General features: G+C 41.0%; 3 protein-coding genes, 1 long non-coding RNA gene and 1 other non-coding gene across 9 annotated transcripts; 4 read left to right on the top strand and 1 right to left on the bottom strand.

Moving 5' to 3' along the window:
* Positions 1 to 8,330: 8,330 nt before the first annotated feature.
* RP2 (RP2 activator of ARL3 GTPase) lies at positions 8,331 to 43,765 on the top strand. Its single transcript, XM_007991498.3, has 5 exons — positions 8,331 to 8,616; positions 23,947 to 24,612; positions 30,522 to 30,636; positions 41,720 to 41,805; positions 43,532 to 43,765. Exons 1-5 carry the CDS (start codon positions 8,515 to 8,517, stop codon positions 43,613 to 43,615), a joined length of 1,053 nt encoding a protein of 350 aa, XP_007989689.1. The 5' UTR covers positions 8,331 to 8,514; the 3' UTR covers positions 43,616 to 43,765.
* A 33,401-nt stretch (positions 43,766 to 77,166) lies between these two features.
* Positions 77,167 to 226,514, top strand: JADE3 (jade family PHD finger 3). 4 transcript variants are annotated; one of them, XM_037992904.2, is made up of 12 exons: positions 77,167 to 77,228; positions 89,814 to 89,901; positions 150,265 to 150,321; positions 151,098 to 151,177; positions 163,428 to 163,585; positions 191,685 to 191,875; positions 194,782 to 194,993; positions 200,505 to 200,672; positions 204,840 to 204,956; positions 219,439 to 219,909; positions 221,361 to 221,478; positions 223,442 to 226,514. In XM_037992904.2, the coding sequence occupies exons 3-12, from the start codon at positions 150,276 to 150,278 to the stop codon at positions 224,350 to 224,352; spliced, it is 2,472 nt and encodes an 823-aa protein (XP_037848832.1). In that variant the 5' UTR covers positions 77,167 to 77,228; positions 89,814 to 89,901; positions 150,265 to 150,275; the 3' UTR covers positions 224,353 to 226,514. The 4 variants fall into 4 exon arrangements, with proteins under 4 accessions (XP_037848832.1, XP_007989688.1, XP_007989687.1 ...); XM_037992903.2 differs by lacking the exon at positions 77,167 to 77,228 and adding an exon at positions 77,484 to 77,607; XM_007991497.3 differs by lacking the exon at positions 89,814 to 89,901 and having other exon boundaries at positions 77,192 to 77,228.
* Positions 226,515 to 243,111: 16,597 nt separating this feature from the next.
* On the top strand, positions 243,112 to 259,383 carry RGN (regucalcin). 2 transcript variants are annotated; one of them, XM_007991499.3, is made up of 7 exons: positions 243,112 to 243,456; positions 245,879 to 246,056; positions 249,432 to 249,614; positions 255,835 to 256,050; positions 257,760 to 257,891; positions 258,141 to 258,295; positions 258,969 to 259,383. In XM_007991499.3, the coding sequence occupies exons 2-7, from the start codon at positions 245,894 to 245,896 to the stop codon at positions 259,017 to 259,019; spliced, it is 900 nt and encodes a 299-aa protein (XP_007989690.2). In that variant the 5' UTR covers positions 243,112 to 243,456; positions 245,879 to 245,893; the 3' UTR covers positions 259,020 to 259,383. The 2 variants fall into 2 exon arrangements, with proteins under 2 accessions (XP_007989690.2, XP_007989691.2); XM_007991500.3 differs by lacking the exon at positions 243,112 to 243,456 and adding an exon at positions 245,029 to 245,683.
* On the top strand, positions 252,610 to 252,716 carry LOC119622041 (U6 spliceosomal RNA). Its single transcript, XR_005238637.1, has one exon. It is a non-coding gene; the product is annotated as a U6 spliceosomal RNA (small nuclear RNA).
* Positions 259,384 to 281,609: 22,226 nt separating the features above from the next.
* Positions 281,610 to 284,974, bottom strand: LOC140710787 (uncharacterized). The gene is made up of 2 exons (XR_012091853.1): positions 284,403 to 284,974; positions 281,610 to 282,269 (listed from the first exon to the last, which is right to left on the bottom strand). It is a non-coding gene; the product is annotated as an uncharacterized lncRNA (long non-coding RNA).
* Between the last annotated feature and the right edge of the window lie 3,384 nt (positions 284,975 to 288,358).

The raw sequence follows: 288,358 nt of genomic DNA, 5'->3' as shown, positions 1-288,358 counted from the left end.
CAATTCCAGCTTCTCAGGAGGCTGAGGCAGGAGAATGGCTTGAACTCGGGAAGCGGAGGTTGCAGTGAGCTGAGATCGCACCACTGCACTCCAGTATGGGTGACAGAGCCAGATTCCGTTAAAAAAGAAGGAGGAGGAGGAAGAAGAAGAAGAAGAGGAGGAGGAGAAGGAGGACGAGGACGAGGAGGAGGAGGAGGAGGAAACTAGCGCTAGCGCTATATCTCTTATTTAGCTTGGATGAAATGGGAAGTAGTTCTAATAAAATCCCAAGGATGAAAACGGATTTTCTAACATACTCTAATTAACTCTGTAAATCTGCTCAGAGTTTGTCCCTTTCCTGAAAAGCATTAAAAGGAATGCTTAGAACATGGGAAAACTGGGCTGGGCACAGTGGCTCACACCTGTAATCCCAGCACTTTGGAAGGCCAAGGCAGGCGGATCACTTGAGATCAGGAGTTCGAGACCAGCCTGGCCAACGTAGTGAAACTCTGTCTCTACTAAAAATACAAAAGAAAATTAGCCAGGCGTCGTGGTGGGCGCTTGTAATCCCAGATATTCAGGAGGCTGAGGAGGAAGAATCGCTTGAACCCAGGAGGTGGAGGTTGCAGTGAGCTGAGATTGCACCACTGTACTCCAGCCTGGGCAAAAGAGTGAGACCCTATCTCAGAAAAAAAAAAAGAAAGAAAGAGAGAGGGAGGGAGGGAGGAAGGAAGGAAGAGAGAGAGAGAGAGAAGGAGGAAAGAAAGGAAGGAGAGAAAGAAAGAAAGAAGGAAAGAAAGAAAGAGAGAAAGAAAGGAAGAAAAGAAAATGGGAATTCTGCTAGGACAAGAAAAAAAAAGATATTTGTAAGTCCAGAAACTATCTTTTTTTTTTTTTTTTCTGAGATGGAGCCTCGTTCTGTCATCCGGTCTGGAGTGCTGTGATGCGATCTCAGCCCACTGTAACCTCCGCCTCCTGGGTTCAAGTGATTCTCCTGCCTCAGCCTCCCAAGTAGCTGGAACTACAGGCACGTGCCACCATGCCCAGCTAATTTTTGTATTTTTAGTAGAGAAGAGGTTTCACCATGTTGGCCAAGATGGTGTCGATCTCCTGACCTCGTGAACCGCCTGCCTCGGCCTCCCAAAGTGCTGGGATTGCAGGCGTGAGCCACCGCATTCGGCTGAAACTATCTTTTAAAAATAGTCTCCATTGGGTAGGCCAGATGCGGTGGCTCATGCCTGCTTTCCCAGCACTTTGGGAGGCTAAGGCAGGTGGATCTTGCTTGAGCTCAGGAGTTCGAGACCAACCTGGGCAACACGGTGAAAAACTGTCTCCACTAAAAATAAAAAATTAGCCGGGCGTGGTGACGCACGCCTGTAATACCACCTACTTGGGAGACTGAGGCACAAGAATTGCTTGAACCCAGGAATCAGATGCTGCAGTGAACTGAGATGATTCCACTGCACTCCAGCCTGGGTGGGACTCTGTCTTACAAAAAAAAAAAAAAATCCACGTGCGGTGGGTCACGTCTGTAATTCCAGCATTTTGGAACGCCAAAGCGGGCGGATCACAAGGTCAGGAGATCGAGACCATCCTGGCCAACATGGTGAAACCCCGTCTCTACTGAAAATACAGAAATTAGCTGGGCGTGATGGCGGGTGCCTGTAGTCTCAGCTACCAGGGAGGCTGAGACAGGAGAATCGCTTGAACCCGGGAGACAGAGATTGCAGTGAGGCGAGATCGTGCCACTGCACTCCAGCCTGGTGACAGAGCGAGGCTCTGTCTCAAAAAAAAAAAAAAAAAAGTCTCTATTGGAACTGCTTTGATGTAAAAAGTTACTAGAATTTATAATTTTCTGCTGCTAAGACCATTTACTTCTGAGAATCCTTTCTTGACTCTTCTATCCTCCCCACCCCTGTTTGAGTTAGAAGTCTGTTTCCCCTGTTTTTCCTCTTTTGTACTAACTTCCAACTCTCTGTTATATCTTTACTATAAAATTGTACTGTGATCATTTACTTTCTGGACTATATTTTCCACTAAACTGACAGTTTGATGCTTTTTCATTTCATTACCTAGCACAGTGCCTAGCACACTGGGATATTCATGAACTTTTTAAATAAGAATGAATGATAGTGTTGTCAGACAGCCCAGTATGATATCACAGTTTATGAGTTGACATGTACACGGAAGGGTAGAGTCACCGATTAGTCATAGAAAGAAGAAGGAAAAAACACACAGAATTCAATAAATGTTACAGTCATGTACTCAGAAAGCTGACTAGGAAGTCAGATCATGGACGGACAAATATTTTTTACTTTGCCTAAATTAAGACTTTTACCAACAACAGTGAATAAGATACCTCATGGTAAGAAAAAAATATATAGTCTTTATAAATGGATTATACACAATTTTCAATGCTTTTAAAAATAATTGGAACTGGTCAATAAGATAGTGAAAGAAAATTGATAAGAATTATTTAAAAGTTAAGTGTGAGAAGATCACTTGAGACCAGGAGTTTGAGACCAACCTGGGCAACATAGCAAGACCCTGTCTCTAGAAAAATAAAATAAAAATAATTAGCCTCTGTTTCTAAAAAATTTAATGAATAATTAGCTGGGCATAGTGTTGCACACATGTAGTTTCAGTTACTTGGGAGGTTGAGTTGGGAAGATCGCTTGAGTCCAGGAGTTAAGAAAGTGCAGTGATCTCAAGACCCCATCTCCAAAAAAACACAAACAAACAAACAAAAAGTAAAGAAAAAAAATAAAGAGGGAGAAGAAATGTTGACTCAAAAACTTAAGAAAAGGGGCCCAAGCGTGGTGGGTCACACCTGTAATCCCAGCACTTTGGGAGGCTGAGACAGGATTGCTGAGCCCAGGAGTTTGAGACCACCCTGGGCAACATAGTGTGCCCCCTGTCTCCACGAAAAATTTGAAAAATTAGCCAGGTGTGGCCAGGCACTGTGGCTCATGCTGTAATCCCAGCACTTTGGGAGGCCAAGGTGGGTGGATTGCTTGAGTCCAGGAGTTCGAGACCAGCCTGGGCAATATGGCGAAACCCCATCTCTACAAAAAGTACAAAAATTAGTCTGGCGTGGTGGCACATGCCTGTAGTCCCAGCTACTTGGGAGGCTGAGGTTGGAGGATCATTTGAGTCTAGGAGACAGAGTTTGTAGCGAGCCAAGATTGTGCCACTGCCTGGGCGACAAAGTGAGACCCTGTCTCAAAAAAGAAAAAAAAAAATTAGCCAGGTGGGGTGGCAGGCACTTATGGTTTTAGCTACTCAGGAGGCTGAGATGGGAGGATCGCTTAAGCCCAGGAGGTCGAGGCTGCAGTAAGCCATGATTGCACCACTGCACTTTAGCCTGGGTGACAGAGTGAGACACTGTTTAAAAAAAATAAAAATAAAAAATAAAAAACTTATGAAAAGGGGGAAAAAGTGATCTGCCTATATAGATTTTTAAACCTTCCAATCCTCTTCATCAGTATATGAATTGAACAGATTTGACTCTTGCCATGGAGACTAGCCACAGAGATGACACCTCAAAGATCTGCACCTTCCAATATCCATGTCCCTTGTTTTGTCTCCTCCGTTAGTGAGTCAGGGTCAGCCCTGTGTGACCAATGGAATCCAGCGAAGTGATGTTGTATGGCTTCTGAGGCTACACCATAAGAAGCCTTACAGCTTCCGCGTTGGTCTCATGGAACACTCACTCTTGGAGCCCTGAGCACAATATATGGAGTTCAACTACCCTAAAGCCACCTTGCAGGAGTGACTGGGTGGAGAGCCTCTGAGATTTCGTGTAGAATGATTCTTGGCCAGCACCCCAGCCATTTGAGTCATCCCAGCTGAGGCTCCAGATGTACTATGGAACAGAACTGAGTTGTCCCCACCAAGCCCTGCCTAAAATGCAGGTTCATGAGTAAAAGAAACATGAAGTAACTGGGGCTTTAAGCGTTCACGTTTCAGGTGGTTTGTTATGCAGCAATAGACGACTGAAACAGTCCTCCTTCATTTGATGTGAAGTATTTCCTTAGGTGAGTGCAGAGTGAGCAATGGTATGTCAGGTCAACTCAAACATAGTGAATTTTCCAGCCATCATTGCTGGGGTAATTGACTTTATTCATGCTGTAGAGAGACACTGCTTCAGGACTGTCTTTTTGTTGTTGTTGTCGTTTTTGAGATGGGGTCTCACTCTGTCACCCAGGCTGGAGTGCAGTGGCGCGATCTTGGCTCATTACATCCTCTGCCTCCCGGGTTCAAGCAATTCTCCCACCTCAGCCTCCCGAGTAGCTGGGATCACAGGGGTGTGCCACCACGCCTGGCTAATTTTTGTAGTTTTAGTAGAGATGAGGTTTCACCATGTTGGCCAGGCTGGTCTCGAACTCCTGACCTCAGGTGATTCACCTGCCTTGGCCTCCCAAGGTGCTGGGATTACAGGCGTGAGCCACCGCACCCGGCTGGGACTGTCTTCTGAGAAGTAACTGTATCACTTCTGTGGTCAAGACTCAGGGGACCCAGAGCCATCTCTGGAGCTTGTGGCCAGGTGTATACCCACAACTCAACATTTTAATATAGATGAATATATACATTAAGCTGAACATGAAGGGCAGCCTTCTATAGAAAAGAAATCACAAGAATATAGATAGCAGGAGGAGTACCGGCAGAAGAAGCAACCAACTTCTGCCTGAACTCTGCAGAGTTGGTGTTCCCTTTTCAGGACCTGCTTCCCACCCATATTTGTAACACCCGTGTTTGGAATTCATCCCTGCAGCTGCAGCAATGGGACCAGGGGTGCACACCAACCTAGAGTCAATCTGTTATTGACTGGCCAGCAATGTATATGATTATCTCCCTTGAGAGTCTGAGACTGTAGAATGCCCTTATACAGAAAGGCCATGAGGAATCAGGGTGGGATAGCTGTCGTCAGCCATGTAAATGCTGATGAGTAAGTAGAGAGCTGGTTTGCAAAAATAAAGTAGTGATGAGAATTCATGGGGGCAGGTGAAAAAGAGAGGGGACAGAAAAGAAAGAAAGAATAAGAGAGAGAGAAAAAAAGGATGAGATAGCACTAGTACTAGCTCTGTTCATCAGCTTTCTAGTCCCCAGTTCTTAATATTTAATTTAATTTTCTTTTTGTAATTTTGTTTTTGGTCAAGAGTGATGGTAGGATGGGAATGAACAAAAAAGGGACTTAATCTTCACTTTTAAGGGTCCCTGAAAAGATCACTGTTGGATACAGGTTTTAGTGTAGGTTTGAGTTTTTCTCATTAATGAATACTTCAAAACAGTGAGAGTTTCAGAGGTTGTTTCTTTAAACTTAGTTTTGTTATATTGTTTGTTCATTAAGAGGAATAGTATCACTGTGGGACAGAGCTCCCATAGCCCTCAGAAAGCCAAGGCAGATACTTCTTTATTTCAGATGAATTAGAGAGGAACAAACTTAAGGCAGGAGGAGGCACTGGGAAACACAGGCTCTGGGTTTTTCCAATCCCTGCTCAGCCACTCTCATCGTGACCACAGATTCATCCCTTCACCTCTCTGGATCTCTGCTTCCTCTGCTACGCTACGTGGTGGTCATAGTCATATATTTATATCTGGTCACAGATATTTTATAATCATAGACCTTAGATTATAAATATAATCATAGATTATAAAATATCAAATGAGGGTCTTATCCAAAAACATCTTCACATAAAACTTTCATCTCACTCTGAAGGAGAAAAAGTGTGCACTGGGTAAAGACTCTATTGCCTAAGATCTGAAACTTAAATTTGCAGTAATTTCTAATACTTAATCACATGTACTTTTCTTCCCGATTGTGCAATAAAGGACGGGAAGTAAAAAGGGGAACATTCTTTATGTTTAAATTAAGTCGGACGGGCACAGTGGCTCGAGCCTGTAATCCCAACACTTTGGGAGGCTGAGGTGGGTGGATCACCTGAGGTCAGGAGATTGAGACCAGCCTGACCAACAGGGTGAAACCCCATCTCTACTAAAAATACAAAAATTAGCCGGGTGTGGTTGCATGTGCCTGTAGCCCCAGCTACTCGGGAGCCTGAGGCAGGAGACTTGCTTGCACCTGGGAGGTGGAGGTTGCAGTGAGCAGAGATCACGCCATTGCACTCCAACCTGGGTGACAGAGCCAGACTCCATCTCAAAAAAAAAAAAAAAAAAAAAAAAAAAAGTCAAAGGCTCATTTAGGATATGAACTAGATGTGAATAATTATGGGAAATTTAAATGATAACCAAATTTGAACCTGAAGTGATAAGCATTTGATGTCCTACTGAGATGTCAAAATACTGTTTCTCAGAGAAACTGACTTACCTTTCTTTTCTATTACATAGGCAATGCATGTGTATTGCAGTAAAATTCAATCCAAGTATAGCAAATGTTAATATTTAGTGTATATATTTTTAAATATATTCTGACAAACTCTATGCTATTTGCTTAGAACAGATCTGATTGTTCATATGCAATGCTTATGTCCTCAATGAGGCTATAAACTCCATGAGGAGAACCCCTTTACCATAAATCCACATGCCTCCCACCCCCACAGTTCGGTCACTTTCTTTGGGAAGGGATGGGGGAAAGTTTATAAATGCTTCCTTCAGTAACACCCATGCATGTATTCATTCATTCATTTGACAAACGTTGTATTGAGCACCTAGTATGGACTTGGGCCAGGTGCAGGGGATTCAAAGGTACATCCCTCCCCCCAGTTTTCCTCACCCCTGTTTTTTTTTATTTGTTTGTTTTGTTTTGTTTTGTTTGAGACAGAGTCTCGCTCTGTAGCCCAGGCTGGAGTGCAGTAGCACGATCTCGGCTCCCTGCAACCTCCACCTCCTGGGTTCAAGCTATTCTCCTGCCTCAGCCTTCCGAGTAGATGGGACTACAGGCGCCCGCCACCACGCCTGGCTAATTTTTGTATTTTTAGTAGAGACGGCGTTTCACCATGTTGTCCAGGCTGGTCTTGAACAGGCTGGTCTTGAACTTCTGATCTCAGGTGATCCGCCCGCCTCGGCCTCCCAAAGTGCTGGGATTACAGGCATGAGCCACTGCACCTGGCCTAAAAGGTATGTCATAAAGGGGATGTAGGGCTGGGCGCAGTGGCTCACGGCTGTAATCCCAGCACTTTGGGAGGCCAAGGCGGTAGGATCACAAGGTCAGGAGACCGAGACCATCCTGCCCAACATGGTGAAACCCCATCTACTCGGAAGGCTGAGGCAGGAGAATCACTTGAACCAGGGAGGCGGAGGCTGCAGTGAGCCGAGATGGCGCCACTACACTCCAGCCTAGGCGACAAGAGCAAAACCTCCGTTAAAAAAAAAAAAACAAAGACATACCTTTTTGATCTCAGGAAAGTCACAGTTCAAATAGGGAAACAATACACAATTAACTATTTTACTATGTACTTGTGCAATTTTAGAGTCATATGTGAAAGCCTTAAGAAAACACAGAAGCCTGGGTGTGGTGGCTCCTGCCTGTAATCCCAGCACCTTGAGAGGCTGAGGCAGGATGATCGCTTGGGCCCAGGAGTTCAAGACCAGCCTGGGCGACATAGCAAGACCCCATTTCTACAAAAGTAAAAAAAAAAAAAAAAAAAAAAATGGTGGGCATGGTGGTGCTTACTTACAGTTCCAGCTACTCAAGAGGGAGGCTGAGGCAGGAGGATCGCTTGAGCCCAGGAAGACAAGGTTGCAAGGTTGCAGTGAGTTATGATTGTGCCACTGCAGCCTGAGTGACATAATGAGACCCTGTGAAAGAAAGAAAGAAAGAAAGAAAGAAAGAAAGAAAGAAAGAAAGAAAGAAAGAAAGAAAGAAAGAGAGAGAGAGCACAGAAGAGGATTGGGAGGTTATGGGGTACAATTCTTGAGGGGGTGACCCTGGCCAGGCGATGAGAGAGCGGTAGGAAGGGTGATGAGGGGAGAAGAGGATTTAGTAATTCAAATTTCAGGGTCTTCTTGTGTCAGCGGGAATTTCTGTTCCCTCACAACTTTCCTCATACGATAAATCTAATGTTCAACTGGAGACCTCTCCCGCGCCTTGAATTTGCAAATTTATGAATCAGAGGCAAAAAAAACCCGAACGCCGAGCCTGGCCTCCCACCAGCTAGAGAGCCCACCAAGTCCCAGGAGGGGCGGGGCCGAGGGCGGGCCGGGTCAGGCTGTGGGCGGGGTTGCCCGTGCTTGCGCCAGAGCCGGCCCGCCCCGCCGCTAGGGGCTGTCGCAGGAGCCAGGCGTGGATTGGTGTGTGAGTACGTAGGCCTCTCTTCATAGGCCGCGCAGGATTGCTCGAGAGGCTTTGATTGGCTCAACAGGCGTTGAGCGTTCATTGGTTGCGCTGGGTCGTCAGGGCGACGAAAAAGGGGAAGGGGTGCTGGGCCTGGCGGGCAAACTAAGGCTGCGGATTCTTGGGCGGTTCCGCGGGGCGTAGTCCGGAGAGCTGCGGGGCCGGGGTGCCCAGGGTTCACGCCACACTCTAGGAGGTGCCTGAGCGAGTGTACTGGCCAGCGAACTCCGCGGGCTGGGACCATGGGCTGCTTCTTCTCCAAGAGACGGAAGGCTGACAAGGAGTCGCGGCCCGAGAACGAGGAGGAGCTGCCAAAGCAGTACAGCTGGGATCAGCGTGAGAAGGTAATGAAAGTCGTGTAGCCGCTGTCTCAGCCTCCCTAAGCCGCTCCGCCGGGGTCTCTTACGACCCGGGACCGCTGAGTGGGCCGACCCAACAGCTGCCGCACTCTCTTGAACGCGAATAGCTGAAGTCGGGGTGCACGACTTTTTTGGGGAGCGGGGGCGTGAAGTACAGCGCTAGAGAGGGCGCCCAGAGGGCTGTAGAGCTCCGGAAGGAGCCTTAGGAGTTTGTTGTCCTGGTAGACAGACTCCCCCGGGAGCTTTCTCTGACTCCGAACCCTGCCTTGCTCTGACTTCCTGTCGGAGATGATCGATTCGAGAGAGGGAAAGAACCGAGAACGCCCTGAATCTCAGATCACCTCGTTTCACCCACCGGCAGCGTCAAGCGGGGTTTTGTCCAGTCATCGAGTTACGTTTATGGGACTGATTCTCATCTCTTCCGGGGCTTAATGTTCTGTGTCTGTTTTCTCTTTTGTCTGCCCTCCCCGGCAAATCTCTTTGGTGCCTCATGATATATTTCACTGCTGAATTTTCTCAATTACCAAGTGGACTGTTTAATGTACAGCTTTACTGTCCCTCCTCTTCCAGTTATCCGAAAGAAATAATGAATATCGCATCAGTCTTGGAATGTGTATTAAGACTGTAAGGTGAAAATAAGCGGCATAAACCGGGCAGTATTTTACTGCTGGTTTAAATGAATGAAAACTCCCTTATTTTTATTTTTGTATATAGCCAGAAACCAAAAAACTTTGAAAACCTCCATTAGTCTTACACAAAACACACTCGGTCATACATTTCATAATAGTTCCTCTTTCTACATAGTTCTCTATTTGTGCTTACTGAACTACTTTGATGGACTTATCAATTATTTCTCCCAAACAAAATGAGAGATTTTTCAAATGAGTATTATAAACAGTTAACTCCTTGCTTAAGGCAACATGTCTTTACCCAAGAATACTTTATAATAAGTGTATTAACGTTTTGGAATCACAGACCTTTCTGCGTGATTTCCAAACCCCAGCAGAACGTATTCAGGTAAGCGCTGGTCTCTAAGAGTCAGAGTTAAGAAATTGAAAGCTTTTTGCAGCTTTTCTCAGCCCCGTCTTTCTGCCCCTACTTCTCATACACACCCTTCTTGGGTCACATGGTACATTTATTCTCTCTTAGTCATACTCGATAGTAGCATTTTATAATGTAGGGGAAGAATGTACTATGCTTTCTATTTCACAAGAAGATTGCACCTGCCATTTAAAGTTATTTGATGGGCGATTTTTAAAAGATAACATTTTCCTCAGCCTTTGGATTTCTAACAATGTTCTCTTAGCTTGAACTGTCTGCCATAGAGAAAGTTGTGTATTTCATTTTTATTTTAGTTTTTTCTTTTGAACTCAGGCTAAATCTAAACTAAATAAAATGCCTTTATGTTTTATTTATAGTAGTCTTGGCTGCCTGTGACTCATTGTTTCACAATAAATTGTTTTACAGTTAGCGTTTATTAACATAATATTCAGGTTAGTTGGGATTTCTCATGTTAATCCTTCTTTTAAATAAGTGTGTGTGTCTTGTGGTTTTTTTTCTTCTTTTGCCCATTGGCTAAGTAAATGCATTGAGAAATACAATATTGGACACCAGCGTCTAAGCTTTTTCCCCACAAATGAGTGTGTAGTAAACTTTCAATTATAGAAACTGTTTTGAGCTTACAGAGAACATTTTTTTTTTTGAGAACACTACTAAGTTCTGTAGTTGCAGAGATGTAAGAGATGTTATTGGATATATAAAATAAGCTCATGCTTCCGAGTGTATAATAAAAGTTAAAATCTTGATCAGCTCAGCCAATCAAAATGAGAATTTCTAACCAAATGAGCATTATATTCTGAAAAAAAAAGCAAACCCGGTTTTAAAATCTTCTGGACTGTTAAAGAGAATTACCAGCTTATATTTTGAGAGAATGCAGATACCACATTTCCCAACATAGCTTTATCTTTTTGGATTTTTTTTTTCTTTTGAAATTACTAGGAATTCTTTCTAAGGTGCCTCATTTATGATAGCTTGTTAAATTTTATACAATTTAAAATATTTTTTTCTAGGGCCAGGCATGGTGACTCATGCCTGTAATCCCAGGACTTTGGGAGCCCGAGGCTGGTGGCTCTCTTGAGCCCAGGAGTTCCAGACCAGCCTGGGCAATATGGCGAAACCCCATTCCTACTAAAAGTACAAAAATTAGTAGGGCATAGTGGCACACACCTGTAGTCCCAGCTACTCAGGAGGCTGAGGTGGGAGGATCACCTGAGCCCGAGACTTAGGGGCTGCAGTGAGCCATGATCAGGCCACTGCCCTCCAGCCTGGGCAACAGAGTGAGACCCTGTTTCCAAAAATAAATAAATAAATAAAATATTTTTTCCTAGTTCCTTGCCTCCCATGAGGTTAATTTGGGCTAGTGTGCAAATGTTCTGTATTAGTCCAATGATACATTTACTGAGCATGGCCTTGCTTGCTCCTAGAAGATTTCAGTTGTACCTTAAAAGGAACAGAATGCAAATACAGCCCAGAGAACATAAATGAGATATGATGCATGCATATTAATAGAAATGGTTTATATTAAAAGTTAAGGCTTCTGGAATGTGCTTATGGATTATAGCATATACAGTTTTAAAGTTATATCAGACAATTACCATTCAACTTGTAAGACTTTTACATGTAAAAAAAAAATGGGTTACCTGAAAATTTTCCTTGCAACTTGGAAAAGGGTGTTTACATTTTTCCTTAGGTTGTGTAATCATAGTATCTTTTTTTAATTTTTTCTTTTTGAGACAGAGTCTGGCTCTGTCATCGCCCGGGCTGGAATGCAGTGGCACGATCTCAGCTCACTGCAACCTCCGCCTCCTGGATTCAAGCGATTCTCCAGCCTCAGCCTCCCGAGTAGCTGGAATTATGGGTGCGCACCACCACACCTGGCTAATTTTTGTATATTTTTAGTAGAGACAGGGTTTCACCACGTTGGCCAGGCTAGTCTTCAACTCCTGATCTCAGGTGATCCACCTGCCTCAGCCTCCCAAAGTACTGGGATTATAGGCATAAGCCACCGCTCCCAGCCCAGAGTATCTTTATTGAAGGGCACCCCTTGGGTTTTGGGGTCTGAGTTGTGTAATTGGGTCAGTCTTAGGGGACTGAAGCTGGGAGAAATTGTCTCAATTAGAAGGAATGTCTGGGGACGAAGCATTGTCATAGCAACTGACATACTGTAGTCAACAGTGTAAGAAGCTCATTTTCTATTGCTGCTGACTTTGAAAAAGAAAAAAAGTTTACAATTCTTACACTGATGTGATGAGAAATATTTTTGGGTTGTAAGACTTGTGTTGAAATTATTTCAGAAGAAATGTTTTTATCCTTATCTGTATGCTGCCAGCCATAGGTAGGCAGATTATTTAGTATATATGTACTCAAACACCAAGTAAGACTCACAATTATAAGATTTATCCCTGCCCTGCAAGAGTTTACTGACTTTCTGGAGTTAAAACAGGAAACATTTAAGTACACATGAGGTGAGGAAGAGTGATATGGAAAAGTAGTTTTCATCTTCCAGTTATTCATGCCCACACTCTTCCTCCTAGATAACAGAAATGAGGATTCACTCTAAACAATTATGGCTTAAGTATGAAAATTGCAATTTGAGTAAGGACAACACATGTTGTGTCTGTTATATTTGTCTCATATTCAATAGAAATAATACTAAACAAAAATCTTATATCAGAAATTCAAATATCTATTGTGTGACTTTGGGTAAAGCAGCCAACTTGTGCACTTCAGGTTCCTCAGCTGTATAGTAGGACAATGCTAAAGATTTCTCTGCTGTTTAGTAAGGTAAAGGCCTGTCCTGAAGAAGAGGTTTAGAGAGTAATGGTCACCTCTGAGGAAAGAACTTAAATCAGAGGTTGGGCATGACAGAACTGGTTTTAACATAAGGCAGATCATAATTCCCAGAGTTGGTCATCAGTGGAAGGGGTGGCTTTGTTGAGGACCTGATCTCCATGTTAGTCAAAACTGTCGGACAGTTAGGGTGGTAATCTGCTAGAAAGAAGTGTCTGCACTAAGTAGGAGGAGGCTAGATACTGTTTTTAGCCTTCTTTTAAGTATGAAAAGTATTCTAGTTACCCATTGCTGTGTACCAAACCACCCTAAAACTTAATGGTTTAAAATAATGGCAGATATTTTGTTCATAACTCTTTAATTTGCGTAAGGTTAAGCAGGGTTGACTCTGCTCAATGTGGCATCAACCGTGACAACTTTCAAGATGGCTTGACCACATAGCTGGCTGGCAAGTTGATGCTGGCTTTGGGCTGGGAGCTCAGCTGGGGGCTCTCCATGCATCCCTGGCTTCCTCGCAGCGTGATGGCAGGGTTCCAAGGGCAAGCATCCTAAGAGAGACTGGCAGAAGCTGCATGGTTTTTTCTAACTAGCTTCTTAAGTGAATTCTTAAGTCACTTAATTTGACTTAATTTGGATGTGGCAGAAGTAATGCTGAGGCAGTCACAAATGCCCACCTAGTTCCAACAGGAGGTGACCTCTTAATGGGAGGAGTGTCAAAGAATTTGCCAGTAGGTTTTAAATCCTCTACATAAAGTTGTTTAAAGGATATAACTAGTTCTTTATTAATTTTAAAAATAGCTTTTTAGAGATATAATTCATATGCTATACAATTCACCCATTTAAAGTATATAATTCATTCTGTCTAACTGTATATATATTGAGATGAAGTCTCGCTCTGTTGCCCAGGCTGGAATGCAGTAGTATGATCTCTGCTCACTGCAACCTCCCCCTCCTGGGTTCAAGAGGCTCCTGCCTCAGCCTCCTAAGTAGCTGGGATTACAGGCGCCCACCACCACACGCAGCTAGTTTTTGTATTTTTTAGTAGAGATGGGCTTTCACCATGTTGGCCAGGCTGGTCTCGAACTCCTGGCTGCAGGCAATCTGCCCGCCTCGACCTCCCAAAGTGCTGGGATTACAGGCATGAGCCACCGTGCCTGACTGTCTATGTTTTTGTACTCATTAACCCACCACTCTTCATCCTCTCCTCCCCACTACCCACCACAGCCAACTATTGTTGATAATAATTTATTGTATATTTCAAAATAGCTAGAAGAGAAAATGTGGAATGTTCCCAACACAAAGACATGATAACTGTTTGAGGTAATGGATATCTTAGTTACCCATATTTGATCATTACATTGTTGTATGCTTGTATGAAAATATCACATGTACCCCATAAATGCATACTACTATTATTATATATCCATAAAAATTTAAAATAAATTTAGTTTAAAAATAAAGTATATAATTCAGTATTTTTTAGTAAGTTCACAGGCTTATCACCATGGTCTAATTTTAGAACATTTTCATCCCTGGAAAAGGAAACCCTGTACCCATTAGTAGTCATTGCCCATTCTCGTCTCCCCCAGCCCCTGGAAACCACAAACTTATTTTCTGTCTCTATAGGTGTTCCTATTTTGGACATTTCACTTCAGTGGAGCCATAATATTTAGCCTTTTGTGACTGGCATCTTTCACTTAGCATGTTTTTGAAGTTTGTCCATATTGTAACATGTATCAAGACTTTATTCTATTGTATGGATATACCACATTTTATTTATCTATTCATCAGCTGATGGACATTTGGGTTGTTTGTACTTTTTGTCTATTATGGATAATGGTGTTATGAACATTTGTATACAAGTTTTTGTCTGGACATGTTTTCATTTCTCTTGTGTACACATCTAGGTTTGGAATTGCTGGGTCATATGGTGACTCTATGTTTAACTTTTTTTTTTTTTTTTTTTTTTTTTTTTGAGGTGGAGTCTCTCTCTGTTGCCCAGGCTGGAGTGCAGTGGCATGATCTCGGCGCACTGCAAGCTCCGCCTTCCCGGTTCACACCATTCTCCTGCCTCAGCCTCCCCAGCACCTGGGACTACAGGCACACGCCGCCACGCCCGGCTAATTTTTTGTATTTTTAGTAGAGATGGGGTTTCACCATGTTAGCCAGGATGGTCTCGATCTCCTGACCTCGTGATCTGCCCCTCTCGGCCTCCCAAAGTGCTGGGATTACAGGTGTGAGCCACTGTGCCCGGCCTATGTTTAACTTTTTGAGGAACTGCTAAACTGTTTTTTAGAGTGCCTGCACCATTTATATTTCCAACAGCAATGTGTGAGTGTTCAGTTTCTTCACCCATATAAAATTTTGATAAAGGTAAAAAGCATAGAGAGTGAAAAGTATATGAGGCTGGAATTTTAATTTGTATTCTGAACCTAACTACACCTCACTGGTAAAGTAATTTAGCTTTTAGCCCTCAGTTTCCTAAGATCCCTTCCAGTTCTCGAATTCTTTGAGCAGGTCATGAGGGGAGGTAAGCATTGCTAGAAACATCCAGGCAAATCTGGATGAACAAAGGGAATGTGATAGGATGTAAAAATAGATTCAGATTAGATTAGATGATATGGGGAATCTTTTCAATCCTAAAATTTCATAATTCTATTTTGTTGTTATATATTTCACAACATGGTAAGCTAATATAAATGTAGTACTTCAGTTTCTCGAATCATCAGTAGTATATAAGCTCAAGATACTGGGTAGTTTTTGTATTTTTAATAGAGACGGGGTTTCGCCATGTTGGCCAGGCTGGTCTCGAACTCCTGGTCTCATCTGATCCTCCCACCTCGGCCTCCCAAAGTGCTGGGATTAAAAGCAAGAGCCACTGCACCCAGCCTCAGAATTTTTTAGAGAAGTAGAAGTTTTAAAAATGAAGCATCAAAAAAGAAAAGGTATCAGAAAGCTGAAATAGCAAGGTTGTGGTTAAGATCATTAGATACATAGGATGTGAGTTGAATTTTTCATAGCCCCTTTTATTAAAACAATCATTTAAAAATATATTTTTGACCCTGGTACTCTACAAAGCTTAGTACATTTTTCACTTATATAAATTCCAAATAGGCTAAAAGCCTACTGACAATATTGACAGTAGCAATGATGATGTAGGTGTCACTTGGGTTAAGTCACGGGAAAACTCAAACCATAGTGTCACAGAGGCTACCCTTTAGCTTTCATGCCCAGAACACAATTTAATAGCAAAGAGAATTGGATCTGTCTTCTGGGAGGTGTGTATATTGACTAAGATCATAAGTTTTATTATTGAGAGAAACAATGTGTTCTGTTCATTTTCTTATTGTGTTTCAAAGTCATTGAGATTAAGAATTCATATTTCAGCACTATTAGTTCTATAATTATGTGGCACTAATGTTTTCATTTGTGAAATAACCTCTCAGCTACATAGCTATCTAGCCCTGGAGCTGACTTAACAATGTTTAAATTTTAAGTATTTGTTTTAATTGAAGTGTAACTTACATACAGTGAAATTTACCCTTGTTAAGTGTACAGTTCTATGAGTTTTGACAATACAGTTGTGGAGCTATCGCCAATCAAGATATAAAATAGTTCCATTGCCCCCAAAAGTTCTTCCTTTGTATAGTCAGTTTGCTCCTTTGTAGTCAGCCCCACTCCCAGCTCCTGATAAGTTTTCTATCCCTGTAGTTGTGTCTTTTTGAGAATGTCATATACATGGAATCATATAATACATAATCTTTTGAGTTGGGCTTGTTTCACTTAGCAGAATGCATTTGAGATTTATCCATGTTGTTGCATGTATCAGGAGTTCCTTTTTTTTTTTTTTTTTTTTTTTGAGATGGGGTCTCACTGTGTCACCCAGAATGGAATGCAGTGGCACAATCTTGGCTCACTGCAACCTCAGCCTCTGGGGCTCAAGGGATCCCCCATCTCAGCCTCCCAAGTAGTGGAGACAACAGGCAAGTGCCACCGTACTCAGCTAATTTTTTGTATCTTTTTGGTAGAGATGGGGTTTCAGCATGTTGCCCAGGCTGGTCTTGAACTCCTGAGCTCAGGTGATCCACCTGCCTTGGCCTCCCAATGTGCTGGAATTACAGGCATGAGCCATCATGCCCAGCCAGGGGTTCCTTTTTAATTGCTGAGTAGTATTCCATTGTATGGATATATCACAGTTTGTTTATACATTCATCAGTTAAAGGACATTTGGGTTGTTTCCAATTTTGGTAATTATGAATAAAGCTATCATAAATATTTGTGTACTGGTTTTTGAGTGAACATAAGTTTTCATTTCACTTGGGTAAATACCCATAAGTAGGATTTCACTTGGGTAAATACCCATGATCATATGGAAATTGTTTATTAAACTTTACAAAAAACTGCCAGGTCAGTGGCTCACACCTCTAATCACAGCACTTTGGGAGGTAAAGGCAGGAGGATTGATTGAGGCCAGGAGTTCAAGACCAGCCTGGGCAACATGGTGAGACCCCCATCTCTGCAAAATGGATAAACATAGCCAGGCATAGTGGCATATGCCCGTAGTCCCAGCTACTTGGGAGGCTGAGACAGGAGGATTGCTTGAGCCCAGGAGTTTGAAGCTGCAGTGAGCTCAGATTGCACCACTGCACTCCAGTGTGGGCGACAGAGCAAGATCCTCTCTCTATTAAAAAAAATTAATTAAAAATTTAAAAAATAAACTGTCAAACTATTTTTCAAAGTGGCTATGCCATTTTGCCTACCAGCAGTATATGAGAGATACAGTTGCTCCACATCCTCACATCACTTGCTTGATATTGTCAGGTTAATTTGTTTTTAAGAGACAGAGTCTGCTCAGTCTCCCAGGTTGGAGTACAGTGGCATGATCATGGCTCATTGCAGCCTGGACCTCTTGGGCTCTACCAATCTTCCCACTTCAGCCTCCTAAGTAGCTCGGACTACACTACATATGTCTGCTACCACACTCAGCTAATATTTTTATTTTTTGTAGAGACGAGGTCTTGCTATGTTGCTCAAGGTGGTCTGAAACTCCTGGCTTCAAGCGATCTTCCCACCTTGGCCTCCCAAAGTGCTAGCATTATAGCTGTGAGCTACTGCACCTTTCCTAGCTTTTAAAAAAAAAGTTTAGCCATTCTAATATGTGTGTAGTGATGTTTCATTGTAGTTTAACTTGCATTTCCCTAATGACTTGTATTTCCCTAAATGTTGAGCATTTTTCATGTACTTATTTGCCATCCATATATCTCTGGTAAAGTGTTTATTCAAATCATTTGCCCATTTTTTTTATTGGGTTATTTGTTTTCTTATTATTGAGTTTTTCAGAGCTCTTTATATATCCTGGATACAAGTCCCATGTTATATGTATGTTTTGCAAATACTTTTTTCCCAGTTAATAACTTGTCTTCTCTTAAGAGTGTCTTTTGAAGAGCAAACATTTTCAATTTGGGTAAAAGTTCAATTTCCACTCACTTTTTCTTTTGTGGATTGTGTTTTTGTTTTCACATCTAGGAATTTTTTTTCTTTTTCTGAGACAGTCTTGCTTTGTCGCCAGGCTGGAGTACAGTGGTGTGATCTTGGCTCAGTGCACTATCTATATATACACATATGTATGTATATATACACACACAATACATATATGTATATACATACATATATGTGTATATATACACACACGTACATATATGTATATACATGTATGTATGTATGTGTATATATACACATGTATATACACATATATACATATGTACACACATGTATATACACATATATACATATATATATACACATAGTGTGATCTATATAGAGATATATATGTAAAGAGAGATATGCCTGTTTATGAACTCTCTATTCCATTGATTTGTGCATCTAGTAAGCAATTGTTTTTGTCTGAATATGGTTGAATATGAAGAAGCCGCCAAGAGAATGTATTTAGGAGCCAGAACGTCTATGCCTGAGACTGAGATCAAGCACTGACTCACAGTGTGTCCTTGGACAAATTATGTAGTCTCCGTGTGCCTCAGTTTTCTCAAGTATAAAACAGGGATAATTATAATACACAGCCCTTATAGGGGTTTTTATGGATTGAGTGAATGATTATAGAGCACTTAGTATGGTGCCTGGTACATTATAGTGCTTCTTATACTCCTGAATCTTTTTACTTCTATTGGGACTGGATTTTCATTGGAATTAACAAATCCCATTATTTTATCTCACATTATCATTATGGGAATTTAACTGTGGAGATGAATTTTAATGAAAAATTTGTATTGCTTCTTAGATAATAAGATGTTCATTTTTGTTTTCTGGGAAAATAATGCTTAACTTGGTTTAATAGATGTAGGACATTAAATTGATATCAGATGAATTACAACTCTTGAAATTTTTCTTTGATTTTTTTTTTTTTTTCTTTTTTGAGACAGAATTTGGCTCTTGTCTTCCAGGCTGGAGTGCAGTGGTGCGATCTCAGCTCACTGCAACTTCCGCCTCCTGGGTTCACGTGATTCTCCTGCCTCAGCCTCCCAAGTAGCTGGGATTACAGGCGCCCACCACCACGCCCAGCTAATTTTTATATTTTTAATAGAGACGGGGTTTCACCATGTTGGCCAGGCTGGTCTCAAACTCCTGATCTCAGGCAATCCACCCACCTCAGCCTCTCAAAGTGCTGGGATTACAGGCATGAGCCACCATGCCTGACCACTTTCCTTGATTTTTTAAAGCATATTCGTAACCTTTTAAGGATTGTAGTAAGAAATACGGTCTAGGCCACGCATGGTGGCGCACGCCTGTAATTCCAGCACTTTGGGAGGCTGAGGTAGGCAGATCGCTTGAGTCCAGGAGTTCGAGACCAGCCTGGACAACATGGCGAAACCCCATCTCTACAGAAAATACAAAAATAAGTTATGCGTGGTGGTGTGCGCTTGTAGTCCCCACTACTCAGGAGACTGAGGCAGGGAGAATTGCTTGAACGGTGGAGGTCGAGGCTGCAGTGAGCTGTGAGTGGGCCACTGTACTCCAACCTGAGCGATAGAGTGAGACCCTATGTCAGAAAAAAAAATACAGTCTAAACTCACTTCATAAATGGCTCTTAGGAAAAAATAATTTAAAACATGACCTTTCCGTGTTTGTGATTGTAGACACTTTATTTCAGAACTAGTAACCTGCAAAATTACGATGGATTTCAGTTTCAGTTGTTTATTATTACTTTTTTTTTTTAAGTGTCAGGGTCTTGCTTTGTCACCCAGGCTGGAGTGCAGTGGCACAATCATGGCTCACTGCAGCTTTGAACTCCTGGGCACAAGCAGTCCTCCTGCCTCAGCCTTCTGAGTAGCTAGGACTACAGGTGCACACCACCATGCCCAGCTAAGGGTTTTTTTTTTCCTCTTCCACCAACTCACTTCAAATAATCTGCTAAGTTTTAAAAAACTTTTTTAGAGCTGGGGGTTGTCACTGTGTTGCCCAGGCCAGTCTCAAACTCGAAAAAACTTTCAGGAATTGTTGAGAAAGTACAGCAACATAAATCTTAAATTTCTCCTTGGAAGGCTGTGCTGACAATCCAAATAATTTTATACTGCAGAACTATAAATTTTAGCTATAAATTTTAGCTATAAAATCTTTAGCTATCAGATTAATTTCTCCCTATGAGCTAAGAAAACTGGAGTGTCCAGAGAAAATACTTAGGATAGTAAATTACATTTAACTCCTCAGCATTGGCAGCTGTTATGGACTGAATGTTTGTCAAATTCATATCTTGAAGCCCTGCCCCCCTACACATGGCTGTATTTGGAGATGGGACCTCTAAGGAAGTAATTAAGGTTAAGTGAGGTCATAAAGGTAGAGTGCTGATCTGATAGGATTAGTGTCCTTATAAGAAGATTCAGTTAGCTTGCACTTGCTCCCTCCCTCTCCTTCACACAGAGGACAGGTCTGGTGATGACATAGCAAGAGGATGGCTTTTGCAGTCTGAGCAGACTAAAACAGGATGCCATAACAAAATACCACAGAGTGGTGGCTTAAATAACAGAAGTTTATTTCTCACAGCTCTGGAGCCTGGAAAGTCCAAGATCAAGGTGCCAGCAGATTCAGTGTCTGGTGAGGGCTCTCTTCCTGGCTTACAGACAGCTGCCTTCCTGCTGTGTCCTCACATGGCCTTTCCTCTGTGATTCATCCTTCTGCCTTACCTCCTACAGCCATTGAATTATCAGTCTGCTGATTCTCTTTCCTCAGTATTTCTCAAATTCATCCCATCATCTTCTTCCCTACTAACTACAGCTCTGGTTCCAGCCCTTTCTGTATGACTACAATAGTCTCTCAGATCAATCCATGTTCCACATGTCCTTATCTCATCAGAGTAATTATCCTGACATGTAAATTTTGCTTATTTAAATCTTTCTCTGGTTCCCTCTTGTCTGTGGATAACTTCTAAGCTTTATAATCCGGTTTCTGCCTACCTCTGTAGCTTCATCTACTAGCATTCTGATAGCATGTGTAACACCAAACTACTTTCAGTTTTCCTCCCACTCCCTGAAGAATTTTACTTTGTTCCTTCTGTTACTTTTACCTGGCATGGGAAGGGAGGGTCCTTTATTCCTACCCCTTTTACCTAATGAGCTCTAGCTTATCCATTCTCACGTTTTGCAGAACTTCTACCCCACTTCTCTTCCCCACCCCAGAGGTCCCTTCTCTGTCCCCTCCAGAATATTCTCAGCATCTCTCATTACATGGTCAAGTTGTTTTTAGTTTAGTTTAGGTGAATGTTTACTTCTTTTATGGAAAGAGCTGGTCATATTCATTTTAGTGCCTAAAACAATGTCTGGCTCATACTGGGTATTCAAATATTTGTAGAGTGACTGAACATCCAGAAAGTTAAGGTAACATTTTCAAGATCAGGTTGATTATAGGTGACAAAATTGGGACTGGAAAACGAGTACCTCTTTTATTGCCTCATACTGCAGACCAGTACTCCTCCTAGTAAAGCATGTAAAACTGGCTAAGTACAATACCTATTGTGCAATTACTAAGTCAATTTAAGCTCATTTGCTAATGATTAAGATGATTAAATTTTGCTTTGTAAATCAAATTTTTACATATTGTATATATGGGAGCCTATGGGGTGCATGAATAGTTTTGCATGAAATTTATATAGTCACAAACAGTTATAACAGTTGAAGTAGATAAGAAAGTCACATGGAATAAACAAAAACAGGCTTTTAGTGACCATATTTTGATAGGTCAGTTAAAATAAAAAAATTAATGTGACATTTTCCAGGCATACTGTTTAAAAGATTATATGGGCTGGGCTCAGTGGCTCACGCCTGTAATCCCAGCACTTTGGGAGGCTGAGGCGGGCAGATCACCTAAGGTCAGGAATTTAAGACCAGACCAGCTAACATGGTGAAACCCCATCTCTACTAAAAATAGAAAATTAGCTGGTCATGGTTGCGCACGCCTGTAATCCCAGCTACTTGGGAGGCTGAGGCAGGAGAATTGCTTGAATCGCTTGAATTCAGTTAGCTTGCACTTGCTAACTGAATTAAGGAGGTGGAGGTTGCAGTGAGCCAAGATCGCGCCATTGTACTCCAGCCTGGGTGACAAGAGTGAAACTCCATCTCAAAAAAAAAAAAGAAAGAAAGAAAAAGGCCAGGCACGGTGGGTCACGCCTGTAATCCCAGCACTTTGGGAGGCCGAAGCAGGTGGATCACGAGGTCAGGAGATCGAGACCATCCTGGCTAACATGGTGAAACCCCATCTCTACTAAAAATACAAAAACAGGGGCCAGGCGCAGTGGCTCATGCCTGTAATCCTAGCATTTTGGGAGGCTGAGGCGGGCGGATCTCGAGGTCAGGAGATTGAGACCATCCTGGCTAACATGGTGAAACCCGGTCTCTACTAAAAAATACAAAAAATGAGCCGGGCGTGGTGGCGGGTGCCTGTAGTCCCAGCTACTCGGGAGACTGAGACAGGAGAGAGCCGAGTTTGCGCCACTGTACTCCAGCCTGGGCAACAGGGTGAGACTCCATCTCAGACAGAAAAAAATATATATAAAAACAAAATTAGCCGGGCATGGTGGCAGGTGCCTGTGGTCCCAGCTACTCAGGAGGCTGAGGCTGGAGAATGGCCTGAACCCAGGAGGTGGAGCTTGCGGCGAGCCAAGATTGTGCCATTGCATTCCAGTCTGGGCGACAGAGCGAGACTCTGTCTCAAAAAAATAAAATAAATAAATAAAAATAAAAATGAAGGAAGGAAGGAAAGAAAGAAAGAAAGAAAAGATTGAGCTATAGTTTGGAAGATCTAAGGATAGAAATGGCCAAATTTGAAAAATTGCATTGTAGCTTAATAAATGCTTGAATCAAATTTGCTTGCATTTACATATTGTGATTCTTGTGCCTTCAGGTTCTTCTGTTTTCTATAGCATATTGCAGAAATCAGTTGGGGTTTAGAAACTGAGACCCATACATTGATTTGAAAAAGGATAGAGAAATATATTTCAGTCTGGGTACATTCCCATTTTCAGAATTTTATTTTATTATTATTATTATTATTATTATTATTATTTTTTTTTTTTTTTTTTGAGAGAGAGAAAGTATCACTCTGTCCCCCAGGCTGGAGTGCAGTGGTGCGATCTCGGCTCACTGCAGCCTCCACCTCCAAGGCTCAAGCTATTCTTGTGCCTCAGCCTCCCGAGTAGCTGGGATTACAGACGTGTGCCACCACGCCTGGGTAATTTTTTTATTTTTAATAGAGACGGGGTTTCGCCATGTTGGCCAGGCTGGTCTCGAACTCCTGGTCTCATCTGATCCTCCCACCTCGGCCTCCCAAAGTGCTGGGATTAAAAGCAAGAGCCACTGCACCCAGCCTCAGAATTTTTTAGAGAAGTAGAAGTTTTAAAAATGAAGCATCAAAAAAGAAAAGGTATCAGAAAGCTGAAATAGCAAGGTTGTGGTTAAGATCATTAGATACATAGGATATGAGTCGAATTTTTCATAGCCCCTTTTATTAAAACAATCATTTAAAAATATATTTTTGACCCTGGTACTCTACAAAGCTTAGTACATTTTTCACTTATATAAATTCCAAATAGGCTAAAAGCCTACTGACAATATTGACAGTAGCAATGATGATGTAGGTGTCACTTGGGTTAAGTCACGGGAAAACTCAAACCATAGTGTCACAGAGGCTACCCTTTAGCTTTCATGCCCAGAACACAATTTAATAGCAAAGAGAATTGGATCTGTCTTCTGGGAGGTGTGTATATTGACTAAGATCATAAGTTTTATATTATTATTGAGAGAAACAATTTGTCCTGTTCATTTCCTTATTGTGTTTCAAAGTCATTGAGATTAAGAATTTCTATTTCAGCACTAAGAACTGTGCCTGGCAGCCAATAGGCATTTAGTTGATATTTGTTGAATAATGTTAATAATACTCAAGGTCTGTGTTTTGTTCCTGCAGGTTGATCCAAAAGACTACATGTTCAGTGGACTGAAGGATGAAACAGTAGGTCGCTTACCTGGGACAGTAGCAGGACAACAGTTTCTCATTCAAGACTGTGAGAACTGTAACATCTATATTTTTGATCACTCTGCTACAATTACCATTGATGACTGTACTAACTGCATAATTTTTCTGGGACCCGTGAAAGGCAGCGTGTTTTTCCGGAATTGCAGAGATTGCAAGTGCACATTAGCCTGCCAACAATTTCGTGTGCGAGATTGTAGAAAGCTGGAAGTCTTTTTGTGTTGTGCCACTCAACCCATCATTGAGTCTTCCTCAAATATCAAATTTGGCTGTTTTCAATGGTACTATCCTGAATTAGCTTTCCAGTTCAAAGATGCAGGGCTAAGTATCTTCAACAATACATGGAGTAACATTCATGACTTTACACCTGTGTCAGGAGAACTCAACTGGAGCCTTCTTCCAGAAGATGCTGTGGTTCAGGACTATGTTCCTATACCTACTACTGAAGAGCTCAAAGCTGTTCGTGTTTCCACAGAAGCCAATAGAAGCATTGTTCCAATATCCCGGGGTCAGAGACAGAAGAGCAGCGATGAATCATGCTTAGTGGTTTTATTTGCTGGTGATTATACTATTGCAAATGCCAGGAAGCTAATTGATGAGGTAAGGACAAAGAGAAGAGAAATAGTCATACACCTAGATTTAAAAATGGACCACTATGGAGTACTTCCATTCTTTTCAAATTGGCTATTGGAAATACAGGCAACCCTCAAGTTATAATCCTTTGCCACCACCCCCTCCCCCAATAGATTCGTCTGTAAGTAGATTGCTGGGGCCTCAAAATACTTTCTCAAAGAAACTTTAAAAATATATATATAATTCAATTCAGTAAGCATTAAGCATTTGTTTGTAAGTAGACTGCTTGGGCCTCAAAATACTTTCCCAAAGAAACTTTAAAAAAAAAATTCAATTCAGTAAGCATTAAGCACCTATTATGTGCTAGTTACTGTTATATTTCACTGATGATAGGATGTCTATTTGTTTTCCATGGTTTTGCTTATCTGGAATGCATCTTATAATTGATAGCAACTCAGAAATGATGAACTACAGTATATGCTGGAGATGAAGATACATAGACAAAATTCTCTGCCCTTAAAGAGTTTTCATTATACTAGATGATTTCCAGAGAAGATCACAAAAGTAGTACTGCTTAGTAAACCATGACATTTTATAATTATTTAGTGGGGAAATTTCTTTGGAGTTCTAATTGGTTAGGGGGTAAGAAAATGCAATTTGTGTGTGTGTGTGTGTGTGTGTGTGTGTGAGAGAGAGAGAGAGAGAGAGAGAGAGAGACGGGGTCTCGCTCTGTCACCAGGCTGGAGTGCAGTGGTGCGATCTCGGCTCACTGCAACCTCTGCCTCCCGAGTTCAAGCAGTTCTCCTGCCTCAGCCTTCCAAGTAGCTGGGACTACAGGTGTGTGCCACCACGCCCAGCTAATTTTTTTTGTATTGTTAGTAGAGACAGGGTTTTACCATGTTGGCCAGGATGATCTCGATTTCTTGACCTCGTGATCTGCCTGCCTCAGCCTCCCAAAGTGCTGGGATTACAGGCATGAGCCACCACGCCCAGCCAAAAATACATTTAGGAATACAACTTTTGGACCCTGTTGTGACTGTGACAGCAACCTCCACATTATGTTCCTTATTTTCCTTTATTGCCGTAGAAGGGAGCTTGATGCAGAAGAGTGAGATGGAAGCTAGGTTGGCAAAACTCATAGGCTTATGAACAGTGGGTCTTGGTGAGCTCATGAGTAGAGGAGGGTTTTTGGGATTGCAGCTTCTGCTTGAAAAATAGTTGGAGATACAGAGGTTAGGGGCTCCAGAAGCAGCAGTTCCTTAGTTGGTGGGTGCTCCAGTGGGAAGACAGCAGTAGGATGTATTGATTATGCATTAATCAGGTACCTTCAGGAGGAATCTGTTTGAATTTAAAAACCAAACTTACAGAAATGGAGAAGTGAATGGAAAACTCATCAAGTCTCTTTTTTTTTTTAAGACAGAGTCTCACTTTGTCTCCCAGACTGGAGTATAGTGGCGCCATATCAGCTCACTGCAACCTCTGCCTCCCAGGTTTAAGCGATTCTCCTTCCTCAGCCTCCCGAGTAGCTGGGATTACAGATGCCCGCCACCATGCCTGCTAATTTTTGTATTTTTAGTAGAGACAGGGTTTTGCCATGTTGGTTAGGCTGGTCTCTATTTCCTGACCTCAAGCAATCTACTCACCTCGGCCTCCCAGAGTGCTGGGATTATAGGTGAGAGTCACCATGCTTGGCTGGAAAACTCATCAAGTCTCTTTTTGAATGGATTTTTTTTTAAAGTTGGAACATATCAAAAGGAATGATTTTAGGAAAATATTAAAAATGAATACCTCTCAATAGCTATACATTCCACAATGTAGAAAACCCATGTAGAAATGTCTGAAATCTACAAAGTATATCTGAGGTAGTTTTTAAACCAACAGAAGTCAAAGTATAATTTTAAAACTTCTAGATTTTCTTTTTTGCTTATGCCTATGTGATAAAAACATTCTGTGAATCTGGTAAGATATAGAAAAATGTGCTTCTGGCTTTTGAGCTATCTGATCACATGTTAATCCAACATCTGAGAGGTAAATGCTTTCATTGTGCTGTATGGTGATTTTTTTAAAAAAAACTACATACAATTTTCAAACTATGTAATTATTTAGGTTAAACTCCTTTTTCGTAGGTAATGAGGAGTGGACATAAAGAATATTTAGCATGCTTAAAGAGAAAAGCCATCAAAACAGTGTTTCTTCATGAGTCATCAAATGTTCTTAACCTTTTAACCTTTGGTATCTGGTATGTGAAATGGGAGTGTTGTGTGCCCTTGAAAAGAATATGACCAGGAAGAATGATGTTCTTTAGATATCCCCTGGAATACAATATAAACAATAATCCCACAGCGATAATAATAACTAACACTTACATAGTGTTTACTATATGCCAGGCACTATGGAAAGGAATTTAAATGAATTAATACTTAAAACAACTCTATGAAATAAGTGCTATTATTCCCCATTTTACAGATATGAAAAATAGACTAAAAGAGGGTAAGTACCTTGCAAAAGGTCATTCAGCTGGTAAACAGCAGAGCCATGATTCCAGTCCAGGCAGTCTAGCTGTGTAGGCCACACCTTAACCCTTAAACATGATGCTGTTATGCTGCCTCAGTGGTAAAGGCAAGTTGCTGAATGCCTGGTGGAGCAGGAATGTGACTGAAAGCATGTGGACTCTAGGGCCTTCCAGTCTAGGGACTATTTGGCTGTAGTTATCCTATCTTATTCTGAAAGTACAGAATTAAGGAATGAAGAGAACAAACAAAAAATAAAATACCAAGTACATGTGAAGAGGGTATCAAAACATGCTGAAAGACAAAAGACTTACATATTATATTGAGAGATTACATTTTTAAAAAATGAAATGAGTTCACAGGGAAATATGTATAGAAGCTAGTGAATCTTGAGATGAAAAAAATAAAACTTGAGTCTTTCTCATGTCATAACACAAGTGTCTTAGGACAGCTTAGACTGAAACTATGATTGCTAACTCTATATTTGTTAAACCCCAGGAGGATCACAGAATTTTGTTTCACATTGTTTTAATGCATTAAATACTTTTTTTTTTTTTTTTTTTTTTTTTTTGCAATAGGAAGTATACAATTTGAGAGAGGGTAGGAAGTCTAAAAAGGCGGGGTAAAGCAGAAAGTACACTCCATAGGAAGCCAAGAGAAGTTACTAGACTTTGGTTTTCTCACGTAAAAATCAGATTCCAGCCAGGCGTGGTGGCTCACGCCTGTAATCCCAGCACTTTGGGAGGCCGAGGCGGGTGGATCATGAGATCAGGAGTTCAAGACCAGCCTGGCCAAGATGGCAAAACCCCATCTCTACTAAAAATACAAAAATTATCCAGGCGTGGTGGTGGACACTTGTAATCCCAGCTACTCGGGAGGCTGTGGCAGGGAATTGCTTGAACCCACGAGGCAGAGGTTGCAGTGAGCCAAGATCACACCACTGCACTCCAGCCTGGGCGAGAGAGCAAGACTCTGTCTCAAAAACAAACAAACAATAAAACTCACATTCCTCGACTTTTCTTACCTACATCACAGATATGTACAGGATAAAGTAGAATAAAATAGTTTGAATTGTTTGGGAGTATTTCATCATCTGAAATTGAAGTTGGGTAGTTACCACTATTTTTAAGTCTTTAAAAGTAGAAGAATTTTCATGAAAAGGAGTCTCTCCAAATATCTGTGGGGAAATATTAAAGTACAGTTTATTATTTAGGTAACATTATTTTGAAGTAATCATCATAATCATATCAGTTTGTGTTTATAAAATGAGATATGATAAGCACTCTAGAAAATAAGAGAGGTAGAATTGTTTCTGATATTTTTATTTTACAGTCATCTGGCAGTGATGTCCATGTAATTCTCTACAATTTTTAAATGTATGTTTCTTTTTTTCGAGGCAGCATTGAATGAGGGTATTTCAAGATTCTGAAATAGGATTTGAGTTTGATAAAATTTGATGGAATGGTATGGAATAATGTAGCCATAGGATGAAATACTATCAGCCATTAAAACTGATTTTATGTAGAAAATGTCACAATCAAGTAAGTGAAAATCTGTAGAATATTATGTAAGTAACTGATTTTTTTAAGTAGGTAAGTCTGGAAAGTTATAGATACTTAAATGTTAACAGTCGTTTTATTAAGAGTTTTTTTTTTTTTTTTTTTTTTTTTTTTTTTGTAGTTCTGTGGATTTAACAATGAGCATATATTATTTCTGTAATGGGAGAAAAAGAAAACTGGGAGGGTATGCCGGTATGACAGTAGGATCTTTTAGTTGTAGCACCCTGGTTGATATTTCTTCATTTCTATTTTTTATTTTTCAAATGTTCTGTGTTGAGAATATATGTTACTTTTAATTATTAAAAACCTAACAAGCTTTGCTAAAAATTAAGTGGTTGGAATAACTACTTTTTTTTTTTTTTAGAGACAAGGTTTTGCTCTGTTGTCCAGGCTAGAGTGCAGTGGTGAGATCATAGCTCAGTGTAGCCTCTAACTCCTGGGCTTAAGGGATCCTCCCACCTCAGCCTCCTGAGTAGCTAGGACTACTGGCACACACCACCACACCTGGCTAATTTAAAAAAATTTTTTATAAAGATGGGGTCTTGCTGTGTTGCCCAGGCTGGTCACAAACTCCTAGTCTCAAGCAATCCTCCCAACTTGGCCTCTCAGAGTGCTCGGAATGCAGGTGTGAGCCATGATGCTGGGCTGACTTTGTATTTTTAAAAACTACTTTCATAATTACTTTAAAAATTAATATGTCCTCATTGTGAAGAATTATAGAAATAAGAAAGAGTAAAATAAGTTTAAAATCAATACATAATTGTGCCATACCTTGAATAATCTTTTTAGGAATAATTTTTAAATTTATTTAGTCTGTAATCGGATTAACTAGGTTTGAATCACAGCTCTGTCACTTAATTGTTAAATGTCCTTGGGCAAGTTCCTTAATCACTGTGCGCCTTAGTTTTCACATCTGTACAATGAGGGTAATGAAACCTACTTCATGAGAGGGTTAAATATATATATGTAAAGTACATAAAACTGCCTGCCACATAGTAAGTGCTCCATAAGTGTGATCTACCATTATTGTGCTATACTATATAAATTTGTATCATGCCTTTTAAAATTAACATTATTGGCCAGGTACAGTGGCTCATGCTTATAATTCCAGCATCTTGGGTGGCTGAGGCAGGAGGATGGCTTGAGCCCGGGAGTTCAGGATCAGCCTGGCAACATGGCGAGAACCTGTCTCTACAAAAAAATTTTAAAAATTAGCCGGGCATGGTGGCATAGGCCTGTAGTCCTAGCTGCTTGGGAGGCCGAGGTGGGAGAATCGTTTGAGCCCAGGAGTTTGAGGCTGCAGTGAGCTATATGATTGCACCACTACATTCCAGCCTGGGCAACAGAGTGACACCCTGTCTCAAAAAAAAAAAGAAAAGAAAAGAAAAATAAATAAATAAAAGTAAAATTAACATTATTACATAAGCTTTTCCTCATTTTATTATAACATCTTTGTTGTATTTAATGAACTATGATAAATGTAATGAACTATGGCATTTCATCATGTGACTGTACCATAGTTTACTTAACCATTCTCTTCTTATTGGACATTCGCAGTATCACCAAACTAAAACTTCCATCTGGTCGTAGAAAAATTTTAATCATGTTTTAAACTTGAGAGATAATACACATTTATTTGACCCTTACTCTTAACTGCAGTACTAAACCAGAACCACCCATCTGTAAGAAAGAATCTCATATATATAGTGAGAACTTATTATAGCAAACACCCTGAATTAGACTTATAATTAAAACAAAAATCAGTGTGCTGTTGTTGCATTTTATACAGAGAAATACTAGAATAGGAAATCATTGTTTTAGTCTCAGAAGTTCATTTTAAAATCTCAATGAAATTTTATTTTCACAGATGGTTGGTAAAGGCTTTTTCCTAGTTCAGACAAAGGAAGTGTCCATGAAAGCTGAGGATGCTCAAAGGGTTTTTCGGGAAAAAGCACCTGACTTCCTTCCTCTTCTGAACAAAGGTACCTTCTGGATGATTGGTATACTTTTGTGGATATTTTCTTTACATACCAATTTGATTTACTTTTGCCTTTAACATTTCTTTTACATTGCCTTCTCTTTCTCATTTGTTCTTTTTTTCTGTTATTGTTCAGAAATGTCAAAATTTCACATCACTCAAGGAGCCCTAGATAACTAACTAGAAATTAGTTAACTAATTTTTCCCCCTTTTTTTTCCTATCCTTTTTTTTCCCCTATCCTCTGTTCTTAGTACTGAAAGTCACATTTTATTATGTATCTTATTATTTTAATTATTGTATTATCGTTGTACCTTTATAGTGTGAGTAAATATTTCATACTCCCTGCTCAGAGTTGCAAAGCACTTGATAAAGATTCTTTCTATCTTCAGTGTGCTTTAATCATACCAGAAAAGAAATAAGAAATATAAAGTGGTATACTATTTTATGTATTTAATATGATTGATTAACTTCCCGTGTATAATTAGAATTGTTTTCCCTAATGGGTAAATGCCACCAATAAATTTCAGATACTGGATATAGGTCTTCAAAGAGAGGAACTTGAGTATGTGTGCCCACCTGAAGGGTTACTGTCTGCCTACTTGTATTTGAAGGTGTATTGATTCTAGAGGACAGAGTACTCTTTACCTGTTCAGAGTGGTTACATTGTTTGCTCAAGGCTCATCAGGCTTTTCTTGACTGGCCTGAGCAAATATGTATAGTAATATGCAGTGTTGATTGGGTATACCCTAGAGAGAGGGCCCATCTGCATTTTATGTGCTCTTTATGTATAAAAACATTATAATAAACTGCAAAAATCTGTATGCAAATGTTAGAGGATTGTTAGGATAATAAGTAATGCTGGGTGTAACTCAGCTGGTAAGTATTAATGCAGTATTTGATAATACTTTTGTGGTTACTGTAGTGGTAGCAAGGACTTGCTGTGACCCCTGCATGACTCTACCCCAGAATATATGTAGGAAATTCTGACCTGGCCCCTTTAATGCAACCATTTTGATGTGGGAACATTTGGAAGCTTGAAAGTGAACCTTTAACCTCTTAGCAGCTTTTGGAAATTGAATCAGGTAATAAGTGTATTGGACATACTAAAGTGTGAGAGTTAGGAATAAAGTGAGCCTATCGGTAGGGCTAAATTAATGATTTATGTACTTGTGTGATGTTAGTGAAGTAGTATTACAGAATTGTTCCAACCCAAATATAGTATCTGCATTCAAGTAACAGAAAATTCCACATGGAAGAAGTAAAATGTTCTATTGCTGCAAAAAGTAGAACTAAAAGCAGTAAGCAGATGTTGCAGGAATTTCAGCAAATAAATATCATACAAACAAGTCTTAAAAACCAGAGATGCCTATAGGAGGTATTCAAAGACTGATGAGTTCATATCAAAAGATCTTAGGAGCCAGCTTGAAGGAGTTTCCATGGGCCAAATTCGGGACAATTTAACAATTAAAAAGAATACTGGGACTGGATGTAGTGCTTAACCCCTGTAATCCCAGCATTTTGGGAGGGTGAGGTGGAAGGATTGCTTAAGGCCAGGAGTTTGAAACCCACCTGGGCAACGTAGCAAGACCCTGTCTCTACAAAAAATACAAAAATTAGCTAGGGATGATGCACACCTGTAGTCCCAGCTACTCAGGAGCTGAGGTGGGAGGTCGCTGGAGCCCAGGAGCTTGAGGCTGCAGTGAGTTATGCTCACGCCACTGCACTGCAGCCTGGGCAACAGAGCAAGACCTTGTCCCCAAAAAAGAGAAGAAGAATGAAGGTAATGATTTAGCAACAGAAATCTATGCATCCATATTGTTAAACAAAAAGGGGAGGGAAGAAAAGAATGTTCATCTGCTGTTTACAGAATATTGTGAGCTAAAAGATGCAAAAGGAATGATGGACTTTGGAAATCACCATTTCCAACCCCAATGTAATAATTATTTCAGACAAAGATTATCAGTGGGTGCTAAAACTATTGGGGTAAAAGTTGCTAAGAAGTAGGATATTTGGCTGGGTGTGGTGGCTTATGCCTGTAATCCCAACACTTTGGGAGGCCGAGGCGGGTGGATCACGAGGTCAGGAGTTTGAGACCAGCCTGGCCAACATGGTGAAACCCCATCTCTACTAAAAATACAAAAAAATAGCTGGGCGTGGTGGCACTTGCCTGTAATCCCAGCTACTCGGGAGGCTGAGGCAGGAGAATCACTTGAGCCCAGGAGGTGGAGGTTGCAGTGAGCCAAGATCGCACCACTGCACTCCAGCCTAGGAGACAGGGCAATACTCCATCTCAAAAAAAAAAAAAAAAAAAAAAGAATGATGTCAGTGGCTGGGTGCAGTGGCTCATGCCTGTAGTCCCAGCACTTTGGGAGGCCGAGGCAGGTGGATCACTTGAGCCCAGGAATTCGAGACCAGCGTGGGCAACAAGGCAAAGCCTCATCTCTACAAAAAAATACAAAAATTAGTTGGGTGTATGATGGTGTGTGCCTGTAGTCCCAGCTACTTGGGAGACTGAGGTGGGAGGATCACTTGAGCCTGGGAGGCAGAGGTTGCAGTTAGCTGAGATCACACCACTGCACTCCAGCCTGGTGGGGAGTGACCTAAGGAGATCCTGTCTCAAAACAACAACAACAACAACAACAACAAAAAATGATTGCAGGTCTAGGCACAGTTGCTCATGCCTGTTATCCCAGCAATTTGGGAGGCCAAGGCAGGAAGATTGCTTGAAGCCAAGAGTTCAAGACCAGCCTGAACAAAGTAAGACCCCCATCTCTTAAAAAAAATTAAATTAAATTAAAATTTTAAAAGGATTTATGTCAGTTGTAAGTTCTCTCTCTCGCTCGCTCTCTCTCTCTCTCTCTCTCTCTCTCTCTGTCTCTCTCTCTCTCCCTCCCTCCCTCCCTCCTCTAGTCCCAGCACTTTGGGAGGCTGAGACAGTGATTCTCCTGCCTCAGCCTCCCGAGTAACTGGGATTACAGGCATGCACCACCATGCCCAGCTAATTTTGTATTTTTAGTGGAGACAGGGTTTCCTGATGTTGGTCAGGCTGTTCTCAAACTCCTGACCTCAGGTGATCCGCCCGCCTCAGCCCCCCAAAGTGCTAGAATTACAGGCGTGAGCCACCACGCCCAGCCGTCAGTTGTAGGTTTTCATACATACTTTTTTTTTTTTTTTTTTTTTTTTTTTTTAAGGCGGAGTTTTGCTCTTATTGCCCAGGCTGGAGTGCAATGGCATGATCTCGGCTCACCACAACCCTGGCCTCCTGGGTTCAGGTGATTCTCCTGCCTCAGCCTCCCGAGTAGCTGAGATTACAGGCATGCACCACCTTGCCCGGCTAATTTTGTATTTTTAGTAGAGACGGGGTTTCTCCATGTTGGTCAGGCTGGTCTCGAACTCCTGACCTCAGGTGATCTGCCCGCCTCGACCTCCCAAAGTGCTGGGATTATAGGTGTGAGCCACCGTGCCTGGCCCAGGACATAACTTTGTTTAATGTGTGTTTCTGTTTAAAGATACATTATTTAGTATATACTGTTGATTCATTAACATTGAACTCACAGCCAACAGCACTAGAACTCATGCTGGAGAAAAGCTTATCTAACACATTGTCTCCCGAGGCACAGCACAGCCTTCCTCAGTTTAGGAGCCATTAGATAGCACTTGAGCACTGCGTTTGGGGGCTATTTTATTTTATTGGAGGCAGGGTCTTGCTCTGTCACCCAGGCTAGAGTGCAGTGGTGTGACCATAGCTCGCTGTAACCTCAAACTCATGGGCTCAGGTGATCCTCCCACCTCAGACTCCCAAGGAGCTAGGACTACAGGTGCACTCTACCATGCCCAGCTATTTTTTTTTTTTTTTAACATAAAGGAGACAGGGTCTTGCTTTGTTGCCCAGGCTGGTCTTGAACTCCTGGGCTCTGGTGATCCACCCAACTCAGACTCCCAAAGTGCTAGGATTACAGGCATGTGTCACCACACCCAGCCCCCAGCTATTTTTCTTTAAACAATATTGTAGAGTTGGGGTCTTGCCATGTTACCCAGGCTGATCTCGAACTCCTGGCCTCAAGCAATCCTCCCTCCTCAACCTCCCAAAGTGCTGGGATTACAGGCATGAGCCACTGTGCCTGACCTAGGGGATATTTTAAACAGGCAAAATCACCAACAAAAAGCACAAAAATGTGAAAAATATGGCACTACCTAGACTTCACAAAGGACACTTTCTTATAGTACAATAGCTGAAACAAAAAGGCGGAGTGTCACCTTGTTCAACCTTAGCTGGGAGCACGCACGTCAGGCAATGCAAATTTTTTGCCACTGTGCATGTCCACAAATAACCATGAAAGCACTGCAAGCATTGATTTGGGGAGTTACAAATGAATTTTAGCAAGTAGGTAAATTTGAAATGAAGGGAATGAAGGGATCTGCATATAATGAGGATTGACTATATTTGTTATTCAATGTTACAATTTTTCCTTTAAGCACTGCTTTAGCTGCATCTCACAAATTTTGATATGTTGTATTTTCGTTTTTATTTAATTCAGAGTTTGGCAAAATATGGCCCACTGCGCGCTTTAATAAATGAAGTCTTATTGGAGCACAGTCACGCTCATTCTTTTTTTTTTTCTTTTTTTTCTTTTTTTTGAGATGGAGTTTTGCTCTTGTCACCCAGGCTGGAGTGCAGCGGCATACTGCAACCTCCGCCTCCCGGGTTCAAGCGATTCTCCTGCCTCAGTCTCCCGAGTAGCCGGGATTACAGGTGCCTGCCACAACGCCCGGCTAATTTTTGTATTTTCAGTAGAGATGGGGTTTCACCACGTTGGCCAGGCTAGTCTCAAACTCGTGACATCAGGTGATCTGCCCGCTCAGCCTCCCGAAGTGCTGGGATTACAGGCATAAGCCACTGCACCTGGCCACTCATCCTTGTATCTACTATGTTATGATACACAAAGCCTGAAATATTTCCTGTCTGGCCCTTTACAGAAAAAGTATGTTGACCCCGATTTAGTTAAAAATATTTTTTAGTGATCCACAGATTATTTAGAAGTATAATTGTTTATATTTCCAAAGATTTGGGGACTGTCCAGGTATATTTCTATTATTGATTTCTAAATCCTGTTATGGTCCAAGAATGCGCATTTGTATGATTTCTGTTTTCTTTATTAAAATGTGTTTTATGGCACAATGTGGCTTATCTTGGTGAATAGTCTATGTGCATCTGAGAAGAATGTGTAATCTGCTGTTGCTTGGTTGAATTTTCTATAAATGTCCACTAGGTCAAGTTGGTTGATAGTGCTATTCAGGTTATTTGTATCCTTGCTGATTTTCTGCCTACTTGTTCCATAAATCAATGAGAGAGGAGTGTTGAAGTCTCCAACTGTAATTGTGGATTTGTCTGTTCTCTTTTCAGATCCTGTCAGGTTTTGTCTCATGTATTTTGAAGCTCTGTTATTATGTGCATACACATTTAGGATTGTTATATCTTCTTGGAGAATCTTTCATTATTATGTGATGTCCCTCATTTTTTTTTTAAGAGAGGGGTTCTTGCTCTGTCACCCAGTCTGGGGTACAGTGGTGCAGTCATAGCTCACTGCAGCCTCAAACTCCTAGGGCCCAAGTAATCCTCCCACCTAGGTCTCCTGAGTAGCTGGGATTACAGACACAAGTCACCATGTCCGACTCTGATGTCTTCCTTTATCTCTAATAGTTTTCCTTGTTCTGAAATCTACTTCATCTCAAATTAATATAGCTACTCTAGCTTTCATTTGGTTAGTGTTTCATTGTAAAGATTTATCTCTTTTCTTTCAGCTTATCAAGGCTGTATATTTAAAATGAGTGTTTGTAGACAGCATGTAGTTGGTTTTTGCTTTTTAATCCAGTCTGTCAGTCTCTTTTAACTGCCATATTTAGACCATTCACATTGAAAGGGATTATTGATACAGTTGGATCAAAATCTCTCATCTTGCTAGCTGATTTCTACTCCATTTGTTCTTTTTTTCTTATTACCTTTTTTTCTTTTTAGCAATTTTATAATTCCACTTAATTTCCTTTATTGACTTATATTTATACCTCTTCTTCAAAAACTTACTTAATGGTTATGTTGGGTTTTACAGCAAATATTTTTAAATAATTTGAGTCTACCTTCTAATATTACACAACTTCACCTGTCATCTAAGGACCTGATAACATTATATTCTTAATTCTTCTTTCTCATCCCTGTGTCATTATTGTAATATATTACTGTTGTATATGCTATAAACACCTAATACATTGTTAATGTTATTGCTTTGAACTGTTTTTTTGTTTGTGTGTTTGTTTGTTTGTTTTTGAGACAGGATCTCACTTTGATGCCCAGGCTGGAGTGCAGTGGCTTGATCTCGGCTCACTGCAGCCTCAACCTCCAGAGCTAACATGATTCTCCTACCTCAGTCTCCCGAGTAGCTGGGACTACAGACATGCGCTACTACGCCTGGCTAATTTTTGTATTTTTTTTGTAGAGATGGCGCTTTGCCATGTTGCCTAGGCTGGTCTTGAACTCCTGGGCTAAAGCGATCTGCCTGCCTCAGCCTCTCAAAGTGCTAGGAATACAGGGGTGAGCCACTGTGCCTGGCCTGAACTGTCACTTATTTTTAGAGCAATTAAAAATAAAAATATAGATCATACTTTATAGGCAGTTTTAGAGCAGAGGAATGTCATGGTCCTTTTAAAATGTAAATCCTGTCACTGGTTGCTTTAATGGGGAAGCAAAGAGACCAGCTAGGAGGCTGTTGCAGTAATCTAATTGAGACATAGTGGCTTGTTCCAAGGTCATGTTAGATAACTCAGAAGGGTTCACTAGAAAAGACATCCAGAAATCCTTTTTGTCTGCTTCAGAGTCTCACAATTTTTCATGACAGCTGAAATATTTAGATCTAAAGCTACCACGAACTATCTGAATAAGATGTTCATATTAAAACACTAAAAACATGACCAGTAATCCCTGTTGACCTCATAGTTCAGTTAGAAATAATCACAGTAATTGGCATCATCATTAGATAGAGGGACAAATAGTAGTGTTTAACAAGTGCATTGTCAACATTGTAATTTTTAAAAAATTTATTAGTGCTTAGTAAGTGCATTGTCAACATTGTAGTTTTTTAAGGGTTTTTGTTCGTTTAATACATATGAAAAGAATGCATAAACAAAGAATTGAGACATGAGAAAGCATTGGTTCAACACTAATGAAGCTACAATAATTAGGATTTGGAAAGGTGGAAAAGATTGCCTAAACATTTTTAAAAATTGGAAACTGCAACCAAAATAAGCTGATAAAAATCCCTATTAACACTTATGAATAGTCTTCAGACTCTTCCCATGATTTTTATTAAACTAGAGAGCCTCACCTGGCTGCTCTAGGATTCTTCATATGCAAAACAGAAATAAGGGGATTCCCCTGACAGTTCCCCATGTTGTTCTTTTCCCCACCCCCACCCGACCCTGAGCTTCTTAATGAAGCAGGCCTCCATCCTCCTAACTTGAGAGGATGTGAATCATTCCACAGATGTCTGTCTTCTAGCACCACCCCTCATATTTCCTCTACATACCAGGTCTTCAGTTGTGTTCCAGGAACACCATATACTACTGAGTTGCAAATCTATGTCAAGCATATAAGACAAACATTTAGTCTTTTTAAATTTAAGATTATCCACACGTTAATCAAAACGAATGCATTTGTCCATTTTTTTGTTGGAAAATTATTAGGTCATTTATTGGAATTTATCATATTCTAGTCAAAGAATATCAATCAAGTTATATACCTGAGTAATTCTACCAAGATTTTATTTCTAAATTCTAGATTACATGTTCTTTATAGAAAGACTGTAACTTTTAATAATAAATGTCTAACTGAAATACACACACACACAGTATTTCCTTATAGTGATGAAACCATATTCTACCTTAACTCAACTTTCTACCTTGCAAAACTGGAAACCCTACATTTATTATCAACTTTTTCTTTTTAGTTCAATTATTTATTAGGTTTAAAGTACTTTTTAAACTCTTTTTGCAAATTTCCGAATGTACTAAAAGTAGAGAGTACAGTGACCCCCATGTGTACCCATCACCCAGTTTCATCAACTTCTTGCCATACTTAAAAAAAAACTCATTGTTTGCTAAAACATTTTAATCAAATTGATTCATCCTGTCATTTCATCCCTAAATATTTCATTATCTTAAAAATGTTTTCTTAACTACAGTGCATTATCACATCTAACAGAATTAACAGTAATTCCTTAATATCCTCTAATACTCAGTCCATATGCAAATTTACCTACTTACTAAAATAATTCTTCGTGTTTTTACAGTTGTGATCCAGATCTAAAATAGACCCACTTACTGTATTTGGTGTTTTTTTTTTTATCGTTTATCACTCTTAATCAAAAACAGGTGTTCCCCCTCTACTTATTTCTTGCCTTTGTCTTGGGAAAGAAGCTTAGTCCATTATCTTATAGCATTCATGAGGTTGTTTAATTCGTTCCTCCATATTTCTTGTAGACTAGAGGTTAGATCAAAGCCTTGTTTACATTCAGGTTTAGCTATTTTTTAATTTTAATTTTTTTTTTTTTTTTTTTTTTTTTTTGGCCAGGAACACATAGATGGTACCGTTTCCTATTGCATTAATTGAGAAGGCACATAATGTTTGATTGTTGTACTTTTAGGGATACTAAGATTTAATGGTTGGGTTTACACGGTGACGACGTTATCTTTTTATTGTAGAGTTTCCTGCAGTCTTCTCTGTGGGATGCTAAAACCATTGATGATTGTTGCCTGAACCAATTATTTTAATAGGCGTTGCAAAATGACTGTTTTCTGTATTTTCTTTTCTTTTCTTTTCTTTTTTTTTTTTGGCAAACTTACTTTCTAATCTTGTCACTACCTCTGCATTTATTAACAGATGTTAACAACTCCTTGTATATCAGAGCTGTTTGGTTAACTTGAAATATGCTTTATGTCAGAAAAGCAGAATAAATAAAGAGAAAAATAAGCATCAATTTTCAGAGTAGTGAATTGGTGCCCTAGCAACCTCCATTGGTATACAGTGAATTTTGTTTCTCTCTTCTTTTTTTATTTTCCTTAAAAACATCTGGTAGTAAGGAGGATCTCTCTAAGTATCATTATGAACTCATGACTTTTTATATATTAATACATTTTAATAAATTAGAGTCATTATTCCTTCTGTCTCACTATGTCTCATCTTTGGCCATTGGGAGCTCCTTCAGGCTGGCTTCTGTCTCCTTTTGATATAACCCCACTGGCCTTTGATAGCTTCATTACTTTTTGGCTGAAGAAAATATTCCACATTGATCTTAATCCATTTCTTGCCCCAGACATGGAATCATCTATTTTTCTAAGATTAGTTATTTTTAGTGGGGAATGATATTTAGAAATACATGTTAGGTGCTGTGTGTTACTGGGTTGTCATTTCTTTTAAGCTTTTTCAGTGGACATAGCTAGAAACTATGTATTTTTAAAAAGGAAAAGATCATGAGTTTACATTGATATTTCTAAATTAAAAATTAAGATTTTAAGCTTTTCTTTTGCAAGGTTAGATGTTTTATTACAGTATGTTCTTGAACTCCTGGCCAGGGGTGAAGGCAAGAGGATTGCTTGAGGCCAGGAGTTTGAGACCAGACTGAGCAACATAGTGAGACCCCATATCTTTTTTTTTTTTTTTTTTTTTGGAGACATGGTCTCACTCTGTTGTCCAGGCTAGAGTGCAGTGGCGTGATCATGGCTTGCTGTAACCTCAAACTCCTGGGCTCAAGTGATCTTTCCATCTCAGTCTCTCGAGTAGCTGGGACTACAGGCCTGCAACCCTGCACCCAGCTAATTTTTTAATTTTTTGTAGAGATGGGGTCTTGCTTTGTTGCCTAGGCTGGTCTTGAACTCCAGGGCTTGTGATCCTCCTGCCTTGGCTTCCCAAAATGCTAGGATTACAGGCATGAACCACCGTGCCCAGCCGTGAGACTATCTCTCTAAAAAAATTTTTAATAAATTTGTAATGAAGTATACAGGAGGATGTGCATAAATTATATGCAAATACTATACCATTTTATTAATATATAAGGGATTTGAGCAACCAATGGAACCAATCCTATGCAGATGCCTAGGGACCACTATATCCTACCTTATGTGTATTTGTTGCCTGTATTATATCACAAGCCTTCAAGGAAAAAAAAAATTACAAGCCTTCAGTTATCTTGATGCCCAATGTAGTGTAATCTTTTCTTTCTCATTCTTGTACCTTGTACTGCAGCACACAGTTACATTCAATTTAATGTTTCATATTCATTCACTCTAGTATTTCATTACTTAGTACTTTGTTCTATGTTGGTTTGTATTTGCTTAATGGGTTTATGTCTTCTTTCAATACATTTGTAATTTCCTGGAGATCAAGACTTTTCCATCACTGTAGGAGGTTTTTAATGTTTTCAAATTAATGTATGAGAAAGGAGGCACAAATATTATATTAAAAGGATTAAAAAATAAAAACTTTGTCTATGTTTCTAGAATGTAGCTTTGAAGACACACACTCAAGGAAAATACTTTCAGATAGTCATTACTTTTTGGTGCCTGACCTCAATTCTTATTTGGTTTAGCTTCATTATTGGTGGCCTAGAACTTGGCTGGTAAGTAGGAGAGTTGGAAGCAAGGCTGGCTGCCTGGCAAAACCTACTTATGTTGACTTGGATTGCTTTTGATCTTATTTGCTATTTTATCAACTATTTTTATACTCCTAAATGAGTAGAATTTCTGTGGTTTTTATAGAAGAATGAGAACCAGAAAAGCCAGACTATTTACAACACTTTAAAAATGTGACACTAGTCCTATAATAGTACTGAAGCTACTTGTTATGAGACTGTGTTAATTTGTTTTATGATTAGCGTAGGAAGAAGCAGCTGAGGTGATATGTCCCATCTGTCTGCTTTCATCTTCCTTCTCTTTCACCCTCAAAGAAGATGCTGGAGATTCTTCAGGGAAGGATAAAAAGATTAAATTTAGAATATATTTGTATTTGTGTTAAGAAAATGTTTCTTGGGTTTGCTTATAGGTCCTGTTATTGCCTTGGAGTTTAATGGAGATGGTGCTGTAGAAGGATGTCAACTTATTGTAAACGAGATATTCAATGGGACCAAGGTACAAGATTTTATTGACTGTATTTCAGTCTAACCTTTCATTTCATCTCCTGTTCCTTACAGTCAAATAATACTTTAATACTTTTGTCCCTAATGTTGCTTGGAATTTTTGTTTTGTGTGTGTTTTTTAAAAACAGATCATGATTTTTAGAACCTTTCATAAATAATTGGGAACTAAGCTGTGATTTTTTTTCTTGCCAAACTAAAACTTTAATTGTTTAAAATAATTTAAAAATAAGAATCTATTTATTAAAAACCTTCTATAGTATGTAAGTTTCTAAAGTAAAAAGTCTCATCAAATGTCTTTTCAAGTCTTTGCATTTTTAAAAATACTGATTCGTTGAAAATATTTTATTTCTAAGATTATAGTCTTTAGAAGGATGATCCTGTTGCCCAGGGTTCATTTTTACTTGATTCAGTAATGCTTCACCAAAAATTGAACTTCAGGTATAAATAGAAATCATCACATGTAGGCATTTTCTAAATATATTGATGAAGTTGCTGTATCTAAGAATTTCAGACATAAATAAACTTAAAACCAAACATAGATTACATTAGCAAATCCATAATTGACTACTTTTTGATAAATACCTTGGAGGACATTTTGGTTTTGTCATCTGATTTGGCTTATGATTCCTTGCATTTACAAAAATTAAAGTACTTTGTCTTTGATCTCATTTTATCATCACAGTAGTACTAAGGGAGAGGGAAAATACCAGATTGAATAGAAAAGGAAACTGAGAGATAAAATGGTTATAATTTGGACTTTTAGAGCCGAATGATTTAGAGATTATCTAATCCAGTTTTCTCATTTTACAGGTGTAGTTACTGAGCCCACAGAGGTTTATTAAATTGTCAGCATCATACGCTAGTTTATGATAAAGCTACTGCTCTAATTCCTTGCTGACATTTGTAAAAGCTACTTTAGAAGGGTTTTATTGAGTATTGCTTCATTGATGTTTAGCAAATAGCTTATTTCAAAATAGTAGGCTGGGTGTGGTGGCTCACACCTGTAATCCCAGCACTTTGGGAGGCTAAAGCAGGAAGACTGCTTGAGCCCAGGAGTTCAAGACCAGTCTAGGCAACATAGTGAGACTCTACAAAAAGTAAAACAAACAAACAAACAAAAAAAAACAACTAACTAGGTGTGGTGGTGCACACCTGTAGTCCCAGTTACTTGGGAGGCTGAGGCAGGAGAATCACTTGAGTCCGGAAGTCTAGCTGCAGTGAGCCACTGCACTCCAGCCTGGGCAACAGAGCAAAACTCTGTCTCAAAAATAAAATTAAATTAAAATAAAATAAAAAATAGTAATATATCTTTAGCAGCTTTGAAAGGGATAATCTCAAGTTTTGCTGCTCAGACTACTGAGATTATTATTAGAAAACAGAAGAAACAAGGATTTTTTAAGTGACTCTTATTCAGTAGCTTTCATAATATTGAGTGTTGTAAAAGTCCAGATGTAATAAAATACAACTCAAGTATTATGAAACCAGAGACCTTAATTATATAAGTGCTTCCAAAAGAGCTTAATTTACATTATAGCTATTCAAACCGTATTACATGAATTCTAAAGAAAATCTACAGATTAAATATTGTCATTATAAATGATGTACTTGAACTTCTTTTGAATAATTAGCTTGGGACTTTGTTCTGTGGAGAACATGGGCTTTGGCATTCTGAAGTACTTGGTACTTATTTTTTTTTTTTAATTTTCTATTTAAAATAGATGTTTGTATCAGAAAGCAAGGAGACGGCATCTGGAGATGTAGACAGCTTCTACAACTTTGCTGATATACAGATGGGAATATGAAGTGCAATGTGGAACCAGGACTTGGTATTAAGCCTTTCCCAACTCGTGAATATAGAATTTGATAATATACTTTTGTGTATTAGCAATGGTTTTTACTAATGCTAAAACTGTTAAAGTTTATTTTTTAATAAATTGTTGACTATTACATCATTTACTTGAGGTTCAAAAATAATTCATTTTAAATTAAGTAGTTTTAATCAGCTTAAAAGCTATTTAACCCACTTTAATAAGCTTGCAGTTTTGCTTCTCCACATATGATATTCTTATTAGAAAATAGAAGTAGCTAACAGTTTATTATTTTAATCCTATTTAAATGTTCTTTCAAATCTCTAATAATGTAAACTTTCCTCAGTGCTCCATGATACTTTTTTTTTAAGACTACATTTCATTGCTTATTTTACCTTTTTCAATTTAGAGGGATTTGTTACTAGTTGATGAATTAGAATGAACCTATGCACATTTTTATGTACACATATCCAGTTATATAATTGCTTCCTAGTTGCATTATATGGCAAATGAGATTTTGTACATAGAGTTGACATGAGACTTTGTAAATTGAATTTTTTAAAGAAATAGGCATTTGATAACCAGCTTGGCAAGTAACTCTACTAACAGATGTTGGTATAGCTATTTAAAGACTACTTCGTAAGTAGTATGATTATTTGAATAAATTCCACATTGTTTAGTTTTTTAACGCAACTGCTATATGACTCTTCTGCTTCCTGGTAAGAAAAGGTATATGCAATACTAAAACTATAGAAGCCCAATCACCAGCAGTTTTTTAAAAGGTGATAACTTGTATTAGCTTTTGCGGGCTATCAAGAGAATTAGAACAAAACCTTGTGACTTTTAGGTAAGAAATAGGCATGATGATAAGCTATGCAGATTATTAAAAAGCTTGATACATTTAGTTTTTCATTAGATATGTCATTCATATCAAGTAATGTTCAAGTATGATAAAATTATTTTGGTTGCTTTAAAGCACTGTTTCCCAAATCTACCTGATCATAATAATTTACTAGGAAGCAGAGGAGAGCTACTTGTTTAAAAATCCACATTCTTGGACCCAGTCCTCAGATGCATGGATTCAGTCTTCAGGGGAAACTCTGTTTTAAGCGGTATGTTGTAATCTAAAGTAATTGGTTCAGGAGGTGTCAATAGGTTGAACTTGTGAGAAGGCACTGAATCTGCCATCTGCATCACATATAGCAGCTATTATGAAATCAGCTTTCATAGGCCTATTTTTAAAAGGAATCTGAAATTTAATTCTATTTTGATAAAACTAAGACTGAAAATAACCACTTATAAACATTCCTATGATTGTTACTAAAATGTATTTTCATGTTTAAAATGCTTTTGGATATTTTTGGGTTAATAACTACTACATTGAATTGCATGTTAAGGTGCAAAAATAATACATTAAAAGATTTTCACTTTAAATTAATTAGTAATATTGAGCGCTCACCCTGTGCGTGGCCTTGTGCTAACCATTAGCACTGCATCATTTCAATTCTTTTATAAGGGCATTCAATACTACAAAATCAATATGATTTCATAAGGTGCAAATAAAAGTTGGTGACAGATTTAATATAATTTTGATCACAATTTACAAATGATCTTTGCAAATAGTGGTCAGAGGGCATTAGTTTTTCCCTTAGTTAAGCTAAATTAAAGGGACTCCATCCTGTTATGATTATATCATTATTATTATTATTATTATTTTGAGATGGAGTTTCACTCTTGTTGCCCAGGCTGGAGTGCAATGGCATGATCTCGGTTCACCACAACATCTGCCTCCTGGGTTCAAGCTATTCTCCTGCCTCAGCCTCCTGAGTAGCTGGGAATACAGGCATGTGCCACTATGCCTGGCTAATTTTTGTATTTTTAGTTGAGATGGGGTTTCTCCATGTTGGTCAGGCTGGTCTCGAACTCCTGACCTCAGGTGATCCGCCCACCTCAGCCTCACAAAGTGCTGGGATTACAGGTGTGAGCTGCTGCGCCTGGCCATGATGATATTATTAAACACCATTATTCACATTTAAAATAATAATACTTTTTGTTTTTCAAAAATAAAATGCAATGTTATATAAAGCTATAAACTGAGTTCTTTATGATATTTGAGCAACAACAACTCAGGAATATAACATATAAGGGAGATGTTAATTTAAAATTTTCCACTAAACTTACTATCTATTAACCAAAGCTTAAAATTTTGTATTCTTCAGTTAGATAAGACCTTTTACCCATTTAATTTGTCTTTAAGGACAGTCATTTGGCTTCTGAATGTTTGAAACGATTTTAAAAAATAAGTAGTGCTATGGTGGTTATTTCTATAATTCTAACCTTCAATAGTAATCAGAATGTATTACATTTCATTTCTGAATAGCTTTTGAATTTATGAAAAATTATTAACAATGAAAAATTGGTAATTTTATTAAGTTATATGTGTTTAAATATTATATTAGCTTATTTCTCTTGCATTAATAGTACTGCTGTTTTTGTTTTGCTTCTTTATATTTATGTCTAGCTTTTATATGTAATTTATCTAGTTTATAAAATGTGATTTGTAATAAATGTTAAAATGAAAATGACTGCAATGGTTTGGATATGGTCTGTTTGTCCCCACCAAAGCTCATGTTGAAATTTGATCCCCAGTGTGGCAGTGTTGGGAGATGGGGCCTAGTGAGAGGTGTTTGAATTATGCAGCCCAATCCCTCCTGAATGGCTTGGTCCTGTCTCTAGAGAGACTGGATTAGCTCCCATGAGAGTGAGTTGTTATCAAGCAGGGTTATAAAGCCCTCAGGGTTTCCTTCTGTTTGCTAATGTCCACTTCCCCATTAACCTTCTCCACAATGTTGTGATGTAGCACAAAAGCCTTCACCAGAAGCCAGAGCCATGCCCTTGAACCTCTCAGCCTACAGAACCCCTTTTCTTTATAAAGAACCTATTTTCTTTAAGAGAGCCTACAGAACCTCTTTTTTTCTTTTATTTATTTTTTTGAGACCGAGTCTCCCTCTGTCACCCAGGCTGGAGTGCAGTGGCGTGATCTTGCCTCACTGCAACCTCCACCTCCCAGGTTCAAACGATTCTTCTTCCTCAGCCTCCACAGGCACATGCCACCACGCCCGACTAATTTTTGAATTTTTAGTAGAGACGGGGTTTTGCCATGTTGGCCAGGCTGGTCTCAAACTCCTGACCTCCAGTGATCCACCCGCCTTGGCCTCCCAAAGTGCTGGGATTACAGGCATGAGCCACCTTGCCCGGCCCAGAACCTCTTTTCTTTATAAATTACCCAGTCTCAGACATTCTTTTATAGCAACCTGAAATGGACTGATAAAATGACTTAACCACTAAGAGCACTCTATAACATGCATTTACTCATACATGTGCCAAAACTTGACGTAATTTTTTAAATATTAAATGTAAAATGCTCTAATCTACATTTTATGTTAATGAGATATGAGCTGTGAGCTGTGTGTGTGTGTAAGACGCTGGAGCAATGTGAAGGAAGTAGAAAACCTATTTTAATCTGAGGAATTTCCAATATAATGCTTCCTTTGTTTAAAGGAATTTTACTTTGAATTTTATTATGAATGGATAGTAAGATTAGGTATCTTTCTCTTCCATATTTAACAAAAATAGGGATACACTTTCAGGTTTATACAAATGGACCTTATTTTAAAATTACAAATTTTCCAGTCTTTTATACCCAACTTCTCCCTCTCCTAGCCCATAAATCAGAAGGACTGAAACAACTGCAGATTGATTAGTTTTTAAAATAACATTTATCATTTTTATAAAGGTTCTGCATGTACACTTGCAGCATTTGGAGCACTAAGAAAAAACATGCATAAAACAATAACAAAAAAATTTTTTTTATGGGATAACTCTTTAAGTAGTGACAGCCTGGGTTATTGGATAATTTTTTTTTTTTTTTCTGAGATGGAGTTTCACTCTTGTTGCCCACGCTGGAGTGCAATGGCATGATCTTGGCTCACTGCAACCTCCGCCTCTTGGGTTCAAGTGATTCTCCTGCCTCAGCCTCCTGAGTAGCTGGGATTATAGGCGTGTGCCACCATGCCCAGCTAATTTTTGTGTTTTTAGTAGAGACAGGGTTTCACCATGTTGGCCAGGCTGGTCTCAAACTCCTGACCTGAGGTGATCTGCCCAACTCGACCTCCCAAAGTGCTGGGATTACAGGCATAAGCCACTGCCCCCAGCCAGATTATTGGATAATTCTTGATGTTTAAAATTTGTTTTTCTCATTTAAAAGGGACATACTTAGCTGTTTGTTGTTGTTGTTGCTGTTGTTTTGGAGATGGAGTTTCACTATGGAGTGCAATGATGCAGTCTCAGCTCACTGCAACCTCTGCCTCCTCAGTTCAAGCAACTGTCCTGGCTCAGCCTCCCGAGTAGCCGGGATTACAGGTGCCCACCACCATGCCCGGCTAATCCAGCTATTTTTTGTATTTTTAGTAGAGATAGGGTTTTACCATATTGGCCAGGCTGGTCTCAAACTCCTCACCTCAACTAATCTGCCTGCCTTGGCCTCCCGAAGTGCTGGGACTACAGGAGTGAGCCACCACACCTAGCCATACTTAACCATTCTCTATAGGAAGAGAAAGTATTATAATTAGGGTATGATCACTCCTTCAAAACTCATTCTAGAAAATATTTTATCCTTTAAAACTACAACATGAAGAAAGCTAAACTTCATTTGAATTTTCATAATAGAAATCTTTTTTGTGAAAATGGAGTCATTCACTGTTGACTTCTTTTTTGGTAGATGGGGTAGGGTAATAAGCCTTTAAAATAATTCACTACTTTCCTTATATATTTTGGTTCTTAGTGGCAAGCTCCAGCAAGATGTTCAGAAATGGCAGTTTCTTCCTTTTCTAGTGTTTTAGTGCTTTCCTGGTGAGGGCTGTTTCTCACCTATAAAAACTGTGAGCATAAGTCATACACAGCCCCACCATTCTCACCTTGGCTTGAATCCTCCCTCTGGGGCCTGCCTTTACTCTTTCAGTTTTATCTGGTCCACTCCTAATTGGACTAATGAAAATTAAATTGCAAATTGTGTGACAAGTAATTAACTGATGTTTGTAAAGTGCCTTGAAAATGAAAGGCACTTTATAAATATTAAGCATTATTGTGCTGAGCAAAATGAGTAGAGTAGGACTCCCCGCTTATCTGCAGTTTCACTTTCTGTGGTTTCAGTTACCTGTGGTCAACCAACAGTCTCAAAATACTGTGAGTACAGTATAATAAGATATTTTAAAAGATACCACCTTCACATAACTTTTATTACAGTATATTGTTATAATTGTTCTGTTTTATTAATCTCTTACTGTGCTTAATTTATAAATGTTATATGTATTTATGTATGTATATAAGGAAAAATCATAGTTTATATATAGGGTCTGGTACTATATCCATGGTTTCCGGCATCCACTAGGGGTCTTGGAATGTATCGCTGCCAATAAAGAGAGACTTCTATATGGTATTCTTTTAAAGTAGTTCAGCTGTGAAGCCATACACCCAGCCACAAATAGGCAACTGAATAGGAAAAAAGAAGTGCAAGATGCTGCTAAGACTTCCTGCGGTTTGGGCCAGGCACAGAGGCTCACGCCTGTAATCCCAGCACTTTCGGAGGCCGAGGTTGGAGGATCACTTGAGGTCAGGAGTTCAAGTCCGGCCTGGACAACAAGGTGAAACCTCGTCTCTACTAAAAATACAGGACTTACTGTGGTTTTCCTATTGATTGATGTACTTTCATTTGTCAGATGTATGTTGATTTGTTAGGTGAACTGATAGGACCTTTTATACTTATTTATTTATTTATTTATTTTTTGAGATGGAGTTTTTGCTCGTTGCCCAGGCTGGAGTACAATGGTGCGATCTTGGCTCACTGCAACCTCCGCCTCAGTTCAAGCAATTCTCCTGCTTCAGCCTCCCAAGTAGCTGGGATTACAGGCACTCAACACCAAACCCAGCTAATTTTTGTGCTTTTAGTAGAGATGAGGTTTCACCATGTTGGCCAGCCTGGCCTCGAATTCTTGACCTCAGGTGATCCACCCGCCTTGGCCTCCCAAAGTGCTAGGATTACAGGCATGAGCCACCGCACCCAGCTTAGAACCTTTTATACTATTTCACCCTAACTTCTAAACAGATCTTATATTAAATATTTTAAAATTTGTCTCACAGTAATCTGGTTTTAGGATCATGTAGGGTTTGGACATTTTTAATCCCTCATTTTACTGATGAGGAAGAAAATTGAGGCTGGGCACAGTGACTCACGCCTGTAATCCCAGCACTTTGGGAGGCCAACGCAGGTAGATCACCTGAGGTGAGGAGTTCAAGACCAGCCTGGCCAACGTGGTAAAACCCCGTTTCTACTAAAAATACAAAAATTAGCTGGGTGTGGTCACACGCCCCTCTAATCCCAGCTACTTGGGAGGCTGAGCTAGGAGAATGGCTTGACGGGAGCTGGAGGTTGCACTGAGCTGAGATTGCGCCACTGCACTCCAGCCTGGGTGATAGAGTGAGACTCCATTTCAAAAAAAAAAAAAGAAAATTGAGGGCCAGAAAGTTTAGACGGCCTGTCCAACTCACACCATAGTCACTGAACTTTAATGTTGACCTCTTGACTTTCTCCTTGTGATTACCAGGAGAAGACTCAGCCCATGCATCCCCTTCTGTATGAAGCCTTTTCTAATACTCTGCGGTAGAAAGGCCCTCCATGGTGCTCACATAGTACTCTGTATAGATTTCCAAGTACCTGCAACATTTCACTCTATTTCTTTATCCATGCGTTTCTTGCTACTCAAAGAGTAGTTCGTGGGCCAGCGGCATCAGTATCACCTAGGAATTTGTTAGAATTTAAGACAGATCTCTTGAATAAGCCAGAGATCTAATCCAGATCTCTTGAATAAGCCTCGAGTGTTTTTTTGTTTGTTTTTTGTTTTTTGTTTTTTGAGATGCTCTGTTACCCAGGCTGGAGTGCAGTGGTACAATCTCAGCTCACTGCAACCTCCACCTCCTGGGTTCAAGCAATTCTTGTGCCTCGGCCTCCAGAGTAGCTGGAATTACAGGTGTGTGCCACCACACCCAGCTAATTTTTTTTTTTTTATTTTCAGTAGAGAATTGTTTCGCTATGTTGGCCAGGCTGGTCTCGAACTCTTGCCCTGCAATGATCTGCCCACCTCAGCCTCCCAAAGTTCTGGGATTACAGGCGTGAGCTACCACGACCAGCCAAGCCTCTACTTTTTAACAAGATTTTCAGGGAATTCATATGCACATTAAAGTTTAAGAAGCCTTGGCCTAGACTACTGGCTCTAGAATCAAGGCTTAGAAATCGTTCTATTCCTAGAGAGTAGCTTAGAGTCCAGTAATGTGATCTATGTTTAATATTTTTAAATTAAATATTCACAATCCAGTATTTCATTCTACTTTATCAGACTTTAGTCTCTTCTGTAATTCCTCCTTCCAGGTACTCTCCTTGATTGACTTTGGAGTAACAATCCTTCTACAATATCTATTTTTTCTGTTTTGTACTGATATAGTAACTATGGTTTCTGCCCATTGAGGCTCCTAGGAAGCTTTAAGAACATCAGTGGTATTCATTGGAAACAGGTAAGAGCACAGCAGTTTCTGACTTACATTTTCTTCTGATATGTTTTCATATTCAGGCTTATTTTATTCAGTTAGGAAACAAGTTGCATAAACCCAGAGTGGTGATTTGTTGATGCTGGGGCAGAGTTAAAATGAAAAAGCAGTCAACTTCTTGCTTTGAGCTTGCGGAAGAAAGTTAGTCACTCAGTCCCTCTCAGATCTGTCATCCTCTGTCTATCTCTTGACGTCTTCCCACTTTTTCTAGTGTTCAGGGATAAGCCTGGGCATCATCAATAAAACATATACAGGACTGTCCAGGAAAGTGTTCAGTGTTGCTGTAACTTTTGGGGGAGAATATGGTAGTTAACAGTGGCTCTTCTTTCTTTCCTGGAATTAAAGGCTTAGTTGTAAATCTAAAATTTGGAAGAAAAGTAAAATTCTAAATGCACACTCTACCTTTATTTACTTTGATTTTTTTTTCTGTTTCTTTAGCATAAATACATTGATGCCTTCATATGAGTCTTAATTGTAATTTCTTATTTAGAAAGTTTTTTATTTTATTTTATTTTATTTTTTTTTTTGTGGCCAGGCACAGGGCTCATGCCTATAATCCCAGCACTTTGGGAGGCCAAGGCGGCAAGATAGCTTGAAGCCAGGAATTTGAGACCAGCCTGGGCGACATAGTGAGATACCATCTCTAGTGAATGTTTTCGAAAAGAAAGGTTTTGGGTTGTTTTTGCATTTATTCAATGGTAGCAGTAGACCAGGATTCAGGTGGCAGATGATTATCCCCTTCTAATTACTGTTTTAAAGGTCGCATAACACACAAAAAAAGGAAAACAAGTGCATAAATGTGGTGCTTAGATTTGAAGAGTCAGACGTTTCTGACGAGCCAGGGCTCAGCGGCTTGAAATAAAAACAAATGCAGACGTTCTTTACACAACTTTGATCAGGTGTATAATATTACAAATCCTTTTGTGTTAGTATTTGTCAAGGAAATAATCAAAGGTTAGAGCAATAGATAGGGCAGCATTTGAGACCTTTATGGTGCTGTTCATACTGAATCTAACAGCACTACAAAATAACACTCCAAAAATCATGTTCCAATTATTTTTATATTATTTTATGCTATATATATAATCTATATTTTATATTTTTTATATTAGCACAAGTATAAGGAAAGATGTAAACCATAGGACACACAGTAAATGTTCAGAATCTCACAGTGTCCTCCCTTCACCCTTATAAAACTTGCTTAATTTTTTTTCTTTGTTTTTTAGAAACAGGGTCTTGCTCTGTCACCCAGGCTGGAGTGCAATGACGTGATCACAGCTCACTGCAACCTCGAACTCCTGGGCTCAAGTGAGCTTCCTACCTGAGTCCCCCAAGTAGCTGGGACTACAGGCACATGTCACAATGCCCAACTAATTTTTAAATTGTTCATAGAGATGGGGTCTTGCTATGTTGCCCAGGCTGTTCTTGAACTCCTAGGCTCAAGTAATCCTCCTGCCTCAGCCTCCCAAAGTGCTGGGATTATAGATATGAGCCACTATGCCTGGTCTTAAAACTTGTTTGTATGAGTGCTTTTTTTAAAAAAAAAAAAAAAAAACTTGAATAAAAGGTAACACAAGATCTACTCCCTTAACAAACAAAAAAAAATTTTGAGACAGGGTCTTGCTCTGTCACCCAGTCTGGAGTGCAGTGGCGCAATCATGGCTCACTGCAGCTGTGACCTCCCGGGCTCAAGGGATCCTCCCACCTCAGCCTGTTAAGTAGCTGGGACTATAGGTGCATGCCACCATGCCTTGCTAATTTATTAAATTTTTTTGTAGAGATGAAGTCTATGTCATAATAAAATTTTAAGTATACAAATATAGACTATGAGTGCATTTATATGGATAAATGATACTTTCTTCCCCAGCTCAAGTATATGTAAAGAGGTTCCTCTCACTGTATCTAAAGGGACATAAATCATTTAAGTATAGTTGGGTGTGAGTTTTTAAATGCTATTAAGATATAGCAGCTACTTATATATCAGGCTCTGTGTTTCTGTGTTAAGTACTTTACATATAGAATCTCATTTAATCTTCTCAGCAACCCTAAGAGAGGTACTATTACTATTCCTTTATTATTATTATTGAGGAAATTGAAGCTTAGAGAGCTAATTTCCCTTGGTCAAACAGGTGCTAACCTCAGAGTCTGGATCCAAGGCCAGAGAGAGCAGTTTAACTCCGAAAGCCATGCTCTTAACCACTACACTATACTGCTTAGCAATAAAAATAATAGCAAACATTTACTGAGCACCTGCTTTAATAGCCAGGCACTGTGCTCACTATTTTGCATATATTAAGTCATTTAACCTTCATATCAAGTGTATGAAGACTGCATTACTGGTCCCATTTTGCCAGATGAAGAAATTGACACTTACGTCAAGTACCTCATTTGTTCAGGGTCACATGTTTGAAAATTGGGAAGAGAGGGGACCTATTAAAGGATGAGATCAATATGGTTAAGGATGTATTTGGCCAAAATAGAGTAGAACCCGAATAGAACCTGAATCTTGCCCCACCTACCTGTTTCCAGGCGATCTCAGGGAAATCTATGTCCAGAGTAGAAAACAAAGCAAAGATTATTTATTATTAGTTGGGGCTTTGGCCCTAACCGCCAGTGTAGAACAGAAAGGACTCGCGCTGGCCCATAATAGTTTTCCTGTGCTAGATTGGCCTGCAGCCTGCAAAGCACACATTCTAGGCTCTGCTCTTCCTCCACTGATGGGACAAGGCCCTGCCTATGAGTGCTAGAGGAGGAGAAAATTGAAAGAAAGATGGTTGTATTGATGCTTGGGAGCCTCTACCTCTAGGCCTGGCTGCTGCAAAGGGAGAGAAAGGGAAAATGAGCAACAAGGCACTTCCAGGCAGAAGATGGAGACAACCACTTACCTCTTTAGTCTTCTGAAAGTTCCTCTTTCTGTGACTGTGGTACAGCCTAGTGCCATGGAATCCAATCCAGACTAACATTCCTTCTGGGTTGGGGGGGTTGGGGGAGAAAAAGAGAAGAGAAAATCTGAGCCTCCTTTACCCTAAAGACCAGCATTACCACAGCAAGTAAGTGTCTGAACTGGGATCTAAACCAGTATCTGTGCTCTTAACCACTATACCAGAGGGAGGGGCGTATCAAAATTACATATAACCCTCCAGGCAGTTATAAAGCCTAAACATGGTATTGTGCAAAGCATTAAAGGTGGGAGAAAAGACTGAAGATGGGCATAGAAACAACATTCAAATAAACATGAAGTCAAAAACAAAAACAGGCCGGGCGCCATGGCTCATGCCTGTAATCCCAGCACTTTGGGAGGCTGAGGCAGGCGGATCACTTGATGCCAGGAGTTCGAGACCTGGCCAACACGGTGAAACCCCATCTCTACTAAAAATAGAAAAATTAGCCAAGCATGGTGGCACACACCTGTAATCCCAGCTACTCGGGAGGCTAAGGCAGGAGAATCGCTTGAACCTGGGAGGTGGAGGTTGCAGTGAACTGAGATTGTGCCACTGCCCTCCAGCCTGGGTGGCAGAGCAAGACTCTGTCTCAAAAACAAAAACAAAACAAAAACCCAAAGATCTATCTCTCTAAGTACTGATAAGGAGAAATCTTACTGTTAGATGACAAAACCAAGATCTGGAAGAGTGTACTTACTATGCTACCTTTTGTGTAAGAAAGGGGAGATAATAAGTGTGTGTGTGTGTGTGTGTGTGTGTGTGTGTGTGTGTATGCTTAATTTTACATCAAGAACCACTGAAAGGCTGGGATTCATGCCTGTAATCCCAGCACTTTCGGAGGCCGAGGCCAACTCCTGAGGTGAGGAGTTCGAGACCAGGCTAGGCAACATGGTGAAACCCCGTCTCTACTAAAAACACAAAAATTAGCCAGGTGTGGTGGCAGGTACCTGTAATCCCAGCTACTCAAGAAGCTGAGGCAGGACAATCGCTTGAACCCAGGAGGTGGAGGTTGCAGTGAGCTGAGATCATGCCACTGCACTCCAGCCTGGGTGACAGAGTGAGACTGTCTCAAAAAAAAAAAAAAAAAAAAACCCAAACAAACCCAAAAAAGAACCACTGAAAGGACAAATAAGAAACTAATACAAGTTACCTATAGAAGACAAGGGGGAACAAGAGGAGTGGGGTCAAAAGTAAGAATTAAGACTCTTTTTGTTGTACAGACAGGGTCTCACTATGTTGCCCATGGGCTCAAGCAATCCTCCTGCCTCGGCCTCCCAAAGTGCTGAGATTACAGGTGTGAGCCAATGTGCGCAGCCAAGGAAATAAGACTTTTACAATGTATATCTTTTACAGTTTTGATTTTTGAACTTCATAAATATACTATCTGTTTTAAAATAAAAGTTGGGGGTAAAAAACATAAAGAATGTGGTAGAAAGTGAAGGAGAAAAGAATAAGTAGAAAAAATCACGGGAATACTTTTCCAAAGATTAGTTGGGTGGTCTTTTTTTACTTCCGGTGAAATGCAGGGAAAGTAAAAAAATTAGTGCTCAGAGATGGCTGGAAAGAGATGGCTTTTGGCTGGATATCATAGACTGGACCTGGAGCCCAGAATAAAATGTTTCCTCAGCGACTAAAGTAGCTGATGAAGAACTCCAACTCAATTAAGAAATAGGAGCCAGGCAGCCACCAAGTCAGTTGGCACAACTTTTATTGTTGTTCATGTACATTATTCCTTTTTACCTCCTAAGAATGCTATCAGGCCAGATGTGGTGGCTCACACCTGTAAACCCAGCACTTTGGGAGGCTGAGGCAGGAAGATCGCTTGAGCCCAGAAGTTCTAGATCAGCCTATGCAACATAGTAGGGCCTTGTCTCTACAAAAAACTACGAAAAAATTAGTCAGGTATAGTGGCATGTGCCTATAATCCCAGCTACTTGGAAGGCCGACGCAAGAAGATTGCTTGAGCCCAGGAGTTCAAGACCAGCCTGGGCAACATGGCAAGAGCCTATCTCTACAAAAAATTTAAAAATTAAGCTGGGCGTGATGGTGTGTATCTGTAGTCCCAGTTACTTGGGATGCTGAAGTGGGAGGATTGCTTAAGCCCAGGAGGTAGAGACTGTAGTAAGCCATGATCATGCCACTGCACTCCAGTCTGGGTGATAGAACAAGACTTTGTCTCAAAAAAAAAAAAAAAAAAAAAAAAAAAGCTACCATGTTAATACCACCTATACTCCAGAATGATGCTTCTAAATCTTGTCAGGATCTATAGGTGTGTTTTAAAAAATCACACTTTGTTCCCTATAGCTTTTTTTTTTTTCCTTTGAGATGGAGTCTCGCTCTGTCGCCCAGGCTGGAGTGCAGTAGCGAGATCTCGGCTCACTGCAACCTCCGCCTCCTGGGTTCAAGCAATTCTCCTGCCTCAGCCTCCTAAGTAGCTGGGACTACAGGCGCCCGCCACTACACCCAGCTAATTTTTGTATTTTTAGTAGAGATGGGATTTCACCATGTTGGCCAGGCTGGTCTCGAACTCCTGACCTCAGGTGATCCACCCGCCTCAGCCTCCCAAAGTGCTGGGATTACAGGTGTGAGCTACTGCTCCTGGCCCCTGTAGCATTTTTTATATCAGTGAAAATCACTCCATTTTTCTTCAAAATTTCTTCCCATTTTGGTTCCTGGGATACTTAATGCAGTTGTCCCCCATCTATGAATTCACTGAGCACTGCTTCTTGGGCCAGGAACTGTGCCAGACTCAGTGTTTTCTACTTCTCTCAGACTTAGTCTTTTTGGCTAGCTCCTCATTTCTTTTTTCCTCTACCCTCCTCCACCTCAGCTGTCATCACAGTACAAGACTCAGTCTTGAGTCCTCTGCTTTTATCCTTATGTTCTTTTTTTTTTTTTTTTTTTGCTTCTAAATATTAATTACTTTGAAGCAACCTAACTTAGTATGAAATGTTTAACCATTTTAATTGCTAAACTGGAAAATCAGCATTATTTGTATCTGACCAATTATATAATACTCATCAATTTTTCTTTTGACAAAAATACAGGTTGAGTATCCTTTACCTGAAATGCTTGGGACCAGAAGTGTTTTGGATTTTTTTTATTTTTTCAGACTGGAATATTTGTATTATACTTCCCAGTTGGGCATTCCTAATCCAAAAATCTGAAATCCAAAATGCTCCAATGAGCATTTCCTTTGAGCATGACCACTCAAGTTTCAGATCTTGGAACATTTTAGATTTCAGATTTTTGGACCAGGGATGTTCAACCTACAGTAGAAATCCTGAAGAGTATGGAAGAGTCTACTAATCAAAGGTCATGTTTACTAATTTAGCACCATAATTCCAGTCTTAGAACCTCCCAAGCAGCTGAAAGGAGGATGGGAAGACGCAAAGATGTTGGAAAGTAAGGATAGTTCTTAGCTCCATTTTTGTTCTAAGGCAATGCAGGGTCTAGCAAAGAAGAAAAATCATTGAAGCTGAAGACAAAGCAAAAGTTTTTGGTTCAGATGGTAAAGAAGGGCCTGAAGAGCAGTGGAATCAGTGTATCCAGAAGGCAGTGCTGGCATTGACCTCATGAACTAGGGGGTGTCTTCTTGGCATCCGATTCCTTTTTAATTTCTTCAAATGTTTTAGCTAGATTTGGTATATCATAGTTCTGAGCCACACACATTCCAACCATATTGCCAAAAGTAAGTGCAAGCGGGAACTGGAACGAGATGTCAACAACGAGGGCAAGGAGGACAAAGAGGTTTCAATGGGTGGCTGCAGCCCTATATATTCTTTCCTTCAAGTACATGAACCCTTCTCACCACGGCTTCAACTGTCACTACTGAGCACAGCCATTCATCCTACTGCCATTCCTCAATCTGCCAACTCTCTACCAAATATGCTCACTTGAATAGTTAAATAATCGTTCTCCTCGTCTCACCATGTACTAAACTCAACTCATCACATTTCTCTTTCCCAGATGGTCTCCCTGTCCTGGCATCTCCATTTCCATCGATGACATGTAGTTATCTTAGTTATACCACTGACATTTTGGGGTCATTTTAGCTTGTTCTTTTTTCCACTCTGCTAAGCAGCTGTTAACTAGCCCTGTTGTTGAAATGTTTTTCTTCTCCATCCTCTCCTTTTCACGCCCATCATCATCAACCTAATGACCCCATGGTTACTTACATCAGCCTCCTGATTGGGGTCCTCACTTGGGATCTTTTCATCCTGTACATCCTATACACTGCAGGGTAAAAGAGCACAGTAGTTAAGAGCATAGCCCCTGGGGCTGTTATCACCAGTCTTATATCATCTTGTGACACTTTCTATTTTGGAACTCTTAAATAATTTAAAAATCTCCCTAGCTAGATTGTCAGCTTTCTGAGTAATCCAAATGATGAGTACCTTCACTTTGAGAAAGGAGAGCACTTTCTTTCTTTCTTTCTTTTTCCTTTTTTTTTTTTTTTTTTTTTTTTTTTTGAGACAGAGTTTCACTCTTGTTGCCCAGCCTGGAGTTCAATGGTGTGATCTCGACTCACCGCAACCTCTGCCCCCTGGGTTCAAGCGATTCTCTTGCCTCAGCCTCCCGAGTAGCTGGGATTACAGGTGTCTGCCACCACACCTGGCTATTTTTTTTGTATTTTTAGTAGAGTTGGGGTTTCACCACGTTGGCCAGGCTGGTCTTGAGCTCCAGACCTCAGGTAATCCACCCACCTCGGCCTCCCAAAGTGCTGGGATTATAGGCATGAGCCACTGTGCCCAGCCAGCACTTTCTTAAAGGACAAAAAAATGGCCAGGTACAGTGGCTCACACAAGTACTTATAATCCCAGCACTTTGGGAGGCCAAGGTGGGAGGATCGCTTGAGCCCAGGAGTTTGAGACCAGCCTGAGCAGCATGGCAAGACCCTGTCTCTACATCATGCTACTGCACTCCAGCCTGGGTGACAGAGTGAGGCTCTGTCTCAAAAACAAAACAAAAACAAACAAAAAAAGCCAGCAGCAACTACATGCCAGGTACTTTCACAAAATTAACCTTGGCATATCTCACAGTGACTATCACAGGATATCACAGGAGATAAGTCAACAGGTATTATGTGTTTAAAGAACTGAGTCCTCTGCTTTAGCCATTTCATCTCCTGACTATTGAATGGGGCATGATCAATGAAAGCTGGTCTTTGCTTATGTTCCTTTCCATACCTGCAATCCCTTTTTCTACTCCCCACCTCGAAGCTTCAAATTTTGCCCGTGCTTCAGTACTGGTCCAAGTTCTGTCTCCTCCAGGAAGCCACTGACCCATGATCATTCGGGCTAGTTGTGTCAGAGTTGCAAACAACAAGTGTGGATTTGAGAACCATCAGACCTGAGTTTGACTTATATTCTACTACATACTACCTGTCTAGATCTTCATCAGCTATGTAATGTCTTTAGTTTCCTCCTCTGCAAAAAGAGAGTGATGCATGCTTTGCAGTTATTTTGGGCATTCTATAAGTAAAAGTACCAGCCCTAGTGTTAGTTCTCCTTCCCCTTAATCATATAAAACATTGAAGTATTACTTCTTATTTTTTCCAAAATGACACAAAACCCTCTGTGGACAACATCAAGACTTCTATATCTGCCCCATCTTGGCCTTAGGCAGTCAAATACCGCCTGAGGCAGAAGCTGGTTGGATGAATGCAAATACGAACATGCTCGAGGATGTTCTAGTACATTAATGCCACTAAATCAGTAACTTACTGAAATGAACTAAACACTGTAGGATGGGGGTAGGAGGGTGAAGAGAACTGTTAACAGGTTACCAAAAAAGGAATAACATGCTGGTTCTCATGAAACACCAAGGCTTGAGGGAGGCAACCCACAGTGGGTTAGAAAGTGGGTTAGTGGAATAGAAAGGTCCTGGGCTCTTTCTATCTTCCTTCTTGGCCATCCTAATCATGCAGTTTTTTCTATTTGCTGGTAAGATAGCTCTCATACCTCTTAAGTATTGTGACTGCATTCTAGGCAGAAAGAATAAAGAGAGTGGCAAAAGGCCAGCTAAGTCTGTCCCCTTTCATCAGAAAAACAGTAACTTTCCCAGAAGCCTCATGCAGTAGACTTCTGCTTAGATCTCATTTGCCAGAGCTGGATCACATGTCCATTCTGGCTTCAAGGTAGTCTGAGGAAGTATTTTTACTAGGCATACTGTTTTGCTGAAAAATTGAGGTTCTGACAGTAAAGGTGAAAAGGTGGCTACTGGGTAGGCAACTATCAGTATTTGCTACACAAAGTTTGCAATCTGTTTAGTTTAAAATACACCATAGGGTCCTTTCCGCTTGGAGACCTCCCTTTCTACAGAGAGAGAGAGCTGTTTCTCCTTCTCCTGTCTTCTGCCTATTAACCCTCAACTCCTAAACTCCTTGTATGTGTCCGTGTCCTAAATTTTCCTGTCGTGTGACAATGAACCCCAGGGTATATACCCCAGACAATGTAGTCACTTCATAATGGGGACCTCATCCTAGATACCAAGGTGCAACATTCATCGAAACAATGAATACAGGAGTGGACTCCAACTCTGTCCTTTCATTTCAAGGCTCTTGGCCTCCATTTTAGAACAAAACCAAACCAAATACTGGGCCCCCTTCAGCCATTTAAAAACGATTAGTGTGGCTGCCAGCCTTACAAGACTTGGGGGACAGGCTTACCAGGGAGAACATGGAGAATCTCCCAGCACCCACAGGTTGCTGGGCATATTGGCCATATTTGAACCAGCTTCCTTTCACTGAGGACTTAGCCGTCAGGTAGGGCTGGAAGAAGTCCTGAGTCAACTGAGGATTTCTGACCAGGGCTAGCTCCTAGTGTTATCCAAAGGGTTCTGGACTGACCCCAGCCTCCGACTGCCTCGATGGGGTGTCTGCCTCGATGGGGTGTCGGCAACAGGATCTCCAACTTTCCTATTGTAATTTCCTCCTTTCCTGTCTGTGACCACCATATCTCTTATCCTCTCTGTATGCAATGTGTGGGAAGCTTTACAATTCAGGGAAGTAATCTTGTTTGGCAAGACCAGGGAATGTCATAGTCCATGTAAACGTCATACCTGATCAAACCAATCTGTGAGCCCTATGTAAATCAGACACCCCTCCTCAAACCTGACTATAAAATCCGGCGCATTGGCTGCTGGCTGGTCCTTTCTGTTCGGAGACCCCTCCCTCTATAGAGAGAGAGCTGTTTCTCTTTCTCTTCTCTTCTGCCTATTAAGCCTCTGCTCCTAAACTAAAAACAAACAAACAAACAAACAAATACCATAGATAGGTGGGAGGAACTCTTCACCTGGCTCAAACTCCAATGCCCCAGGCTAGGGAGCATCCCCCTCCACCACCACGTGTGGATACCCCCTTATCCTGTTTGAGCTTTGATGCCCACACAAGGTCACTTTAGGAAGATTCTCTCTAAATACTCCTTGGTCTCTGATACCCCATACCTGGCTATCGCCACTGGACAAAATAGGTTCTTGAGTCAAGCACTAAGTAAGGAATATGAAGATTTCATAATTTGTGTGCAGTTTCAGATAACTTCTTTCCAAAGTTAGGAGAGGAAAGAATGAAATATGTAATTGGAATCAGTTGCTACCTAAAAATGTCTTTTTTAAAAACCTCATCATGTTACCTGGGGCTAGAAGCATTGCTTTGTTTACTGTTTTTAAAAAGCAACAGAATGGGAATATTGTAGTAAATCTCTGGGGGAATTCCTGTCTTCACACCAAAAATAGTTATTATTCTCTTAGTTGGTTTGGTTTTATCTCATGGACATTTTGAAGTATATATTTTTTCTTATTTTTTTCCAACTTTTGAGCCATATCAATTTTATAGACAACTATACATTCATTTTTCATCTCGCTTTCCTTTTTTCTTTTTCACTTTCTCCTTTTCTCTCCTACTCTTTTTTCTTTCCCTTCTTTACTTTCTCTTCTTTCCTACCAATTTTTTTTTTTTTTTTTGAGACGGAGTCTCGCTCTGCCGCCCAGGCTGGAGTGCAGTGGCCGGATCTCAGCTCACTGCAAGCTCCGCCTCCCAGGTTTACGCCATTGTCCTGCCTCAGCCTCCCGAGTAGCTGGGACTACAGGCGCCCGCCACCTCGCCCGGCTAGTTTTTTTTGTATTTTTTAGTAGAGACGGGGTTTCACGGTGTCAGCCAGGATGGTCTCGATCTCCTGACCTCGTGATCCGCCCGTCTCGGCCTCCCAAAGTGCTGGGATTACAGGCTTGAGCCACCGCGCCCGGCCCCAATTTTAATTTTTATCTTTGTGCTGTATTTAATTGCACCATAGTAGGCCACATTAAATCATTTCTGAAAGATCAGTTTTAAATAAAAAGATCAGTTTTTTAAAAATAGTAGTTAAAAAAAGGGAGGGAAAAGATTTAAGAACATTTCCAAAAGTAACCCCAAAATTTCTTCAGGGGGATAAAGAGTGGGATGATTTGGGAGGTCGAGGTGAGAAGACTAGCTGAGACCAGGAGTTTGAGACCAGCTTGGACAAGACGGCAAGATCCTGTCTCTAAAAAAAAAAAAAAAGGCCGGGCGCGGTGGCTCAAGCCTATATAATCCCAGCACTCTGGGAGGCCGAGACGGGCGTATCACGAGGTCAGGAGATCAAGACCATCCTGGCTAACCCGGTGAAACCCCGTCTCTACTAAAAAATACAAAAAATTAACCGGGCGAGGTGGCGGGCGCCTGTAGTCCCAGCTACTCGGGAGGCTGAGGCAGGACAATGGTGTAAACCCGGGAGGCGGAGCTTGCAGTGAGCCGAGATCCGGCCACTGCACTCCAGCCTGGGCGACAGAGCGAGACTCCGTCTGGAAAAAAAAAAAAAAAAAATTAATTAGCTGGTGTAATGGCATGTACCTATAGCCCTAGCTACTTGGGAGGCTGAGGCAGGAGGATCACTTGAGCCCAGGAGTTCAAGGTTACAGTAAGCTATGATCACACCCCTGCACTCCAGCCTGGGTGACCCTGTCTCAAAAGCAAAAACAAAACAAAACAGTGGAATGAAATCATTTGGGTAATGTCTCCCAGAGAAGTAAAATATTCCCAAGAAATTTCTGAAGGATTTAAGGAAAAAAAATATTGATGTTATGATTAAAAAAAAAAAAAACTGGTTCTAGTATAGAAATAATAGACATTGGCAACTCAGAAGGGTGGGTGGGTGGTGAGGGATAAGAAATTACTTAATGGGTAGAATGTATATTATTCAGGTGATGGTTACGCTAAAAGCCTGGACGTTACAACTATGCAATATATCCATGTAACAAAACTGCACTTTTACTCCTTAAATGTACACAAATTTTTTGAAAACTGGTTCTTGCACCTCAACAGACATATAGGATTTTGAATGAACTTGGATACAGCATAGAAGAAGGCCTGAAGCCATTTTCATGGGCTTTTGTCTCGTATGGCCCTGGCGCTTCTATCTTCAGGAAGCTAAATACAGAGGCTTCTGAGAACTCACTTAGATGATGGTTCCCAAGAGGAACAACTCTCTCCTAAGCCACACGTGGGGCAGTTTACTTCTAATATGGAAAATTATAGGCCGCACATGGTGGCTCATGCTTGTAATCCCAGTACTTTGGGAGGCCAAGGCGGGTGGATCACTTGAGGTCAGGAGTTCGAGACCAGCCTGGCCAACATGGCAAAACCCTGTCTCTACAAAAATTACAAAAATTAGCCAGGCGTGGTGGCGTGCACCTGTAGTCCCAGCTACCTGGGAGGCTGAGGCAGGAGAATTGCTTGAACCCAGGAGGCAGAGGTTGCAGTGAACCGAGATCACACCACTGCACTCTAGTCTAGGCAACAGAAAGACTCTACCTAAAAAAAAAAGAAAAGAAAGAAAATTATGGATAGTCTCTGAAGCTGAGCATTCTCTGGAGTCAGACACTTTCTTAATTCCTTTTGAAATTTCTGATGGAGAAAAATCCAATCCAAAGAAAGAGTATGAAATCTAGGAAAAATTAGTCTTTTTTTCTTAAGTGCATATAAGTTATGGATTTATATATAAAAGTAAAGATAGTGATTGTATCAGTCAGGATTCCAACAGAGAAACAGAACCATTAGGAGACACACATAGGTATAGATACAGATACAGATATAGATATAGATATAGATACAGATACAGATATAGATACAGATATAGATGAACTGGCTTATGCGATTGTGGTGGCTAGCTAGGCAAGCCTGAAATCTGAAATCCTTAGAGCAGGCCATCACAAAGGACAGGCAGGAGTTCTCGAGCACAAGCCAATGCTGCTGTCTATGCACAGAATTTCTTCTTCAGGAAAGCCTCCATTCTGCTATTAAGACCTTCAACTGATTGAATCAGGTCCACCAGATTATCTAGGATAATCTTGTTTACATAAAGTCAACTGATTACAGACTTGATTCACATCTACAAAATACCTCTCAGCACCACCTAGATTAGATTTTAATGAAATAACTGGCTTATGTTAGCCAGTTATAAACTAGGGACTATAGCCTAGCTATGTTAACACGTAAAACTGACCATTACGGGCCAGGTGCACAGTGGCTCACGCCTGTAACCCCAGCACTTTGGGAGGCTAAGGCGGGCAGATCACTTGAGGCCAGGAGTCCGAGACCAGCCTGGCCTCAAGGCTGGTGAAACCTCGTCTCTACTAATAATACAAAAATTAGCCAGACATGGTGGTGAGCGCCTGTAATCCCAGCTACTTGAGAGGCTGAGGCGGAGAATTGCTTGAATACAGCAAGTGGAGGTTGCAGTGAGCGGAGATCACACCACCATACTCCAGCCTAGGCGACAGAGTAAGACTCCATCTCAAAACAAAATAAAACAAAACAAAAAACAAAACTGACCACTACAGTGATGTTTGGTATTTCATTTTGTTTTTAACTTCCATCAGTGAACATTTTGTTCTTTATGAAAATAAATCACAAGCTAAGACAGGCTTCTATGGAGACAGTGTCAATATTACTGAACCATAGCATCAGTTGTAACACATATTTGGTCTATGAAGGTCATCAGCCGTCTGGTAAAAAGGAAGCTATACTGATTATAACTCACCCATTGGGTGTATGCTGTTACCTAATTCCACTAAACTGTTTTCAGTTCATTGATTTAAAAAATTAGTTATTTAATCCAATTGAAGTTAACACTTGAGAAGGATTTCAAAGAACAGATGTGTATTTCATTTGTAGAAATCATTTTCTCATGCCACAGATGTTTAATGGATCCACTCTCCCTTGAGTTAGAAATGGTAGGTGCTTTGAAATACTTGAACCTACACAAGAGCAGAAAGCATTTTATTTTGAAGTGTACCTACTGTCCACTAATAATGTTGGACAAGTTATTTTCTCTCTGGACAAATTATTTTCTCTCTGAGCCTTAGTTTGCTTACCTGTAAAATGGGAATAATGATTATTGTCTTGAGGGCTTGGGAAGGATTAGAAAATATAAGTTAGACACTTGAAACACAGATGTTCCACAAATATTGATTTTTTTTTGCCCCCTTCTATGAATACAGCCTTCATAAGTGAAGTCCTATGAGTTAAAAGTCCTCTCCAATTTTTTTGCAGATTCTCTCTAGCAGCACTATTTTGGATATCACTGTGTAGCAAAGAATCAAGTGAGGTTTCCAGTGCTCACTAATTTATCAAATTGACTATAAAGACACACTGTAGGTGGCTTTGTATTTACTTATGTGCATAGGAAGACCATTTTTTACATGTTATCACTTCAACAATGAGTACAGATAAAGTTGCTGGAGTTTACAATTGCTTTTTATTTGAAAAATCAGCAATTTTCCTAATTTCATCTGAAAGTGTTTTTGGAAGTCATGGTGGTAAAATTCTGAGCAAATATTAAGTGTCACCAGGTTTCAAGAGTGTGAAATAATTTTTGATTGAGAAAAAAGATAGCATATCTTAAATTCCGTTCAATATCAGACTCACGTGTCTGGGCAAATGCACACGTTTTTGTTTTTGTTTCATTATTATTATTATTATTATTATTATTATTATTATTTGAGATGGAGTCTTGCTCTGTCGCCAGGCTGGAGTGCAGTGACATGATCTCGGCTCACTGCAACCTCCGCCTCCCTGGTTCAAGCGATTCTCCTGCCTCAGCCTCCCAAGTAGCTGGGACTATAGGCACACGCCACCACGCCCAGCTAATTTTCATATTTTTACTAGAGACGGGGTTTCACCATGTTGGCCAGGATTGTCTCAATCTCCTGACCTCATAAGCCACCCACCTCGGCCTCCTAAAGTGCTGGGATTACAGGCATGAGCCACTGTGCCCAGCTATTAATTGTTAATTACACAAATAATACAAGGTGTTTCTCACATAAAAAAATTGGAGATAAATCTAAAATCTTCTTCAAACACCACTCCCATTGGGAACTACAATTATCAGTTTGGTATCCTTCCAGAGCATCTGTGTATGGATTTACATAGGTATTACTGTGGACAGACAAAGTAACTCATGGAAAGTAGGTATTTTACTTGTCTAAGGAAAATTGCGCCAGTTATTGATTTTTATCATATGAAATTTGGCATGATGGGCAAGAAAGAGATTGGAGAGAAAGGAGAAAAAGGAAGGGAGGTCGTGCCAAGATTTATCTTTTACTTCTTTATATTTCTTTGGCCTTTTCTTTTTTGGTTCCTTGAGCCCATTTTAGGCGAGTTAACACTACCAGAGTGTTTGCACAATAGCACAGCAGTTTAAAGCTCTTGTATCCAGTTTCATCAACCAGTGGCTCAACAAAGACAGATAAATAATCCCCTATACTTTCTGAAAGTATCTTTCCACCAAAGTCCAAGCATTATCAGTTTCATTTTATGAATGAAACAAAAAATTTTTTAAAAAAGGAAAAAAAGAGGCCGGGTGTGGTGGCTCATGCCCATAATCTCAGCAATTTGGGAGGCTGAGGCAGGTGGATCACTTCAGCTCAGAAGTTTGCGAGCAGCCTTGCCAACATGGTGAAACTCCATCTCTATTAAAAATACAAAAATTAGCTGGGCGTGATGACGCACACCTGTAATCCCTCCTCGGGAGGCTAAGGCACGAGAATCGCTTGAGCCTGGGAGGTGTAGGTTTCAGTGAGCCAAGATCACACCACTGCACTCCAGCCTGGGGGACAGAGCAAAACCCTGTCTCAAAAAAAAAAAAAAAAAAAAAAAAAAGGGCAACAAATAGTTTTGGCTTTAAGGTGAAAACTGAAGTCATGACCCTTGATAAAATTCTTTGTGTTTTCCAACTGAAACTGAAAACTTTATCTGTTAATCATTTAATTAATTTTTCTCTCTTTTTTTTGAGACAGAGTTTTACTCTGTCACCCAGGCTGGAGTGCAGTGGCAGGCACAATCTCGGCTCACTGCAACCTCCACCTCCCAGGTTCAAGAGATTCTCCGCCTCAGCCTTCCGAGTAGCTGGGATTACAGGCGCTTGCCACCATGCCTGGCTAATTTTTGTATTTTTAGTAGAGACGAGGTTTTGCCATGTTGGCTAAGGTGGTCTCAAACTCCTGACCTCAAGTGATCCGCCTGCCTTGGTATCCCAAATTGCTGGAGCCACTGTGCCCGGCCTCATTCATTTATTTTAAAATGTAAGGTAACCAAGTTTCAAACAAGATGACATAGACCCATTTCTCTTTGCTTTTCCATGCTAAGTACAATTAAAATTCTTAAAAGTAATACAAAAGTCCATCAAAAGGGGACTGGTAGGTGGAAAGAGGAAAGTGGACTGGCTAGAGACTTCAGGACTTGAGGAATGACACTGTGATGGGCTCCCTGGCTTTTCTTTTTATCTTCTGTATGTTCCAGTCTGGGTGCTGGAGAAGCCTGCAACCTAGAATCTCTAATCAGAGCAGACAAACAAAACAAAGCAAATACCTGTTCTTTGTGGCCAAAGGACTGGGAAAGGAGAAAAACCCAGCTCAGCATAAGTAAAACCTTTTGGACAGCACCAGCCCTACCCAAGCTGAACCCTGTGGTGTCAGCAGAGTGAGACTGAGTAGGGACTGGAAGAGCTCCGTTCCCCATTCAGTAGCCTCAGGTGGCTGGGGGAAAAGCCGCCTTCTTCCCCCACGGGAACACCAGACAGGATTGAGTGGGAGTCCCAGCGGTACCAGGGAAGCACTTTCCTCCCACGCTGGGCAACAGCCAAGAGCTAGGGGGAGCCCCAGTCACACCAGGCAGCCGGAGGAGGCATGCTCAGCCCCACTGGCAGCATCAGCGTATACCCAGCACGGAGTCCAGATGCTTGTCCCCCACCCAGCAGCAGCAGCAGAGAGGCAAGATGAGTACTTTCAACCCCCGTAGGCCTAGCATCTCCCAGCCCCTCACCAATCCCTGGGCACCAGACGGCCAAGGGAGGCACTTTCCATCACAGGCACCATGATGGGGACCAAGTGGGGAGTCTCCTGAGCCCCATCAAGTGGCAGGCAGTTGGGAAGGCACTTTCCTTTCCCGCCAGTGGTGTCAGTAGAGAACTAGTGGGGAATCTGGACATCTGCTGCCCGGCTCCCAGCAGGTATCAGCAGAGGATGCAGACAGGTGCTCCCCTCCCTGCCGTTGCCATGCCAGTGGAGACTGAGTGAGGAGTCTGGACTTTCACCCTTATCTGCCAGTGGCAGCTGGTGCCCCTCACCCTTCCAATTAGAGTGAGGAAGGGCTCTCAGAGAGGAAGTAGCTGCGGAAAGGCATTCTTTACATCTGCATAGGAAGTCCTGGAAAGACACCTGTCTGAGCCAAGCGTGAAACTAACTAAATCACCAGGCCTGCAGGTCTGACAACTGAACTACTGTGTGGCATACCACTCAGGTTTTCAAGGTGGCTTGGGAGTAGCATACAAAGCAGACCAGAATAGTGCTGCAAGGGTTCTAAAAACTAAACTGTCATTGGAACTACACAGTCCACAAAAGTAGGCCAGGAAAACCCAAAAATATCCACACCAAGACACATCATAACTAACTTTTGAAAACTAAAGATAGGGGAAAAAAAATCTTGAAAGCAGCTAGAGAGAAAAACACACATTACCTATAGAGGAACACTGATTTAAATGATAGTGGATTTCTCATCTGAAGTCATAAAGGCCGGAAGGAAGTGGTACATTTTTCAAGTGATGAAAGAAAAGAACTGTCAACTTGGAATTCCATGTTCAGTGAAAATATCCTTCAGGAATAAAGGGGAAATAAAGACATTCTCAGATGACAGAAAATTTATAAAATTTTCAGTAGCAGACTTACTATTAATGAATAGCTAAAGGAAGTTCTCCAAAAAAAAAAAAAAAAAAAGGAAATGATGGCAGGAGGAGGCCTGAAACTTCAGAAAGGAAGGAAAACAATGAAATGTGTAAAAAATAGGGATAAATATAAATAGACTATCCTTTTCCTAATGAATTTCTTTCAATTATGTCGAATTGTTGAAGCAAAAATTGTAACATCATCTGATGTTGGGTTCAATGTACATACAAGAAATATAAATTTTATATATATATATATATATATTTTTTTTTTTTTTTGAGACGGAGTCTTGCTCTGTCACCCAGGCTGGAGTGCAGTGGCCGGATCTCAGCTCACTGCAAGCTCCACCTCCCAGGTTTACGCCATTCTCCTGCCTCAGCCTCCCGAGTAGCTGGGACTACAGGCGCCCACCATGTCGCCCGGCTAGTTTTTTGTATTTTTTAGTAGAGACGAGGTTTCACCGTGTTAGCCAGGATGGTCTCGATCTCCTGACCTCGTGATCCACCCGTCTCGGCCTCCCAAAGTGCTGGGATTACAGGCTTGAGCCACCGCGCCCGGCCATAAATTATATTTTTAAAGTGGGAGGGTAGGCGGGGTGCAGTGGCTCACACCTGTAATCCCAGTCCTTTGGGAGGCTGAGGCAGGCAGATAACTTGGGGCCAGGAGTTCGAGAGCAGCCTGACCAACATGGAGAAACCTCAGCTCTATTAAAAATACAAAAATTAGCCAGGTGTGGTGGTACATGTCTGTAATCCCAGCTACTTGGGAGGCTGAGGTACGAGAATCATTTGAATCCAGGAGGCAGAGGTTGCAGTGAGCTGAGGTTGTGCCATGTACTCCAGTCTGGGCAACAGAGCAAGACTACGTCCAAAAAAAAAAAAAAAAAAAGTGGGAAGGTAAAAGATAAAGGAACCTAAATGAAAGTAAAGTTTCTACCCCTTACTAAAAGTAGTAAAATGTTGATAACGATACACTATAAGTTATATGTGTATATTTTAACACTTATAAAACAATAAGAAAACTATACACACTGATATCCTCAAAAACATTAAAATTAAGTCAAATGCAGTTCTAAAACATATTCAAGTAACCCACAGTAAGGCCAAAAACGACAAACAGAGAAATGAGAAATAGAGGGAACAGAGGAAAAGCAAATAATAAAACATTACACTTAAGCCCTAAGATACCAATAATTATCTTCTAATTAAATGGTCTAAATACATGAATTAAAAGGCAGAGAATCACAAAATGGATTTTTAAAAAATAACCCTCTATATGCTGTCTATATGAAACTACTTCAAATATAACATAGGTAGAAAGTAAAAAGAAAAAGATACACTACACAGACATTAATTTATTAAAACAGATGTGGCTATATGTTAATACCAGAAAAGTAGACTTTGGAGCAAATAAAATTACCAAGGACAAAGAGAGATATTACACAATGATAAATGAGTCAATCCACCAAAAAGGCAAAGAAATTCTAAACATGTATGCACCAATAAATAGGGCTTCAAAATACATGAAGTAAAATCTGATAGAACTGAAAGAGAAACAGGTAAATCCATGATTATAGTTGGAGACTTCGATACCCTCCTCTCAGCAATAGAAATACTAGACAGAAAATCAGCAGGATTATAGAACTCAACAATACCATAAAGCAACAGGACCTAATTTATAGGACATTCTACCCAATAGCATAACTCACATTCTTTTCAAATACTCACAAAACATTCACCAAGATAACCCGTATTCTGCGTCATACAAATTTTCAACAAATGTAAAAGAATTGAAACCATGCAGAGTATGTTCTCTTGAACTCCTGGCTTCAAGCAATCCTCCCGCCTCAGCCTCCCAAAGTGCTGGGATTACTGGCATGAACCACTTCATGTTCTCTGACCATAATGGAGTCAAACCACAAATCAATAACAAAGTCAGCAGGAAAATCTCCAAATATTTGAAAACTAGAAAACACACTTCTCACTAACACATAGGTCAAAAATGGAGTCTCAAGGGAAATCTTTAAAAAATACAATGAACTGAATGAAAATGAAAATGTAACATATTAAAATTTGTGGAATGGAGCTAAAGCAGTGCTGACGAGAATTTATAGCACTAAATCCTTACATTAGAAAAGAGGCTGCCTGTCACTTGCCACTAAAAGAAAAATTTGTAATATATATTTTTTAAATGTTTTAAAAAGAAGAGGTAAAGTCCTAAATCAATCAGGTAAGCTCCCATCTCAAGAGACTATAAAAAGAAGAGCAAAATTAAAACTTCAAAGCAAGCAGAAGGAAAGAGACAACAGCAGAAATCAATGAAATTGAAAACAGGGAAACAATAGATAAAATCAATTAAGCAAAAAGCTGTTCCTCTGAAAAGATCAGTACAGTTGATAAACCTATAGCAAGATTGACTAAGATAAAAAGAGAGAAGGCATAAGTCACTATAATCACAAATGAGGCAGGGGATCTTACTACAGATCCTGCAGGCACTGAAAGGAAAATAGAGAAATTCTATCAAGAACCCTACATATATAAGTTCAACAACTTAGATGAAATGGACCAATTCCTTGAAACTACAAACTACCAAAACTCAACCAATATGAAATTTATCATCTGAATAGTCTAATAACTATTTTAAAATAGGATTTATAATGTAAAAGTTATTGAAAAAAGAAGGCTCCAGTTCCACATGGTTTCACTGGAATATTTTACCCAACATTTAAAGAACTAACACTGATTTTACACAATAGATTCTATAATAGCAAAGAGGAGGGAACACTTCTGTGCTAGGGGTCCCCAAAACCATTCCCAGGCTTGATGATTCACTATGAGGACTCAGAATGCAGCAGATAGTCACATTCATGGTGACAGCACACAGAACAAAATCTTCAAAGTCAAAAGGCACGTGGAAGTACAGAAGAAAGAGGTACAAGCTTCCAAGAGTCCTCTCCCAGTGGAGTCACGCAGGATGTACTAATTTCTCCCGCAACAAGTTGTGACAACACATGACGTGTGAAATGTTGTCTATCAGGGAAGTTCATTAAAAACTCAGCTCCCAGGACATTTACTGGGGATTGGTCATATAGGCACCCTCTGCCTAGCACTTACCAAAACTCCAGACTCCTAGAAGGAAAACAAGTGTTCAGCATAAACCATATTGTTTGTACAAACAGTTTAGGCCCTGTGAACAGTCTCATCAGCCCTGGGAATGGCGAGAGCCCTCTTTAAATCCAAGTTCCAAATGCCATCCAAGGACCGACCTTGCATGCAGGGCTTTCAAAGGATAGCACTGAGGCCTTTCATGTTAACTCTTTTCTGCACAGCTTGAGACTCAGGAGACTTGAGTTCTAGTCCCAGCACAAATAACATTTGTACAAGCAGCTTAGACATAGTTAGCCATTCTTATCAGTTCCGGGAACAATGAGAGCTCTCCTGAAATCCAAGTTCATAGATGGCTGCCAAGGGCCTGTTATGTTAACTCTTTTCTGCACAACTTCCTCGACTCATTTTATGAGGCCAGTATTATCCTAATACCAAAACCAGACAAAGACTGTAGCAAAATCTCCTCCAAACTACAGACTTTTCCTTCTTATGGGCTTTAACACAAAAATCTGCAACAAAACATTAGCGATATAGAATCCAGCAAGGTGTAAAAATAATTATATTATGGCCAAATGGGGTTTATTCCAGCTATGCAAGGTTGGTTCAAAAATCAATATTCTATCAATGTAATCTACCATATCCACAGGCTAAAGAAGAAAAATCACATGATCATATGACTTGATGCAGAAAAGGCATTTGACAAAATTCGGCATTCACTCATAATAAAAACTCAGTAAACTCTGAATAGAGAGGTACTTTCTCATCTCAATAAAGAGCATCTACGAAAAACCTGCAAGTAACATCATATTTAATGGCAAAAGACAGAATGTTTCCCCTTAAGATAAGGAACAAGGGGAGTATGTCCACTCTCTCCACTCTTATTCAACATTGTACTGAATGTTCTAGCTAGAACAAGACAGCAAGAAAAGGAAATAAAAGGCACACAGATTGGAAAGGAAGAAATAAAATTGTCCCTACTCACAGATAATATGATTGTCTACATAGAAAATCCCAAAGAATCTGCTGAAAAATTCCTAGAACTAGTAAGTGAGTTTAGTAAGGTCAGAGGAAACAAGTTCAACACACAAAAATTAATTACATTTCTATATGTTAATAATGACCAATGAATGTGAAGACAAATTAAAAACACAATACCACTTACAATCGTGACAAAGAAAATGAAATACTTAGGTATATGTTTAACAAAGCATGCATAGGGTCTGTATGCTGGAAATTCAAAAATGCTAATGAAAGAAGTCAAGGAAGATCTAAATAAATGGAAAGATAGACATATCGTGTTCATGGATTGGAAGATTCAATATACAGTAGTAAAGATGTCAATTCTCCTTAAACTGATCTATAGGCTTAACACAATTCCTTTCAAAATCCCAGCAAGGTTTTCATAGATACAGAATACACTCATTACAAAATTTATATGGAAAGGCAAATGACCTTGAATGGCTAAAACAATTCTGAAAAAGAACAATAAAGTGGGAGGAAGTGCTCTACCCAAGGTTAAGGCTTATTATATAGCTATAGTAATCAAGACTGGTATTCACAGAGGTATAGGCACATAGATCGATAGAACAGAATAGCAAAACCAGAAACAGCCCCACACAAATATGCCTAACCGATTTTTACAAAGGTGCAGAAGCAATTCAGTGGAGGAAAAATAGTCATTTTATTTGAGCCATCAGACAACTATAGGCAAAAATATGAACCTCAACCTTAGGTTTAGATCCTATATAAAAAGTAAATGAATCATGCACTTAAATGTAAAATATAAAACTATAGCACTTATAGAAGGAAAGCTAAGAGAAAATCTTCAGGATCTGGAGCTAGATGAAGATGTCTTAGACATGACACAAAAACATGATACATAAATGCAAAAATTGGTAAATTGGACATCATCAAAATTTAAAATTTGGTCTGCAAAATCTCTTAAGAGGATGAAAAGACCAGCTACAAACTGGCAAAAATATTTGCAGATCACATATCTGACAGAGGATTTGTATCTAGAATATAGTATACAGAATTCTCAAAATTTAATAGTAAGAAACAATCTGATTAGAAAATGGGCAAAAGACTTGAACGGACATTTCACCAAAGAGGTTATACAGATGGCAAATAAGCACATGAAAAGATGCTCAACATCATTAGCCAGTAAGGAAATGCAATGTAAAATAGCAATGAGACATCAATACACACCTATTAGAATGGCTAAAAGAAAAAGATAGTGACAATACCAAATGCTGACAAAGATGTGGAGAAACTAGATCTCTCATACATTGCTGGTGGTAACATAAAATGGTAGAGTCTGGAAAAGTTTGGCATTTTCTTACAACACTAAATATACACATATCATCTGACCCAGCAATTGCACTCCTGAGCATCTGTCACAGAGAAATGAAAACTTATGTTTACACAAAAACTTCTACATTAATGCTCATAGCAGTTCTATTCTTAACAGGCAAACATTGGAAACAACTCAAATGACCTTCAATGCATGAATAAACAAACTGTCTAGTATAGACATCCATACTAGAGACTACTACTCAGTAATAAAAAGCAACAAATCATTGAGACATGCAACAAACTTGGGTGCATCTCAAGAAAATTATGCTAAGTGAAGAAAAGCTGATTTCAAAAGGTATTATTCCATTTATGTAATATTCTTGAAATGACAAATTTATAGAGATGGAGAACATGTTAGGGGTTGCCAGAAATTAGAGCAGGAGAAAGCGGTGACTGTGACTACAAAGTGTAGCAGGAGGAATCTTTGTGGTGGAGAAAAAGTTGATTGTGGTGATTACACAAATTTAAAGTGTTAAAATTGCACAGAACTATATACACAAACTCAGAAATCAGTGCATGAAAAATTGATGAAATCTGGAACAAGTCTGTAGATTGTATTAATGTTAATATCTATATTGTATTATAGTTATCTATAACCGTTGGGGGAAACTGGGCGAAGGGTACATGGGACCACTCTGTACATTTTTCTTTTTACAACTTCTGGTGAATCTATAATTATTTTTAAATAAGTATAATAAAGTGAGATAAGTCTGAAAGACTACGAATATTTTAGAACTCACACATTTCCGTATTATGGAATATAACTAGATCTTTGACATGGAAAACAGACAAAATACAAAAGAGCCTACATTATTGTTCATCCTAGAAATGTAAATGAAAATAGCCCAGGACGGTAGCTCATGCCTGTAATCCTAGCACTTTGGAAGGCCCAGGCAGGCAGATAGCTTGAGCTTAGGAGTTCAAGACCAGGCTGAGCAACATGGTGAAACTCTTCCTCTACCAAATAAATAAATAAATAAATAAATAAATAAATAAATAAATAAATCGGGCCATGGTGGCATGTGCCTGTAGTCCCAGCTACTTGGGAGGCTGAGGTGGGAGAATCACTTGAGCCTGGGAGGTGGAGGTTGCAGGGAACCAAGAGATCTCGCCACTGCATTCTAGCCTGGGTGACAGGGAGCCAAGAGGTTGCAGTGAGTCAAGATCGAGGCACTGCATTCTGCATTCCAGCCTGGCGACAGAGCGAGACCCTGACTCAAAAAAAAAAAAGAAAGAAAGAAAGAAAGAAAAAGAAAGAAAGAAAAGGAAAAGAAAAAAGAAAGAGAATGAGTATGAGTTCATCATAGTTGCATATAGTACATTTCCAAACCCAGAGAGGTAAGCCAAAAAGGTTTGTTGCTTAAACATCTATATTAGGATTCAACCAAAGGATCAGAACCAGTAGGAAATTATATATATACACACACACATATACATATATATATATACACACACACACACACACACCCACGGCGTCCAACCCGCCAGAAGAACGCGTGGTGGGAATATATGTATATACACTCCCTGTTCATTCATTTCTTCGAAGCTATTGTCTTAGACGATTGTGGTGGTGGCTAAGTAAATCCAAAACCTGTAGGGCATGCAGTCAGGAAGGGAAGATCAGGAGAAGGCTAGAACCAATGGGCACCGGCCAAAGGTGTCATCCATAGGGGAAATTCTTTCTCTAACGTACTGAGCACCCTCAGCCCTGATTGAAAGGCTTTCCAACTGATTCCTTCAGGCCCACCTAGATTATCCAGGATTATCTCCCTAACTTTAAGTCAACTGATTAGGAGCTTTAATTACATCAGCAAAATACCTCCAGAGCAACACCTGGATTGACATTCTATCAAATAACTGTGGGCTGTAGCCTAACCAGTGGACACATCGAAAAAGCCACACAACATCACAAACCACCTGTGCTGGCAACTGACTAAATGAATTCTGTTAATAGCCACTTTGGCTTTATTATTACAGGTAATTCAAGCACAAGCGACATAAATCAATAACGGCCACCGAGTTGATGTATGAGAGTCCCACTTTGGAACTTCAGAGTTGGAAGGGGCCATGAAAAGCTTAGTCCGTATTTCAACACAGCCGAGGCATCCGCACCTCGTCCTCTCTAGCGCTCGGCGGGGCTGGGGCGTCTCGGGCAGTGGCGCACCCAGCTGGACGGGAGGGGAGCCCACCTGGAACGCGGCGCCGCGGGTGCGGGAGCGGCGAGTGGGCGGGGCGTCGAGGCGGCGGGTAGCGACGGCGCCCAGCCCGCCAGAAGAACGCGCGGCGGGCAGACGGCTGGGAGCGGCTCCGGTAGGGCGAGCGCGGCCGGCGGTGGGTGGGAGGAGAGGTTGGGGGAGGAAGGAAAGGGAAGAGGCGGAGCGTGGGAGCGCACAGTGTCAGGAATACAATAGTGCTCCGCGCCGCCTCAGCCGCCGCCGCCGCCCAACCGCCTGCCCAGCGCTGAGGCCTGACGGGCCGGGCGGACGAGGGCCGAGGGCGGGAGCTGAGGCGCGGGGGGCGGCCCCGGCGGGGGGCGGGGGCGAGGAGGGGATTAAGGGGCAGGTGCGAGGGAGGGAAGAGAAGAAAGCGAGCGGTTAGGGGGGCGGTTACCACTCCGACCGGACTCACCCGGCACATTGCCGGGCCGCGGCGTGGAGCCGGGCAGGAGCCGCGAGCCAGCTGCGCGAAGGTAGGCGCCGCGGAGGCCGGACCCGGCGCAGGCGAGGTTGGGGGCGTCGCGCCGGGTGGGCGGCGGGAGCGGCGGCCTCTGGGAGTGGAAGCGGGCGGCGCGGAGCGCACAGTCCCGGCCCGGCCTCGCCGCGCTCCGGGTCGCTCCGGTTCCACATCGTGGTCGCCTCCGGCGTCCCCGGCGCCTTGGGGCCGAGAGTGTGTGTGGGCTGAGGTAAAGTGCCTAGTGGCCCCTCTGCCGGCCCGGGCAGTGCTTGGTGGCCCGGGCGGGGGGCGGGGGCGGACGCGCGAGCTCGGCTGCAGCTCCCGGCTACACCGGGCAGGAATTGAGCGCCATAACTGTTGCGGCTCTTTCCTCCGGTGCCCCCTCCTGGCGCCCCCTCCTCCGTCCCTGCCCTTTGCCTGGCTTCGGGGCTGACGGGGCCAGACCCGTGGCGGGAGGACCTGCTCTGTCGACCGCCAGGGGTCGGATGCTCCAGGGAGCGAGGGCGCGCCCTGGCTGTTTAGATGTTGGGGGGCGGAAAGAACCGAGTGCCTGGAGAGGGAAGAACGGGTGGTGCTGGGTGCGGCGAGGCACCCCGGGGAGCTCGGGTGCCCACCCGGCGGGAGCGAGAGCGCGGGCGCCCGGCGGGTCGGCGAACTTTCCCTCCCGCTGGCGGCATTGTTCGAACTGCGGGTCCGTGGCCGCCGAGCGTCGGGCGGTCCCGGGGTGGGAAAATCGTGAGGGCTTTGCTAGTCTTTCGGAGAAATTTTCCCACCGCTGAGCACGGCAAAGTTAACTTTTCTCCAGCTTTCGAGTTCGTTTCATTCCCTCCGCCCCGAGGGCCGTAGTTTGTTTTTGTTTTGTTTTCTTTTTTGGTTTTTTGTTTGTTTGGTTTTTTTAAATAGCCTTCAGTCTTTTTCTCCCGCTTTTCAGAGCAGAGCCAGTGCTTCGGTGGAGTCTAGCTTTAAATTGCACAGAGCAGCCTGCGTTTGTTATTTGTGAGGAGTGGGTGGCGGGATCTGGAGTGAGTGACCACAATGGTGGTATGTGGAGGCATGTTTCAAAGTTTTTATCGCTGTGCAGCCCTGGGACATATGTAGCTACTAGGGATTTGGCAAGAAACTTGTTTGGCCGCTTCTCCGACTTTGAGTTGCAAGGAAATCCATGGCCTCAGATGTGCGCGAGTTGTTTTGTGAGTGTGTGTGCCGTGAGGTGCGTTTCTCTCTGAAGCTGAGGATGAGATTCCCCCCTCCTGCCCTCTGATTGTGTAAGAAGTCAGAAACCGTGTTGAAGGTGATTCCAGTGGTGGCCTGGAGGGAAAGGCGACCTCATTCCCTGTGTTCAGTCTGATAAAGTGAACTGCTGCTCTCTAAATTTGGGAAGTAATGAAAAATAATTTAGGTAAAAACTGGTTGCACAACGTCTTTGCTTAGTTTAAACAACCCGCAATCCACTTTCCCAGACCAATTCTCCTCTTAAATACTTTCCCTTTGGCCACTTCTTGTCAGCCTAGGTCTGGGAGGGGGAAAGAGTAGGGCTGAGAGAGGAGTCGGTCTGAACAAAGCATTGTGTTTTTATTTAGTTTAATACTTCCAAAACATCTGTAGACAATGGGAATGTGGGTCCCGGCCTTCGTACCCTTTGAGTAGTGTGGTTCTCATGCTTTTGTAGCATCATGTGCTTAGTCTTCGCATAAGTGAGAATAGATTTTTTTTTCTTTTTTGTTTAACCTAGAAGTATTCTACCTCCATATCATTTTCTCTTTCATTTAAAGTGAGCTCTGAGCTTAAATACTTGAACTGTAAAAGGATAATACCCTCTCTTCAAGGATTACCTGAGATCTTTGAGAAGTGTTTCAGTGCCCAGCGTGTATTCAACTCTCAATCGATGTTAGTCACCGTCATGGCCACCTTTTCTCCAGTTGTGCTCTTCTTTACGCTTTTGTTTGCTAGAGAATAGCTTTTAACCCAATATTGTTGCCTTGCATTTTCTGTCCAGTCAATTCTGGAGTACTCAGGGGTGCAAGGCTGGCTCTAGAATTCACACTTTCTCTCTCCCCCCTTCTCTGAGTCATGTTGCTTGCCCTCAGCAATGCGATGTGAATCTGGTCACAGGTAGAAAAAAGTAGAGAAAGGCTTCCCACTCCTCCCTGAAGTGTTGTGACCCACCTTCAGGCCCGTAGGGGAGATTCCCAGGAGCAGGACAGGTGATGGTGTAGGGCTGGCATCATAGCTAAGAAGTATGGATTGGTGAAAGTTAAAGAAGAAAGGGTGTTGAAGACTTGTAGGTTTTGTATGATTCTCTCCTTTAATAATGCTTGTCTTTTCCCTCTCTTGTGTTCCACCAACCATAACAACCCAGTTTTTCCCCCTAACCTACACAAAGCTGTATCTTCTTTCTGCCCACTACTTTGAGGTCTGGCTGGAACTAGGCAAGTATTTTGGAGGAGGTGGGGGAGGTAGGAGGCATCAGGTGTTGATGAAGACATGGCGTTAGAGGGCTCTTACAAGCCTTGATCAGAGTTGTAGAGAGCCAGTCCAAAAATGAAGTTGAACATTATCATGGGACATAATGCACCCATCTCCTTGTTGAGCTTACACAAAATAGGAGCTGAGAAGACAGAGGTAATATGCTGTCTTACATTAAGAAAATCTCTCATTGAGGTATAATTTACTATGATCTTGACTTGCCCCACAATATAGGTGAGAAGTGAGTGTTAGGTGACACCTGTCTGGCACTCTCCTAACGTGGGGACACTTTAATGGCTCACAAGTTTCTGCGGTTCCAGTTACATTGGCTGGGAAAGCTGAAGCATTGTGGTTTGAATGGTGGGGAGGATCTAGGATGAATGGATAGAAGTGATTAAAGGATAAATGGTTACTAGCAAGTAAGTGATCATTACAGACCAAATAACTATGACTTTGAGTTTTCTGTTTTCTGGAATCTTTGTGACTCCCCCATGGTTATTTTTGCCTTGTTCCTGTAGGTTTTTTTCATAGACAATAGCAGCAAAGTTCTTACCATTAGAACTGCCTCTGTGCTTTTCTTGGGAGAAAGTAAGAGAAAAAGGGTCTTGGGAAAAACTTGCCTGATTTCATAGCTAGGCTTGTGAAAAGGAAGGTGATAACTCAGAAGGCAACCAACTGAATAAAGGACCTAGTGTGGGAAAATAGTATTAGGGCTTTGACCAATAGGAGACACCTATGAGTTCATCAGTACTTTTCAAGCAGCAAATAATTTAATCTTTGCCACAACCCAGGAACCATGGCTGTGCCCTGCTACCCAAGGAGCTCCTTTTCACTTGGTATTGGCTGCTGGGCAAGGAAACCCGAGCCTAGAATGTGTTTTTTTGTTTGTTTGTTTTGTGTGTTTGTTTTTTTGAGACACATGACAAGAAAATAGGACACCAGCATGGCCAATACACTAGACTTTGTGTGTTGAAATCTTCTGGGACACATTCTTCTTTAGATTTTAAAAACTTATTTTGATAATTACAAAATGTTACAAGAATAGTTCAAAGAACTCACTATATTCTCAATTATTAACAGTTTGCTCTCATTTGCTTTATCACTTGCTCTTTTTGTTTCTCTTTCCAAACCATTTGTTAGTAATCACTGAGATTTATTATTTGTTCTTTCTTTCAAGCCATTTGTTAGTCATCACCGAGAGATTGGTACTTATCAAGGGCATCCTGTCCTAAACAGTGGCTCAGTTGCAGCCACTGGGTATAGCAGAACAGTGTTGGTGAGGCAGGGTCCCAGAGGTAGAGCAAAGTCTACCTACAGCTATGAAGCACACAGTTTGTAAACTCTGTAGAATCTCTAGGGCTAGATATAGAAATCATTATCAATTGTAAAAGTGGTTAAGATAAACCCCACTTTTCTCACCATTCTTGTCAAGTTTGTTCTTAACTATGCCAAACTTTAATATTGTTAATGAAAATTCACTCCACTCCCCAACTTTGCAACAATAATATATTCTCCAAGATTTTCATTTAATTCATTCAGCAAACATGTATTGAATACCTTCTGTTTGCTAGGGGTATAAGAGGTGAAAGATAGTCATCCCCTTTACAGCTCAACTTCGAATGGAAAGGAATTAAGTCATCTTCTCACAGTCAGGGGGAAGAGTGCTCTGCTGAAGGGGTTCACAGGGAGTGATGGGAGCACCATCCTGGTTAAGGATCTGAGGAGTAGATCTCTGGGAGTCATTTGAGATGGATGTAACTATGAAGATCTATCTTCTCCGAGGCCTGCTCTTAGATGACAAGGTTCGTGAGTTAGGGAAGCCTTTGGTGTCATATACCCAGCACAGGCTGTGAGGTCAGGCCAACTTGGATTCAAATCTTAGCTCTACCACTTGCTCTTGGCCAGTTACTTAACTTCTCTGTGCCTCAGTTTCTTTGTCAAACCATATCTCTGAGGGTGGTAGTGAGAATTAATCGATGCTTTGTAAACATTCATTTCATCTTACTCTACAAAAATGCAATATATGGGGAAATTGCCTGAAAAGTAATAGGTATTAAGGTGGGATCCAAGCTGGGGAGGGGGGTGTGTTTCTATTTTTTTCAACAAATAAATATCTAATTGCACTAAGAGCTATGATGGACATTATCATATAGGATAATAACAATAACAGCAGCAATTATTTCTTAAACATTTCCTGTGTGCCGAGTACTGTGCTAAGTGCTTAACTAACAGAGGATCTCTCTCTCTGAGGTGTGAGACTCAGAAAGGTGAAGCAAAGGTAACTTGCCCAAGGTCACGCAGCAAGTATAAGGTAGAATGTCCCTGTGAGGGAGACCAGCATGGTGCCCTGAGCCTTGAGAATGAGCAGGAATAAGCAAGGTAAAAGTTAGAGAGAAGGGATTGCCAGGCAGGGGTAGCAGCAGGTGTTGTGAGGGCACTGAGGTGGGAGAGAGAGATATGGAAAGGATCCACAGAGGTTTGTCTAGGAACTGGGGTAAGAGAGATGAGGTGGGCAGGGAAAGATTGACAGGGCCTTACAGGACCTCATTAAGGAGCTTGTGTTTTATTCCAAGTACAATGGGAGGTGTTTCTCTCTCTCTCTCTCTCTCTCTCTCTCTCTCTCTCTCTCTCTCTCTGGAGGTCTCTCTATCTCTCTCTCTCTCTCTAATTGGAGGTCCCTCTCTCTCTCTCTCTCTCTCTCTCTCATCCAGAGAAGCATATAGCGAGGCCTAAACAAAAATGGTTTAAGAAAGTCATTTCCCCTTCAGTGTCCCACCTTGCAATCCAATAGAGGCAATGTCCCCAGACCAAATGTGTAGGTCTTAAACAGTTTTTATTGACTGCCATTAACATGGCTAAAAAGAGTTTCTATGATGCTGGAAGAAGTTGGTCCTTCAGAATGCTTCTAGAAGGAGGTTTAATTAGGCTCATATAGCTGATGCTTTTTAGGCTGCATTAAGGGAGCTCTTTCAGCTCTCACTGATCCCTGTCACATGGGGAAAAAGTAGAATTGAGAGAAAACGTAATTCCTGGAAACCTGAGTAGTTGTTCAGTGTTAGAAATGGAACTGTCGAGTATAAGACTTTGGTTTAAATATATCATGATAAAGATACTTCAGTGACTAAATGGAAATTTTTTTTATGTTTTTTGTTTTTTGCATGTGTGTGCCATCTGTGATGGCAGACAGCACATTTGTTAGAATCTGGGAAGACTTAAGTATTTTTTCAATACTTATATATTTATTTATTCTCATCCAGGTACTGGAAGTTTTTCTGTTTGAAACTATTTCTTATCTACAGAGTAAACTTCACAGGAGGAAAACCAGTGTTCTGTTTCCCTTCCCATAAGTACTAGGCCACAAACATATTTACTTTTAAGTAGCCTGTGTCAATTAGCTTTTTGGGGGAGGGTGGTTAGCTGGTGGCTAGATGATCTGGGATAGCCTTACTCACACATCTGTTGGTTGGCAGGCTGGTTGGTCTAGGAGGCCCTAAGCTGGGATGGTTCATCTCCACTCTATGTGGTCTGCCCTCCAGCTGGCTAGTCTGGACTTACTAACATGGTAGTCTTGAAGTCACAGAGTAGCAACTGAGAGTAAGCACCAGTACACAAGCACTTTTCAAATGTTTGCTGTGTCACATTTGCTATTGTCCCATAAGCTAAAGCATGGACGTGCTTCTGTGGCCAAGCCCAGAGTCATTGTGGGAGGTGACCATTCAAAGGTGTGGATACAGAGAGATGTGAAAAAATTGGGGACCATTACTGCAATAATTCATAATAATTAGCAGTGAATGTAAGCTCTTAACCTTTGATAAATCTTATTAAACACCCATTTCTGAATGTAGTGTATTCTAGAGACTAAATAATGTGATTATGCCATTGGTAACACCTCTTCCACCGAGTGTGGAATGGAGTGATGGTTTTTCTAGGAAGAAGCCGACGGGAGACAGTGTGGTTTTGGACATAGATATTCTTGTGAGTGGCTTAACTGCTTTCTGATCTTGCGTGGCTATTATTCAAAGGAGTCCCTAGATTTTCTCAACCTTCCATTCAAGCATTATCACGAAAACCCTAGTGTATTAGACTCTGCTAGGTTTTGTGGTCAAGCAAAAAGACTGTTACTTGGGAACCACGACCACTTAAGAGATGAAAGAAACATTTGCAGTCTTTCCTTGGAACCTTTATGTGATTTATAATTTGTACCTAAGAGAGGAAATCCTTATTTGAGCATTGGTAATAAGGACAAGGGATTCTCTGTAGATGTGTTTTAATTGGGCAAGATTTAAAAATCTTCCTGTGGTTGCAGTGAAAAATCCAGCATTGCACTGTGAAGTGAGTGGCCAGGAATTTCCAATTTGGGGCATCAGCCTTTGACCTTTGCTTGTGAAGATCTCAGAAGTAACACTTTCCACATAACTGAAATAGGCTTTACAACAGCTTGTAGCCTGAAATATATTACATGAAAATGCAACTGGACCCTAGGAAGTATGTGTGGGAAACTATACAAGGCTCATTTTGCGTGTCTTAAGAGATGTACATTCCTCCAGAAAATTGCCTGGTGATAGAATCTTAGCTTTTCTTCTTTCCTCCTAGGATAAAAATTAAAAATTAAAAATCTCTGACATTTTAAAAGTCAGTGACTTGAAAGAGCAGTCAGAATTTATAAACACACACATCATTAGATCCCGCAAACACTTCCAGGAATTTATTCAACAAATATTTGCATATTAATTGGAGTATTGCTTGTAGTAGCAAAAGATTGGTAATATCCTAAGGGTCAATCAAGAATATTGAAGACACTGATAGTTTTGGAGCATGCATGACCAAGCAGGTAGAGGGTGAGAGGGAGACGTTTCAGTACATAAACTTTTATATATGTGTTTTGAATTTTAAGCAATGTGAATATATTTTCTTATTTTAAAAGTTAAATACATTTTTTTTAAAGAGATGATATATAGTGATGTGAACTTCCATAGACTTCTATCCAAGGTGACCTGATCAGAGCTATTCCTGTTCAAAAAAAATCTAACCACTTTTTCCCCCTAGAAATGCCTCACAATAGTGTACTTCTGAATTTTAAACTATAATTCTGCCTTTTCCAGAATGTCACATGAGTGGAATCATACAATATATAGCCTTTTTTAATTCTTGCTTTTAGTGGATTCATCCATATTATGTGAATGAATAACCTGTTCCTTTTCATTACTGAATGCTATTCCATTGTATGGATATACCACAGTTTGTTCATTCACCTGTTGAAGGACAACTTGGTTGTTACCAGTTTCTTGGTGGTTATGAATAGAGCTGTGGTAAACATTAGTGTACAGATAGATCTCTGTGTGGACGTAAGTTTGCGGTTTATTGGGGTAAATACGTAGGAATGGGATTAGTGGATTTTTCTTTGACAGAAGTTACCAAACTGTGTTCCAAAGTGGTTCTACCGTTTTATATTCGCTCCTGCCATGAATGTGAAGTATGTATTGAGGTTCATATTCCACATATGGATGTCTAGTTGTCCCAGCACCACTTGTTGAAAAGACTATCCTTTCTCCATTGAATTGCCTTTGCATATGTATCAAAAATCAGTTGGCTATGCTTCTGTGGATCTATTTCTGGGCTCTCTGTTGCATTGATCAATGTAACTATCATTTCTCCATTAACACACAGTCTTGATTATTATAGCTTTATAATAAGCCTAGAAATCAGGTAATATGAGTACTCTGGCTTTTTACAATTTTTCTCTCAGGGTATGCTTAAGTTAATTTTTAAAAAAAATTTTATAGAAACAGGGTCTCACTGTATTGGCCAGGCTGGTCTCAAACTCCTGGTCTTAAGCAGTCCTCCCACCTTGGCCTCCCAAAGTGCTGAGATTATAGGCATGAGCCACTACGTCTGGCCTTTTTTGCTTGTTAAGAGACAGGGTCTTGCTCTGTTACCTAGGCTAGAGTGCAGTGGCCCTATCATAGCTCACTGCAGCCTTGAACTCCTGGGCTCAAGTGATCCTCCTGTCTCAGCCTCTTGAGTAGATGGGGCTATGGGCACATGCCACTATGCCCGGCTATTTTAAAATATTTTTTGTGCAGAGATAAGGTCTTGCTATGTTTCCCGGGCTGGTCTTGAACTCCTGCCTCAAGTGATCCTCCTGCTTTGGCCTCCCAAAGTGGTGTAATTATAGGTGCGAGCCACCACACCTGGCCTGGCTTTTTTCTTTTTCAGAATTGTAGTGGTGAGAGAGGACATCCTTAACTTGTTCCAATCTTGGAAAGCATTCCATCTCTCACCATCAAGTATGATGTTGTAGGATTTTTTTAAAAAAATATACTGTGTTGTGCAGAAAAGAGTTAACATAGCAGGCCTGAGGCTGCTATCTTTAGAAGGCCAATGTGCATGATTGGCCCTTAGCTGGTGTTTGGGAAATTGGCTTTTCAAATGTTTAATAAGACTGTATTCTACCTTCATTTATTCCTTTTCCAATGCTCTTAATTTCTTTATGGTAATCCAGGTTTCCTACCTTGATCACAGTCTTTCTGCTTAAAGAATTCCCTTTAACCTATCTTTTGAGGGCAGATCTGCTGGCAGTAAATTCTCTGTTTTTGGTTGTTTGAGAAAGTTTTCATTTTTCTTCACTTTTGAAAGGACACTTTCGTGGGTTGACAGGTTTTTTTCCTCTTTCAACATAGTACTCCACCATTGCCTGGCTTACATAGTTTCTGAGAAGAAGGCTGCTGTAATTCTTTTTTTTTTTTTTTTTAATACCTTAAGTTCTGGGATACATGCACAGAACGTGTAGGTATACACATGCCATGGTGGCCCACTGCACCCATCAACCCATTACCCACTTCAGGCACCTCTCCCAATTCTATCCCTCCCCCAGTCCCACACCCCCCTGACAGATCCCAGTGTGTGATGCTCCCCTCCCTGCGTCCATATGTTCCCATTGTTCAACTCTCCCACCCAAGAGTGAGAACATGTGGTGTTTGGCTCTCTGTTCCCACGTTAGTTTGAGGCTGCTGTAATTCTTATCCTTGTTCCTCCATAGTTAATGTGTCATTTTTCCTCTGACTACTTTGAAGGTTTTCTTTTTGTCTTTGGTTTTCAGCAACTTGAATATGATATGCCTAACTGTGGCTTTTAAAATTTTTTCATTTTTATCCTGCTTTGTGTTCTCTGAACTTTATTATATCTGTGGTTTGTTGTCTGTCACTAATTTTGGAAAGTTCTCAGCCATTATTTCTTCAAATAATTCTTCTATCCTGTTCTTTTTTCTCTCTCTCTCTCTCTGGGATTCCAATTACAAGTGTATTATATTGTTTGTTATTACCCCACAGTTCTTGAATGCTCTTCAATATTTTCATTAATTTGTCTCTTTTTAATTTTTATTGACTGATCAATAAGCTTGGTCTTCAAGCTCACTGATTCTTTCCTTGGCTGTGTCAAGTCTACTGTTGAGCCCATTGTTTTTCTTGCTGTTTTTTTTTTTAATTTCTAGCATTTCCCTTTGATTCATTCTTACAGTTTCTATCTCTTTGCTGAAATTATCTGTCTGGTCTTGCATATTGTCTATTTTTTATGTTAGAGTCTTTAAGATATTAATCATAGTTCTTTTAAGTTTTGTTTCTGATAATCTCAACATCTGCTTTTACTGAGTCTGGATTTAATAATTCCTTTGTCACTTGGAGTGTTTTCTTGCCTTTTGTTACGCCTCCCAAATATGCCAAAAGCTGAACGTGGGCAGTGCTTAGGTTAATATTTGATATGTTTGGAGAAGAACATATTTATGGGGATTTATGTTAATCTGGTCAGGAGTTGGCCTGCGTTTTTTTGTTTTTGTGTTTTTGCTTTTGAGACAGAGTCTCGCTCTGTCACCCAGGCTGGAGTGCAGTGGCATGATCATACCTCACTGCAGCCTTGACCTCCTGGGCTCAAGCGATCCTCCCATCTCAGGCTCCTAAGTAGTTGGGACTATAGGTGTGCTCCACCATGTCCAGCTAATTTTTAAGATCTTTTGTAGAGATGGGGTTTCACCATGTTGTCCAGACTAGGTCTGGAACTCCTCGGTTCAAGTGCCTTGACCTCTCAAAGTGCTGGAATTACAAGTGTGAGCCACCGTGCCCAGCAAGAGTTGACCTGTTTGATATCGGATTGGTTTTGTTTTGCTATGGGTACCAGAGATTTCTTTTCTTTTCTCTCTCTCTCTCTTTTTTTTTCTTTTTTCTTTTTTTTTTTTTTTTTGTTTGTTTGTTTTTTGAGACAGGGTCTTGCTCTGTCACCCAAGCTGGAGTACAGTGACGCGATCATGGCTCACTGCAGCCTCAACCTCTCAACCTTCTGGGCTCAAGCAGTCCTCCAGCCTCAGCCTTCTGAGTATCTGGGACCACAGTGCGTGCTAGCTACCATGCCCAGCTAATTTTTAATTTTTTTTTTTTTTTTTTTGTAGGGATGAAGTTTCCCTATGTTGCCCAGTGTGGTCTTGAATTTCTAGGTTCAAGCGATCCTCCTGCCTTGGCCTCCCAGAGTGCTGAGATTACAGGCATGAGCCACTGTGCTCCACCAGGCACCAGAGATTTCTGATTTCTCTAGTGATACATTCATTTTGACTCTTGCTTTGCTTTGGGTTTTTACTCTGTGCTGCTTCCCAAGAGCTATCTTTAACAGCTCTCCCAGTTGTATTCTATTGTTCTTAACCATGGAGCTGGTTTGCCAGGTTGTAGTTAGTAGGAGAGGAGGGAGTTCTCTGATGATCTGATTAAACATTACTGGGACAGGTACTAGAGCCTGGGTCTTGAGTGTGTCCTTGGCAAGATTTCCTTTTCCTCCTCCTGCACTGAAGCTTCTTTTTCTTTTCCCCATGTTCCTTTATCCTAGCTGCAGTGGGTATCCACCAGTGTTCTCCAGCCATGGGTTTCATGTCCTTCCCCCTGAAGACCAAGCCTTTTTATTCTGTACTGGGGATAAAGGAATCTGGGTAGGTTTCACAGTGGGTGCTGTTTTCCTCAGCCAGCCAGCCAGCACCATGGTGGGCGCTTTCTCTGAGATTTTTCCCTGATCTTCCCTGTGAGAGCCTGGTGGAATTCCTGTAGGAAAAGCTTGTAAGAGTGTAGCAACCTCTTACAAGCTTGACACTCTCATGCCAGCTCATACTCTGGTCTCCAGTAATTTGTCAGAACTTCTAGTTTGGTCTTCCTACAAGTTTATATGCTCGGATCCTGTGTCTCCCTGCGGGTATGTGTCTTTCCATATATTGAGATTGTGGGATAGTGGTTTGTCCTAGGACCTCAGTTCTGTCATATGTCAAAGAAAAGTAATTGCTTTTCAGTTTGTCTAGCATTTTTCTTGTTGTGAGAATGGAGATGATAGCATCCTAGTGCTTTATATCCAAGCTGAAACCTGAAAGTTTTAATCTGTATAAATGTCTAATGCAGTGCATGGTACATAGAAACTCAGTACAGGTTAGTTTTCCTTTATTTTTATTTTTCTTACTCTCTTGAATTTTATGGTTTTATGGCTAGGGAGCCAGGAATAATTGATTCTAGTTTGGTTTCTCCCTGTTTTAGGCTTAAAAAGCCTCTATCCCACTTAAACATTATATGTTTGTCTTGCTCTCTTCCAAAATTCAATGTATGCCTGTAGTTTTTTAATATGTCATTAGCACTCAGTAATTTGCATCACTCAAAATTAGAGCATGATTTTTTCTATTTAGATTATAGATTTTGTTAGTGACCATGTTTTTGTCATTTTTGTTCTCCACATTGCCAGGTGCCGTTCGCTTCTGCAGACATTTGTTGAGTGCCCACTGTGCTATGAGTGAGGCGCTAGGTATTGAGTAGAGTACAAACCTGACTTGGTAAGTGGAATAACCAAGGGGTCCCCAAGGGCAGTGGAAACTCCATGGAGGGAAGGATATTGCAACTTGTACAATATCTCCATTTCAATCTAGAAGGGTTTAATTCTTTTAAGAACTCTATTTTTATACTAATGATACATGAATGCATCCTAGCAAAAAAATTGAAAAATTGTAGAAAGAGCCACGGTTGTCCTTGACATCCTCATCCTATCACATTCTCCTTCCCAGGGTTAATTTTGATTACTATTTCTGTTTTACTGTACAAATTGCTATGTGAAATAAGCCATCTAATAACTTAGTAAAATACTTTTATTTTTAAGGGAATAAGCTTTCAAATTTATTTAACTTTTAAGGAATGCTTATTTAAAGAGATGACTATTATCATTCAGTGGGGATGTGTGGCATGATAATAGTTCTTTGTTTTACTTTATAGTATAGCTATTTTAATTTTTAAATCCTATTGTTAGTGGTCAGTGGAAATGTTGTAGTAAATGGGAAACACAGAAATTAGTAGTAACTAAAAAGATGACCTATTGGCCAGGCGCGGCGGCTCGGGTCTGTAATCCCAGCACTTTGGGAGGCCGAGGCAGGTGGATCGCAAGGTCAGGAGATTGAGACTATCCTGGCTAACACGGTGAAACCCCATCTCTACTAAAAATACAAAAATAATTAGCCGGGTGTGGTGGCGGGTGCCTGTAGTCCCAGCTGCTTGGGAGGCTGAGGCAGGAGAATGGCGTGAACCCGGGAGGCAGAGCTTGCAGTGAGCCGAGATCGCTTCACTGCACTCCAGCCTGGACGACAGAGCAAGTCTCTGTCTCCAAAAAAAAAAAAAAAATGACCTATTGACTTTTTTTTTTTTTTTTTGAGAGTCAGTGTCTTACTCCATCACCCGGGCTGGAGTGCACTGGTGGTATCATAGCTAACTGCAGTCTCAAACTTCTGGGCTCAAGTAATCTTCCCACCTCAGTTTCCTGAGTAGCTAGGACTACAGGTGTACACCACCACGCCCAGCTAATTTTATTTCTTTTTTTTTTTTTTTTTTTTTTTTTTTTAAGAGATGGGACCTTACCGTGTTGCCCAGGCTGGTCTTGAACTCCTGGGCTCAAGTGATCCTCCTGCCTCAGCTTCCCAAAGTGCTAGGATTATAGGCCTGAGGCACTGCACCTGTCCTATTGACTTAAAAAAATTATACAGTAGGATGGACTTTGGGGTTGTTTATGGTTCTATGGATTTTTTTGGTTTTGTTTTTGTTTTTGAAACGGAGTCTTGCTCTGTCGCCCAGGCTGGAGTGCAGTGGCGTGATCTCGGCTCACTACAAGCTCCGCCTCCTGGGTTCATGCCATTCTCCTACCTCAGCCTCCCAAGTAGCTGGGACTATAGGCACCTGCCACCACGCCCAGTTAATTTTTTGTATTTTTTAGTAGAGACGGGGTTTCACTGTGTTAACCAGGATGGTCTTGATCTCCTGACCTCGTGATCCACCTGCCTCGGCCTCCCAAAGTGCTGGGATTACAGGCGTGAGCCACTGCTCCTGGCCAATTTTTTTTTTTTTTTTTTTTAAGACAGGGTGTCGCTTTGTTGCCCAAGCTGGAGTGTCACAGTTGCTGCTTACTGTAGCCTTGAACTCCTGGGCTCAAGCAGTCCTCCTACCTTAGCCTCCTGAGTAGCTAGGTCTACAGGCAGGCATCACCACACCCAGCTAATTTTTTAGTTTTTTTTAGAGACGAGGTCTCACTATATTGCCCGGGCTAGTCTTGAAACTGGGCTCAAGTGATCCTCCCAAAGTGCTGGCATTGTGAGCGTGAGCCACCACGCCTGACCCGGTTCTGTGGACTTTTAACACATATATAGATCAGTGCAACCACCACCACAATCACGGTGCAGAACAGTTCTATTACCCCAAAAAATTCCTTTATGCTGACTCTTTAGTCATACCCTGTTTCCATCCTAAACTCTGGCAGCCACTGATCTTTGTTCTATCACTACAGTTTTGTTATTTTGAGAATATCACATAAATGGAGTCAAACTGTAATCTTTTGAATCTCATTTTCCTCTCTCAGGGTAATGCTTTTGAGATTCATCCAAGTTGTGTATATCAATGGTTTTGTTCCTTTTTATTGCTGAGTCGTATTCCATTGTCCAAATACACCACAGCTTGTTTAATCATTCACCATTGAAGGGCATTTTAGTTGTTTCCAGTTTCTGGTGATTGAGTAGAGTCACTATAAAAATTCATGTACATGTGTTTGTGGGCATATAAGTTTGCATTTTCCTGAGATAAATACCTGGGAGTATGATTGCTAGAACTGTACTACCATTCATGGTAAAACTAGTTAGCTAGAGTTTGAATGCTAGAATGGATAGAGCAGCAGAGACCCAAGTTTGAATCCTGCTTTTTCTTTTTACTAGCTGTGCAGCCTTGAGTCAGTTTAACCTCTTTGTGCCTCACTTTCCTCATTTGTAAAATGAAGTTAATAACCACTGGTATTGTTGTGTGGAATAAATGACATTAAGGATAAAATGCTGAGCAATGTATGATATACTGAATATATTATTATCTCATGTTTAATAGAACCTTTTTTTGTGAGAAACATTCATCTTTGATGAATTAAAATGGAGAAATTAAGTAATCTGTAATTGTGGTGTGTTTGGTAGGCAAGCCTTCAAAATATGCTGTCTCTGGGGAGAATTTCAGAAGTCCTCAGTGGTAAAAAAGTTTAGGAACATAGATGTATGAGAGTCTTGTATAACGTCCAAAGGTTGGACCAGATGCCCAGGTTTGGTGGTTTGACTTGCCCTCTCAACATCGAAGAATCATATTCACCAAAAATTGAATACATTGCTATATTTCATGTAAGAAGCTGAAAAAAGTAGCTCAGGATCAGTGAACACTTATTGAGTGCTTGCTGTATACTAAGTCTTAAGCTAGACACTCTTCAGTTGCATAAACCTGAGTACTTCCCCACAAAATAGATAATTTGTATAACCACCAACTTTGTTTTTATACTTTTTTAAAGAAAGCTACCTGTTGAGGACGCTGACAAGGCCTGATTTCTTGGAGCTCCCATGATGTTAGCCATCTATGATTTCTCAATTTTTATCTTAAAACACATCTTTTTACAGGAGCGCTCCCTCTTTTTTTTTTTTTTTTTTCGAGACAGGGTCTCACTTTGTTGCCCATGCTGGAGTGCAGTGGCACAATCTTGGCTCACTGGAACCTCCACCTTCTGGGCTCAAGCGATCTTCCTACCTCTGCCTCCCAAGTAGACGAGACTACAGGCACACACCACCATGCCCAGCTAATTTTTGTATTTTTTTGTAGAGATGGGGTTTCACCATATTCCCCAGGCTGGTCTCAAACTCCTGAGCTCAGGAGATCCACCTGCCTTGGCCTCAGAAAGTGCTGGGATTACAGGCGGGAGCCACCACACCTGGCTTAATCTCCCCAGTTTTGAGGAACACATTGAGGTCGGAATTACAGAAATACTCAGCAGGTCTTGCCCTAGAGCACTATACCATTAGAAAATGCAGTGGAGAGCCTTTCTTGCGTAACTGCCACATAGTATGGTCTGGCTCAGTCTGAGCAGGCACCAAAGGCAGAGAGGATATGTTTTCCCCTGGAGAATTTTCCCCTATCCTATGAGGTATGCAGAGAATACTACCCATTCACCCACCAGGCAGTGAATGAAATTCAGCATTTGTAATAAGGAACCTAAATGTTCTTTTATTGTCTGTTCATCATTTTATAATATTTTCACATGGTACAGTCCATCAACTGTGACAGTTCTTTACCTGGGATTTCAGGAGAACTGGGTGGAACAAGAAGTCTTGAGCTCACAATCTTAGAGATGTCATCTCTGGACTGTTTCTGCACTGCCTTCCCTCCCCCATACCATCAACAGTCCAACACTCATGTTTACCTGGAACCTTTCCTCACAGCTGGGACATCCTTCCCTCTTTGCCCTGCCAATCCTGCCTTGGCCAATTCTTCCAAATTCCTGTGAATTCTATCTCAGCGAGAGATTTTCCACTACCCTCAATTCTACTCTTTTGGATGCCATCCCTTACTACATATTTCCTCATTAAGTCCTGTCTTTTCTATTCACTTTGGCAACTAATGCCATACTTTCTTACTCTGTGACCTATTGTATACATGTGACTTGCAGGTATACAGCTAGACAGAGTGATAGAAAACCCTCAGGTTCTCTGCATCTTATCTCCCACAAATACCTGAAGGGGACTTACTGCCTCCTATACAATTAACAAACCAAACATCAATTGTCATTCTGTGTAAAAAAATACATGTAGCATGTTCTTATTTGTGTTTTTTGTTTTTTCTTAAAGACAGGATTTCACTCTGTCACCGAGGCTGGAGTGCAGTGGTGCTATCATAAATAGCTCACTGTAACCTTGAACTCCTGGGCTCAAGCAATTGTTCTACCTTAGCCTCCTAAGTAGCTAGGACTACAGGTGCACACCACCATGCATAGCTAATTAAATGGTGGGTTTTGTTTTGTTTTGTTTTTTGTAGAGACAGGGTCTTACTATATTGTGCAGGCTGGTTTTAAATTCCTGGCCTCAAGTGATTCTCCTGCCTCAGCCTCCCAAAGTGCTGAGATTATAAGTGTGAGCCATCCTGCCCGGCTGCATGTAGCATGATCTAATGGCCATATGCTTCCTGTGGAAAACAATAGTTTGGAAAAGAAATACATATTTTGCAGATTGTCAAAACTGCTGCTTTGCAATGCTACCATTGTGAAAAGCGTGGCTATACAGTCTGCCTGGGTAAAGTATGGCTTCAGAGTATAGACTGCAGACAGCTTTTCCCTGGCTCCATTTTGGTTTCTAGCCTTCCTCATGATTCCTTGCCCACTTACAGTGTTAACACCAGGAATGTTGTCTTTTCAAATATAGACAAAACTTTGACTGTAAACAGCTGTATCCTACTTGTCTCACATGAAACTTATGCAGGAGAGGTGTTTGTGTATCTGTGTGTGATGAGCCTAAATTTAGCTCTCTCTAGAATAACATAAATCCAGAAGAAACTTTTTTTTCTTTCTTTAGTTGGTAGTATGGATTAGAAAAGTTAAGATGCAAGAAGAAGCTTTTTTAGACTTCTAAATAAACTTACTTGAAAGAGCTCCAATTATGCCCCTTAACCTCTTAAGGATAATCCATGTAGACACTTGCCTTTAGGGTAACTGTCTCTAGACTTCCTTCTTCCCATAATCTCTGTGCCACCATATTCCAAGTCTGACTCAACTTCCTTCTGGACTGCTGTCCATAAAGATGCAGACTCAAAAGGCTTCTTCACTATACCCTTGTTTCCCACCCACACCACTAGGCTCCCACTGACCTCTGGCTGTGCGCTGCACGGTAAGTAGTGTGTGTACTCCCTAGAACCTGACATTCAGGGTCCCCCATACCCAATCATAATCTTTCCCACTACCCTTGACTCCTCTCAAATACTTTTCTCTAGCCACTCTATCCAAGCATGTATTCACTGGAATCTAAACATACCATGAGTCATTCTGACCGTCTGCCTCTGCCTGGAGTGTTCTCCACATTGCTCTGGGTTTGTTCCATCCTGTGTGTTCTTCAGGACCCAGTGAAAAGCTCATCTTTTCACTACAGTGGTTTCTTCCACCTCTGAAGCCCCACAGGGCTAAATGTGTTCAACACTCATTTACCCAGATGGGATAGTGTGGTAGAATACTTAATGGCTACAATGTCCTTTCATCTCTGTATGTACACGTAGAGTGTGAGTTTGCAGATCCTCCCAACAAGAGGTGGAGTCTGTTTCTCTACTCCTTGAATCTGGGCTATCCTTGTGACTTGCTTTGGTCAGTAAAACATGGCACAGGTAACTCCAAATGACTTATGAGCCTAGGTCTCAAGAAGTCTTGTAGCTTCCTTCTTACTCTCCATTCTGAGGCAGTCATGTGAGGAAGCCCCAGCTAACCAGCTGGAGGAAGAGAGATGGTGTGGAGAGGGAGAGAGAGATCCAGTCATCAACCAGCCGTCAGATATGTGAGTGAAGCCATCTTAGAACATTCAGCCCCAGTTACATTGGCAGATGACTGTCACCATATGAGGGACCACAGAAAAGACCAGCAGAACAACCACCTAGCTGATTCTAGCCCAAATTGCTAATCCACAGAATTGTGAGCTAATAAAATGGTTATTATTTTAAGCTACTAAGTTTTGGGGTGAATTACATAGCAATAAATAACTGAAAGGGCAGGGTTTGTACTGCTATATCCCCAGGGCTTAGAGGGCATGACCATGGCAGGTTTTCAGTAAAAGACTGTTGTGGATTACTGTCATTGTGGTGTCACTCCTCTCTTTGCTTAATAGACAACCAAACTTCCCAGTCCTCTTGGCTCTCACAAAAATTCAAAGCTTGACTTCAACGCATTCTTCCAGAATAGGACCTTGTAGTTCTTCTTTGCTCCACTGCGCCAGCATCCATCCATTTGCCCCCATCACAGCCCTATGACAGACAGTTCATTACACCCCACCTCAGCTCTATGTTGCATCCCTCCTACTTACCCTCATTCTCTAACCCTGTGAAGTCAATCCACTGACCACCTCAGTGCCATAAAGCTCTTCTCAACTTCCCAGCCCTCCATCCATACCCTGAACCCTCACTACCTGAATCACATGTGGTTATAGTTAGGAGGAACCTTAGAAATTGAGACAGCCCCTTCTAGTTATGAATGAGGAAAGGAAGGCCCAGGTAAGAAATAATAATAAATGGCTTATTCAAAGTCACATGATGGCAATGTCAAGACTAGAGCCCACATCTCACACAGATGATTACCTAGTGGATTGCCTGTGTTTTCTTGCATCTCGTGCTTGGTTCATGTGTAAAACCATGCCTTTAATGATTAAACTGGGGGAATTCTTTGGAGGCAGGCATAATACCTTTTTCTTATGCCTTTTCTCATTCCCTGGCATATCTCCACTTAAAGACTAACCAGTGACTACTAGACACATCAGTAGTCAGTAAATACCTGTTGATTAATTGACATTTTAAAAACAATTATGCATGGAACTTTTTAATATATTGTTTGTGATAGTAATTACAGTAGTATACTTTTGTCAAAACTTTAACTGAACATTAAAAAGGATAAATTACAGTGTATGTAAATTTTTTTTTCTTTCTTTCTTTCTTTTTTTTTTTTTTTGGAGACAGAGTCTCACTCTTGTTGCCCAGGCTAGAATGCAATGGTGCGATCTCAGCTCACTGCAACCTCCGCCTCCTGGGTTCAAGCAATTCTCCTGCCTCAGCCTCCTGAGTAGCTGGGATTACAGGTGTCTGCCACCATGCCCAGCTAATTTTTTGTATTTTTAGTAGAGACGGGGTTTCACTATGTTGGCCAGACTGGTCTTGAACTCCTGACCTCAGGTGATCCACCTGCCTCGGCCTCCCAAAATGCTGGGATTACAGGCATGAACCACCACGCCCAGCCTATATAAATTTTTTAAATTAAAGATTTTGTAATCAAAGCAATTATGCTGAAGAAATCCATTTATTTAATAAATGTGGCTCAATATATAGGTAACATGTTACTATGTGGAAAGAAGTTTGGCCCTTTGAAAATAAACTTGCATATAATAGGCACTCAATGTTAGTTTCCTTCTTCCTTGTATACCAGTGCTTCATGATCACCTGTCAAGGCTGCTAAATAAAGCATTCTTGTACTAGAAGATAGCTGGATCTAATCTGACTTCTAAGATTCTATGATTTGTTTAAAAGGTAAATAAATGACTGTCTTGAAATGCCTGTGTAAAGTAAAAATACATAAGCACTACAACACTGTTCTAAAAGGTGGCCCCCTAGTACCTTAATTTTACTTGCAAAGGCTGAGTTACAAAATAAACCATTAACCCTCTGTTAATAGAAATTACTTAAGACTTAAAGCAAAAGAATGTCTGAATATCCTTTCAGTGTCATGCTGGAGCATTGGCTGACAGGCCTACCCAATAATTATTTAGTTCTCTAGGGGATTGCGTCTTAGTTTGGCTCACTGTTCACTAATGATTAGAGTTGAGACCTTTTCAAGCAGCATGTTAACTTATAGATTTTTGCCTGGGAGAGATGTAAAATTTTCTGTTTGGTAGAAGAAATTATCGTAAAGACTACAGATGAACTTTCCTATAGGGCATAACCACTTTTCTGTCTAATTTAGCAATTTTATTCGAGCATTCTTTCAAGGCCTATATATACCAAGTCTCTCAAATATTCTTTGAATAAGCTTTAAATCCTGTTAGTTCCCTAATAAGTTAAATGTCTTTGACATGTGTTCAGTCTACATTTGTATGAGTCATGTTTTTAATTTTGAAAATTATATTTCGACACCCAAACATTATACAACATTGCCTGTGGGTCATGACCCATCCTGTACAGAGTCCCTGAAACCCATTACTGACTGTTGGTTTTGATGCTGTACCAGCACCTTGAAATACCCTTGTGATCATGCTAGTACCTGAAGAGGTCTTCACAGGAATAATTTTGGATACCTCTGCAGGTACTCAAGAACACTGCAGAAAGACTTTCTGGGACTTCTCTCACAAAATGGGAAACTAATGTTCCTTCCTATCATGTTACTGTTCTAAGCTGAGAGGATGACATTAAGAGCCTTTGTTTTAGGAGATCCGTGGCAAGCAGACTCACACACAGGGTCTTTCTTGTTAAACACTATTTCTATAATCTGCCTTTCCTAGTAATTGCCATAAAATAACTATATCGTAGCAATAAAAATTGATAAACTATCAGCTGACTCAAAAATCTAATAGTTTTGGCAAGATACACTATAACTCATGTATATCCTTTTTTTCTCTAACAGATTTTAATACTTTTCATACTACTGAACAGCATAATCAAATCAACAAATTCAGCTAATGGCCATTGTGTTATGGACACTGTGCTTGGCCCTGCACATCCCCATGTTCCCACTCCCCTTTGTCAAAAAGTAGCTCCACTGGTTCTTAATGTCAATCACTGATTTGCGGTTGTCCAGAATAAAAATGGAGAGCAGAGCCCAAACGGAGGGTTGCAGTCTGCCTTGTCATTACCCAAAGAACTAAAAATGGAGTCATGCAAAAGAGTGGAATTCCTTCACATTAACAAAAGCTTAGTTATGTACAGTACAAGACCACTGAATATTAAATACACACAAATTTGAAATGTGCGGAGAACCAAGAAGAACAGGTTAAAACATGGTTCACTAATTCAGGTATTTGTAAGTATTCTGAGTCAGCTTGACAACTTTATTGAAAGAAGCATGAAACATCTTACAATAAAAATTCAAACTGAGAAGTAATCCAGGTATAATTCCCATTCATACAAAAGGATCAAAGTGCCAACTTCGTATGCAGTATAGGGAATCCTCTGCAGAGGAAGTCTGAACCAAATTTTAAAATACCTGGGAGGGTGAAGTGGAGTGGATTGAGAACAGGAGTGGAAGAAAAAATTTCAACCCATTTTTCCTGGTGATTATTTAAAAACAAAAAATCCACTATTTAATGTTTCACAATAAAGTGTTTCAGAAAAAATAATTAGCTCGGCCAGCTTCTGCCCCAGGATGTAGAAAGCTGGAAGCAGCGTTGTTCCCATCCTTAAAAAAAAAAAAGTGCTGGGCTAATTTCAAATTCATGACTTTTGTCAAACCCATCAGAGAGAAGTATTTTGCCCAAGTATTTGTTCAGAGAAGTATTTGTTCAAATATTTTGCTTATTTAAGTTGGGTTGTTTCTTACTATTGTTTTTGAGGTTTTTTCCCTAATAGTCTGGGTAAAAATCCTTTGGTTATTTGATTTATCAGCAAATATTTTCTGTATGTAGCTTGGCTTTTCATTGTCTTAATGGTGTCATTCACTAAGCAAGATTTTCATTTTGTTTTTTTTAAGATGGAGTCTCGGCTCTGTCACCCAAGCTGGAGTGCAGTGGCTCAATCTTGGCTCACTGCAACCTCTGCCTCCCAGATTCAAGCGATTCTCATGCCTCAGCCTCCCGAGTAGCTGGGACTACAGGCGCACACCACTATGCCTGGATTAATTTTTTTTTTATTTTGTATTTTTAGTAGATGTGGGGTTTTACCATGTTGGCCAGGCTGGTCTCAAACTCCTGATCTCAAGTGATCCACCTGCCTCGGCCTCCCAAAGTGCTGAGATTACAGGCCTGAGGCACCGTGCCTGGCCTTCTTCTATGTTTATAAGAAAAACTTGCTTATAAAAGTTTTATAATTTTACATTTATGTCTATTTTGAGTTGATCTTTGTAAGTGGAGTGAGGTTTAGGTGAAGGTCTATTTTTGTGTATATGGATGTCTTTAATTTACTTTTGCATCTTTGTTGAAAATCAGTTGCCTATATTTATGTGGGTCAGTTTCTGGTCTCTCTTTTTGTTCTGTTGGTCTATTCTCAGAGTCTCACTCTGGCTCCCAGGCGGGAGTGCACAGTGGTGTGATCTCAGCACACTGCAACCTCCACCTCCCGGGTTCAAGCCATTCTCATGCCTCAGCCTCCCGAGTAGCTGGGATTACAGGTGCCCATCACCATGCCGGCTAATTTTTGTATTTTTAGTAGATACAGGATTTTGCCATTTTGGCCAGGCTGGTCTCAAACTCCTGACCTCAAGTGATTCACCTGCTTCGACCTCCCAAGGTGCTGGGCTTACAGGCATGAGCCACCGTGCCCAGCTTGTTGGTCTGTTTTTAATCACTTTGCCAATACCACTGTCTTGATTACTACAGCTTTATAGTAAGTTTTAAATTCAATTATTATGATTCCTCCAATTTTATTCTTCTTCTTTTTAAAAAGTGTTTTTAGCTATTCTAGTTCTTTTGCTGTTCTTTATAATTTTAGAAGCCGCTTGTCTCTATCTACAAAAAAATGGGCTGTGGACTCTTACCAGTCTGTGGCCTGTTAGGAACCAGGCTGCACAGGAGGAGGTGAACAGTGGGCAAGCAAACATTACTGCCTGAGCTCCACCTCCTATCAGATCAGTAGTTGCATTAGATTCTCATAGGAGCACAAACCCTATTGTGAACCGCTAATGTGAGGGATCTAGGTTGCACACTCCTTATGAGAATCTAATACCTGATGATCTGAGATGGAACAGACAGTTTCATCTGGAAAATCATCCTCCCTTCCCCCATCTGTGGAAAATTGAAACCTGTCCCTGGTGCCAAAAAGGTTGGGGACTGCTTCCTTATTGTACAGGCTGATATTTCCAGTATGATATTGAATAGAAGTCGTGAGAAAGGGCATCTTTTTCTTGTTTCAACTTTAAGTCTCACCTTTTTTTTTTTTTTTTTTTTTTTTTTTTTTTTGAGACAAGGTTTATCTCTGTCACCCAGGCTGGAGTGCAGTGGTGTGAACACAGCTCACTGCAGTCTTGATCTCCTGGGCTAAAGCCTTGACCTCCTGAGATTACAGGCATGAGCCACCACGCCTGGCTGATTTTTCTTTTTTTAGACTTAACGTGGTTGAATGTGTGTGTGTGTATGTATGTGTATGTGTGTGTGTGTGTGTGTGTTGTATATATATATATGGTTTTTTTTTTTTTTTTTTTTTGAGATGGAGTCTCACTCTGTCACCCAGGCTGGAGTGCAGTGGCACGATCTTGGCTCACTGCAACCTCTGCTTCCTGGGTTCAAGCAATTCTCCTCCCTCAGCCTCCTGAGTAACTGGGACAGACGCGTGCTACCATACCCAGCTAATTCTTGTATTTTTAGTAGAGGCGGGGTTTCGCCATGTTGGCCAAGCTGGTCTTGAACTCCTGATCTCAGGTGATCCACCCACCTCAGCCTCCCAAGAATACATTGATTTTTGAACACTGAACCCAACCTGCCTTACATTCCTAGGATAAACCCTACTTGGTTGAGGGGTATTATTATTTTTACATATTGCTGTTAGATTTGCTAATATTTTGTTGGAGGTGTTTGTTTCTATGTTCATGAGGCATATTGGTCTGTAGTTTTCTCTTTTTGTACATATTGTGTATGTTTGGTATCAAGGCTTCATAAAATTAGTTGGGAAAGCTTCCCTCCTTTCCTGTATTCTGGAAGAGATCTTGTAGTTTTTTTTTTTTTTTTTTTTTTTTTAATGTTTGTTGGAATTTGCCAGTAAAACCATCTGGGTCTGGGCATTTCTTTTTTAAAAGGTTTTAAACTTTGAATTCAGTTTCCTTAGTAGTTATGGGAGTATTCAGGTTATTTATTTCATTTTCAATGAGTTTTAGTAGTTTGTTATTTACAGGGGATTGTTCCATTTCATTTAAGTTGTCTGTGTGTAGACTTGTTCATAGTGTCTATTTATTATCCTTTTAATATCTGCAGGACCTGTAGTGATATCCCCTCTTTCATTCTTGATATTAGTAATTTGAGTGTTCTTTTTTGCTTTTCAGTTGTGCTAGAGGTTTATCAAATTTGTTGATCTTTCCAAAGAGCCAACTTTTGGCTTCATTGATTTTTCTCTGTTTTTTTTTTTTTATCTGTTTAGTCCTTTATCTTGACTATTTCCTAATCATCTTGCTTTGGATTTATTTTGCTCTTCTTTTTATAGTTCCCTAAGGTAGACGTGTAGATTGTTTTTTTGAGACCTTTTTTCCTCCTAAAAGAGAATTTAATCCTATAAATTTCTCTCTAAGCACTGTTTCAACTGTAGTCCACAAAATGGGTTGTACTTTTGGGTTTTTTTTTTTTTTTTTTGAGTTCAAAATATTTTCTAATTTATCTTGAAAGTTTCTCTTTGATTCGTGGATTATTTAAATATATGCTGTCTAATATCCAAATGTTTGGAGATTTCCTCTTGTTGTCGATTCTTATTTTAATTCCTTTATGGTCAGGGAACATGCTCTTTATGATTTCCATATTTTATATTTTGGAAGGTTTGTTTTATGATCTAGGATATGGTCTATCTTGTTGAAAGAACACGTATTCTGCTATTTTGGAGTGAAGTGTTCTGTACATGTCAGGTAACGACGGTTGATGATGGTGTTCAGTTCTTGTATATTTTTGCTGATTTTCTGTCTACTAGTTCTGTATATTAGAGTGTTTAAACCTCCATGTGATTGGATTTTTCTATTATTTTAGATCTTAGAATTTTTGCTTCACATATTTTGAAACACTATTGTAAGTGTTTACACATTCAGGATTGTTAAGTCTTTTGGGTATGTTAACCGTTTTAACATTATGTCATGTCCCTCTGCATCCCTCTTATATCTTGGTAATTTTCTTTGCTCTAAATTACTCCTTTTGGCCAGGCGTTGTGGCTCACGCTTGTAATCCCAGCACTTTGGGAGGCCGAGGCGGGCGGATCACCTGAGGTCAGGAGTTTGAGAGCAGCCTGACCAACATGGTGAAACCCCATCTCTGTTAAAAATACAAAAAGTATCTGGGCATGGTGGTGGGCACCATAATTCCAGCTATTTGGGAGCTCTGGCAGGAGAATCATTTGAACCCGGGAGGTGGAGGTTGCAGTGAGCTGAGATCACGCCACTGCACTCCCTCCTGGGCGATGAGCAAAACTGCATGTCAAATAAATAAATAAACACACACATAAACAAATTGTTCCTTTTGATCAGTGTTTGCATCACATATCTTTTTCCATCCTTTTGCTTTTCACTTACTTATATCATTGTATTTGAAGTTATTTTCTTATAGATGGTGTGTAGTTGGGTCATGTTTTAAAAATCCATTCTGACAATCTGTCTTTAAATTGTAATGTTTAGACCATTACATTTAATGTAATTATTGATATGGTTGTTTTACATCTTTTTATTTTTTATTTTTGATACCTCTTTTTATTTCCTCTTTTTTCCCATTTTCCTGTCTTCTTTTGGTTATGTGAACATTTTTAGTGCTACTACATTTTTATTTACCTACTGTGATTTTTTAATTATCTCTTTGTTTTCTGTGGTTGTTCTAGGGATTATAATATACATAGTTTTATACAGTCTACTTAGAGTCAGTACTTTACCACTTCAAGAGGAATGCAGAAACCTTACCACCCTATAGGTCCCTTTACCCTCCTTTCTTTATGTCATAGTTGTCTTATATATATTACACCTATGCCTATTGAAAATTCCTTCACACATTGTTATTTTTGCTGTCAGCCACCAAACATATTTTAAAGAACTCAAGAGAAGGATAGTATATTGTATTTATCCAAATATTCACCATTTATGTTGCTCTTCTTTTCATTCCTGGTGTTCTAGGTTTCCTTCTAGTATCATTTACCAATTGTCTGAAGAACATCCTCTAGCAGTTCGTTTAGAGCAAGTCTGCTGGCTATAAATTCTCATTTCTGAAGGACATTTTTGCTGAGTATAGAATTCTGTGTTGATATTTTTTTCCCCAGCCCTTCAAACATGTTGTGCCACTTCCTTCTGACCTCCATGGTTTCTTTTTTGAGACAGAGTCTCACTCTCTTGCCCAGGCCGGTGTGCAGTAGCATGATCTCAGCTCACTGCATCTTCTGCCTCCCTGGTTCAAGTGATTCTCCTGTCTCAGCCTCCTGAGTAACTGGGACTACAGGCACGTGCCACCATGCCCAGCTAATTTTTTGTATTTTTAGTAGAGATGGAGTTTCACTATGTTTGCCAGGCTGGTTTCAAACTCCTGACCTCAAATGATCCACCCACCTTGGCCTCTCAAAGTACTGGGGTTACAGTCATGAGCCACCACACCCAGCCTGGCCTCCATGGTTTCTGATTAAAAATCCACTGTCATTCTAAATGTTATACCCCCATAAGGTAATGTAATAGCTGCTATTTTCAAGATTTTTTTCTTTGTATTACTTTCAGCAGTTTGATTTAGGTATACCTGGATGTGGGTTAATTTGTTTTTTTTTGTTTTTTTGTTTGTTTGTTTTGTTTTTCTGTTGGGATTTTTTCACTGCTCAGGCTATTGAAAGAATAAGTCAGCTCTAGCTTTTATAATGGACTGGAATAATAGTGATAAAAGACTTCTTTTGAAAGTGGCTTTGCATCATAGGGAATTGCACAGTGAAATGTATAAGTATTTGCTATACATCCCAGACAGAATTTAACGTTAGTAAATTCTAGTTGTAACTCCTGCTCCCTTTCAATGATGTGGAAGATTGTTAGAAATGGACTAGAATGGAAGGAATTGAGCCCCAGAAAAAATAAGCGAGTTTTGTAGCTTTACATACCTAGTAAGTTGCAGGTCTTATTTTCAGGTACTGTTTCCACAGTAATATATTGCTGTGTACTTATAGAATTTTCCCCTCCCTCAAGCTGAAACTTTCACATAGGTTTATGTGAGACACTGGTTTGAAATACCTACTTTTTATCAGGAAAAGTCTGAGATTTTCAGTTTCTTCAGTGAGGTATCAAGTCTTAGTTAAGAGCACGATTGGCACCCTGTGGCCTGCCAGCCAAATCTAGTCCGCTACCTGTTTTTGTACAGTCCATAAGCTAAGAATGGGCTTTTCATTTTTAAATGGTTGGGGAAAAACTCAGAATATTTCATGACATGTACAAAGTATATGAAATTCAAATTTCAGTGTCCATAAGTGAAATTTTATTGGAACCCAACCACATCCGTTTGTTTACATATTGCCCATGGTTTCTTTTACACTACAATGGCAGAATTGATTAGGACACAGACCAAATAGCCTGCAAAGCAAAAAATATTTACTGTTTAGCCCTTTACAGAAAAAGTTCGCTAACTCCTGGTTTACAATAATGTTGAGTGAATTGGGTTAGTGTGTCAGTGATCTGAACTGTGTGGAAAGGGTAGCTAGGATTCAAACTTTACTCTTTGAATAAGTATCTTAGATGTGAGAAAATTAGAAGATGAGACTTAACTGATTATAATCCTAGTCTATTAACATATGTTAAACATTTTCAGTCCTACAGCAATATTCCACATTATCTATACTTTTTAAATTAGCCCATCAGATCAGGAGAGGTTGATAGGAGGAAAAGTCGGAGTTGTTTCTACCTAGGTATTTGAAGATTGTTGGAGGCATTGACACCCATGTGTAAGGGACTTAGGAAGCCTTTATTGGCTGGAGGAAATAAAGGCTCTTATTTAAAATTCTGCGTTTAACTGGTTATATTTCTGTGTTTTCCTAGAGTTGGGCTTTTTATAGGTCTAGTTAGTTACCTAGTTGCCTTTCTGTAGGCTTCTTTTGTGAGGGTGTTTCTGTATGGCTAGTGGGAGGAGATGGCTGGTCAATTTTAAATGAGGAGGAAAGCCCAACTCTTACCAGGACCCCAGCCTGACATTGTCCTTTACCCCTATAGAGGCCTTTCTTCTGAGCCTATAGACCCACCTCGCTAGCTGACATCAGAAGCCTATTGAGATGTCCGTAGCCTGCTGTTCCCAACCTCTTCCCATTTTCTCCCCTTCATCTCAAAGACCAAGTGAGCTACATCTGTACTACATATACATTTAAGGATTTTTTTTTAAGGCACAAATCATCTTGTTACCCACTGAAATTTAAGCTTAGGTGGGTCACCTAAGAAACAACCTAGAAACTACCAATTTTACTTTTTCATTTAAAAATATAATTTCAGCTTTTATTTTAGATTGAGAAGGTACATGTGCAGGTCTGTCATGTGGGTATGTTGCATGACATCGAGGTTTAGGGTACAAATGGTCCTGTCACCCAGGCAGTGAGCATAGTACCTGATAGGTAGTGTTTCAGCCCTTCCCCTTCCCTCTCTCCCCATCTAGTAGTCCCCATCTTTATGTCTGTGTGTACCCAGTGTTTAGCTCCTACTTATAGACGACAACATGCGGTATTTGGTTTTCTATATTAATCCACTTAGGATAATAGCCTCCAGCTGCGTCCATGTTGCTGCAAAGAACATGATTTCATTCTTTTTTTATGGCTACATAGTATTCCGTGGTATATATGTACCATATTTTCTTTATCCAGTCCTCCTAGGTTGATACCATGTCTTTGCTATTGTGAATAGTGCTGTGATGAACATATGAGTGCATGTGTCTTTATGGTAGAATAATTTATTTTCCTTTGGGTCACATACCCAGTAGTGGAATTGCTAGGTCGAATAGTAGTTTGATTTCACGTTCTTTGAGAACTCTCCAAACCACTTTCCACAGTGGCTGAACTAATTTACATTCCCATCAACAGTGTATAAGTTCCTTTTTCTCTGCAGTCTTGCCAGCATCTGTTACTTTTTGGCTTTTTAGTAATAGCCATTCTGACTGGAGTGAGATGGTATCTCATTGTGGTTTTGATTTGCATTTCTCTGACGATTAGTTTTGTTGAGCATTTTTTCATATGTCTGTTGGCCACTTGTATATGACTTCTTTTAAGAAGTGTCCATGTCCTTTGCCCACTTTTTTATTATTATTATTATTTTTTATACAGGGACTCACTCTGTTGCCCAGGCTGGAGTGCAGTTGTACAGTCAGTCTCAGCTCACTGCAGCCTCGAGCTCCCAGGCTCAAGTGATCCTCCTGCCTCAGCCCCTCGAGTAGCTGGGACTACAGGCGGGTGCCACCATGCCTGACTAATTTTTTTGTTTTGTTTGGTAGAGACAGGGTTTCACCATGTTGCCCAGGCTAGTCTTGAACTCCTGTTCTCAGGCAATCTGCCCACTTCAACCTCCCAAAAGTGCTGGGATTACAGACGTGAGCCATTGTGCCTGGCCTTTTATCCGCCTTTTAATGGGGTTGTTTTTTCACTTGTTGAATTGTTTAAGTTCCTTATATATGTTAGACCTTTGTTGGATGCACAGTTTGTGAATATTTTTCTCCCATTTTTTAGGGTGTCTGTTTACTCTGTTGATGGTTTCTTTTGCTGTGCAGAAGCTCTTATTAGGTCCCACTTGTCAATTTTTGGTTTTGTTGTAGTTGCTTTTGAGGACTTAGCCATACATTCTTTGCCAAGGCTGATGTCCAGAAGGTATTTCCTAGATTTTCTTCTAGTATATTTATAGTTTGAGGTCTTACATTTAAATCTTTAATCCAGCTTGAGTTAATTTTTGTATATGGTGAAAGGTAAGGTCCAATTTCTTTGGCATATGGCTAGCTAATTATCCCAGCACCATTTATTGAATAGGGAGTCCTTTCCCCATTGCTTATTTTTAACTTTGTCAAAGATCAGATGGTTGTAGGTATGTGGTTTTATTTCTGGGTTCTCTCTTTTGTTCCATTGGTCTATTTGTCTTTTCGTACCAGTACCATCCTGTTTTGGTTATTGTAGCCTTATGGTTTGAAGTTGGGTAATGTGATATCTCCAGCTTTGTTCTTTTTGACTAGGATTGCTTTGGCTATTTGGGCTCTTTTTTGTTGTTGTTCCATATGAATTTTAGAATATTTTTTCTAATTCTGTGAAAAATGATATTGCTAATTTGATAGGAACAGTGTTGAATCTGTAAATTGCTTTGGGCAGTATGGCCATTTTAATGATATTGATTCTTCCAATCCATGAGCATGGCATGTTTTTCCATTTGTTTATGTCATTGTGATTTCTTTCAGCAGTGTTTTGTAGTTCTCCTTGTAAAGATATTTAACCTCCTTGGTTAGATGTGTTCTAGGTATTTTATTTTTGTGTGTCTGGCTGTTGTAAATGGGCTTGCATTCTTGATTTGTTTCTCAGTTTGAATGTTATTGGTGTATAGAAATGCTACTGATTTTCATACATTGATTATCCTAAAACTTTACCAAATTCATTTATAGAATCTAAGAGTCTTTTGGAGAATTCTTTAGGGTGTTCTAGACATAAGATCATATAATCAGAAAACAGATAATTTGGCTTCCTCTTTTCTAATTTGGATGCCTTTTAATTTTTTTCTCTTGCCTGATTGCTCTGGCTAAGACTGCTAGTACTGTGTTGAATAAGAGTAGTGAGACTGGGCATCCTTGTCTTATTCCTGTTTTTTTTTTTTTTTTTTTTTTTTGAGCGGAGTCTGGCTCTGTCGCCCAGGCTGGAGTGCAGTGGCCGGATCTCAGCTCACTGCAAGCTCCGCCTCCCAGGTTTACGCCGTTCTCCTGCCTCAGCCTCCCGAGTAGCTGGGACTATAGGCGCCCGCCACCTCGCCCGGCTAGTTTTTTGTATTTTTTAGTAGATGTGGGGTTTCACCGTGTTAGCCAGGATGGTCTCGATCTCCTGACCTCGTGATCCGCCCGTCTCGGCCTCCCAAAGTGCTGGGATTACAGGCTTGAGCCACTGCACCCGGCCCTTATTCCTGTTCTTAAGGGGAATGCTTCCAGCTTTTGCCCATTGATTACGATGTTGGCTTTGGGTTTGTCATAGGTGGCTCTTACTATTTTTAGGGGTTCTTTTTTATGCCTAGTTTATTGAGGGTTTTTATCATAAAGAGATGTTGGATTTTATCAAAAGCTTTTGCTGCATCTATTTGGCATAAATGCATCTATTTAGATGATAATAGGTTTTTGTTTTTAATTGTTTATGTGGTGAATCACATTTATTGAATTGTGTATGTTGAACTAACCTAGTATCCCAGGAATAAAGCCTACTTGATCATGGTGAATTAACTTTTTGATGTGTTGCTGGATTTGATTTGCTAGTATTTTGTTGAGAATTTTTGTCTACCTTCATCAGGGATTTTGGCCTATAGTTTTCTTTTGTTTTGCCTTTGCCTGATTTCGTTATCAGGATGATGCTGGCCTCATAGAACGCTTTAGGGAGGAGCCCCTCCTCCTCGATTTTTTTTGGAATAATTTCAGTAGGATTGGTACTAGTTCTTTGTACATCTGGTGGAATTTGGCTGTGAATCCATCTGTTCCAGGGCGTTTTTTGGTTGGTAGATTTTTTTTTATTATTGATTCAGTTTTAGAACTTGATATTGATCTGTTTAGGGTTTAAATTTCTTTATGATTCAATCCTAGGAGGTTGTATTTTTCCAGGAATTCATCCGTTTCCTCTGGATTTTCTAGTTTGTGTGCATAGAGGTGTTTATAATAGTCTCTGAAGATCTCTTGTATTTCTGTGGGGCAGTGTAATGTTACCCTTGTCATTTCTGATTGTGCTTATTTGGATTGTCTCTCCTTTTTGTTAGTCTAGTAAGCAGTCTGTCAATCTTATATGTCCTTTCAAATAAACAACTTTTTGTTAATCCTGTGTATGAATTTCTGGGTCTCAATTTCCTTTGGTTCTGCTCTGATTTTAGTTATTTTCTTCCGCTAGCTTTGGGGTTCTTGTTTTTCTAGTTCTTCCAGGTGGGCTGTTAGATCATTGAATTGAGATCTTTCTCACTTCTTTTTTTTTTTTTTTTTTTTTGAAACTGAGTATTGCTGTTGTCACCCAGGCTGGAGTGCAGTGGCGTGATCTTGGCTCACTGCAACCTCCGCCTCCCGGGTTCAAGTGATTCTCCTGCTTCAGCCTCCTGAGTAGCTGGGGTTACAGGTGCCCACCGCCACGCCCAACTAATTTTTTTGTATTTTTAGTAGAGACAGGGTTTCACCATGTTGGCCAGGCTGGTCTCGAACTCCTGACCTCAGATGATCCACCCGCCTCGGCCTCCCAAAGTTCTGGGATTACAGACGTGAGCCACCACACCTGGCCCTTTCTCACATCTTGATATAGGCATTAGTACTGTAAACTTTCCTGTTAACACTGCCTTTGTTACATCCCAGAGATTTTGGTATATTGTGCCTCTGGAAACCAATTTTAAATGTTCTATACACATTAATTTTTAGGCTAATAAAAATTTTACTCTCTTGATTTGTAAACTCACCTTTTAGGTGACAGAAAAATTTTGTACTATTCATGCATATGTATTTTCAATACATATGTGTGTTCTTTTTGTTTAAGACCGGGTCTCACTCTGTCAGCCAGGCTGGAGTGCAGTGGCAAAATTATGGCTTAGTGCAGCCTCGACCTCCTGGGCTCAAGCCATCCTCCCACTTCAGCCTCCCAACTAGCTGAGACTATAGGTACACGCCACCACACCTGACTAAAAATTTTTTTTTTTTTTTTTTTGGTAATTTTTGTAGAGATGAGATTTCACCATGTTACCCAGGCTAGTCTCAAACTTCTAGGCTCAATCAGTCCTCCCATCTTGGCCTCCCAAAGTGCTGAGAGGTGCCCAGCCCATATGTGTATTTTATAGCTGTTCACTCTTGGATCTGTTACTACCATGAAATACAGCTGTCCTGAATGCCCTGGGCCACATCATCCAGGAGGGTAAAACCAGAGTCTGGATGATAGTCACTCATAGACTTTAGCTGTTATAGTTCTTCAGCTTCCAGAGCAGTCTTTGGCCATACCCATTTTGCCCTGGAGGTATCTGCTGTGTTTTCCGGACTAGGTACTATAGCACCTAATGTCCCTTCTCTCCTCTTTCCTCTTAGCACTTTCGGTGACCTCTTGGGCAGGGTCTTTCCTAGACTACTATTGATTTCAACCTCTGGAAGCTTCTCTTCTATTAATATGTTTGCACAGCCCCCAGTGCTGCTGCTACCACTGACTTGCCTGACTTCCCATTTGGCTGACCCACTCATGCAGTACTCAACTAAGGGTACTAGTGTGTGTGCTAAGGCTCTTGGCTCTCTCATCTTTCTGCTGTAGCTGGAACTCCTGGAGCTGTGGGAGCTGCATGTCAGCTTGTTTAGGTTTCTGTGAAGAGCCTCTCTCTTACTAGGATTCTGAAATGAGTCCTTGCAAGCTAGCTGAGCTAAAGAATGAACCTGAGTAACACACTTCACACAGTTTTATGAATTACTACTCCCTCACACCTTGGAATATTGCCACTGGATTCAGTTGGTGAGCTACCATTTTCTCTTGGGGCCCCTTCTTTAACAGGAGATTTCTGTTCCCTCAAGAATACAAATTTCTGGTAGGATAGGCCGCTCCTAGGCACTCCCTAACAGATGATAATCACCCTGGTGTGTTCATCTCTTTATGCTTAAGTGGGGCATATGTGAGGCTTTGTGTATGTATTGATAGTATATTCCTTATAGTTCATATATTCCTGTTGGAAAGCAAGACTTCAGAGTAGCAGGTAAAGAATTATGATTACTAACCTTGCAAAAGAAAAGATCAAGAGGGTGCCCTTTCAATACTTGGACCATTTTAAATGAAAATAGATAGTAGCCAGTTATAATTATGGGTACTGAGAATAATGTAAAGACTTTCTTGTTATGATGGGTTTAAGAAAAGAAGGAAGTATTTCTGACAGCTGTTGAAATGGGTCCCAAAGGAATATAGTAGAATTTCCTGGCTAGGCCTGAGAAAAAAATTTCCATATTCTCCCTTTCGGAAGTTAAGGTAAATGTAGAGGACTTAAGAGGCAGTGGGCAGGATGGGGGTGGGGGTGTGTTCTTACATCATCACCCAGCCTTCCCATGGAGGTAGCATAATGTAGTAGAAAGGTGTGTCTTTGGGAATCAGTCCATGAGTTCAGGTCTCAGCTCCCTGAAGCTGTTCTGTATAAATAGATACTATCATGTGGCATGTATGATTAAATGAATTAAAATAGTGCCTCCATGAGTATATCGTCCTGTACTTGGGGATGGACTTGAGGTCACCTAGCTCTTGAGATCTGATCTGTATAAGCTAAGATGGCAGTTTATTGATGTATAGTAAAGATTCAACTGTGATTGCATTTTCATATGATGGAGCCACCTCACACCAGATTGCAGGAGTTGATTTGCATGCATGGCTTTCAAACTCCATGATGAGTGACATCATCTTAGTAGCTCGAAATTGACCATCGTGGGAGTATCTATATCACAGGAATCAGTAAACTACAAATCAGGGCTTTTCTCCCTCTTGAAGAGCCTGATGGTAAACATTTATCAGCATATCACTGATAGTATCTCTCTGTCTTTGGGTGAGTTGTGTGGTAGGCCAAGCCATCTTCACAAGATTACATCCCAAGTGTGGACTTGGAGCAGGGATTTTAGTGATATGCTTCTCATGTTTGATGCCATCAGCATGAGAGTTGCTTTTTTTTTTTTTTTTTTTTTTTTTGTGAGATGGAGTCTCACTCAGTCACCCAGGCTGGAGTGCAGTGGCACAGTCTCAGCTCACCGCAACCTCCCCCTCCTAGGCTCAAGTGATTCTCATGTCTCAGCCTCCTGAGTAGCTGGGATTATAGGTGCGCGCCACCATGCCCAGCTAATTTTTGTGTTTTTTGTAGAGACGGGGTTTCACCATGTTGGCCAGGCTGGTCTCAAACTCCTGGCCTCAAGTGATCACCCACCTCAGCCTCCTGAGGTGCTGGGATTACAAACATGAGCGACCATTCCTGGCTTTTTGGTCTTTTTCTGAAACTGCATTGTTCTTGTCCCTGAGCCCAGATGGGTAGGTACTTGGACATGGACTGTATCTCCTCTGGACCATGCTTACATAGGAACTTCTAGCTGTGTAACTTTCGTTTTTGTACTCCTTCAGACTGATCCCCCTTTTATTTTTAGTCTTTTTCCATCCTAAGTAGAATATAAACTACAGCTGTTTGTTTTTAGTAAACTGTACTCATATTCTAATCCTGCCTCCCTGAAATGAAGTCAGATGTAACTTTTTTTGTATCTATGCCATTCCCAAATTAATTTGGAGTTTTGGATATTGATGAGCTTTTTTGGCTCCTGTATAGGCAATATCAGGGTTTGTCCCCTTAGCTGTCCAATTACATCTGAATGCAGATTTTACCAGTTTATCTTTCATAATAAAAACCTGAATTTTGCTCATCCCCAGCATGAGAGGTACCGTGTCGTTTGGTCCATGTCCTGATAATGTGTCACTTCCAACTTGGAGCCTCCATGCCCTCTCTGGACAGATTTAGTCAATATTCTATCATGCTCCCAGGAAATTTGGAGCCTTCCTTTCTTCCTCTGTTACACAACCTGTACTCTGGGTTCTGGTAATTTGTTTTCCTTTCCTCCTTATCCCTCCACCAGAGCCCAGGTTCCTGGAGATTACAGACCTGCAGTTATCTGTCCCTGATACCACAACCGTGGTATCAGGCCTCTAGATGAATTTGGTGTGTGGATAGATTAATAAATAAAATTATGGGAAATTAAAGGGTCGGTGAAAGTTGTTAGCCTGTGGAAGTTTTTAAGATTAAGATCACTGTCTAAATTCAAGTTGTGTACTGTCAGTTAAGAATCCATTCCTGGGCAGCCTTTTTGCCTCCTTTATAATATTTCTCAGCTTTGATAATTGCTAAAGTATGTGAAAGTGCCTTTAGACAGATTACCTATATAGGAAGGAGCACGCAAAGGAATGTCACTCCTGACCTACACCTTTGTCCTGGAATTATGTGGATAAGTAAACTAATCCTTCTGTTTAAAAGATAGTTTCCCTTCTATGGATAGACAGGCCAGATTCTTTGATGCTAACTCATGAAATTCTGCCTGCATAAAGAATGCCTGTATTCTCCCTGCATTCATTTTGTGGGCTCACTTTATTTGCATCAGTTTTGACTTAAGCATTCCTAATAGTTGGCAATGAAGATACAGGTTAAATACAATGTATTATTGATGGTTCAGCAGACAAGAATGTAGAGAGAGAATGCAAAGAAGGATGAAAATAGTGTCAAAAAGGGAAAGCCTTAAATATATGTACATATAGCATAAAGGAAAGTATTTAGCATATAAGTAGAAGTATAATATACCTGAAGAAAAAGTGAACAAGTCATAAGGGTACAACGCTGTTAATAATCTCAAAGTGAACTTACCCATTCAACCAGTGCCCCAGTCAAGAAGAAGAACATTATAAGCACCTCAGAGGCCTTCTTCCTGAATACCCCTTTCTTCTACCCCAGAGGTTACCAGGTTACTGCTATCCTGAATTCTGTCACTATAGACTAATCTCATTTTCACATTGTGTGTGGATGGAGAATACACATACACAAACATATCACAATTAAAAAAAAAAAAAAATTTTTTTTTGAGTCCTTGTCACCCAGACTGGAATGCAGTGGCACAGTCATGACCCACTGCAGCCTTGGCTTACTGGGCTTAAGTGATCCTCCCACCTCAGCTTCCAGAGTAGTTGGGACTACAGGTACATGCCACCATGCCAGGCTAATTTTTGTGGGGTCTTTTTGTTTTGTTTTGTTTTGTAGAGATGGGATTTCGCCATGTTGCCCAGGCTGGTCTCAAACTCCTGGGCTTAAGCGATCTGCCTGCCTTGGCCTCCCAAAGAGCTGGGATTACAGGCATGAGCCACCACACCCAGCCAAATCTGCTCTACTACTGATGAACGTTTCTGGGTTGTTTCTAGTTTGGGGCTATTACATATAGTGCTTATCTGAGCATTCTCATACATGTCTTGAACATCTGTGTACATTTCTGTTGTATATATAATTAGGAGTAAAGTAACTGGGTCATAGGGTGTGCACATGTTAAGCTTCAGTAGATATTGTAAAACAACTTTCCGAAGCTTTTATCCTAATTTACATTCTCACCAGGCACTTTGCCAACAACACTTGTATTGTTGATGTTTTGAATTTTAGCCATTTTGATGAGTAGTAGTGGTGACTTCCTTATTTCTCTTTTATTGAGGCATAATTTACATATAGTAAATTGTAGAGATTTTAAGAGTACAGTTTGAGTTTTGACAAATGTATATACCCATGTAGCCCACACCCTAATCAAGATATAAAACATTTCTATGCCCCTGAAAGTATCATCGTGTCTCTTTTCAGTCAGTCCCCTCTAAGCATAGGTAGCTACTACTATTCTGATTTTTGTCACCATATAGTTTTGCCTATGACTGAACTTCATGTAAATGAAATAATATAGTATATGTATTCTTGTGTCTGGCTTATTTTTGGTTTATTTTCCTCAATATCATGTTTCTGAGATTCATCCATGCTGTACAGGAATATTCACATCAGCTATATTTCTAATAACCAAAAACTGGAAACAACCCAAATGCCCTCCAGTAAGTAAATGGTTAAACTGTGGTGCATTCATAAAATGTAATAAGAGAAACAAACTATTGATAAGTGGAACAACTTGGATGGCTCTCAAAAGCATTATGCTGGATGAAAAGTGGCCTATCTCAAAAGTTTATATACTGTATAATTTCACTTACGTAAAATTATTAAAATGACAACTTTATTGAAGTATAATTTATATACCACAGAATTCACCTTCATAAGTATATAATTCAATGCCTTTTAATAAATTTACTAAGTTGTGCAACCATCTCCATAACTCAGTTTTAGAATATTTCCGTCACTCTAATAAAATCCCAGGTACTCATTTGCAGTCACTCCACTCTTCTCCCCTCAGCCCTAAGCAACTACTAATCTACTTTCTGCCATTGTAGATGTGTCTTTTGTGGACATTTGATATAAATAGAAGTATATAATATATGGTCTTGTGTGTCCAAATTCTTTCACATAGCATAATGTTTTTGGGGTTTATCTATGGTGGTACAGCATATCAATAATTCATTCCTTTTTGTTGCTGAATAATATTCCATCATATGGATGTACCACATTGTGGTTATTCCTTTGCCAGCGGATGGGTATTTGGGATAGTTCCAGCTTTTGGTTCTTATGAAAAATGCTGCAGTGAGCATTCATGTACATATCCTTGTGTAGACATAAGTTTTCATTTATCTTGGGTAGATTTTTAGGAGTAGAATTGCTGGGGCTGTATGTTAAATTTATAGTTAATTTTTTAAAGAAATTGCCAGTTTTCTAAGGTGGCTGAACCCCTTTATAGTCCTACCAATAATTCCTGGGAAATATAGCTTGTGTACTTGAAAAGCATGTATATTTTGCTTTTCTTAGAGTGTTTTGTAGATACTAGTTACGTCAGTTTTTAAAATAGTTATTGTTTAGGTTTTGTATATTCTTTATTTTTTTTCTAGTTCTATTTATTACCAAGAGTGGAATGTTAAACTCTGTTAGTGTCCAATTGTCTATTTCTTCAGTTCTTTGTCTTTAGTTTTCAGCCGTTTCATCATGATGTGCCTAGGTATAGATTTCTTTGTATTTATTCTGTTTGGTGTTCTTAGTGCCTTGGTAATTTTAAACTATATTTTTATTTTATTTTTTATTTTTATTTATTTTTTTGAGACAGAGTCTCACTCTGTTGCCCAGGCTGGAGTGCAGTGGCACAGTCTCGGCTCACTGCAACCTCCGCCTCCCGGGTTCAAGCAATTTCTGGCTAACTTTTGTGTTTTTAGTAGAGACGGAGTTTCACCATGTTGGCCAGGCTAGTCTCGAACTCCTGACCTCAAGTGATCTGCTGATCTCAGCCTTCCAAAGTGCTGGGATTACAGGCATGAGCCACCACGCCCAGCCTGTAATCCCAGCACTTTGGGAGACCGAAGCAGGCGGATCACTTGAGGTCAGGAGTTCGAGACCAGCCTGGCCAACAAGGTGAAACCCCGTCTCTACTAAAAATACAAAAATTAGCCAGGCATGGTGGCATGCGTCTGTAGTCCCAGCTACTTGGGAGGCTGAGGCAGGAGAATCGCTTGAACCCAAGAGGTGGAGGTTGCAGTGAGCCGAGATTGCACCACTGCACTCCAACCTGGCAACAGAGTGAGACTCCGTCTCAAAAAATAAAAAATAAATAAAAAATTATCATCACACTCTTTTTCGTCTCTGTATTAGATTCTAGTTATACAAATATTAGATGTTAGATCCTTTATTGTTATCCCACAGGTCCCTGAGGCTTTGTTATTTTTTTTTCCAATCTTTTTTCTGTTTTAGATTGGCCAGTTTATCTGTCTTCAGGTTGCCTGCCTCCTCCATTCTGCTGTTGTGTTCTTCCAGTTAATTTTTATTTAGGTGGTTTTTCAGTTCTAGAGTTTCCATTTGGTTATCATTATATCTTCTCTTTACTGATATTTTCTATTTTAACATTCTTTCAGGAGTATTCAGGTTTGAGTGTGTGGTGGTGGTGGTTGTTTTGGAAGCAAGATCTTGGTATATTGCCCAGGCTGGACTCAAACTCCTGGGCTCAAGTGATCTGCCCACCTCAGCCTCCTGGGTAGCTGAAACTATAGGTGCAGGCCACCATGCATGGCAATCTGATCATTTTTAGAATAGCTGCTTTAAAGTTCTTGTTAGATAATTTCAACATTTGTGTCATCTCATTGTTGGTATCTGTTGTCTTTTCTCATGTGAGCTGGCATTTTCATGGTTCTTTGTATATTGCATAATTTTGGATTTTATCCTGGATGTTTTGAATATTATGTTATGAGACTCTGGATCTTGTTTCAACCCAATGGAGAATGTCAATGTATTTGTTTTAGCAGCAGCTGGCCTGGTTAGGTCCAGACTGCAAGTTCCATCTCACTTCCTATGGGGTGTAGTTCAAATATCAGTTCAGTATTCAATGGCTTTGCAGTGCTGTTCACCTCTGTCGTGTGTGTGCCACCCACCTGTCAGTCAGGGACCTAAGTGTGTGTTAACTCACTTCTGAAAGTCTTTGATATGCTAATTAGAATCAAACCCACCTGTGAGGAAGTGGCGGCGATCCCAGGAGTTTGTAAGCAACTTTTTGTGCGTTTGTTTTCCTGAACTCTTCCTTCGTTGTTATTTCTCTGGTACTTTCTAGTTTTCCAGGGCTTTCCTTTTTAGTTCTCCACTGAGAAACTACACACTTTCACAACACACTGCCTCTAGGGCACAAGGGACAGGCAAACAGAGAGAAAGAAGGTAAGAAAAATCAATGGGAGGCCAGGTGCGGTGGCTCATGCCTGTAATCCCAGCATTTTGGGAGACCGAGGCGGACAGATCACTTGAGGTCAGGAGTTTGAGACCGCCTGGCCAACATAGCGAAACCCTGTCTCTACTGAAAATATAAAATTTAGCCAGGCATGGTGGCGGGCACCTGTAATCCCAGCTACTCGGGAGGTTGAGGCAGGAGAATCTCTTGAGCCCAGGAGGCAGAGGTGGCAGTGAGCCAAGATCGCTACACTCCAGCCTGGGTGACAGAGCAAGACTCTGTCTCCAAAAAAAAAAAAAAAAAAAAAAAGCAATGGGATTTGGCTTTGCCCTTTTGGAGCCATAGTTCCACCAAATGGATGGAAGTTTTCTTTCTCTCTTTCAGAGTTTTAGCTCCTACAGTCTCCCTATGCCAGTTACTTTTTGTTGCTGCTGCCACAGCCTCTACCATGGGATTTTCTAGACATTAGAAAGGGGAGAAAAAGGAGAGAAAAACCCAGGGGATTCCCCCCCAACCCACCCACCCCACCACCTCACCACTCCAGTTTCTCTGAGCATTAGTAGTTCCCTTTTCCAAAAAAAGCACCTTGAACCAGAACATGTGCTCTAACCACAGTGCTCACTTTCTGATTTCATTGTGTTGAGTTCAGGCCAGTGAATACTGGAAGAAAAAAAGTGGTTAAGTCACTGCCACTTCAGTTGTACTCCACATTCTGGCATTCTTTCCTGATTGCCTGCTGTTATATACTTTTAAGAGTTCTCTATTAGTTGCCCATATTTTCTTTACAGATTTTATAGTTGCATTTGGTGAACAGAAAGGTTACGTGTGTTTATACCATCTTACTTGGAACCAGAAGTCTTCACTGATATTTTAATGGATGTTTTGGGTTGCTTTCCCTCCCCCTTAAAGTATTTGTATCTCTGAAATAATAGTTTCAGGTATGTAGTTTTTGGTACAGTTAGGTGGACAAAAGTTGCTAAGAGTAAGCAGAGGAGCTGCACTATTGGCTGAATACATAATGACCCCCTGAAAAACAGAACCACTTCTCTAAAGGCATATGTGGTAATCTCATCGGGAAGCACAGTTCTTTGTCTTTGTGTAGCATATCATTGACCTCTTTGTTTTCCTTGGCCATGCCTCTCTGTCATAGTCTCTTGCTTCTGTCCTGCTGTTTTCCAGTAACCTTTGCCCCGCAGAACTTCATTCCTCAGCCCCTTTCTCCTCCTCCCTCTCCTGTTTGTCTCTGGCTTTCCCCACACTCTGTCCTTCCTAACATTACAGTCTTGCATTTTATCACCAAATTCTATCTCCCAAGGATAAATGCACTGCTTTGTGACATTTTAGGATGTGAAGTGCTTGCATTTGAAGGATGGAGAAACCTGGAGGGGGGTGGGAATCAGGTTTTACTCATAGATTAGGGCCAGAACTGTGTCTCTGCAAGGCATTGTGGTGGTCTAGGCAGCTGCTTTTCCAGCATATCGGGGCTTTTTGCCTCACATGGTGTTTCTGGTGGGTAACAGAGACCAGGACACATGAAACTCCAACACAGTCAGGAATGTGAGCCTAGAAAGAAGGTATATTTAAGCCATACTAACCTCATTAACTTGGGAATATTTAAGAGCTTTGTGGGCTGTTTTTTGGTTTTGTTTGGTTTGGTTTTAGTTTTGAAAGTTAATAGAAGAAACTACTAAATAGCAGTCACTTTTATGAAAGTATTTCCTATTGTTAGTTATATGGTACAGAATCACTGAAGGAAGGAAATCCTAAACGGGTAAAAACACATGGGCAGAGCACATGTTTTTATGTTGCAGCATGCTTTCAGTATTTTTGTGGTAGAAATATGCATTCTTTATTATTTATTTATTTATTTATTGAGATGGAGTCTCACTTTGTTGCCCAGGCTGGAGTGCAGTGGTGCGATCTTGGCTCACTGCAGCCTCTGCCTCCTGGCTTCAAGCTATTCTCCTGCCTCAGCCTCCTGAGTAGCTGGGATTACAGGCGTGCATCACCACACCCAGCTAATTTTTGTATTTTTAGTAGAGACAAAGTTTCACCATCTTGGCCAGGCTGGTCTCAAACTCCTGACATCAAGTGATCTGCCCGCCTTGGCCTCTCAAAGTGCTAGGATTATAGGTGTGAGCCACCACACCCAGCCAGAAATATGCATTCTTTAAAAGCCACAGTGGGCTTCCCAGGTGTCTATTGAGATCTGTCAGGTTTCAGGCATGCAAAGACTGCTCAACTTATAACCTTCTAGGCATATATTAACTGTGTACAGCAAAAAACCTTACTGGTTTAAAAGGTATGGTACCTTTTTGGAAGAAAATCATCAGGTATCGCATGTTGTCTCATTTACTCCTATTGAAATCCATTATCTTCTTGGCTGGGAGCAGGGTAGCAGCAGAGAGCTGCTTGAGTTCTTACCTCACTATCTTTATGCCAGACTGGCCCTCCTCATAGAAGTGGTACTTGTTTTCCATTGCTAAGACTTTTATTTTTTCTTTTGACAGCAGCCAAAGCAACTAGTTTAAAAGAAAACACATCCATTATTCTTACTCTTCCATTTTATAAAGGAATGTTTATTTCTGTGGGATGTTTCTGTGGAGATCTCTTTAGCTGTGGGAGCAATTTGACTTTGGTACTGGGAGAACAAATAACAAGTTACAGAAACAGTAATTAAACAGGCAATAGTTCTCCAAATAATACTGATTTAATTACGTGCATAAGGTTGATCGGGGTGTGAGAATTAAAGCTAGCTTTATTCAAGGCCAGTATAATTCTTGTGACTCCCTTGCCTATAATAACTTTTAGTCCCAATTAAGTGATTTATTCCTTATTGATTGTGAAATATTCCCAGGTAACAATTCAGATCCGTATTGTGTTCAGATTGTTGCATTATCTTTTAAAGTTTTCCTTGGAATAACTGTGGTACATTTCCCAGAGCCTGTGAACTAAAATTTAGAAACTGAGAGGTTCCAGTCCAAGGTTGATGGAACCTGAGAATTGTAGGGACCTTGGAGATTACCAAATCCAAATTCCTTCCCAGTGCAGGAATCCTTGCCACAGTATCTGTCAGACAGGTGGTCATCTGACTCTTGACCACATTTTTTTTTTTAACCCAAAGAATACATATTTTTCCTCCATATAGTTTTGAGGCTACTAAAAAAAAATGAGACCAAAAACCTTAATAGATTGATGGTTCTTTATTCCCAAACCAATATCTGCCTTTCAGGAACTCTCACCATCATTCCTGGCTCTCCTCTCCATAGTCACACAGAGCAAATCGCCTTTGTCCAAAGCTATCTATTTTCCTATTTCCTATTCCCCTTTCTCCCACCCGTGGCCTTTTCTTGTGTGTTTTGTTTTTTTTTTTGTTTGTTTGAGACAGAGTCTTGCTCTGTTGCCCAGGCTGGAATGTAGTGGTGCAATCTCAGCTCACTGAAACCTCCATCTCCCGGGTTCAAGCGATTCTCCTGCCTCGGCCTCCCGAGTAGCTGGGATTAGAGGCACACACCACCACACCTGGCTAATTTTTGTATTTTTAGTAGAGAAGGGGTTTCACCATGTTGGCCAGGCTGGCCTTGAACTCCTGACCTCACATGATCCACCTGCCTCGGCCTCCCAAAGTGCTGGGATTACAGGCTGAGCCACCGTGCTTTGCCCCCGTGGCCTTTTAAGCTAAAACATTTCTGATTCATGTAACAACTTATTTCAAGGATTTTAATATAATGGAAAAATTCAAAGAGTAATATAATAAATACTGATATTCTCCACCAGCCAGAATTATCAACAATTAAGATTTTGTAATATCTTTTTTTTCTTTTTTTCTTGTTTGTTTATTTTAGAGACAGAGTTTCACTCTGTCACCCAGGCTGGAATGCAGTGGGTGACACAATCATGGCTCAGTGCAGCCTCGAACTCCTGGGCTCAAGCGATCCTCCCACCTCACACTCCCAAGTAGCTGGTACTGCAGGTGTGCATCACTATGCCCAGCTACTTTCTTTCTTGCTTGCTTTCCTTTCTTTTCTTTCTTTTCCTTTCTTTTCTTTCCTCCTCTCCTCTCCTTCCTTTTTTCTTTCTTTTCTTTTCTTTCCTTTCCTCTTCCTTTTCCCCTTTTCTCCCCTTCCCCTCCCCTCCCCTTTTCTTTTCTTTTTTCTTTTCTTTCCCAGGGTCTCTGTTGCCCAGGTTGGAGTGCAGTGGCATGATCTCGTCTCACTGAAACCTCCTCCTCCCAGGCTCCAGTGAGCCTCCCACCTCAGCCTCCTGAGTAGCTGGGACCACAGATGTGCTCCACCGTGTCCAGCTAATTTTTAAAAAATTTTTGGTAGAAATGAGGTTCTTCCATGTTACCAAGGCTGATCTCAAACTCCTGAGCTCAAGTAAAACATCTGCCTCAGCCTCTCAAAGTGGTGGGATTATAGGAATGAGCCACCATGCCCAGCCTTAATTTCTTTTTTTGTAGAGACAGGGTGTTACTCTGTGCCCAGGCTGGTCTTGAACTCCTGGGCTCAACTGATCCTCCAACCTTGGCATCCCAAAATGTTGGGATTACACGCATGAGCCCAGCCTTTTGTTTTTTTCTTTCTTTCTTAAATAAAGGGACTGAAACATTATAGAAATGCTTATTTCTCCTTTGGTCGCCTCTTCTAATGTCATCCTCCTCCCTCCTCAGTTTAGATAGATAGATAGATAGATAGATAGATAGATAGATAGATAGATAGATAGATATGTGTAAACAATATATAGATTTGTTTGGATCTATGTTTTAATTTACATAAACGGTGGTATTATGAATGTGTCTGTTTTTTCTACACAGCAAAATGTCTTAGATCTTTTCATATGTTTTCTATTAATTTTTCTGTAGTGTATATTATATTATTATATGTCACATAATGTTTTTGGCTGTCTGCCATTTGGGCATATGGTAGGATTGTAGTTCCTATCCCTTTTGAGGTTAGGCGTGGCCCTGTGACTTGCTTCGGTCATTGAAATGTCAGTAAGAGTAATGAATGCACTTCCAAATGGAAATTTTAAGATCTAATATGAGATTTGCCATATTCCATTCCCCTGGCCGATAGAGATGGAGCGTCTGACAGCTTGGGTCTAGAATAACTACAATAAGCTCTCCTACCAACTCACTTTAAACATGTAGCATATGGAATAAACAGACTTTGGTTGTGTTAAACCACTCAGATTTTAGGTTCCTTTTGTTACCTTGGCAAACTTAGTCTATCCTGATTGATTATAGACCCATTTCATTGTTTTTAACTGCTGCAAAGTATTCCAGAGTATGAATGAACCTTATTCTGTCTAGCCATTCTCCTATTGACGGAAGCCTAACTACTTTCTGAATTTTGCTTTTGTAAACAGTTCTGTGTTGATCATTGTGCAAATTTATGAGTGTCTCCAGATATGTGTTTAGAAATAGGATTGCTGGGTCATAGGGTGTGGATATTTTCAGTTTTATAGGATTCTGTCTTTGCTTTCCCAGGCAGCTATACCATCTCTCACCCTTTCAGTGGTCATTTATATGATATGATCCCCAAACTTTGTCTAGTCTTAGTTCCCCTCTCTGGATGCACTTTCATTGGTCAGTGTTTATGGTATTCAGATTGGAACATGGTTGTCCAGTTGTTGTCCAACTGAGGTAGACATTATGTTTCTGAATTCAGCCCAAGTTTAATAGCTGCATCACTAAACTGTGGTATTTACTGACATCAAAAACTGAACTGCTATCATCCTGTATTTGGGAAACAATTTAATTGCAGTGACTTTACGTATGTTCTAGTTAAATTTCATCCTGTTTTTGCTTATAATATTAGCTTTTGAATTCTCCTCTTTCCTTTGATGAATGTTACCCCTCTTAGGGTCAATAACCCTAAATTCATCTATGTTACCGATCAAAGTTTTGATCAAGATAGGGCCAGGGGCATAGCTCTGTGTCCCACCAGAAGACACCTACCTTCAGGATTACCTGCCCGCAGCCTGCATTTTTTATCTTATCAGCAGGAAAATCTGGTCAGCTGCCTCCATGTATTACTGTACCTATAAATAATTTTCTCAATAAATAAGTGACTGGAACAGAAAGGAGCCTAGAGTAAGATGGGTGTGTCATGTTCTTAGAGAGCCTATGCTGGCTGCTAGTGACTGTTTTCTTACTCAAGTGCTTATCCAGCCAATGCTTTATTAACGTGGTTTAGAATTTAGTTTGAAGTGATATTCAAGCTTTAATTTAAGGAACTGTGAGGACTCCCTAGGCCAGTAGCTTGGGACATCACAAGTTAGGCTTGCTGGTAGTCTTTCTCTTGTTCTTTAGGACCAACCACATGCCTAATTCCAGTGACTATTTTTCTATAAGGATTCTTAGTTATACATCTCAGAGTCCTGACTTAAATTAGCCTAAGTAACAGAAAGAGGGTTTACTGGTAAATGAAGTCCACAGGCTGCTGCCTTTAGGAATGGCAACATCCAGGCTGTTATTGCAGCCCCAGATCTCCTTTTCTCACCTGTGCATTCCTGTGATTTAGTTTCACTCTCAGGCATACTGTATCTGTAGCAATGCAGTGCCTCTTTCCCAATACTTCTGTCAAAATATTTGACTGACATGTTGACCTAGCCTAGGCCATGTGCCTTAGATACAGGAGGTGTGTAGTGTTGGGATGGTGAGTGAGCCCTCATTCATTCTTCATTCATATGTTTGATGAGTGCCCAGTATGTACCAGGCACCATGTTAGGCTCTGAGGTTATCACAGTGAACAACACAGGCATGGTCTCTGCCCTCTTGAAGTGTCAGTGTGTAAGGAAATGGGCTTTAATGTGCCCACAGTGATAAAGGAGAAGTTACTTGGTGCTGGGAAGCAAATGACATGGGTCCCTACCTACTCTGGGGTAGGGAAGAGAAGGCTATCCTGAGGAAATGTTGTTTGGATTGAAATCTGACATGACTAGGAGCTAGCCATGTGAAGTAGGATAGGGTGATGATGAGCAGTCCAGAGTAGGGGGAAGGATAGTATTGGAGGTAGAAAGGAACATACTCCAGGCACTGAAAAGAATACAGGATGTTGGGACCACAGAGACTGAAGGGGCAGAGTATCACAGGTAGGACTGGAAAAGTAGGTTGGCACCACCTCTGACAGAGCTGCATGGTTTGCAGGAGAGATTTAGAAGCCATACAAAGTTTAAAGCAGGGAATCAAAGTGATTAATAGCCCTGGTCCATATGGGTAACTCACTTTCTGAGATACAATTTAGTCTCATTAATTTACCAAGCTCACCCACCTGGTTGGCATTTAAATCTATGGACACCACAGTATCTATCGTGTTCAAACTGGGCTCAGGCATGACCTCTCCCAGGAAGTAGTCCTTATTGCCCCTTCCTTCTTGCCACTGGAAAAGGATGGGTGTTCCTCTATTCCTGTTCCCTTAGTCCCCTGCTCAGAGTACTGTCACAGTTTTGTTTACCCCATCTAGGTCTGGGCAGAATACGTAGGTGCCCAGCCAAGCTAATGATTGGCATCTGTGCAAAAAAAAAAAAAGAAGTTATCATAGCAGACCTGACTTTGAAAAGGCCTGCTTACAAGGTTGACTCTGGACTGGCGAATGAGAACTTTATTTTGGGGAGGTTTCTTGACCTTCCCAGAACGGATAAGGTTGGCTCATTGTGCCAGAATTGTTTATACAAGTAATATGGTTTATGCTGAATACTTGCTTTCTTGAAGTCTGAAATTTTGGTCTGTACCAGTCAGAGGGTGCCTATGTGACCAGTCCCCAATAAAAACCCTGGGCACTGAGTCTCTAGTGGGCTTCCCTAGTAGACAACATTTCACATGCATCATCACAACTTGTTGCTAGGGAAATTGTGTTCTGTGTATACACTAAGAGAGGACTCTTAGAAGCTTGTGCCTTGTCTCCCCTGCACTACATCCCATGAGCCTTTTCCCTTTGCTGATTTTGCTTTGTATCCTTTCAGTGTAATAAATCATAGCCATAAGTATGATTATATGCTGAATCCTGTGAGTCTTCCTTGTGAATCACTGAACCTAGGGGTGATCTTGGGAACCCCTTACACAGCACCCTTGCAAAAACCATTATTTTTTCAATGCATATTTAAAGGAGAGAGTGAGCCTGGTAAGGAACCAGGGCAGAGAGAGAGGTTCTCTGATGGTGGCAGTGACTCTCCTGTTGAGCAGTCAGATTTCACCCTAAACTTGCACTCCCCTCTAGTAAACCACAGTTCTGCAGGGGCCTAAAAGGGAGTCTGAGCACTGGGAAGCAACAGAAGGGTTTTACACCAAATATGATCAGGTTTGCATTTTGGAAAGAATAAACGCCCCAGAAGCAAGAAGATTTGTGAGGGGAGTTTGCTTTATCAAATTAAAACTTACTGCAAAGTCATTATAATAAAAATAATATGATAATGGACTAGAAATTTGGTGTATTATCCAGATTTTCCGAATTCCAGCCTAAGTTCCTTCATCAAATCTTTATTGAGTTCTTTAATGGGCCCTGTGAGAGTGAACATGTGAGACTCAGTTCCTCCTTGGCTGTACTTCTGAGACAGGTCATGCAAAAACAAGCATCATTTATACTGTCTACAACGGAACGCTCTGAACTTGTTTTTAGGTGGTTGTGATGCTATCAGTTGTCAAAGTAGTAATGTGGGGTTCTGAATTCAGAACTTGATAAAAACAGTAAATGAACAAAGAACTCTTTACCAGTCTCCTGTGAATTGCTGGTATTTCAAATCGTTGCATATTAATAGCTTAGGAGTAGTTTTAATTTTTATAGTGTTTCCATTGGTAAAATGAAATATTTCTGTTTCCACAATCTACTACCATTGTTTTGTCTTTCTTTGTGTGTCAGAAGTGGTGTTTCCTAAGGGAAAACTTAATTAGACTGTGCAATAATTTTCTTTGGAAAATAGAGAAAGCTGGTTATGTAAAATACACTGGACGAAAGATCTTATAAAAAACCTTTGAAGGAGGGAAACATCCTGTATAGAGGGAACTGAGGTGGGATGATGGAGTTTTGGTGTCCCTGTTTTGCATTTCTAACAGTAAGCTTGAAAGCACAGGATCTTCTGACCATTGAAGCTGAAATTATGTATGCAGTGTTTCTCATGAAATAACATTTACCATAAAAAAGACTGCATTTATACTTGGGTAATTCTAAAAATTTCTAGGCAGAAAATTCTAAAACCGTTAATGCAAAAAATTCACGAGCTCAAGACCCACACGAGCACACAGAAGCATTACATTGATTACATGTCTGTATATTGGCCAATCTCTGAAATGGTGTCTCAGAAGGATTAAAATTGAGCCTCTGTTCTGAGCATGTGGCGTCTGCTGTGGCCTGGGAGAGTGCCAGTTATTCGAAGCACCTGCGCCTCCTCACAGGGTCTTGTTGTGGCTGCCCAGGAAGATGGAGGAAAACTGCCTCACCACTCTAGTCACATATGCAGGGGTAGGAATCCTGCCTCTTAGGCTTCTCCTACTCTGACTGACAAGAGACCTAGAGATGATAGTCTAGCCATCTGGTTGCAACTCTGGGGCAGGAAAAGCAGAAACTAGAATAAAATCAATTATATCCTCCCCCCACTGTCACCAAGCCCACACTGATAGTAATAATCAGAATACTTTTTTGTCAACAACCTCCTCTTGTGTTAAACAACATTCTGGAATCCTGGTTTGCCGTGTACAAATGGCACATGAAAAGAGGGTGCTCAGATCTGATCTAGAAATTTGAGATGTAGGTAGAGAGACCTAATACTCCACTGGGGACCCACAGGCCAATTACCTTAAGTCTGGTAAGTGGAATACAACTCCTAAAGGAAACTAGGTGTTTTGAATTGAGGAAAAAAAATGTATTTTTAAGCGAGGCTTTATGTATTTCTTAATATATGTCCTTAAAAGTTCATAGGAATTAAACTTCTCTAGAATATATGAGGGCTTGGAGGCTAAGAGAAGCAAAGGAAGGAAGCTTTTATTTTTTGCTTATTTTTGTTCATGAGCCAAATCCTGCAGTATTAGATTGAACCATATGAAATTGCTGATATGCAAACATTTTGACTTGCAACAATGGCAGTTTCATGTGGTTCAACCTAATATAAACATTATTATTATTATTATTATTATTATTATTATTATTATTGGAGAAAGAGTCTCACCCTGTCTCCCAGGCTGGAGTGCAGTGGCTCAGTCCTAGCTCACTGCAACCTCCACATCCCAGGTTCAAATTATTCTCCTGCCTAAGCCTCCTGAGTAGCTGGGATTATGCGTGCCTGCCACCATGCCCAGCTAATTTTTGTATTTTTAGTAGAGATGGGGTTTCACCATGTTGGCCAGGCTGGTCTCGAACTCCTGACCTCGTGGTCCACTCGCCTCGGCCTCCCAAAGTGCTGGGATTACAGGGGTGCTCTGATGTGTTACTCTGACATTCCAGTTAAATAGTTAACCACTGGTTGCAGGTGCCACACTTATCTCTGGATAGGGGAGGTACCTTATGGCTGCCTTGGCATCAGACAGGATTAGAAACTTTCAGATAGAGTGATATTTGCTACTTGTATGGCTGCTGTTATGTACTTCTTTTGGGTCAAGTGCTTGACCCATCTGTGATCTTGGCATTAGCTACAGTGCCTTCCCCTGTGGATCCCAGCAGTAATGCCTACTTTGGAAAATTAGTACCCAAAGTGATTTAGTGTAGTAGGAATGAGGTGTGTGATGAAATTTCCACTCTACAGTTAATCATTAAAACCTGTGTTTCAAATTCTGTCAGTCAACTATTGCTATATAACGACCACTTCAAAAGTTAGTGGCTTAAAATAGTAATTACTTAGTTCATTCTATGGGTCAGTCATTTGGACTGGGTTCCGTTGAGCAGTTCTGTTCTCAGCTGGTCTACCCTTATGCCTATGGTCAACTAGGGTAGGTCAGCAGGGAGCTCTGCTTTTGAAGTCCAATGGCTGTCAACTTGGAGCAGTGGTAGGGGGTAGGAGCACAGAGCTATGCATCTCTCATCCTGCAGCAGGCTAGCCCAGACTTGTTCTCATGGTAGTTGGTCAGGTTTCTAAGAGTGAGTAGAAGCAGCAAGGCCTCTTGAAGCCTAGGCTCTGAACTGGCACACCATCACCTCATACTGTACTCAATTGCCCTAAGCAAGCCACAAAGCCAGTCCAGATTCAAGGAGCATCCATAAGGAAAGGGCATGGATAAAGAATTGGGACCATTTTTGCTATCTATCACACAGATACAAATTACCCTTTTTTAAGGCACTAGTTTACTCCCATAACATTTAAAAACGCATGTGTTCTATGTGTTTGGAATTAAAGACTGACCAGAAGCAAATAGGAAAGTATTAAAATTGTTCACGTCGTGACCCTGATTACGGTCCTCTTGTGAAGCTAAATTGTTTTGAAGCTTGGATGCTCTGAGGCCTGGATGTATATCACATTTTAAATCAGTTATTAATCCTGGATCCTTGCAATAAAATGATGCGAACCCCATAAATGAAGGTTTAAAACACAGCTGCAATTTTTTTTATTCTCTTCTCATCAGGAGGTGGGATCTGTGTCTCCTTCCACTTAAATCTGGGTGAGCTTGTGACTACTTCAATAGAGTATGAGACTTCTGAGGTTAAACCATAAAAGGCAATTCAGATTCTGCCTTGTTCATTGGAACACTCATACTGGGACTCCTGAGCTGCCATGTAAGAAGTTTGACTGTTGAGAATCCACGTGGCTATGCCAGAGAGGCCTTAGGTAGGCACTCTGGAGGTAGTCCCTGCTAAGCCCAGCCATCCCAGTCAAAGATGCCAGATGAGTGAAGACGCCTCCATATGATCCAGCTGTTTGAATCTTCCCAACTGAGGTCCCATACATTGTGGAGTAGAAAAAAGTCATCACTGCTGTGCCTATCTGAATTCCTGACCCACAAAATTCATGAAGTGATAAAGTGGTGGTGATTTTATGCCACTAAATTTTGCAGTTGTTTGTTGCACAACAATCAGTAACTGGAACAGCAGAAGTGAATGGTCATGGGTGTGTTCCAAAAAAAGTTTATGGACACTGAAATATGAATTTCACATAATTTTTATGTGTCACAAAATACTTTTTAAATTGTTTTCAACCATTTAAAAATGTAAAAACCATTCTTAGCCTCCGGGCCATACGAAAAATAAGCAGTACTCTAGATTTGGCCCATGGGCTGTAGTTTGCTGACCCCGATCTAAAAGGTTGTGTAATAGTCATAAAATTTAAACTTGAGGGCTTCTGGTCAAGATGGCTCTGATTTCATACTTTAAACTCATATCTCCTTTCTTTAAAAGTGATAATAAAGTAAAAAATTAGACATATCTGTGGTCAAGAAAGTATGAATCTCTGGACCAGAAACAGATCAGACAGTAAGTGAGGATTATTAGTTACAGGCCTATAGTTATGGACATTCTGGACTCTTAGGTCCAGAAAAAGGTAGAGATGGCTGGGAATTGTATTTCTGTAGATAATGGGATTAAAACATTCAGTGAATGGAGGAAATGATCCCTGACTGTGAAGTCAGAGATTGCCCATGAACAGAGACAGTAAAAAGATGTTGCTTCTGTTCAGAGTGGCAGGCAGGAGAGCAGGGAGAGACTTAGGACCAGGGACAAAAGTATTTTTGGCTCACTGTCTAAATCTGGAAGATTTTCAAAGAGATAAAGGAAGAATAACATCCATTACAAAAATTTTAAAGTCCAGTCCATACCTGGTAGGAACTCATTCTCATTAGAGATTTGATAATATTAGTGGTTAAAAATACTTTAAGTTAGTGATGGTACTATACACAGGCCACTCCGAGAGCATACTGCTGTTGATTGTCAAAGTGTGGGTGAGTCATACTAGGGGAGGCATCCTAGAAGAGATTTGCTGTGCCTTATAAGGATAAGGCTCGTGTTTGCTGAGCCTTATAAGAATTAGTTTATATGTTTTAAAAGTGAGGAAGCAAGAAAAGGGCCCTCCTGGGAGAAGGGATGGTATAAAGCCTAGAGATAGGAACTACAGAGGTTCAGCATTGTTTGAGCGTAAAACTGGGGCAGAATGTGGTGAGGGATAAAGCTGCAGAAGTAGACATGGCTTGATTGTGGAGGAGGCCTTGATGAGGACCTTAATAAAGATCCTAGGAGCAAAGGGCAGCCATTGAAATCTCTCGACCATGGAGGGACATGATCCAATTTATGTTTTAGATAGGTCTCTGGCAGTTGAGTGGAGGGTAAGTTTGGGGACAAGATTAGGACTTTTAAAGCCAGTTAGGAAAGTGCTCTTGCATTCTAGGTTAGAGGAAATAGATAGGTCCAAAACTAAGAAAATGACAGCTGAGATGGGAAAGGAACATTGATTTGGAAGATTATTTCAGAGGTTAACTGACAGGGCTTAATAATTGATTGGATGTTCCAGGGTAAGATATAGGAAAGAGTTCAGAGATGTTTCTAGATTTTGTGATGGCATAGAGGAAGGTGCCAGCTGAGACCAGTTAGAAGGGAGGAAGAACTAGTAGAAAAGAGAATATAGTCTACTCAGTGTTGATCATCTTCCAGGTTGATGTATCTGGTTGTCAGGACTTGTTTCTTTTTGTTGATGTATCTTTTCTATTCTTTCTTCCTTCCTCCTTTGCTTTGCTTTTCCCTCCTGCCTTCCTGTCTCCTTCGCCTTTCCTTTCTATCTCCAGCTCTGGACCAGAGCACCTTGTTTTGGGAGCCATAAGCATGTGGGTAGGGCACTTCAGGGAACCACCATCACCTACAAGATGGTTAGAGGAAGAAAAAAAGTATGTTAGAGAGCAACACAGGAACTTGAAAAAAGCTTCTGGAAGCCACAGGAGTAGTTTCAAGAAGGACAGAGTGATCGGCGTGTCAAATGCAGCATAAAGATGAGGGTTGGGAAGTATGCACACTTTTCCAAGAATTCTGGTATGATAGAAGCCAATTAAGGAGAGATTGAGAGTAAGGAAGGAGTTACAGATTGTAAACTACTTTTTGAGGAGTTTGCAAGGGAAGGCAGAGAAAGAAAGAAAGTGGATATTAACTAGAGAAAAATAAAGTAGGGTCAGGAGATGGTTTGGGAATAAAGGTAGAGAGATTAGAACCTGTTAACAGAAAGAAATCAATATAAAGGGAGAATTTGGAAGTTAAAAGGCAGATTTTTTTCTGTTCATAGAAAATCATCCATATGTTTAGAACTGTCTAGACATTAGAATGAATTGCTTTGTTAGATAGTGAGCTCCTGGTCACTGGAGTAGTCAAGCAGAGCTTAGCTATTTTCTGGTCAACTGTGTAAAAAGATACATTGGTGAGTGCCTTCAGGAGTTTTAGCCTGTGTTCAATTCCTAACAGTTTTCCCAAAGTTGCTTTAAGCATTATAAGTTAATGAGTTATTCTGTGGATCTGCCTTGCCTGGCAGCTCTCTAGAGATTTGTGGAATCACTAGACCAAGTTAATGTATTTGCCTTTGATCTTGAAGGGTGAAATTAAACTGCAGATTTTCAGATAACAAAATATTGAGGCTTAGGGTCCAGGAAAGTTTCATCACATTGAACAATCAATCATGCTCTAGGCTCACAGGTATTTTTTTGACAAGATAGTCACTTTCCACACACGGCAACAAAGAGTCTTTGTTTCAAAATTTTGAGTTTAATTTTTTATCTGTCCATTTTTGTAAAATGGTGTTAACTCAAAATAATTAAAATAGGGCTTAGATAATAGGAGAAATAAATAGAAAGGAAAAACCTGCTTTCTTCTCTCTGTGTTTCATATTCCTGTCTGGACGTTTTTGGTTTTCCAGGGCCAAGGGGAGGTAATTAGGTTCCATCCATGACTTAGATCTTTTAGTGATCACTTTCGTTAGCATTTAAAACAATTCAGGGGTAACTTGTTGTTTTGTCTCAAATGACTCAGGTACTATCTGTATCCAAATCTGGCTTCCTGGGGCGGGTACTGGAGCATGAACAGCATAAATGACTGAACTCAACTAATTCTCAGAAAGCCATATTTTAGTCAGTACTTTCCAGCTTTCTCACTCATCATTGCTTTTACAGAACTAACAAGTGTTGTAACTAATTGATTAGCCTTTTATTTCTTCTCGAGTTACACATTTTAAATTCTGTTAACCTTTCAGAAAGCTAGTAAGCAGTGAAATGACTAAAATCCAGACAGGGAGACTAGAAAATGCAAGGACTGAGAAAACAACTCCCCGCTCCCAAAGCAAAACCAGGAATACCAGGTGTGGTGAATATTTATCTTTTGAGGAAAAATAGATATACATCCTTGATACAAAGTGACTTGCTTTCTTCTGGGCCCACAGATAGGGGGTCAGCTTCCCAATTACCTCCAGACTTGTAAGTTTTACCTGTTTCTTAGCCTGTTTGTTTCCTTGCTCTGGAAGAGTACAGTAAGTGAAAATCTCACAAAATGATAGGTTGATTATTTCTCTTTCTCAAATTAATACTTTCTAGATATGTAGGAATATTAATAAACTGCTCTTTTTATACACTTGCTTTTTTAATAGTTCATTTTTAAATTTTGAGTTAATTTTTTATTTTGAGTTAAGAGATTTAGAGTTAATAAATTTAGACAGGAGTTGCAAAAATAGTACAGAGAGCAAACTTCCCATTCCAGACAGGATGGAGTAGTAGACACATTTTACTCTATTCCAATTCAGAGTAATGATACAGTGAGTTTAAAGGTAAATGGAAGATTACCAGGCATGGTAGTACATACCTGTAGTCCTAGCTACCTGGGAGACTGAGGCAGGAGGATTGCTTGAGCCCAGGAATTGGAGGTTATGGTGAGCTACGATTGTGCCACTGCACTCCAGCCTGGGTGACAGAGCAAGACCGTATCTCAAAATAAAAAGTAAATGGATGGAAAAAAATATCATGCAAACACCAATCAAAAGAAAACTGGAGACCGGGCGCGGTGGCTCAAGCCTGTAATCCCAGCACTTTGGGAGGCCAAGACGGGCAGATCATGAGGTCAGGAGATCGAGACCATCCTGGCTAACCTGGTGAAACCCCGTCTCTACTAAAAAAATACAAAAAACTAACCGGGCGAGGTGCCAGGCGCCTGTAGTCCCAGCTACTCGGGAGGCTGAGGCAGGAGAATGGCGTAAACCTGGGAGGCAGAGCTTGCAGTGAGCTGAGATCTGGCCACTGCACTCCAGCCTGGGCGACAGAACGAGACTCCGTCTCAAAAAAAAAAAAAATAAAAAGAAAGAAAACTGAAGTGGCTATACTAATATCGGATAATTAGATATCACAGCAAAGAAAATTACCACGGACCAAAAGAATGATACAAGGGGTCAATCCACCAAGAAGGCATAGCAGTTTTAAATGTGTATGCACCAAATAACAGAGCTTCAAAGAACACAAAGCAAAACCCAACAGACCTGAATTGAGAAATAGACAAACCCAAACCCACAATTATACTTGAGAATGCTAATACCCCTCTTTCATTAATTGATAGAACCAGTAGACAGAAAATCAGCAAAGATATAGAAGAAATAACACCACCAGTCAACCAGATTTAATTGACATTTATAGAATGCTTCACCCAACAACAGTGTAATATACTTACTTTTCAAGTGCACATGCAACATTCACCAAGATCTACTACATCCCAGGTCATAAAACAAACCTCAACAAATGGAAAAGAAGGGAAAGCATATAGAGTATATTCTCAGACCATAATAGAATCCAAGTAGAAATCAAAAACAGAAAGACGGCTGGGCGTGGTGGCTCACGCCTGTAATCCCAGCACTTTGGGAAGCCAAGGTGGATGGATCACTTGAGATCAGAAGTTCGAGACCAGCCTGGTCAACATGGTGAAACCCCCTCTCTACTAAAAATACAAAAATCAGCTGGGTGTGGTAGCACATGCCTGTAATCCCAGCTGCTCAGGAGGCTGAGGCACGAGAATTGCTTTAACCCAGGAGTTGGAGGTTGCAGTGAGCCAAGATCGTGCCACTGTACTCCAGCCTGGGCAACAGAGCGAGACTCTGTCTTTAAAAAGGAAAAAAAACAAAACAAAACAGAAAGACTATAAGAAGTTCTCCAAACACTTGGAAACTAAGCATCACACTTCTCATCAATATAGTGGCTTGAATGCCTGAATGTAGATGAAAATATAGCATATCAAAACTCGTGGCAGGGTGCAGTGGCTCACGCCTGTAATCCCAGCACTTTGGGATGCTGAGGTGGACAGATCACCTGAGGTCAGGAGTTCAAGACCGGCCTGGCCAACATGGCGAAACCCCGTCTCTACTTAAAATACAAAAATTAGGTAGATGTGGTGGCGGGCACCTGCAATTTCAGCTACTTAGGAGGCTGAGGCATGAGAATTGCTCGAACCCGGGAGGCAGAGGTTGCAGTGAGCCAAGATCGTGCCACTGCACTCCACCCTGGGTGACAAGAGCAAAACTCCATCTCAAAAAAAGAAAGAAAAGAAAAGAAAAACTTGTGGGATGTAACTTAAATGAGTGCTAAGAAGGAAATTTAGAGCACTGAATGCTTATATGAGGAAAAGATGAAAGACCTCAAATGAATAACCTAAGCTCCCACTTTAAGTAACTAGAAAAAGAAGAGCAAAATAAACCCAAAGTAAGTGAAGGAAGGAAATAATAAAAGAACAAAAGTCAATGTAATCAAAAACAGAAAAACAGAAAAAGCAATCCATCTAAAAACTGGTTCTTCCAAAAGAGAGATTCTGACTTAATTGGTAATGGGTGCACTTTGGACATTGGGATTTTTGTAAGTTCTCCATGTGATTCCTACGTGTAATGGGGATTGAGAACCTCTGCTGGGGAGGCCAAATACATTTTTGGGGGGATTTAACATGTATTGGCATTTATCTGCCAGACCCTTTGATTTCTCCCCAGAGAAATTTGTTGCCATTTCATTTTCCCTCATTTTTTGTTGCCTTCAAAGTCAGTACTGACTTGTATGTTAACTTCCATGTCTGACTGCTCCTTTGCCATGGGCATTGATCTGACCGGAGGTGAGGGTTTAACAGCAACCCTCCTTCACGTCACACCCACACCCACACCCACACCCACACCCACACCCACACCCACACCCTATTTGATTGATCTTGGGATTAACTCAAACCCCCCTCTAATTGGTTTGTCACACATCATTGGTTAAGAGTTTTAGGCTGTGATCACCCAAGCCATAGTGACTATATGTTTGGTGCACCTGGTCCTGTGACCCTGGCTCTGTGGGAGCCAAAGGACTTGGTTTCTCAGTTTTTTCCTTGTCTGTTCTCTTTCTGGTGGCCAGTACAGTGCCTGCCCTCTATTAGCACAGTATTAAAAGTTGATGTGCAGTGAATTTGAACTTGCTCAGTATGTTTGGCATCATTTCTGTGTGTTTAACCTTATATGTGAGGTTTACATGCCTGTCGTCGTTACGAAAACCTGGGATAAAGGTTGTTTTTCCTTCTCATAAATTGGGATGATTACTTTAAATCACAGGGATGTTATTGTAAATGTATAATGGGTACATGTGGGTAAAAATTTCACTGTGGAAACAACTCACAGCAGCAGATAAAACAATGGAAATCGTTGCTTTTTTAAAATTGTTTGAGTTTTTATCTGGAGAAAGAATTGTATATTTCATAATAAAAGCATCTCTTATTGATTTACTTTACTCTTAAGAGGTCTTATCTGCAAATGGTATTTTATCTTAAAGGGACTTACATTTTGTACACGTATGTATCTTATTATTCTTAAGATATCAAGTTGACTTATCTGGGTAGTTGAATTTTTTTTTTTTTTTTTGAAACTGAGTTTCACTACTGTCACCCAGGCTGGAGTGCAATGGCGTGATCTCGGCTCACTGCAACCTCCGCCTCCTGGGTTCAAGTGATTCTCCAGCCTCAACCTCCCAAGTAGCTGGGGTTACAGGTGCCCGCCACCATGCCCAGCTACTTTTTGTATTTTTAGTAGAGACAGGGTTTCATTATGTTGGCCAGGCTGGTCCTGAAACTCCTGACCTCAAGTGATCCGCCTGCCTCAGTGTCCCAAAGTTCTGGGATTACAGGCGTAAGCCCCCGTGCCCAGCTGAAATTTTTGAATATAAGTACATAAATTAAGAAAATGTACTGCTAATTTTTTAAAAGTTATTGGAACTGGGGGCCTTTTCCTCAAAAGACGTAAAGCAGATTTTAATTTAGAAAGGGCTAGCACCGTTAAAATCTGTCAAGATAACATTATAGAGTTGACCACCCAGTGAGGTATCAGCCAAACAGTGAGCTGAGAAATTAGGGATTGGGGTGAGGTGTGTTAAGAGAGTGATAATTCAATTGCATTCTTCAAATTTTCAATATTCTTTCTTTCAGTAAAGATTTTTTTTAGTTTAGACCAGAGGTTGACAAATCGGCCTGTGAGCTAAATCTAGCTTGTCACTTGTTTTGATATGGCCTACCAGCATACAGAATGGTTTTTACATTTTTAAATGATTGAAAAATAATGAAGAATAACATTTCATAACACATGAAAATTGTATGAAATTCAAATAGTATAATAAAGTTTTTTTGTTTTGTTTTTGTTTTTGTTTTGAGACAGAATCTCACTCTGTTGCCCAAGCTGGAGTGCAGTGGCACAGTCTTGGCTCACTGCAACCTCCGCCTCCTGGGTTCAAGCAATTCTCATGCCTCAGCTTCCTGAATAACTGGGATTATAGGCATGCACCACCACATCTGGCTAATTTTTGTATTTTAAGTAGAGATGTGGTTTTGCCATGTTGTCCAGGCTGGTCTCGAACTCCTGACCTCAGGTTATCTGTCTGCCTTGGCCTCCGAAATTGCTGGGATTACAGGCGTGAGCCACTGCACCTGGCCACAAGTTTTGATATGCTATATTTTCATCTGCATTCAGGCATTCAAGTCACTGTATTGATGAGAAGTGTGATGTTTATATTATTCAGCTGTTTATTTTCTAGTCCTCAGATCAGAACACAGACTTTATAAAGGCATTATTTTCTTCCTTACCTTCGTTTTGGCAGAAACGAAATGTACACCAGACCTCCCTTGCACCACTGGGAACGTTAATTTGATGGCAGTTTTCAGATTTTATTCCTACTATCGTCTCAAGTACAGTGATTAACAGTGCAGTGATTTATTTTAACAGTGACTGCAAGCCAGGCAAAATACAAATGTCTTGAGTAAATGTCTTCCTTGGGTAAAATACCCTTTTAAAGAAGGACTGTCTGGAAGTCAACCCAACTGGGATTATTTGGGACTGGAACCTAAGCCTGTGGTTTGGTGGCTACTTGACTCCCCATTAATATTCCTACGGAAGAACATGCAGGCCAAGGAAAGGAAAAGTGATTAGCTCAAACATAGCCCTTTCCTTTCCTACTATATACCCATGAGACATACTTCTGAAATACATGGTCAGTGCAAGGGGCCTCTATTCACTGCCCTCTGCAGGGCCATGTAACAGTTTAAAAAATAATCTAATGCTCTACTTTAAACATATTCACACCATTTGACTTAGGAATTATATTTCTAACATTCGTCCTTGAAAAGTAATACAGGCTGGGCGCGGTGGCTCACGCCTATAATCCCAGCACTTTGGAAGGTTGAGGTGGGCAGATCACTTGAGGCCAGGAGTTCAAGACCAGCCTGGCCAACATGGTGGAACCCCCTCTCTACTAAAAGTACAAAAATTAGCTGGGTGTGGTGGCGGGCGCCTGTAATCCCAGCCACTCAGGAGGCTGAAGCATGAGAATCGCTTGAACCCGGGAGGTGGAGGTTGCAGTGAGCTGAGATCATGCCACTGCATGCCAGCCTGGGTGACAGAGCGAGACTCTAACCTCAAAAAAAAAAAAAAAAAAAAAAAAGGGAAGAAAGAAAAGAAAGAAAAATAATTTGAGACACGGAAAATGATTTATGAACCAAAATGTCCATTAAAACCTGATAATAGAAATAATAAATAAAACCAACCTATCACACAAGAGGAATAATTAAGGTACATTAATATTATGGTATTTTATCCAGTCATTTAAACATGGTATACAGGGAAACATTTATGCTAAGATGTTTTAAAATGTGTAAAAATTGGTTTTATAGTGAAATTACTATACATGTATGAAATAAAATATATAGAAAGTAAAAGCCATAAACCAATTTACTAACATTAGTTGCACTGAAGTGACAGATTTCTGGTTGATAAGAACATTCTTGCCAAATTTTTCCATTCCCCACATTTGTACAGTAAACATATAGGACATTTACAACCGGAAAAAATACTTTTCTAAGATTTCAAGATATCTGTTCCCATGTCACTCCCAAATGATTCAGCTGACCTGAAACACTGAAACTATAAAAGTGGCCATCGCTGTCATTCAAGATGGACATTAACCAGAGCTGAAAGAAATCCAGAAAAGTGCAATATAATCAATTAAACAGAGACGTCTCTGTGTCATAATGACAGCCGCACAGACTTTGCATGTTGGAAAAGCCAAAGATCTAAGCAGTGATTCTCAACTGCAGACAATTTTGCCCCCCAGGGGACATTTGGCAATATCTGGAGACATTTATCGGTTATCACAATAATTGATGTTACTGGCATCTAGGGGTAGAGGTCAGAAGGGATGCCGTTAAACATCCTACAAGGCACAGAAATAGTCCCTTACAACGTGCAGACTTATCTGGCTCAAAATGCCAACAGTGCCAAGGTTGACAAATCTTGCTCTAAAAGGATGAAACAGAAATCAATGAGCTATTAAGAAGAGTGTAGAAATGATCAACTTGATTTTATTCATCCAGTTACAGAATTAAATAACAAAGGGGGATTCCCTGAAACCTAAAGGCAATTTTATCAAAAGGAAAACAGGATTTTCGGCCTGCTTAGGGAACTAAGAGAACTCATCAGTTCAAGAAGTGAAACAAAATGAAAATGTAAACAAGTTCAAGAAGGACTGAGATAAAAATCAGAGAGAATAAATCCGTGATGGTATTTGGAAGTAATCCTTAAGGAAAGAAACATCTGAAAGTCTAGCTCCCTTAGGCTTTCAGGAAGATATCATTCAGAGCCATTATCAGAGACAGATATTAGAGTTAAGCCACTGGTCAGGCCAGAGAAGCATATTTCTTATATCCTGAAGGGTGAATTCCTGCCTATGTGGGCAAAGAACATCCCAAACTTTTTTTTTTTTTTTTTTTTTTTTTTTTTGAGATGGAGTCTCACTCTGTCGCCCAAGCTGGAGTACAGTGGCGCGATCTTGGCTCACCGCAACCTCCGCCTCCCAGGTTCAAGCAATTCTCCTGTCTCAGCCTCCTGAGGACTGGGACTACAAGCATGCGCCACCACACCCAGCTAATTTTTTTGTATTTTTAGTAGAGACAGGGTTTCGCCGTGTTGGTCAGGCTGGTCTCAAACTCCTGACCTCAAATGATCCGCCCGCCTCGGCCTCCCAAAGGGCTGGGATTACAGGCGTGAGCCACCACACCCAGGTAAACTCATCTAGTTGTATATATTAACTATGTACAGCTTTTTGTATGTCAGATTTTTTTTTAAGAAAGAAAAGTCCCATAGAAGGACTAGCCCTCTTTAGTTGACCAGGCAGACCTCAAAGTCACAGCAGCCCAGGGGCTGAGCATGATGCTTGATGACACCTGAAAGCATACGGCAAACAACTGTTTTCTGTGATGTCCCTGTTGCGAATATTCATTTAAGAACTAGGAGAGAAAGAGGCCCAATAAGGTCTGTGATTGTCAAAGTAACTTCTTGGAAGAAAAGAGGAATAAGGAGCATAAAAGAAAACAAGTAAGTAAATTTATTTGCATCATGAAAAAAATTACCTTAGAATAAAATGTTTTGTCAAGCGAAACCATAAATCAGTATAGTGTAATCCTGGAGTAACTGTGTGATGTGTCTCAATGTCTTACACGATCTCGGCTCACTGCCATCTCCGCCTCCCAGGTTAAAGCAATTCTTGTGCCTCAGCCTCCCGAGCAGCTGGGATTACAGGCATGTGCCACCATGCCCGGCTAATTTTTGTATTTTTAGTAGAGATGGGGTTTCACCATGTTGGCCAGGCTGGTCTTGAATCCCTGATCTCAGGTGATCCGCTCGCCTCCGTGTCCCAAAGTGCTAGGATTACAGGTGTGAGCCACCGTGCCTGGCTGGAATAAAGTTTTATTCTGAAGAGAGTTGTGTTCATTTGTTTATGTACTGTCTATGGCTGCCTTCATGCTACAATGGCAAATTTGAGTAGTTGTGACAGAGACCATGTGGCCCTCAAAGCCAAAAATATTTACCATCTGGTCCTTTACAGAAAAAGTTGGCTGACCCCTGGTTTAGACACACTTCCCAACCTGGCCTTCTCATGCAAGGTGATTTCTACTCACAGAGTTTGAAATTCCCAAATAATTTGCTAACAAGTCTGTAATTAAAGAGGGTAAGCCTGGTTCCTGGTGACAGAGATAATTATGGATGACAAAGAAATACTTGTCTGTGGCAGGTATCTGCGTAGGCAAATTTGTATGTTCTTTTATTTTTCCTTGGATGTTTTTCGAGGGCTTTTTGGAAAAGAGTTGACCTCCAGACTCCTCATCTGGTCACAAGATTCGTGAGTCATATGGTATATCTTAATTTTAAAAAATAAGCTTTGAAATGCTGAGATAAAGTCTTCATTTAGAAAAGTTCATTATCCCAACTTCCGTTATCTCTTTCAAAGATTTGTTAGGGGTGAGGAGAAGCAGTGACATATGTAGAATATGTTCTTTTCTTCTTCTTTTTTGTTTATTCAATCTCTAGGTAGATGTTTATGGCTTTAATTACTGGACTACTGAGAAGTGGTAGAAATGAAAGATACGCAAGATGAACAGATTTGAAGGACAGAGTTTTGTTTCCATGACATTGAAGCAGGGATAGAATTGTTTTGTAGAGAGGGTGAATTCTCAATTACAGCACAGGCACTTAAACTGTCTCACTGTAGAGAAGGTTAGGACTGTTTGCCCCAAAGCAGAGGATAATCAGCTCAAGAAACACATTTATAGCATTCATGACTTCTATTTAAGAAATAGGTGACCAGGCAGGGTGGCTTATGCCTGTAATCCCAGCACTTTGGGAGGCTGAAGTGGGTTTGCACTCTAGGGATTGCACCACTGCACTCTTGCCTGGGTGACGGAGTGAGACTCTGTCTCAAAAACAACAACAACTAAATGAGTTTGGAGATAAGTATATACCTGTGAAACTGTCATCACAGTCTATGCCATAAACCTATCTATCACCTCCAAAAGTTTCCCTTTGCTCTTATTCTGTCGTGGTAAGAACACAATATAAAGGCCTATCCTGTTAGCAAACTTTTAGGTATACAATGTAGTATTGTTAACTATAGCACTATGCTGTACAAAAGATCTCTATGACTTACCTTAAATTAAGTGGTACATTCTTAAAATTACCACTTAATAAGGATTCACATGTTAAGTAGGGGTGCCTAGAAGCAGAACCTGAGACAGTGTTCAAATGTACGTGATTTATTGAGGAGTATTCTCAGGAGAAACCCGTAAGGGGAAGAGGGTAACAGGGTAAGGAAGAAGGAACCAGTTAGGGTCTTAAGAAAATCTAGCCATAGCCTGTTTGAGGTGGTGGCAGAACAATTATTGACTGCAGGCTGCCTCTGGGAGGGAGACTGGAAGAGTGTAATCCCCAGTTCTTGGGAAGAGAGGGGCCATTGTGAGCCATTAGCAGCCAACAAGAAGTAGCTGGAAAATGGGTACAGTATGCTAGCTAGGTAAACAGGATTGGGTGGGGGCAGCACAGTGTGTTATTCCTTTGCCTGTTTATTTTGTGCAGGATACTGTGCTAAGAGCTAGGGATAAAAAATGAATGTGACACAGTCCCTGCTTTCAAGATGCTTGTGGTCTAATGACAACAGGGCTGATCATGTAAAGCAGCAGTATCCAATCTTTTGGCTTCCCTAGGCCACATTGGAAGAAGAATTATCTTGGGTCACACATAAAATACACTAACACTAACGATAGCTAATGAGCTTTAAATAATCACAAAAAAACCTCAATGTTTAAAGAAAGTTTATGAATGTGTGTTGGGCGGCATTCACAGCCGTCCTGTGCCACATGCAGGCTGCGGGTTGGACAAGCTTGATGTAAAGAATATTGATGGTGCAAGTGAGGTGCTTCTTTGCATGTACTTGGATACTTGGATAGAAAGCAAAGGAGTGAATAATTGTGGAGGAGGGACATCTGGGAAGCTTCATCGAGGACATCCAATGAATGAATAGAACCAGGGTTGGGGAAAATGGACTGGTCAAGGAAAACATGGGGAGGAATTGTAGGTAGAAGGAAGAGCCCTGTGCAAAGGCTGGCAAGCAAGTATGAAACAAGATGAATGTGTTCATGGAATCACATGGGGCATAGTATATGCAGAACAATTGGAGTGGGGTGGAGGGAACAGCAGTTGATGAGGCCTGAGAGACTGGGAGCCAGAACTGGACCTCGCAAGCCATGCTGAGGAGATTGGGCTTAGAAGGGGCACCTTTCTTGCTGTCATTCCTCCAGCCTGTCCTCTGGCTTCTGGATCATCTTGGAGTGCTCATTGTCATTGTACCTGACTGCCCTGCCCCCTGGTGGCCATGTTGCTCTAAGCGTGTCGCTTTAATGCTTCTGAGCCCCAATTTCCTCATCTGTAAAATGGCTGCTGCTGATATGTGTAGAAATAAAAATAGAGATATAAAGATTTACCATCATTGAATCATTCTGCTGATATTTATTGTTTTCTGTCATTTTCCTACAATAATTAAAACAGCAGTATGTCACAGAAATGGACAAACAAATCACTGAACTTTAAACAGCCCAGACCCAAAAATTAACTTGATTTTCTTTTCTAAAAGTCATTGATGACTCATTTTCTTATTTCCCAGTACTGCTGTTACTCGTATTAGATAATCTGTTTCCTAGGCTTTTTTACTAATAATACAAGATTTTTTGTTTCCATCTGTAATAAAAAATAGTTGTTACTGTAATTGTTTTAAAAATGCCAAATTTTGCCTATTCTTTAAAATCGCCCTCTGTCATGAACAGTTTGATGACTCTTTCACTTAAAGAACAGAATATTATAGAAAATGGAGAAACTGTTTTATCCAAAGTACACATACCCAGAACTTCAGATGAGAGGAGTATCCATCTCACAAGAAGTCTTAGGTCTTCTGAAACTCTCAGGGAGGTGAGGAGAGAGGGTCCATGGTCAGTTGGTTTTCTTCACTGAGATTTTTAGGAAATAAAAATGTTTTTTCTATGACATTTGTTGCCCTTGATCCCATCATGAGTCATCCATATGGAGGTTATATTCAGTATATTCAGTGGGAACATAAACTTTGATTTCTCTGGGATAAATGCCCAGGAGTGCAATTGCTGAGTCATAGTTACATATTTAATTTTCAAAGAAATGACAAATATTTTCTAGAATAGCTATACTGTTTTACATTCCCACCAGCAATGTATAAGTGATATAGTTTCTCTACGCTTTCTCTAGGATTTGATGTTTTTGCTATTTTTTATTTCAACTATTGTAATAATAAGTGTGTAATAATATCTTGTGATTTTAATTTGCATTTCCCTAATGGCTGGTGATACTGAATGTCTTTTCACGGGCTTATTTGCCATTTGTGTTCCTCTTTGATAAAATGTCTGCTGATTTATTATTTATTTATTTATTTATTTATTTATTTATTTTGAGACAAAATCTCGCTGTCACCCAGGCTGGAGTACAGTGGTGCGACCTAGGCTCACTGCAACCTCTGCCTCCCAGGTTCAAGCAATTCTCATGCTTCACCCTCCCAAGTAGCTGGGATTACAGGTGCGTGCCACCACACCCAGCTAATTTTTGTATTTTTAGTACAGATGGGGTTTCACCATGTTGGCCAGGCTGATCTCGAACTCCTGACCTCAAATGATCCACCCACTTTAGCCTCCCAAAGTACTGGGATTGCAAGCACAAGCCACCACGCCTGGCCCATCTGTTGATCTTTAATTAGGTCATTTGTTTCCTTACTGTTGAATTTTGAGAGTTCCTTACGCATTCTGGAATATAAGTTCGTTGTCAGATATGTGTTTTATAATAAATTTACATATATAGTATTTCTAAGAAATAACCAAAATGTTTTCTAGAATAGCTCTACTATTTTACATTCCCACCAGCAATGTATGAATGATAATTTCTTCACATCTTCTCCAACATTTGATATTATACGTGTGTGTAATATGTGTAAATATTTTGTCCCATTCTGTTGCTTGCTTTTGCATCTTGTTAACAGGGTCTTTCTCAGAGCAGAAGTTTTTTTAAAAATATAAGAAGATAGTTTATTTGGGCCAAGTTTGAAGACCACAACTCAGCAGCATAGATTCAAGTTGCCCTGGATGTGCTTCTGAGAGCAAAAGTCTTTACTTTTGATGAAAACACATTTTTCTTTGCCAATCATGCTTTAGGTGTCAGGTCTAAGAACTCTTTGCTTAGCCCTAGATCCTGAAGACTTTTTCTTACGCTTTTTGTAAATATTTTATAACTTTACATTTTTCATTTAAGTCTGTGATCCATTTTGAGTTACGTTTTGTGTGTTAGGTTGTGGTAGGCAGAGATGTCCATGTCCTAATCTCTGCAACCTGTGAATATGTTAAGATTGCTATTTAGCTGACTATAAAATAGGGACATTATCCTGGATTATCTGGGTGGGTCTAATGTAATTACATAGGTCCTTAAAAGTGGAAGAGGGAAGCAGAACAGAAGGGTCAGAGAATGAGCTGTGATGACAGAAACGGGATCAGAGAGATGCAGTGTTGCTTGCCTTCAAGATGGAAGAAGACAGCCAAGATCAAAGGAGTACGAGTGTCCTCTAAAAGCTGTAATAGGCAAGGAAATGAGTTCTCCCCTGTAGCCTCCAGAAAGGAACACAGCCCTGATGACATCTTGATTTTAGCTCTGTGAGACCTGTGTCAAAATCCTGACCCACTAAACTGTAAGATAGTAAATTTATGTAGTTTTAAACCACAGAGTTTGTGGTAATTTGTTACTGTAACATTAGAAAACTAATAAATAGGTGTTTTAGAAAAGCTTCTGTTAAAATAGGATTTTATATGTTTGAGTATACTATTTATCTGAACAGTTTTTATATATGCAACATCCCCGTGATATCAGACAAATGAAGCGCTACTCTAAGTAGATCTGTGCATTCAGTGGAGAATAGTTAGAAAATGCATTACTTTTATTTCTGCTTAAATTTCTACATTCATTGTGACTTTAAATTCCCCACTATTACTTTTTAATAGGAAGTATCTTGTTGTTACTGTTGGTTTTGTTTGCATTTCAGAAAAGAGTTGAATGAAATTTTGCACCAAAGAGCCAAATGTAGCCCCAAAAATTTACGTGATGGGAGGCTAACATTCTCTTTTTTTAAAATATTCAATTGACTGACTACAGGACAAACAGAACCTTAGTTAATGGTCCTGATACTTGTACTAATTTGATTAGTTTTTTAAATGACAGCTTTGAAATATAATTTATATACCATACAGCTTACCCACTTAAAGTATACAATTCAGTTATTTTAATTTGTTCACAGATATGTGCAACCAATCACCAAAGGATACAATATGTTTTCACACTGTCTTCTAATTTTAATTGTTTCTGAGAAGTTCGCTGTTAATTTTATTGGGCTTCTTTTGTAAGTGATGAGTTGTTTTTTCCCCTTGCTGCTTTCAAGATTTTCTCCTTGTCTTTGGCTTTCAGTTATTTTACTATGAGGAATCTCTTTCTGGATCTCTGCGTTTATCCTACTTGATGTTCTTTGAGTTTCCTGAGTGTGTAAATTAATGTTTTTCAGTAAATTTGGGAAGTTTTTCTAATATTTTTTCTGCTCCTTTCTCGTTCACTTTTCCTTTTGGTACTCTCATTATGTATATATTGATGAACTTAATGGTGTTCTACATTTCTCTGAGACTGTTTATTCTTCTTTTTTCCATCTGTTCTTCAACTTGCCTAATCACTGTTGACCTACTTCAAGTTCATTAATTCTTTTTTCTGCCTGTTATCTACTGTTGAGGCCCTTCAGTGGATTTTTCATTTCAATTGTGCTTTCAACACCAGAATTTCTATTTGGTTATTTTTTATATTTCCTATTTCTTTATTGATAGTCTCTGTTTTGTAAAATATTGTCATCATACCTTCCTTTACTTCTTTAATCATGGTTTTCTTTAGTTCTTTGAACATACTTATATGGCTAATTTGAAGGTTTTGCCTGTTAAATCTGACATGTGGTTGTATGGGTCATACTTTCCTGTTTCTTTGCATATCTCTTAAGTTTTTGTTGGAAACTGGGCATATTGGATAATATATTGTAACAATTGTGGGTACTACCCCCTCCACCAGGGTTCTTTATTATTATTATTTGCTTATTTACTGCTTTAGTAACTGGCTGGATTATTTTATTGAAGGCTATTTCCTCAACCCCCATTCTCACCCTGCAGTATGAAGCCTCTAATGTTGCTCTTCGGGGGTACAAGCTTGTATATGCCCACAGTCACCCTGGGATGACAGTGGTTTTGGTGAGGCTCTCCTTGGCTGTCTCTTTACTTGACCACACCATGCTGTTATGGTCTACTAATTGTTGACTGGTTGCTCTTGATTTTTGTTTTGTTTTGTTTTGTTTTTGTTTTTGTTTTTTTGAGATGGATTTTCACTCTTGTCACCCAGGCTGGAGTGCAATGGTGCGATCTCAGCTCACTGCAGCCTCCACCTCCCGGGTTCAAGCAGTTCTCCTACCTCAGCCTCCCGAGTAGCTGAGATTACAGGCGCCTGCCACCACGCCCAGCTGCTCTGTTGTTTTCATCATGTCCTGGAACATAAATTGCTCCACAAACTGATCCAATCAAATTAGGGCTCCTTTGAAGATAGTTTCTGAGATCAGTGTTTGAGATTTCTTCTGACCCCAAGAGGCTATCTCTTTCCCTGGTTCTCTCTGGCATATTAGGCAGCCTAGGCTTGAACTTCTGTACACTCAGTTGCAGATGAAGTCAGTTTTATTGCAGGAGAATTGAAGTCCCCTATTCTATGCCCTGCCTCTCTCCCTGGGAAAAATCTTTGAGCCACAGCTCTGGCACAGGGGGTGGAGACAAATGGTGAGCTTCCCTCTGAGTGTCAGCCCCAGGTCTCCCAAGTTTGCCTCTTCTGGTATAGAACCCTTACCCCACAAGGTAACGCCAGAGCAATCAAGGCTCTGGTATTCTTGGTGGCACAACACCCAAGGCTTAGCCTCCATCTCATGAGTTGGGGGCTAGGTGGAAGAAGGGAGCCCCCACCTCTCAGCTACATTCTCCTGTAACGTAGCCTCAGCAAAAGTAGCTGGGAACAGGATAAGAGATGCCAACATCCTGTTCTTCCCAGGAAGAAAGAAACTGGGAGCTGGGGTAGAAGGAACACTATGTTCTTGGCTACTCTACTCTGGCATGAGATCTCTGCTGGGAGGGAAGATGGAGGAAGTGGTTCTAGATCCAAATACTGCAGACTTTGACTTTACTTTCTGAATTTTAGTAGATTTTCTTGAATAAGTACTTCTTCATTTGCTGTATGCCCTTACAGCCATTTCCAGAGACTTTAAATGGTGGTGTTTTTTTTTTTTAATTGAAATAACTTTCACCAGTTTCGCTGGGAAGAGGGTCGTCCACGGAGCTGCTCACGCTGTTATGCCAGAAGTGGAACTCTATAAGCTTTTTAACATACAGTTTTATTGCTGCTACTCTTAATTGCTCAGAGTGGCCTTGTACTTGGATTTCTACTTCCTTAGTAGATTGTAAATAGTTTGAAGGCAGTAGCTTTGACCTTTATTCATTATGGAATCATGATAGCCCCTGGTAACATGTTGTATGTTGTGGCACATAAAAGAATGTCAGTCACTGACTGTATTGCTGTCTTTTCAAGTTTACATTTTCAGCTCTTCCTTTGTGACATAAAGTGCTTAACTGTGTCTTCCTTTTTTCTTACACTCCAGTGCTAGTGTGTTCCCAGAAGGGTGATGCTTCTTTCTTTTATCTGTCATTGGCCATACTCAGGGAAGTACACTTGAACCGTTAGAAGTTTTAGTCCAAAGCATTTTTATTTACTCCTCACAATATAGGAGCTTTCTTTAACATTCCCTGTAGTATGTATATAATTATGACTTTAGGCTACTTATTTGGGATATGGGGACAGGAAGAGAGAGAGAGAGGGATAAAGGGCAGGCAGAAAATTAGTGTGGTCATGTTCTTAAAGGTGGATATGCCTCACTTGTTCTTTCTTCAGTCAGATATGTCTCATACTTTTCAAACCTTGGCTCTTGATGGCCCTGCCCTCATGACTGATTTTTTCTTTTCTGTTCCTCTCTTATTGGGGATCACTGACTGGTTATGGCCCCATGGCTGCCCCACTCTTTGGTTTGGTTGACAGTGGCCATGTGGCCACATCTGAGGCTCCAGTTAGTGCTGTACCACTCATCTGTGGCTTGGGCTTCCTCTTAAGGCTAATGTGGCCTTTCCTAGTCTTTGACATGCTTTGTATTGAAAGATTTGGTAGTACTTTTCTCTCATTACTCTAAGTCATTTGAGAATATTCTTGACAAAAATCATTCAGTTTGCGTGATTTGCTTGCTGCTACTTCTGGGATCTGTGGGACAGTGTTGACTGCCCTCTGGGATGGGTGCGTGTGAACTGTTTTATTCAGTGTTGTTCTTTTTCCCAGGATGCTCCAGGATGAAACGCCATAGGCCTGTCAGCAGCAGTGACAGTTCAGACGAGAGTGAGTAGAACTGGCTGGCAGCTGGTAACCTTTCTATCTATATCCCTTGGGGATTTTTCCTTTCATTTGATGATAAGCCATTTCATGCTTTTTTCAATGGTTAAAAAACGTTTCTGAGAAGGAAAATTCAGGGCACCATTTTCTTATTTAAATTTCATTAGAGATAGATAAATTAGAAGAATTGGTTGTGTGTGGCATATAACTGTTTTCACTTTCCATTTACGTAAGCAACAAAAGCCAAATCTAGTAATGCTTTAATAGAGCTTCTCTAGAAAGAAGAAAAGTACAAGAGCATAAATTGTAGGCCCTGATATTCTAATTGTAGCTTAGGTACTAAGTGTTTGACTGTGAGTCAGTCATCATTTGTAAAAGGCAGTAACCTTATTAGCAAGAGCCTTTGGGGAAGCGCTGAAGTATACATAGATTACTTGCTCCACATTTTTAGTTTTTCCAGTTGTTTTTGGAGATACTTTTTCTTCAAGTGGAATATGAATTGTGTTATTGCAGAACATTATGAGGTGTGATTATACCAAATCAGATAATCTCATCCTTAGCATTGTTGAAGCTTTTGCACTGTAGGAGATCATCTATAAATGTCACTAGACTCCATTATGAGGCATTCTTCAGTGCAGTTTGACTGTTTTCTTCAGTGGTATGAACTCTCTGGTTTCTCCATGATATTTTTCATATTCTCTTGGATGACATTTAGTTTTATGACATTTAGTTATATTAGTAGGTAATGCATCTCAGTATTATTTTCTAATTATCTTTTACAGGTCCTTCCACTTCCTTTACTTCTGGCTCAATGTATAGGATCAAGTCAAAAATTCCAAATGAACACAAGAAACCTGCTGAGGTGAGATCATATTCTCGATTTTTAGACTTAAGCTATAGTTTGGATGCTTGTCTCTCAAAACCTCATGTTGAAATTATATCCCAATGTTGGAGGTGCAGGCCTAATGGGAGATGTTTGGATCATGAGAATATATCCCTCATAAATAAATTAATGCCCTCCCAGTGCAAGGGGTAAGTGAGTTTTCACTCTGTTAGTTCCCTTGAGAGCTGGTTGTTAAAAAGAGTCTGGCACCTCCTCCCATTCTCTCTTGTTTCTTCTTTCACCATGTGATCTCCACATATGCTAGCTCCCCTTGGCCTTCCACCATGAGTAGAAGCAGCCTGAGGCCCTTACCAGCTGCCCAATCTTGAACCTTCCAGCCAGCAGAACCATAAGCTAAAAAAACCTCTTTTCTTTATAAATACTTAGCCTCAGGTATTCCTTTATAGCAATACTAAATAAACTAAGACTACTTTTAAAAGGATAGATGGCTGCCTCCTAACTATATACCAACAGTACCCAGAATCTGAAGATGTGAAGAGTAAAGAATGTGTCAGTGGGTAGGCTTGTTTTCTGATGAACTTATTTGTTTTCCAAGAAAGATTCCATTTTCCGTCTCCTTTAGGAGAACAATAATCTTCACACTGTGATTTCATTTTGTGATTTCACTCATCTTCACACTGTGGTGACACGTATTGCCTGGCTTTAGAATATTCCTCCCGTAACCAGGAAGTCAAAGAGAGCCAGACTAGGGGAATTGGGAAGGACCTAGAGATAGCCTGGCCTTTGATTGGAAAAAGCTAAGTTAGCAGGTGAGGAGAGATAATACAGAAAGGGATAGGTGAGTAGGACTACATTAAAGATCGTATGGGTCATGATCTGTGAAGCTGTGATGGGTCCTTACAGCCTTTGGATCACTCCTGGCCCAGAACGAATAGGTCAATCCTTATGAGGCTGGTCATCTTTTCCACAAAAGGCAGCAAAGTGCCAGGGTTCCCCTTCAACTTGATCATGGTTTAGTGAATCCTACAGACTTTCCTCTGTGATAATTAAATGATGATAAAATGACCTTGTGTATCTTCACTTCTACTATGAGTAGACTTCCTTAGCTGTAAAAGAACAGAAAATATATTAGTTATGTATTGCTGCATTACAAATTATCACAAAATTCATGTCTTAAAGCAGCACACACTTATATCTCAGTTTCTATGGGTCAGTAATCTGGGCATGGTGTGACTAGATTCTTTGTTCAGGATCTTTCAAGGCTGAAATCACTGTGGAAAATGGGATGTGTTCTCATCTGGAGGCTTGCCTAGGGAAGAATTTGCCACCAAGCTCATGTTGTAGGCAGAATTTGTCTCCTTGGAGCTAAAGGACTGAGGTTTCTGTTTTCCTTCTTGCTTTTGGCAGAGAGCACTCTCAGTTTCTAAAGGCCACTTGTAGTTCCTTGCCACATGGCCTTTTCCATAGATCCTTTCACAACATGGCAGCATACTTATTCAGAGCCAACAAGGAGAGTCTTTCCCTCCGGTCAGCTAAGATGGAGTGTTACATAACATAATATAATCATGGGAGTGGCATCCCCATCACATTTGCTATATAATGTGACCTAATCAAAGGAATGACATCTCATCATGTTTGCCATATTCTGTTGTTTAGAAGCAAGTCACAGGTCCCACTGCCTTAATAGAAAGGGAGTGACTCTTTGTGGGTTACTTTTGGGTGTGTCCACCAGAGAGCATTTCTCTCTTCCTTGGAGGTCACTTTTCATTTCTTTTGCCAGGGATTTTTCTGGGCACAATAGAAGTAAAAGTTTATTTATATGTGTCCATGTCATACAGAAAAACTTAGGGAATATAACACACATAAACAGGAGTGGAAGAAATTTCCCATCTGTCTAGAGGAGACTTTGACTGCAGAATGGTGAGAAAGAAACCTTGCTACCTACCCTTTTAGGAGGACAGCTGGTCCTAGGACATAAGGCAATTCAAGGGCTTTGGATTTTGAGGCCTACTGCCTCCCAGGCAGTGGGAATAGTAGTCTTTTTGTTGCAAGGGATAGGGGACCTGGGCTGCTGAAAGCAAATTATTTTCATTTATATTTAATCTGTTATAAAAAGGAAAACCTGGTGATATTGTAGGACAAAACTAGCCTTTGCATTAGAAGAGTTTGATCCCATGTTCTGCTTTGCTGGCTTATTTCATCTCTTTGAAATAATTTGTCAGCATAACATGGACATTATCATACCTATCTCTCATAGCTACCATTTATTGAAGTTTTATGTGCCAAAAGCTTTACATTAGTTTCCCAAATTTAAACAGTTATGAGACTCTCCTTGGATGCCTGTTTAAAATAATGATTCCAGACTTACCCCACCCTGTGACACTACTGAATTAGTATTTCCAAGAAAGGTGCCTAGGATCTGGATTTTAAAAAGTGACTCAGGTGATTTTTATAATCAAGCACATCGGGGAAGTAATATATTCCTGTTCTATTCCTCCAGTAACACTATAAAGTAGGTACTTTCCAGTTTTTTGTTTGTTTGTTTGTTTTGCAGGTGATGAGGCTCAGAGAAATTTATTTGCCCAGGGTCATTTGAAAAAGCAGAACTGACATTCAAGTTTTTATTCATGCTGAATCTTGTTTTATTAACCCATATGCATTGGACATATTATGTAGGGTACAATAACTGTAGAGTAAACATTTGTTGAAACTTTGGCAGTTAAGAAATATGGGACAGCACCAGTGTTTTCTCATGAGTAGTTATAATCAAAGTTTCCATAATGAAGTGAGAACAAAACTCAAGAATAAAGAGAACAAACCTGGAATTGAACAGGGGCTGGGAACCCAGGCAGCAAGAAGAATATAGTAGGAACCCTTGGTAAAAGAAGAGAAGTAAAAGTAAGTGGGAATTGGCAAAGGTGACAAGCACACACTACTCACAGGTGAGTCTGAAAGCAGCCTTTGAGGAATCAGATGGAACCACTGTGAATTCTTTCTTCCTCTTTGGCTCCTGAATCTGAAGCAATATTGCCATTGGCTGCTTTTTATTTTTTTAAATTTATTTATTTATTTATTTAGATTCGGAATCTTGCTCTGTCACTCAGGCTAGAGTGCAGTGGTGCAATCTCGGCTCACTGCAACCTCCACCTCCCAGGTTCAAGCGATTTTCCTGCCTCAGCCTCCCAAGTAGCTGGGAGTACAGGCACCTGCCACTGCGCCTGGCTGATTTTTGTATTTTTAGTAGAGACGGGGTTTCACCATCTTGGCCAGGCTGTCCTTGAACTCCTGACCTCGTGATCCACCCGACTTGGCCTCCCAAAGTGCTGGGATTACAGACGTGAGCCACTGTGCCCAGCCACCATTGACTGCTTTTTTCAAAGCGTCAGTTTATGCCCTATTTCTGATAGCGTGAGTATCACTTTTCTCTCAATTTCTGATTTTCCTGGCCCTATTTGCTGCACCTGTTTGCTTCAGACAATTGTTTTAAGGTTCACTTAAGAAATACGACATATTTGTACGCTTCTTTATTTCTGATGTTCCCATTTTTCTTTTTTGTTCATTTGTTTCTGTTTGAAGAATTTCCTTTAGCTATTATTTTAGGATAGGTCTGCTGGTGATAAATTCTCTTAGTTTTCCTTCATCTGAGGATGTCTTGATTTCTCCTTCATTCTTGAAGGATATTTTCACTTGATATAGATTTCTGGTTTGACAGTACTTTTCTTTCAGCACTTGAAAAATATGCTGCTTCCTTCTGGCCTCCATGGTTTCTGATGAGAAATCTGCCCCCATTCAGATAGGTTGTTCTCCTCTAGGTAGTCATTTCTTTCCCAACTGTTTTTGAGATTTTTCTTTGTCTTTAGTTTTTTAAAGTTAGATTATGATGTACCTGGGCATGGATTTCTTTTGGCTTATCCTCTTTGGGCTTTAATCAGCTTCTTGAATCTGTAGATTTATATCTTCCACTAAGTTTAGGAAATTTTCAGCCATTATTTCTTCAAATATTTTTCAACTCCACCTTCTTTTTCCCCTCCTTGTGGGGCTTCAGTTGCATGAATGGTAGACCTTTTGTTATTTTCCCACAGGTCCCTCAGGCACTTTTCTTTTTTTTTTTTTTTTCAGTGTATATTCTATTGAACAGATTGAATAATTTCTCTTGTTCATTGGTTCTGTCTTCTGTTCATTAATTCCATTCATTGGTTGAGCCTATCTTATGAGTTTGTTATTTCAGTAATTGCATCCTAAAATTCTATCCTAAAATTTCCATTTGGTTATTCTTATATATTCCATTTCTTCACCGAGACTTTCTGTTTTTTGTTTCAAAAGTGTTTGTAATTTCTTGTTGAAACGTTTTTATCATGGATGTTTTAAAATCCTTGTCAGATAATTCTAACATCTATGTGATCTCAGTGTTGATGCCTGTTGATTGTCTCTTCTCATTCCCAGTTCTTAGTATGATGAGTGCTTTTCAGTTGTATCCTGGACTTTTTCAGTATTATGTCATTAGACACTGAGTCTTATTTAAATCTTCTGTTTTAGTAGTCCTCCGCTATAACCAGGCCAGTGGGAAAGAGGGCTGCTGACTCTTTACTACCTGTTGTTGAATTCCTAAGCTCCCCATCCTAGCTCTTTATTTCTCTGGGAAGCAGGACTGGGGAGTCTCTACTGCTTCATAGAGGTGGAAATTCCCACCACCTTGTTGCCCCCACTTGATGATGGAGGATATGGTGGTAGTGAAAGTACCACCTTATTGATGGGTGATGGTGACAGCCCAGGCTCCCTACCCAGTCTGCAAACATCACATTGAGGAGGAGGGGTGCCTCATTTTTGCTGGGAGAGAGTGAACAGCAAGACCTCTCAGGTGGTGTACATTGACACCGCAATAATCACCCTTTTTTAAAAACCATTTTTAACATATTTTCTTGAAATATAATTCTCGTACCATACAATTCACCCATTTTAAGTGTATAATTCAGTGGGTTTTAGTATGTTCAGAGTTGTGTAACCCATTACAATAATAATTTAGAACATTTTCATCACCTCAGAAAGAAACCCCTTACCCATTAGCAGTAATTCCCCATCTCCCTACCTGCAACCCCTAGCAACCACTAATTTACCTTCCTTCTCTATGGATTTCCCTATTCTAGACATTTCATATAAATGGAATCATGCAACACGTGCCCTTTGTGTCTGGCTTCTTTCACTGAACAGTGTTTTCATCTCTCATGTTATAGCATGTATTAGTCCGTCCGTCCGTCTTTCCTTCCTTCCTTCCTTTATTTATTTATTTATTTTTATTTATTTATTTTTGACAAAGTTTCGCTCTTGTTGCCCAGGCTGGAGTGCGATAGCGCGATCTCGGCTCACCACAACCTCCACTTCCTACGTTCAAGCGATTCTCCTGCCTCAGCCTCCTGAGTAGCTGGGATTACAAGCATGCACCACCACACCTGGCTAATTTTGTATTTTTAGTAGAGACAGAGTTTCTCCATGTTGGTCAGGCTGGTCTTGAACTCCCGACCTCAGGTGATCCACCCGCCTCAGCCTCCCACAGTGCTGGGATTACAGGCATGAGCCACCGTGCCTGGACACTGCGTTTCTTTTTATGACTGAATGATACTACATTTCATCAGTACACATTTTGTTTATCTGTTCATCGGTTGGTGGACATTTGGGTTGTTTCCACTTATGAGGTATTATGAGTAATTCTGCTGTGAACATTCAGGTACAAGTTTTTGTGTTGACGTGCATTTTCAGTTGTCTTGACTACACACATAGGAGTGGAATTGTTGGGTCATATAGTAACTCTACTTAACCATTTAACTATTTAAAGAGCTACGAGGCTGTTTTCCAAAGGGGTTCATCATTTTTCAGTCACACCAGCAATATATGAGAGTGTTTGAAATTTGTTATTGCTGTAACAGAGACTTCAACTTCTTCTAGTGACCCTGTTTTTGTCTCTCCTCTTGGCTCAAGGTCTCTTTGTGCTTGTCCTCATAGGAATTTTGTCTCTTGCAGTTCTCCCAAGCTGTTAGCCAATGTTATTATCCCTGGAGGCTTTAGCATAGTAGACGGTATGGGGGAGGGGCAGCATTCGCTAATCTTTTCATTAACTCTTTCTTAGTCTTTAGGGTGCATAGGGGTCCTGTTTCTGGGGGTGGAAGTGGTGGTGGGGAAAGTAGTCTTCAGGTAAAGCCTTTTTGCCCCTGCCCCCAATTCCCTCATTGGCCTGTAGCAGATATCTTCTGATGTTCTCAGCCTTTGTCCTTGAGGTTCTCGCTCCTGTAGGTTAACTTTTTGCCCCTTAGGTAACACAGGGAGGCTGAGGCTGGATGCTTTTCCCTTCTCCCAGCAGTGATGAAACTGCACCATTCCCCTCACTTGATACCCTTCCCCTGCAGATGAAGCCTTTTGTTTGGTAAGGGAACCAGGGTACTAAGCACCAAGTACCCAGACAGCACCGCTCTGGTGCTTTCTCCAGGTACCGCGCCCCCCACCCCAGCTTCCCTGTGTGAGCAGAATTGGGTTCCTGAAGAAAAAGCTTGCAAGCAGTTGGGACCCCCCCCTCCCGTAACTACAGCCCCCAGGAACTTCATATTCTTATATCAGTCCCCACACAGCATCCAGCGATTCAAAATTTCTAGTTTAATGTTCCTGCTGTGGCTTCTGCCACAGGTAACCAAATGCTCTGCCCTGTGTCTCCCTGCAGGCACCTGTCTCTCTGAATTGGCTATTTGTGCTGTGATTCATTTCTCTGATGGGTTCATGAAAATTTGTTAATTTGCTGCCTGTCCTGCCATTTGCTTCTTATAAAAACGGGAGATTGTTTTGTTTTGTTTTCTGACTACAAGTCTGAGGCAAAACCAGAATTCTTGAGCCTTACGATTTTACTGGGAATTAGTCACTGACGTGCAATATAAATTATCATTTTTGCAGAGGATTAATCGGCTGCGTTAAAAGATATATATTTTTCTTTGGTATTTAGTGTATCAGTGAGATTCTTGTGCAAGTCTCCCTCTAATTTATCCCGTAGAGAAGAGTTTCCTAGGGATATGTGAATCCCCTGTATGGTTCAGGGGCTTTGTGTACCTTCTGGAAATTGTATACAGATTTTTAAGGGTATGTTCTTTGTTAATTTTTTTCTGAGATAGTAGCCTTATCTGATTCTTAAAAGGGCCCATACTTTAAAGTTGTTGTTGTTTTTTTTAATCCCTAGAAAAAGTACATAGTAACTGGCTGAGTGCCGTGGCTCATACCTACAATCCCAGCACTTTGGGAGACTATTAAAAAGTCTTCCATTTGTTATCAGAAGCTAGGATATTTTTGACTACTAGTCTGGTGTGTAAAACATATCAACCTATCTTAAAACATGGACTGCATATCATCTGTAGGCCTGGAGTCTCGTTATTATCCAAGACTTTCATAGCAACAGAATGAAAGCTCATATATTTTAATTCAGTGGAGAGCACTACATACTCTCTAGTAAAGCCTGTTTATATCATTGTACCTATATTTCTAACAAGCTTAATTATTTGGTTTTCTGACCTGCAGCAGATAAAAAGCACTGAGCTACAAGTGCATACTTATTACACAAAAGGGGACATTGAGGGAAGGGAGAATAATTTGCAAAGCAGCCTTCAGATGTTATTTCTTGTGCTAAAACTGCTCAGATCTCTAAATCAGACTTTGTTGCTCCCCATTCTCCATTACATCTCTGTTTGATATGGGGGAAAGGGAATAATCCAACTTAAGCAACCCAAAGGTGCATTGCTTTATGGTAACTGATGTTGCAGTTGGTGTTAGCCCATAGCCATCAAAATGTTCTGTTTATTCTTTATAAGAAACCTGAGAGTTATTTTAAACTATTTGAAAAATATTTCCATGGGTTTTAAAGTTTTAAATTTAGAAATTGAATAAACTTTTTGATTCATTGAAAAAAATCAATGTGGGATGCAATGTCTTGACAATACAAGAACAGAGTTTTTAAGGGTTTTAGGCACAGTGTTCTTTGCTAAGTTTTCTCTGCTATTGATTCTTCTTAACCTGACAACTTTTTGCCTAAAGATTGTATAATTAAAATTAATTCATTTTGCTTAAATATAATTACCAGTTTGTGGCTGTTTTATGCTTTTGGGGTGACATGTCAGTTTGTGGTCAGTTATATATAGCTTCAGATTTCAGTGACTGAATCAAACTTGATCAGTCTCTCTGCTTTATTCACATGGACCAGACAGTGTTCCTCTTTGTGTCATACAGGAAGTTAATGTTTTGACTTTTCCTATGAAAAATGTCACACAAATGTTCAGAGGAGCTGTGCTTTAAAAAATTGCCAACCGAGAGATGTTAATGAGAGCAATAAAAGTCAGAGTTGTCTGCAAAGGGCATTTTCATTTTGTGGCTCTGGCAGGTTGAGCATTGATGTTCTAATTGAATTCATAGTGAGGCCTCCTTTGTTTCTGCAAGCATCTGACAGGCCAGATGTGCACACAGTGTTGGGCTTGGCATAGCTTCTGGACTGTATGTTAGCCAGTGAATCCCCTCTTTGACCATAAATGAACAGTTATCTGGTAAGTACAAAGCCTTTTTGTTTCAGGAACTTTTGGGAAAACTACCAGTGCATGTAAAATAGACACACTATTAAGAACTTGTAAAACTTCTCAACTTCATTACCTAGAAAGGTCAGGGTCAGCATCTAGGTCCCTCCTTCATTATCTTTAATTTAGCAACAAATGGCTATGTTTTATTTTGTGAAGTTTCTACATTACCTTGTGGCCTTTGGAATGTTGGTTAAAGTTCTTGATGGGGCTCTTGCTTGGGAACTGTGTCTTTGGGAGCCAAACCATGCACATTTTAACTGAGCTGTGAACTCATATCTCTCTTACCCCATCAACAATTACTTTGTGGACTATGGAGAAGAACTCAGTTATATACTTGTTTCTGATTTTAGAAGGAACGCTATGATGATGATAATAAAATAACACCATCTAGCATTTATTTAGAAATTACTATGAGCTCCATACTGTGCTAAGTCCTTTATACAGGTTCACCCATTTAATCTTTGCAACCCCTATGAGGTGAGAGTTACTATCCCCATTTTATAGATAAATTGAGACTCAGAATATGGATAACTTGCTGAAAGCTACTCAGTAGTGAAACCAGTATACCCATCCAGGTAGTCTGTCCCAGACCCATATTCCTTTAAGATTTATTTATTTATTTATTTATTTATGAGATGGAGTCTCACTGTCGCCCAGACTGGAGTGCAGTGGTGTGATCTCAGCTCACTGCAAGCTCAGCCTCCTGGGTTCACGCCATTCTCCTGCCTCAGCCTCCCAAGTAGCTGGGACTACAGGGGCCCGCTACCACGCCCCGCTAATTTTTTGTATTTTTAGTAGAGACGTGGTTTCACCATGTTAACCAGAATGGTCTCAATCTCCTGACCTCGTGATCCACCCGCCTTGGCCTCCCAAAGTTCTGGGATTACAGGCGTGAGCCACCATGCCCGGCCTAAGATTTTTTAATTATATAAAATATTTGCCTGCTTCAAACTTCAAACTGTAAAACAAAATATATTGAGAGATCCAGCTAGATTCAGCTCAACTATTTTAATAGGTAACTTTTCTATAAGTCTCTTTCCCCTCCCTGTTTTCTCCTCACTCTGCAGAATTAATCTTTTTGTTAAGTTTTTGGTTTATTCTTTTATTGTTTCTTTATGAAAATATATACAAATATATATGTATATGTGTGCCACTGTCTATATATAAAATTCTCCTCACTAATAGGGATTTGCTATAGTTATTTTGTTTTCAGTTCAAAAACTTTAAAAATGCCTTTTCTTATCAAAAGCAGGTTAATGAGACCGGTCTGGCAAATATGTTTTATATCACTTTGCACATATCTTCTGCCTGAGTACTGAACTGACATTCCCATCCACTCAGCATTTTATGTTCTGTCTCATGCTTGAGATGTTTGACTTCCATAGCAAGATAAGGCAGCCTCTCACACTCTGCCTTAAGTAAAAATGCTTCTCTAGAAAACTTACATCTGATGCTCTTTAATGTGGCTAGCTTGTAAAATTGAAATCAGGCTTATCACATGCCTGCTGTTTTTCTCTAAAGGGGAAGGGAAAATTATAATAGTCATTGGATTTAGTTTTCATTTGCTTAAGAAAAACAAGTATGAATTGGATGATGGTTTCCCAGACTTCACCTTCATGGAGGTTTGAGTACTTTTTACTTTTTTTTTTTTTTTTTTTTTTTTGAGACAGAGTCTCACTCTGTTGCCCAGGCTGGAGTGGAGTGACACGATCTTGGCTCACTGCAGCCTCCGCCTCCCGGGTTCAAGCAATTCTCCTGCCTCAGCCTCCCGAGTAGCTGGGACTACAGGCATGCACCACCACGCCCGGCTAATTTTTGTGTTTTTAGTAGAGATGAGGTTTCATCATGTTGGCCAGGATGGTCTTGATCTCCTGACCTTGCGATCCACCCGCTTCGGCCTCCCAAAGTGCTGGGATTACAGGCATGAGCCACCGCGCCTGGCCAGGTTTGAGTATTTCTGAAGCCATAGACAAGGACCACATTTCATTGGCCTCTGCTTTTGTATACCTTTGTCTATAGCCTTCAAGTTACTCTTCTGTTTGATAAACATGTGTATTAGTTTTCTAGGGCTATAATAACAAATTAACACAAATGAGGTAGCTTAAAACGTAGGAATTTATTCTTTCACAGTATGAAGGCCAAAAGTAAAAAATCAGCCAGTCTGTGCTCCCTCCATAGGTTTTAAGCAAGATTCTTTCTTTGCCTCTTCCAGCTTTTGGTGGATGTCAGCATTCATTGATTTGTGGATCAATAAATCACTCTAATCTCTGCCTCCATGATCACACTACCTCCTCCTCTTCCATCTCAAATCTCCCTCCACCTTTCTCTTGTAAGGACACTTGTCATTCGACTTACAGCCCACTTGGATATTCCAGAATGATATCTTCACCTGAAGATCTTAACTTAATTACATCTGCAAAGACCCTTTTTCCAAATAAGGTAATATCCATAGTTTCTGGGAACTAGGATGTGGACATATCTTTTTGGAGGCCACCATTCAATCCACTGCAATATGTTTTCGGGTTAGGAAACTATGTAGGGCAGATTTCATAAGCAGTTATGTCAAGTATGAAGATATGGCTTATGTTTTGTAATCAGTTGATATATTTTGTAAAGACTTTCACTTGGAAAATAATGAAATATTTTAGGATGTTGACAAACACTTTCCAGATCTAAGGAAGGATTTCCCACAGCACCATCTTTCCCAAAGATAGTAGTTTAGCAGATTGGCAATTGCCACAACTATTTAACCACTGCCTCATTAAAGGCACTCTAAGGCTAGGCACTGTGCCTCACGCCTATAATCCCAGCACTTTGAGGGGCCAAGGCGGGCAGATCACTTGAGCTCAGGAGTTTGAGACCAGCCTGGGCAACCTGTCAATCCTGCCTCTACAAAAATTACACACACAAAAAAAAAATTACAAAAATTAGCCAGGCATGGTGGTATGTGTCTGTAGTCCCAGCTACTCAGGAGGCTGAGGTGGTAGGATGGCTTGAGCCCCGGAGGCAGAGGTTGCAGTGAGCTAAAATTACACCATCGCACTCCAGCCCAGGTAACATATTGATACCCTGTCTCAAAAAAATAAAATAAAATTCTGGAACAGAAAGACATTAGGGAGAAAAATAGTGAAAATTTGAATGAAGTCTATACATTAATTAATAGTATTATAGCAGTACTACTTTCCTGGTTTAGGTAATTGAACTCTGGCTATATAAAGTGTAAACAATTAGAGGAAACTAAGTGAAGGATATATGGAAACTGTACTATTTGATAACTTTTCTTTAAGTCTACAATTATTTCTAAATAAATTTTAAAATGAGGTGATGCCCAAATTATTAACTATCAGTGAAACTTGTTGCTTAATTTAAGAGAGTTAAGGATTGTTTTATACACACTGTTTTGAGTAACCTATATTGTTGATTTAAATTTAGAGAACCCAAGAAAATAATTCAGGAAGGACTCCATTACCCTTTATTAAATCCCAAATAAGCTAGCTTCCTTGTCAGTACTTCAGACCTTTCCAAACAGAAGTTGATCTGGCCATTTAGGAAGTTAGAGATGTTTCTTTTGTTGGAAGTCGAGTGGTTGGGGATGGCCTTTTTAAAAGGAGAACATTGAATGGTATCAGTTGCATAGTGATGGTCTTCTCAAGATATGTGCAATATCTTTCCAGGTATTCCGGAAGGACCTCATCAGTGCCATGAAACTTCCAGATTCTCACCACATTAATCCTGATAGCTATTACCTCTTTGCTGATACATGGAAGGAAGAATGGGAAAAGGGAGTCCAGGTACCAGCCAGTCCAGACACTGTTCCACAGCCTTCTCTCAGGTATTTGCATGCTTGCACCTTTGACTTAGGGAATGAATGCTCTCATGTTTATCTGTCTGCCGTTTGGGGAGAAACTTAGAGTGGCTAATTATGCATTTATAGTACAAAGTCACATACCATCTTCACCAATTCACTCAGACCAGTAACAGATTTTACCAGGCTATAATAGGCCAGTAGTTAAAGTCAGGCTCATGTATTTAGTGACAGAGTGTGTGCCCATTATTCATAGGATAAAACCATTTGAAGTCCAATCTGAAATTATGATAAAATTTTGGAGACAAGAATTTCCAAGTCTGACTCAACAGTCAGTAGCATTTATTAGTCTTCTGAGAGAAACAGTATTACATAATGCCTGTCTTAGTCTGTTTACTATTGTTATAACAATACCTAAGTCTGTATTATTTATTTATTTAGAGACAGAGTCTTGCTCTGTCACCCAGGCTGGAGTGCAGTGGCACCATCTTGGCTCACTGCAACCTCTGCCTCCCAGGTTCAAGAGATTCTCCTGCCTCACCCTCCCAAGTAGTTGGAATTACAGGCATGTGCCACCATGCCCAGCTAATTTTTTTGGTATTTTTTTTAGTAGAGACAGGGTTTCGCCATGCTGGACAGGCTGTTCTCGAACTCCTGACTTCATGATCTGCCCGCCTTGGCCTCCCATAGTGCTGGGATTACAGGCATGAGCCACCGCACCTGGCTGAGTCTGTATAAATTATAAAGAAGTATTTGACTCACAGTTCTAAAGACTGGGAAGTCCAAGGGCATGGCAGCAACTTCTGACAAGGGCTTTTATACTGTGTCATAACATGTGAGAAAAAGAAGAAGGACAAGTGAACATGTGTTTAAGAGATCACAAGAGTGAGCCAAGCTCATTTTTATGATGACCCACTCTTATGAGAGTTAATTCACTCCTGCAGGAACTCATTCCCATGAGAACTAACTGCTGCTGTAACAGCATTAGTCAATTCATGAGCGTTCTACCCTTAATACCCAATTATCTCTTAAAGACCCCACCTCCCAACACTGTCACATTGGGAATTAAGGCTCCAGTACACAAACTTTTGGAGACACATTCAAAGTATAGAAACACCTGTGGGAAGTTATAGATATATATATAAAATATATATGTTTATATATTATATATAATACATATAACACAAAACATTAATATTATATATAACATAATATATAACATATAGTTTACATATAACATATATAACTTTTTTTTTTTTGTTTTTTTTTTTTTTTTTTTTTTTTTTTTTTGAGACGGAGTCTAGCTCTGGAGTCACCCAGGCTGGAGTGCAGTGGCCGGATCTCAGCTCACTGCAAGCTGTACCTCCCGGGTTTATGCCATTCTCCTGCCTCAGCCTCCTGAGTAGCTGGGACTACAGGCGCCCGCCACCTCGCCCGGCTAGTTTTTTTATATTTTTTAGTAGAGACGGGGTTTCACTGTGTTAGCCAGGATGGTCTCGATCTCCTGACCTCGTGATCCACCCGTCTTGGCCTCCCAAAGTGCTGGGATTATAGGCTTGAGCCACCGCGCCCGGCCATATAATATATAACTTATGTATTATATATACCTATATAATATGTAACTTATGTATTATATATAGCATATTATATATAACTTATATATAATATAGGGCCTTAAAGTAATAGTATCTATAAATAGAGGATCAAAAACATAGAGTAATGGTACCTATAAACAGAGGGCCAAAAACATAGAGTTTGTAAAATGCATAAACCCAAATAAAAGGGGATTACTGAATGATTGAGTTGACTATAAGCACATGGCCTTCATTTGCATTAGACCTGAGAAGAAAATTGAAGTAGGAGAGGGCTTTGGTTTTGAAGAAAGAGGAGAGAAAGACTTTTCTGCCAGAGGAAGTAATAAGTAATAAGTTCAGCTAAAGAGTAGCGACTGGTTTTGGAAGCCATTTTTTCTTTCTGGTCTTTGTGTTTCCAATACTTTACACAAAGGTTGGCATTAAACAAAATGTTGAGTAAAAGTTTGAGTGAATGAATGAATGAATAGAATGTAGAGTGCCAAATAAAGGGGCTAGTGGGACCTGCTGGTTACTGTGAGAAATTGTAGATCTTATTGTACACCCATCTATTTCTATTACATATTAGATTTTTTTAAGGGCAGAGATAACATCCTTGAATTCTCTGCTCCTAGTACTAGGTTTTCAAGACCTAGTCATGCTCCAGAAATGCTTGTTGGAATCATTTCTAGAAACCCAGGCTGTCCTACCCACAGAGAGGCTGCCTATGCCCTGTTAATTAAAGCTCCACAGCCTTGCTCAGCATATGTCTCAAAACTCATGGCTCATCAGCACCATCTCCTGCCCCCTAAAAATCAGAATAGCATCATGAATGAACATAGGAGTTGAGCGTTTTCATGTCCTTGTCGTCAGTATTTTTGTACAACTATAGCAGCCCTGGTGCTGAGTTGACCATCACCATTCCATTGATACTCCGAGGATTATTGAGTGTGACTAACATCTTGACTTTGGTCTTGTTGGTAAGTCAGTATCAATTGTCTACTCATTGGAGGTGATTTTAATCTTTTAGGCTGAGTGGAAAATGGCCCATGTACCACTTTAAAAATGTTATCTGTTAAGTGAGCCATGGATAAGTAGGGTAGCAAGAATGGAGCAACAGTTTAAGAACAGTAATTTATTTTCATTTTTTAAATTTTTTGAGACAGAGTCTCGCTCTATCACTCAGGCTGGAGTGCAGTGGCATGATGTCAGCTCACTGCAACCTTCGCCTCCTGAGTTCAAGTGATTCTCGTGCCTCAGCCACCTGAGTAGCTGGGTTTACAGGCATGTGCCACCATGCCCAGCTGATTTTTGTGTTTTTAGTAGAGAAGCGGTTTCACCATATTGGCCAGTCTGGTCTCAAACTCCCAGCCTCAAGTAATTTGCCCACCTCGGCCTCCCAAGTGCTAGAATTAAATGTGTGAACCCCCGCACTCAGCCTAAGAACAGTAAATTTAGGAACTAAAATAGTTTAAGTTTTTTTCAAATATAGGGATGTGCGTTCCTAATTCATGTGTGGCTTCAGTGCTCTAATATTTGTTCCGAGGGCTGCAAATATTTACCATTATAAGTGCTGTGAATTGTTGGTAAATCTCTTCTGTTTCCCATAGTTCTTTGCCTATCATATGAAACTCTTAATTTTAATGGAACAACAAGGTAGACTATTAAATTATTGATCATATTGAATTCCTTAATGAAATCCTTAACTGGTTGCTCTTGGTAGGTATATCAGTTTCTGTTTTTTAGAAAATATCAATAAGACTTGTACTGTAGTATGTAGCCTTTCCTATGGGACGGTAATTCTCAAATTTTAGGGTGCATCAGAGTCATTTGGAGGGCTTGTTAGAACAAATTTCTTAACCTCACCCCCAGTTTTTGGTTCAGCAGATCTGAGGTGCGAGGTCTGAGAATTTGCATTTCTAACAACTCCCAACACGATACTGATGCCACTAATCTGGGGATGACACTTTGAGAACAATTTTATTATGAAATATGTTTATCTTATTTTCTGAATTTAATTGAAATCTCCATATTTTTATCATCTTCCTTGGATTTCTCTTTTGGCTTTCAATATGAGCCAGCCATATTGGAGGCTCAGCCTGTTTAGGATTTGGTTGGAGTACCTAAACTTTGTTTGAAGTACCTAATTTCCTCAACCACAGCTGCTTATCGCAGCAACCCTTAACTATCATCATTTTGCATGGGTCAAACTATGTCTTGTGATTTTACTTTCTGGATTTTGTAAGTCGCCTTAAAAATTAAATCTTCATGATATGAAATTATATTGGAACATTAATAAATAATTTTTTTTCATGTCCTTCAACAGATTTTCAAAATCAAATGAGTTCAATTAACATTTTTAAGAACTATATAAATTCAGGCCTATTTAGCCCCATGGTATGAAGTTATTCTCAGACTTGCCTTTTAACTTGGAGCTAGTCTTAAGGTTTTTTGACCGAGCTTTCTATTTGCCATCCATATACCCTTTTCAGTGAAATATGTCTTTGCCTGTTTTCTAATCAGATTCTTTGTTTTTTTTACTATCGAGTGTTGAGAATTACTTATAAATTTGAGATATGAATCCATTGTCAAACATGTGATTTGCAAATATTTTCTCCCAGTCTATTTATAGATTGACTTTTCATCCTGTTAACAGGGTCATTCACAAAGTGTAAGTTTATGATTTTGATGAAGTTCGATTTATTGATTTTTTTTTCTTTTGGATCATACTTTTAATGTCATGCTGTGAACTTTTCACTTAGCTCTATGTCTCAAAAATATTATCGGCTGGGTACGGTGGCTCACGCCTGTAATCCCAGCACTTTGGGAGGCCGAGGCGGGCGGATCACAAGGTCAGGAGATCGAGACCATCCTAGCTAACACGGTGAAACCCCGTCTCTACTAAAAAAGACAAAAAAATTACCCGGGTGTGGTGGCAGGCGCCTGTAGTCCCAGCTACTCGGGAGGCTGAGGCAGGAGAATGGTGTGAACCCAGGAAGTGGAGCTTGCAGTGAGCCGAGATCGCACCACTGCACTCCAGCCTGGGCAACAGAGAGAGACTCCGTCTCAAAAAAAAAAAATATATATATATATATATATATATGTGTGTGTGTGTGTGTGTGTGTGTAGGTATATTCTCCTATGTTTTCTTTTAAGAGTTTTATAGTTTTCACATTTTGAATTTTGTTAAGATGGGAGGCATAGGTCAAAGTTCAAAATCAGGTAAGTTGATTCTTCCCACTTTATTCTTTTTTCAAAATTGCTATGGCTATTCCATTTTCTTTGTCTTTCCATTCAAATTTTATAATAAGCTTTCCATATATACAAAAAATCTTGCTGGATTTTCATAAGGATTGTATTAAACCTATATCACTTGGGGAGAATTGACATCTGTACAAGTCCTGTACACATTTTGCTAAATTTATACTTAAGTGTTAAAATTTTTTGAGCAATTGTTAATGGTATTGTATTTATAATTTAGATTTCCACATGGTCATTGCTAGTATATACAAATACAACCAATTTTTGTGTGTTGATCTTGTGTTCCTGTGACCCTGCTGAATTACTTAGTTCTGGCAGTTTTATTTAAACAAAAAAAAAAAAAAAAAAGAGGTTCCTTAGGATTTTCTGTGTAAACCATCATGTCACCTGCAACTAAACATGGTTTTCTTTCTTTCTTTCCAGTCTGTTTACTTTTTATTTCTTTTCTTGCCTTATTCTAGTAGCTAAAATGTCTAGTAATATGTCAAATAGCAGTGGAGAGAGCAGACATCCTTGTCTTGTTCCCAATCTTAGGTGGAAGGCTTTTAGTCTTTCAATATATTAAGTATGATATTAACTATAGGGTTTTTCTTTTTTTTCTTTTTTTTTTTTTTTTAAAGACGGAGTCTCGCTCTGTCCCCCAGGCTGGAGTACAGTGGTGCGATCTCGGCTTACTGCAAGCTCCACCTCCCGGGTTCATGCCATTCTCCCGCCTCAGCCTCCCAAGTAGCTGGGACTACAGGCGCCCACCACCACGCCCGGCTAATTTTTTGTATTTTTAGTAGAGACGGGGTTTCACCGTGTTAGCCAGGATGGTCTCGATCTCCTGGCATTGTGATCTGCCCGTCTCAGCCTCCCAAAGTGCTGGGATTACAGGCATGAGCCACCACGTCTGGCCACTATAGGGTTTTTCATAGATGTTCTTTGTCAAGTTGAAGAAGTTCACCTTTACTCCTAGTGTGTGGTAGTTTTTTTCGTAAATGGGTTTTCAATTTTGTCAACTGAAATGATCCCTATCAAATGATATGATCAGGTCATTTTTTTCTTCTTCAGCCTGTTAATGTTATAGATTACATTGATTGATTTTTTTTAATATTGCACCAGCCTTGCATTGCTGGAACAAACCTGAGTATTAGTCAACTTGGGCTGCCATAACAAAATATCACAGGCTGGATGGCTTAAACAACAAAAACTTATTTCTCAAAGTTCTGGAGGCTGGAAGTCCTAGATCAAGGTCTTGCAGAGTTCAGTTTCTGGTAAGGTCTGTCTTCCTTGCTTGCCTCCTTCTCACTGTGTGCTCACATGGCTTTTCCCTTATGACCTTATTTAAGCTTAATTACCTCCTGTAGGTCTTGTCTCCAAATACAGTCACTTTGGGAGTGACACAATTCAGTCCATAGCACCAAGTTGATCAGGGATTATATTATATTTTTATATTGCTTGATTTGATTTGCAAATATCTTGTTGGAAATTGTTATGTCTATATATTTTCATGTCTTATTTTTATGTTCCCGAGGAATAGTGACCTGTAGTCTTATATAATTTATAATATTTTATATATATATAATGTGAGAGACAGGGTCTTGCTCTGTTGCCCAGGCTGGAGTGCAGTGGCACCATCTCAAGCCCAGTACAAACTCCACCTCCTAGGCTCAAGTGATCCTCCTGCCTCAGCCTCCTGAGTAGCTGGGATTACAAGTGTTCGTTGCCACGCCCAGCTGATTTTTGTATTTTTTATAGAGACAGGGTTTCACCATGTTGCCCAGGCTGGTCTCAAGCTCCTGGCCTCAAGCAGCCCTCCAGCATTGGCCTCCCAAAGTGCTGAGATTACAGCCATGAGCCAGTGCGCCCAACCTGTCATGATATTTATATCTGTATTGTATCAGGGTAATATTGGCCTTATAAAATTAGTTGGGAAATATTGCTTCCTCTTCCAGTTTTTGGAAGAAATGGTGTAGAACTAGAGTTAATTCTTATTAAAATGTTTGATAGAATTCTCCAATGAAACACTCCGGACCTAGAGGCTTGTCTTTGGGGATTTGCTTAACTATAACTATAAATTTGAGTTCTTTTTGTTGTTGTTGTTGTTGTTTGTTTGTTTGAGGCCTTGCTCTGTCACCCAGGCTGCAGTGAAATGGCACAATCACAGTTCACTGCAGCCTCAACCTCCTAAGTCCAAGCAATCTTCCCACCTCAGCCTCCCAGGAGCTGGGACCACAGGCCTGTGCCACAATACGCAGCTAATTTTTTGAGAATTTTTTGTAGAGACGAAGTCTTCCTGTGTCGGCCAGCCTGGTCTGAAACTCCTGGGCTCAAGTGATCCTCCCACCTCAGCCTACCAAAATGTTGGGATTACGGGCGTGAGCCACTGCACATGGCAAATTTGAGTCCTGTAATAGATAATTTGAATAGCCCTGTAACTATTTCAAACTGGGTGACTTTGGGTAGTTTGTAGTTTAAGGTTCAGGTTTGTTTCATCTAAGTTGTTGAATTTACCTGTATAAAATGGCTCATAGTATTCCCTGTGTTGCTTTCATTTTAAAATTCAATCTTGGCTAGACGTCTACTTCCAAAAAGATGGAGTAGGTGTGCTTTTCCCTATGCCTCCCACTAAGTACAGTTAAAAACCCTGAGCATTTTATATAATGCAAACATAAGACTTTGAAAGATCAGAAGAAAGCAGAACAGCTAGAGTCCTTGAGACCTGAGGAACAACCCAGTTTTATGTTCCCTGGGATTTATTTTTGCTCCCAGCGTTGGTGCTGGAGAAGCTAGCAACCCAGAAGCACAAACCAGCAAAAAACAAAAAACAAAAACTAAAAAAAGCCTGTCCTCTCTAGCCAAATGACCAGGAAAGGGGCAGCCTATCAGACGGGAAACCTTTATTTTTTTATTTTATTATTATTATTATTATTTTGAGACTCAGTCTCTGGCACCCAGGCTGGAGTGCAGTGGCGCCATCTCTGCTTACTGCAACTTTCACCTCCCTGGTTCAAGTGATTCTCCTGCCTCAGCCTCCCAAGTAGCTGGGATTGCAGGTGCACACCACCACACCTAGCTAATTTTTGTATTTTTGGTAGAGGTGGGGTTTCACCATGTTGGCCCGGCTGGTCTCAAACTCCTGACCTCAAGTAATCCACCCACTTTGGCCTCCCGAAGTGCTGGGATTACGGGCATGAATCACTGTGCTTGGCCAACATGGAAAACTTTTAGACAGAAAACTCTTCTCCAGTCAAACACCACAGAAAAATATTTTGGGCCACCCCAACCTTCTCTAGCAAAGATGGAGTAGGGAGCCTAGACAGCAATGGTGTACCACATCTGGGGTTGTGTTAGAGGAGACTGAGTGGACAGTCAGGATTTTCACCTCTGTTCAGCAGTGTCAGTGGAGGCCATGCAGGAAACAATAGCAAGGCATTCTTACCAATCCCAGCAATGGAGGTGTCCGTGGAAGCCTAGTGGGGAGCTGAAGCTCTCAGCCCCACCCAACAGTAACAGGGATATTGACACAGGCCAAATGGTGAACTAGGTCTTATACAACCACCTGGTGGTAACAAGGCATTGCCCCCAACCCTGATCTCCAGCCAGATAGTGTCATAGGAAGCCAACCAAAATCAAAGGTTTGTATAAGATCCAGAGTCTCGTAATACCCCAAATGTCTAGGTTTCAGTAAAAAATTACTCATCAAGAATCAGGAAGATCTTAACCTGACCAAAAACAGATGCCGACACCAAGATGCCAGATATTAGAATAGTTTAACAAAGATTTTAAAGCAGCCAACATAAAAATGCTTCAGTGAACAATTATGAACATACTTGAAACAAGTTAAAAAAAAAATAGTATCCCTCTTTCATTCCTATTATTGGCAATTTTTGTCTTATCTTTTTTTCTTGCTATGGGTTGGTCAGTTATGTTGATCATTTCACAGAACACTCTTTTTATTTTTCTGTTTTGTTTTTAGAGACAGGGTCTTACTCTGTCACTCAGGCTGGAGTACAGTGGCATGATCACAGCTCACTACAGCCTGGACTTTTTGGGCTCAAGTGATCCTCCTGCCTCAGCCTCCTAAGTAGCTGGGACTACAGGTGCATGCCACCATGCTGGGCTAATTTTTGTTTTTGGGGTTTTTTTTGTTTTTGTTTTTTGTAGAAACAGGGGTTTCACCATGTTGCCCAGGCTGATCTTGAACTACTGGGCTCAAGCAATCTGCCCACCTCGGCCTCCCAAAGTGCTGGGATTACAAGTGTGAGCCAGTGCGCCCGGCCCATTACTTTTCTGTTTTTAATCTCATTGATTCCTGGTCTTTATTATTTTTATCCTTCTGCTTACTTCGGGTTTATTTTGCTCCTTTTTTCTCGTTTCTAGTGTTGAGAACTTAATTTATTGATTTGAAGCTTTTTCTCTTGTCTAATGTAAGCATGTAGTACTATAAATTTTCCTCTCAGCACCTGCTTTAACCGTGTCTCATAAATTTTGGTATGTTGAATTTCATTTTCGTTCTCTTAAGTGTATTTTTTTTTAACTTCTCTTGAAATTTCTTCTTTCACCCATGGATTATTTCAAAGTATGATTTTTGGTTTCCAAGTGTTTGGAGGTTTTCTTGTTATCTTTCTGTTACTGATTTCTAGTTTTCTTTTTTTTTATTTTCTTTTTTTTATACTAAATACTGTCACTTTTATTTTTTAGTAAAATTCCATCTTAGATATGTATACAGAGATTTGAAACAAGAAAGGTGTCTTTTCCATTTAAAAGAAAATCACCATTAAATATCACACCCATATGAGACAGATAATTTAAGAAGAAAACTGCTTAGCAGAAAAATAAATGTGTATGTCTACTTTTAGTGCAAAATTAAAACCACAAAGCTTAAAAAAAGAAATGTTAATGTCTGTAAATTTTCAGAATAACATCATATAAATGTGTTTATATTTTTCATTATTCAAATGTCCATCAGTGACAGACTGGATTAAGAAAATGTGGCACATATACACCATGGAATACTATGCAGCCATAAAAAAGGATGAGTTTGTGTCCTTTGTAGGGACATAGATGCAGCTGGAAACCATCATTCTCAGCAAACTATCGCAAGAACAGAAAACCAAACACCACATGTTCTCACTCATAGGTGGGAATTGATCAATGAGATCACTTGGACTCTGGAAGGGGAACATCACACACCAGGGCCTATTATGGGGAGGGATGGCATTGGGAGTTATACCTGATGTAAATGACGAGTTGATGAGTGCTGACGAGTTGATGGGTGCAGCACGCCAACATGGCACAAGTATACATATGTAACAAACCTGCACGTTGTACACATGTGCCCTAGAACTTAAAGTATTAAAAAAAAAAAAAAGTCACTTAATGTAGAATTTAAGAATACAGCCAACAGCAAAGAAAAAACTTCTTAATGTTCTTATATCTTGGACTTGGAGCATTTTATTATTTTCTTTTAAGAGATGAGATCTCACTATATTGCCCAGGCTGGTCTCGAACTTCTGGGCTCAAGCAGTCCTCCCACCTTGGCCTCCCAAAGTGCTGGGATTATGAGTGTGAGCCACTGTGTGCAGCCAGTTTCTAGTTTTGATTCCGCTGTGATCAGAAAACACACTCTAAATAATTCCAGTTATTTAAATTTGTTGAGGTTTATTTTATGGCCCAGGATATGATCTGTCATAGTACATGTTCCATGAGTGCTTAAAAATAAGTGTATGCTGCTGTTGTTGCATAGAGTATTCCATAAATGTCAATTCTTTCAACTCTGTTAGTTGGTGGTAGTGTTGAGTTCTTCTGTACTCTTGTTGATTTTCTGTTTATTGGTTCTATCAATTAATGAGAGAGGTTGAAGTCTATAGCTATAATCATGGATTTGCCCATTTCCCCTTTGAGTTTAGTTCATTTTTGCCTCACGTGTTTTGGAGCACTGGTGTTTGGTGCACACACATTTATGATTGCTATGTCTTCTTGATGGAATGACACTTTTATCATTGTATAATCCTCTTCATCTCTGGTAATTTTCTTTACTATGAAGTCTACTTTATCTGATGTTAATATAGTCACTTTTGCTTTCTTTTGAGTGATGTTTGCATCATATGTCTTTCTCCATTATTTTACTTTCAACCTACTTATATCCTTGTATTTTAAGTATGTTTTATTTAGACAGCATATATTTGGATCATATTTTTAAATCTGCTGTGTCAATCTGTCTTTTAATTGGTTTAGACCACTTATATTTGATGCAATTAGTAATATGTTAGGACTTCAGCGTGCCCTTTTATTTTGTGTGTGTGTGTGTGTGTGTGTGTGTGTTCTCTGTTTTTCATTTCTCTGCTTTATTTTTCCTACCTTCCTTGGAGGTTCCCTGAACAAACTACCAAACTCGACCCACGTGAAATAGATCATTTGAATAGCCCCAAAGTTATTAGTAACATTGAATTTGTAATTTAAAACTTCCCCTAAAAATACCTCCAGGCCCAGATGGTTTCACTGGATAATTCTACGAAACATTGAAAGAAATAAAAAGTGATAACAGTAGAAGAGAAATTTCAATCAAAGATGAATGGAGTTATAAAAGAAATAGCTAACCATGGGAATATGGGGATATGCTGCTGTTGTAGAAGCTCTAGGTTTACAGCCAAAAAGAATTTAGTGAAGGCAAACTTATCAACATAAATGAAGAAAATGGTATGGTGAAAAGAGTGAAGATGTCCCAGAGGAAGTGATACTAGTGAAAAAGTGCACATTAAAGGAATTCTTGGAAGTATTTTACAACATTGAAAGCACAAAAAACAAAATGTTGGAAACTTAATCCACACTTAGAAGGGAGTATGACAATTTGCCAAGGGATAGAAAAGGTGCTTACTCCGTGTTGTAAGTTATACAGTGAAAGGGAGTTAAGCACTGTACTCTTAATAAGTTTTTACAAATAAATAAAAGTGTAATTCTCAATGTTTCTAGTGTTTCAAATTATAGTATACTAAATACATATTGGTTTTATTATTTTTTATTTCCCTATATGTTTATAGTCAATGGGAATATAGCTTTTTAATGTTTTGACAAAATTTTTAAAGGTTATTAAACAATGATAGTTTTCCCCATTGTTTATTAAGATTGCTTTTCACAGTTTCAGCTTGCACAGTCATTTTTACGGTATCATATCACCATGCAAAGCAAGGACTATCTGTAATCTTTAGTGACAGAAAGCAGATCATTGGTTTTCTGGGAGGAGACAGGGAAGCAGGAGGATACAAGGAAACTTTCGGGAGTGACGGACACATTATCTTGGTGGTGATGCTAGTTGCACAAATGTATGTAGATGTGTGTGTCAAAACTTTATACATTTAAAATATATATAGTTTATTGTATGTCAGTTATACCCCAATCATGTATATGATGAATATAATACTTTTATATTCATAGATACATTATAAATATTTATATGAACAATCATCACAAGTAAAGGTGTGTATATGTATAGATGGGTAAGAAAATGTGATAGTGGGGTCGAGTATGGTGGCTCACACCTATAATCCCAGCACTTTGGGAAGCCAAGGCGAGAAGATTACTTGAGCCCAGGAGTTCAAGACCAGCTTGGGCAACACAGTGAGACCTCGTCTCTACAAAAAGTAAAAAAATTAGCTGGGCATGGTGGCATGCGCCTGTAGTCGAGCTGCTCAGGAGGCTGAGTTGGAAGGATCGCTTGAGCCTGGGAGGTTGAGGCTGCAGTGAGCCGTGATCATACCACTACACTCCAGCCTGGGTAACAGAGCAAAACCCTGTCTCAAAAAGAAATGTGATAGTGGCTACACGAAGACACAATCATGGGTGGTTAGAAAAGGAGAAAGACAAGATGTGACTGTAAACTACCTAAGGGCAGAACCCCTACTGTTCAGATAAAAAGGTTTTCAATAAATATGTATTGTTGTAAGGAGAACATGAAAAGGAAACCGAGAGGAAAATGATGAATGTTAATTAAGAAAATTTGAGAAGAACCAAAATATAAGTAAGAAAAAGATGAGAACAGGAGGGAACTAAGCCTTCCATTTTCACCATTTGCATTCCTTTTTTTTTTTTTTTTTTTTTTTTTTCGTTTTTGAGACAGGATCTCACTGTGTTGCCCAGGCTGGAGCAAGGTGGCACAATCACAGCTCACTGCAGCCTCGACCTCCCAGGTTCAAGAGATCCTCTCACCTCAGCCTTCCAAGTAGCTAGGACTACAGGCACACACCACCGTGCCTAATTTTTGTATCTTTTGTAGAGATGGGATCTCCCTATGTTGCCCAGGCTGGTCTCAAACTCCCAGGCTCAAGCAATTCTCCCACCTCGGCCTCCCCAAGTGCAGAGATTACAGGTGTGAGCCACTATGCCTGGCCCACTTGCCTTTCTTACACTAAAATAAAAAGTTTTTTTGACTGCGCATCTCAAAAAAAAAAAGATTTTTTCACTTTCTCAAGTGCTTGATTGAAAGAGTTTAATGTAAGTAGACACAACATTGCAACTAATAAGTGATGTTTTAAATCAAAATAGGAGAATGGGAGGTAGGAAAATTTTACTAAGTTCCTCAGTCAGATCAAGTTGTAAGTTTGTCACATGACCTCTGTGGTTTTCATAAATGTGCAGCTTGCTTTTCTTAGATTTTTTTAAATGAGATAATTCACCTATTATAATTTTTTACTTTTATTTATTTATTTATTTTGAAACAGAGTTTCGCTCTTGTTGCCCAGACCGGAGTGCAATGGCGCGATCTAGGCTCACCACAACCTCTGTCTCCCCGGTTCAACCGATTCTCCTGCCTCAGCCTCCCGAGTAGTTGGGATTACAGGCATGTGCCACCACACCCGGCTAATTTTGTATTTTTAGTAGAAACGGGGTTTCTCCACGTTGGTCAGGCTGGTCTCGAACTCCCAATCTCAGGTGATCCGCCTGCCTTGGCTGGGATTACAGGCATGAGCCACTGCGCCCAGCCATGTACATTTTTAAATCAAGATAGAATTCACATACCATAAAATTCACCCTTTTTCATTGTATGATGGTTTTTAGTATATTCACGGGGTTATACAACCATCATCCCTGTGTAATTCCAAAACGTTTTTATCACCCTGGAAAGAAATCCCACATCTGTTAGCAGTTACTAGTCATTCTTCCCTTCCCCCAGCCCCTGGCAATCACTGTATTAGTCTACTAGGGCTGCCATAACAAAATACCACAGACTGGGTGGCTTAAAGAACAAAAATTTATTTTTTCATAGTTCTAGAGTCTAGAAGTCCAAGATCAAAGTGTCATCAGGATTGATGTCTGGTGAGGCCTCTCTTCCTAGTGTGTAAACAGCCACCTTCTCACTGTGTCCTCACATGGCCTTTCCTCTTCTGTATGTGCACACAGTTTGTGGGGGTGGAACTCCGGGGTGTCTCCTTATAAGGACACCAGCCCTATCAGACTAAGGCCCCATCTCTGACCTCTCATAACCTTTATTACCTACTTATAGGCCCTGTCTCCAAGTAAAGTCATCATAGGTTAGGTCTTTAACATATGAATTTGAGAAGGGCCTGTTGAGTTCCTGACAACCACTAGTCTGCTTTCTGTTCTTGTAGATCTGCCCGTTCTGGACATTTCATATAAGTGGAATCATACAATGTATGGCATTTTGAGTCTGACTTTTTTCATTTAGCATAATGTTTTGAAAATTCATCTGTGTTACATGTATCAATATTCATTACTTTTATGACCAAATAATATTATGTTATATGGATATACCACATTTTGTTAATCCGTTCAGCAGTTGATGGATATTTGGGTTGTTTCCACATATGGGCTGTTACAAATAATGGTGCTACAAGCATCCTCATACAGTTTTTTTTTTTTTTTTAATCAGGTCTTCTAGAAGAAAATTCATACAGGTTTTTGAATGCACATATGTTTTCTTTTCTCTTGGGTACATACCTAGGAGTAGAATTATTGAGTCGTATGGTAACTCCATCTTTAACATTTTGAGGAATTGTCAAACTATTTTTATAACATCTGCAACATTTTACATTCCTGTCAGTAATGTGTGAAGGTTACATTTTCTCCACATCCTCACTGATACTTGTTATTGTCTGTCTCTTTGTTATAGCCTTTCTAGTGGTTATGAAGTGTATTTCACTGTGATTATGATTTGCACTTGTCTAATGGCTAATGATGTTGAACAACTTTTCTTGATGTCCCTCTTAGCCATTTATATATCTTTTCAAGAGACCTTTTCTACTTTATCACAAAAAGCCTTTATGAGGTCAGAAAACACAAGATTTATCTTTGTCTTCTATGAAATGCTGCTGTTCACACAGCCAGAATGAGTCATCTCAGTTCACTTCTTGTAAGTCCCATCACATTCATTTGAGTATGTATGTCCTTGGCTGCTGAAAATCTGACCCTTTAATGAATAGGGCAACAAAGTTCCCTGTTCTAGAATGTCCCATTTTTTAATACTGCATCCATGCATACCTCCTATGTTGTCTTTGGAGAAATTATTCATATGCTTAACTCAATTTTTTTTAATGGGCAGTCTTTTAATTGTTGAGTCATAAGAGTTCTTTACATATTCTGGATACAAGTCTCTTATCAAAAATATGATTTGCAAATATTTTCTCCCATTCTATTGATTCCCTTTTTACTTTCCTTATGGTGTCCTTTGAGGAACAACAGTTTTTAATTTTGGGCCAGATGCAGTGGCTCACACCTGTAATCCCAACACTTTGGGAGGCTGAGGTGAGAGGATGGCTTGAAACCAGGATCTCAAGGCCATCATAGGCAACATAGCAAGTCCTCATCTCTACAAAAAATAAAACAATTAGCCAGCCATGGTGGCGCATACCTATAGTCCCAGCTGTTCAAGAGACTTAGGTGAAAAGATTGCTTGAGCCCAGGAGTTTAAGGCTGCAGTGACCTATGAACACACCACTGCACTCCAGCCTGGGTGACAGAGTGAGACCCTGCCTCAAAAAAAAGTTTTTAACTTTGATGAAGTCCAGTTTATCTATTTTTTTTGGTTGCTTGTCCTTTTGATGTTATATCCAAGAAATATCAAATATTGCCTAAACCAAGGTCAAGAAGTTTTACACCTATATTTTCTTCTAAGAATTTTATAGTTTGGCTATTACAGTTAGTTCTTTGATCCATTTGAGTTCATTTTTGTATCTGGCTTGAGGTATTAGGGATCCAAGTTCATTTTTTTCTTTAGGTGTGGATATCTAGTTGTCACAACACCATTTGTTGGGCAGCTTCCTTTTTGAAAATGATGAACACTGTACCCCAAACCCACCTACCTTGGTTCCATGTATTCTTTATAAGTCAGGCTGCTATGAAAGAAAGCATAGTTATTGAATTAGCAAGGAGTCCTAGTTTTATATTTTGAAATCTTAGTTCTTTTTTCAGAGACAGGGTCTCGTTCTCTGTTGCCCAGCCTGGAATGCAGTGGCACAATCATAGCTCACTGTAATCTTGAACTCCTGGGCTCAAGCAATCCTCCTGCCTTAGCCTCCCCAATTAGCTGGGTCTACAGGCACATGCCACTATACCCAGTTATTTTTTATTATTTTTTTAGAGATGGGATCTTGCTATGTTGTCCAGGCTGGTCTCAAACTCCTGGCCTCAAGCAATCATCCCATCTTGGCCTCCTAAAGTGCTGAGGTTACAAACATGAGCCACCGCACCCAGCCAGTTTTATTTTTTGTTAATCTCCTGTTTCACAAATCTACCAAAGTGACTTAAAATTTTTTTTTCTAGTTTGAGATGCTAATTTCTGTGCTTTGTGCTTCACTCTGTCCAAATACAAGGTAACTTTTTAAAAGTTCATGGAATAATGGAATTAAGAGATGAAAATTAAAAATATAAACTTAATTTCTCAACATAACCACCATCAAGGTCAAGACACTTTTGTAAGCAATGATACCAGCCATTTAGTTTATCCCTAGAGAACTGAGCGTCCTGGGAATTTAGCCATGTCAGTGCAGTCTCTTTTGCATTATTAACTGAAGGAAAATGGGTACCCCTTAAAGATTTTTTAAGATTAGAACACAAAAAGAAGTCAGAAGGAGCCAAAACAGGACTGTGAGGTGGATGCTTAATGATTTCCCATTGAAACTCTCACAAAATTACTCTTGTCTGATGAGAAGAATGAACTGGAGCATTGTGATAGCAAAGGACATTCTGGTAAAGATTTATTGAACAGTTTTCTGTAAGGCTTTGGGTAACTCTTTCAAAACACTCATAATAAGCAGATGTTATCATTCTTTGGCCCTCCAAAAAGTCAACAAGCAAAGTGCCTTGAACATCCCCAAAAACTGTTGCTATGACCTTTACTCTTGACTGATCCACTTTTGCTTTGACTGGACCACTGCCGCCTCTTGGTAGCCATTGTTTTGAATGTGCTTTGTCTTCAGGATTGTACTAGTAAAGCCATGTTTCATCTCCTGTTATAGTTCTTCAAAGAAATGCTTCAGGATCTTGATCCCACTTGTTTAAAATTTCCATTGAAAGCTCTGCACTTGTCTGTAGCTGATCTGGCTGTAACCAGTTTCAGCATCCATTGAGTGGAAGGTTTGCTTAACTTGAATTTTTCAGTCAGAATTGTGACTGAAGAATTGTGACTGTAAGCTAAACCAGTTGAGATGTCTGTGGTGTTAGCTGTTGTTTGTGCTATTAATCATCAGTCCTCTTTAATTAGGGCATGAACAAAATGAATTTTTTCCTTGCAAATTGATGCAATGTGAAAATGATGTGAATGTGGGCTTTATCTTCAACTTTGTCTCTTCCCTTCTTAAAACAAGCCAGTCATTTGTAAACTGCTGATTTCTTTGGGGCATTGTCCCCATGAACTTTTTGTAAAACAGCGATTTCTCCTTTCTTCTACCCAGATTTCACCATAAATTTGATGTTTGTTCTTGTTTCAATTTTAGCCAAATTTATATTGCTCTAATAGGGGCCCTTTTCAAACGGATGTCTTACCCTTCTTAGTGCCTGTAAAAGTTAGTATGAATTTATTTTTGTGTAAATTTTTGAAATCTACATATAGTTTTTTATTTTCCATGAACGTTTTGAAGACGTCTTATATGTTACTGTTTTCCCCACCCTACATAACAAAACAGCATTATGTTAATTTTTATTGGTTAATTTTATAACTTTTGTGTTAGTTTTCCTTTTGTGTATGTTTTGGTTGTTGTTGTTTTTATAGTTTACAAAACTCCTGAAAGTTAAGGAAGTGCCTCATAACAATATGGTTATTTACACTAATTGAGAGGGTGTTTAAACAGTTTTTGAAATTAAAAAATAACTTTATTCTCAAAAACCATAAATAATAATGTTCTCTTCCAATGTAATTGCTAAGTTTAAATGAATATAAGTGTTCTATAACAAACCCTTGCAATAATTATTTTTAGATTTAAAACTCTTCTCTTCAGTGATTATGTATTACTGTGTTAGTAATTGTTGAATTGTAAAAATTATTTCCACCTTCCAGATTTTAAAAATTGTAAGTCAGAGTGCATTGAAAGCATGATGACATTCCTTAATTCTGCGCTAAAGGTTTTTAATAAAGTATGTTATAGCAATTCACAATAACATATGGAAAGTATCAGAATGTAAAAACAAAAAATTTTGAATGTATTACTTTGGGCTTGCTACTTCATATTAGTTTTGGTAAAATTAAAACCCAATTGGTTAGTGACTTTAGTTTCTGCCGATGGAAATCTCACTTGTAGGGAGAAAATATTACAAAATGTAAATCTGTTAGAGAAATTTAAGAATGAATCTGGCTGGGTATGGTGGTTCATGCCTATAATCCCAGCACTTTGGGAGGCCAAGGTGGGTGGATCGCTTGAGATCAGGAGTTCGAGACCAGCCTAGCTAACATGGTGAAACCCCATCTCTACCAAAAATACAAAAAAATTAGCTGGGCGTGGTGGCTCATGCCTGTAATCCCAGCTACTCAGGAGGCTGAGGCATGAGAATCGCTTGAACCCGGGAGACAGAGGTTGCAGTGAGCCAAGATCATGCCACTGCACTCTACCCTGGGTGACAGAGCAAGACTCTCTAAAAAAAAAAATAATAATAAAAAAATAAAAAAAAAGGGAATTAATCTAATGTAATACAATGGTAAATTAAGTTAAAATGTACTTGAAAATATTGGGAAATAATTCTTATGTATTGGAATATGCCAGTTGTTATAGCAAACATCCTCAAAAGTCTCAGCATCTTTTTTTTTTTTTTTTTTGAGACAGGATCTCTGTCACTCGGGCTGGAGTGCAGTGGCATGATCATAGCTCACTGCAGCCTCTACCTCCCGGGCTCAAGAGATCCTCCTATCTCAACCTCCCGAGTAGCTGGGACTACAGGTGTGAGCCACTGCACCCAACCAGTCTCAGCATCTTAACACAATGAAGTCTATATTTCGCACATGTCTCCATCCAATGTGGGTTTGAATGCGGATCCCCTCTGCCCCACACAGTTATTTAGGGACACAAGCTCTTTTTATGAATGGTGCCTTTATTTACTACCCATTCTCTTTTCTACTCTTTTCTACTCTCTAACTTCTGAATCCAGTCAGCAAGAAAAGTGTGTGGAGGGTTATACAGTTTGAATTTTTTTCTGGGGGGAAGTGGGGGTAGGCTTTGAAGTGACTTACCCACCTACATATCATTAGCCAGAACTCACTCCTATGGCCCACCTAATAGCAAAGGGGGCTGGAGAACGCAGTCTTGCTATGTGCGCAGGTGGAAATGGAAATAGGGTTTGGTGAACACCTAGCACTTCTCTGCAGTTCTTTGATAGTGGCATTACAAAGTCAAAGCTATGAGAGCACAGGAACCTTACTGGTTTTATTCACCACTGTAACCCTGTAGTTGATGCTATGATCTACACTATACAGATTTCCATATAGTCTTAGGATCTTTCCACCTAGTGTCTCAGCAGGATAGTCTGACTTCTTACAGGCAGTTCAGGACTCCAAGAGTGAATGTTTTAAGAGGTAAGAAGTGGAAGGTGCTCATTTCAAAGCCTAGGCTCAGAAACTGACACAGTATTAATTCCACTCTATTTTATTAGGACAGTTGCAGAGGGCTCCCAAATTGAAGGAGAGGAAAATAGACCCCATTTCTCAATAAAAGACATATCAAAGGATTTGTGGCCGTCTTTGATCTACCACAGTTGTAGTATTTTTAATGTTTGTCTTTTTTTTTTTTTTTTTTTTTTTTTTTTTTTTTTTTTTAAGAGACAGGTCTTGCTATGTTGCTCAGGCTAGATTCAAACTCCTGGGCTCAAGCTATCCTCCCGCCTCAGCCTCATGATGAGCTGGAACTACAGGCACAAGCTACCATGCCTGTCTTGAGTTACTTGTTTTGTTGCCTATAGACAGGTTAGTCAGCTAGAGAAACTTTACTAATAAGACCAAAGTACACTCTTGCTCTTTATTTATTAACTAATTTATAAGATTATCAAAATACTTTAGCATTTTATTTCCTAATGGACTTAGAGCAGTAATTTTGGATATATATATATATAAATTAATTGACTTGATCTTTGGGTGCTAGAATTACTCTACTCGTGCTATAGTAACTGAAAATGGATGAGGGAGATATAAGAGTAGATAGAGCACATCCTTTCAGAATCTTTTTTCTGGCTTTCAGATGAGATTTTCCAATCTGTTTCACTGTCCTTTCTGCAGTTTTCCTGTTAGTTCAGTATAGTGTATATATGTGGTGATTGAGGGGAGGGGTACAGAGATTACAGAGCCATCTTACACTGTAAATTATAGCTGCTTAGGTAAGCATTGACTACCAAAAGAAATTTTTCGAAAGTGAGTTCAACAAATAAAGATGGTATTAACCCTATTACATGTGTCTAGGTAGACTGAAGGCTTTTGAGTCATTAACAGCGAGCTTCAGATATTTCTTTTTGGGTATTCATTTATATATTTTAATCAGTTTCTATTGCAGTAAGATTCCAATGGAAGGAAAACAATGTTTCATTTTTTGTTGAAAGCAAACAAACATTATAAGTTGTATAATACACAGTGATTAATGAAGTTTTACTGTGTGTGTGTGCATGTGGGTATGTTTTTAAAATTACAGATTATTATACCAATAAAAATCAGAATACAAAAAAATTAACTGTGTAGTATATGCTTATACACACGCATATGTGTATATATAAATAAATGGGATTATTCTATAACTTGCTTTTTTCACTTAACAATATATACTTCTGCATCGTTAATAAAACTGAAAGAGGAAGTGATTGGATACAGATAGGTCCCTATTTCCCCTTGCAATGTAAACTCTGGACTTACTGGACTATGGAGATCAGTACTTTCTTTACTAAACTCTAGACTCAAATATATAACTGCCAACTGAACAGTTCCACTTGGATGTCCAGTAGACATCTCAGACTAAAAATGTCCCAAACTGAACTACTGATCTTCCCAAACCAGTTCTATTTGTAGTTTTCTAGGTTTAGCTGATAGAAAAATCTATCCTTCTAGCTGTAACTCTGTCTTTTCAGTTTAAGCCAAAATTCTTAGTCATCTTTGATTCTTCATTGTCTTATATCCCATAGTCAATATAACAGGATATCCTGTTAACTCCATTTTCAAAATATACCCATATTTCATACAGTAAGTCAAAAGAACAACCCCTAATGATAAATGGGAACACACGCCTGCCTCCCACTCCACTGCTGTATTTGGTCATCTAGGCCTCTCCCATCTCCCTGTACTCTCCTCACCCCATCTCCTTCTTCCCACACCTCCTTTTTCATCCCATTTCAGGCAGCAGCATTCTATCACTTTTACTTTCAATTATGAGAATTCAGTAAGGAGCACAATGTACAGAGCACTTTCACACACGTTTATCTTATTTAAAATTTAAAACAGTCCTTTTGCAGTTGTGCCAGTTACTGTTGCTAATGATAATTTGCCCCCAAACTTAGCAGCTTAGAGCAACTATGTTATACTCATAGATTCTGTGGGTCAGGAAATCAGATAGGGCACAGTGGGGATGGCTTCTCTCTGCTCCATGATGTGTCTAGGGCCTCATCAAAGAAGACAAAGTTTGAGAGTGACCCAATAGCTGGGCACTGGAATCAACTGAAGCCTTATTCACTGCATATCTGTGTAACAGCCCATCCCTGGGCTTGGATAACATGGACTACACATGGCCTTCCCATTAGTTTGGCTTCCTCATAGCCTAACAACCTCAGCATAGTCAGATTTCTTACAGGCCTCAGGCACAGAGCTCCAAGTGCATGCATTCCTGCAAACCAGGAGGGAGCTACATTCCATTTTATGACCCAGCCTTGCAGTTCTCATGGCATCACTTCTATTGATCAAAAACCATCACAAGCCCTCCCCTATTTAAGGGGAAGGAAGATAGACTTCACTACTTGATGAAGATGACAAAGTCACATTGTAGAAGAATGTGGGATTTGGAAAATACCATCTGTCGCAGGGGTTATCATTGTCCTTTGTTTTATAGATTGAGTCATGGAGGCTTGGAGAGAAGTGGTTATCCCAGAGTGGTGATATGAACAAGGGTCATCTTGGGAAACTATTCCTAGAGTTGTTATTATAGTAACTACTATCTAGTTAGTTTTATTTGTGTGTTTAGAGATAAGGTTGCACTCTGTCACCCAGGCTGGAGTGCAGTCGTGTAATCGTAGCTCACTACAGCCTCAAATTCCTGGGCTCAAGTGATCTTCCTGCCTCAGCCTCCTGAGTAGCTGGGACTACAGGAGCATACCACCACACCCAACTCTTACCCAGTTCATTTTTAAGGCATTTATTTCAAACCTTTACAAAACCTACGAGGTTTTGGTTTTATGCAGCTTCTGCAGTGTTCACAAATGATTCTAATCCACTTATTAGGAAATGTAGCATAGTCTGTACCTGCCAAATATTTAGATCAACTGAAGAGACACTAAGAGGTCTCTGTGTATAAGACACTGGAGGAGGCCATAGATCAGGTTAGAGTGACTGCAGTTACCTTTTTATTGCCTCCTCAGTTGGCACAGCAGTATCCACAGGGGCCAGAGGTAGTAGTGATCCAGCCACTAGCCTTCCCTGGAGAGCAGGTGTGATTGTGGGTCCTTTCACCAAAGGCTAGTCCTCTGGAAAGTTATTACAACATTCATTTACACGCAAGCATCCAAATTGAAAGTTGAGGTTACCTCATCCTAACAAAATTGCTCATGCCTCTAGGCTTGTGAGCTTTTGCTGATTTGGTCAATGGTCTAGTGACCATTTAAAGAGTGTGTCAGGCCAGGCGCGGTGGCTCACGCCTGTAATCCCACCACTTTGGGAGTCCAAGGTGGGTGGATCACCTGAGGTCAGGAGTTTGAGACCAGCCTGGCCAACATGGTGAAACCCCGTCTCTACTAAAAATACAAAAATTAGCCTGGCGTGGTGGCATGTGCCTGTAATTCCAGCTACTTGGGAGGCTGAGGCAGGAGAATCACTTCAACCTGGAAGGCAGATGTTGCAGTAAGCTGAGATTATGCCACTGCACTCTAGCCTGGGAAACAGAGTGAGACTTGGTTTCAAAAAAAAAAAAAGTGTCTCTCTCCATAGTACATAGCCAAGAAAGAAAATCACCCATCCAGGGGGGATAATCCTGGGATTTCCTCCAGCTTTAGCCATGTTATATATACTCAAAGATATTGAAGCTGCATTTCAAAAATCCCAAACATATTTTTTCACTGATTCTCACAGCCCTTCCCCCTCTATCATTATAAATACAGTAATTTCTCCTTGTGAGTTTATATTAACTTCATCTTTTACCCACATATTTTCTCGTAGTTGGTGTTACTGTTTTTTGTTTGTTTGTTTGTTTGTTTGTTTGTTTGTTTGTTTGTTTTTGAGACGGAGTCTCGCTCTGTCGCCCAGGCTGGAGTGCAGTGGCCCAGGCTGGAGTGCAGTGGCCGGATCTCAGCTCACCGCAAGCTCCGCCTCCCGGGTTCACGCCATTCTCCTGCCTCAGCCTCCCGAGTAGCTGGGACCACAGGTGCCGCTACCTCGCCCGGCTAGTTTTCTGTATTTTTTACTAGAGACGGGGTTTCACCGCGTTAGCCAGGATGGTCTCGATCTCCTGACCTCGTGATCTGCCCGTCTCGGCCTCCCAAAGTGCTGGGATTACAGGCTTGAGCCACCGCGCCCGGCCTGGTGTTACTGTTTTAGTATATAATTTATTGTCATGGACTCGGTCCTTAGATGCAGACCTTTAGTTCAAGATACACAAGGAAAGATGAGTGAGATGACATTGCTGTCATTATCATTATTGTAAATTTTGCATTGAAGTCTAATGTCCACACAGAAAAGTACACAAAGCTGTACAGCTCAATGAATTTTCACAAATTAAATGCACTCATTTATCTGCCACTCAGATCAGGAAATAAAACATGGCTGGGCACGGTGGCTCATGCCTGTAATACCAGCACTTTGCAAGGCCGAGATGGGAGTATCACTTGAGCCCAGGAATTCAAGACTAGCCTGGGCAACACAGACCCCATCTCTACAAAAGATTTTAAAACTAGCCATCGTGGTGGTGTGCACCTGTAGTTTCAGTTACTCAGGAGGCTGAGGTGGCAGGATCACTTGAGCCCAGGAGGTTGAGGCTGCAGTGAGCTGTGGTCATGCCACTGAGAACTGCCTAAAAAAAAAAAAGAAAATATTACCAACACTTCAGAACCCCTCCTTCTTTTCCCTGCCATTAACTGACCTTCCTCACCTTAGGTAACAGTTTTGACAGTTTTTGAGCTTCCTATGAATAGACTCCTACATTATACAGTCATTTGAGACTGGATTGTTTTGCTCATCAGTACGATTTTGCCATCCATCCATGCTGTTGGATGTAGTAATTCATTAATTTTCACGTCTGTGTCATGCATTGTGTGAATATGCCATATTTTTTATTCTTCTCTTGATACATATTTGAGTTGTTTCCAGTTTTTACATACCATAAAAATGCTGATATGAGCCTTTTTATTCATCATTTGGTATGCATCTGTGTACACTTTTGCTAAGTATATACCTAGTGTGGGTTTGCCAGACCATGGGTATGTGTATGTTCAGCTATAATATCTGCTGCCAAAGTGATTGTTCGAATTCACACTCCCACCAGCAGCATAAGAGATAATCTGTTTCCTCCATTTCCTTACCAACATTTAGTATTTTCAATTTTTGGACTGTCTTTTTAAGTTTAATTATTCTGGTAGATAATAGTGATTGTAATTTCAGTTTGCATTTCCGTGATAACTAATGAGGTTGAGAACCTTTTTGAAGTTTATTTGCCATCTGGATAGCCTTATTTGTGAAGTATCTATTTAAGTTTTTTGCCCAGCTTTTAATTGGGTTGTCTTTTTCTAATTAATTTGTAAGAGTTTATTATATATTGTAGATATAAGTCCTTTGTTGTCTATATTCAATTGCAAATATCTTCTCCTGTCCCGTGGATTGCCTTTTTATTCTCTTAATTGTCTCTTTTGATAACCAGAAGTTCTAGTTTCATTTTTCAGTCTCTTCCTTTATGGTTAATGGCTTTTGTGTCTTACTTAAAATATCTTTGCCTGCCCCAAGGTCATAAATATATTCTCCTCTGTTTTCTTCCAGAAGTTTAATGAGCATATTGTTATAGAAAAACATTTATAGCCTACCTTGTTCCTTGTAGAATTTGAGGCAATTGAGACGAATAGTTAGCAAAATGGTCTTCCTTTTGGAAAAAGGTAACTCTTGACAAAAAATTGGATATTCTCCCTTCTAGGCCATGCACTAAAGAAACATGACATATTTAATCTCATAGTCTCCGAAGAATTCATATGTCTGTCCTACCCTTTTTAGTTGGATATGTTTCAGTTGGAAGCAGGCCTCTAACAGCAATTCCCAAAATTTTAGTTTCAATTAATATTTGAGGTTTCTGCATTTTTCCTCAAATATTTGTTCCCTTTGGCTTTCAAAACTCCATATGGTAGAAAAATTAAAATGTGCAAATGTGTGTAGTTGTTATTAGCTTTATTCAGGTTCATTATTTGGAATCAGAGGCTTTGGAAGAATACTTAGGAGACAATATTCTCTACATTTATAGGGTGGACTATGCCTGTGTATATTTTTTGTGTATTCATTGGAATATGTTTATGTTTATAAATCCTTCCATATATGTGATGTTGACTCTAGAGTAAAGAAAACTGGCTCCAGAAGCCTTCTGGAGAAATGATTTTCATTATTTTATGACATACATGTGTTTGTTTATTTTTTTAGATGGCCCACCTTGTTCTTTAAAATTGCCACAGAATAGTAATCCAGATTTTTCTCTTGGTTAAATTTTCTGAGGCCTCATACAGTATTTAAACTACCAATAATAACTTGGTGTGAAAAAAATTTATTTTTTCTCTGGTTTCCTTGCCTTGAGCTCTTGGATGTCAGGAAGGGTGAGGGGAAATATCAGTCTGCTTGAGCTTAGATTTATAGTTACTATTGTGTATGGATGGGAAATGGATTGAGTGTGCATAGCTCCATGGCCTCTTGGCTTTTAACTCATTTGCATAAATAGTGAAAATAATAAGGAATATAAAAACAATAACAATGATGTTATTGAGCGTCTATTTTTACTATACACTAAGCCAAACACTTTATCTGTTTTTTTCTATATAATTGTTATAATAGTCCTACAAGTTTGACATTTTTTTCCCTTCAACTTTTAAGTTCAGGGGTACATGTGCAGGATGTATAGGTTTGTTACATAAGTAAACGTGTGCCATGGTGGTTTGCTGCACAGATCATCTCATCACCAAGCTATTACGCCTAGCATGCATTAGCTATTCTTCCTGATGCTTTCCCTCCCCTCAGTGACAGGCTACAGTGTGTGTTGTTCCCCCTACCATGTGTTCATGTGTTTTCATCATTCAGCTCCCACTTATAAGTGAGGACATACAGGTTTTGGTTTTCTGTTCCTGTGTTAGTTTGCTGAGGATAATGGCTTCTGACTCCATCCATGTCCCTGCAAAGGACATGATCTCATTTTTTTTTATGGCTGCCTGGTATTCCGTGGTGAATATGTATCACATTTTCTTTATCCAGTCTATCATTGATGGACATTTAGCTTGATTCCATGTCTTTGCTAGATATTATTTTTTATCATATTTAATGATTGTTATCCTTACTTTTTAGCTAAGAAAACTGAACCTTATATAAAGTAAGTGGCCAGGCATGGTGGCTCATGCCTGTAATCCCAGCGCTTTGGGAGGCCAAGGTGGGCGGATCACGAGGTCAGGAGTTCGAGACCAGCCTGGCCAACATGGTGAAACCCCTTCTCTACTAAAAATACAAAAAATTAGCTGGGCATGGTGGCAGGTGCTTGTAATCCCAGCTACTTGGGAGGCTGAGGCAGAAGAATCACTTGAACCTGGGAGGCAGAGGTTGCAGTGAGCCAAGACCATGCCACTGCACTCCACCCTAGGCAACAGAGCAAGACTCCATCTCAAAATAAATGAATAAACAAACAAAGAAATAAAAGCCTGAGATCACCGTGTGAGTGGCAGAAAAAAACAAGCCTCTGTGAAACTAAAGCTTGTTTTCTTTACCACCATCCAGTATTGTCTCCATGACAGAAAATTATTAATTTGGCTGAAATATATCTTTGGTATGGGATCTGACTGTGCCTTTGTGCAGATACCACCCCCTCCCAGGTTTCCTCTTCTAAATAAACTTGGTGGCCATTGTACCAAGAACACACTAACATGACAACATTTTATTAGAATGAATGGACTGGTCGTGGTGGCTCATGCCAGTAATCCCAACACTTTAGGAGGCCAAGTTCGAAGGATTGCTTAAGGCCAGGAATTCAAGACCAGCCTGGACAACATAGTGAGACCCCGTCTCTTACCCCCCAAAAATCTTTTTAAACGTTTGCCAGGCATGGTGGCATGTGCCTGTAGTCTCAGCTACTTGAGAAGCTGAGGCAGGAAGATCACTGGATCTTCAAGGCTGTGGTAAGCTATGACCTTGCCCACTGCATTCCAGCCTGGGTGGTTGAGCAAGAGCTTGTCTCTAAAAATTTTTTTAAAAATTAGAATGGTGGGAACCAAGATCCATGAGGGTGAATAAAGAATATTGTTAGCAGTCAGTGAGTTAACAGCGTATGACAAAACTAAATTTGTAAAACCATTTGCTTTCTAGAAGGGAATCTGCCATACCTCCCAGAGGGCATTTAGCCATCCGTTCAGTGCCTGGAATCTGTCATTTGTTGATTGTTATCATTGTCTTTCTCTTGCTTTTCTAGGATTATAGCTGAGAAGGTAAAGGACGTTCTGTTTATCCGACCCCGGAAGTATATTCACTGCTCCAGTCCAGACACCACAGAGCCTGGCTACATCAACATCATGGAGTTGGCAGCATCTGTTTGCCGCTATGACCTAGATGACATGGACATCTTCTGGCTTCAGGAACTCAATGAAGACCTTGCAGAAATGGGTAAGTTCTTTTCTCGCAAGTAAGTTGTGACTTAACTCATATTTTGTTGTTTTTTTTTTTTAAGTTATCAGAACCCTTTAGCTTTTTATTTTGTTGCCTCCTTTCTTTTCTGGCCTTTTCATTTATTTTTCTTGTTGATTTTATCTTATTTCAGTTAGATATTTCTTCAAATGCATACATAGAAATAGAGCAATAACATTTAAATATGACCTTTTCTTTCCTTATTCATGGTTAATGGCACAGATCAAGGATAGCATGTAGGTTTCATGAAGTTGTTTCCCAATTCAGGAAGTTTGAGAGTGGCCATAGCTGATTGGCCATTGCTGATTGGACTTCTGGTTGAGAATTCTGGGGCAGGTTCCTGGCCTGAAAAGCAGTGTGATCAGTGAGCAGGGCCAGAAGTAGAGGCCCCTCTGGCAGGGGGTTGGAGAGAATCTCCAATTTCAGCGTTGAGCAGCACCACTGCAACTGACAGATTGCTATGACAGTACCCCTTAATGCAGGATTGCTGTCTGTAAGAAAAGTTGCAGGCCTAGGGCAAAACATTCACAAAGCAGTTCTTAGCTACTTCCACAGAGTTCTAGAGTTGTCATACAATTTTCAAAAAATAAAATGAAACAAAAGCAAATAAATGTATGTTTACATATGAAAGTAAACATAATTAATGCTTTTAAAGGAAATGTGTGCCATACAATACCATACCAACAATACTGAGAAATGCTAGGCTGAAAGATAACTCATTTTATACTTACACACAGTTCTTGTTCATCTGTTTTTAAGTCTCCATATAAGATATGGTGAAAGATACATTTGATCTCATTTTGTTTGAATCACATTTTATTTCATTTTTGTTTGAATCACATTTGTTCATTGTTAGTATAAGGATCAGTGGTTTTTCTTTTCTTCCTGCCCTCCCTTTTTCCTTTCTTTCTTTTGAGGCTAGTATCTGAATGCACGTGAATAAAAAACTAAAATTATATTAAATCAGTTTGGCATGGGGAATGATAGTTACTCTGCCGGTAACCAGTCCTTATTCCTTGATTTTTTAAAGCTTTTTGTTTTGTCTTTTCTTGCTCTGCCCCCTAAGAGGAGACGGGAGTGGTAAATTTAGGGTGGCAACCACAAAGAGAAGGGAATAAAAGACTGACAGAGAAGTAAAATCAGAATATGAGGACATAATCAAATGGATCCATGGCTCAATGTGCGCTTGTGTTCATAATGCATATAATATCCATAGATATCACAATCATTACAAGGCTGCCTTTGGCATGAAACTACCTTATTATGAGGTTCCTTTGGTATTTTGTAACTAATTCTCCTTGGATGAGTTTTTTAAACAAACTTTTTGTTTTGGAATAATTTGATTTACAGAAAAGTTGCAGTTAGTACAGGGAGTTCTCATATACACCTCACAGTTTCAGTTCCCCTAATGTTAACATCTTACTTTACCATGGTACATATGTCAAAACTACAAAACCAGCACAGGTACATTACTATTAACTTCAGACTTTATTGGGATTTCAAGGGTTTTTCCACTTACCACCTTTTTCTATTCCAGGATCCCATCCAGTATACCACATTGCATTTAGGCTTGGAAGAATTTTAAAAGAGGATTGCAGTATCTCAAGCTTTTCTTTAGGGTGAATGATATTGCAGTGAGGTATCTAAGAGCTGAAAGTAAACTTTTTAAAAACAATATTAAACGTATTATGAATTAAGGACTTTTTTGAGTGCTGACTACATATTAAGCACCATACTAAGCAATTACTTCATCTCAGCTTCACAACAAATCAGTGGGTTTCTTATTATTATACTTATTTCATAGATAAGAACACTAAGCCCTAAAGAGGATAAATAACCTGTCAAAGTTTACATAGCTAATATGAGGTAAAGTTGGAATTTTAATCCAAGTTTTCTTGTAACCAGACACTATATTCCTTTCCTCCAAAAAAAAAAAACTGTGTAACTTGTCTTGGCTGGAAGAATGAAACATAAGGCCTGGACAGTTTTTGGTTTCATAAGTAGCCACAACCTTAAAATGATAGTTTATGTGGAATTCTAAAGTTTCCTAGGACATCTTATATTACAAATGAAGTGGAATACTTGGGTACGTTTGTTTTGAATCATTTTGAGGATTATTCCTGAGTTTACAAGTTGTTAGAATAAATACATAAGTGCTCTCACAAAATTTGATTAGTAAGTGTGGAAGGCTAAGATAAAATAAAGATATAGCTGGAAAAAGGAATCAGGAAGGTAATTTCAGAATTGAAGTTAGAGCTTTGTGAATATTAATAGGTTTATATGTTGTTATAGTTTGCCATTGAAAAATATTATTAGATTTTTTTAAAAGTTATATTTGAAAAACAAAATATTTTATATGTGTAATCACCTACACGTAGGACCTAGAATTTTCTATTATGGGCTTCATACATTTTCATATGAAATTTTCCTTGTATAATCATTATATATGCTCATTGAAGCTAACTTGCTAAGAATGAATTATTATGTCCAAATAGTTATGTGATTTTAATTACTATGCTACAAATGATCGTGTCCAGAATTATAAAGCTTGGTGAAAGTCCTCCTACAGTGGGAATAAGAGAAAATAGAGATTTAAGAGGAGACTGGCTAGAATTTGGACAAGAAATCGAAAGGGTCAGTAATATATCTTCTAAGGAACATGGTGAAATGTATATCTCCTTTCATGTGTCAAACACTAATACATGATTATAGGTAAATTTTAGAGTAGTACTAGCAAAAGATTTTTTGAAATCTGGTTGTTTTAGAGCAGGAAAGAGATGTTTTTATCCTTAGAATCCTACCCACTCCTGCACTGGGCTCACAGTAGGTGATTTGGGAATGACAGCTGACTGATGGGTTGATTGATTGTTTGTATTTCTGTGCAGGTTGTGGGCCAGTTGATGAGAATCTTATGGAAAAGACAGTAGAAGTCCTGGAACGCCATTGCCATGAAAATATGAACCATGCTATTGAGACAGAGGAAGGGCTAGGCATAGAGTATGATGAAGATGTGATCTGTGATGTGTGCCGGTCTCCAGACAGTGAAGAAGGGAATGATATGGTGTTCTGTGATAAGTGTAACGTCTGTGTGCATCAGGTTAGTGAGAGTGGAGACCGTCACCTCCCTACGGTCAGCCTTTCTCAAGCTCAGTGATGATCTCTAGCACCCATATCTGGGTAGCAGCTTGCATTTAAGGGTGAAAATAAAGATTTGGCCTGGTTGTTCTTCAGTATTTCCTCTAGAAACAATACTTCTTATGACCACCAAGATGACTTGCTGACTAACTTTACCCCATGGGGCTAAACCCAGGTCTTTATTGTGTCACTTTGTGCCCAGACCATTGGGATTGCCTTGTTCAGTTCTCCCCTAGGCCCCTGCCCCAGGGGGATCTCATTGCTGCCTGTGTGAGGTCTCTCCTCTGCCTTCAAATCTCCATGGCCTCATGAGGTTACACCCATAGTCAGTAACCTTGGTGAGTTTACACTTCCTACAAATAGAAGTCCAGACTCCTTATCCTGGCACTCAGGACCCTCCCCCATCCCCTAAACATGCCACTCCTAAGAAGGTCCACCCCACTTTTAAAGATCACAGAATTTTAGGACTGCAAAAGACTGTGTAACTCTTCAATCTTACACAATACCAGGAGAGGTGAAGTGACTTTACCCAAGCTGGTTATTTGTCATTCTTTCTACTACACTGCCTTTTTAATTAATAATGATTATGATATCAACCCTCCTCTCAGCTCTTTCCATTTTTTCCCCCACAAGCACTATGCTCCAACAAAGTAAGATTACTCAAGGTGCAGTGATGAATATTCCTGACACTGTCCTATCTCCCATGTTTCAGCTGCACTCCAATTTGTAAATGCCTCCTCCTATCTCCCAGCTATCAAAAATTACATATTTTTCAAGGTCTAGTTCAGATCCTTTCTTGAACTCCCTTGCCCTAAGTGGTTTTTCATTCTTCTGAACCTGTTTATATTTCATTCATTTTGTTAATTTATCTAGCAAATAGGTACAGTACTCCATGGGCCAGGATTGTGCTGCATGCTGAGGACACACTCAGTGATGAAGAGAGGCAGACATGGTCTCTGCCCCCAGGGAGATCATAGTCTGGTGTAAGAAATATAAGGAAACTGCCAATTTAGCATCATATGCCAAGTGTTTTTATAGATATAAGTCCAAGCTGCTGTGGAAATGCATCTGTGAGAAATGAGGGTCAGGGACAACTTCCAAGAGGTAGCATCCAAGCTAAATCTTAATGTCCAAAAGGAGATGTCAAGTAAACCAGCAATGTGTGTTCAGGCAGAGGAGAAATGTTCATACAGGGTAGTGAAAGCAGGCAAAGTATGTCAGAGGCAACTGAAGGCTTCAGAAACTATAAAGTGGCAGAGCAGAGTAGGGAAGGCATGGAGAGTGAGGGTGGAGAGGGATACAAGAGACGTGTGTAAAGGACCTTCTGACAAACTAAGGAACTTCAGTTCTGTCCTGTCAACCCTGGAGGATGTGATTTGTATTTTAGAAAGATCATTCTGGCTATAAAATGACTAAAATAATTAGAATAGATAACATAGCAGATAGAAACCAGGGCTTAAGATTATTTTAATTCCCTGTGCCACCTAACCTAACCAACCTGTATGTAAAAGGTACTCACAATTATGTGACCAATTGGGTCCTTTTCTTCATTTACCTTTAACAAAGTGAATTTTGAAAATTTGTCTTTACTTTACCAATTATTGGCATTTATATCAGACTTTAAGTGACAGCAGAAAATGTTTACCACTTAACTATGAACTTAAGTATTATATCTCACGATACAAGCCCACAGTCCCTTCTCTGCAATTCCAAAATTATAAAGTTCTGAAAACCACATGTTTTTGCTGAAGTTTCACACCAGAACTGATTTGAGGACAATACCAGAACCCACCCAGTATGAGGCCATTTGTAGTCCTTATCCATTTTATGTAAATACTCATATATTTTGTTAGAGAACTATTAATGTGTTTGGTTATATGGCATTGCCCCTGGTCCCACTGGGGGCTTAAGCCATATACTATATATATACTTTCTTAAGATCTGAGCAATTCTGAATTTCCTAATTTTTCTTACCCTAGAGGTTTCAGATAAATGATTGTGGATCTGTAGTAGGCTTAAAAGGAATAGCATAAAGGTCATCTGTATATATTTCCTATGTTTGTCCTTTACAGTTGGGACAAAATAGTAAGTATTCTCAGATTCTTTAACAAAATCAAATGTAGCATAATTATCTCCAATGCTATTTATTAGTCTTGAAAACGATTCCGGTAATGACTATAAATGATGCCCCTTTTTCACATAGAAAGAGATGAGATGACAATAACTGACCAGACCTTGCAGAATGTAAACTGGTATGTATTAAAGCTGGGACATTGGTACCCTATAAAGTTTCACATAAGAGATTCTTCCAAAGTGAGTATATTTACTGGGATTCTAAAGAGATACTTAGCTTAGAGCTCCCTCTGTTGGCTGAAAAGTGACTTAAAATGCTTTGGAAGCTTTGGTTTACTCCCTAACAGAATGGGGACATGTTGACATCTGAATTTATTAAACATGATTTTTCTTCTTTACTGACACCATATTACATTTCAGTGTTTGTTCTTCAGTGACAAAAATACACTTATAGTCAGTACTTTAGAAGAGATGTGTACATAAGTAGCCTTTAGATTTTAACAATGAATTTACCATTTTTTCTTTAAAAAATGTGAAAGTTGGGCCGGGCACAGTGGCTCACGCCTGTAATCCCAGCACTTTGGAAGGCCAAGGTGAGTGGATCACGAGGTCAGGAGTTCGATACCAGCCTGGCCAATATAGTGAAACCCCGTCTCTATACAAAAATTAGCTGGGTGTGGTGGCACGCACCTGTAGTCCCAGCTGCTCGGGAGGCTGAGGCAGGAGAATTGCTTGAACCCAGGAGGCAGACATTGCAGTGAGCCAAGATTGCGCCACTGCACTCCAGCCTGGGAGACAGAGTGAGACTCCATCTCAAAAAAAAAAAAAAAAATGTGAAAGTTAGGGCCATTCCAAGTCCTTTTACATGTATCTATGATCTTATGACCATGAGTAAGTCCACAAAAGGGCTCAGTAAATGATGTTCTGCCCAATAAACTGACCAGGAGCTAAAGGATATTCTAGGAGCTGGCCTCTGACCTCTCTTCCAGTCTGAAAGAGACTCTATTTTAGGGAGGAAGCTTGCTTTCATTTCCTAGCAAACATTCTGGGCCTCAGACAAAGAGCTTTAAAGGTTAGAAACCTTATAAAATGATGCCTTGCTGTTGTGAGAGGAGCCTACCTAGAGTCCAGCTTCAATTCTTGAGCTAAACACATTTGTTCTATCCAACCACCTGCTCAAGCTCAGCATAGGGGGCATTCAGGTAAATTGATGATAACAGCTCTACCTCTAGTGACCTTAAAATCTCATTGAGTTCTGTAGGCCAGGGTTAATTAAAAGAAAAAAAATTACTTACATCTCACTGAGGAGAGGAAACATGACAGCAAATGTAGACAAAAAGAATACATGGTGCTGGCCGGGTACTGTGACTCACACCTGTAATTCCAGCACTTTGGGAGGCCAAAGTGTGGTTCAGTTGAGCCCAGGATTTTGAGAGTAGTCTGGACAGTGTGGCAAAACCCTGTCTCTACAAAAATTAGCTGGGCAGAGTGGCACATGCCTGTGCTCCTAGCTACTCAGGAGGCTAAGGTAGGATGATTGCTTGAGCCCAGGAGGGGCTCAGTGAGCCAAGGCTCACTACGAGGCTACAGTGAGCCAAGATCATGCCACCTCATTCCAGCCTGGGTGACAGAGCAAGAGCCTGTCTCAAAAATAATAATAATAAAAATAAAGAACACATGATGTTGACTGCGTACCTGGTGAGGGAAATTGCATGGAGTGGAGGGCGGGAGTCAGGCAGTGGGACAAACACAAGCGGCTACAGTGACCTAAGCAAGTTTTTTGGAGGGGCCTGGAGTTTGAACCAGGTCTGGAAGGGTGAGAAAGGTCCAACTATGCAAAGAACAGTTAACCATGTAGAGCAGGGAAACTGCTTAGACAGGACATGAAAATGAGAATGACCAGTTATGGAGAAAACCAGGAGGCCTGCCTGTCCAAATCAGAAGCCCTGTGTTTGGGTATAGTGGGGCATGAGATCGGATAGTGAGGTACAAGGAGCAGCTGGCTTTAGATAAGGAACCAGTAAACTTTTTCTTTAAGGATCCGCTGTAAATATTTCAGTCTTTATAGGCCACATACAGTCTCTGTTACATGTTCTTCTCTTTACAACCCTTTAAAAATGTGAAAACCATTCTTAGCTTGTTGGCTTTATAAAACAGACCTTGGAAAACAGCCAACCCCTAGTTTGGATGGTGGGGGGCAGGTAAGAGTAGAAGGAATATCTAAAGGGCTTGCCACTGTACAATGGTATGGATTCTTTTAGTGAGGACAATCTGGCAGCCAAGTAGAGGAAGGGTTGAAGGTACAAAGGGGGAAAAAGAAAATGCAGAAATTAATCAATCCAGGCATGGCATAATGAGAACTTGGATAGAGCAAGTGGTGAGGATGGAGAGGAAGGTCAGAGTTTTGGGGCCACTGTAGGGAGAATAGCAAGCACCAGGTCAGCAGATGAAAGAAAGTGAATAATACAAGTCTAGGAATTTGGATCTGGAAGATAGGAAGAATGGTGGTGACATGGAAAAAAGGAGTTTGGAAAAGGACCAGGTTGTGGGGGGCAGATATTATGGTAACTGTTATAACTTGAATCTGAGCTGCAGGTGAATCTCCTGAGGCAGACAAGTTTTGAAGCTGCCATATTGAATCAGTTAGTCTCTAATAGAGTAGAGCAGTAAGGAGGAAATGATGGGCAAAATTGGGGATAGCAAAAAGGAAGTCTAGAATGTCTCCCAAACTAATCTCCAGTCTTTCACAGTAATTCATTTATTTATTTGTCCAACTTCATTCCATAAAGGATTTGAAGCACCTTCCAGAACTCGTTATGAATTATTGTGATTAGTGTAATATTCTATTCAAGATTCATTCACAAGTCTCTTTCTTCAACCCAAGCAAGCAATTGCTATGATTTACTGAGTACTTTTTATGCACTAGGCGTTAATAGGCTTTTTATAAACGTTAGTTCATTTGCTCCTCAGAAGTTTCATTCTCTTTATTTTCTAACATTTTTTTCTTGATCACAGCAGTGTATGATTTTTAGGAAATGTTCAATAAGTGTTTGACTAATTATAATACATAGTCATTGAAGAAGCTTTAGAAAACAGACCAAAAAAATGCTGTAATCACAACACTTAGATAACAGTTGGGCTAATGGTTGGCTGTGTCTCCTAGTCTTGTTCTATCATCCTTAAAGTCAGTTCTCATGGACAGACATGCTGATCTTAGGACAGATGGTGGAAGTTGCTTTTTTGAGTATTTTTAAATCACTCGATACTGGATATAAACTTGTTCAGCCTTATTTGCCTTTCTCCCAAAAGCGGAGGATACTCTGTGACTGTGTATCAGAACAGATACCAACCCTGGTGAGAAGGTACTGACCATTCTCCCCTCTCCTCCTCGTACCTCCAGGCCTGCTATGGCATCCTCAAGGTCCCAGAAGGCAGCTGGTTGTGTCGCTCCTGTGTCCTGGGCATTTATCCGCAATGTGTGTTATGTCCAAAGAAAGGTGGAGCCATGAAGACCACCAAGACAGGGACTAAATGGGCTCATGTCAGCTGTGCCCTGTGGATCCCAGAGGTAAGAATTCATCCAGGCCTGTGAGACCATTTGCTCCAGGGTGTCCCTGTTCCCCACAACATTCAGACTGATTCAGGCTTAGTATGGAGATGCTTCATGCTTGCCCATGTTTCTGAAGTAGTGGTACTTCCACTTGAGCTACCTCAGATCCGTCTTGGATGCACACGTACATGTAAGCCCATGCTGATTAATATATAGGTGGTATCCCGTGGTATTTGGAATAATACCCAAATATGTACACGATATTTGGGTATATCATGTATGAATTGATAAATTTGTATGAGAGGAGAGACACAAAAGACCAGGGTGTGAGCAGCAGGATTTTTTAAGGTAAAACTTATGTTTAGATGCCAAATTTTAAGTGTAGAGTTTTGTGATATTTTACACTTGTATGTATCTGTAACCACAACTCAGACCAAGACATCAAATACCTAAAAATAGACATAAAGCACCCCAGAAAGATCCTCTGTGCCCACTTTCCAGTCTCTGTCCCCCAAGAATAACCATTTTTATCTTGATCATGATAGATTAATTTTGTCTGGTTTTAAACTTCATACAGTATGTATTCTTTTCGGTCTGGCTAACACTCTATGTTGTGGTATGTATCAATAGTTTATTCCTTTCTATTGCTAATATTCCATTGTATGGATATACTCTGATTTATTCATTTTCCTTTGATGGTATTTGGGTTGTTTACATGTAGGCTATTACAAATTGAGCAATAGCTCTTTGTCTACTGTGATAGATGCCCTTTACCTTTTTTAATTTTTATTTATTTATTTTTTATTTTTATTTTTATTTTTGAGACAGAGTCTTGCTCTGTCGCCCAGGCTGGAGTGCAGTGGCGCAATCTCGGCTCACTGCAAACTCCGCCTCCCAGGTTCACGCCATTCTCCTGCCTCAGCCTCCTGAGTAGCTGATACTACAGGTGCCTGCCACCACACCCGCTAATTTTTTCTTTTTTTTTTTTTTTTTTTTTTTTTTGTATTTTTAGTAGAGACAGGGTTTCACTGTGTTAGCCAGGATGATCTCGATCTCCTGACCTCAGGTGATCCGCCTATCTAGGCCTCCCAAAGTGCTAGGATTACAGGCATGAGCCACCGCACCCAGCCAATGCCCTTTACTTTTTGAAGCTCTTTTCAGGGCTTACACTCAACATCTGCCAAAGACCCTCTTTATTCAAACTTTGATTTGTCATCTAGCCTGGTCCTTCAGTTGCTGGTATTTCCTCAGTGGCTACATGTACACTAACTTAATTAAACTGGGGCTTACAGACATTTCTTCTTCTTATGGTTGCCTTTTTTTATTTCTTTAGCTATGTGGATATCCCACTCATATCCTGTCTCCCCAACCACTATCCAAGCCAGCAGATTTGTTAGGCAGTTTAACTGCTTGACAAGAGAGACTGCAGAATCTAGTTAATGGGGAGCTGATATTATATCAGTAACTCATTCTCCTTTAAGATTTTCCTGTTTTTAATCTTGTTAATATTGGTTCCAGGGAGTTATTGTCTAATAAAGAAGCTCACAGAGTTACACTAAAAGTCCCATATATATACTTTTGTATTCCTATGGCTATAGACATCAGTATTTTAAAAAAATATTTGAATAGTAATTTCTTTTTCTCACTAAGAACATCTAGACATAAAATAAACTCAGGTTTCTGGCTTGAGAATGACTGTTTTCCAGCAGCAAATCCCCCAGCTAATAGAGTAGGCTCTCAGCTTATAAAAGTCCAGAACATGACTCAGGAAGAGCTCTTTAAAAACAAAATAAGCTTTCTCAGTTATTGACATTCTCTTATGGTTTCTAGTTCTTGGTTTCTAGTGCCTTCTGGACTATTCAAGATCTGTTAGTTTCCTGATGTGGGCAGAACCAGTACTAGTTTGGCATCCTTATTTGACAGTTCTTCACCTTTTAAAGCTGTATCTCTCTTAAAAACTCATGTATATATTTGATGGGGTAGGGGGAATGAAAATACTTGTTACCAGCAGTTGCTTGACCCCTTATTTTCACATGGAAAAGAATATTTTCATCTTTTTTTAAAACATCCCTTTCTGCTGGGTGTGGTGACTCACGCCTGTAACCCAAGCACTTGGGAGGTCGAGGCAGGCAGAACACCTGAATCCAGGAGTTTGAGACCAGCCTGGGCAACATGGCGAAACCCCGTCTCTATTACAAATACAAAAAATTAGCCAGCTGTGGTGGTGCATGCCTGTAGTCCCAGATATTCAGGGGCTGAGGTGGGAGGATCACTTGAGCCTGGGAGGTTGAGGCTGCAGTGGGCTCTGATCCTGCCACTGCACTCTAGCCTGGATGACAGAGTGAGACCCTGATTCAAAAAGGAAAACAAAAAAAGCATCCCTTTCTTTTCAGTACTCTCCCAAAGACTAATTTCACTTTGAAGCTACTTTAACTGAGGGAGTAGGGTAAGCTCATGATCGTCACGTGGTTTTAAAGACTTTGGTTTTAAAATGTCATCCTCATCCTTTCTACTTACATTCTGCAGTCTCTTCATTATACAAATGTGCTGTTTTCCAACAATATCATGGTTCCTTTGTAAACCAAATGGAAAGACTTGTCACTGCCTCTGTTTTTCATCCTTAGTTGATCAAATGAAACAACAAGGCATGTAGCACCATCTCTTAACATAATAGATACTCGATTTTGTGAATTTTAGTTACTTTCAGTAGCTTTCTTTGGTTCCTAAGTAAAAGTGTTCATTAAGGTAACCTTGGCTGGGTGCAGTGGCTCATGCCTGTAATCCCAGTACTTTGGGAGGCCAAGGCAGTAAGTTCACTTGAGGCCAGGAGTTCAAGACCAGCCTAGGGTAACATAGCAAGACCTCGTCTCTACAAAAATAATAATAATAATTTTTGATTTTGTGGGTACATATTAGATGTATATATTTATGGGATGCATGAGATTTTGATACAGGCATGTAATGCCTAATAATGACATCATGAAACATGGAATATTCATCCCCTCAAGCATTTATCCTTTTTGTGTTACAAACAACCCAGTTATGTTCTTGTAGTTATTTTTATATGTACAATTAAGTTATTTTGACTATAGTCACCCTGTTGTGCTATCAAATAGTAGGTCTTATTCATTCTTTCTATCCTTTTTGTACCCATTAATTATTGCCACCCCCCGCCTGCCCTGTTCCCCCCACTACCCTTCCCACCCTCTGGTAACCATCCTTCTACTGTCTATCTCCTTGAGTTCAGTTGTTTTTATTTTTAGATCCCACAGATAAATGAGAACATGCAATGTATGTCTTTCTGTGCCTGGCTTATTTCACTTGACACAATGACCTCCAGTTCTATCCATGTTGTTGGAAATGACAGGATTTCGTTCTTTTATATGGCTGAATAGTACTCTATTGTGTATATGTACCGCATTTTCTTTATCCATTCGTCTGTTGATGGACACTTAGCTTGTTTCCAAATCTTGCCTATCGTGAACATTGCTGCAAAAAATATGGGAGTGCAGATACCTCTTTGATATACCGATTTCCTTTCTTTTGGGTATATACCCAGCAGTGGGATTGCTGGATAATATGGTAGCTCTATTTTTTTGTTGTTGTTTTTTTTTTAGAATCCTCCAAACTATTCTCTATAGTGGTTGTACTAATTTACATTCCCACCAACAGTGTATGAGCATTTCCTTTTCTCCACAGTGTATGAGGGTTCCCTTTTCTCCACTCTTCACCAACATTTGTTATTGCCTGTCATTTGGATAAAAGCCAAAAAGAAATTTTTTTTTAATTAGCCAGGTGTGGTAGAGGCTGTGGTGGGAGGATCACTTGAACCCAGGAGTTCAAGGCTGTAGTAAGCCATGATCACACCACTGAACTCTAGCCTGAGTGACAGAGGGAGACCTTGTCTCTTAGAAAAAAAAAGAAAGAAAGTGAAAGGTAATCATGCCTAGTCTATACTCCTATTCTCTCATCCCATATGTGAAGTATTTATATTACTGGAAATGAGTGAAGGACTGAGCAGTGGAAATAACTTTTGTTTATTCTTGATTCCATATTAACCTTAAGAGATGTGACTTACCTCATTGTTTTGATGTTCTTAGCTTTATGTAACATCATTTATGGTTTGTGAAAGGTACTTCTGGGATGCCTTGGTACTTCTGCCTTATGGTGGTATTTTATTTGTAGGTCAGCATTGCTTGTCCTGAGAGGATGGAACCGATCACGAAGATCTCCCACATCCCACCCAGTCGGTGGGCCTTAGTCTGCAACTTGTGCAAGTTGAAGACAGGGGCTTGTATTCAGGTAAGTCCCCATGAGAAGTAGTAGAGTGGGCTAACACCAAATTAGCTGGACTCACCCTCCCAGTGAGAGTGTCCTGTCTACTGAAAGGTCACTCAGGAGATCACCCACCTACTCTTAGGGCTCTGCCATTGTACAGACCATTTCTGGAAATCCTTTTTTTGGATATTGCCTCTGGACCATTAAGCTTATTCTTTTCAATATTCGTAGTGATAGTTTATCTTCATCCTTTGCTGTCAGAGCTGATGAATTAAGTGAGTTCTAAAGCTAGATGATACCATCCTGGGTGGAAACCGGCTATAATTCTGAAACAACCAGGCCCATGTTCCTTTTTTTTAATTTCAACTTTTATTTTCAATTTTGGGGGTACATGTGCAGATTTGTTACATGAGTCTATTGCGTGATGCTGAGGTTTGAAATACATTTGGTCCCATCACCCATATAGTGAGCATAGTAAGTACCCAATAGGTAGTTTTTCAGCCCTCGTACTCTCCCTTCTCCCTCTAGTAATCCCCACTGTATTTTTCCTGTCTTTATGTCTGTGTATACCCACTGTTTGGCTCCCATTTGTAAGTGAGAACATGTGGTATTTGATTTTCTGTTTCTTAATTAATTTACTTAGAATAATGGCCTCCAGCTGCACCCATGTTGCTGCAAAGAACATGATTTCTTTTTTTTGTTTTTTTCTTTTTCCAACTTTTATTTTCTGTTCAAGGGCACGTGTCCAGGTTTGTTACATGGGTAAATTGTATGTTGCAGAGGTTTGGTGTACAGATAATTTTCTCACCCAGGTAATCATCATAATACCCAACAGGTAGTTTTTCAGTCCCCACCCTCAGGTAGGCCCCAATGTCTGTTCCCTTCTTTGTGTCCATGTCTACTCAATGTTTAGCTTCACTTATAAGTGAGAACATGCAGTATATGGTTTTCTGCAATTAGGGGAGACATGGATGGGATTGTGAACAGCCAGTTACCTCCAGCAAAGGCACAAAGGTTGCCTTGTCTTTCCATGTTATTTCTCCTTCTGTCCCAAATGTAGTAAGATGGCTCTGCTGGCTAGAGGGATGGAAAGGATGACCTTTCACCTCTCAGACCTCCTGCATGTGAACTGCAAGCTGGTTGGAGTTATATTTGCCTGCCGACCTCCTTCGGTGAAGAGGGGACATATAATATCATTGCACAGTGCAGGGGTCCGCAACTGCCAGACCACAGACAAGTATTGGTCCATGGCCTGTTAGGAACCGGGCTGCACAGCAGGAGATTAAGTGGTGAGCAAGCAAGGGTTACCCGTCTGAACTCCGCCTCCTGTCAGATCAGCAGTGGCATTAGATTCTCATAGGAGTGTGAACCCTGTTGTGAACTGCGCATGCAAGGGATCTAGGTTGAGCGCTCCTTATGAGAATGTAATGCCTGCTGATCTGTCACCATCTCCCATCACCCCCAGATAGGCTCGTCTAGTTGCACGAAAACAAGTTCAGGGCTCCCACTGATTCTACATTATGGTGAGTCGTATAGTTATTGCGTTATATATTACAATGTAATAATAATAGAAATAAAGTGTGCAATAAATGTAATGTGCTTGAATCATCCCAAAACCATCTCCCCCCAGTCCATGGAAAAATTATCTTTCACAAAACTGGTCCCTGGTGCCAAAAAGGTTGGGGACCTCTGGCTTTAGGGATAATGACGCTAGGTGCTTTGTGAGATTTCTTGCTGTCTGGCATGACAGTATTTTCCAGGCTTATCGTGTAGATTTCTTACTCTAGACCTGGGATTAGCTATTCCTCCAAGGAACCCAGGGTCTTTTACTGGGACGTTGTAATTGAAGAACATAATCTGGACCCCCAAAGGCCCTTTTAATTTTTTGAATTCATTCTTATATCTGACAGAATTGGCTACTTCCTCTTTTTTTTAACCTTTCTTGGATGATTTTATTTATTTTAACTATGCCACTTTAAAAATAATAAAGGAAGAATATTTAAAGGAAAACTCTTTTCATGGGGACTACTACCCTAGGACATTGCCTGTGTGTTTAAGCTGTTTCCTGGTTGCTGCCCATATGTGAGTCCCTTGAGGGCCAAGGTTGTGCATCATTCTTCTGTGAATTTCCCTGGCACAAAGTAGAGTGCCTGCCCATTGTTAGTGCTTAATTATGGTTTATTGAATAAATATATTCATATTTTATTGTACCATGGATTCATTTGTGATATGCATTTCCCCCTCTAAAAATAATATATTTTTCATTTTTCAGAGTTATTATTTGGTCATTTTATAGTAGCACATTGGATTTATATCCAGGAACTTATTTTCTTTATTGTAGTCACTGCAATTTCCCTCATTTTTGCTTTTGTTGTAGGACAGGGTCTCACTCTGTCACCTAGGCTGGAGTGCAGTGACACAATCATAGCTCACTGCACCCTTGAACTCCTGGACTAAAACGATCCTCCTGAGTAGCTGAGATCACAGGTGCACACCACTACACCTGGCTAATTTAAAAAATTTTTTTGTAGAGACGGGATTTCGCTGTGTTGTCCAGGCTGGTCTTGAACTCCTGGCCTTAGGTGATCTCCTGTCTTGGCCATCCAATCCAAAGTGCTGGAATTACAGGCATGAGCCACCGTGCTTTTTCTTTTTTCTTTTTTTTTTTTTTTTTTCTTTTTTGACAGAGTCTCACCCTGTTGCCCAGGCTGGAGTTCAGTGGCGCGATCTCGGCTCACTGCAACCTCTGCCTCCTGGGTTCAAGCGATTCCCCTGCCTCAGCCTCCCAAGTAGCTGGGATTACAGGCATACACCACCACACCTGGCTAATTATTTGTATCTTTAGTAGAGACAAGGTTTCACCATGTTGGCCGGGCTGGTCTCGAGCTCTCGACCTCAGGTGATCCACCCACCTCGGCCTCCCAAAGTGCTGGGATTTCAGGCGTGAGCCACCGCACCTGGCCCTTTTTTTTTTTTTTTTTTTTAAAGAGAGACAGAGCCTTGCTTTGTCACTTAGGCTGGAGTGCAGTGGTGAAATCATAGCTCACTATAACCTTGAACTTCTGAGCTCAAGCAATCCTTCCACCTCAGTCTCCCAAGTAGCTAGGTCTATAGGCACACGCCACCATGGGTGGCTAAGTTTTTTGTTTCATAGAGATAGGGTCTTGCTGTGTTGCCCAGGCTTATTTTTTTCCTACAATAATTAGTAAGTGGCAATAAGACTTTGGTAAAAAGCACAGTGGCTCATGCCTGTAATCCCAGCACTTTGGATTGGAAGGCAGTAAGAGAAAATATTGGCCTTGACCTTAACAGACCTGGATTGTATTACAGCCCTGATGTGCCACATTCTGCCTCTATTATGGTTATTTATCTTTGAGTTTTATCTGCCCTACTAGACTGTAAGCTTAGACTTTCATCCTTAGATCCCCTATACCCAGATCTGGTAGACAGACAGTTAATATTAGATTGATGGATGGATGATGGATTAACAGATTGAGAGATGAAACATTCTGGTGTAAGTTTCTCATTTGCGGAGCAATGGTTCTTACTTTCATTACTTGAGTTCAGATTCTTTATTTTATAAAGGTCTTACCAAATTGACACTCTTACAATTTTGATTATAAGGAATTTCATTACAGAGACTCCTCTGCATGAGGAAAGGGGAGGAAACGTAGAAAGGACTTTGTCATACAGCTTGAGTGCCAGCTCAGCCACAGTAGAAGAAAGCATCAGATAGATTCCTAAGGTTCTTGACTCCAGGCCGTGGGTTCCAGATAATATCTCTGGACCCACCCAGGGCCAGGAGGAATTCACCACCCTGAAAGGAATGACACAAGCCTTGCTGGATTTGCCACCTACTGATTGTAGAGCCCTTGGGACATGAACAAACATAGGTGGTAGCCGGGCAGTGATCACTGCAGGCCTTGGGCGAGACCCAATGCTGTGCTGGCTTTAGGTGTGACTAGGTGCAGTCCCAGTAGTGGTGGCCATAGGGGTGCTTATGTTAGCCCTCCTCCATCTCCAGGCAACTCAGCACAGAGAAAGAGACTTCATTTGTTTAGAGGGAAGTAAGGGAAAAGAATAAGAATCTCTGCCTGTTAATCCAGGGAGTTCTTCCAGATATTACCCAGTAACACCAAGGTAGTATATCTACGAGTCTACAAGAGCCATGGCATTACTAGAGCAGATATGGCTGTAGTGACCAAAGACTTAGATCACAACACCCAAGTCCCTCTGAATACCTGGAAAGTCTTCCGAAGAAGGATGGATACAAACAAGCCCAGACTGCAAAGACTACAATAAATGCCTGACTCTTCAATGCCCAGACACCGATGAACATCCACAAGCATCAAGACCATCCAGGAAAACATGACCTCACAAAATGAACTAAATAAGGCAACAGTGATTAATCCTAGAGAGACAGATATATGACCTTTCAGATGGAAAATTCAAAGTAGCTATTTTGAGGAAGCTCAGCAAAATCCGAGATAACACAGAGAAGGAATTCAGAATCCCATCAGATAAATTTAACAAAGACATTGAAATAATGGAAAAGAGGCTGGGCGCGGTGGCTCATGCCTGTAATCCTAACACTTTGGGAGGCTGAGGTGGGCAGATCACGAGGTCAGGAGATCGAGACCATCCTGGCTAACATGGTGAAACCTCGTCTCTACTAAAGATACAAAAAATTAGCTGGGCGTGGTGGTGGGCCCCTGTAGTCCCAGCTACCTGGGAGGCTGAGGCAGGAGAATGGTGTGAACCCAGGAGGCGGAGCTTGCAGTGAGCCGAGATAATGCCACTGCACTCCAGCCTGGGCAACAGAGTGAGACTCCGTCTCAAAAAAAAAAAAAAAAAAAGAAATAATGGAAAGAATCAAGCAGAAATTCTAGAGCTGAAAAAATGCAATTGATGGACTGAAGAATCCATCAGTCTCTTAACAGCAGACTTGATCAAGCAGAATAATTAGCCTCAAGACAAGCTATTTGAAAATGCACAATGAGAGGAGACGAAAGGAAAAAGAATGAAGTATGCCTACAGGATCTGGAAAATAGCCTCAGAAGGGCAAATCTAAGAATGATTGGCCTTAAAGAGGAGGGAGAGAGAGAGAGATCAGGGTAGAAAGTTTATTCAAAGAGGTAATAACAGAGAACTTCCCAAATGTAGAGAAATGTATATCAATATTCAAGTACAAGAAGGGTTATAAAGCATCAAGCATAACTAACTGAAATAAGACTACCTCAAGACATTTAATAATCAAACTCCCAAAGGTCAAGGATAAAGAAAGGACCCTAAAAACAGCAAGAGAAAAGAAACAACATACAATGGAGCTCCAATACATCTTGCAGTAGACTTTTCATTGGAAACCTAACAGGCCAGGAGAGAGTGGCATGACATATTAAAAGTTTTGAAAGAGAAAAACTTTTATCCTAGAATAGTATATCCAGTGAAAATATCATTCAAACATGAAGGAGAAATAAGGACTTTCCCAAATAAAAGCTGAGGGATTTCATCAACACCAGGCCTGTCCTACAAAAAAATATTAAAGGGAGTTCTTCAGTCTTGAAAGAAAAGGTTGTTAATGGCAATAAGAAATCATCTGAAGGTACAAAACTCACTGGTAATAGTACACAGAAAAACATGGAATATTATAATATTGTAATTGTGGTATGAAAACTCCTACCTTGAAGAGAAAGACTAAAAGATTAGTCAATCAAAAATAATAACTATGATAACTTTTGAGACATGGACAGTATAATAAGATGTAAATAGAAACAGCAAAAAGTTAAGGGAATGAAGTTGAAGTATAGAGTTTTTGTTCTCGCCTTGCTTGTTTGTTAACTTATTTATGCAATCAGTGTTGTCACCAGTTTAAAATATTGGGTTATAAGATATTATTCTCAAGGCCCATGGTAAACCTCAAATCAAAAACATACAACAGATACACACAAAAATAAAAAGCAAGAAGTTAAGACATACCACCTGAGAATATCATCTTCACTAAGAGGAAGACAAGAACGAAAGAAGGAAGGAAGAAAAGACCACAAGACAACCAGAAAACAAATAAAATGGCAGGAATAAGTCCTTACTTATAATGGACAGAACTCTCCAAAAGACACAGAGTGGCTGAATCAATTCAAAAAACAAGGCCCAATGATCTGTTGCTTACAGGAAACATGCTTCACTATAAAGACACATATAGGCTGAAAATAAAGGGATGGAAAAAGATATTCCATGCAAATGGAAATCAAAAAGCGGAGTAGCTATACTTAATAGATTTAAAGAAAACTATAAAAAGAGACAAAAGGATCATTATATAATGATAAAGCGTTTAGTTCAACAAGAGGATAGAACAGTCGTAAATATATAAACACCCAATTCTGGAGCAACCAGAAATATAAAGCAAATATTATTAGAGTTAAAGAGATAGACCCCAACAAAATAATAGCTAGAGACTTTAATACCTTGCTTTCAGCATTGGACAAATCATCCAGATAAAAAATGAAGTATCAGACTTAATCTGTACTATAGACCAAATCAACCTAATAGATATTTATAGAACATTTCATCCAACAGCTGCAGAATATACATTCTTCTCCTCGGCACGTGGAGTATTCTCAAAGATAGACCATGTGTCAGGTGCCAAAACAAGTCTTAAAATGATTTTTAAAAATTGAAATCATCAATTATCTTCTCTAGCCACAGTGGAATAAAGCTAGAAATCAATAACGAAGAATTTTAGAAATTATACAAACACTTGGAAATTAAACAACATGCTCCTGAACGACCAGTAGGTCAATGAAGGAATTAAGAAGAAAATGTTAAACTCTCTTGAAACAAACAAACAAACAAAATGGGAACACAACATACCAAAACCTATGGGATATAGCAAAAGCAGTACTAAGAGGAAAGTTTATAACAATAAGTATGTATATCAAAAAAATAGAAAAACTTCAACCTTATGATGCATCTTAAAGAACTAGAAAAATGAACAAACAAAACCCTAAATTAGTAGAAGAAAGGAAATATAAAGATCAGAGCAGAAATAAGTGAAGTTGAAATGGAAAAAAACAAAGATCAACAAAACAAAAAAGTTGGTTTTTTGAAAAGATAAAATCACCAAACCTTTAGCCCAACTCGAAAAAAAAAAGAGAGAAAATCCAAATAAATAAAATCAGAGATGAAAAAGACATTGCTACTGATACTGCAGAAATTCAAAGGATCATTAGAGGCTACTATGAGCAACTATATGCCAACAAATTGGAAAACCTAGAAGAAGTGAACAGATTCCTAGATACATAAATAACCTACCAAGACTGAACCATGATGAAATTTAAAATCTGAACAGACCAGTAACAGATGGTGAGATTGAAGTCATAAAAAGTTTCCCCTCAAAGAAAATCCTGGGACCCAGTGGCTTCACTGCTGAATTTTACAAAACATTTAAAGAAAGAACTAGTACCAGTGTTACTCAAACTATTCCAAAAAATAGAAGAGAAGGGAATACTTTTAAACTCATTCTACAAAGCCAGTATTACGCTGATACCAAAATCAGACAAAGACACATCAAAAAAAGAAAACTACAGGCCAGTATTCTGGATGAACATTGATGCAGAAATCCTCAACAAAGTACTAGCACACCAAATTTAACAATACTTTAAAAAGATCATTCACCATGACCAGTTTATTGAGGGTTTTTATCATGAAGGATGTTGAATTTTATCAAATGCTTTTTCAGCATCAATTGAAACGATCATACAGTTTTTGTCCTTCATGCTGAAGATACGATTTTTCACACTGATTGATTTGCATATGTTGAGCCATCCTTGCGTCCCTAGGATAAATCCCACTTGGTCATGATGAATGATCGTTTTAAAATAACTAAAAGGGTATAATTGGATTGTTTGTAACATAAAGGATAAATGTTTGAGGTGTGGGATAGAAATTGAATAAGATAGAGTGGCTAGAATAAAAATCTTGAAAAAGAACACCAGAGACTGATTTAGGAATTAAGGCATATCATTCCCCTTTGAAGAAACTTTGGGTTGGATGCAGTGGCTCATACCTAAAATCCCAGTGCTTTGGGAGCCCGAGGCAAGAGGATTGTTTAAAGCCAGAAGCTCAAGATCAGCCTGGGCACGGAAACTCTTCTTACAAATGTGGATTTGTAAAAGGTAGCATTTTTCCTCTAGTGAAAGCATTTGAAAAAGTATTTTTCTTCTACAATTACTGAAGAATATATAGAAAATTATTTTTTCCGGCCACGCACAGTGGCTCACACCTGTAATCCCAGCACTTTGGGAGGCCAAGGCGAGCGGATCACCTGAGGTCAGGAGTTCGAGACCAGCCTGACCAACTCGATGAAACTCCGTCTCTACTAAAAATACAAAAATTAGTTGGGCATGGTGGCATGTGCCTATAATCCCGGCTACTCAGGAGGCTGAGACAGGAGAATCGTTTGAACCCAGGAGAGACAGAGGTTGCAGTGAGCACCATTGCACTCCAGCCTGGGCAATAAGAGCGAAACTCCATCTCAAAAAAAAAAAGTAAATAAACCACAGTGAGATACCATTTCATACCTACTAGGGTGGCAGCAATAAGAAAGGCAAACAATCAAGGATGTGGAAAAATTGGAACCCTCATGCATTGCTGGTGGAAGTAAAAATGATGCAGCTGCTGTGAAAAAAGTTTGGCAGCTCCTCAAAATGTTAAACATAGAGTTACCTTATAAACCAGTAATTCTACTCCTAAGTATATACCTGCAGTTTAAGATCACCAAGACCATTCTCAGGTTCAGTAATTCACTAGAAGGACTCTCAGAACTCAGAGGAACAGTTATGCTCATAGTTATAATTTATTATAATGAAAAGATACAGATTTAAAATCAGCCGAGGATAGAGGCGTATGAGGCATGGTCCAGGAGAGACCTGGAATGCAGCTTCCCATTACCCCTGCCAGTGGAGTTGTGCAGATAGTGCTTATTTCTCCCAGCAACAGTATATGATACACACAGAGTATTGCCAGCCAGAAAAACTCACCTTTGGTGTTCAGCGATTTTATTGAGAGTTGGCCACGTAGGCATTGCTCACCATCCACGTGGCTGACGTTACTCTCCAGTCCCTCCAGAGGTCAGGCTGATAGAAGGTGCCCCAAAGTCTCTACCATAAATCACATTGTTAGCATAGACTATCTCACTTGGCCCAAGGACCCAAGGTAAACAAAGACACTCTTATCAGGCAGGACATTCCAGGGGCTTAAAGGTTACTTCTAAGGAGCTAAAGACAAACAGCCAAACCTTTCTTTAGACAAGGTTATCCTTTACCGCACAACACCCAAGAGAAATAAAAACATATATCCACACAAAAACTGCTGCATAAATTTTCATAGCACCATTATTTCATAACAGACAAAAAGTTAAAACAACCCAAATGTCCATCAACTTGATGAAATGGGGTATATCCATACAACTATTTTTTTTTTTTTTTTTTTTTTTTTTTTTTTTTGAGACGGAGTCTGGCTCTGTCACCCAGGCTGGAGTGCAGTGGCCGGATCTCAGCTCACTGCAAGCTCCGCCTCCCGGGTTTACGCCATTCTCCTGCCTCAGCCTCCCAAGTAGCTGGGACTACAGGCGCCCGCCACCTCGCCCGGCTAGTTTTTTGTATTTTTTTTAGTAGAGACGGGGTTTCACCGTATTAGCCAGGATGGTCTCGATCTCCTGACCTCATGATCCGCCCGTCTCGGCCTCCCAAAGTGCTGGGATTACAGGCTTGAGCCACCGCGCCCGGCCCATACAACTATTTTTTGCCCATAAAAAGGAATGAAGTTCTAATACATGCTACAACATAGAGGAACCTGAAGAACATGCTAAGTGAAAGAAGCCAGACTCACACAACCACATATTGTTGTAATTCCACTTATATGAAGTGTCCAGAATAGGCACATCAATAGAGACAGAAAGTAGATTAGTAGTTGCTTGGGGCTGGAGTTGGTAACAGGGAGTAACTACAAATGGACAAGATTTGGAGTGGGCGGTGATGAAAATATCCTGGAATTACGTAGTGGCAATGGGTGCATGACTGTAAATATATTTGAAAACCATTGAAATGTACACATTAAACTGGTGAACTTTATGGTATATAAAATATATCTTAATAAAGCTGTTTCTGTCATTTCAGTGAATGAATATAATGACCATGCTGTAATGCATGTAGTGAAGTGTTTAAAGACATGTGTCACATAAAAGATGCTTTGTACAAATGCTGTTTGCTTGCCACAAAGAGAACAGTGCTATCTCAATTTTTTATTTTAAATTTGTAAAGATAAAAATATTTTTTTAATAGGTGTAATGAAACCTCTCTATCACCTTCCATGGTTACAATGGAAATAAGTGAGATGTATGCAAAGGCATTTTATTTAATAGAATGTGCCAGACATATGTTTTAGAAAAGAACGAATAGGTATCTGGTATCTGACTGGCACCTTTCTTTTTTTTTTTTTTTTTTCTGAGACCGAGTCTCGCTCTGTCACCCAGGCTAGAGTGCAGTGGCGCAATCTCGGCTCACTGCAACCTCCGCCTCCCGAGTTCAAGCAGTTCTCTGCCTCAGCTTCCCAAGTAGCTGGAATTACAGGTGCCCACCTGTACTTTTTAGTAGAGATGGGGTTTCACCATCTTGGCCAGGCTTGTCTTGAACTCCTGACCTAGTGATCCAACTGCCTCAGCCTCCCAGAGGGCTGGGATTATAGGCGTGAGCCACCGCGCCCAACCCTTTTTTTTTTTTTTTTTTTTTTGTCTTCAGGATCTCACTCCCGTCGCCCAGGCTGGAGTGCAGTAGCACAATCACGGCTCACTGCAGCCTCAACTTCCCAGGCTTAGCCTCCCTAGTAGCTGAGACTGCAGGTGTGCATCACCACACCCAGCTAATTTTTGTATTTTTTGTAGAGACAGGGTTTCGTCATGTTGCCCAGGCTGGTCTTGAACTCCTGGACTTAAGCGATCCTCGCCCCTTGGCCTGCCAAAGTGCTGGGAGTACAGGCGTGAGCCACTGCGCCTGGCTCTTCTTTTTTTTTTTTTTTTTTTTTTTTTTTTTTTTTTTTTTTTTTGAGAGGGAGTCTCACCCTGTCGTCCAGGCTGGAGTGCAATGGCGCCATCTTGGCTCACTGCAACCTCCACCTCCTGGGTTCAAGCAATTCTCCTGTCTCAGCCTCCCAAGCAGCTGGGATTACAGGTGTGAGTCACTGTGCCCGGCACTCTTCTTTTTTTTAATGGCAAGATTACTTTGTGTTTTTTTATTTTTAGTAGAGATGAGGTCTCACTATGTTACCCAGGCTGGTCTCGAACTTCAGAGCTCAAGCGATCCTCTCACCTCAACCTCCCAAGGTGCTAGGATTATAGGCGTGAGCCACCATGCCCACCCAGCCCAAGTTTTATCTTTTAAATTGCAATTTTTATTAACACATTGTAGTTGTACATATTTGTAGGGTATAATTTGATGTCTTTATGTGTGTTGTATAGTTGAATCAGGATATTTAGCATATCCATCATCTCAAGCGTTTATCATTTCTTTATGGTGAGAACATTCAAAAGCCTCTCTTGTAGCTATTTTGTAAAATATAATACCCTTCTGTTAACTATTGTCACCCTGTGCAATAGAACACCAGAACTTATTCCTCCCAATTATAACTTTGTGCCCATTGACCAGCATTTTTTCACCACCAAAATATATAGATCTCCAGCTATAAATACCACAGAATTATCTTTTTTGAAAAGAGTTGGATTTTATGGCAGTTTCCTAAGGCATATTTTTCATATAAGTACCCAATTCTTGTCTGTGCATTATCTTTTGTTTTGAGTAATTTATGTTTATATTTATGTCTCTATATTCTATAAATGTTCTATAAATTTGACCTGAGAAGATCTGTTTTTAGCTTCCCAATAATAGTAGTTTAATGTCACTTATTCTTTCCCTTGAATAGAAAACCATTTGTTTTTTCTTCCCATATGTTTAACAGTTATTAAACAGCAAAAGAGTACTGTGCCCAACACTTTAAATCTTTTACTAAAGAATACCTTTTACTTTTGTTTCTCAAATGTCTGACTAGTTTCTTAGTCAAGTAATAACAAAAGGTACCCAGGTAAAAGTACATCTTGAACTTTCATCATCCTGATTTTCGAGAGGCTTCAGTGTAATATAACAAACTTTTCTGATAGTGGTGTTAAAAGCCAGGGTGGACCATCTTAGGAGCTTCTTATCTGGAAGAATTCAGTAAGTGGCTAGATTACCACTTAATTGGAAAGTGGAGGGGGATGTGTATAGAGTGGGAGATGGAGGTAGAAAATCAGGTACTCTAGAGGAAATTCAAGCAATAGTAAATGTGAGGCTGGATTAGATGATCTTAGAATTATATTTCATCCCTGGAATTCTTTATCATATGAAATTAATTTAAATGAAATATGGAATACGCCCCTTTAAAACTTTGACAGTTTCCAGTATTCTCTTAGGTGTTGAATTTCTCAATCTTAGATAATCTATCGGGCCTTTGCATTCTTTTTGTCTTTATTCATATGTAAGAGTTAACACTTGGCTTTAACCGTAAGAATTCCCAATATTTCCTTAGAAATGAATCTTCCCTTACTTTCCCCACTTCCTCTACATAAACGCATAGGTGCACTCATGCATTTTAAATCTTTGGGCAGCAGCATGCAGTGGCTCATGCCTGTAATCCCAGCACTTTGGGAGGCTGAGTTGGGCGGATCGCTTGAGGCCAGGAGTTCGAGACTAGACCAGCCTGGCCAACATGGTGAAACCCCATCTCTACTAAAAATCCAAAAATTAGCCAGGCATGGTGATGCACACCTGTAGTCTCAGCTACTTGGGAGGCTGAGGCAAGAGAATCGATTGAACCCAGGAGGCAGAGGTTACAGTGAGCCGAGATCGTACCTCTGCACTCCAGCCTGGGCAACAGAGTGAGACTGTCTCAAAAAAAAAAAACTTTCCACAGTGATGGAAATGTTTTACGTCTGTGCTGTCTAGTGTGGTTAAAATGTGGCTACTGTGACTAAGAAACTAAATTTTTTAATTATACGTAATTTTAATTTAATTAAATTTAAGACTGGGCGCAGTGGCTCACGCCTGTAATCCCAGCACTTTGGGAGGCCAAGGCAGGCGGATCACTTGAGGTCAGGAGTTCGAGACCATCCTGACCAACATAGTGAAACCCCATCTCTACTAAAAATACAAAAATTAGCCGGGCATTGTGGCACATGCCTGTAATCCCAGCTACTCGGGAGGCTGAGGCAGGAGAACTGCTTGAACCTGGGAGGCAGAGGTTGCAGTGAGCCGAGATTGCGCCACTGCACTCCAGCCTGGGTGACAAAGTGAGACACCATCTAAAAAAATAAAATAAAAAATTAAATAGCCACTCATGGCTACTTGGCCACCAAGTTGGACAGCTCAGTTCTATAACAACAATTTCACGGGGCATGGTGGCTCACACCTGTAATCCCAACACTTTGAGGGAGGCTGGGGCTGTTGGATCACTTGAGCCCAGGAGTTCAAGACCAGCCTGAGCAACACAGATTCCGTCTCTATTTTTAAATATTTTATAAAATTCTTTTTGAGATAGGGCCTCACTCTGTTGCCCAGGCTGGAGTGCAGTGGTGTGATCTCAGCTCACTGAAGCCTGGACCTCCCGGGTTCAGGCAATTCTCATGCCTCAGCCTCCCAAGTAGCTGGGACTACAGATGTGCACCACCATGCCCAGATAACTTTTGTATTTTCAGTAGAGACAGGGTTTCGCCATGTTGCCCAAGCTGGTCTCGAACTCCTGGTGTCAAGTGATCCACCTGCCTCGGCCTCCCAAAGTGCTGGGATTACAGGTGTAAGCCACTGTGCTCTGGCCTAAAATTTTTATGTTTAAAAGAAAAAAATTCAAGAAGTTAGGTTACTTAGATATTGGAATTCCTGTGATCTTTTTAGAACCAGTGAATGCTCTAGCAATAATACTGACTTTGTGTGTTTTCTTTTGTTTGTTTATAAGCATTTTCTGAGCAACTGCTTCTTCAGTAGTTAATGCAAAATGAAAGACACAGTTTCTGTTTTTAAGATCTATCCCTAAGGACTTGACAATTGATATAGGTACAGTGTGAAAAGTCCCATTATAAAAGCATTTATAGGGTGATGTGGGAGACACAGAGAAGAGACTACATGACTGTTTACAGGAGCCCAGGAAAGCATCTCAGAAAACTCGATGCTTGAATGCTTGAGCTGAAACCTCAGAAGGAGTGTTTGAATTTTTTTTTTTTTTTTTTTTTTTTGGCCTCTGTGTTTACTATTTTCTGTAAGAACAGGTTTCTTGGGTTACTTGTAAAGCATCTGTTATGGTCAGTTCAGGACTAACTTTCTCCCGGTCTTTCCTTTGCTTCCTACAAGCTATCAATTTAGGTCCAGAAACATAGGGCTCTCCCTTTTCCTCCAACCCTGCTACCTTGACGCATATTTTCTTCCTACAGTGCTCTATAAAAAGCTGCATCACTGCCTTCCACGTCACCTGTGCCTTTGAGCACGGCCTAGAGATGAAGACCATCCTAGATGAGGGAGACGAAGTGAAGTTTAAGTCATATTGCCTCAAGCATAGCCAAAACAGGCAGAAACTTGGAGAAGCTGAGTACCCCCACCACAGGGCTAAAGAGCAGAGTCAGGCCAAAAGTGAGAAAACTAGCCTGCGGGCACAGAAGCTTCGGGAGCTGGAGGAGGAGTTCTATTCCTTGGTACGAGTGGAAGATGTGGCTGCAGAGCTGGGTATGCCCACACTAGCTGTGGACTTTATCTATAACTACTGGAAACTGAAGCGGAAAAGTAACTTCAATAAGCCATTATTTCCTCCAAAGGAGGATGAAGAAAATGGGCTGGTGCAGCCAAAAGAGGAAAGCATTCACACTCGAATGAGAATGTTTATGCATCTACGCCAGGACCTGGAGAGGGTAAGGTGACCAGCTGTGACTAGTATATAGGTTTCGGTCTGTGTAGAAATGGAGATCCCACTTCCGGTTTAATAATGGTTAGTCAGCTCATAATAGTGTGGGCTTCTGTGTCCTTGCTTATCTTCTGATCTCTTTGTGGCCCCAGACTTTTGGGCTCTGTGTAAATTCTGGCAGGCACATCCAGGGGATTTGAGAGGCCTCACGTATATGCTCTATGAACTTTACATTTGAAATAAACTCTTATTTGGTTTAGTTTTTATTCACTGTTGAGCCTAAATTGGCCCCTTCATATTTTACTGACATATTTATGAGACTTTAGGCTGAAGAAAGAGTGAATTTTGTTCAGGAAAACACCAAATTAGAGTTTCACAAACTTGGCACTGTTGACATTTTGGACTGGATCATTTTTTGTTGTTAGGGGGCTGTCCTTTGTTGTAGGGGGAATTTAAGATGTTTACCAGCATCCCTGGCCTCTACCCACTAGATGCCAGTAGCACCCGCACACACACCCCCAGCGTGACAACCAAAAATGTCTGCAAACTGCTCTCCCCCAGTTGAGAGCCACGCCACATGATAATTCAATATAACTCATGGTGTATTTATCAGGTATCTACTAAATGAGATGCTACAGGGCTTCAAGGGTAAGTTAAACCCTGTGTTTATCCTAGAGAATTTTCTAATTAAATGTAATTCTATAAATGGCTTGTGTTTTTTTCTCTGCTACCAGAATTTGAAAGAGAACTAATAGATTTGGCCCACTTTTAAAAATTTAAGACACTCACATATAGCACCTACTATTACTATTATTGCCAACACTGTCCTAAGCATTTTATAAATATTAATTCATTTAATTCTAACATGCCCATGAAAAACTACTATTATTATCATCATCGCTATTTACAGATGAACAAACTGGGGCAAAGAAAGTTTGTGTAACTTGCCTAGGTAGGGAGTATGAGAGAGTGAGTATTTCACCTTTGTGACTGTGGAAACTTGGTTGAGCTGAAAGTGTGAACAAAGAAAACACTTCTAGTCTTCCCAGTGGAACTGTATCCTGCCCATCCAGCACTGATTAGAAAATTCTACTGGGTACAGCCGCATTGCCATCATTCGTACTCAGGGATCTAAAGGGAAGGCTGAATTGTTAAACTATCATTCGGTCTTCCTAACCTGGTTGTGCAAATAAATATCAAACCCATGACACAGGAGAGTAGGTTTCAGAAGGCAGATTTGGAGCATTTTGCTCTTACTATTGATTTATATAGGAACCATGATCCCACAATTGACCATGCTGTGTGAATTCCTGTGGAGTGGCTCTCATTCTGCAGCTCTTGGATTCTGTCTTCTCACCCCTACCTGACTTTAGTGTCTTTATTTTAGCCAAACAATTTCAGTTGTCAGGTTTGCTTAACATGACAAACATCTCTATTTGTTGGGGATTGGGCTTTCAGGTCCGAAATCTGTGCTATATGATAAGCAGGCGAGAGAAGCTGAAACTGTCACACAACAAAATACAGGAACAGATCTTCGGTTTGCAAGTCCAGCTTCTTAACCAAGAAATTGATGCAGGTAACCTGTATATTTAAAATGTCCTAACAAATATGTAGACTCTGGTTATAACCTATCTTAACAATTTAAATTTCATGCCAGTCATTCCACTTAAAAATCTTTTTAAATTCTTGTCAGATATCTCATTTGCTTCCATCTAATCTTGGTATAAACTGGCCCATTTCACTGTCAATTCATAAGGCAAGAAATCCCAGGGTGGGGTAGGAGGAGTTGTAGGTCTAGGGCAGGTAATCTAGGTCCCAAACAGATATTCGAGGCCATTAGTTGAAGCCGTGAAATTATTCTGTAATTATCAAATTCATTTAGAAATCGACAGGATAGAATCTAACCCGTTTCCAGAAAACACTTAATTCCAGGGTTACTCATCTTAACAGTAGTCTATTAAAACAAATCCTTAGCCAGAAGTAAGTTTTTAGATCTGAGTTGTTATCTTTTCATTTATTCACTAATATTTGTTGAGCATCTACAATGGACTAAGAGCTGATTTACAAGATAGAGCAGAAAGCAAGACAAAATCCCTGCCTGTAGGGTATACTGCTCACTTGGTGAGCAAGACAGGTGAGCATAATTATAGTGCCCTAAGCATAGGGAGCTTGGCTGGAATGATAACAGTCATATTCAGTGACACCTGTAAACTCCCTGTGCCTCATTTAACACAGTGGTAAATGGCAGAGCCTGGGCAACTAGGGGTCACTGGACAGGGTGTGCAGAATCAGCTCCTGCCAAGGGAGCCATGGAGCAAGAGAGAGACTGAGAAATGAGGTGACAAGTGGGTGTCAGAGGCCCTGGAGTATCTCAATGTCATGAGTCTCAACAGAGTAGTGTAGCAGGAGGCAGCAAGACTGCTCAGCCACAAAGGGCAACATGACAAACAAGGAGAAGCAGAGGACAACAGGGAGAGTCCCTGCATGCCAAGGAAATTGGCTCCTACCCACATGCCTTCTGATGGGTAGGAGTCAACCTCATTATGACTTGCAGCATCAGCAGGTGGTAGCTGCTGACAGAAATGGGGGTTGTGGGTGTTCAAGGTGGACCTTTGGGGAACAAATGCTGCCCACTGGGGTACCTAAAAGCTATCCTCTCGATATCTCATTTTTGTGAGGCTACCGTAAGATGATAATGGGCAAAGGTCAAGTCCATATACAAGAAGGAATTGTTTGATAGTGCTTTTTAAATTTCAAAGTACTTGAAATAATACAAGAAGGCCTGTTCTGACTGTGATTGTAGGGTGACTTGACTGAGAAACTGATTGCCGATACTCCCTAGCCAATCCTGAAGCTGGCCGATTGGCAGGAATGTTATGATTCTTTTCTGCTGGCCTTACCACTACAAGACCTTTCACCTCCATAATGTTCATTTGTAGTCAGGAAATTATTCTAGGTTAAGGATATAAAATTTATGGGAACCACCCAGTATCACCTCTAATGCCAAGTTCAAACACATACATACTCTTCACCCACCAAAACCCTTGCAACGTTTCTGAAGGTTTGTGTTTGCCTTGCTTCAGGAAGGCCAGAAGAGATTAGAGGATGGGGCCTGAAATGTGTGTGTTTAAGACACATACTAAGTGCTGTGCCATACTGACGCATACACAGACACACAAATAGGGAGACCCTGTTCTAAACCATTGCTAGAGACATTCTTCTCAGAAATGGAAGGGCAGAGATGGGACGCAGGAGGCAGCATACTAGTTTGTGATCATTTTACAAACTAAAGGAGCAGAGGTAAAGAGGTGTGGAGCCATATAGCAAACAGTGGCATTGCTGAGTTTCTCATCTGTAGCATTCTTGGCCCCAGCCTCTAGTTCAGCTCACTCCAGCTGCTGCACTATGATGTACATACCTAGCAGAGCCAGGTGCTTGTTAAACATTTGGAAGAGTAGGTATGTGAACTCACTCTGCCATAAGCACAAAAGCCATTATTTAAATCTGTTGTTAAAATTAATCTTTCTTTTTTACCTCAGGGCTACCTTTGACAAATGCACTCGAAAACTCACTGTTTTATCCACCACCAAGAATTACCTTGAAGTTAAAAATGCCCAGATCAACCCCAGAAGACCACAGAAACAGCTCCACAGAAACCGATCAGCAACCCCACTCTCCTGACAGCAGCTCCTCTGTTCACAGTATAAGGAGCATGCAGGTGCCCCAGGAGTCACTAGAAATGAGAACGAAATCATATCCGAGATACCCACTAGAGAGCAAGAATAACCGTTTGCTGGCCAGTCTCAGCCATTCTAGGAGTGAAGCAAAGGAGTCCAGTCCTGCTTGGAGAACCCCGTCTTCAGAGTGCTATCATGGGCAGTCACTGGGAAAGCCTCTTGTCCTTCAGGCTGCCCTCCATGGACAGTCTTCCATTGGGAATGGGAAAAGTCAGCCTAACTCCAAGTTTGCCAAATCCAATGGCCTGGAGGGCAGCTGGTCTGGGAATGTCACCCAAAAAGACAGCTCGAGTGAGATGTTCTGTGACCAGGAGCCTGTGCTCAGCCCCCACTTGGTCAGTCAGGGCAGCTTTAGAAAATCCACTGTAGAACACTTTAGTAGGTCCTTTAAAGAGACCACCAATAGGTGGGTGAGGAACGCAGAGGACCTCCAGTGCTATGTGAAGCCAACCAAGAATATGAGCCCCAAGGAGCAGTTCTGGGGTAGACAGCTTCTCAGGCGGTCTGCAGGGAGAGCTCCATATCAGGAAAATGATGGCTATTGCCCAGATTTGGAGCTGAGTGATTCAGAAGCAGAAAGTGATGGGAATAAAGAAAAAGTCAGGGTAAGGAAAGATAGCTCAGACAGGGAAAATCCTCCCCATGACTCTAGACGGGATTGCCATGGTAAAAGCAAGACACATCCCCTTTCCCACAGTTCAATGCAAAGGTGATTAGAAACTTCCAAGGATGACCCAACCTTTGCCTTTGCCCCATATATTGGGGAAAACCCATACACCAAAAGGATTTTAGCATATGTTAAGAGAAATTGCAGTGAAAAGGATAACATTTTTCCATAGTAAATTGTCTTGCAGTTTTTGAAAATGTTTCAAGTCTAGTTTTTACAAGCACATTACAGTAATTGCAGGTTGTCCAGAGGTTGGTTTGTCAGAGGCTATTGGGAACAGCTGGGCCCAGGGTATTTGCTCAGTAAATATTTTGGGGCAGCTTTGCAGTTATATAACACATTGACAAGTATATGTATTAAGAGTCCTTGCATTGTTAACTGATTTGCAAGAGACCATGATTATCAGACACTAAAACTACTTATCTTTTGAAGCTACGGCATGTGACTCCCAGAGCTCCTGTCTGTAGGAAGTTTCTAATTCCACTGGTATCTATAAACCCTTTTCAGGGGAGAGACCAGGAGACCACCATCTTAGATACTGTCAAACTCACTACTGTCTTCCTTTGTTCTGCACAAGGTTGAGTTCCTTTCACAGTATCTTAACTTACTGAGTCAATACTCTCATGCTTATCAGTGTCCAGTGCCTGTTCCTAAACTTGCTTGTTGGGGACACACTCATAACTATTTCACCTGACTGACAAGCATAAAAGGCTAACTTGTGGATAGTGTTTACAAAAGTACAAAAGTACTACTTCCAAGGAAAATGCTCTGATTCTCTGTTTAGGCATTTGTGAAGTATTCCAGAGCCTTTCCCAAAGTGAGACCATTTCTGGGGTATTTGTACCAGGTCAGGGTTTTTGTGTTGTTGTTTTCAAATAAGTTTGACTAAAATAAGTTTGGCTGACAGTTTTTGTATACCTGCTTTAATGTTTATAAAATTTTTATTGAGGTATAATTAAAATATAGTAAAATGCACAGAGGTTAAGTATTCTAACCTGCTTTAATTTTGAAACAGATTTTTATTGTCAAACAGAATTTGAAAGCATGTGTTTAACACATGGATATAATTTAGCTTTGTGTCAACTTTGAATCTGAAGCAGTTTCCCAAACAAAAAGGCTGGAGCCATTTTTCAGAAGTTGCTTATACCCTGTTCCCAAACTATCAGCCTTGATTAATTTCTAGTAGGAAGAGAATAATTACATTTGCAGGGGGGGTGGATAAAAACATGTCTGCTTCCCATTTAAATAAGAGAGAAATGATGCCGTTTCTTAAATGTGAAGCAGACTATAATTCTCAGCTCTCTTTTCTTCTTAGCCTTAAATTAATATTCTCTTTCTTCTAGTTTGGGAAAGTGTAGTGGGAATATTCAGACAAAAGAGGCCATTTTCCATTTTTAAAGCTTCTTACTGGTGAAACAGCCCAGTTGTAGTAGGTGCCAGTCAGTCAAGGCAGGGGCCCTCTCTCCGTCAATATGGAAAACTCAGCAGTTTTCCTCTCCCCCAGTTGTATTCTTGTCATGTTGTTAATGGGTTCCTTTGCTTTTTGCTTTCTCCTTTTCTGAAAATATGTGTTTCGCCTCTCTTTTGGCTACATCTTCAAAATATTTCTTTTGTGCCTATGTACATGTGTAAACATGCCATAGCATGTGTGGTAGGTGTCCTGTATTTTGTTTGGAAAAAGAAACTATCAAAATGAGGAAGAGAATTTCCCCTATTTACGCATAGGTTTCTGTGCTTTTTCTTTGAGTTCTCTGGAGTAGATATTAATTTGACACCTTCATGGTAATGAAATTATGATGGAGCTGTGTTGTAAATTCCTTATGTCAGAGGCCAGTGCAGTAGCCTATGTCCTTTCATGCCTTTCAATTCTGAGTGGGAGGAAAAGCAGACATCGAAACAGTGCTTCAGCCAAATTCCATATGTAATGCCATTGGGAGAGTATTGACTAAAATATCATTCGTCAGGGAAATAGAGTTGTAATATTTTTACAGGATATTCCTAGGTAAATGAAGGAGCCTTCAGTTGTAAATTTCAATTACCCCAAAATGTATTTGCTACATTTTGTTGTTTGAAGTATTACCTCTTAACCTTCTTTGTTAATTTTTTTCATTTTGTCTTATATAGTCCAGTTTTCCAAGATAAGCTCAGTCCTTTTTCAAATGTCACCTTTTTACCAATACTTTTTCATTAAATTATGAAAACTGCTAACTACTGTCAGTGTGTTTTTTATTTTGGCATATTGGTTACATATGTTCGTTTTATATTTAAAAAATTATATTCACTGAACAAAACAGATAGTGTGGAGAGGGGGAGGAGGAAGAGGAGGAACTGAATGTTTAGAAGCACACATTCAACATTCAAGTCAATACCGGGGACCCAGGAGAACTCTGGATACTTGAACTTTACCAAGAAATCATGATTTTATCAGACTGTTAAGATAAAGGCCTTAGGATCATCATAAAACATCACCAGAGAGATAGATCCTATCTAAAGTGACAAGACTGAAAAGGCTTCAGTCAGGCATCTCTTAAATATATACTCTTTACAATATTCTGTTTGGAGTCTTGTGAGTATGTTGATGTCATGGGATTATGTGGTGTCAAGGGGAGCTTTTAGGGATTATAAACATTTTCATGATTGAAAAATGTACTTGCCAAAGGTCACTGGGTAAATCAGTAGTGAAGATAAAGGTGAAGTTGGTTCTCTTTCTCTCTCTCTGCTAGAGAACTGAAACTACAGGTATACCCTGTTATAGCCAACAAAAGCTATTGAGGTTATACTAATGTGTACATTTCCAATGGGAGATGAATCTTTGTCCTTGTGTTGAAGCAACTTTAAATTCAGAGGATAAGCCAAAGGATGCACAGTCCTGGGTTATTTTCCTTCTAGGACTTTAAATAGTCCTCAGTATGCTTGCTGACCTTTCAGAATTGGGGAAAAGTACATAATAGAAGTAAAAACTTACTTACCACTGAATAGCTTTTATGTGATATTTTCCAAAAAAATTTACTTATTTATAAATTATATTAGATTTTCACAACCTTAATTCAGCTATTTTCAAGTTTTAATAGAAAGCAGCAATTGTGTGGGGTTTTTTTATTTATTCTTTTAACTAACAACCATGCAAGCTTGGATTTTTTTAAGTAACTTTTAGTTAATAAAGACCCACCCTGAGGCTGTCACTTCTATGTGGAAGCTTTATAACTGTCTAGCACTGTAAAAGAAGTTTCTTTGAATATAGTTAATTTTACTATACAGATTGGATCAAATTGCATGACCTGAAGAGGTGAGGATAGTTGTTCTTCAAATAAATCAAGGTTAAGGAGGATCAAGCCCCAGATTAGTGTTCCCTACTCTATGTAGTCACTGATGATCTTTTTTTTTTCTTGAGTCAGGGTCTTGTTCTGTCACCCAGGCTGGAGTGCAGCGGCACGATCAGAGCTCACTGCAACCTCCAAACCTCCAACTCTTGAACTCAAACAATCCTCCCGCCTCAGCTCCAGAGTAACTGGGACTACAGGTGCATGCCACCATGCCTGGCTACATTTTTCTATTTGTAGAGATGGAGTCTCACTATATTGCCCAGGCTGGTCTCAAACTCCTGGGCTCAGGCAATCTTCCCACCTTGGCCTCCCAAAGTGCTGGCATTACAGGCATATGAGCCACGATGCCTGGCCACTGATGAATTTTTTTTTTTTTAAGGGTCTCAGAGCATCTATCATTTCTCATTTTGTTAAGATGGATTTGGATGTGAGCAGTCCAGCCTCAAGGCTTGAATGCCCCAAGCTTTAAATTTCTTTCCCCTCCTCTCACTACTTCCACTCTTATTCTCAATTTCATTTATTATAACTGAATATCAGGTTATAAACAAGGTGGAAAGATGGAATTGGTCTGTTCAAGCTGTACTGATTACAGTGAGTTATCTTGAGTTAGGAGGCCATTTGCGGAACCACATTTTGCTCAACATTGCTTTCTAAAGTATTGCCATGATGTAATGACGCTGCTTTCATACACCACACATGGAAATGAATCTCATTATTTTATAGTCATTTCTCACATGAGAAAACTTCATTAGAAAAATTGCTGAAATTTTGAAAATTATAATCACTTCAGCCTCACAACAGAAAGACACTTCAGGTTGGACCAGTACCATTTTAGATCTTTCAGCTGCTTAGGGAAAAAAAACATTAAATATGTGTTCCTGCTTCAGATAAGCCTGGCATAGGTGCCAGCGTTCTGGCAACAGATTTTTCCTCTCTTCGCCTTAACTTTTCTACTTTCCGAAACTGGATCTCTGGTTATTTCTTTCCCCTCCCACTAGCTCTGCAGACAAAGGTGGCTCTAGGGATTAAGCAACAACAGTGTTCACAAGGTGGTGGTTAGCTGTGTGCAGTACTATGGCCACTCAGTCTTTTCAGTCATATTTGCCTTCAAGGACAACAGTGAACAAGATCAGACAGTGCTGCCTCCATCTTTGGGGCAGAATTTTTGCCCATGTCTTGTCCCCCAGTCCTTAAAGGTGGACTGAGAGCTGCATGAGCAGTTTCAAGCTAAAGGTCAGTTTCAAGACAGCTACTTGGGGCCGGGCATGGTGACTCATGCCTGTAATCCCAGCACTTTGGCATGCTGAGGTGGGGAGGATCGCTGGATCCCAGGAGTTCGAGACCAGCCTGGGCAACATGACAAAACTCCATGTTATAAAAAAATATAAAAAAAATACACCTTGGTCGGACAAATCAGGAAACTTGTTTGGGACCCATCAAGCCTTCAAATAATAAAAGTTACAATATTCATCAAGCCCTTAACCTATGGCAGGCCTTTTGCTCAACCTTTTACATGGAGCTACCTTTTATTTAGTTCTCACAAGAACCATATGAAGATGATACTATCAGCTGCATTTGATACGTGAAAACTGAGGCCAAATGTTTAAGACAGTTGTTCAAAGCTAGAACCTGTGAGGTTGCCTCTACAACTCATAATTTTAGTCACTTGGCTTGACTCCTGTGCCAAAGCCCCCTCTCTAAACACTCTTACTCAGTTTCTTCCTAAAGAAAGCAACCTGAGTTGGGGTTTGGACATAAGGATTCTGTACCACTTGATCTGTGACACTTGGACAGAGCTGATTGGACCAAAATTAGTCATGTAACACAAAGTCAGTTTTGAGGTTCACATCCAAAACACAAGCTAATTCACACAAATCTGAACAGTACAGACCTCACAGATCTAGGACCTGGTGAATTTGCCTTCTCCATAGCTAGTCTAACTTGTAACTGGGCATAGTAAAGATAAATAATGGCTCCCCAAAGATGTCCACTTCCTAATCCCTGGAGCCTGTGAATATGCTACCTTGCATGGTAAGAGGGGTTTAGCAGATGTAATTAAAGTTAAGGGCTTTCGTCCCCAACCATTACACATGTAACAAACAAGCACATGTACCCCCGACTCTAAAATAAAAATTTGAGGACCTTAAAATGGGGAAGTTATCCTGGATTATCTAGGTGGGCCCAACCTATATAGTCACAAGGGTGCTTATAAGAGGGAAGCAGGAGGATCCGAGTCAGTAGTAAGAGATGTGACAATGGAAGCAGGAGGTTGGAATGATGCAAAGAAGAGCCATGAGCCAAGGAATGCAGATAGTTTCTAGAAATGGAAAAAGACAAGAAACAGATCCCCCCCATCCCAGAAGGTTTTCAGAAACAACTCAGCCCTGCCTACGCTGTGATTTTAGACATTTGACCTCCTGAACTCTAAGAGAATACATTTGTGTTGTTTTAAACCACTAAATTTGTGGTAATTTTTACAGCAGAAATAGAAAACTAATACACTAGGCATACCTAAAGTGCTCCTTACCCTTTTGGGGGAGTGTTCCTTTCCCAGTGTGCCCATCTCTGCTGTGATACTCTAGGTTGTCCCCGTACTTTCGTTAGTTGAAACTCTTTCCATTAAATGGAAAACCAGTGTGTTTTTTGATCAATAGAATCCTCCCCTAGAGAAATTAGTTTTCTCTTTCTCGCCCCATCCCCCCAACACTTTTTCCAAGGTAGCCTTTGGTACTTCTTAGGTAGCCTTGGATAATTCTCCATGGGCCTGCTGGATCCACCGCGGCTGAATCTGGCACTGCCAGAGGAGTTGCCCATAGGTTTGTATGGTCCTATTGTCTGAAAAACTGTCCTGGGGAAGTAGAAATAATTCCTTGAGTGATACTCCACGGGGGAAGTTATAGAAGGCACATGTGGCTCATTATGAGAAATGCTTTCGTTATCAGAGCCTCCTAAAAGGAAGTGAATGGCTTGAGAGTTGAGTTCTTAAACACCCCAGATACCTGAGCCGAGCTTGGAGGTTAAAGAATGCAACTCTATGCTGCCTACAAGAAGCCCACTTTAAATATTGGCCGGGCGCAGTGGCTCACGCCTGTAATCCCAGCACTCTGGGAGGCCAAGGCGGGCAGATCACCTGAAGTTGGCAGTTTGAGACCAGTCTGACCAACATGGTGAAACCCCGTCTCTACTAAAAATACAAAATTAGCCAGGTGTGGTGGCACATGCCTGTAATCCCAGCTACTCAGGAGGCTGAGGCAGGAGAATCACTTGAACCCAAGAGGTGGAGGTTGCAGTGAGCCGAGATCACAACGTTGCTCTCCAGCCTGGGCAACAAGAGGGAAACTCCATCTCAATAAATAAATACAAACAAACATACAGGCTGGGGTGGCTCGCGCCTGTAATCCCAGCACTTTGAGAGGCCAAGGTGGATGGATCACCTGAGGTCAGAAGTTCAAGACCAGCCTGGCCAACATGGTGAAAACCCATCTCTACTAAGTACAGATCACTACTAAAAGTATGGGCATGGTGGCAGGCACCTGTAGTCCCAGCTACTCAGGAGGCTGAGGCACAAGAATCACTTGAACCCAGGAGGCAGAGGTAGCAGTAATCCAAGATTGCGCCACTACACTCCAACCTGGGCGACAGAGTGAGACTCCGTCTCAAAAAAAAAAGAGATAACCTGAATAGCTCTTTATTATTAAATAAATTGAATTTGCAGTCAAACTTTCCTTTCAGGAAACTCTGCCCAGATGACTTCACTGGTAAATTCTAACAAGCTCTTAAGAAACAGATAATACTAATTATACATAAACTCTTCCAAAAAATTGGACAGGAGAGAATACTTCTCAACTCATTCCATGAAGCCAGCATTACCCTGATACCAAAACCAGACAAATACATAAGAAAACTAGAGACCAATATAAAAATTAATGCAAAAGTGGCCGGGCGTGGTGGCTCATGCTTGTGATCACAGCACTTTGGGAGGCCAAGGCAGGAGGATCACTTGAGGCTGGGAGTTCAAGACCCAACCTCGCCAAGATGGTGAAGCCCCAGTCTCCACTAAAAGTACAAAGATTAGCTGGGCGTGGTGGTGGGTGCCTGTAACCCCAGCTGCTTGGGAGACTGAGGCAGGAGAATTGCTTGAACCGAGCAGGTGGAGGTTGCAGTGAGCTGAGATCGTGCCACAGCACTCCAGCCTGGGTGACAGAGTGAGACTCCCTCTCAAAAATAAAAATAAAAATAATGCAAAAGTTCTTAACAAAACGTTAACTAATTGAATCGAAGAATATATCAAAAGTAGGATTTATCCCAGACATGCAAGATTGACTTAACATTTGAAAATCAATCAATGTAATTTACCGTATCTCAATAGATACATAAAAAGCATTTGAGACCAGGCGCTGTGGCTCACGCCTGTGATCCCAGTGCTTTGGGAGGCTGAGGCGGGTGGATCACTTGAGGCCAGGAGTTCGAGACCAGCCTGGCCAACACGGCAAAACCCTGTCTCTACTAAAAATACAAAAACTAGCCGGGTGTGGTGGCAGGCGCCTGTAATCCCAGCTACTCGGTAGGCTGATGCATGAGAATTGCTTGAACCCTGAAGGCGGAGGTTGCAGTGAGCCAAGATTGTGCCTCTGCACTCCAGCCTGGGTGACAGAGTGAGACTCTGTCTCAAAAAAATAAATAAAAACATTTGACAGTATCTACTGCTGATAGTAGTGTTCAGTAAACTGTGAAGAGAAGCTGAATAAAGGATATCTACCCAGAACTTTATAGAGGACACCTACAAAAAACCCTACAGTTGGCCAGGCACATTAGCTCACACCTGTAATCCCAGCACTCTGGGAGGCCGAGGTGGGAGGATCACTTGAGCCCAGAAGTTCCAGACGACGCTGAGTAACATAGTGAGATCCCATCTGCACAAAAATAAATTAAAAACTAGGGTGTGGGGGCATACCCAATTTTTTATCAGATCATTAGATTTTTTCCTATAGTATGAACTCCTTATATATGCTGGTTATTAATCCCTTGTCAGATTGGTAGTTTGCAAATATTTTCTCCTATTCTGTGGGTTGTCTCTTCACTTTGTTGATTGTTCCTTTTGCTGTGCAGAAACTTTTTAACTTGATGTGATCCCATTTGTCCATTTTTCTTTGGTTGTCTGTGCTTGTGGGTTACTCAAGAAATCTTTGCCCAGGCTAACGTCCTGGAGACTTTCCCCAATGTTTTCTTGTAGTAGTTACATAGTTTGAAGTCCATTTTGATTTGATTTTTGTATATGGTGAGAGATAGGGTGTGTGTGTGTGTGTGTGTGTGTGTGTGTGTGTTTTGTTTTGTTTTGTTTTGTTTTTTAATAGATACAGAGTCTCATCATGTTGCCCAGGCTGATCTCGAACTCCTAGCCTCAAGCAATCCTCCCACCTTGGCCCCCCAAAGTGCTGGGATCATAGGTGTGAGCCACCATGCCCAGCCAAAACCACTCCTTTTTGAAAGATGCTATTAATAGGCTGAAAAGAGAAATCAGAGACTGGGAGAGAAGAATTTCAAAGTAGTTATGCTTAGCCAGACAAAACAGAATACATACTGTATAAATATAATCCCAGGTACCAAAAAACCTACAAAATAGGAGCAAATCTAGAGTGACAGAGAGCAGATCAGTGGTTGCTTGGGGATTAGGAGCAGGGAAGGGTGGGAGGAAGGGATAATAGGGCAAGAGGAAACTTTTGGGGGTGACCAGTATGTTCATTATCTTGGTGGTGGAGATAGTTCTAGACATGTATACATATGTCAAAACTAATCAAATTATACTCTGGCCAGGTGTGGGTGGCTCATCCCTGTGATCCCAGCACTTCAGGAGGCTGAGGCAGGAGGATCACTTGAGCCCAGGAGTTCAAGACCAGTCTGGGCAACATAGCAAGACTCTGTCTCTACAAAAATTTTAAAAATCAGCCGGGTTGCCGGGCGCGGTGACTCATGCCTGTAATCCCAGCACTTTGAGAGGCCGAGGCAGGCAGATCACGAGGTCAGGAGATCGAGACCATCCTAACTAACACGGTGAAACCCTGTCTCTACTAAAAATGCAAAAAAATTAGCCGGGCGTGGCAGCGGGCACCTTTAGTCCCAGCTACTTGGGAGGCTGAGACAGGAGAATGGCGTGAACCCGGGAGGCGGGGCTTGCAGTGAGCCGAGATCGCGCCACTACACCACTACACTCCAGCCTGGGCGACAGAGCGAGACTCCGTCTCAAAAAAAAAAAAAAAAAAATTAGCTGGGTGTGGCCGCATGCATCCGTGGTCTCAGCTACTAAGGAAACTGAGTCAGGAGGATTGCCTAAGCCCAGGAGGTCAAAGCTGCAGTGAGCCATGATCACACCACTGCACTCTAGCCTAGGCAACAGAGTGAAACCCAGTCTCAAAGTTAAAAACTAATCAGCCCGGAATCGGCAGGTTTTACATTGCCTCTTGACCGGCAATGGTTGGCCTTCAGCCAGGTTCCATAGACACGAAGTTGCCCAAGCATCATCATTACAGTCCATGGACATTCTCATGGGGTCTTCCAAGTCTAAAACTGCAAGTCTTCGATACTAAATATCTGCTTCCTTCATGTTTCCTTCTATAATGTTCTCCATATGGCACAATTTCTCTAGAGTCAGTTTGAAATACTGCGGCCACACTGGGGAACTTTTGAGATGAACAAGGTTGTTCATTTAAGAGGCATCTTAGAACAGAGTGAAGAAAACCTTATTAGGAGATTATTTGGTTTTGTCTAAAAGAAAAATAGTTTTGGGGGGTAGGTGACCCCCCTCCTTTGTTTCCACATTTCAAGGATTAGTGAGTGGTAGCTTTAAAATTATTTACGTGGATAAAACTGTCAAAGGCCCAAGTTATTGTCTCCCGCCCCACCCCCCAGTGTGTTTGTCAAAATGGGCTTTCTATATTTATATATTCTTCCCTGTCCTTCAAGAAAGAACGAAATTAGACTTTGATTATGTTGATGCAAAAGTAACTGCAGCTTTTGCCATTAAAAGTAATGGCAGTTCCTTTTGCACCATCCTAATAAATGACAATTTCATATTTGTCTGAAGCTGGCTTTTTGTTGTTGTTGTTCCTCTCCCTCTCTTTTACTCCCTTGGGAAACTTTAAAGATTAACTGATCAAAAAAATATAATAATAATTCAGGGCCAGGCGCAGTGGCTCAAGCCTGTAATCCCAGCACTTTGGGAGGCCGAGGCAGGTGGATCATTTGAGGTCAGGAGTTCAAGACCAGCCTGGCCAGCATGGTGAAACCCCGTCTCTACTAAAAATACAAAAAGTAGCCGGGTGTGGTGGTGGGCACCCAGCTACCTGGGAGGCTGAGGCAAAAGAATCCCTTGAACCTAGAAGGCAGAGGTTGCAGTGAACCAAGATCACACCACTATACTCCATCTTGGGCAACAGAGCGAGACTTTGTCTCAAAAAAAAAATATTTAGTTGTTATGCATACGCTCTAGAAATGTCTAGTCCGGATAAACTGTCAAAAGTGTCTAAAAGAAGGAAAGAAAAAGTTATGGAATGTGTTTCTTTTGGGGGACACTAGAAAGTGTATTTAACACAGTCTTTGTCATTATACTTATGAAAAAATAAGAAAAGAATTTAATTTCAAGATAAAGAAGAGCTTTCAATTATGATTGAAGGTCTTTAAAAATAGTTTACCATTTTAAAGTAATGTCAGAGCAATATTTTTGCTTGTACAAAAATCAGGATTAAATTACTTAAGCTTTCTAAATTTCCTACACTGGTTTTATGGGTTAAGTAAGTTACCATTGTTCCTGTAACTTCATACATAGATGAACGACTGAAAGGAATAATACGAACAGGTGTCTTTTTAAGTAGTTTAATTTTATGAAAAAGAAAATTTTTTGAGACAGGGTCTCACTCTGTCACCCAGGCTGGAGTGCAGTGGTGCAATCATAGCTCACTGCAGCCTCGACCTCCTGGGCTTAAGCGATCCTCCCATCTCAGCCTCCTGAGTAGCTGGGATTACAGGCATGAGCCACCAGGCCTGGCTAATTTTTTTTTGTTTTATTATATTTTGTCATTCTGCACCTTCATGAAATAATTTTTATTGTTGTTTTTGTTTTTGTTTGTAGACACAGTGTCTCCCTATGTTGCCCAGGCTGGTCTCAAACTCCTGGGCTCAAGCGATCCTCCTGCCTCAGACTCCCAAAGTGCTAGGATTACAGGTGTGAGCCACTGCACCCAGCCTGAAAATTTCTTAAATTTCTACAAACCATAAGGATTTAATGTATTGGCTAAAATTGAAATCTCTAGATCCTAACTTTAAGACTTGAGATAAAAGATTAAGTTCATTAATAAATAATCTTTGGACACATTGGAAACTGACAGTTTCTGAGTAAGGAATAGATAGAAAACACTGGTCACTGAAGGTAATTTTTTATTCTCATTTCCTAGAGTGGCACGATCCTTATCAACTGTCAATTCAGAAAATGTACAGAGAACTGGACAGGCATGGTGGCTTACACCTGTAATCCCAGCACTTCGGGAGGCCAAGACGGGCGGATCACCTGAGGTCAGGAGTTCAAGACCAGCCTGGTCAACATGGTGAAACCCCGTCTCTACTAAAAATATTTAAAAAAAAAAAATTTGCCACGCATAGTGGTGCATGCCTGTAGTCCCAGCTACTTTGGAGGCTGAGGCTGGCGAATCGCTTGAACCTGGGAGGCGAAGCGTGCAGTTAGCCAAGATTGAGCCACTGCACTCCAGCCTGGGTGACAGAGCGAGACTGTCTAAAAAAAAAAAAAAAAACAGAGAACTCTTGGAATTCTAAAACCACCATAATCAAAGCTCTTAGAAACCCCTCGAACTTCCATAGCCTCAAGTATTGCCATTATTTTTCATGGCAATAAGATCTGCACCCCCTACCCGAAGGATTCACAAGTTATCTGCTTCTGAGATAATAACAGGTTTCCCTATGCATTTGGAAAGTATTCCCAATCCTAGACTCCACCCTATGACAGGCTGATATGACTCATTACTGCAGGGGACTCCTACAATACCTCCAGCTTTCTCACCAACAGGTATAAACTGCATTTTCTTTTTTGTTTGTTTGTTTTGAGACGGAGTTTGGCTCTGTCTCTCGCCCAGGCTGGAGTGCAGTGGCCCAATCTCAGCTCACTGCAACCCATGCCTCCCGGGTTCAAGTGATTAGCTGAGTAGCTGGGATTACAGGCGTACGCCACAACGCCTGCCTAGTAAATTATGTTTTCAAAACCCCCACCTCAGCAGCCTCTGCAGGATCTCAAACCTGAAGGTTTGGTTTTCTGAAAAGACATCAGAGAAAAACTACTTGAGTCCCCATGGAAGACCTTATCAGGGACTGTTAGCAACTGACACAGCAATAAAACCTCAACGGGACACTTAAGTTCCTGTTTCCCAGCTTAAAAGATATACATCAGTTTATCCTGACTCCTGGATGTCTGTTCCATTGGGACACTTTAAACTAAGAGGCTCTTAGGAGCCCTCCAGAAACTTCTTCACTTCTCCAGACTGCAGAAGTGGCCAGATTCAACTCAAAGTTAATTTTCTGATTCTTCAGCAGCCATTTTCTTTCCCTTCATTCTCCTACTCATCTTGTCTGTTGTACTTTACACTCTCTCTATGATACTAACAGACTAAAAGGCTTCTCAGTGTGTTCTCCCTTATCCTCATCCTGTGACTTCTGAACCTTTACAGTCCCCTCTCACTTAAGAAAAAACACAGCCTGGGCAACACGGCGAAACCCCATCTCTACAAAACAAATACAAAAATCAGCCAGACTTGGTGGCGTGTGCCTGTAGTCCCAGCTACTCGGGAGGCTGAGGTGGGAGGATCACTTGAGCCCAGGAGGTTGAGGCTGCAGTGAGCCATGATCGTGCCACTGCACTCCAGGCTGGGTGACAGAGCAAGACCCTGTCTCAAAAATAAATTTTAAAAAAAGAAAAAAGAAAAAACAAAGCACCCTGATAAGTTTTTCTCAGAGCATAGCTACTGCTCTGAATTTAACTGTTTGCTGACAAAAAAATTAATCATTCTTCCTTAAAGACCACAGAAGGTGCATTTCCTTTAGTAAGCCTCTTCTGGTTCTTAAGTTTCCCTTGCATCATTAACCCCAAACTTTGGTCTTATAAAAACTGGCCAGGCACAGTAGCTTACGCCTATAATCCCAGCACTTTGGGAGGCTGAGGTGGGAGGATTGCTTGAGTCCAGGAGTTCAAGACTAGTGTGGCCAACACAGTGTGACCCCCATCTCTACAAAAAATAAGAAAAAAAAATTAGCCAGGGGTGGGGATGTGTGCCTATAGTCCTAGCTAATCACAAGGCTGAGATGGGAGAATCGCTTGAGCCCAGGAGGTCGAGGCTGCAGTGAGCCATAGTCCTGCCACTGCACTCTAGCCTAGGTGACAGAGCAAGACACTGTCTCAAAAAAAATCTTTTTAAAGGGTGGGGAGACTAACCCTTGTTCTACTACAGACAGTTTTCTTGGAGCCACCTGTAGATCAGCAAAATCCTGGTAAATGGTGAAGATCACAAAATTGACGCATATCCTATGGCCTTTACTTAATCTGATGTTGGACAAAAGGGGAGATTGAGAATGAAAAGCAGTCCGTGACATCCAAAATCCGCCATGGCACCCACAGCTAGGCCTTGGCATTCTCCTGCTGAACATGAACAATTTCAGAGATCACCAACATCAGACAAGGCCATTCTGGGACTGTGATGGATCAAGACAAAAACAAGATTAATCGTAGACTGTCCAAATGACAAAAATGGACTAGACGTGATGGCTCGTGCCTGTAATCCCAGCATTTCGGAAGGCGGAGGTGGAAGAATCACTTGAGCCCAGGAGTTCAAGACCAGCCTAGACAACATAGGGAGACCTCGTCTCTACAAAAAAATTAAAAATTTAGGCCAGGCTGGTGGCTCATACCTGTAATCCCAGCACTTTTGGAAGGCTGAGGCAGGAGGGTTGCTTAAGGCCAAGAGCTCGAGACCAGCCTGGACAAAACAAAGTAAGACCCCGTCTCTATTAAAAAAAAAAAAAAAAAAAAATCACAGGCTGGGCGCAGTGGCTCAGGCCTATAATCCCAGCACTTTGGGAGGCCGAGGTGGGTGGATCACGAAGTCAGGAGATGGAGACCAGCCTACCTAACACGGTGAAACCCTGTCTCTACTAAAAATACAAAAAATTAGTCAGGCATGGTGGTGCACGCCTGTAGTCCCCGCTACTTGGGAAGCTGAGGCAGGAGAATCACTTGAGCCCAGGAGGTTGCAGTGAGCGGAGATCACGCCACTGCATTCCAGCCTGGGCGACAGAGCGAGATTCCATCTCAAAAAAAAGAAAAAAAGAAGAAAAGAAAAGAAAAAAAAGAAAAGAAAGAAAGAAAAGAAAAAAAAAATCACAAAAATGACTAAACATCGCCCCATCCTGGCTCATCTGAGTGAGGGCTGCTTGTTCTTCAGCCCATTCTCCTTGTCTTCTAGATGAAAATTAAAATACCCAATCATGGAATCACCCCTACTCCCTGACAGCATTCAATCCTTGGACTCGCCCCAAAATCACATCACCTAATACAAGGCCAAATTCTATAGTAGGTTCTTTTTTTTTTTTTTTTTTTTTTTAGACAGAATCTCGCTCTGTCACCCCAGCTGGAGTGCAGTGGCATGATCTCTGCTCACTGCAACCTCCGGCCGCCCACCAGATTCAAGTGGTTCTCCTGCCCCAGCCCCCCACGTAGCTGGAATTACAGGCATGTGCCACCACACGCACTAATTTTTGTATTTTTTGTAGAGACAGTATCCCCTATGTTGGCCAGGCTGGTCTCGAACTCCGGACCTCAAGTGATCCGCCCTCCTCTGCCTCCCAAAAGTGCTGGAATTACAGGCATGAGTCACCGTGCCTGGCCTATAGTAGGTTCTTTCTAACAGCCTGTTACTGAGATATCCCAGGGTACCCCATGGAGTGTGTTCTCCCTCCTCACTGTAAAGAGTCAGTAAACCCAGATTTGTTTGACTGCAGGTGGTCTGCAAATAAAGAGCACTTATATTGTAATAAAAGATCCCGATGTACCCTCAGAGAACTCCTGATAAAGCAGGAGAGACAGATAAACCAATGGATCTCAGTGTGATGAGTAATGTAACAAAACATAACAAGGCGCTCCTGGAAGAGCAATAGGTCAGAGAGCCAGGAGGGTCAGCGAAGTCTTCCTGATGGAGGGGACATTCAACTGACTCTTAGGTAGAAGTTAGTCCAGTGAAGAAGGGAGCATTGGATTAGTGGTTAGAGAAAAGTGTTCTAGGCAGAGGGAATAGCAAGTTCAAAGTCAAGAAGCAGAGAACGTGGCTAGAACATGACAGAAATCAAGAAGGGACTCCCCACAAGTTCAAAGGGCCTTGTGTGCTCGGGGTCCATTGCAGGGTGCTATGACACTTTATTTTTTTACTTTATTTATTACTATTTTTTGAGACAGTGTCTCACTTTCTCACCCAGACCGGAGTGCAGTGGCATGTTCTTGGCTCACCACAACCTCCGCCTCCCAGGTTCAAGCAATTCTCCTGCCTCAGCCTCCTGAGTAGCTGGGACTACAGGCATGTGCCACCATGCCCAGCTAGTAGAAATGGGGTTTCACCATGTTGGCCAGGCTGGGACCTCAAGTGATCCACCTGCCCCGGCCTGCCGAAGTGCTGGGATTACAGGCATGAGCCACTATGCCGTCAATTTTAAAAGATCCATAACCACATGTTATGATCAAAGTTAACAAATCAACATTCGTTTGCCTCCAGATGCTGAGAATACAGCATCACTTTTGTAGCATTGCCAAAAAGGCATAGCCTGAATTAACCACGAGGAAAAATCAAGGAATCCCAAATTAAGGGACATTCTACATTTTGAATTCCAAAAACATCAATGATGGCAGAAAACAAAAATAAAAGGCTGAGGAGCTGTTCCAGGTGAAAAGGAACTAAATGCAGCTAAATGCAATGCCTCACCCTGGATTGGGTTTGGGCATGAAACATCTTTTTTTCCTTTTATTACAAAGGGCATTAGTTGGACAATTTGGTGAGACTCCAATAGATAATCCTGTATCAATGTTAATTTACCTAATTTTGACCATTGTGCTGTGTTTATGAAGGAGAATGGCCTTGCTTTCAGGAAACACACATTGAACTACAGTATTTAAAGGTAAAGGGGCATCGTGTCTGCAACTTGCTCCCAAACTGGTCAGAAAAAAATTATATATAGATGTATATGTAAATAAGAGAAAGAAGGATAAAGCAAATGTGGTAAACTTAACATTTGGGGAATCTGGGTGAAGGGCAATCATGAATTTTTTCTATTATTCTTGCAGCTTTTCTGTAAGACTGAATTTTTTTCTAAATAAAGGTACCTCTCTCAGCAAAAAAAAAAGAAAAGAAAAAAGAAAAAAGCATATAGTTTTTGTTGATGTTTTGTTTTTAGAGGCAGGATCCCACATCCCACACTGTCACCCAGGCTGAGGTGTAGTGTCGCTATCACAGCTCACTGCAAGCTTGAACTCCCCAGCCCAAGCAATCCTCCCACCTCAGCCTCCTCAGTGACTGGGATCACAGCCACCACGCCTGACTAATTTTTTTTTTTTTTTTAATGGAGATGAGATCTTGCTGTGTGGCCCAAGCTGGTGTCAAACTCCTAGCCTCAAGAGGTCCTCCTGCCTCAGCCTCCCAAAGTGCTGGGATTGCAGGGGTCAGCCATGGTGCCCAGCCTAAAAAGCATATAGTTGAGCAACCTCTATGTGTCGGCACTGTGGCGGGACCCAGGGAGGTGAGGGTGAATAAGACATCCCCTCCCCTGCAAGACTCACGGTCTAGCAGGTCATTTTGGCAGCAGATCCACAGGGATGAGATGAGGTCTTCAGGAAGATGACAACCATCTGGGCAAGAAATGGGGAAAGCCTGAATGAATTAAGGCAGTGCCAACATAGAAGGACATTAAAGGGACAATTCTATGACCTGGTGACTAACTGGACTTGAGTTAGGGACCAAGAGGAGGCTCGCGAGGTGTCAGGGCTTCTTGCACAGCTCATTGGCTGCACCACAGCCCACTTCCTGAGACAGAGTGCTCAGGAGGTTGGTGGGAGCACTAGTAGCGTTTGGTTTGGGACAACTCAGTTGAGCTGCTGGCCTGTATCCTGGGGCCAACATCTGGGCTGAGATAAGGTTAGGGAGACATCAGCACTAAGGAAGTAGAGGAAGAGAGTTATTTTTGTTCGTTTGTTTTTGAGACAGAGTCTCACTCTGTCACCCAGGCTGGAGTGCAGTGGCACAAACACAGCTCACGGTAGCCTCAACCTCCTGGACTCAAGTGATCCTCCTGCCTCAGCCTCCTGAGTAGCTGGAACTACAGGCACGCACCACCACACCCAGATGTGTATATATATATATATATATATATATATAATTTTTTTTTTTTTTTGAGAAGTAGTTTCACTCTTGTTGCCCAGGCTGGAGTGCAATGGCACAATTTCAGCTCACTGCAACCTCCACCTCCTGGGTTCAAGAAATTCTCCTGTCTCAGCGTCCCGAATAGCTGGGATTACAGGCATGTGCCACCACGCCCGGCTAATTTTGTATTTTTAGTAGAGACAGAGTTTCACCATGTTGGTCACGCTGGTCTCGAACTCCTGACCTCAGGTGATCCGCCTGCCTCAGCCTCCGAAAATGCTGGGATTACAGGCGTGAGTCACCACGCCCGGCCAGTATTTTTTTGTTTTTCGTTTTTGGGGATTTTTTTTAATTTTTAGTAGAAACAAAGTCTCCCTTTGTTGCCAGGTTCATTCCAAACTCCTGGGCTCAAGCGATCCACCCACCTCGGCCTCCCAAAGTGCTGAGATTACAGGCCTGAACCACTGTGCTGGCCCTGGCTCTTTTTTTTTTTTTTTTTTTTTAATGTGGGTTATTTAGAGAAAGCCTGTACTGTCAGATGGCAGGACCAGGCATACATTTAGGCTGAGAATGGGGTTGTGGAGCTGCGTGCCGTTGAGGAATGTGTTTTCCATATGATTTGAAAATGAAATCGAGCCTTTCCTCTTCCCCCACCAAAAAAGTTTTTGCAAGAGTTGGCCTTCAGCCACCAGGGTCTTCTCCACTAGGATGGAGAGGAGCTTTGTTCTTTCCTTTTTAACCTGTTTGGGTTTAACCCTCCCAGTCTCTCTCTGTTCGGCATTTAACAACTTTTTTTGGTTGAAGTAAGAGGTAAACTAGCTATTCGTCCAAACTCCAAAGCTCAGGTTCACTGGGCCGTAAGCCTGTACCCACCATCCGCGTGCCTGCCAGGGGCGGCTTTGCAGGATTCTTCCAGCCGTGGGGTACAGGGACGGGGACGGGGCGGGGTCCCAGGCCCGTGCCATCCACCTACCAAGCCGCCGGGTCCCGGGAGGCGTTTCCCCTCTCCTCGGCCCGCTGCCTGACCTTCGAGCCGCCTGAGAAGTCTCCAGCCTGGCGAGTGCCCAGCCAGGACGGCCTCCCCGCCCCCTCCTTGGAAAGGAAAGGCCCCGGCGACAACAGAGCCAGACCTGCTCCTCCCGTCCCAATCTCCCGATCGGGGGCAGCCAGAAGGAGACTGACTGCCCTGTGCCCACCCGGGAACCCGGGCCCTTTCAACCGGGCTGGCTGGTGCGCCCTCTGCAAAGCCTGCGCCAGGGACGAGGCGGGCTCAACCTTCAGATTCCCAGGGCCTCTCTGTCACTGTCGCCGTCACCGTCGCCCCAGGCCCCAGCGGCTCTACTAGACTGTTGTGGAGGCCTCTCACCCGCACAGGTACCCCGGGGGCAGCTCGGGCACTTGACGCCCCCGTCCCCGCTCCCTGCTGCCCAGTCACCCCTTTTGTGGCCACGGGCTGGACCTAAATGGAACATTTGGCTCCCCTGTCCCCTCCCCACTGGCTTCTATGAGGGAGCATGGGTTAAAAGTCGCTATTGCAAAACTCCTGCCTCTGATCTTGAGCCTTATCTAAGACTGATAGGATGAAGGCCTTTGGAGTCTGAACACTGCCCGCCCCCTCCCTTTTTTTTTTTTTTTTTTTTTTTTTTGAGACAAGGTCTCAGTCTGTCGCCCAGGCTGGAGTGCCATGGCCCAATCTCGGCTCACTGCAACCTCCTCCTCCCAGGTTCAAGCGATTCTCCAGCCTCAGCCTCCCTAGTAGCTAGGACCACAGGCTTGAGCCACTAAGCTGGTCTAATTTTTTGTATTTTTTGTAGAGAGGGGCTCTCAGCATGTTGCCTGGGCTGGTCTCAAACTCCTGACCTCAATGATCCTCCCACCTCAGCCTCCCAAAGTGCTGGAATTACAGGCACGAGCCACCGGCACCTGCCTGAGCCCATTTTTAATAGCCAAAAAACATTCCAAATGCTGCTGCAGATGCAATACAAACACTTTGTATTTGGGACTGGTTTGGGCTGTGGTTTTTTTGTTTGTTTTGGTTTTGGCTTTTTGGTTTTTTGGTTTTTCTGGTTTTTTTTTTGTTGTTGTTGTTTTTTGTTTGTTTGTTTGTTTGTTTTTGAGAAGGAGTCTTACTCTGTCGCTCAGGCTAGAACCCAGTGGCACAATCTCGGCTCACTGCAACCTCTGCCTCCCGGGTTCAAACGATTCTCCTGCCTCAGTCTTGTGAGTAGCTGGGATTACAGGCATCCGCCACCGTGCCCGGCTACTTTTTTTGTATTTTTAATAGAGATGCGGTTTCACCATGTTGGTCAGGCTGGTCTTGAACTCCTCACCTCGTGATCCACCTGGCTCAGCCTCCCAAAGTGCTGGGATTACAGGCGTGAGCCACCACGCCCGGCATGTGTTTCTTTTTTAAAATATAGTTTATTGGAGGAAATATTAGATCAAACATTATTTTCTTTTTCCCCCCTCTATTCATTTGCCCACCCATGTGTAGGATCACTTACTTCAAAGCAGATAGCTACCCTGGGAGAAGGATGAAGATGCAGGCAATTTTTATTTATTTATTTAGAGACAGATTCTTGCTCTGTTGCCCAGGCTGGAGTGCAGTGGCATGATCACGGCTCACTGCAGCCTCCATCACCCGGACTCAAATGATCCTCCCACCTCAGCCTCCCGAGTAGCTAGGACCACAGACAGGCATGTGCCATTACACTCGCTAATTTTTTGTTGTTTTGTAAAGTCAGGGTCTCACTATGTTGCCCACACCGGTCCCAGACTCCTGGGTCCAAGCAATCTTCCTGCCTCAGCCTCCTAAAGAGCTGGGATTACAGGCCTGAGCCCCTGTGCCTGACAAATGCAGGCAGTGTGGATCATTCCTGGAAACCGCCTACTCAGGGCAGAGGTACAGAAAGAAAAGATTGCTCTTGCAAGTTGCCTGTCTTTCCTCTCCCACATGGGATTCTTATCTGATTTTTTCTCCTTTTCAGATAATTTTTCTGTCTTCTCCCAGTTCGCTGGTCATGGTCTCTGGCCTAAAGTCCCAGCATAGAATGTTCCTCTCCTGTGGAGTCCAACACTCCTTGCCAAACTGGCATGGTGTCTTCCTGGGAAGCAAGAAATCACTGAAGGGCTGTCAGTTCCTGCCAGGGTGGTTCAATGCTGTCCTTTTCTCCACTCCTTCCATGGTCTGCGTTGGAAAATGCGTGTTAGTTCGAATTCAGCGAGTTCTCATTGGGGTGAACATAGTCCTAAAAATGCAGTTCATAAAAATCAACCACACAGAGAAGAAAAATAAATCAGTAAAGCAGCTCAGAAAAATGCAGGTGTGGAGGGCCCTGGCCTCTGCACCCTCAAAGAAGGGGCTCAACAGCATCAACAGAAGGGGGGGAGCAGAAAGTGCCCTGCAGACACCCAGAAGGGCCGCCAATGAACAAACTGCCGGCTCCCTGACCCACCCTGGGGCCCGGGGTATTGACATAAAGGGCGGCCTTGCACTATTTCAACAGCCAGTTCTCTGAGGATCACAAACACCAAGGAGTGGAGGTCAGGGTGTCGCTTTTTTGATCTCTTTTTGAAAGATCATTTGAGAAGCACGTCACTGGTAAGTTGGTTGAAGATGTTTCAAGGTCTCTGTTATCAGCTCTTTTCTTTTGCCTACATGTGTCTCTCTCTGTCACATTGCATATCCTCCTCTGATCCGGGGGAAGTGTATCCAGCCTTGCCAGTTCTTAGCCAGGTGTTTTACTATATTTGTTCTGTGCGATGACCTTTCACTCACCTCTGTTACCTTCAATAGATCTCCCCTGCGACCATGTCTTCCATTAAGATTGAGTGTGTTTTGCCGGAGAACTGCCGGTGCGGTGAGTCTCCAGTATGGGAGGAAGCATCTGACTCTTTGCTCTTCGTAGACATTCCTGCAAAAAAGCTTTGCCGGTGGGATTCACTCACCAAGCAAGTACAACGAGTGACTATGGGTAAGGATGAAGGCTGGGCTCAGATCAGCCAGCTACTTTTTCCCAGGGGAGGGGTGGTCACCACGGCACCCTTCTTGTCAAAGCACACTGAATACACTTGTCATGTTGTCTGTCCCCACTCCATATCCTTCCACTCTGACCCAGGGTTTAATTATGGATGGTCAATACTGTCCTCTTCCTCTTTGAATGAGGGACAACATTCCTAGGTTTTTTTGGGGGGGGAGGGGGGTTGTTTGTTTTTTTGTTTGTTTGTTTTGAGACAGGGTCTCACCATGTTGCCCTGGCTGGAGTGCCATGGTGTGATCACGGCTCACTGCAGCCTTGATCTCCTGGGGCTCAAGGGATCCTCCTGCCTCAGCCTCCCTAGTAGCTGTGACTACAGATGTGTGCCACTACGTCCAGCTAGTTTGTATTTTTTGTAGAGGTGGTGTTTCACCATGTTGCCTAGGCTGGTCTCAAATTCCTGGGCTCAAGAGATCCACCCACCTCAACCTCCCAAAGCGTTGGGATTACAGACATGAGCCACCACACCCAGCCCATTCCCAGTTTTGTTTGGATGCTGGGTTACTCTAGTTTCTGTCTTTCCTTAATACCGTCAGATAACCATGGAAAGTTAAAGACCCAGTTGTCTGCCTTGGGTCAGGCCAAGACCTTAATTTTCAAAACAAAACAAAACAAAACAAAAAGAGGTGCTTCCCTTCCTTGAAAGTGAAAACTAGCTTTTGGATGTATAAAGAGTTAACCAGGACCATCTTTGCTCACTGCACAAAATAGGATTCATGATGGAATTTCATGTGAATTTGAGTGTGATGCGTTTATGGCCCTGTGAATTCTAAAGAAGGAATTTATCACTTCCTATGGCCCAAGGGAATGGGCTTGATGTAATTACCGATAGAGAAAAAAGTTTCTTGTTTTCACTGAGCCCATGGGAAAAAATATCAGGAATTCCTATAATCTTGGGACATTCTTTCTCAATCCGGAACTGGGACCTCAACTTTTTTCATTTTTTTAGACAAGGTCTGACTCTGCCATCCAGGCTGGAGTGCAATAATGCAAACATGGCTCACTATAGCCTCAATCTCCCAGGCTCAAGCAATCCTCCCACCTTAGCCTCCTGAGTAGCTGGAACCACAGGCGTGTGCCACCACACCTAGCTAATTTTATTTTTATTTTTTGTAGAGACAGGATCTCCCTATATTGCCCAGGCTGATCTTGAACTCCTGGGCTCAAGCAATTATCCTGCCTTGACCTCCCAAAGTGTGGAGATTACAGGCATGACCACCATGGCCCGCTTTAAACTTCTTTATTTTTGAATGAAAGGGAACAACTTTGTTTTTTTTGAGACGGAGTCTCACTCTGCCACCCAGGCTGGAGTGCAGTGGTGCGATCTCCACTCACTGCAAGCTCCGCTTCGCGGGTTCACGCCATTCTCCTGCCTCAGCCTCCCGAGGAGCTGGGACTACAGGCGCCACCACCACGCCCAGCTAATTTTTCGTATTTTTAATAGAGACGGGGTTTCACCGTGTTAGCCAGGATGGTCTCTATCTCCTGACCTCGTGATCCGCCCGTCTCGGCCTCCCAAAGTGCTGGGATTACAGGCGTGAGCCACCGCGCCCGGCCCCGGGAACAACTTTTTAATTCACCCAGAAGTATGACTGTGGTAAAGTGACTGTGACCTCTGAGGGTAGAATGGGGATGGGTTCCCCTTGCCTTTTCTAGTCTCTTTTGCAGCAGACACACGTGCCAATCTGTGATCTGAAAAGCGCCTCCCCCCCGCCCCCCACCCCCAACCCATGGAAAAAGCTGTGGTGTCAGCAGTAGCTTAGAGAGCTACCAAGAGAAGTCTCAGGCTGTAGGTTGGGATCCCCGATGAGAGTTGTCCTACACATTCCCTGGGACCCTTGATGACTCCAATCAAAGTGTGAGCAGGGCTTTGAGCTAAGGGTGGCTCCTGAAGCTCCCATTATCTTACACTGAATGGGTGCTTAGGAAATGTTTTCAAAATCAGTTCTGATAAATTTATTTCACCACAGCAGTCAATCTCTCCACTTAAAAAAAAAAAAATTCTTGGCCAGGTGCAGTAGCTCATGCCTGTAATCTCAACACTTTTGGGAGGCTGAGATGGGTGGATCGCTTGAGGCCAGGAGTTCAAGACCAGCCTGACCATCATGGTGAAACCCTGTCTCTACTAAAAATACAAACATTAGCCAGGCATGGTAGCACAGCCTGTAATCCCAGCTACTTGGAAGGCTGAGGCAGGAGAATCCCTTGAACCCAGGAGGCGGAGGTTGCAGTGAGTCAAGATCATGACACTGCACTCCAGCCTGGGCAACAGAGCAAGACTCCATTTCAAAAAAAACAAAAACGAAAAAAAAAGTTTTCTTATACATGGAAAAATATTAAACAAAGAAAACCTAAAATTTAAAAACATAAAATATAGTAATATAATGAAGAGATGTGATTATACTATCTCTGCATCTACATTTCTATCTGTTTATTATTTTTTACCGTGGTTACTTCCAAAAAAGGATCTGAGAAACAATTTGCAATTAAATACATATAAAATAGGGCCCCTTAGAAAAGACAAATCCTGGGTCAGGTGTGGTGGCTCATGCCTAATATCCCAATACTTTGGGAGGCCAAGGCGGGTGGATAACCTGAGGTCAGGAGTTCGAAATCAGCCTGGCCAACATGGTGAAACCATCTCTGCTAAAAATACAAATAAAATTTAGCCAGGCGTGGTGGCACATGCCTGTAATCCCAGCTACTCAGGAGGCTGAGGCAGGAGAATTGCTTGAACCCAGGAGGCAGAGATTGCAGTGAGCTGAGATTTCGCCACTGCACTCCAGCCTGGGCAACAAGAACAAAACTCTGTCAAAAAAAAAAAAAAAAAAGGCAAATCCTGGATCGGAGAGGGAGAGAGATGTCACAAAACCTAGTTGCTATAACTAAACTCAGTTTGTGTCTCTGAATTTTCTGGAGCATTTTTTGGCAAAATAGGGTATCACTTGCTCTGTGATGACTGTCCCAGTGCCCCTAGATTAGAAACTCCTCCTCTGAACTGAATGTGGCACTTGCTCCATATCATGGCCACTGTGCTTTCACTTCTCTGCTTCTCCCACTAGACTGGGAGCTTGCAGAGGAATTAGGTTTTATTCACATTTCTATCTATTGCTGCCCAGATCAGCACACATAATTCATACTCAACAAATGTACTTGGTTACATAGCCTTCCCTACTCAACAGAAGGAAGAGAGCACTCCCATTGTCACCAGAGCTGGGCTCCCACTCTAAGCGATGCCAGGTAGCACAGTGACCTCAGTGGCCTCAGCCACTAAACTGGTACTGCTTTTTAACTGTTGCTTTGCCTCTACAGATGCCCCAGTCAGCTCTGTGGCCCTTCGCCAGTCGGGAGGCTATGTTGCCACCATTGGAACAAAGTTCTGTGCTTTGAACTGGGAAGAACAATCAGCAGTTGTCTTGGCCACAGTGGATAACGACAAGAAAAACAATCGCTTCAATGATGGGAAGGTGGATCCCGCCGGGAGGTACTTTGCTGGTAAGATTTCTCTTAACACCTACTTACTGAGCCTTGGAGGAAATACTTTGACATACAAAGTTCTCACTACTGGCTAGGGTGGTGGCTCACGCCTGTAATCCCAGCACTTTGGGAGCCAAGGCGAGTGGATCGCATGAACCCAGGAGTTCGAGACCAGCCTGGGAAACATGGTGAAATCCTGTCTCTACCAATGTTACAAAAAATTAGCTGGGTGTGGTGGCGTGCACCTGTGGTCCCAGCTACTCAGGAGGCTGAGTTGGAAGGATCATCTGAGCCCAGTAGTTTGAGGCTGCAGTGAGCCAAGATCGTGCCACTGTACTCCAACCTGGGTGATAGAGTCTCGAAAGAAAAGAGGGAAGGAGGAAGGGAGGGAGGGAGGGAGGGAGGGAAGGGAGGGAGGGAGGGAGGGAGAGAAGAAAGAGAAGAAAGAAGAAAGAAAGAAATAAAGAAAGAAGAAAAAGAAAGGAGAAAGAAAGAAAGAAAAAGAAAGAAAGTAAGAAAGTAAGTTCTCACTACCTCAAAAGTGTTATTTATAATGAATCTTGGGTTCTTCTTTTATTATTGCCTGAGTAACTTGTAGCACACACACACACACAAAATCCTATGATAAAATCTTCATTTGTATTTCCGTCTCTAGCAGAGACTAAAATCTGTATGGTATTTTGGTGGTTTAAGTGAGTTTTAAATACAGGGGTTTTGTTGTTGATGTTTAAATCAGAAATATTTTCAAATTTACAGAAAAAAATAAGAATAGTACAGACTGAGCATGGTGGCTCACGCCTGTAATCCCAGCACTTTGGGAAGGCCGAGGCGGGCAGATCATGAGGTCAGGAGATTCAGACCATCCTGGCTAACAAGGTGAAACCCTATCTCTCCTAAAAATTAAAAAATTAGCCAGGCGTGGTGGTGGGCACCTGTAGTCCCAGCTACTGGGGAGGCTGAGGCAGGAGAACGCCGTGCACCTGAGAGGCAGAGCTTGCAGTGAGCCGAGGTCACGCCATTGCACTCCGGCCTGGGCAATAGAGAGAGGCTCCATCTCCAAAAACAAAGAATAGTACAAACAACACTTGTATTGTATACCTTTTACTCAGGTTCACCTATTGCTAACATTTTGTTCCATTTGCTTTATCATTCGCTGTCTGTATATATCTAAACATATTTATCTCTGGAGTCCTTTATTTAAAAAAAAAAAAAAAATAGAGGTGAGATCTCACTCTGTTGCCCAGGCTGGTCTTGAACTCCTGAGCTCAAGTGATCCTCACACCTCATCCTCCCAAGTGCTGGGATTACAGGTGTGAGCCACTGTGCCCGGCCTATCTCCAGAATCATGTGAGAGTAGGTTGCATGTATATCCTATGTGCCTTTACCCCTAAAATGCTGCGTGTGAATTTCCCAAGAAAGATGACATATTCTTACATGACCACAGTTAGAGTGATCAACTTAAAAAAGTTTAGCATTGATACGGTCATTTTATCTGATATACTATTTAAATCCCAGTTTTGTCAATCGTGCAAAAAGTGTTCTTTCTCACGTTTTTTCCCTCCAGCACAGGATCCAGTCTAGGATCATGGATTGCATTTCCTTTTCATATCTCTTTGATCTTTTTTAAAACTGGAACATTTTCATAGCTTTTTTGTTGTTGTTTTTTATAACATTGCCATTTTTGAAGAATACAGCCAGCCCTACCCAACTCCCCCCTTTTTTAACAGGGCATTCCTTATTTAGTATCTGTCTGGTGTTTGTGATCAAGTTGATGTTATACATTCCTGACGGGAATACTGCATAGATAATGTTCTGTTCTCAGGGTAACCCATCTGGAGGTACACGATGTCCATGTGACCCCTCGTTGGTGATTTTGATCGCCAGGTTAAGCCTCTGTCAGATTTCTCTACTGCATAACTATTTTTAATTGCAATTTATAAACAATTTGTGGGGGTTGTTAGTTATCTATTGCTGGATAACAAATGACGCTGAAACTTAGAGGCTTAAAATAAGAAATATTTATTATCTCAGATGGTTTCTGAAGGTCAAGAATCTGGGTGCAGCTTAGCTGGATGGATCCAGTTCAGGCTATCTCATAAGACTGCAGTCAAGCTTTCCGCAGGGGCTGCAGCCTCGGAAAAGGCTGGATTCTCTGAAGAGGCCTGAAGGATCCACTTCTAAGCTCATTCACATAGGGGTTGGCAGGAGGCTTCAGTTCCTTAGCTGGTGGGTCTCTCCATAGGGCTGCTCAGGACATGGCTGCCCCTAGAACTAGTGACAAGAGGAGAGAGAGAGAGAGAGAGAGGAGAGAGAGAGAAAACGCATGCACCCAAGATCCAAGATGGAAGCTACAGTCTTTAGCCAATTGGAAGTGACATACCATCACTTCTGCCATATGCTATTTGGTCACACAGACAATGACAGAGGGAACTATCCAAGGGTGAGAATCATTAGGCGCTATCTTGGAGGCTGGCTACAACATGGGGAGATACTCTAAGTCCACACAAATATCCTGGTCCTCATCGAAATTTCTCCCTTAAGTTTTACATTCGTGGATGATTCTTTCTTGAACCAAAGTTTACTATGATGAGTGCAGAATGACTTATATGCAGGTTTAAAAGAATTTTATCTACAGTTTTAAATTAGATAATGCATTTCACATATATTTCTCATCATAATAACCTTCTAAGTTAGCCAAAGTTGATTCTCCATCTCTGCTATTCCCACCTTCCCACACTGCCGCCTCATATTGTTGGCCCTGCTGTCCTGGCCCTGTGCATGTTCAACCTGGAAGGCAGGAGAGGTCAGAGCAGCTGACTGTAGACTGCTTCCCATCTTCCTGGGCTTTATAAAACCACAGATATGGTCAGGGACAGGTTGAAAGATTAAAGATGAGAATCTGTTGGAAGCCCTTCTGCAGTAATTTCCGCAGGATAAAGATACATAATTGGATATTTCACCTCCTGGTGAAATTGATTTTCTTTCCCTCTTTCGAGTAGAAGTTGACAGTTCTGCGCTCGCTTCAGCAGCATATCTACTAAAATTGGAACAATACAGAGACGATTAGCCTGGCCCCTGCACAAGGATGACACGCAAATGCATGAAGCGCTCCATATATTTTTTTAAAAGTTTACAGTTCTGAGGCACTTTGTGAGACAAAAATAAAGATGGCCTCCAAGGCCTGCATTCTTAGCATGGAGTCTCTGGGCCATCAAGAGACCTCTTAAAATTGTAGGTGTCATTGTGGGTGTAACTATTAGGTATTACTATAATATTCTATAGTACTAATACTAATACTATAATATTATACTTATAATAATATATAGTTTTACTTTATATATTATAATATATAATTTTAATTTATATATTATAATATAGTATAATTATATAAGTACATATAATTATATTATATTAATATAATTATATAGTATATAATATATAATGCAATGATATATTATATAATATATAATACAACTATATATAATATTATATATTATAATATTATATATAATTATGTTATAATACTATAGTATTCTTGCAGATGCCTAACACTAGTACAGTAGTATATACCTAATAGGTTACTCCGAGGTGCCCCAGGCCCAGAAAAAGGTGGGGTCATCTTATAGTCTAGATGGATTCTCAAGGTGATCGCACCCTGAAGATATCACCACACCCAAGATCTGACCTGTCTATGCTTGTTACTAGATAATGAATCTGAGGCTCTAGATTATTCTGTCCACCGAGGAAGAGGCTTTCCAAGCAGCAGGAGATTCATGTGCATGTTCCAGGCCTCTTTTTCTGTGAGGCAGATAGTGTGCAGGGAGAGCCATGAAACAAACCCAACTGACCTAGAGCAGGAGACTGCCAAGGGAACATCTTTCTCCCCAAGGAGGGAGGATCGACCCTGTCTTGCTTGCTATTCAGGCTTCCCATCTACATCGTCTCTTTGGCATCTGTGCCATCTCATTTTCGGCATCTGTTGATTCTCTTTTCCTATGTGAGTCGAGATTTCCATGTTTCTTTGTGTTGCCAAGTAATCTGGGGTTGTGTTCTAGACATTTTGAATATTATGAGGCCCTGAGTCCTATTGAAATCCTTTGGCCGGGCGCGGTGGCTCAAGCCTGTAATCCCAGCACTTTGGGAGGCTGAGGCAGGTAGATCACTTGAGCTCAGGAGTTTGAGACCAGCCTGGGCAACACAGTGAAACCCCATCTCTACAAAAATAAAACATAAAACAAATGAGCCAGGCATGGTGGCTTACCCCCACAGACCCAGCTGCTCAGAGGCTGAGGTGGGAGGAAAGCTTGAGTCCGGGAGGTTGAGGCTACAGTGAGCTGTGATCACGCCACTGCACTCCAGCCTGGGCAACAGAGCAAGACTCTGCTGAAAAAAAAAAAAAAAAAAAAAAAAAAAAAACACAGAAGAAGAAAAAAAAAGAAGAAGGAGAAGAAGGAGGGAGTTTGGCATGGCAGCTCATGCCTGTGACCCCAGCACTTTGAAGGCCAAGGCAGGTGGATTGCTTGAGTTGCTTGAGCTACTGGGGAGGCTGAGGTAGGAGAATCACCTGAGCCTAGAGGAGGCCGAGGCTGCATGAGCCGAGACCGCATCACTGCACTCCAGCCTGGGCAACCAGAGTGAGTCTAGGAGTTTGAGACCAGCCTGGGCAACATGGCAAAACCCTGTCTCTACTCAAAATACAAAAACAAAACCAAAACAAAACAAACAAACCTAGCCTGGCGTGGTGGTATGTGCCTGTAGCCCCAGCCACTCAGGAGGCTGAGGTAGGAGAATCGCCTGAGCCTGGGAGATTGAGACTGCAGTGAGCCCTGATCGTGCCACAGCACTCCAGCCTGGATGACATATCGAAGAAGAAGAAGAAGAAGAAGAAGAAGAAGAAGAAGAAAGAAGAAAGAAGAAAGAAGAAAGAAGAAAGAAGAAAGAAGAAAGAAGAAAGAAGAAAGAAGAAAGAAGAAAGAAGAAAGAAGAAAGAAGAAAGAAGAAAGAAGAAAGAAGAAAGAAGAAAGAAGGAAGAAGAGGAGGAGGAGGAAGAAGAGGAAGAGGAGGAGGAGGAAGAGGAAGAAGAAATCCTTTGAAGAATGTTGTTATAGTTGTCTTAGCAGGCAATGTATATGTGTAGGTTCAGGCCACAAGTTCCAACCTGTTTTTTATTAGATGTTATTAGGATCTGTCTCACACGTGTGCCACCCAGTGGTCAGTCTGGGACCCAGAAGGAGTTCTATCAGCTCTGCTCTCAATGTCTTCAGTAGGCTAATTCGAATCCAATTTATGCATGTATAAGTCCAAGTTGGGGTGAGCCTCGGAGATCGTAAACAGCTTAACGGGATTGCGTTCCTGAGCAATTGCCCCTTCACTATTTCTCAGTCATTTCCAGTTTCCTGGACCTCTCCTTTTCATTCCACCAGCCAGAAACCACCCATTTCTATGACTGTGCTGCGTCTGGGACCAAGCAGCGAGGACAGAGAAAGATAATATAAAAGCAACAGTATTTGGCGTCACCCTTTTGGGGCTGCAGCTTCACCCAATGGAGATGAACGTCTCCTTCCCTTGGAGTTTGCATTCCTACAGTTTCCTGCTGCTGGCCATTCTCTCTGCCATTGCTACCCCTGCTGCAGATTTGTCTGGGGACTGGTGTGTGAGAGAATGGAGAAAAAGGAGTGGAAAATAACCTAGGGATTTTCTCCACTCTCTCTGAGCTTCAGGAGTTTCCTTTTCTGCTCCTTGAACCAGATCTAGGGGGTTTCTCTTGGATCTCTGTCTGCACCACAGTGCACATTTCCAGATTTCAGGGTGCATTGAGTTCAGGCTGGCAGATACCAGAGAAGAAAATGAAGAGCTCACCATCAATTCCATGGTACTTCCACGTCTGCTGTTCTTCCCTGAGCTACCTGCTAATATTTGCTTTTCAGAGTTCTAAGATGGCTGTGCCATGTATTTTATCCAGGTTTTATAGCTGTGCTCAGTGGGAGAAAATGAGGTTCGTGCATGTTTACTCCTTCTTATTTTGAACCAGAATCTCTAGGCACAGTTTTAATTTGCATTATATGCAAGGTAATTGTCATTTTTTAAAAATGTATATATATATATAGGGCCCAGATTGGAATTGTATAATGATTTCCTTTGATTTAACCACTGAAAAGGATCCCTGGTGAGAAAGGATGGTGTCGTGCATGGGGCAAGATGCTGTGGGGCAGAGCTGAGTGCTCTTTGGTTTTCATAGGCACCATGGCTGAGGAAACAGCTCCGGCAGTTCTTGAGCGGCACCAGGGATCCCTGTACTCCCTCTTTCCTGACCACCACGTGAAAAAGTACTTTGACCAGGTGGACATCTCCAATGGTTTGGATTGGTCGCTAGACCACAAAATCTTCTATTACATTGACAGCCTGTCCTACTCCGTGGATGCCTTTGACTATGACCTGCAGACAGGACAGATCTGTATGTATTTTTCATTATTTGTCTCAGTGCTGCCAGTATTGTTTTCATGTGTTTGTGACTAGTAAGGCGCCTCTCCCTCGCCTCATGTGAAGAGGTCCTTACTTAAATGGAGAGCTTTCTGATGCTACTATTCCAATACAGTAACGATAGCACAGACTTGACTGTGCTGTCAGTCAAATCATGGCCCTCAACATATTTAAATATGGCAAGAGTTTGGCATAATGTGGATAGATCTGGGGAAGCTAATAAAAAATAATTAATACAAATATAGATTCTCAATCCTCTTCCTTGCCATCATCACCAGAAAGAGGCTCACTGCAAAAGGGATCCTGTTCTACCAGGAGGTGCCTAAAGGCAGATAATACTTAATGGAATATTGGCGCAAAAGAACAGAAACCTTGAGGTTTTTGATTGCTATTTCTTGTTTGTACTTTAGTTAACCATAGGCAAGTACTCAGAAGCTAATTACCAACCTTTCAAAATGGAAATGCAAAAAAAAAAAGTAATTGCACGTTGTCCAACTCCATCAATATGCTTGAAAGGAGCCATAGTTGGAAAATGGGAGGGAAGGAATTATTTAGAATCTAGAAGGGAGTCCTTGAAACTGTTTCATGAAAGGTGCCAAACCTTTTATGAAACAAAAGAGCAACACTAATAATAAAAATGACTTCGAAAAAATATCCCCAGAACTCTGCATGCAGATTTAATCAGAGGCAAACTATTCTGGTGCAGATGTTTTGCTTTGAAATATGTAGTGCTTGGGAGGCTGAGGCAGGAGAATCGCTTGAACCCGGGAGGCAGGGGTTGCAGTAAGCCGAGATCGCGCCACTGTACTCCTGCCTGGCAACAGAGCGAGACTCCATCAAGAAAGAAAGAGAGAAAGAAAGAATAAAAGAGAGAGAGAGAGAGAGAAAGAGAGAGAGAAAGGGAGAAAGAGAGAGAGAGAAGGAAGGAAGGAAGGAAGGAAGGAAGGAAGGAAGGAAGGAAGGAAGGAAGGAAGGAAGGAAAAGAAAGAAGGATGTAGTGCTCTTTTTTATGACTGTTTGTACCCATTGTCATTATACGTGGTTTTAACATTTTTCCATTATACCTCAATCTGATGACTGTAGTGGCCTGGACTTTGTAGCATAAAGTTCTGGATTTTGATATTTGTTTTTTGTATACCACAGTTACCCCTCCTTAAGGGCACCTAGGTGGTTTCTGCGTGCCCCCCCTGCCAGAAACAGGCTCTTCTAATATTTAGTCTTGATTTTGGAGCACTCAGTCAGACAGAAAAAGAACTCATACATCTTGCTAGTTTTTGTGCATGAACTGTTCACGTGGTACCATTAAGTTGCCTTGCGGATCTCAAGAGTTTTGTAACTGAAACAGCAAAGGTCTAACCACAAGCTGACACGTACTTGACATAGACAAGCAGGGCCCCAGTTCAGGTCAGCTTCAAAAAGAACTATTATTGGTATTTTAGTAAGAATTCTGCTTTCTTTTTTCTCTCTCCCTCTGAATGCTTAAACAGATGCCTGTACCCAAACAAAAGACAATGAATCCATCCCAATCATGTGGTAAAAATCCTTTGTTCACATGCCAGACACTGGATAAGCTGAAGTGATCAGTATTTATAACCAGCTTGAGAGCTCCCTGTTTGATTCTCAGTATTTAGTGGCCTGTTGTTTTGTTGTGGTTCTGTTTTTGTTTTTGCCTTTTAACCATAGCCAACCGCAGAAGTGTTTACAAGCTCGAAAAAGAAGAACAAATCCCAGATGGAATGTGTATTGATGCTGAGGGGAAGCTCTGGGTGGCCTGTTACAACGGAGGAAGAGTGATTCGTTTAGATCCTGTGACAGGTAGGCCCACAGCAAAATGAAAAATCCTTGTCATGGCCAAGCAGAGATATAGCCCGAAAGTTAGTCAGAATTTCTTTTCCTGTAGAAGTGCATCTTTTTGCTCAAAATAAATTGTCAGGGAAAGTAGATTAAATATTAAATGCACAGATGAATCCTGACCTCCACAGTCTTCTTAGATCTTCCCTAGAAACAATACACAGGTTGGAAATTGCTGCAACTAAACTTTAAATAAAATGCTTGGTGGTCTAGGGAAAAGACTTCAAACTGTGAAGCTGCCTGTTGATAAAACAACTTCATGCTGCTTTGGAGGGAAGAATTACTCTGAAATGTATGTGACCTGCGCCCGGGATGGGATGGACCCGGAGGGCCTTTTGAGGCAACCTGAAGCTGGTGGAATTTTCAAGGTGATATGACTATTTCTTTGATTTTGGGGTTTGGGGGGGATCCCCTGTAAGTAACTGAGTGATTGGTACTTTTGCATACTTCTAAAGCATAATCCTATTTAGCATGTTAAGCTCATCATGCTAGACTGAAAAACATTTTATTTCGATTTTCTAGAGAGTAAGTTATCCGAATTCAAGATGATGTGTTTAGCCTACTTTGTACATTAAATTTTTTTTACTTCCTGTTTATTGAAATTCTTCAAATCAGTAGAATGAACTTGGAAAACCAATATTTACATCATGCCTAGAAGATCAGTTGATTGTTTTGATGTCTTAAGGATTTTTCAGATTTTTGACATCTTTTAGCAGTAGAATAAACACTGATAAAAATCGTAGAGCTTTTGAGCTGAAAAGAAATACATAATGTAGAAACCCCTTTCTTAGCAGGCGGCAGATGATAGAACTAATTCAGTTTTAAATCTAAGTTAGTCGTAAAAGATTGCTAGTTGAATTATAAACTACATGAATAATTGGGTTGGACCATAAATATCCAGTCAGGTAATTCCTTTTTATGATAGGAAATAAAACAAAGATAATAGGTGGCTAAGTATATTATTACAAATCATAAAAATGCTTTTGAAGAATACTTGTGAATTACCTTTTGCCTGAGATTCTCTCTTTTCTTTTTCAACAGATAACTGGTCTGGGGGTCAAAGGAATTGCTCCCTACTACTGTGCAGGATGAGAACAGGTCTTCTTTCCTGCCAGAGGGAGCTCTGAAGACAACTAGAGAATTCTGGAGCTGAAATTTCAATCTAGTTAGAAAGAAAAATGAGGCAATGATATTATTAACAGGGTTAAGTTTTAATTTACAACTTTTAAAAGGCAGAGCGTTTTTAACAAGGAGTGACAGGTGGCTTTGATAACACACTTACAAGGCTTTCTGTAAAAGGTACTATAGAAGAGCAGAGAATCATTCAACTGTCAATCAGCCTCTTGATTCTTTGTAAATTGCCAGGGTGGGTGGGTACATATCTCTTCTTGATTCTGCATTTCATACTTAACTATATTAAAGCTTCAAGGAACAATAAATAATAATCTGGTAACGACCTATTATGTTCCCTTTTATTTTCATCATAATCTTATAAAATATACCACAATGCTAACTAACCTACATAGATATTACACTTCCTATATGTTATTTTACAAACTAAAATACGGCTGGAGGATAAGACGCAAACATACTGTCAAAATCCATGGTTCCAGCCGCCACCTACTGGATGTAAAAGTAATATGTCTCTTTGGAAAGACTTACTTCAAAAATAGCTTTATTGAGTTATAATCGGCCTGTACATATTTAAAGTGTACAATTTGACAAATTTGTCACATATATACATTCATGAAACCAACACCACAAACAAGATAATGAATCCATCTACTACTCCAAAACTTTCCTTGTCCCATCGTAATCCTTTCCTTCAGCCCCTCTGCCTGCCTGTTCCCCGCCCCCAGGAAACCACTGATCTGCTTTCTGTCAGTGTAAATTAGTCTTAAAATTAGGTAGTATGATTTCTCTAACTTTGCTCTTTTTCAAAATAGCTTTGGCTGTTTTAATTCCTTTGACCTTCCATATAAATTTTCAAATCAGCTTGACAATATCTACAAAAGAAATCCAGCTACAATGTTTTAACTGGAATCGTGAATCGCTTTTTTTTTTTTTTTTTTTAATTTTGACAGGATCTACTCTGTCGCCCAGGTCAGAGTGCAGGGGCGCGATCATGGCTTACTGCTGCCTCTACCTCCCAGACTCAAGCAACCCTCGCACCTCAGTCTCCCAAGTAGCTGGGCTGAGACTGCAGGTGCGTGCCACTACGGTCATTTTTTCATTCGTTTGGTTGGTTTTTGGGGGTTTTGCTTTTGGAGATAATTGACATCTTTACTATTCTGAGTCTTATCCATGAACAGGGCATGTCTCTCCTGTTATTTAGGCCTTCTTCAATTTTTGTCATCAGTGTTTTGTAGGTTTCAGCATACAGATCTTGTACTTGTTTTGTTAGATTTATATCCAAGTATTTCACTTTTTGGAGCTATTGTAAATGTTATTATTATTATTATTTGAGACAGGGTCTTGCTCTATGGGCCAGGCTAGAGTGAAGTGGCACGATCATAGCTCACTGCAGCCTCGAACTCCTGTACTTAAGCAGTCCACACACCTCAGCCTCCCAAAGTACTGGAATTACAGGCATGAGCCACCACACCCAGCCTTATTATTATTTTTTGGATTTGTTTCCAGTTGATCATTACTTGTTCATAGAAGTGTGATTGGCGTTTATAGGTTGACTTTGTATCTGATGAGTTTGCTAACCTCACTAATTGGTTCTAAGAGTATTTCTGTAGCTTATCTGAGATTCTTTGGATATATAATCATGTCTTCTATGAATAGAGACAATTTTATTTCTTTCTTTCCAATTCATATGTTTTTCTTTTTCTTGCATTATTACACTGGCTAAGATTGCCACTATTATGTTGAATGGAAATAGTAAGAGTAGATAGCCTTGTCTTGTTCCCAATCTCAAGAGAAAAGCATGCAGTCTTTTATTATTAAATATATTAGTTATATGTATTTTCGTGGATGGCCTTTCTCAAATTGAGGAAATTCCCTTCTCATTTACTTTTCTGCATTTATTAATGTGATTATGTGGTTTTCCTTCTTTAGACTGTTAATATGATCAATTCTTGCATTCCTGAGATAAACCTCCCTTGGTCATGATATATTATTACTTTTATATGTTGCTGAATTCCATTTTCTAATATTTTGTTGAGGATTTTTGCATCTACTATCTTTTGTCTGTAGTTGACATCAGGGTAATTCTGGCCTTATAAAATGAACTGGAAAGTATTCCCTCTTCTACTATCTGGAAAAGATAATGTATAGGCCGGACACGGTGGCTCACGCCTGTAATCCCAGCACTTTGGGAGGCCGAGGTGGGTGGATCGAGACCATCCTGGCTAACACAGTGAAACCCCGTCTCTACTAAAAATACAAAAAATTGGCCAGGCGTAGTGGCAGGCGCCTGTAGTCCCAGCTACTCGGGATGCTGAGGCAGGAGAATGGCGTGAACACGGGAGGCAGAGCTTGCAGTGAGCCGAGATTGCGCCACTGCATTCCAGTCTGGGTGACAGAGCAAGACTCCTTCTCAAAAAAAAAAAAAAAGATAATGTATAATTTTTATTATTCTTTAAACATTTGACAAAATTCATCAGGGAAACTATTTGGACCCGGAGATGTCTTTTTCCGAAGTTTTTAAACATTCCTTAATAATTATAAGGTCACTTGGGTGCCTTATTTAATTTTGGTGAGGTCTGTTAGCTTGTGGCTTCCAAGGAATTGATCCTTTTCATGTAAGTTGTCAAATTTATGTGTGTAGAGTTATTCGTAGTATTTCCTTATTATCTTTTTAATAATGCCTGAGAGGTTTGTAGTGATATCCCCTTTTTTGCCTGCTATTGGTTATTTGTGTCTTTTTTCTTTGTCAATCGTGCTAGAGGTTTATCAGTTGCGCTGATCTTTCAAACTAGCTTTTGATTTCATTTTTTGGTTGTCAATTTCATTGATTTATCCTTTTATCTTTGTTATTCCTTCCTTCTGCTTTATCCTGATTTATTTTGCTCTTTTTCTAGTTTCTTACATTGGAATCTCAGATTATGGGCTTAAGACATTTCTTCTGTTCTAAAATAACATTTAATGCTATACGTTTCCTCTCAGTACTGCTCTTTCTGCAGCCCACAAAGTCTGATATATTGTCTTTTCATTGTTGGTAAATTCAAAATATTTTCTAATTTCCTTAGAGACATTTTATTTGACTCATGGATTATTTAGAAGTGTGTTTAATTTCTAAATGATTGGAGATTTCATTATCTTTTTGGGTATTGATTTCAGGTTTAATTCCATTATGGTCAGAGAGCATATTTTTTATTTCAATTCTTTGAAATTCAAGTTTGATTTGTTTTTTGTTTTTATTTTGAGATGGAGTCTCTCACTCTGTTGCCCAGGCTGGGGTGCAGTGGTGTGATCTCGGCTCACTTCAATCTCCACCTCCCAGGTTCAAGTGATTCTCCCACCTCAGCCTCCTGAGTAGCTGGGATTACAGGTGCCCGCCACCACGCACAACTAATTTTTGTATTTTTAGTAGAGACGGGGTTTCACCATGTTGGCCAGGCTGGTCTCGAACTCCTGACCTCAGTCTCCCAAAATGTTGGGATTACAGGCATGAGCCTTTCTCCTTCATGTTACAAGCGTATTATATATTCTGTATACATTGAAAACTCATCAATGTTAAATTTTTTTGCTTGAACTGTCAAGCACGTTTTAAAGAACTAAAAAGGAGAATAGTCCATTATATTTACCGAGATGTTTATCATTCCCGTTCTTCTTCCTTCATTCCTGATGTTCCAAGTTTCCTTCTTGTATCCTTTTTATAAAGAACTTCCTGGCTGGGAACGGTAGCTCTCGCCTGTAATCCCAGCAGTTTGGGAGCCCGAGGCAGTCGGATCACCTGAGGTCAGGAGTTGAAGACCAGCCTGGCCAAGATGGTGAAACCCTGTCTCTACTAAATATACAAAAATTAGCCAGGCATCATGGTGGGCGCCTGTAATCCCAGCTACTCAGGAGGCTGAGGCAGGAGAATGGCCTGAACCCGGGAAATGGAGGGAAGTGGAGGTTGCAGTGAACCGAGATCACACCACTGCATTCCAGCCTGGGCAACTTGATCAAAAAAAAAAAAAAAGGAACTTCCTTTAGCAATTCTTTTAGAACAGGTATCCTTTAGCAATTCTTTTAGGATAGGTATCCTGGCTATGAATTCCCTTAGTTTTCTTTTCTTTCATATGAGAATGTCTTTATTTCACTCCTTCATATGAGAATATCTTTATTTCACATGAAGGCTATTTTCACTGGATGTGCAATTCAGGGTCAATAGTTCTTTTCTTTCAGCCTTTCAGCACTTTAAAAATGTGTCATTTCCTTCTGTCTATCAGAGTCTGTTTTGTATTGCTATCATAGAATACCTGGGTCTAGGTAAACTTACGAAGAAAGAGGTTTATTTTACTCACAACTCTGGTGGCTGGAAAGGTTAACAGCATGGTGCTGGCATCTGCTCAACTTCTGGTGAGGGCCTCATGCTGCACCACAACACGGCAGAGAAGCCAAAGGGGCAGCAGGTGCATGCAGAGAAACCAAACACAAGAGACAACCTCACTTTATAACAACCTGCTCTCATAGGAACTAATCCATTTCAGAGACATAATCCATAAGAACTAATCTAGTCTCACGAGAAAGACATTAATGTATCTTAACAACCTAATCGGCCGGGCGCGGTGGCTCACGCCTGTAATCCCAGCACTTTGGGAGGCCGAGGCGGGTGGATCACAAGGTCAGGAGATCGAGACCATGGTGAAACCCCGTCTCTACTAAAAAATAGAAAAAAATTAGCCGGGCGCAGTGGCGGGCGCCTGTAGTCCCAGCTACTCGGGAGGCTGAGGTAGGAGAATGGCGTGAACCCGGGAGGCGGAGCTTGCAGTGAGCCGAGATTGCGCCACTGCACTCCAGCCTGGGCGACAGAGCGAGACTCCGTCTCAAAAAAAAAAAAAAAAAAAAAAAAAAAAACAACCTAATCATCTCTTAAAGGTACCCTCTGCCAACATTGCTGCACTGGAAACTAAGGTTTCAACATGAGTTTTGGTGGGGATGCTAAAACCATAGTGCTGACCTTCACAGTTTGTGATGAGAAATCCATAGTCATTGAAATCACTGTTCTCCTGCAGGTAATGAGCCATTTTTCTCTCACTGCTTTCAAGATATTTTATTTTGCCTTTAGTTTTCAGCAATTTGATTATGTGTCTGGATGTGGATTTCTTTGGCTTTATCCTATTGGGGGTTTGCCCATCTTCTTGACTTTATGTCTTTACCTAACTTGGAAAGTTTGGGGCCATTATTGCTTTAAATATGTATATTTTTTGAGACAGTGTCTTTCTTTGTCACCCAGGCTGTAGTGCAGTGGCACAATCACAGCTCACTGCAGACTTGACCTCCTGAGCTCAAGCAATCCTCCCACCTCAACCTCCCAAGTAGCTGAGACCACAGGCAAATGCCACCACACCTAGCTTTTAAATTTTTTATTTTTTTATTTTTTATTTTTTTAGAGACAGGATCTCCTTATGTTGCCTAGGCTGGTCTCAAACTCATGGGCTCAGATGATCCTCCCGCCTTGGCCCCCGCCGTAGTGCCGAAATTACAGGCTTGAGCCACTGCCTTCACCCAGCCTCAAATACTTTTTCTGCCCCACACTCCTCTCTTTCTGGGACTCCAATAGCTTGAATATTAGACTTTTTGTTGCTCCACAAGTTCCTCAGACTGTTGTTTTTCAATCTTTTTTTTTCTCTGTGTTGTTCAGATTTAATATTTTTTATTGATCTATCTTTAAGTTCACTGGCTCTTCACTCTGTCATCTCTATTCTGCTGTTGTGCCTACCCAGTGATTTTTAAAAATTTTATCTTTCAGTTCCAAAATTTCCATTTGGTTAGTCTTTGTGTCTCCTCTTTTCTATTCCAATACTTTCCATTTTAATATTTGTTTCAAGGATGATTGCTCATTCAATCATTTTTATAAAGCTGCTTTAAAGTTCTTGTCAGATTATTCTAACATCTGCATCATCTCATTCTTGGCATCTACTGGTTGTTGTTCCCCATTTGAATTGAGCATTTCATTATTCTTTGCATGCTGAGTAATTTTGGATTGTATCCTGGCCATTTGGAATATTATGTATTCAAAATACATAATATGGGCCTTGTTTAAATCATATGAAGAATGTTGATACATTTGTTTTAGCAGGCAATCTATACGGTTAGGTTCAGGCCACAGGTTAGGTTCCATCCTGTCTTCTGTTGATGTAGGGTTTTTTTTTTTTTTTCCATTCAGTTTTTACAGACTTTACAGTGTTATTCAGGTCCATCCCATTGTGTACCACCCAGTAGTTAGTCTAGGACTTGGACGGAGGTCTAGTATTAGCTCAGCTCACAGTCTTTGGTATGTAAATCAGGATCCAATCCATGCACATGCAGTCAGGAGCTGGGGAAAGCAAAGTAAAGTTGTTTATGAATTCCTGGGCTCAAAGCTAACCTGCAAAGACCATTTCGTTGGAGCTCTCCAAGGTACCAGGTGGATATGACGGCCCAGGCTGGCCTCCTTCTCCCCATCTCCAACCCTCACTGTGGCCTACTAGTTGTCTGATCTCTACTTGGTTCTTTTTCATCCCCATTTCTCAAAAAAGAGTGTTGAGAGAGCAACAAGGCTGGCACAGGGAGGCTCCCAATGCTCCAAAGAGAGTATAGAGGTCTTTATTGAGGACCCTCAGAAGACCAGGGATGATCTGAAGCCTAAAATAGGGAAACTTCCCCCACCTCAACAGAACTGGCTAGCCTCCTAATCCAGTCACTTCCAGCCCATTTCTCAATCAAGGTAGAGGGGAGAGGAGTGGAATGGCTCCAGGGAGCTCCAGGGGCCACAGTGGTGTGTTCCAAGGAGTCTGAGGAGGAGATCACCAGGAATTACAGGTGATCCGAGGTCCCCGGTGTGGTTCTTTTGCCCTCTCTGGAACTCCTGGACCTGGGAACTCAATCTAGTGGGGCAGAGGCTCTAGCTCCACTCCCCAGTGGTGGAAGCCTCTGCCCTGACAAACGTTAAAGCCCAGCACTACCTGAGTCTTTTTTGGCCAATTGTCTAAATGGACATCTAGTCAACTAAACTTCTAAAAGGAACAGTTGGTTGAATCAAGACATCTGGCCAACCTGTGAACCCAGACTTATGGTCAACCCCCAAATCAGAACATCTTATCAAACCACAAAGCAGGTCAATCTTACTTACCAAAAGGCAATGTGCCATGGTTCCTGAGGGTCCCTGCACATTCGTGCCAGGCATGCCAAGAATGCGAGGCCCTGACCACTCTTTACAGAAGCAGTGGCTCAGTGAGCTCCCTTGAGAAATCAGGTAATATCTCCTTCCAGACAAAAGCAGGGCTTGTCACTGTTCATTATAAAAGCAACAAATCCACCACATTCAGTGTACCTCTCCTATAACACAACCCCACTATGTGCACACACATGCATCTAGGCCCACCTGCATACCTCTCTGAGACCTGGGGGCATGGCAAACCAGCCCAAACGTCATGCTGATACTCTGGCTACTGCTTTTGCTGTGAATAGTAAAATCCTTTATCTCTGACCAAGGAATCTCTTGTCTTCTGCTTGCCTCCATGATATAAGACATCTTATTGGCTTGAAAATAGGGTAAAACTTCAATTCCTTTACAGTTTTAGACATTGATTCTCACCCATCAGACACTGAGTTTAAGGTCCCCAGGCAGACACTAACACCAGACTCCTCATACCAGACACTAAGTCCTGCCTTCCCCCTGCCAGATACTATGTCGCCTGCTACTAGGTCCCCAATTCCCCCTTCAGAAGCTGACTCCACACTAATAGCTCTAGGACCTAAGTCCTACTTTATGCTTCAAGGCTGAGTCTTGACCTCTCTTGCCAGAAAGCAAGTCGGGATCTCTGCCTCCAGAGGATAAGTCCCAATTTATGCCACCAGTACCAGGTTCCCCGAATCCCCCTCCAGGGACCAACTCTCCTCCACTCCCCCTACAGATGCTAAGTTCTGATTTCAGCTCCCAAGTCTAAGTCCCCACTTCATAGTCCTGATAGGAAGTCTCTAATTTTCTCTGCAGAGGCTAAGTCCCAACTGTCACAAGCAGTCGCTGAAGCTGTCTTACCACTCGACCTCAGCCTGGAGATTTTGTGACCCCATTTCTCATGCAGGGGAGAAAGGAGAAGAGAGGGATTGGCAGAGGTAGCCCTGGAGACTTCCACAGAGGATGCAGAGTCCTTTTAGAACAGACCTAAGGGAGGCCTGGCACGGTGGCTCAACACCTGTAATCCCAGCACTTTGGGAGGCCAAGGCGGGCAGATCACCTGAGGTCAGGAGTTCAAGACCAGCCTGGCCAACATGGTGAAAATCCATCTCTAATGAAAATACAAAAAAAAAAAAAAAAAATAGGCCGGGTGCGGTGGCTCAAGCCTGTAATCCCAGCACTTTGGGAGGCCGAGATGGGTGAATCATGAGGTCAGGAGATCGAGACCATCCTGGCTAACACGGTGAAACCCCGTCTCTACTAAAAAATACAAAAAACTAGCTGGGCGAGGTGGCGGGCGCCTGTAGTCCCAGCTACACGGGAGGCTGAGGCAGGAGAATGGCGTAAACCTGGGAGGCGGAGCTTGCAGTGAGCTGAGACCCGGCCACTGCACTCCAGCCCTGGCGACAGAGCAAGACTCTGTCTCAAAAAAAAAAAAAAAAAAAAAAAAGCCAGGCGTGGTGGTGGGCACCTGTAATCCCAGCTACTTGGGAAGCTGAGGCAGGAGAATCACTTGAATCCAGGAGGTGGAGGTTGCAATGAACCGAGATTGCACCACCGCACTCCAGCCTGGGCCACAGAGCGAAGCTCCATCACAAATAATATAATAATAATAATAATAATAATAATATAATAATAGTAATAATACTTTCTCTAATTAGCCATAAGAAGTTACTTTGAGAAGAGTGTGTTATTTTGGTGTTTTCACTGAGCTTATTCTCACAAATACTGCTGATTTCATCTAAATTTATTCTAACTCACAATAAAAAGTTACTTTGGGACCAGGCGCAGTGCCTCCTGACTGTAATCCCAGCACTTTGGGAGGCCAAGGTGGGCAGATCACCTGTGGTCAGGTGTTCGAGACCAGCCTGGCTAACAAGGCAAAAGCCGTCTCCACTAAAAATACAAAAAAAAAATTAGCTGCGTGTGGTGGCACATGGCTACTCGGGAGGCTGAGGCTGAGGCATGATAATTGCTTGAACCTGAGCAGCAGAGGTTGCAGTTAGCCAAGATCGTGCCACTGCACTCCAGCCTGGGTGACAAAGCGAGACTCTGTCTCAATTAAAAAAATAAAAATTAAAAAAAATAAAAACAAAGAAAGAAAAGTTAATTACTTTGGAAGAAAAATGTGTGATTTTTGGCCAGGCACAGTGGCTTATGCTTGTAATCCCACCACGCTGGGAGGCCAAGGCGAGCAGATCACTTGAAGTCAGGAGTTTCAAGACAAGCCTGGCCAACATGGTGAAATCCTGTCTCTACTAAAAACACAAAAAAATTAGCCGGGCATAGTGGCACATGCCTGTAGTCCCAACTATTCCAGAGGCTGAGGCAGGAGAATCGCTTGAACTCAGGAGGCAGAGGTTGCAGTGAGCCAAGATCACGCCACTGCACTCCAGCCTGAGCAACAGAATGAGACTCTGTCTCAAAAAAAAAGAAAAAGAAAAAGAAAAAAAAAGAAAGAAGAAAGAAAGAAAAGAAAGAGAGAAAAAGAAAGAAAGAAAGAAAGAAAGAAAAAGAAAGAAAGAAAGAAAGAAAGAAAGAAAGAAAGAAAGAAAGAAAGAAAGAAAGAAAGAAAGAAAGAAAAAGAGAGAGAGGGAGGGAGGGAGGGAGGAAGGAAGGAGGAAGAAAGAAAGAAAAGAAAGAAAGAAAGAAAGAAAGAAAGAAAGAAAGAAAGAAAGAAGGAAGGTGGGAGGGAGGGAGGAAGGAAGGAAGGAAGGAAGGAAGGAGAAGAAAGAAAGAAAGAAAGAAAGAAGAAAGAAAGAAAGAAAGAAGAAAGAAAGAAAGAAAGAAAGAAAGAAAGGAGAGAAAGAAAGAAAAGAATGTGTGATTCTAAGCACATTTTTACTTATAATGCTTATGCTTAGACTAATCTAAATTTGCTCAAACTTTGCTCAAAGAATTGGTTTCCTTGCCAAAGAATGTGAGGTTCTAAGCCTATTTTAAGACGTGCTGCTTCTTTTCATCTAATTTTGCCCTAATTCACAATGGGAAATTACTTTTGAGAACAATGTGTCATTCTAAGCTTGTTTTCACTTATATTGCTTAATTTTACCTACAGTTGCACTAAGTCACCATATGCAGTTATTTTTTAGAACTATGTGTGATCTTTTGCTTGTTAGTACATATACAGCTAGTTTCATCTTCACATACTCTTAACTCTCCATAAGATATTACTTTTGAGAAAAAAAAATTGTGATTCTGAATATTTTAAAATAAAGCTCTTAGTTTCACCTAGATTAACTCACTATAAAAATTTATTTAGGGAAAATATATGATTCTAAGTTATTTTGTACATAAATTGCTTAGTTGTGCTAGATTTATTCTAACTGATATTGAGAAGTTACATTGGAGTAGAATGTGTGATTCTGAGCTTGTTTTCACATCAATTACTCAGTTTCATTTAGATTTACTTTAATCAGTTAAGAATTTTTTAGGGTCCAAGTTATTTGAAAGCAAACTGCTTGGCCGGGCGCGGTGGCTCACGCCTGTAATCCCAGCACTTTGGGAGGCTGAGGCAGGCAGATCACAAGGTCAGGAGATCCAGACCATCCTAGCTAACACGGTGAAACCCCATCTCCACTAAAAATACAAAAAAAATTAGCCAGGCGTGGTGGTGGGTGCTGTGGTCCCAGCTACTCAGGAGGCTGAGGCAGGAGAGTGGCGTGAACCCGGGAGGCGGAGCTTGCAGTGAGCCGAGATGGCGCCACTGCACTCCGGCCTGGGTGACAGAGCGAGACTCCATCAAAAAAAAAAAAAAAAAGGTAAACTGCTTAGTCTCATCTAGATTTCTTCTAAATCATATTGAGAGGCTATACTGGAGAAGAACATATGATTCAGATTTGATTGTCCCAAAGATGGACAGGGATCAGATTTATCCTCCCACCTGAAACAACCAACGAAACCAGAAAAATGCATGAAACAACAGGTTTTGAACAATGGACAGCAGGCAACCAAGGATTGAGAGATGGGAAACAAATGAGATGAAGAGTTAAACGATTCCCCAGTTTACTGCCTTTTTTTTTTTTTTTTTTTTTTGAGACAGGGTCTTGCTATGTTGCCCAGGCTGGAGTGCAGGTGGCATGATCACGGCTCACTGCAGCCTCGACCTCCTAGACTCAAGGGATCCTCCTGCCTCAGCTTCCCGAGTAGCTGGGATTACAGGTGTGCACCACCACAGGCAGCTAATTTTTTTTTATTATTTAATTTTTAGTAGAGACAGCATCTCCCTATGTGGCTCAGGCTGGTCTCAAACTCCTGAGCTCAAGTGATCCTCCTGCCTTTGTCTCCCAAAGTGCTAGGATTTAGAGGCGTGAGCCACCACTCCTGGAAGACCAGTTTGGCCCCTTGAGAAAGTGTTCAGGCTTTGGCACAAGGTGGGAGAACTGAGGTAGAACCCACCTGACTCCCTGAGTTGAGGATTTGGAGCTAAGACTTCTGGGAGATCAAAATAGCCAGAGTTGATAGAACAGAGTACCAGAAAGCAAAACGCTACACAAAGAATGTGATGGTTAATTTTATGTGTCAACCTGGCTAGGCCTTGGTATCCAGGTATTTGGTGAAACATTATTCTAGATGTTTCTGTGAAGGTAGTTTTTAAATGAGATTGACATTGAATCAGTAGACTTTGAGTAAAGCAGATTACCCTCCATAATGCACACGGGTCTCATCCTATCAGTTGAAGGCCTTAATAGAAAAAGACTGATCTCCCCAGAAGAGGGAATTCTGCCAGGAGACTGCCTTCGGACTCACACTAAAGCATCAGCGCTTCCCTGGGTCTCCAGCTTGCTAGTCTACCTTGAAGATTTCGAACTTTGCCAGCCTCCACAATCATGTAAGATTCCTTAAAATCTCTGGGTGGATGGATGGATAGATAGGTAGGTAGGTAGATAGATAGATATAGATACATATATCCTAATATATCTCATTGGTGCTGTTTCTCTGGAGAACCCTAATATAGACAGAGAACCCTGGAGATCTGAAGAGTATATGCTTCGGTATTCAAAAGAGTACTTACTGATCAGTATACGCATGTGAGGAAACTGCCTGGGGCCAGGGAGAGAACATCTGAAAGGATTAGAGGGAATAGTGCCTCATGCTCACACAGAGCCAGTAATAGTGCCTGCTCCCACCAGTCAGATTGGAAAAAATGCATAATTCATGAGGTATTGGGTAGAGTCCTCAGGAAGGTCTTGTCTCAGTTGTGGAGAATAATTAGCCCTACAAAAAGCACTGCTCAAGACTCCATCGAACAGATCATAAAAGCTAGACCTTAAAAGATAAAAATATTTCCAAGGAAACTTAACTGCAACTCAACAAAGTTCAAGAAGATTTATATTGAATACAAAAATATCCAGCACCCAAAAAGAAAAAAAAATCACAATGTTTGACATCCAATCAAAACTTAATAGGGCCGGGCGCAGTGGCTCATGCCTGTAATTCCAGCACTTTGGAAGGCGGAGGTGGGTGGATCACCTGAGGTCAGGAGTTCGAGACTAGCCTGTCCAAAATGGTGAAACCCTGTCTCTACTAAAAATACAAAAAAATTAGCCAGGTGTGGTGGCGCGTGCCTGTAGTCCCAGCTACTCAGGAGGCTGAAGCAGGAGAATCACTTGAACTCGGGACGCAGCCATGTCAGTGAGCCGAGATGCAGCCACTGCACTCCAGCCTGGGCGACAGAGTGAGACTCCGTCTCAAAAAAAAAAAAAAAAAAAAGTAAGAAAAGAAAAGAAAAACTTAATGGGACCAGGCACAGTGGCTCATGCCTCTAAGCCAGCACTTTAGAAGGCTGAGGAAGGAGGATTGTTTAAGGCCAGGAGTTCCAGGGCAGCCTGGGCAACATAGCAAGACCCTGTCTCTACAAAAAATCCAAAAATTAGCTAGGTGTGGTGGCGCATGACTGTAGTCCTAGGTGTTCAAGAGGCCATTTGGGAGGATTGCTGGAACTCAGTAGTTCAAGGAGGCAATGAGCTATGATGGCACCACTGCACTCCAGCCTGAGTGACAGAGCTGACCCTGTCTCTAAAAACAAACAAACAAACAAAAAACTTACTAATCAGGCGGGGCATGATGGCTCACGCCTGTAATCCCAGCATGTTGGGAGGCCAAGGCAGGTGGATCACGAGGTCAGGAGTTCAAGACTAGCTTGGCCAACATAGTAAAACCCCGTTTCTACTAAACATACAAAAATTAGCTGAGTGTGGTGGCGGGCGCCTGTAATCCCAGCTACTCAAGAGGCTGAGGCAGGAGAATTGCTTCAACCTGGGAGACAAAGGATGCAGTGAGCTGAGATCGCGTCACTGCACTCCAGCCTGGGCGATAGAGCAAGACTCCGTCTTGGGGGAAGAAAAAAAAAAACAAAACTTACTAATCATGCAACAAGGCAGGAAAATATGAAGACAACAATCAATCAATGAAAACCAACCCAGATTTGATGCATAAATTAATTAGCAGAGAAGGACATTAAGAGTTATTAAAGCTATGTTCCACAAGTTCAAAAGAGTTCAACGAGAGACATAGAAGATATAAAAATGGCCCAGTGGTACAACATTTTTCAAAGAATGAATTTTAAAAACTGTCAACCTAGGGAGCAAGATGGTTGAATAGAAGCCTCCTGATCATCCTCCTCACAGGAATGCCAAATCGAACACCTATCCACATAAAAAACACCTTCATAAGAACCAAAATTCAGATGAGCAATCACAGTACCTGGTTTTAACTTCCTATCACCGAAAGAGGCACTAAAGTGGGTAGGAAAGACAGCCTTGAATCACCTACACCACCCCACCCCCATCCCCTGGCAGTGGGTGTGTGGCATAGAGAGAGAATCTGTGTGCTTGTGGGCAGGAGAGCACAGCAGTTGTGAGACTTCGTGCTGGAACTCAGTGCTTCCCTGTCACAACAGAAAGCAAAAACCGGAGAGAACTAAGCCGGCACCCCTGGGGGGAGCACTTGGACCAGCCCTAGCCAGAGGCAAATTGTCCATCCCAGCAGTCAGAACCTGAGTTTTGGCAAGCCTCACCACCGTGGGCTAAAGTGCTCTGCGGTCCTAAATAAACTTGAAAGTCAGTCTAGGCTACAAGGACTGCTGTTCCTGGGCAAGTCCTAGTGCTGTGCTGGGCTTGGAGTCAGTGGATTTGGACACACAACCCAGTGAAACATCAGCTGTGCAGCTCAAACCACTGGAAGAGATTCCTTTCCTCTACTTGAGGAGAGGAGCAGGGAGAGTAAAGGGGACTTTGTCTTGCAACTTGGATGCCAGCTCAGCCACAGTAGGATATGGCACCAGGCAGAGTCCTGAAGCCCCTGTTCCAGGCCCTAGCTCCCAGATGACATTTTTCAAACTTTTTTTAGAAGGAGTCTCACTCTGTCACCCAGGCTGGAGTGCAGTGGTGCGATCTTGGCTCACTGCAAATTCCGCCTCCTGGGTTCAAGCAATTCTCCCTGCCTCAGCCTCCCGAGTAGCTGGGATTACGGTCACGTGCCACCACACCCAGCTAACTTTTGTATTTTTAGTAGAGACGGGGTTTCACCGTGTTGGCCAGACTGGTCTCAAACTCCTGGCCTCAAGTGATCTGCCCACCTTGGCCTCCTAAAGTGCTAGGATTACAGACGTGAGCCACTGTGCCTGGCCCCAAATGACATTTCTAGACACACCTTGGGCCATAAGAGAACCTGCTGTTGGCTGGGCATGGTGGCTCACACCTGTAATCCCAGCACTTTGGGAGGCTGAGGCGGGTGGATCACGAGGTCAGGAGATCGAGACCATCCTGGCTAACACTGTGAAACCCCGTCTCTACTAAAAATACAAAACATTAGCCAGGCGTGGTAGCGGGCGCCTGTAGTCCCAGCTACTCAGGAGGCTGAGGCAGGAGAATGGCATGAGCCCAGGAGACGGAGCTTGCAGTGAGCTGAGATTGCACCACTGTACTCCAGCCTGGGTGACAGAGCGAGACTCCGTCTCAAAAAAAAAAAAAAAAAGAAAAGAAAAGAAAAAGAGAACCTGCTGCCTTGAAGGGAAGGCTCTAGTCCTGGTATAATTCAACATCTGCTGACTAAGGAGCCCTTGGGCCCTGAATAACAAACAGTGGTACTCAGGTAGTACACCATGGGCCTTGGGTGAGACCCTGAAACATGCTGGCTTTAGGTGTGACCCAGCATATTCCCTGCTGTGGTAGCCACAGGGAGAGACCCCCCTCTGCTTGGGGAAAGGAGAGGAAAGAGTAAAGGGGACTTTGTCTTGCAGCTTATGTTCCAGCTTCACCACATGGGAGTAGAGCACCAAATAGGCTCTTGGGGTCCCTAATTCCAGGCCTTGGCTCTTAGACAACATTTCTGGACCTTGCCTGGGCCAGAGGAAAGCCCACTAGCCTGAAGAGTGAGTCCTAGGCCTGACAGCATTCACGACAAGCTGAATAAAGAGCGCTTGGGCCCTGAGTGAATAGCAGTGGTAGCCAGGCAATATTTGCCAAAGACCTGGGTCAGTGTTGGCCACAGAGAGAGACTCCTTTGCTTATGGAAAGGGGAACGAAGAGTGGGAATGACTTTGTCTTGTGGCTTGGGTGCCAGCTCGGCCACCATAGAATAGAGTACCAGGTAGATTCACAAGGTTTCCATGCCCAGGCCCTGGCTCCTGGATGGCATCTCTAGGCCTGCTCAAGACTGGGGAAACTTGCTGCTCTGAAGGGAAGGACACAAGCCAGGCTGGCATTGCCACCTGCTCATTGTAGAGTTCTAGGGCCTTGAGTGGACATTAGTGGTAGCCAGGCAGTGGTTACCATGGGCCTTGGGCAAGACCCAGTGCTGAGCTGGCTTCAGGTTTGACCTGGTGCAGTCCCACTGGTGGTGGCCACCGGGGTGTTTGTGTCACCTCTTCCCTAGCTCTAGGTGGCTCAGAACAGAGAGAGAAACTGTGTGTTTGGGAGAAAGTAAAGGAAGAGAACAAGAATGTATCCCTGGTAATCCAAAGGAATCTTTTGGATCTTATCCAAGACCACAAAGGTGGTACCTCTATGAGTCTACAAGAGCCACAGTGTTACTGGGCTTGGGGTTCCCCCAATGCAAATATGGCTTCGATGACAAAAAACATAGATCACAACACCCACGTCCCTTCAAATACCTGGAAAGGCTTCCCAAGAAGGATGGGTACAAACAAGCCCAGGATGCAAAGACTGCAGTAAATACCTAACTTATCAATGCCCAGACAAGCATCATGACCATCCAGGAAAACATGACCTTACCAAATGAACTACATAAGACACCAGGGACCAATTCTGGAAAAACAGAGATATGTGACCTTTCAGACAGAGAATTCAAAATAGCTGTCTTGAGGAAACTCACAGAAACTCAAGATAACATAAAGAAGGAATTCAGAATCCTATCAGATAAATTTAACAAAGACATTGAAATAATGAAAAAAGAATAAAGCAGAAATTCTGAAGCTGAAAAATGCAATTGACAGACTGAAGAATGCATCAGAGTCATTTAGGAGCAGAATTGATCAAGCAGAGGAAAGAATTAGTGAGCTTGAAGACAGGCTATTTGAAAACACATAGTCAGAGAAGACAAAAGAAAAAAGAGGCCAGGCACGGTGGCTCATGCCTGTAATCTCAGCACTTTGGGAGACCGAGGTGGACAGATCAGAAGGCCAGGAGTTCGAGACCAGCCTGGTCAAGATGGTGAAACCCCATCTCTACTAAAAATACAAAACTTAGTCAGGCCTGTAATCTCAGCTACTCGGGAGGGTGAGGCAGGAGAATCACTGGAGCCCGAGGCGGAGGTTGCAGTGAGCCAAGATCGCGCCATTGCCCTCCAGCCTGGGTGACAGAATAAGACTCTGTCTCAGGAAAGAGAGAAAGAAAGACAGAAAGAGAGAGAGAGAGAAAGAGAAAAAGAGAGAAAGAGAGAAAGAAAGAAAGATTGAAGAATGCCTACAGAATCTAGAAAAGAGCCTCAAAGGGCAAATCTAAAGTTATTGGCCTTAAAAAGGAGACAGAAAGAGAGATGGGAAAAAAAGTTATCTGTTAAGGGCTAATAACAGAGAACATCCCAAACATAGAGAAAGATTTCAATATTCAAGTACAAGGTTACAGAACACCAAGCAGATTTAACCAAAATAAGACTACCTCAGGATATTTAATAATCAAACTCCTGGCCAGGCGTGTCGGCTCATGCCTGTAATCCTAGCATTCTGGGAGGCTGAGGTGGGTAAATCATGTGAGCCCAGGAATCTGAGACCAGCCTGGGCAATATGGCAAAATCCCATTTCTACCACAACAAAAATACAAAATTTAGCCAGATGTGGGATCATGTGCCTGTAGTCCCAGCTACTTGGAAGGCTGAGATGGGAGGATCACTTGAGCTCAGGAAGCCAAGGCTGTAGTGAGCCATGATTGCACCACTGCACTCCAGTCTGGGCAAAAGAGCAAGATCCTGTCTCAAAAATAATAATAAAATCCCAAAGGTCAAGGATAAAGAAAAGATCCTAAAATCAGCAAGAGAAAAGAAACAACACAATGGAGCCCTAATACATCTGGCAGCAGACTTCTCAGTGGAAACCTTACAAGCCAGGAGACAGTGGCATGACATATTTAAAGTCTTGAAGGAGGCTGGACATGGTGGCTCACGCCTGTAATCCCAGCACTTTGGGAGGCTGGCAGATCACCTGAGGTCGGGAGTTCAAGACCAGCCTGACCAACATGGAGAAACCCCATCTCTACTAAAAATACAAAATTAGCCGGGCATGGTGGCACATGCCTGTAATCCCAGCTACTCAGGAGGCTGAGGTAGGAGAATCACTTGAACCCGGGAGGCAGAGTTTTCGGTGAGCCAAGATCATGCCGTTGCACTCCAGCCTAGGCAACAAGAGTGAAACTCCATCTCAAAAAAAAAAAAAAAAAAAGACGAAAAGATTAGCCAATTGAAAATGATAACTATGACAGCATTTCAAGACATAGTACAATAAGATATAAATAGGAACAACAAAAAGTTAAAAAATGGGGGATGAGGTTAAAGTGTAAGAGTTTTTATTAGTTTTCTCTTTGCTTGTTCGTTTGTTTGTATGTTTATACCATCAGTGTTACTTTGTCATGAGTTTAAAATAATGGGTTATAAGATATTTGCAAGGCTCATGGTAACCTCAAATCAAAAAACATACAACAGATATGCAAAAAATAAAAAAGCAAGAAATTAAAACATACCACCTGAGAAAACCACCCTCACTAAAAGGAAGACAGGAAAAAGGAAAGGAGGAGGAGGAGACCACAAAACAACTAGAAAACGAACAACAAAATGGCAGGAGTTCATAAAGCTCAACATCCCTTCATGATAACAGTACTCAAAAACCTGAGTGTAGAACAAACATATCTCAACACAATGAAACCATATATGATAGACCCACAGCTAGTGTCATTCTGAATGGGGAAAAATTGAAAGCCTTTCCTCTAAGACCTGGAACAAGACAAGGATGCCCACTTTCGCCACTGTTACTCAACATAGCACTGGAAGTCCTAGCTAGAGTAATCAGACAAGAGAAAGAAATATGGCGGGGCAGGATGACTCACACCTGTAATCCCAACACTTTGGGAGGCCAAGGTGGGCGGATCAACTGAGGTCAGGAGTTCAAGACCAGCCTGGCCAACGTGGTGAAACCCCATCTCTACAAAAAATACAAAAAAATTAGCTGGATGTGGTGGCGTGTGCCTGTAATCCCAGCCACTCCAGAGGCTGAGGCAGGAGATAATCGCTTGAACCCAGGAGGCAGAGGTTGCAATGAGCCAAGATCGAGCCACTGCACTCCAGCCTGGGTGACAGAAAGAGACTCTGTCTCAAAGAAAAAAAAGAGAGAGAGAGAGAGAGAGAAAGGAATAAAGGGCATCCAAATTGGAAAGGAAGAAATCAAATTATACTTTTTTGCAGATGATCTGAGCTTATATTTGGAAAAACCTAAAGACTCCACCAAAAAACTATTAGAACTGATGAACAAATTCAGGAAAGTCACAGGATACAAAATCACCATACAAAAATCAGTGGCATTGAGACCCCCATATCTACAAAAGCAAAAAAAAAAAAAAAAAAAAAAACTAGCCAGTTGTGGTAGCACATGCCTGTAGCCATAGCTATTTGGAGACTGAGGAAGGAGAATTGCTTTAGTTCAGGAGGGTGAAGCTACAGTGAGCCGCACTATAAGAAATGTTACAGAGACTGGGCGTGGTGGCTCACACCTGTAATCCCAGCACTTTGGGAGGCTGAAGTGGGCGGATCATAAGGTCAGGAGTTCGAGACCAGCCTGGCCAATATGGTGAAACCCCATCTCTACTAAAAATACAAAAATTAGCCAGGTGTGGTGGCATGCGCCTGTAGTCCCAGCTACTTGGGAGACTGAGGCAAAATAATCGCTTGAACCCAGGAGGCGGAGGTTGCCTTGAGCCAAGATCATGCCACTACACTCCAGTCTGGGTGATAGAGTGAAACTCCGTCTCAAAAATTAAAAAAAGAAAAAAAAATGTTACAGAAATGCATCAAGCAAAAGGAAAATTACTCCAGTTGTAAATAAATAAATGGTAATTATATGGATAAATATATGGTTTTTCTATTATTTAAATATATTGAAAATATAATTGGCTCCTTAAGGTTTACAACATATGTAAAAGTAGAATGCATTAACGAATAGCATAAAGGCTAAAAGGAGAGAGATAAAAGTATAATACTGTAAGGTTTTTTAATACTATACATGAAGTGATATACCCCTTGAAAGTGGACTCTGATAACAATGTATACTATAAACCCTAAGGCAACCACCAAAGCAACAAAACAAAGACTTATAGCTTATTAGACAACAAAAGACATGAAATAGAATCATGAATGTATTTAATTGATCCAAAAGAACACAGAAAAAATTTAAATTTGGAACAAAGAACAGATGAGACAAATAGAAAACAAATAGGAAGGTGATAGAATCAAACCTAACTACCACATCAATATGACATTAAATATAAGTGGTTTAAACCCTCCAATACAAAGGCAGACATTTCCAGATTAGAAAAAAAAGCAAGACCAATCTCCGTGCCCCCTACAAGGAATGCACTTCAAATACAAAGACGCTAATTAAAAAAAGTAAAAGGATAGAAAAAAATATATCGTGCTCGTATTTTTAAAAAACTTGGAGTGACTATTAATATTGAAAAAGGTCAATTTCAGGGATAAAGAAGGTCAAGAAGATATAAAAATCCTTAACATTTATAGCCTGAAAACAGAGCTCAAAATGCATGAAGCAAAAACTGATAGAACTGCAAGAAGATATAGACAAACCCACAATCATAGTTGGAGATTTCAATAAGCCTTCATGTTTTTTGTTTGTTTGTTTGTTTTTGTTTGTTTTGTTTTTTGTTTTTGAGATAGAGTCTTGCTCTGTTGCCCAGACTGGAGTGCAATGGTGTGATCTCGGCTCACTGCAACCTCTGCCTCCCAGGTTCAAGCGATTCTCCTGCCTTAGTCCGAGTAGCTGAGATTACAGGTGTCCACCACCACGCCCAGCTAATTTTTGTATTTTTAGTAGAGATAGTAGAGACGGGGTTTCACCATGTTGGTCAGGCTGGTCTCAAACTCCTGACCTCAGGTGATCCACCCACCTCAGCCTCTCAAAGTGCTGGGATCACAGGTGTGAGCCACCTTGCCTGGCCTCAATAAACCTTTTTTTTCTCTTTTTTTTTTTTTTTTTTTGAGATGGAGTCTCACTCTGTCACCTAGGCTGGAGTGCAGTGGCGTGATATTGGCTCACTGAAACCTCTGCCTCCTGCGTTCAAGCAATTCTCATGTCTCAGCCTCCCGAGTAGCTGAGATTACAGATGTGTGCCACCATGCCCAGTTAAATTTTTTTTTGTATTTTTAGTAGAGATGGGGTTTCACCATTTTGGCCAGGCTGATCTCGGACTCCTGACCTCAGGGGATCTGCCCTCCTTGGCCTCCCAAATTGCTGGGATTACAGACGTAAGCCACCGCGCCTGGCCAATAAGCCTTCTTAATAATTAACAGAATAAGTAGTCAGTCAATATCAGCAGGGACCTAGTAGACATGAGCAACACTACTAACGAATTAAAGGTTACTAACATTTGTAGAATACTCCTTCAACAGCAGAATACACATTATTTTCAAGTGCACATAGAATGCTTACAAATGTATATTCTGGGCCATTGACAGGCTTCAATACATTAAAAAGGGCTTAAGTCAAATGAGAAATGTTCTCTGATCACATTGGAACTAAATTTGAAATAAATAACAGAAAGATTCTTGTGAAATCCTCAAATAAAGGGCTTCTACAAAAATCCTACATCTAACAGCATACTTAATGGTGAAAAACAATGCTTTCCTCATAAGATCTGGAATAAGACAAGAATATCTACTCTTATCGCTTCTCTTCAATATTGTACCCAAAGTTCTAACTGGCTTCACCAGTGAATTCTAGCAAACATTTAAACAGGAAAAAAAACACTAATCCTAAGCCAGGCACAGTGATTTACACCTGTAATCCCATCATTTTAGGAGGCCAAGGCAGGAAGACTGCTTGAGCCCCAGAGTTTGAGACCAGCCTGGACAAAACAGCCAGACCCCATCTCTACAACAAATGTAAAAATTAGCCAAGTGTGGTGGTGCACACCTGTGGTCCCAGTTATTCAGGAGGTTGAGGTGAAAGGATTGCTTGAGCCCAGGAGGTTAAGGCTGCAGTGAGCCATGTTCACACCACTGCACTCCAGCCTGTGCAACAGAGTGAGAACCTGTCTCAAAAACAAAAAAACACCAATCCTATACAAACTTTTCTGGAAAAAATATCACAGACCTGAGGTTGCACAAATAGTATAAGGAGGAATTTATTGCATCAGAAATAATTTTACATGAAGGAATGTATCCTCTATTTCTGGACAAACTAATCTTTTCCCAAAGTCTCAACAACCATCCACTTTTATTTTTCTTGAAATTATTTTTCTCGCTGTCATCACAACCCTGAGAAATGGCTGAGGTAATCAGTGATTGGGGCCTTGTATCTTTAGGCAGCCACAAAGTAGTAAAACTAAGGCCAGGCTACTATATGCTACAACCCACACAAAGGAATTTAGACTGATGTGCTGACGTTTGGTGTACTGTCAATAATTTCGGGGGCAATACATGGGCCCCAAAGCAAACCCTATCCCAAGTGGAGAGACATTCTGTTTCCCACTGTTCTCCCCATATACAAATATACCATCCAAAGGGGAACAGTTCATTTCACTTCAACATTTGTTGTTCAAATTGATTTGACTCACCATTACATTGGTTTGGTAGTGTTATGAGAGATAGTCTATTCAGGCTGCTATAATGGAATACAATAGACAGGGTAGCATATAACCAACAAGTTTATTTCTCACAGGTCTGGAGGCTGGAAGTCCAAGATCAAGTTGCCAGCAGATTTCTGCATCTGGTGAGGGTCCACTTCCTGGTTCACAGATGGCCATCCTCTCACTGTGTCCTGACATGGAGAAAATGACAAGGGAGCAAGCACTCTGGGGTCCCATTTATAAGGGCACTAATTCCTCTCATGAGGGCTCTGCCCTCAAGACCTAATCACCTCCCAAAGGCCCTACCTTCTAATGCCTTGGGGCTTAGGATTCCAACATATGAATTTTGAGGTAACATAAACATTCCACCTATAGCAAGTAGCATCTTAGTACTTGTAGCTCAATTGCTAAACATGGCATAATCCAAGACCACTCGAGTGCCAGGAGAAGCAGATGAATTTGGATCAGTCAGACCTAAACAAGGTTATGCTGGTCGACGTATGTCTACAGGTATGAGGGAAGCCTGTGTTCAGGAGCTGCTGTTGATGGCATCAGGCACAGCAGAGTAATTCAGGAGCAGCCGTGCTCACATGCTTTTTTCTGTTTTTGTCACCCAAGGACAGTGATGGCAAACCTAGCAGCAGGTCAGATTGCCAGCTGCACCTGCTGCTTGACTCCAGCAGACCAGATGATTGTTTCGTTGGACTGCAAGTGCTCGATCTAGGGGACAAACAGAGCATTCATTATCTCCCCATCTTGCACCTCTCAGGGTCTAAGATATTCCCTCCCTGTATTAGTCCATTTTCACACTGCTATAAAGAGCTACCTGAGACTGGGTAACTTATGAAGAAAAGAGGTTGAATTGACTCAGAGTTCTGCATGGCTGGGGAGGCCTCAGGAAACTCACAATCATGGCAGAAGGTGAAGCAGAAGCAAGAACCTTCTTCACAAGGCGGCAGAAGAGAGAACAAGGGAAGAAAGCCACCCAGTTTTTTGTTTTTTTGAGACAGGGTGTTGCTCTGTTACCCAGGCTAGAGTGCAGTGGCATGATCTTGGCTCACTACAACCTCCACCTCCCATTCTCCTGCCTCAGCCTCCTGAGTAGCTAGGGCCACAGGCACACACCACCATGTCCAGCTAATTTTTGTATTTTTAGTAGAGACAGAATTTCACCATGTTGCCCAGGGTGGTCTTGAACTCCTGAACTCAGGCAATCCGCCCGCCTTGGCCTCCCAAAGTGCTAGGATTACAGACGTGAGCCACCGCACCCAGCATCACGCACTTTTTAAACCATCAGATCTCGTAAGAACTCATTCACTCACTATCACAAGAACAGCATGGGGGAAACTCCCCCCATAATCCAATCACCTCCCATCAGGTCCCTCCCCTGACACAGGGGGATTACCATTCAACGTGAGATTTGGGTGGGGACACAGAGCCAAGCCAACCGTATCACTCCCCAAATGCTCTCCTTCCACACCTCATGAAATCAATGTATCCCATCTCAGAGCCTGTAACTTCACTTTTTCCCAATCATCCCCTATTTGTACCCAGACCTTTCATCCAGAAGGGTCAAGTACAAAAGGGCCAAAGGCATTTTTATAAAATTTACAGACTTTTTTTTAAATGTCTTCTATCTTAGCCCATGTGAGCTGCTGTATGGGAACTTGGTGAGTAGTGTACTCAATCAAGCGGTCATTGTCATTAGGATCTAGGACCGTGTCCACCCAACAAGAGAATTCAGGTGACTGACCAGAATTAAGTTTAAGTCCGAGCCAGGCATGGTGGCTCACGCTTGTAATCCCAGCACTTTGGGGGGCCAAGGTGGGCAGATCACCTGAGGTCAGAAGTCCGACACCAGCCTGGCCAACATGGTGAAACCCTGTCTCTACTGAAAATACAAAAATTAGCCAGGTGTGGTGGTAGGTGCCTGTAATCCCAGCTACTTGGCAGGCTGAGACACGAGAATTGCTTGAATCCAGGAGGCAAAGGTGGCAGTGAGCTGAGATTGCACCACTGCACTCCAGCCTGGGCAACAGAGGGAGACTCAGTATCAAAAATAATAATAATAATAGTTTAAGTCCCCTCGGGCTCTTTTGGGCTGGGCTGCTGCCTGGAGGGTTACCAACTAGGCTAGCCTGGGACCTGGGATTACTGTTAAAGGAAAGAAAAACACATCACGTCCAGGAATGGCAATGGTAGAATCCCAAATGCCTCTATGGCCCACCCCTTTTGTCCTGACCGTTATCCGAGGTACACAATGGGAGATGATCCCATTCTTGGGACAGCCACATTTAGTGACCAAACTGCCTTACTAAGGTGAGTAGACCAGGAAAAGGAGAGAGAGGTAGGTTCTGAAATCCTTTTGAGTTCATTTTTGAGGAGGCCATTTCAATGTTTAACAATATCAGATACCTGCCCATGGTAGGGCACATAGAACATCTATGGAAGGCTTTGACTACTGGCCCATAGTTGGTTGGCCTTTGCAACAAAAGGCACACCACTGTCAGACTGCAAATGGTCTGTGTCAGAAACATACAGTAATTTACTTTGTGCCCAGTCTATGATGGTGGATGCATTGCCATGTTCAGGGGGCAGTGAACTAGAAGTGCATCAGCTGTTTGATTCCAGTCGGCCTCATCAGAGAATAGGCTCTTACTATGGGCATCTACATGAGTGACCCAGACTGACCACTTCCACCAGTAGCTCCCCACCCACTTATCTGTTAAAAAGGCATACAATGTTTTAAAACGTTTGAAAGTCACAGCTTTAGAAGTTTAGCTTTTCCACTAACCATCTATTACTGATCTCTACAGACCCCAATATTGTCCCTAGAACCCTCCCATCACTCACCCCAGAAATCTTCTATCAGAAACACCCGTCCTCCATTGTAGCCTCTCAGGCCTAAAATCTCAAATCAAATTCCAATCCTAGGCCAACTCCCCAACCCTAAGACTGCCTTTTCTGGGGCAGCTCTTTCTTCACAGGTGCAGTGAGGTTATCGTTTCTGTACAGCGCAGGAAAGCTAAACTTCTAAATCTGTAACTTTCAAACTTTAAAAAAAAAAAAAAACAGATAAGGCTGGGCGCGGTGGTTCACGCCTGTAATTCCAGTACTTTGGGAGTCCGAGGCGGGCAGATCACCTGAGGTTAGGACATCGAAACCAGCCTGGCCAACATGGTGAAACCCCGTCTCTACTAAAAATACAAAAATTAGCCGGGCGTGATGGCGTGCACCTGTAATCCCAGCTACTCAGGAGGCTGAGGCAAGAGAATCGCTGGAACCCGGGAGGCGGAGGTTACAGTGAGCCGAGATCGTGCCACTGCACTCCAGCCTGGGCGACAGAGCGAGACTCCGTCTCAAAAAAATAAAAAATATAAAATAAAAAACAGATAAGCGGGTAGGGAACTCCTGCTGGAACTGGGTTTCCTCTTTAAGGGAAACGAGGAAAAGGACAAGATCCCGTCTTTTCTGCACTCAGTCGCCCCGCCCCCAACTCAAGTGGGCATGTTTATTGGATGATAAGAGGGTCAGTCAAAGCAAGGACCAATTCTCTACTGCCAAAATACACGTACTACTCAAGAGCCCCTGACTCAGACGTTCTCACTGGTCGGAATGCCATCAATCAACTTCCAATCCCCGCCCCCTTCTCGCGGAAGAACTATAGGGTCTAACCTCTCTCTTACTGTCAGATCTGCTGTCAATCGGCTTCGCATCCTCTAGTTCTGCACGTCCCCAGCCATCAGAGCAGGAACTTCTGATCGGTCCGCCTGCCGATCTTTCACCTATAGAGCCCACCCTCTAAAAGTGTCCAAGCTGCTCCAAAGAACAATTGATTAACCCAACGGCTGTCTTTGGCCCTCAGAGCTGTCACACCTGGCTCCGCCTCTTCCCGGACATCATCTGTTGCCCCAGACAGTGTCGGTCCTGGAAAAAGGCTCTGAGCCCATCCACCTGTCTCTGTTGGACCCTGTCAGGTCTCTTGTTCCATGCCCAGTGTCACTCGAGTAGGGAGGCAGTGGGGCAGTGTTGGTTCTCATCCCAACCCCGAGTCTCTGCGCAGCCGCAATTCGGGAAAACAATCTGGAGGCGAGTTCAAAACACTAAGATTGAACGCGCTCATGGTTTGGTTTTCTCCTATAGCGCTTTGGTAGTGGCTTTTATCCAGATCCCCCCGGAATGAATCCTGGTATAGAAATGTAACCTGTATGTGTGCGTGTGATTTTTAATATGTTTAAATTTGATGAATCAAAAGCCTTTTTCAAGGTCAGATCCCAGACCGACCCCTCTGCCCCTCCCCTCGCTTTTTTTTTTTTTTTTTTTTTCCCCCAAAATGAAAGCTTTCCCAAAGAGGCCACGTTTGTAGGGCTAGTGGAATTTTTTTAGAAAAGGGAGAAAGCGGATTCTGGATGAGGACAATGGTGGCCCAGAAGTCGCTATGACTTAAGAGTCTTGGCGGAGGCAGAGGCTGGAAAAGCAAGCAGACAGTGTTTTTCATTTAGGTGGCATCTGTACGAATCCTAGTTTGGAAAGGTGCGAAGGTTATGTGCCTTTGTTTTTAATACTTTGGCTTTTTAATTTTTGGTTTCTTTTTTTCACTTAGTTTTTATCTTCGAAGTTTAATTTTGCTGTTTTATTATTTCATATTTTTAAAAATTGTATAATTAAACAAATTTTATTGCTACTGGCTTTTAATTAATTCATTTATTAATTTTGAGACGGAGTCTCACTCTGTTGCCCAGGCTGGAGTGCAGTGGCCGGATCTCAGCTCACCACAACCTCCGCCTCCCGGGTACGAGTGATTCTCCTGCCTCAGCCTCCCGAGTAGCTGGGACTACAGGCGCCTGCCACCATGCCCAGCTAATTTTTGTATTTTTAGTAGAGACGGGGTTTCACTATGTGGGCCAGGCTCGTCTCGAACTCCTGACCCCATGATCCACCCGCCTCCGCCTCCCAAAGTGCTGGGATTACAGGCGTGAGCCACCGCGCCCGCCTTATTTATTTTTAAAGCAAATTCTTCCAGATCCTGAGTTTCTGGCTTTTTAAATTAAAATTACAAGAAAATGTATTTATTACTCTGGTGTTAACAGGTCTGGAGACATACACTTATGATGCTTTGGACCTATTGATAATCTATAGAGTACTTTATTCATTAATTGTTTCATTCTAAAAACCCTGCTTTATATATCCCCAGAATACTAAGGCCTGGTGGGGAGTATCTTATAAATAATGAATGGTTATTACTAATTATTAATAATAACCATCAATGAAAATAAGATAGACACTGTTAAGAGATTCAATTAAGTACTGTGTAATTTCGTGTTGATTATATCTGCCACTAATATTCATCATGCATTGCATAGAAGTGGGATTGTCTCTTTCTTTTTCTCCTAGTTGGTTTGTGAGAAAATTGTGAGCAATTTTGCACAGGGAGGCTTCCATGTCTTACTAACATTTATTGACTGCTTGTATGTACTAGGAATAATTCTAAATGCCTTTCATGTATTATTTTTTTCTCTTTCTTTTTCTTTTTATTTGTCATTCTAAATGCCCTTCATGTGTTGTCTCATTTAATCCTCACAAATAGGCACCTTTATTCTCCTCATACTACAGACAGGGAAACATCCGTAAGTGGCAGAGATGGGATTTGAACCCAAGCCGCCTTAAGGACTGCACCAGAACGGTGTTTTTTTGTTCTCTAAAATGGGGGTAATAATATATGTAAAGTGATTAGGACATATAGTTAGCTCTGAATACATGGCAGAACTTACTGTTTTTACGGCCTTGTTTAAAGCTCCCAGCCACGCTGTGAGTTAGGGACCAACACGATCCCCCTTTTCTACAAGAAGAAACGGGTTCTGAGAGAATAAACGACTTGCCCAAGGCCACTCCGTGCATGATCTAGCTGGGCTCATGCTGTGGTCACTTTCCTGCTATAAACCCTTCCCAAGTTCCACACCCTGCTCTGGATAAACTCTTGGTGCATCAAGGCTTTTGATTCATAAAATTAAATATATGTCTAAGCTGGGTATGGTGGCATGCACCTATAGTCCCAGCTTCTCGGGGGCTTAGGTGGGAGGATTACTTGAATCCAGGAATTCAAGTCCAGCCTGGGCAATATAGTAAGAACTCATCTCTAAAAATAAGTAAATACATTTCTAAACATACACAGGTCAAACCCCTGTGTGATCTGGCCCCAACCCACCAGCCCTGCTTTATCTTAATGGGTTTAGGGTTTTTTGGTTTTTTTGTTTTGTTTTGTTTTGTTTTTACTTATTTTTATTTTATTATTATAATTTCAGTAGTTTTGGGGGAACAGGTGGTGTTTGGTTACATGGAAAAGTCCTTTAGTGGTGATTTCTGAGTTTTGGTGCACCCATCATCTGATAGGGAGTTTTTTACCCCTTACCCCCTTTTCACCCCTCCCCCAAGTCCCCAGAGCCCGTTGTATCATTCTTATGCCTTTGGGTCCTCATAGCTTAGCTCCCACTTGTAAGTGAGAACAAGGCGGGCGCGGTGGCTCACGCCTGTAATCCCAGCACTGCGCGGTGGCTCACGCCTGTAATCCCAGCACTTTGGGAGGCTGAGGCGGGAGTGGATCAATTGAGGTCAGGAGTTCCAGCCCAGCCTGACCAACATGGCGAAACCCTGTCTCTACTAAAAACACAAAAATTAGCCGGGCCTAGTGGTACACACCTGTAATCCCAGCCACTCGGGAGGCTGAGGCAGGAGAATCGCTTAAATCTGGGAGGCAATGAACTGAGATCACGCCACTGCACTCCAGCCTGGACGACGGAGCAAAACTCCAT

This window comes from Chlorocebus sabaeus, chromosome X (genome assembly GCF_047675955.1).
Source record: "Chlorocebus sabaeus isolate Y175 chromosome X, mChlSab1.0.hap1, whole genome shotgun sequence".
NCBI classification, from domain to species: Eukaryota; Metazoa; Chordata; class Mammalia; order Primates; family Cercopithecidae; genus Chlorocebus; species Chlorocebus sabaeus.
Note: the sequence above shows the minus strand (reverse complement) of the source record. Positions and strands in the feature narration are given on the sequence as shown.

Coding starts and splice junctions, on each gene's coding strand:
- RP2 (XM_007991498.3), top strand. CDS start 8,515: ATGGGCTGCTTCTTCTCCAAGAGACGGAAGGCTGACAAGGAGTCGCGG. Junction 8,617..23,946: donor GCTGGGATCAGCGTGAGAAG/GTAATGAAAGTC, acceptor TTGTTCCTGCAG/GTTGATCCAAAAGACTACAT. Junction 30,637..41,719: donor CCTTCCTCTTCTGAACAAAG/GTACCTTCTGGA, acceptor GTTTGCTTATAG/GTCCTGTTATTGCCTTGGAG.
- JADE3 (XM_037992904.2), top strand. CDS start 150,276: ATGAAACGCCATAGGCCTGTCAGCAGCAGTGACAGTTCAGACGAGA. Junction 151,178..163,427: donor AACACAAGAAACCTGCTGAG/GTGAGATCATAT, acceptor ATATCTTTCCAG/GTATTCCGGAAGGACCTCAT. Junction 200,673..204,839: donor GTGCCCTGTGGATCCCAGAG/GTAAGAATTCAT, acceptor TTTTATTTGTAG/GTCAGCATTGCTTGTCCTGA.
- RGN (XM_007991499.3), top strand. CDS start 245,894: ATGTCTTCCATTAAGATTGAGTGTGTTTTGCCGGAGAACTGCCGGTGC. Junction 249,615..255,834: donor CGCCGGGAGGTACTTTGCTG/GTAAGATTTCTC, acceptor TGGTTTTCATAG/GCACCATGGCTGAGGAAACA. Junction 257,892..258,140: donor TCGTTTAGATCCTGTGACAG/GTAGGCCCACAG, acceptor TTGGTGGTCTAG/GGAAAAGACTTCAAACTGTG.